The sequence below is a fragment of the Streptopelia decaocto genome, assembly GCF_964273445.1.
Source record: "Streptopelia decaocto genome assembly, chromosome: 1".
NCBI lineage: Eukaryota > Metazoa > Chordata > Aves > Columbiformes > Columbidae > Streptopelia > Streptopelia decaocto.
In genome coordinates, this window is record NC_138663.1 from 145167768 (window position 1) to 145411495 (window position 243728).

General features: G+C 43.6%; 2 protein-coding genes across 10 annotated transcripts; both read left to right on the top strand.

The window, feature by feature from the left end:
* Window positions 1–26463: 26463 nt before the first annotated feature.
* MAP4K4 (mitogen-activated protein kinase kinase kinase kinase 4) lies at window positions 26464–190573 on the top strand. 9 transcript variants are annotated; one of them, XM_082072911.1, is made up of 32 exons: window positions 26464–27281; window positions 27647–27712; window positions 103627–103683; window positions 131076–131201; window positions 132112–132222; window positions 135098–135188; window positions 136757–136887; window positions 138878–138932; window positions 141559–141637; window positions 143601–143776; window positions 144443–144515; window positions 144967–145177; window positions 152439–152600; window positions 154712–154798; window positions 155468–155689; window positions 160019–160180; window positions 162200–162430; window positions 163352–163458; window positions 164343–164494; window positions 165131–165228; window positions 166483–166658; window positions 167184–167304; window positions 168479–168670; window positions 171027–171144; window positions 171405–171575; window positions 174186–174329; window positions 179301–179435; window positions 182413–182513; window positions 183255–183404; window positions 184228–184387; window positions 186421–186560; window positions 187346–190573. In XM_082072911.1, the coding sequence occupies exons 1-32, from the start codon at window positions 27225–27227 to the stop codon at window positions 187427–187429; spliced, it is 4146 nt and encodes a 1381-aa protein (XP_081929037.1). In that variant the 5' UTR covers window positions 26464–27224; the 3' UTR covers window positions 187430–190573. The 9 variants fall into 9 exon arrangements, with proteins under 9 accessions (XP_081929037.1, XP_081929038.1, XP_081929039.1 ...); XM_082072912.1 differs by having other exon boundaries at window positions 171408–171575; XM_082072913.1 differs by having other exon boundaries at window positions 162206–162430.
* A 24093-nt stretch (window positions 190574–214666) lies between these two features.
* On the top strand, window positions 214667–229585 carry IL1R2 (interleukin 1 receptor type 2). Its single transcript, XM_082043542.1, has 9 exons — window positions 214667–214757; window positions 216447–216577; window positions 216676–216934; window positions 219093–219267; window positions 220708–220882; window positions 221513–221578; window positions 222829–222964; window positions 225335–225480; window positions 227169–229585. The coding sequence occupies exons 1-9, from the start codon at window positions 214732–214734 to the stop codon at window positions 227294–227296; spliced, it is 1242 nt and encodes a 413-aa protein (XP_081899668.1). The 5' UTR covers window positions 214667–214731; the 3' UTR covers window positions 227297–229585.
* The last annotated feature ends 14143 nt before the right edge of the window (window positions 229586–243728 follow it).

Genomic DNA, 243728 nt, shown 5'->3' on the forward strand with positions numbered 1-243728 from the left:
CATAGGCAGCAGAGAAGCTGGTGGCTCAGCAGATCCCATGGGAAAGACTGGTGAGAGAGGAGGATGCAGAGCCCCAGGGAGGGAGCGTTAAGAATGTATGAAATAGCCTCATGCTATGCCAGCTCAGCCAAAGGACTTGTCTCCCTCTGGCTAGTGGTTCTCTGGCCTTAACTCTTCCACTAAATGGGAAAAAAGATCACCGGTCCTAACAGTGAGCTGATAAATCTGGGAGGGCTGCAAAATTTGGGGATTCTTCTGTTTTATTCCACTGGTTTCTCACCAGAGGGCACGTTGCATTGCTGGTCTGGGAAGGGCAGTCCTTGGTGTGAAAGTCTGAGCCCATTGCTGTGACATCCTCCTTTCTCTGCTATGGGATCACAGGTGTGGGGACTCTGGTCTGTGTTAGAAAAAGATTGTCAGGAGTTTCAGAAACACTTCACTTGGTGTTGGGGTTTTTCCTAAACCTGGCGCCTCTCTGTAACATCTCTTATACCACTACCTCTGACCACTAACATGGGGCTGGACCAACGGAGATTTGATTCAAAGGTGACTGGCAAAGAAGAGCTGAAAACTGAGTGGTGCTTGGTCAGGCCTGCAGGCTCAGGGGACAAGGAGCTGCAACCGCCCTTCTCCCTGCCCTAGCTTCAGCTCCCCTCACCTCCCAGCATGGGCTCTGGACCAAACATTCCTGTTTCACCACAGGAGATAACTTTGTCATTAATCACAGTGCTGCATCTAGCATTTATACAGAGAAAATTCAACTTGTGTTCCAGATTATTGAAAATCTCTTCTAAGTGCCAGCAGAGAGTTAATTTTTGGCTGTAGCTGCCCAGATCCCATCACCGGGAATGATCCTTACCTATAAACTGTGGGGGGAAGATTTTCAAGGAGGGGCAAATGAGAGGCTACACTGCAGAGTTGTAATCTGGGGTTTGGAGTCAGCCCACATCTCATACAGAGCCATATAAGTACCATTAAAGTCAGTCTGAGAGTTCCTGCTGCAGAAGGCAGCTTAGACACAAGCATGGATGACAAGCTGTGTCTTGAGTCACCCCCCGCTCCAGCTCTCCAGGGGCTCTGTGAGGCCTGTGGAAAGCTGGAAAGGTTGGCATTGGTCTCAGCTCTGCTCTTCTGGGCTGAGGACGATAAGTCATTGTGAGTTAGCTATATGGTCCCTGTTTTCTGTTTCTGTGACCCTTCAGTGACATCCCAAAATCTTCAGGGAGCGATTCACAAAACCGCATTTACAACACATTTGCTGTGCTGGTGGGGATGTAGGAAGAAATGGCTGGAAATCTTTGTAGGTGAGGGCTAACCCTGGCTGCGTACCCCAGGCAACACAAAAAGCTGCCCTTGTACTAAGGCACAAGTCAGGCTTTATTTTACGACATAGGTCTCTACCAGACTGTAGAGCCTCCTAGGCACTCCCCTAGGGAGGTGGTGGACATCCCACTCTGTGAGGTCTCGCCCTGACACCATGAAGCACTCTGTAAGGAGCAAGCCTTCATTTGAAGAGGGAGACACCTTGGTACACTAAGTGCCTCTCTTATTTCTGCTCTATGATTCTGCTGGAAAACGAAGTGAGTGAAACACGTTTGCCAATTTTAATCCCCGGATAGCACAGAGAAGCCTTATGTCCTTTGTGCTGCTTCCAGCTACAGCATTGCTTTGCTAAACATATTAAGTGCTAGAATGTTTGTACTCTCTTGGTAGAAACAGATAAAAATAATACTTACATTGGAGTTGGCCCATTGGAGTTAGTGAAATGTTGAAAACTCCCAGTTGTCTTTGAATAGATACATTTCAAAGTATTGCCCAAATACTTTGGAACAATATTCAAACCACGGTTTGTTTGTGAAGTATTTTATTTGATGTTTGCAAAATATTTGATATCTGCAAGCTATTGGATTTGACTCTCAGCTCATGTTGAGTGCTAAGCAACATGTTTCATGACTACAGGACTAAAGCTTCCCTGCCAACAAAATGTGACTTGTACACCACTGTGCTTCTTTTTTGACTTTTCTGCAGGTGATTCATGCTAAATTCAGGAAGCATTTGCAGAATTGTTTCTAATCACCAACAGATAAACCATTATGTTATCCTAGAAGCTGCAGTAAATGAAATTACATGAGTTTATTTGCTGCGCACCTAGATGTTTAATTTGCTCTTTTAAAAGAGCTATAAGCTAAATTCCTTTTTCTGAAACTATTAACGGGCATATTTTCTGTCACAGCAAGAGTTGCACATGTATTACGTGACAAGTTGTCTTGTTAAATTCCTTGGAGCAAATCTTCCTTTAGTACAGCTCGTGCTAATTCTTCTAGAGCCAGTGGGAGCAGCGAGTGCATAGTGGAGCATTGCACTCCATCTGTTGAATCAAGTTGCCCAGACCCTCAGATGACCAAAGGGGATGAGGGGAAAGATGCGAGCGATAAATTGACATACCATTAATGCGCTGGTATGCTGGAAAGACATAGAGGGACACGCCTTTCTGGACAGGTAACCACTTCCCAGTGTTGGGGAAAACTGGGGAAAGCGAGGAGTTTGAGAGGCTGGGAAAGAGATGTAGCAACTGAAGCTGGTGGGAGAGCATGACTATACCCACTGTCAGAGTTTCAGTGCACCAAAGCCAGGGTGCCTCACCCCGTAATGACACAGCTAAATGGAAAGATTTTGTTTCTTTTGTGTCTCCACCCAGTTAGATAAAGGTACAGCTAACGAAAGGCAGGTCACACCTGTCTACTGGCACCTTTTCCTCTCTCATTACGTGTGTTGCCTTTGCAGATAGATTTATCTCAGCATAGAGATAAAGGGAGTTCTTTTTGTTTGTTTTCTGTTTTCTTTTTAATTTTAGAGGAAGTGTTTCCTACCTACAGATTACAGTTGATTTTACTTTCTCTAAGCTTAACTCTGGTGGCGGGATGGGAACTGCTGAATCTGTTACGCTTGATCCACCAGAGAATAAATATGTAAATAAAAAGTTGGGACTGCAGAAATTATAGCCTTCTGACAATGGTCTATTAAAAGCCACGAAGTAAAACCAGGGATGTCTTAAGTAATTTCATGGCATGAAAAAATATTTATGTTTTTGTTTTTAATATTTTCACATATATTTTTATCTTATTGCATATTATGATTTGAAGGGATTTTGATTCACCTCAAGATACTCGTTAATGCAGTGGAAACATTTCACTGTCTAGTGTAGTTTGTTCTAGACCTGTATCTTTCATCAATACCTTCTCTGGGGAAATCCTCCTTATTTCTGACAGATAACAGGATAACAGAATTTGACCTATAATGAGTTAGGGATGCAGACATGGCTCAGCTGAGAAAACACAGGTTTCAGTTAATTGTGGAATTATTTGTCCTGAAGCAAAAATCCTTCTTGAATGTACTGTGTGTTCAGATGATAGAATATTTTTTTCAACTTCAAGCCTCTAGCAGAATGATAAAAGTCCTCATGTTGAAACTTTTACAGGTGCTTCACGCAACATTGAATAAATTACTCTGGAGTGAGTTTAGCTAGAGAGAAGTGACAGTACTTTTATTCATTGCACAAGCACCTCAGCCAATCTGTCTGCAGAGGTTTCTGGAAACCTCTGTGGTCTGATTCACTATTTCCTTACTGTTTGTTCTGGGACTGGGAGTAACTATGCAAACATGATGTTGATGCAATATTGTAGGGAGTATCTAGGCTAATCCCTGCATTCAACTTCTGAACATGTTTGTTGAGAGCAAGGGGTTGGACTCCTTACTGTCTTCCATCCTGTGCTGTCTGTAAGCCTATGGAGCTATAGCCACACGCAAAGAGTTTTACACTTATTTTCTAACTGTAAATCACCATGTGCAAGCCAGTGAAAGAGATAATTTCTAGTATACAGTGGGCATGTTCTGACAGTTGGCTTAAGGATATAGCTAGCACAATAAATGTATTATCACACTCAAAATGTTTTTTAAAATTGTCAAAATCATCTAAGGTAGTCAAGCTAGTACTTTGGTTTTGGTTTTGATGGCTAGGTGCTTTCAGGGAAGAATTAGAATTTACTTCCCTCGAGATTTGCTCTAATACGTCCAAAGTGTTAGTTGTTCTACCAGGGGTCTTCTCAGAGTTTAACTGGAGGGGCAATATAGGAGCCTGGAACATGCTTTTAGAGAACTGTGCAACTTTTTAATGTGCATTTCAGGCAGCATCCATCCCAGCTAACACTGAGCACCTTAATGGTAGACACCAACATCTGAGCTGGTCCTGTATGTCCCATTCCAGTAACTGTGAGAAACATCTGACCTGTTTTAGATATCTGCCTTATGAGGAAAGGCAGGAAAACCTGCTTCCCTCCATCAGCTGTGGAGGAATCTATGCAACACATTCGGATGTGGAAGTCTGCAGCCAGTTTGGCCATGGGACATCCCACCCTTTGCAGCTGAGCAAGAAGCAGGATTTGATACAAGAATTAGCTTATTTACAGTAGCAGAATGTGTGAAGGAAGAAAAACCGGCAGACCTTCCAGACCTGCTTTCCAGTTCCTGATTCTCCAGGGAGTGTTGTGTTGTTTTTGGAGACCTTTAGGAGGGAGGAGGATTCAGCTTCTCTTTCAAGTACTGCAAAGTTTGTAAGAGCAGGGTGAGTGGTGGCTGCAAGCCTTTTTAGGAAAGAAAAGATCAGCTTCTGTCTCTCTGCAGACACTGCCCCTTTTAGCTGCAGAGCAGCAGTATGGAGATCAGAAAGGTTCTCTGTTTCATCTCCCAGACAGAACTACAAAGATATGAACAATTCTCTAGAAAAACACAACTAGAAGATTGCACTTCCTGGCACTGGCTGTCTAACATCAAATTGTAGGTGGATATAGTGTTTTGATATTCTAAAGTGTACATGGCCTGCAGACAGACAGGAGAGAAGCTCCTGGGACGTGTGGTACATCTGAGTGTGCTGAGGGAGACAGCTATGGCTTTCTGCCATCTTTGAAAGGCTGTGGTCATCAGACGAGATCTCCAATGACTGGAAAAAAGACATCTGAAAGGTTAGAAAGGATCCAAGAAACTACAGGCTGATTGGCCTAACTGGGAAAGATTGTGTGCATATCTTCTGGACACTGTGACTGAACACATGAAGAACAGGCAGGTAGCTGGGAACAGCCAGCATGGGTTTAGCAAGGACCAATCATGCCTGACCACCCTGCCCGTCTTCTGTGCTGAGACAACTGGCTCTGTGAACAAGAGGAGAGCAATGCTCATGGAAAAGGTGTTACATGGTACTGGTCCCAGCCCTGACCCCTGAGGGAGGCCATTAGCAACCAGCTGCCAGTGGGACTTCGTATCTCTGACCACAAACCTTTTAGCCTAGCAATCCAGTCAGCTTTCCACCCACCACACGGTTCACTCATCTGTTGCAGCAGTTTGGCTCCAAGGATGCTATCATGGCCACAGTAAAGGCCAAGCTCAAGTCAAGAGGCAACTGGCACAGGTTGCAACAAAGGCAATCCTGATCAGATAAAAGGAAAACCAAACCTGTCAGGGTCGTTGGTTGCTTGGTGAGACTCTGGAGCCCCCGTCCTTGGAGATGCTCACAACAGGCTCACTCAAGGCTCTGAGCAACCTCATCTGAGAGAACCCTGTTCTAGTGAAAGGATGGACCAGATGAATGAGAAGCACCCAGACAGGTCCCTTCCAAACTGAATTAATCTATGATCTGTTCTGTGGTGTATGTGTTTATACGTAGGTGTGCAGGAGACTTTCAGCAGCATCTCTGGCCTTGTGTGGGAGGCTGTTTTGTACCTTAATTCAAAACAGTTTTGTCTAGCTTTCTCCAAGAGAAGAGACAGCCTTCTGAGAGCTGATATTTTCGTTTCCACTTCTGTTATGGAGGTGTCAGGAGCACCAAAGCTACCACTGTGTGCAGGACTAATTACCACCTACTGGAGAAGAGGAATAAGGGGCTGAATTGCCCTCTTACAAGGTCAGGTGTGGAAGCTGTTCAAGCAACGGGAGGGGGCCTGTGCTATCTAACAGAGGAAGGGCTCCAGGACAGAGCTGTCAGTCTACTGCTTCTCACCCCCAATACACATCTCTGTTTTGTATATGAGTTTGTTGTTTGTTCCCCCCTGCCCCTGTTCTAAAATTAAAGATATTAGAAATCTGTAGCAATATTTCAACATGGCCTTGCTATGCAAAGGCAGCTAAACAGGAACTGCAGCAAGGATAGACCCAAGGAGAGGGTCAGTACCTATTTTCTCTGTCTTCTGGTTAGGGAATAGAATGATCTTTAAAGGCTCAGCCAACAGTAAACATTTGCATGACATCATCAGTGTTCAGTCTAAGAAATTTATGTTAATATTGTCTCCAATATCATGATAGAGATAATTCCTGTGAATGGGTAGGAAGGCTCCACATTATGAGGCTACATCCATCTATCCTTATTGCCATCTGTGCTCATTCTGGATCTTCTTAAAGGTACATCAGGCAGGGCTCCTCCGACCCTTTTTACAGTAAAACCACCTACACTGAGTTTCTTTTTGTGGTCATCAGAGATATATAGGTATTTCCAGAACATAACCTCTCTCTTTCAATAGCATACCTTCAGAAGAGATGATAGAGCTTCCTGGCAGTGCCTGCTCCTTTCCAGCTATTGGAGAGGAAGCGTGGGTGATGAGCTCCAGTGCAGATATCTGCACTGTAAACATCAAGAGTGAGGATTCAGCTCTCCCTGATCTTTGGGTGTTAGTGTCCTGTGTGCACTATAGGAGGTTTTAATTGCCCTGACCAGCCTTCCACAGGACCCCCAGACATGCACCCTGTCTCCCTTGTGCCAGTGGCTGCGTTTGAGCTTAGACCCTGGTGCCCAGCCCTTGCCCTAGCTGTGTTGTAGGTGCCCTGGCTTGAATCAGCTACCTCAGCTCCAGCGCCATTTGATGCTGGATATCCTGCTCAGTCTTGAGCTGCTGCTCCAGAAATCTCCAGCCCCATGGGGATGTCACAGCCACCCAAAGGTGTCTGAAACCGTGTCAAACACCGATGGGCAGACAGATGGACCCTGCCTCAGGTGTCTAAAGCACAAGTGTCTGCTTGAGAGCAAGATGTCTAAGCTTCTGGTACAGTCATGAAGGATCTAGACCATATAGTTAGTGAAGTCTGGAGAGCAATTTGGCTGACCAAGTGTTGGGGTCTACCTCAGGAGAAGAGTAGCTTGCTAAGCTCCGCTAACTGTATGGGCTCAGTCTTTCTCGGTTGCTGTGGGAGGTTAGGCTGTATCTCACATCCAGAGACTACAATTTAGGCAAGTTAAATCCCACCCATGGTGGCTAAAAAGAGAATAAATAAACGCATTTATGAGAAAAATATGAAAATGATCACTCTTTGAGTTAAACATTATGGTTTTCACCTAAGAAGTATAGAAAGGCACAAGTTTGGTGGATATTAAAGGTTCAGTCTCTGCAACAGTACATGCAATCACACTCCCAGTATATTATATTATATACACTCTCACAAAACATATCCTTTGTTTATAGTCATATAGATTCATAAACACTTCCTGGAAGAACAAGAATACACTCATTGTATACAAGATATTTTTGCTTCTATAAACTATAAAAGTGAAAATATAAACAGTAATTCTGGATATTTTGCATATGGTTTTCTGTGGTTTGCGATTCTATCTCTACAATGAGTAAATGAAAATATTAGTAGTGTATAACGATGATCTCTTCTTGCCCAGTCTCCTCTGCTCAGTTCTACGGTATTGTTATATCCTCGTCTGTTGCCATAGAAATGATTGATATGTCAAATCACAGCATTCTTGCCCTACCCTTGCCTCTACATATTATATATCTTGTTCTTTAAACTGGATTCTCACTTGGCTTTTTGATATTTTGGATTATGTTCTGCAGATCAAAAAATGGGAAAGGAAACTTTGGCTGAAACTAATCCAAAAGACAAAATTACATATATTGATACCATGAATCTCTATGATTTTACTACAAGTCTTATGACATTTGGTGCTTTTATTAACCCCTGACTCTGGCAAGCAATGGCTTTGTGATAATCTTAGCATCTTCTCACGCAAAACAAGTATCTGTATTGTTTAAAGCTTCCTAGTCATGGAACTTGAAAAGGCAAAAACAAATGTAAAGATCTGCCTTTTTTTGGTGCATTCTGATTTCAGAGGGAATGACTTATGATTTTTGCAGATTTGGGTTTCCCTCTTGAGAAAGCAGGAGAGAAAAATAACTGCTCAAGCTATTCTTCGACATGATGCAATGAGTAGCGGTCAGATTAACCAATTTAATTTTGCTTCACATTTCAAAACCTAGTAATGCAGGCTGGCTACTTCCAAAAGCAAATGTCCATTCCACAGCAGTCTATCACCCTAAGAAATACCCTGAGGCTGCCTGGGCTTCCTTTCCACCCAGCTTCCCCTTCCCTTCCCCCCAGCAGTGCTGGAGGGACACGGCACCACACAGACCTCCCCTTCCCCTGCCTCTGCACAATAAGCCTTTCTTTTTTCCTTTTTCCCCATTCCTTTGCCCGGAACCCCACGAAGGCCCTTAAGGAATCCCCCATACATCCTCTATACAGGAGAGAGGGCTTTCTGTTCAGCTAAGGCATTTGCAATATGTGGGTGCTTTCAGCTCGCAGGAAAGGAAACCAATGCAAAGGAAACCAAGACAAGCTGGGTTTTGGGAAAGGGGCTGCATGCCTGTGTACCCCACGGCTACCTCCTGTCAGGTTTTTGGTCCATGGCCCAAAGGATGCTCGAAACAGGGTGGCCCAGCCAGCAACAAAAAGGCCTTTCAGTGCCCTTTGGGCAAGAAATGGATGGACCACAAAGCTGCCACTAGACCTTTTTCTCAGCCTCTTGGCTTTTTGGGGGGCTTGTAGCCTGATGTTGTCTGTAATACCGATTTCTAGCAAATGCCACTAGGTGGCTCAAGATTGAATCCCCTCCAGGCAGCAGCTTTCAGTGGGATGTGCCTCTGTGGGGGGGAGGAATTTGGGAACTATCCTTGGGCGGTGTGCACCACCCTCATCGCTTCTGTAATTTTCTGATCTTGGTTGCAGATGCTGGAGGAGGGAAAGGGGCATCCCAGCAAACCCTCTGAAATGGGAACGAGCTCATTCTCATTTCTCACGTGAAATGAAACACTGGGAATTTTCCTTTGATTTATTCCTTGAGAATCGGGACAAGTGATAGCCTGAAGTCTAGTAGCCCTCCCTGGAATAACAGTCACACTTTTTTTTTTTTCCCCCTTCTAAAAGAAAAATGTGTATTATTCTTCTCTTTTAAGCTTTGTCAAAGGCAATTGTTACCAACATTAAAGGCTTCTTTTGACCTGAGTTTGCCTTGAGAACACACCATGGATGAGAGGTCTGAGTCCAATGTTCTGGGGGAGAGAAGAGCTTTCACAGGCCCAGCATATGGCAAGAGTGATCCCCAGCAGGACCACATTTATGACTGCCACCCTTCTGACTTCTTTTCCAGGGATACCCTGAAGGAACTGATTACTTCCCATTTCCTGCTTCCCTCCATACCGAACCTCTGTGTTTTCTGCCGATTCCCATTTGCCCTTATTCCAAGTTACTCTTTCAGTTGCCCTTCCATTTGGGGGTTTATGTGTTTTCCCACAACAGGAGCTCTGCAGGCACCTCTTTTCCTCCTCTCCCTAGATGGTGCAATTCCACATTGCAGGATGGCTTTGGTCCCTATTCATTTTCTCTCACTGATATTTGTCCTGTGGTTGGGTGCACAGCCCTGTGGGGGTGGTGGTGGCTTGGGCATCTCCCATTGTTCTGTCCCACCTGCCACCCTAAGCTGCTCCAGCTGCCTGGGGGGGGATGTGAGAAGATGCTGTGGGCAAGAGCAGGGAGGAGCAGGGAAGCCGGGACTAACAGCTCAGCCCTCCCTGGAAAAACCTCACCCTGCTCCCTGGGGAGGCCAGGGATGAGCTTGTCAGGGTGTCAACACCTCAAAGGCAAGGAGGAGGAGGGGGAAACAGGAGATAGAGGCATTGTTGAGCAAGAAGTGGTGCCATCAGCCAGTTGTTTGAACTATAAACAATTGGAGAGATGCTTGAAGCTGTAGCTATGCTAAACAGTTTGCCCATCCCCCTCCTGTGGTGTTTCCATTCCCCTCTTCCCTCCCCCACAGTCAACAGGGGTTTGGCCAGCGATACCTTCCCTGACATTTTGAATTTGATTAGAAAGCAACATATATCCTATGACATGCGGGCAGGCAAGCACAGAAACGCTACCAAGTCAAGCGTGTGGGCTCACAAGCCCTGACAGCAAGTCAAGTATCTCCCTCCACCCTCTCTATGGGCCTTAAAAATTCCTCATTTAGGGCCCGAGACAGCAAAGGTGAGTAACACCAAAGTGCTCACCCAGCTTTGTGGTAGAGCGTGGGGAGATTTCATTTGGCTTCTGCACAGCAGCTACCGGAGCTCCCGCTAACCATTGACAAATTAGGTGTTTGTTTCAAAGTGCAAAAATATACTTCTTCTGAACTTTGCTTTTATTGAGAGAAAAAGGCTGAAAAATGAATTCAAAAGCCCCACCTAAAGCCTCTTCCCCAGAGTTGGCTCTGGCTCAGCTTCTCTCCCCACAAACACTACCTGCCTCCCCCCCAGAGGGCTCCTCCTGTCTTCCTCATTTTTAGGGTGGAGGCTAATAAGCCTCCCCAGCCCTGGTAAGTCAGGATTAATTAACCTGCAGATCCCTGCAGGCTTCCAACACCTGCTAACTGAGAGAATCCAGCCAGTCTCTCACGGTGCTTTTTTTTCCCTTTTGCACACAGCAAGCTTTAGCACCTGGAATAAGGGAAACTTACAAGCTCTGGGTTTGCCTGGATACTTTACAATAGAAGAAAAAAAAAAGCTAAATAAATAAATAATATTTTGTAGGGTTTTTTTTTTTTAAAAATGTAGACCAGCAATCTCTTTTGCATGGGAGGGGCATCTGCTAGCAAGCAGCTCTGTTTCATGCCATTACCTCCTTTCTGAGGCTGAGGGAGGCACTTCGGGCTGAGTTCTGTCTCTCTGCTAATGGGCATCCCTCTCTCCTGGCTGGTGGCTGCCATCTGTGGCAAATGTTGCAGAGCGTGTAGTCAGGCACTGCGGGATGCAGTTATCTGATGCAACGGCTCTCTAGGGACTGATTTAGGACCACTATAGTAAAGACAGTTGGAGCTAATTGGATTCTCTTTTTCACCCCAACCTGGGTTTCCAGATGTGACAGGGCAGCGTTGCTTTATTAACCCAGCTGTGTCCATCCATACTCCTGTTACAGAGGAAGGGATTTATTTTATTTATTTCTTTCTCTTGGTGTTGAATCACAGCTTGGTGGGGGTTGTTTCCTACCAGTTCCTGAACAAGAGCCAAGTGGCCTTCCTTGCCTGCTGGAATTTTACAGCACGCACTAAGCAGGGGTGCCACCCTGCTGAATGCTGGCATTTTTTTATTTCAGTGAACACTTTTTGTTATCTCCACGAGTAACTGACTCATTTCAGTGGACTGGGCAAACCAGAAAAAAAAAAATCCCAGCAACATTCTTCAGTGACTCATTCAGGTGGATAAAGCTTTTACAAATGTCCCCTCGTAGCTAACAGGACACTGGCAAATAGCTTGTGCGCAGAAGAATTAAGACGTGTTTTGCTGGCTCCCTTCCTGCACCAAGAGCCTTGGCCATTCTACTGGTGAGTTGCCACCACCCAGCCCTTCCTTGCCCAGGTGCTCGGCTCTGTCTTGGCGCCAGCTTTGGTGCTCTCTGGGTCCTCCCCGCAGCCATGTCATCACCCAAACTTCGTGAAAACACTGACCTGTTTTCTGCTGGTGCTTTGGTGCAACACCTGCCAGGCCTTAGGAGAGGAGTTGGGCCCATCTGGTTGGGAAGATGTTTGATCACTGTGGAGCAGCAGCCTCAGTTCTTCTGCCAATGCCGCTCATCAGCCCTGTGTTCTTTTTCATTACACCTTTCTGAGAGAGATGAGGAACGAAGGCCCAAGGGGAGATGAAATGACCTGCTGAAGGTCAAAATACAGCAAACCTAACTTCTCTCACAAGTTTTACTAGAGCATTCTACCAAAACGTGCAAAAAATGACTTGCTGTGTTTGTTTAGATAATCCTTTAGACAATGGACAGCCCAACCCACATGTGCTGTGTTCCACACAGAGGGCAAAGGAATGTATTTCAGAAAGCAGAAATTATTTTCTGTCATGGCCATTGATCCTTTGTATTCTGCAGTTTTCCCCTGAGGATCTCCACATTAATAAGTGCTCCATCTTTATCTGTCTTGAAAATCTTTAAGAGAGGCTGAAGGCTTGCTAGTACTGTGCACAATACCACTTCAAAGCCAGAATGGAGAACAACTTTCAGATCAGCATGGTAAATCTGTGTTCTTCACAGTCCAAGCAAGGGTGGTGGGGGCCCCTTTCAATCCAAATGGCTCTGGCAGAATCCAATGCTTAAAAGGACACTCCATCCACGTGCAAACAACTGTGGCAATGGTCTTGAGAAATGTGGCTCTGGGGCAAGAAGGACCACACACGATGCCATCTGCATAAATGTCAGAGCCTTCATTCCCTTGGAGACCCTGTATCTGTGGACAAATCTTCCACCTGGCCACCGCTTTCTCCTCTCATCACACTTAACCTCTCATCTTGTTTTTTTTACCCTGTCTGCCAGCACCAGGGCAAATCTCCTTTTGCATGGAGAGCAGCTGCCCCTTTCTTACCACCCACCCACCACCCACAAGATCTTTTCCAGCCTAAATGATTCTATGATTCTACGTAGCTCTTTTTCCAGAAGCTGCTGAAGTCTTGTACCAGAATAGTGGTTCTCCTTATGAACTCCCTGCCTGCCCTCCCACACATACAGTTTCCCCATGAAGGGTCCTCCCTAGCATGCCGTACTTGCCTTGCCTAAAGGCTGCAGCTCTTTAACTAGAAAACATGCTTCTGGCATTCCTGGAGAGCAAATTACAGTCATGCTGGCAGCTGCCCTCTACCCCTGCCCAGTGCAATAGCTCAAGATGATGCCAGCAGCCCCTGGGATGCATTAGGAAGAGGGTCACCAGCAGGTCCAAGGAGGTGACTATTCCCATCTGTTCAGCACTGGTAGACACATCAGGAGTGCTGGGTCCAGTTCTGGGCTCCTCAGTACAAAAGAGACAGGAACTTACTGCAGCAAGTCAGCAAATGGCCATGAACATGATGAAGGGACTGACATATGAGGAGAGACTGAGAGAGCTGGGATTGTCCAGCCTGGAGAAGAGAAGTCTCAGGGGGATCTGATCCATGTGTATGAATACTCAGTGGGGCGACTAAAGACAATGAAGTCAAACTCTAAGTGGTTCCCAGTAAAAGAACAAGAGGCACTTGGCATAAACGGAAATACAAGAAATACCATTTCAACATTACAGAACCCCATGTTTCTTTACTAAAAGGGTGACCACAAGTTGTGGAGTCTTCATCCTTGGAGATACTCAAAACCTGAGTGTGCAGTCCTGAGCAACCTGCATTAGCTGACCCTGCTCTGAGCAGGGGTCAGACTAGACAATTCCCAGAGGTGCCACCCATTCTGTGATCCTGATTGCTGATCCTCATGACAAGCCCCACTACCCTAACTTGTATTTTCCCTCAACTATGTTGATGGAGTGGTGTTTGGCACTCCTGGGTGAAGGGACAAACTAGCTCTTTTGCAGCAGATACTCAGAGACACCCAAGAGGCTGACAAATGCACACCTGATATGGGAATAGATGAGGAAAAAAGGGGTTTTATAGGGTATCAAGTCCAGACGAGGCATGTGGGATTCATCCCATCTAACTCTGGACATTCGCAGTGTAACCATTTGTGCCTGAGTTTTGTACCTAGACTCCTTTTGAGTCAATACAAATAGGCATTTCAGCAAGTGATTCATGTGACCTATTTCTCATGAGATGAATCATACCCAAGAAGTTCCCTTCTTTCTCTACTGACTACTATGAAGAGAGATGTAAAGAGGTCAAGTTTGGACTTCTACGCTGTAGACATCTTACAGCATTTAGGAAGACTCCCACCTCTGATACTTGTGTAGAAGTTTATCTATTGTTGCCTAGAGTAAATTTTCACACACCATAAAATGCAGTCAGATTTGATGAACATCTCTTAGCCTACAAATAGGACTAAACAATCAGACAACTGAAAAGGACAGGAAAATCACAAAGCACTGCAGATTAAACATTTATACCAGTGTCAAGGGTTAAGATTGCGGGGTGACAATAAAACCCTGGCAGATGTATTGTTTGTTAACCCCCTCTCCCCTCCCACTTCCCTCTTTTTGCCCCTCCCTCTCCCCCCTTCCCACTCAGCACAGGTGATCAGGAGGGAAAGAAGGACAGAGAGAAGAGAGTTGGAAAAATTAATAATGTTTTACTAATGCTACTAATAAGAATAGAGAAAATAATACAAAATATACAAAACCAATCTTGAAAGTCTCAGCAGCTGCAGAGCTGGCAACCAAAGTCCTGGATTAGACTCTGCAGCCAACCGGAGCTGGATTCAGTCTCTCACTAGGCCTCAGTTCGCAGGGACGACTAGCAAGGTCCTCTCCTACTGTCGGCCATAAGCAGAAGGGAAAAAGCAAAGGCAAAAGGGAAAAGGGAAAAGGGACGAGATCCTCATGATCTCCCACTTTTATATGAAGTATTCACCTGAACGGAATGTTATACACAGTTGGTCAGTTTCTTGGTCACCGGTTTCTCGTCGCCCCTCTCACCAGATGTCCATCCATGCTTATCAATGAGTTTGCATTCCATTGCTAGGTTTACCAAAACATGTGTCTAGTTCTCCAGGAAAATGCAGTTAATATGAAGGCTTTAGCTGACAGGCAAAATTCACTGAAAGAGAAACTTGTTTTTAACAAAACCAGGACAAACAGCAAATTAGGAGCAGGTTGGAACTCTGCTTTATTATTCCAAATGTGAGTATTTCAGGGGTACAGCTCAAGGGCACTTTGAATAATGGGACCTGATTGACTACATTGGGTCAAAGCCAAGGGCCCCAAACCCAGCCTTACAGATTCATTGTGTGGCTGAGCTCCTCGGCTCTGAGTCCAGGGAAGTCTAGGGAACTGGTTACCTGTTCAGTCCATGCTACTGCCTTTGGGATGAGCAGAGGAGAGCTGTGGAAAACTGCAGCCAGGACAAGATGGTTCAGTAAGGAAATATCTTAGATCCTCCTTTGCAGTCATTAGTCCAGACTCTTTTGCATACATCCATCAACAGGATCTTACTGGGGCAGAAGATCTTCACTTCGTCACACTTTTGATTGATCTTTCCTACTCATAAACTGTCCTCAGCCTGCGATGACAAGCAGTAAGGAGGTAACGTACATCCTTGGCATTGATAGGCCCTGTGCTGGAGTGGCAAATACTTGACGGGCACTGAAAGATGACACAACCTGTCTTGTTTTGCCTTTTGAAATATGATGAGGCAACATAGCATAAAAACCCTTTTTGCGCTGGCTGGCACACATCTGGGCAGCATCTGGATAGAAGAGTCTAATCCAACTTGGCAGAGGTGGTTTTGCTCTGCAGCATGATGCCTGCACATGCTGTAGGAAGCCAGACTGCACAAACACACCGTGGTGGTCTGGGTGCTGGGGTACAGCGTGGTCCTGGGTGCCTTAGTCTAAAAGTCTGACCTTGATGTTGCTGCAAGGGTTGTGTGAAAAGTATAGCTGCAGAGCTCATCGGTCAAGTCATCTTTAGGCAAGAGACTTAGCCCCCAGGATTTTTCAAGGGAAGCCACTACTTCTAGAGATTTGCAAGCATTTGGTGATGTTAGGAGCGTAGAAAAATAAAGGATTGAGAAGGATTATATGAAGTCAACTACCAAGAAAACTGATATGCAAAGTGTGAATGAAAATAAAATACTTTGTGTTAAGTTAGGTATCACAGTATCACAGTATCACAGTATGTTTGGGATTGGAAGGGACCTCAAAAGATCATCTAGTCCAATCCCCCTGCTGGAGCAGGAACACCTAGGTGAGGTCGCACAGGAACATGTCCAGGCGGGTTTTGAATGTCTCCAGAGAAGGAGACTCCACCACTTCCCTGGGCAGCCTGTTCCAGTGCTCTGTCACCCTTACTGAGAAGAAGTTTCTTCTCAAATTTAAGTGGAACCTCTTGTGTTCCAGCTTGATCCCATTACCCCTTGTCCTATCATTGTTTGCCACTGAGAAGAGCCTGGCTCCATCCCCATGGCACTCACCCTTTATATATTTATAAACATTAATAAGGTCCGCCCTTAGTCTCCTCTTCTCCAAACTAAAGAGACCCAGCTCCCTCAGCCTTTCTTCATAAGGGAGGTGCTCCACTCCCTTAATCATCTTCGTTGCCCTACGCTGGACCCTCTCCAGAAGTTCCCTGTCCTTCTTGAACTGAGGGGCCCAGAACTGGACACAATATTCCAGATGTGGTCTCACCAGGGCGGAGTAGAGGGGAAGGAGGACCTCTCTCGATCTACTAACCACCCCCCTTCTAATACACCCCAGGATGCCATTGGCCTTCCTGGCCACAAGGGCACAGGTATCCCAAATTAGTCCCTGGTTTGAAAGAACTTGTGACCTCCAATTTCTCAGCATTTTGATAAAGACAATATTATTTTTCTCTAAAGTTCTCAGAGGTTTCAGATAACATATATATGAGATTTAACATATATATGGGATTTAAGTGATATTACGTGTAGATGTTATTTGTTGTCCTGTAGGATGTAGTAAGTAAAGATGTTGGACACTGCTGTGTGATGCACGGAGAAGGCTGATATTTAAATATCATGGTGATTACCTTGCCAGTGTAAAATTTCATCATCAAAAAATCATAAAGTGTTTCTGTCCTATGTTATTTTGATAGTGAGAGGAAAGTGGTTAACTGTCACAAAATGCTTGGAATGTCTGATCCTAAGGTGACTGGCTCTTTTTTTCCTCCTTATATTCCAAGGAGGTCAAGAAGGTTCCAGCTGCAAAGGTTTTTACCCCCAACCTTGTCAAGATTCAAGTGCAAGGGAAAGCTCACATTCATCCTTAATGAGCAGAATTTCAAATCCTGACACTAGTGTAAAGAGATCTTTTCTCTCCTGGAGATAATCAAGGACTTGATCAGCACAGAAACTGCAGGCAGGGTCTGAGTACATCTGTCAGTGTCCAGGAGAACTCTGCAAAGTGCTCTTGCCAAGTACTTAGGATCTGATCTGGGAGAACTCCCTTATTCAGAAGTGCGCATTTGCATGTCATTAACAACCCGCTGCCTTCAGTACTTAAGCCGTCTTCTGAACTGGGACTTCATCCTGTGGTGCACGCCTTCATCTCATCATTTGTCCCTATGTATTTACACCTAGCCCTAGTAACGGCTCCAGTCTGGGCTTGTGAGAGGAGGGAACAATAACGATCAAAGCAGCAGAAAAAGTTTTCAAGTGCTGTTGGGAAATCATGTGCTGTTTTTCTATTCTTTGTTTAAATTTCCTTGATTTTTCCATTTCAGAGCTAATTGAGCTAAGGGAAAATTGCTTATTCACCATTGCCTAACAGTATACTTGTACCCGATGATGATTGCTTGTAGTAAATACACCAGTCTTAAAGGGGAGAAGTTGATCAACAGAGCTTCCATGAAGTTTCACAAGAGCTACACTAATTCACAGCAGTTAAATATCTGTTCCCTTGACTTCACTTTTCTAGTCAAATGGATAAATAGCTTCCCAAGCATGCAGGACCACAGAGCTGAAAAATCTTAAAAACTGGCATGGCATGAAAGAGCATTAACCAGCTGCATGGGATTCATCACACCAGCCCAAGTTGTATTCAGTGCAGGCTTCAGCATCCACACTCACCATGCCTTGCTTGTCCTCAGTGCCAAGATACCGTTCCCCTGATCCACTTTAGCTGTCTGTTTTGGGATGAAATACACTGTTCCCTGGAGGTGCTTGCTTCTTTCAGTCAGCTCTGAAATGAAGCTTAGATGACCAGCTTAGATATAGGCATGCAAAATGGACACGTGAATCCCACATATGATAGCTCTCTGTAGACTCACCGTTATTCAGTGTTTCTCTTAGGACCAGAAGACTCCTAAAAGCCTCCACATTTCAGAAGATAAATTAGTTGTGTTGATGAGGAAGCTGTTCACTAACAGTTACACTGAGAAGCTTAACCAAACTGCTGTGCTGCAGCATCCCCAATATTTGGCTTACTTAAAAGCAGATCACAGACGGTAAGTGTACCATACAGAAGAGCCACCTGGTAAATCCACAAGATCTAGAAAAGGAGAGAAAATGTCATTTCAGGCCAAACTGTAGCTCAAACACTTCACCTGACACTAAAACCCAGCAATGCCCCACAACATGCAACCTTTTACTGTATTTTTATGACAACAATTTGTTTAAAAAAACAATACCTGGAGGATTACATTGTGTCAATCACCAGCCCAAGAGTGACTAATATTTTCGTTTCAACCATCCATTATGACCAGTGGGTGTCTTTCGTTAAATTATATGCTGCATGGTGATGCCTAAAGGCTTTGTCTCTTCCCACGGACCTTTCCCTGGCATTTCTACTGACATGTCAGCAGCAGCTCCATGAGATCTTGGCTTTGCTGTTGGAGCTAACTTAAGGAGTTGCCAACACCATTTCACCATTTCAGTCTCCCACATGCTCATCTTTGCTGTCACAGCCTCCTCGGTGATGCCACTGCAGTTGTGTGTGGGGTCATGCCAGAAATCAGAACTGATTCACGCTCAAACTGATTCCTTCTTCTGGAGGAGTGTTATTTTAACCCAGTGTGCGGCTCAGCCCTGCAAACCCTTGTTCCAGAGCAGGAGCTGCCCATGGAGAGGGCAGCGCTCTGCAGTGTGAAACCAGGTACGAGGTGCCAGGGAAAGGGGGAGAAGGAATATTTTTAAGTTGGCTTCACTGACAAAGCCAGAGTTTCATGAAATTATGGGCTCTGTGGACCTCGTGCTGAATAAAATGAAAGGGAAATTTAAACCAATTAAGCATGTGTATTAATTGTGGAAATCCTTACTTGGCTCTACGTTTCCTTCAACAGCACTAGGTTTTTAATTTTTCATTTGAAAGGACAGCTAATTCTCACCTATGCCATTATTTTTTTTCCACCTTGGTGAAAATTCACTCTTCAATTTTAGAGTTACTTTCAAAACATGACTCTCTACTCATTGTCAAATATAACACAAAATGAAAGTCACTTCAACATTCAAATAAAAGGCATTTAGAAACTGAAGAAGAAAGCTTTCAAAGGGCAGACTTCGTAGCCTTAACGTTTGTTTAAAATATATGCTTTACACTTTAATTTTCATTTCTGTAATTTACCTCACTTAAGCCACAGTCCTCACAGATTTATGAATTTACAGGGAGTTTGCACAATGCATGAAGTTCAACACAGGGATAAATTTGCAGGATGAGGGCAGCTGTACTCAGACCAGGGGCACTGTGGGAATTCGTGCTCTCACAGCTTTCTTGCAGAAGCCTGCTCTTGGTAGAAATGCATTGGCTTCATTCTGATAACACGAATTCTGTACCAACTCAGGCCATGGTTACAGATTGGTTATTACCAGGTCTGTGGGCTTTTTGGGATCAGCTTGCTCTGGATCAGATGTAAGCACACAATAATCTTTCAGTTCAGTTAGACCAAGTATACAGAAATATTTCTGTGCCAGATTTATGCTTTTTTTTAGCAGGTTTAAGCTGGCTACAGCACCTGCTCCATCAGATGTTCTGGGACAAAATGACTCCTTTAGTATTTTCTTAACACACTTGAATTGACAGAGTAAGATCATACAGATTCAGTGCTTTACGTCATATCATTGCAGCATTTCTGACTCATTACATGGCACATCAAGACTATGTTCAGGGCCATGTCAAAACAAGGCCTAAGTTCTTGAGAAGTAAACCCCACCTATCTCCTCAAGAGCCTGGTAGGCTTGCGGACTCAACTTAAACCGTGTTTATATAAGCTGGAAGCTTATGAAAGAGCAACCCAAGCACCTCCATGCTCACTGCTTTGCTTGTTTCTGCTTTTTCACCTCACCGTGACCTCAACTGAGCTGGATAAGCAACCCAAAATCTGAAAACAAGGATTATTTCCAATTCTGATCTGTTTGATCACATGGCTCTGTCAGTAAAGGCACCAGCACAACCACAAACAGCACAGTGACAGGAACCGAAGATGAGGAGGAAAAGCATAGGACATGTGCACATGTGGTTGGTGGAGCAGGGTTGGAAGGTCCTTACACAGGCACTGCCTGTAGAGAAACACCTGCAGAGCCACAGCCACCATCATGTTGATAGAGCAGCTTTTCTTATTCCAGAGCACAAGCGCAGTGTGAGCGGGTTGTGTCTCTGCCTTGCTCATCAGCCCAAAGCACAGATCTCAGAAACTCCAGGTGAGCATCCCTAGGTGCCTCTGAGTGAGATAAGGCACATCAAACAAATGTGAGGAGGGATAGTACTCCCCAAGGAGTTCTGACTCAAATGGAGAGGAAAAAGTTTGGTCATAGCTGCTACAGATATGGCTGAGGGCCCTTTATAAGAGGTGAAATAAGTGTCACAGTTGGGTCATGGGAAGATAACTACCAGCCAGCTTAGCTGCAAGCAGAGATAGCCTGTGACAGCCAGCCACATTTGGTAATTGCATGCTCAGTGTGATAGATAGCAGGACCAGAAACAGCCAGCTGGTTAAAACTTAGAGCATGGGCAGTGTCTGAAAATATACCTAGGATCGTCTCAATTAGCCAAAGCACACAGCAGGATTTTCATTCCAGGTTTATGCATTTTTGCCAGCTTTAAGCCTGTCTGCAGGACTGTCAACTCCCAGTCTGCTGTGAAGTGTGAGATCCTGGGCCGTGCTGCGAATTCAGTCTGGGAAGATTAATTAGGGATGTGGAGTCAGTGAAAGGCTGCAGCAGCATGAAATCACCCCTCCTTGTTCTGCACTCTTCCAGGGACAGGAACAGCCTCCTTGTGGACATTGTGGCTCTACAGATGTAAATTCTGTGTGGACATGTTCAGAACCAGACTCAAAATGCTGCAGCTACATGATGCAAGTCACCAAACTTTACTCTGCTGGTTCAGGTTTGTTCCCGGATTTCTCTTGGAGCACATGGTTCTGGCAAACCTGGTAAAATTCATACCATACTTTCAACTATCAGCTTCTCATTTCTTATGGCTTTAGATAGACCAAGTACCATCTTTCTCCACCACAGCCAGCATAAAAGCATGAAGATTGTATAAACACCGTATTATGTTATTTTCATGAGAACATTGACAAATGTTCATTCATGATCTGGATCAAGTTAGAACTGCTGAGTGCTCCAGTGCTGCACAGGTATGGTATTATTACAGGACTAAGGTTAATTTGTCTCTCTAGACAATACTGCAATGCCATCTGAAGTAATTCTTTCACCCCAAAATGACACTTAGGATACGGTTTCATGAAACCTAGTTCTCTGAGCAATAACAACTTAAACAATTCTTGTTCTCACGTTATTGCCCATCACTCCTTCAAAGCAGGGTGTTAATAAGAAGTAAAGCAAAGCCTGCAAAAAAGAAAGAAAAAAGGTGCTTTCTTCTTTGCTGAGATCAGCCCAGCTACCTGACCACAACACAGGAGAGCTGTACTGGCACAGCTGAAAGAACAGCACAGATGTGGAGCCTTGCAGGGGATGGGGGAAGGTGGGCACCTCTGAAGTGCTGAGAGTGCTGACAGCACTGTACCTTCCCACCCGGTACTGAGCAGATCTAGAAAGTGCTCTGCCCCTCTTTGCTCCTCTTCCCAGGCTAGTGGGATTGCTATTTTTAAGCAGCTCCTTAGTTTCATGAGTTCTTTCAATCCATTCCCTGATCTGCTAACAGAGGAAGCCAGTGGGTGGATAGTGATGGCCTCAAAGACTACAGCGGCTGGAAAGCTGCTCCTTTTGGGCCCTGCGCAACTCGGTGTCACCTCCAGCAACATGTATGGGTGCTTCCCTGTGCTCAGGTCTGGCTCCATGCCTGATCCTTGTCTGCATATCTGGATGAGGGTAACCCATGGGTCCAGGAGGCAGTGCAGAATCCTGAGGAGGGGGGAAGCAGCGGCATGTCGCCAGCAGCAGTGCATGCACAACTGGGCGCCCAGAGCTGCAGGAACGCGTCCACCTATATGACATTCAGATACAGCATCTAAGATCCTGGATGTGCCAGCAGTGCTCGCGTGGAGCAGCCCTCACATGGAGGTGTGAGATAGTGGTGGTGAAGGCAGCAAAGGAGTAGCGTAAGCTGGAGGAAGGCTGATAGTGTGTCACCCTTCTGTATACGATTGGCTCCCAGTGTGTCTTATAATCACCAGCACGAGGAGAACTCACCAGCACAATGAGAACAAGCAGTCTTTAAAGCCTCTCCAACCTCCCTCTGGTCTTGCGAGCCCACTCGCAACAGGACAGCTGGACTGTGCAAAACCTCACTCAGCCTCTTTCGCTAGTCTGTGCTCTGGTATTCCTCACCCCAGCTTGAACCTCCCTCATGGACTTTCCTGGCCAAGGCGAGAACCATTTCCCTAGACAGTACAACAGGGCACATGTCAAACACTTCACACTATCAAGTAGGTCAAAATCACTCCCATTTTCCACATAGGGAACGGGAACAGAGGCAGGAAATGAGATACCCCAAGGCTATGGGATGAATCAGTAGCAGAAACAGAATGAAAATTCAGAACTTCCTGTCTCTTTACTCATCTCCTTGAATACGGTTGATGATTAAGCTCTTTAAAAGTTAGTGTAGTCAATGACCTCTACATCTCTGGTCAGTGATTAGGGCCCCAGTGTAATAAATGCGTAAAAGAATAAAACAAAGACAATTTCAAAGAACTGGGGGAATAAAATAAAAAAAAAAAAAGGGCAAGGAATTTCTTTTGTGGCCAGAACATAAATGTTGGGTTCCCATTACTCCCACAGTGCCTCTTTCAGTAAGGAAGGAAGTTTCTCTAGTTCTACCCCTGCGGGTCCACCAAGAATTGAAATTGGCTGAAGCCACAGTTACCACCAAGAAGCAATACTATGGTTACATTTCCTCCCTTACATGCAGTTTCTGTCCCCACTCCCTCTTGTCAACACCACTGCTCAAGAAGGCATGTGATGAAGCAGCCCAGGGAACTGATCAATAGCAACATTAAAAAGTCTTTTCCCTTCCTGGGCTAGCTTTGCTGAGTTCAGGCTCACTGTACAGCTGTACGAATGCTTATGACGGGGCTGAGGGGCCAGAGAATAGGGATAAATGGCTGGAGAAAGGGAGGCTCAGCTTCCTTCTGTCAGGGATGCTGAAACTGCTCAGGGAACTATAGCTCCTCTGTTCCCGCCTCTGCTTCAGACACAGGGAGCAGGAACGGGTGGAACCGAGTCTGAGGGTGACAGAAAGCAGCACACTGGCCCCGCAGCTTTCTCCTGCTTTGTTCCTGAACAGATGGAGCTGACTCAGATTTTTTGATGCTTCTACTTAGTTTGTCATTAGAAGACACAGTCATTTACTGCTCTGTGTGTGGGGTGACTATCCACGAGGCTGAAATTGCCTTTCCTTGCATTTCATCTGCATTATGATTTTCAATGGCGGTCTCTCTGTCTCCTTCAGGGGTGCTGGTTTCACTCTGTGAGGAAGAGTTAAAACAGACTGCTCATCTTCTTTCCAGTGGTTTTAGGTTTGGTCGTTTAACCTTTAGACTTTCCAAACTGGGTAAGTATACCATGCTGGTGAAGAGCATGATGAACATGTGAACAGAGTAGTTTTGGCCACAGCCAGAGAGACTTCTTCCTCAAGAAAGCAATCCTTTCATCCCTCAGCTTGTGTTGGAAGGAAAAGGAAGATGATCTGGTGTGGTGCTTCCTGCTGGGAAGCACCTCCTGTGGCATTTACTTCAGTATGAGAGTGGTGCGGCACTGGAACAGGATGCCCAGAGAAGCTGTAGATGCCCCATCCCTGGAAGTGTTCAAGGCCAAGCTGGATGGGGCTTTGAGCAAACTGGTCTAGTGGAAGGTGTCCCTGCCCATGGCAGGGGGGTGGAACTAGGAAATCATTAAGGTCCCTTACAATCCAAACCATTCTATGATTCTATGATTTACTCTGTTATGAAGACTATTTTTTCCCCTAAAGTTAGGGAACACCACAAATTTCAAGGATTCACAATATTTTCGTCAGCATTTCTTTATCAGTCTTCTGCTGCAATACTAAAACAAACGAATCTCACTATGGAAAGTATAAGCTCAAAGCAGAGAGAGGGCACTACAGTGGAGCCAGATTGGAGCAACAATGTTGAAAGTGAGCTCAGAGCCTCAGCTCTGCAAAACTCAGACTATATTTTTCAAGGGCATGAGAAAGGTGTCAGATACTGGGTTTGGAAAAATTGCAGGTCAGAGTTTGGGCTTCAAAGTCTTTGCAGCATCCAGAAGTACACAGCAATAGTGTGGAGTTATAAAAGACATGTTCCACAACAATGTCATTTTCATACTCAACAATAGCAAAAAAAGGAAGTAGCGGGAGAAGACTGGAAAACGGGACTTTACCATGACACTGCATGGGGAACCCAACATCGTAAACACAGCATGGAGATCAACTCCCCTATCTTAAAAGATGTTAGAAGCAGAAACAGCTCAAAGAAGGGCAAGTATGGAGTGGCTTACATTTCTGGTATCACTAAAACAACCAGAATTTGCTAGCTGGCAAAAACTGAGGTGGTACACAAAGGGCGTGTATAAAAAGAATGAATGTAATGGAGAAAATTAATAGGAAATTATTGTTGTCTCTTCCAACATAAGAGCAAGCAGATCTTGGTTCAAAGCCAATGAACAAAGGTGGTCTTCACATAACAAGCAGGTGGAACATCTGTGGAATTGCCTGCCAGAGGACACTGTAAGAGCCAGAAGCATGTACAAGTTCACAAACGGGCAACCTGCTGGAAGGAAAAAATCATTAGGAGGCATGAAATGTGGTGACAGCAAACGCTGCTGAAGAACTCCCTGAGCTCGGAGAGCTGGGAGGATGCCCCAGGGAAGTATCACTGGACGGCTGAAGTATCTTTGTGCTCTTCCCTCAGCATTCTCCACTGGCTACATCTGGAGACAGGACGCTGGGCTAGACAGAAAATGGGTCTGACCTACCAAGGCAGCTCTTATGCATAGAAATGCAGTGTGAAATAAGCCACGTAACACAAACCAGGCCTTTGGTAACTCATCTTCATGGCTCCTGTATAGAAAAAAAACAGTTGCCCAGTGCAGGCCTGAGTGTCCTTTCTTTGTAACTATACTTTAAGTGAAAATGAAGTACACCATTAAACTGTTATGGTAATTTATCCTTACACTTTCTGCTCAACAGGTTTGCTTTGTTTTAAAAGTATGTTTCTGTGATACTTATAGCTATGTATATGTAATTTTGTGGTTAAAGTAGAAGAGACAGGAAAACCTTGGTTCCCACAGGAAACATAACTCGACCTCTTGCAAGCAGGTAACATTTTTGCCATATCAGTGTGATAAAGAACTTCAATGAAAGACAAATTCTGCCAAGGTTTACACCTTCATGCAGCTGCCTGATGTGACTAGCTCAAGAGAGGGTAATGAGATTTTTTCCCACTATTCGGATTCTTCTGGAGGATGCTTCTAGGTGGGAATGGGGACCTGACACTGTTCTGGCTGTCAGTAAATGATGTGACAAAATGCCATCTCATGAGTTTGTTGAACCTGGTTCTAAAGGCCAGTTATGTTTTCGCAGAGGTCTCCAACGGGGCAGGAATGTTTTGCCTGGGGGCGCTGGCGGGGAGGCAGAAAGAGATGACAGATTTTGCCAGTCATCTCACTGGAGGTGGGGAGGGAAAATACTCCTATGCCCCACCCCATCGGCAGTGGGGTCTCTCCAACCACCCTTGTGCATTTTTTTAATTATTATTTTCAACGAGTGCCGTGTGATACCGGCGGCGACCGCCTAACACCGGCCGTGCCTTCGCCCCACAGGTGCGGCGGGGGCAGCGGGGGCGGCTGGCGGGCCCCTCCTTGCCCACGCCGCGGGGCAGCGGCAGGGCGGGCTGCCCACAGCAGCCGTACAGGCGGCGCGGCACAATCAACCCCGTCCAGTCGCGTAACCCTACGGCCGTGCCGCGGACACGCGTGGGCCTCCCCACCATCCGGGCCCGGGCGTTGTTCGCGGCGGGGCCGGGGCCAACCTCCCTCGCCCCCGCGCCGTCGGGGCTATTGTAGGGCGGCGGGGCGGGCAGGGCCGGTCCCCTCCCTGTCCTCCCTCTTTCTCTCCCCGCGAATTTACCCAGCAGTGCTTTGGTGCGGGCGCGTTTCCGCCGGTTTTTCCTGTTGGAGAAGGGAAGGGGGAGCTGTTTTTTCTCTCGCTCTCCCCGCTCGCAGTATATTTTGTATCCCTTTTCTCCTCCTCCTTCTCTTCCTCCTCCTCCTCCCCGGCTATCTTTGTCTGGCTCGCAGCACCCCGCTCCAGCCCCGCGCCCGTACCCCGCCGCAGCCGGGACGCGCAGCCCCTGCCCACCGGTGCCCGGCGCCGTTTCATGCGAGGGCAGCACCGCGGGGAGGGCTCGGAGGCGGCGGGGTCTCCGCCGCGGCGGTGGGCGTGAGCGCCCCATGCCAGAGCGGGGCCGCGGTTGCCGGCTCCCGGCGTGAGCGCCGCCCCGCCGCCGGCCGGGCCGAGCCGAGCCGAGCCGTGCCATGCCCGGGTGCGGGGTGCACCGTGAGGCTGCCAGAGGCTGCCGGCCCCGGCGCCGCTCCTGCCGCCGCCGCCGCGACATGGTGTGAGCCCGCTGCCGCCGGGGACGCGCGGGCACCCACCGATCCACCCACCGACCCACCCACCGACCGGCCGGCCAGGGCACCGCCGCCCGCCTCGAGGGGGATCCAGCCCCGCACCGCGGGGAGACAGACGGACCGCAGCACCCCCTGTCCCCCCTCCTTCCCTTCCTTTACCTCCTTCTCCCCCCTCCTCCTCCTCCTCCTCCTCCTCCTCCTCCCACCATCCATCTATCTATCCATCATCCCCCCCCGTGCCAACCCCTCCCAATGCTGAAGAGTTTCAACCCGGCGGGGCTTGAGTGAAGAAGGGAAGGGCGGAAGAAAGGAGAGGAGCTCCGCGCAATTCACAGCTGCTTCGGGGAGGGGGTAGGCGGCCTCGCAATTATTTAACACAGAAGAAAAAAAGGCAAAAAAAACGGAAGAGACGGGAAAATGGCGAACGATTCTCCTGCAAAAAGTCTGGTGGATATCGACCTTTCCTCCTTGCGGGTAAGTGCCAGGGTGGGGGGCCGGGGCCGGCGGGGCGGGGGCCGGCGCACCCTTACCGGGGCGGCCGGGCCGGGCCGGAGCTGGGGCCGGGGCTGGGGCGCGGGGAGCCGGCGGTAGCGTGGGGGGAGCCCCGTGGGGGGAGCCCCGCGGGGGCGGGCGGGGGGAGCGCGGCCCTGGGCTGCTTTTCCTTTGTTTGCATGTATTGGCATGTGCGTGGAAAAACAGGGCGCAACAGCTGCACGCCGCCAGCAGCCGGGCTCGGTCGCTGGGCTCTGCCAGCAGCCATCGCCTCGCAAAAATGTAACCCCGCTTTTTTTCTTCTTCCCCCCCCACTCTGCCCCTTCTCCTCCCTTCCCCCCTCCCAGGACCCCGCTGGGATTTTTGAGCTGGTGGAAGTGGTTGGCAATGGCACGTACGGGCAAGTCTACAAGGTTTGTGGCAGAATTTATTTGCCTTTTATTGTCATTTTTCTAGAGGATACCTGGCATCTCTGCCGGGCTGAGCACACGGCTGATGACGAGCCACTCGCTGGGGCAAGCAGCACAGTTAGGGATGATAAAAATGTTGTCCTTGTCATTGTTGCTGCCCATGACAAGTTTGTCAGCCTCTTGGCTTCTGCTTTTCCAAAGGGGCACAAATTACTCTCCGAAGTACCCATCCTGAAATTATGAAATAGTCCTTTATTGTCCTTATTCCCCCCTGCCAAGAAATGACCAAACCGAGTGGACCCTGTCAGAGTGTGTCCAAACTATACAAATAGGTCCATGGGCTTATTCAGAATTACTGCTGGCAGCCCTCATGGAAGTTACTGCTGCTGCTGCAGTGACTTCAGACAAAGGCATCGGCCTTCATTAAAATTGTCCCCTGGTTTCCTTGTTGGAAAACCTTCAAAGTGCTGAAGCTGTTGAGTCGGGGTGAACGGTGCTGCATCCGGTCCCACTGTGCTGTGCAGGGATGGGGGAGTAGAGTGACAATAATAAGCGATCGAAGCAGTGAAGCTGATTTAGTGAAAATCAGAATTGCCAGAATAACCTGCTTGACAAGTGTATGACTTTAAAAAATCGAAATCGGAGAGTGCCCATGTGGGCGTGAAACTAGCCTTTTTCTTTTTTCCCCTCCAGTGGAACAAACAAATCTCGAGATTGCATGACTTTGCAGCGAGTGCTAGCTACCAAGATGACTAATTATTCACACAGTCTTAATACTTGGCTGAAGACGGAAGGCTCTAGCCTTATATTGTATAGAAATGCAAGGCACATTTGCAGGGGGAAGGAGAGATAACTGCAAGTAACCGACTATTCATAGCTGCTTGGGTGTTGGGGTTTTTTTGTTTGTTTTTTTTTTTTTTTTTGCTTGCTTGTAAACAAAGCAGTATAATTGGTGAGTTTCCCTGATGGCAAGATACTGCTGCTTGCAGCTCCAGTAACTAAATAAAGCGCTTTGGTGCCTCTTCTGCAAATGAAACACATGTCAGTTTGTTTTGAGGGCGTGAACCTCATCCTTCATGATGAAGTAGTCTATGCAGCGTGCGAGTTGCATTTTAAGACTAGAAGTGGGATAACCAGGCAGCTGCTGTTGGCAGAAAGCTGGAAAGAGGGATGTGGCTCAAAAGGCTAGAGGAGCGGGGGGAGATGCATGAGAAGCTGCATTTTGACACTACTGTGACCATCAATTTTTTTCTGAAAAATTAAATGACACCATTTTTTTTTTTCTGTAATCCTTCTATTCCCAGAGCTTGCATCGTCTGAACCCTTCTTATAAAAAAAAATGCAGGACATGAATGTGTGACTTGAGACTCTCCTGTTAATTATTGCAATTTGGTGCATTGTTTCTTGGTTTACTTGTTAACGAGCTAAGTCCTTGGTTGTTTAACTGTCTCGACAATAGAGATATTTAATTTCATTTTCTTTCAGTATGCTAGAAGGCTCCTGGCATAGTTAACACTAGCAATGAAACTCAGCCCATGCATTTATCGACTTGGAAGAGTGAATGAACACCTGAGGTCTAAGGGCATCGGTGTCATTCTGATAACAGGGGGAACAGCAGGCGGGTTCGGTCGGGGTACTAGTTTTAATGTGTGTCTGAGATTTCCCTGCCCTTCCCCTCACTGGTTAGACAGTGATGGAAATGTTTCGTCTTGCCTGGTAACTGAGGGCATCATGGTTTGGGTGTCAGGAATTAAAAGAAATAAGTAAGTACTGCTTTGCTATGGAGCCTTTCAGACATTGACAGGTGTATAAGTTTGGGTTTGCACTGCTACTTAGGCATTTGGCCACGGTTGTGGACACAATGTAGACAGCCAACAGAGTTGTATATAAGCAAAATATACCAAAACAAAAAACTTCCTTGCTGTGATTAAACCTCTTATTTCTTCTTGAAAGAATGCAGTTATGTAAAAAAAAAAAATATATATATATATATATATAAATATCAGTGGAATAGCAGTGAAATAGTACTTAACTTTTTGCAGCCGCTGTTTTGTTAGGAAAAAAGCTCCAGGGACACCTACAGATGAAACTGTGTATGTTTCCAGGGCTTTTGGAGGAACTGCATAACGGAGGGAAAAACGTGGTTACGCTATGTTTGCTTGTTGCCTTCCGCTTTCTTTTCTACCCAGCAACCTCTCCTTGAAATCCCTCTTCCCAGATGGTTTTATTTCCCTTTTAACCGGCCTGTCATGGCGAGGGACTGGTGGGGGGCGGTGAGGTGTGTGGGGGGTAGGTTGTCTTTGAGGAGCCCATGCTGAGGGGTCTCTGGGGCAGCGCTAGTTTGATGTTACTTCCACATTTCGGTGTCGGCATCAGCGATGATGTCACCGTGCGCGGGGAGCGGGATTGGCTGGCGACCTGCCACTGCGGGGGGGACGGAGGGAGCGGGAGAGGGCATGACGTTATCTCTTTGTCTGGCTCATACACCCCGGCGATGATGATACCGACCGAAGGTCGTTCTGCCTTGCTTGGGGAGTCTCCTCTCCAGCACTGGGAAGGAGACTGCGCCGACCTGTTGAAAAGCAGAATGTAGTCCTGGTTTCCTCTTCTTTGCCTTAGCTGAGCCTGCTGGAAATAGCTCAGATATATCTAGCTAGAGATATTTCTGTCTGGCTAGAGATGTGTTCAGCCTGGAGAAGAGAAGGCTCCAGGGAGACCTTATTGCGGCCTTTCAGTACTTAAAAGGGGCCTGTAAGAAGGATGGGGACAGACTTTTTAGCAGGGCCTCTTGTGAGAGGTCAAGGGGGTTTAAACCAAAGGAGGAGAGATTCAGGCCAGACATGAGGAAGAAATTTTTTACAATGAAGGTGGTGAAACACTGGCCCAGGTTGCCCAGAGAGGTGGGAGATGCCCCATCCCTGGAGTCATTCCAGGCCAGGCTGGACGGGGCTCTGAGCAACCTGATCTAGTTGCAGATGTCCCTGCTCATTGCAGAGGGGTTGAAGTAAGTGACCTTTGAAGGTCCCTTCCAACCCGAACTATTCTATGATTATAGATATTTCTACCCTGGCCATTCATTTAGCTATATATAGGTGTATAGATGTATATATAGATATATATATACACACATGAAATATGAGAACGTTCTTAAGTTGTTTGGCAACTAAATGCAAGTGGAGTTTTTCCCTGTCGTAGAGCAATGTGAATCCTTCTGGGATTTTATGCCATTAAAGTGGGTTGCCTTATGTGGAGTGGACCTGGGACCTCAGTGATGAGGTATTAAAGAATACTAAGTTTTCAACGCTCTGCTTGAAGTCCATAGAATTTACATTATCTTCATCTTTGTAATCTTGCTTACACCTCTCCTGTGTGAAGGATTCTTGCCTTTCAAGAGGAGCTTATTACACGGTGGTGAATGGAGGGGAAAAAAAAAAAAGAGCCTGATGCACCCCAGTCCAGGGTGCTGCCAAGAAAATGGGATGGTTTTGGGAAGTCTTTGCCCTGTGCGGGAGAAGGGGCAGTGACGGGGGTGGCTCATTCATCCAGGGGCAACGCAGAGCTCCGCTGCTGATCACCTGAAACCCTGGCGAATGAAAGGCTGGCCTGAACTTGTTTGCCCTGTTGTAGTTAGTTTAAAATCTAAGGATGATAGCAGGGCAGAAATGGGGACGTTTTTGCACATTGCGCCGCACGTAAGTTAGAAAGCAAAGGGTTAAACGTTGCGAGGCAGAGCCTGGCCGAGGAACCCCCTTGAGCCTGTAGCATAACGCTTTTAAGGAGCCCCCAACGCCTCTGCTGGAGCTCGGAGGGAGAATTTTCCCTTCGACAGGTTGGTATCAGCTGATGGGAGCCGAGGGGCATGTGCGGGCTTGTCCAGGGCAGGCAGAGCAGCATCCGGACCAGGGGCTGAGCACTCGCGGCCCTGGGCTCAGTGCCCCTCACCCCGCGTTTAAGCAGCAATGTACCACCTTTAAGTAGTGAGGTGCAAGCAGGGGGTGGTGTGAGTGGCACAAAATTCAGAAAAAAAGAAATTATGTTAACTTGCAATTGCGCTTTTTATGCGTGCTGGTGTCTTCGGCGGTGGCTGTGCCTCCCATCTCCTTCCCTCCTGAGCTCAGCCCTGCTTTATCAGAGCACTTTGGTGTAGCTGGAACTTGTAGCCAGCTTACCAAGTGATTAGCTGCCTTAAGGACTTCTTTTGATCTTTTGCAAATAGTGGAGAAGCATTTTTGACATTACTGTGGTTAGATTTTAGTTTTTCACATCCAGTAGTAAGCTTAATTTGAAGTTTGGCTCACACAAAATGAAAACACTCCTGAAATTTGCCTCAAGATAAGATTTGAGCTGGCTGTGTTTGCTTCTTTTTTTTTTTCCTCCTTCTTTTTGATTTTTTTTTAAATGCAAAAATGACCTGTGAACTAAAGGCATTGGTTAATATTTTACAAATCTAAAGATCTCTGCCATCTGATCATTCATAGAGGCATAAAGCTTATTAACTTTGCTGTTGAGGCTGAACTATGTTAACTTGCTGAGTCACTTTCTGTTTTTTGGGGGGGGTATGTGTATGTTTTTAAAGACAGCTTACAATTTAAAATAGCTGTTGTGAGTGTGCTGTTATGTCTCACAGATAGGCATCGTAATTCTCTTGTAGCAGTAATGACTGGGGGGAAGGATATTCTTGTGCACGTTTCTAAGCATAACAGGAGCACACCAGAAGGATGAGAATTAGGGATGATACTCCTAATTGCCCTCAATGAAGGCTGGTGTGGCTTTCTAAGAGCCTTGTAATAGTTAATTCATAGTGAAGGCTTCTTTTGTTGATTTATGTTGCAGCCTTCCAAAACTGCATGTAAATGATGTGTATTGTCTAACTGCTGGCTCATAAAAGGAAATGATGTAAGATGTAGTCGTTTAAATGCTGATTTGAAAATAAATTAAAACTTGGATAAATGTTTTCCCACGCTAAGGATACTCTATTTTGTCTTAATGGACTTTCTATCTTACAAGGTGACTGTGTTGGGGTATAGGAAGAGGGGACAGTGCTTGGTATTCTCTACTAATTCAGTTGAATTTCTTTTTCCCCCTCTCTCCTCTTTCTTTCTCTTGCTGCTAAAGGGACATCATTGTGGATTCAGATGATTTTGTTAAACATGAATACAATTCCACTCTTATCACTATAAAGACAAGCTGTACTGAGGATCAGTGAGGTCACTGGCTTTCAGGAACTGGTCCAGACCAGCTCTCTTAACTATGAACTGCTCTTCTTCCCTTCCTCCTCTGATTTTCTTTGGATGGTGGTGCAAAGGGAGAGTTTGTCGCTGGAGGAATCGGGAAGGACCAGGCAGTGGCTGGAGCACCGGCATTTCTCAAGGTCCTGCAGCTAGATATAGACTGTAGCATTGCTAGCCCCCATCCCCCATTATTCTCCCCCGAATTGACTGAACTTTTGACCAATTCTCGATCACACAAATCCTTCTTAATTAAATATACAAAAGCTAGGCAGGTGGCCAGTGGGGATTACTGATATTTATTTTTATTTAAAAAAAAAAAAAAAGAAAAAGAGAAAAGAAAGCAACCTGACAATTGTGGGTAACCACATGTCGCTCTCGTTCTTCCTCCCCCAGTCCATCTGTCTGTTTGTCAAAACGTCTTTTTTCTGTGTCTTGTCTTAAATCAAACTGCAAGCTCCCAGGGCAGGGACTTCTTATTCCTGGAGTAATTAGAAGAGGGCCCAGCACTCTGGGACCTGGGTGTGTGCAGGTCTTCGAGGTGATGGATGTAACAATACAGCCCCGAGTCTTATGCTGACTCCTTGGAAATGTTTTCAGCTTTCTGTAGGAGGATTTTTCAACTGATGCGGATAAAATTTCAGTTAGAGTAGTCTCGTACTCTCTCCTTGCTTTTTATGTGTATGTGCTCTCTCCCTGTTGGCAGTGGTAAGGGGGCGTTTCCCCAGGCTTGCAGAGGTAGATAGATGATTTGCCCCACAAAGGTCTCAGCACCTTGCTCCAGGCATGGGAAAGGTGAGCTTTATTCATAAGGCCCAGGTTAGCGTTTTTTGTTAATTTAGGGGTATTAAAGAAAGAAGGTGAGACAAACAGGAATGTACATCTTCCATTTCCTTGCTTTATTTTTTGTCTGTCCTGTTAATGGTGATTTTTGATGACATGTTATCAACTTCCAGGTGCCAGAGCCTTGCTGGTAGTGTACAGAAATGCCTTTTTTGGCCTGTGCGATAGTGGCAGGTCCATGCCTCCCACCCTAGGGGCTGATGTAGAGGAACGTCCCCAAAGGGAATCCAGCATTAGAAGAGGTGTTCACCCTTTGCATTTCCCTGCCTTCAGCATATACATTTTTTAGTATAAAGTTTTGGACTAGAATGCTAACTGACTTTTCTTATGTGGTCTAGCATGTGTTTGTGTATACGCCTTACGTTCTAGTCGTCTTCTGTTCAAGAGGTACTTTCTGTTGCAAGCGTGATTTCAGCTGGTTAGGTTGTGTACCTACCTTCTTGAGATCTGTTTTCCTTGGAGAAAAGTGGTATTTTTGTTTTTCCTGTTTTACATTTCTGACTGTACACTCTGGCTCCACCAGAAGTAATTCTCCCTGCCTTGGGATGACGTTGTTATTTAAGCTCAATAGCATGGACTTGCACAATGTGAGCTTGACTGTAGTCAAAAGTTACAGTAAGATCCTTATCTGCGGCGTTATTTTAGGTCTCAGTCCAACTCCCGCTGGAGCTGGTGGAAAGAATTCAACTCTCTTGAACGAGAGGTGCATTTGGGAGGGGATCGCATAGCTTTGCACAAGAGTTCTTATCAAATACCTTACATTTGTAGCATTATGGGTACTTGATTGTTTCTTGGGTCAGCACAGGCTCAAAAAAAGTTACCGTTGGCTGTAAAAATAGGCAACTATGAGAAGGGAGGGGAAAAAACCCACGACTGTGTGTACTCTTTGGGAACCTTGAAGCAGCTTTGAATGTAGGAAGCTTGGAGATATGACATTGCATCTCAGTATTACTTCCAAAGTGTATTTTCTGCCGTTGATGCAAGCGTGAAACACTTGCACAAAGGCACAAAATACGGCACTGGTTACAAACTCCTGAGCACTGCCAAATTGTCAAAATGTTGCTGTGAAGTTCATGATGCCCCTACCTGACCCTTGTTCCTGGTCCCCTGTCTTGTCCTGAGCGAGGCTTGACATGTCTCCTTCTAGGTGGCCATGGGGCTCAACAGTCCTAACTTCTGTGGTATTTATTTCACTGTTACAAAGAAGGGCAGAACAGCTTTTTGTAAGAGAAGTGAGTACAGACTAGAGACATGACAGTCCTGCAGGCAGAGAATCCCCTTGCTCTGCTGGGCTTTGCCATCCTGCAGCAGCGGGAAATCTGCTGTTCTGCAGGTAATTAATAACTATGACTTGACCTCAGTGATGTTGGTTTTAATTTGCTGCTGATTGGGAAACCTGTAAAAGCACCACTGAAGAAGGTTGAAATCCCAGAGGCTGGGGAATGGAGATGCCCACCCTTACAGAGGACTGGCACTTCCACAGCACGTAGGGATGAGGTGGATATATGGATGGAGTGGGCTTCTCTCCAGTTTAGTTAGAAATTGGTGCAACTCCTGTCTCAGGTTCTCTGTGCAACTCACTGTAGCAGGCATGAAGGGTATTGACATTTCCCTGGGGTTTTCCCATGCCCTCCCCCTGCTTGATCTTGCATCATACTGACAATTGAAGGACCAAATCTGTGGGAAGATGTGGAGTTGGGAAGATAGTGGGACAGGTCAGAGAGAAGCAGCCTAGTGAAGGTGAATTTACAGAGGAAAACAGAGGGTGAAGAAGAAGCTGGCTTAAATATTGAGAATGAATTAGTGCACGATTCATAATTGTGGGAAACAAAAAGTAGTGTGGAGTCACAAAAGTGTTTATTATCAGAAAAAGTAAGGGACAGCTATTTGTCAGTAGAAATACATTAGCATATATAATTTATATTAAAAACAATATATACTTATATATTATGAAAGAGATTAGATTTTACCTATGGCAGTTCACTAGCTTTCCCTCCAGCTTTGGGCTTATGCACACCAGAGGAAGGTTTATTGACTAGAGTTTACTGTGCTGATTTCAATGCAGCCTGGGCTGATGAGACCTCCCTCAGCCCACCTAGCTGTGTTGTGACTGTGTGCCAGAATAAGTGATGTCTTTTGGGGGCAGATTGTTGGCAAAGTGCTCCATTCCCACCGAAACTGTGCCTCCCTGGGTTGCTCTGCCGCTGGAGCTGTCATTAATCTCTACACAAACAGGACACTGCAAGTGCCAACAGGTCCTGATCAGCCTGTCTAGTAATAAAACAGCTAATGCAGTAGAACTCCTAACGTGGAGGCAGTTATACTGGTATTGTAGTGCTTATCTGGTGTGTCTCCGTCACCTCCCTCTGGAGCTGTCCCATGGCGTGTTGATAAGAGCTGTTCTCTGTGCAAGGATCGCAGTGACTCATGGGTTTGTACCTGGGGCTGAAGAAGCTGCATGGGCTGTAGGCACATGGTTTCTGGAGCCTGGTAGCGCTGCCCTTGGAGAAGGTCTGCTGTGGGCTGGGGTCAGCAACGCGGCTGCTGGGGCTGTTGGTGGTGCACCATGGCCGCTCCTCTGCTTCCTTCCTTCTGCCCCATTAATGCCCTGGGGCTGCTGACGAGGTCCACTTATTGCTCTTCCCATCACCCTGGCCAGGGAAGCCTGGAGAAGAGAAGGCTCTGGGGAGACCTTATTGCAGCCTTTCAGTACTTAAAAAGGGGCCTATAAAAAAGATGGGGACAGACTTTGTAGTAGGGCCTGTTGTGATAGGATAAGGGGTAATGGTTGTAAACTAAAGCAGGGAAGATTCAGTTTAGACATGATGAAGGAATTTTTTACAGTGACAGTGGTGAAACACCGGCCCAGGTTGCCCAGAGAGGTGGTAGATGCCCCATCCCTGGAGACATTCCAGGCCAGACTGGACGGGGCTCTGAGCAACCTGATCTAGTTGCAGATGTCCCCGCTCATTGCAGGGACTTGGACTAGATGACCTTTGAAGGTCCCTTCCAACCCAGACTATTCTGTGATTCTATGAAGCCCTATAACAGAGGTGTCAAATGCCCCTGCTCTGTAAGATCCCTTTGGGCCCCTTGCCTTTGCACTTTTGGAGGCATGGGTGCTGCCCTGCTCCTTACCTGCCTCTGGAGGCTTTACTTCTAGTGCCACTCTCTACATGGAAATGCTGCTTCTCACGTCCATCTATAACACCCATCTGCCTGGTCTTTGGCTCCTCGTTCTGTATTATCTAATCCTCAAAAGTGACTTTTCTTTTTGGTATGCCTATGGAGTTCCCCTTAGCTTCAGTGGACAACTTAGGGCTCTGAAAATCAGGCTGTTTTTAGGCTTGAATGTTCAGGTTACCATCATTTTATGTTGTACCAGGCCATGGTATGGACTTCTTGGGTTTAGTTCCTGCACCTGACAGCTTCACCATAAGTCAGAGGTGAAATGGGAGTATGTTACTTAGGTAGGTAGAAGAATGGCAGCAGCTTGAAATACTCGGTTGCACCAAATCTGAATTTTATTAACTTCCTGAGGACTACCAAGGCAACAGTTTATTCCTGGTGGTTTACCTCAAGGCTGATGCACTTTGTTTTATATTTTTGTATTTGGAACTGTTAAAAATTACTTGGAGTCTTAAAAACACAACAGTCAATTTCAGTTAAGCTCTGGTAGCTTCAGTTGCTTCTTCCCAGGATTTTGTGAGAGTAGCTGTAGGGGATGACAGTGGGCAAGAGTTCATGATTCTAATTTAAACAGTAAGCTCAAAACAAAACAAACTTGTCTCAAAACCTACCCCCTACACTTCAAGCTATCTAATGGTATTGGGTGGTTTTGTTTTCAAACCCAGTAAGGAAAAGCTTAAAGTCCATGGGCCTTAATGGGTTATAGTAAAGTATACTATGCTGTACTTGGGTTTATGTGTCTTAAAGTCTGGAACCCCTCAACATTACTACAGTTCATTGTTTTTCTACATCTTTGTGCTTCACAAAGTAAATTCAATAGAATACCTAAAGGGAGGCACAACTGTACCCATCTTACAAGGCTATTGTCAAGAGGGAATATGTGTAGCTGAGTTATAAACCCCTGCAGGTGGGGGTACATAAAGAATATCTAAATGTGGAAGGAGCCTCAGCTGTAGTTCACTAGCATGTGCTACTGCAATAATCAAAATAATTCTTAGGGGAACTGGTGCAGCAGTGTTTGCACATAATGATGAGGTGTTTGCTGACTGGATGATCTGATTGAGTTTCTTTTGTGTTTCTTAAAAAAACTGATAGCACTGTCTATCTCCAGTTATATTATGGTGATCTGATGGGTAAAAAAATGCAGTTTGTAGTGAGAACTGCAGATATACATGTCTCATCAGTAATTTTCAACTTGTTTCTCTGCAGTGGGCTTGGATGAAAGGTGCTTAAGTAGTTGGGCTGCCTGCTGTCCTTCCACTGTCTAAATCTGGGCTGTGTACTCTAGCACTCATAATGCAGTGATATAGGACAGGTTAATGGCTTCTGGAGATAACTACTCTAGGATAGGTAAATTGCTCTTTTCCTGGGTCTTTGTTAATTATAATAGGATGAATGTCTTAGTTGTGTGTCTTCTAGATGTCTGAGGTTGGACAGGTTGACCCCATCCTGCTATGCATGTAGTAGCTCCTACAGTCCATCTTCTTTGTGGGATATACAGTAGGAGTAAAGATACCTTTGTAAGTGGATGTGTGAAAGTGAATGACACATAAAACCCCTCTTGGCCTTCACTGGAATGGAAGCATCCTAAAAGACTTCCCAAAAGCCTCATAAATAAATGACCTGTTTTTGCATGTCTTTACCAGGAGGTAAATGTTCTTGCCTTCAGTTAGTATCTCTGCACTCTTCAATGAAGGCTGGGAGCTTAAATATAGTCATTTTTCTTTCTACCAAACTTCTGAGGGATCTGGTTGAGAAGAAATACCAGGGTGAAAAGCAGTCAGTGACTTGTCTCCTCTCTGTGCCTTCAGCAGTAAGCACTGGGGTCTTTCCTGTTCAGATAAATTCTACTTCTACAGAGAATGCATTCATTCCAGGTTACTGTTTTTCAGGACAGAATTATAGAAATACTTTCACTCTTTTGATGATGTTGATAAGGGTCGTAATTAAGTGCCTGACATTCAAGCTGTTCTTTCAAAGGTGTGCTTCCCTGCAAGGTGTCTTTTCCCATCAAACCTGTTTGGGTTTTTGTTATTTTTTTTTCCCAGCCTTGTCATTGCATTACTTCTCCATAGCTGTAAACTCAGCTAATAGAACTCAATCTGTTTGTCAATCTTATTTTTAAATCTCAAGCTGTTGAAAATCCGAATATCTTTTCTCTAATTAACACTTGGGTTTTTTTGAGGCAATATACTGCATGCTCCTTCAGCAGCTACTGCCGACATTCCTGAAGTACTTGAAGTTTCATATTCCACACCATTTGTTAAACAGAACTAGCAGTTGCACGGTAATCTCCCATATAAACACAGAAGGAAGCAGAGCTCGTGTGCTTCTCTGATACTCAAGTTATCCACTGTGCTTTACTTTGGAGTGAGGATGTGGGAGGGAAGTACAGCAGGGAACTGATGTAATTTATTCCCAGCCACCCAGGAAACATGTGAGAGAGGTACAATCCAAATCTCTGGATGCAAAGTTCTGTACTTGAATCAAAAGACATCCCTTCTTTCCCTTAGTGATAGCCAAGGTCAGCTTTTACCCTTACCGAAGCCAAAGAGAGGGAAGACTTTGCATGTTGTCCCTCTGGTCTCTCAAGAGCTGCCCAGAGGAAAGCGCCAAATGTTCTTGGGCGACTGGGTAGGTGAATCTCCTAGGGCTAACCTTGTGGTGCCCCTGTTTGTTTTGCCTGTGTTTGCAGTGGGTTTATTGTGTGCTGTGTTGCAGTTGGTGGGGTTTCCTATGTTTAAATGAGTTTTGCAGAAAGCCCTATATTGAATAGCTCCTATTTAACTGTATTGCTCTCTGTAATGGAGGAGTGGCAGGTATTAGGATATTTACCCTGACTAAACGGCAGCGTTAATACCTTTAAAATTGGTATATTGATGTCTGTGAGCAGGTATCACAATACAGTGATAGCTTTAGGGGCCTTTTGCTTTGTATGAGAGTTCTTGGTTGATTTAAAAAGCAAATAAATAACATTTTAAAGCCACTGTAACACAATCAAGCAGGTTCAACCGAAAATGCAAAGTGATGCTGTATCCTTAGTTTATCTTTCAATCCTCTGTTATTTTGGCAGGCTAAGTTAATGATGTGATGTTGCAGGAGAAGGAACAAAAGACGTGGTGCTGAGAACTACAGTGAAGTCTTGGATGGAAAGGAACTCCCTGATTTCATGGCCGGTGTTTTATACACCAGTGCTGTACCAGGGGTGCTGTTGGAGAAGTCCCAGCACCCCAGGGCCTGGTGCTTCGGCAGGGCAGGAACACCTCCAGGCTCCCTTCAATTGTTGCCTTTGCCTGTGATTCTGCTGTGGTCTTGCAGGGGAAGAAAGAATGTCAGTCTATTAATAGTGACGGCACAGGCTTTCTCTTCGTCATCTGTTAAAAAATCGCGGGAATGCTTTGAATAACAAATTACTGAAAAATATATATATATTTTTTTTAATCGGAGTGTTGGGAATGGTGTGCTTTCCTCCTTCTTCTCCCCGATGTGAAACACAATGAAGTACTCTGATTGGACTTGTCCTTGGGGGCTGTGGAGAATGCTTTATGCAGCTCCCCCTATGTGTTCTAGGTGCTTGCCAGGAGTTAAATTGTGGAGCGATGACAAGTGAATATGGAGAAAATGTTTCAAGTCATGTGAAAGAAATGTTACTTGCTAAATAACTTGAGTGTTAAAAGAAGGGATGGGAAAAGCTTTTCTTAGCCTTTGTGGAAGTCTTATATGGCAAGGAATGAAAATCTTTAATATTGACCTAATTTTATTTGTATTTAAGATCAAAGAGCTCTTGTGAATGAGCTGCTTGTCTTATATGTCACTGGCTTTATGGTTTTCTGAATGGCTTGAGGCAGTAAATCAGTTCTGAGTAATGCTACCTTTCCTTAGGTTTCCTCTGAGGTAATGGAAGAGTGTTCTGGTTTCCTCTTCAGGAATAAAAATATATTAGTTACTGAGCGGACTTCTTTTTGGTTAAGTTGCTGAGTTTGGAGCTGTCTCCTAGTGGGCCGAGTGTCGTGGCAGTGCTGGCACTGGGTTTTGGGAAAGAAAGAGAGAAACGGGCAATGAAACTGCTGTCGCTGACAGAGCCACTTTGGTGGCAGATCCACTCCTCGCTGTGATCGGGGTTTGACTTTGGAGTGTCCTCTTCTGCTGCTGCTCTGCACCTCTTAGCTTTTTTTTCAACAAAGCATGTAGTCAGCATGTGCTGTTGTTGTCAGGAAATATGTTTTGTATACTTGCGGTGTGGATACACTGGGCTATAGGGGAAAGGGGAAGGTTTTGTTTTGTGCTCCCCATTGGTAGGATTTCCTATAGCAGAAAGGAGAAGGGAAGGTGAAGCAGACAGCTGAAATGCCCTGGGTTGTATCTGGTTACTTTATTCCAGCAAGGAGAGGAATCCTGTTTGCTTACACAGTACAGAGCTGTGCTGAAAGCACTGGGTTTTGGAGATACCTTGACTGGCTGGAGAATCTATTGACCCAGTAGCACCACAACATGGGTTTTAGTCTTTCTCTGTAACTCAGATAGGAGGACATGGGAAAAAGAGAATGTGAGCAGCTTTTCAGATCTGTAAAGATGGCATCAGCCTAGTTTGTAGATCCTCGAGAGTTTGGAAACAAAGCCAGTAGTAGCCTTGGGTAGTAAAGTGTTGCGTTACTGTTAACACCCGCTCACCCTGCAGGACCAATATGCTTGGGAGAGGAGACGAAATTCTTTTTGAGGTTGCCATCATCTGAACTGTTGACTGACCTGAAATGGCACATGTACACAAAAACCCACTGAAGAAGGTGTGGGTGGTACAGTACATCTAGGGGGTTGGTTTGGTCTGCGGAGCTTTGGCTGCTCACGGGTCGGTGGTGGTGGATGGTGCTGACTCGGCAGAGCCTCTTCTCACCTCCTCTGCTCACAGCTGGTGCTCGTTGTGAGGCCGAGAGGTGCCCAATAAACGCAGGATCCCATAAAGCCACTTGTGTTGCTGAATTTTGCCAGAACCTGGCTTTTTGTCAAGGTTAGCTGAGAAGTTGGGAGTGTGTTTTTCCTTCCAAGAGCTCTTGGTTTAAAGCCTTATTAATTGTATGTCAGTTACCATATGTGTTATGATAATAACCAAGAGTGGAAAGCACTAGATTTATTTCGGTAAACATTTTACCTAGTAAAAATTTAATAGCTTGTCCCCCCTTCAAAGGCCATTCCTTTTTTTCCTGTGCAGACTGTGCACCCAGCAGCAGTACAGAGTGTTTCCCTGAGTGCCGTTGTTTATAACCTGACCTTGAGATGCTGCTTTTCCCAAGAGGTGGATGGGGCTGTTCCAAGGATGCTCAGTCCTGAGTTTCTTTATGAGGCGCAGATTGGGTTTGCCTCTGCTGTGCTGAATTGTGTGAGTTTCTTTTAATAGTGACTACGGGCGCCTTGAAAGATGATAAAAAACAACATGCTGAAATGACTAGGGACTTGCGTCTGAATCACAACCGTCAGCAAAACCACGTAGTTTCGGGAACTATTCTGCGTGACGGCAGAAAAAGTCTTGTGAGCGCCCAAGCCAAACTTCTCTTCAAGAAATATGTGATTTCATTACTTGAATGTTTCAAGGGAAATGTTTTGAATGTCTTTGTTCTCCTAGGTTGGCACAAATAATATCCTTAACAGATTATGCAGACCCCTTGTATATTTATAATTTAAGACCTGTAAACGTCATTTGAGAGAAAAAGAAGTGCAGTGGAATAAGAACATCATAGAGGTAATCCTGCTTATTGCGCTGTTCAGGTGTATATTGGTTTAGTTGAGATTATTTTTCTAAAGCTAGAAGTACTTTGCCTGTCCAGGATGAGGCCCCATCTGCTGAAGCCAGTGGAAGTAAACTGGATATCAGCCTGGCTCTGCAGCTTGGGGTTAGAGCTGCGGGCAAAGGCTTACACATTTTCTTATTTGAGCCAGTGTTCTCTGGTTAGTCTTGAGAGGGGAAAAAGTATTCTTTCTAGAAATATCACGTTTTGGAAGTGTCTCATGTCGTAAACTTCTTTGATTTATTCTTTAATGTTTTCTCATAGAATGAATGTTCTATTTTTGCCCTTTTTTAACGGTGGCAAATTTCTCTCCCTTTCTGTGGTTTGTTTTGTCATTCTTGCTCTTTTCCCTCACACTCATCTGATGTGGGTGAATTCCTCCTGCCGCTCTCCCTTCCTCTAAATGCATAGTCCTTTGCATTTCTTCCTCTAGGTTTGTCTGTGGCTTTATTTCTTTTTTTGGTATAAAAGTAACTAACAAATAGAAGGGATATGGTTAAATCTGCATGACTTCTGGTATTGGTTGTAGTTCTGCCAAGATGAGTGAGGTTTGTTTGTTTTTTCCTTAATGTGTTTCTCCACATGCATTCTATACCTTCTTTAGATCTTTTTTTTTGTGGTTTCTTTTTACCATGGCTTTCTGAAGAAATGAGGTTCTGTCCATTTTAGCCTGTCCTCAACACCTTCTCAACCTCAGGGTTGTGTTTCAGCTGTGTTTTGGTTTGGGGGTATGAGTCTAAAATCATTACAAGTTCCATGAAAAATAGATGACAAGGGAGATGGGAGTGAGTGTGCCTCTTTGCTAATCTCCTGCCCCCTTCTTCCCCATGGAGAAAACCCATTAAAGTCCCTCTTCATTGGGCATGGGGAAGATTGATGCCCAAGATGAAAGCTTCAGGCCTACCTCTGTTTGCGGTGCTGTTTGCCTGCGAGGTGGAAGCAGAGGGGTTACAGTTGTTCATTTGTCAGTTGAGCCAAAATGAGAAGGAAAATAGTCTCTGGCCAGGTTTTTGTTCCACTCAGGTAATCCCCTCCCACACCCCCTTGTCTTTTGGACAAAACCAGGGTGCCATCTCCTGAAGTCAGGGGATTCCCTGCCGATGAAGGAGCTCCACCGGGATGCTCTCTCCCAGGGCTCTCTCTCTGCCAGGATTGTAGGTGTGAGGCTTGTATATGCAAATTAAAGCACATCCAAAGTCTTTGTCTAGACAAGGCACGCTGCTCTTGACACATGCTAAGTCTGTATAGCTAAAGCCTTGGGTACTTAGCATGTGCTAACCTCAGGCCGTAAATCCAGGGCTGGACAAGCCCCCTGAGGAGGTGGTGGACAAGGTGGCGGTTTCTTTGCATTAGTCTTTGCTGCAACCTCAGCTGGTGCCTGAATGCAAAACTGCTGGTCATAAACCCTGGATGCCTATTCTCCTGTCAGCTCCTGTCTGAATAGGGGCTTTTTCGTGACACATGCTTGTTTGCTCATGTTTCTCTTTTAAGGAAAGCAGTTAAACGAGGCAATAACCACCAGTAATTCAGTGCTCCGTTAAGCATGTAATAAACCAAGCCCCAGATCCCTCCGTCTGGAGCCATGAGAGACTACTGCCCTTTGTTTCTCTCTCTTTGAGGGGAGAAGGGAAGGAATGGGGCACAACTGACTTGTTTGGTGTGAGCAGGACAAAAGGGTGGCCGGACAGGGGAGAGGTGTGACTTTCAGGATGGGCATCACCATCCATCCCGGAAAGTGCAGGATCAAAACCCGGTCTTTGCTTTGTGCCTAGGATGGCAAAACATTGTGGAATCTGGTGCAGATTTGCTTAAAAAGGGGTTGCATCTCCTCATGGCTGGTGATGGACAAAGCACTGGGTCTTGGCTCATCCTCCTGAGCAAAGCAGGCACCTCATTAGCTACAAGGCTTGCTGTCATTTTCTGACAGCCCAGCTGTAAGATAGGCAGTAGCTGATTCAATTCTATGCTGTTTGCATCCGTTGCTGAAATTCAGCCTTCTCCTGAGTTACCAAGTAGACTTTGTTGGGATTTTTTTTTAAATTATTTGGCACTGGATTTTCTTACAAAGCTACTTGCTGCAAGTGTTGGTGTGGAGTGGATGCAAAATGAATTCTTTAAGCAATTGGTGGATACATGTTTAGGACAGGCATCTTGCAGAGTCCTGGGAAACTCATAATGTAAAAAAAAAAAAAAAGTGCGTTCTTATCTCTGAATTGCCTCTTTAAGCCTCAGACCCAGCCTCTGCAAATCAGTTTGCTCTTTTACGAAGAGAACGGCTTCATGCTATTTCTCTGCATGATTTTGCAAAATGCATTTCCATGCATTTCAAGAGGAGAGCTTTCTTACACATAAGCAGAACAAATTTTAGCAAAACGTTTCATTTTCTTCTATCTTCAGACTTATGAAAGTGAACTCAGTCATGACTTTTCAAAGTGTGGGTTTAAGCAGAAACTCTCAAGGCATTTTAGTGCTGATTCTGATGCAGGTGTTAGTTTAAGGAATCTCTTTTTAAACTGGAGGTGGCTGTTCATTATATTCAGGAGAGGAAAATGCAATACTGAGCTGGATAAACTGTAGTTTTAGCTGATACTTATTTTGACGTTGGGTGTGGCAGTTAAAAAAGACATTCTGTCAGAAAGATAAAAGGAGAAGGACTGGTTTAAATTTTAATACAACTAATTTTTAACAACCTTTTATAAAATTTGCTCCTTCTGCCATGTATTTTACCAGCACTGCCATCTAGGAGGGCACTGTTGCTCCCTGCCACCCTGCTCCGATTACTCTTTTCTAAACTGTTACAATGCTTCTGGCTTTCCAAAATTTCATGCAATTTTTAAATTCTCAGTGCAGCTCACTGTAGGACATTTAGTATGTATGAATTTTGGGTTTTGCTCCTCTAGGTAGTGGCTCTGTAAATGCCAAGTGGCAGTGTGTAAGATGATAAATGTTTGGCAACTGATAGAGAGGGAATGGCAGAATCGAGGGAGGAGAGCAGGTTGTCCCTGTGGGTCTGACTTCACCTTGCTGGCTCGCAGCTTCCACGTGGACCGTCACCGCATCCCGTCTCTGGTTCTGCGGGTTAGCTGGAGCGATTGACCCCATGAGACTGTGTGGGCATCACAGCCTTAAGAAATGGTTCATATAATTCATTGGGATGATAATAACATTTGGTGGGGGAGCTTTAAACGTGGAGTGGCCAACTGCCTTTTGAGCCCGGAGCTTAGTCAGTGTTTTCCTTGCCAGTTGTGCTTTCTCCCACCCCCCAAATGTGGCTGGGGCCGTCCGCTCCCCATGCAGGAGCGATGCTTTCCCCTTAAGAGCCGCCTGCCCCTCTGCTTTGATTCTGACCATAATGCCCGGGAATGGCTTTTCTTGCCTTCCCTGGGCACAGAGAGGGTGGGAGAGCTGAGGGGAAAAGCCAGGCTTATTATACTTGTAGTTTCCCAGCCTGCCATGTTTAGCAGGTGAAGCAAAATTAGTTACCTATTCTGATTTTCCTCACCTTGTGGATGAATTATGGTGTACGTAAGGGTGTCTGTGGCCTCGTGCCATGTTGTGAGCAGCGGGGGATGAAGAAGAAGCTGGTTTATGTCTCCTCTCCAGTGTTATGCACGTTGGTTGCCACTGTATCTTTATTCAGTCTTTCAGGTGCTGGATAATATTGCAGTGGTCTCTGTGGTAGCGGCAAGCAACAAATTGTAAAGATCAAAACTCTCCCACTCAGATATCTGCAATTTTGAATGTACTCACATAGCTTTTTTTTCCCTAAGAAAACCATGATTGCATTTATCCTTCAAGCTGTGTTTTAAGACTCCGTCCTCCCCCCTGCTCCCCTCCCCATGATCTGCAAGGAGGTGACAGTTGTGGGAGGATTGAGCCAAGTCTGTTTTTTTAGGTATTAGGAGGTACTTAGAGGGGTTTCTGTTGAGACCACCATCTGCACAGAGATTAATTTGCTGAGGAGCTGTGTTGATTCCAGGGGAAAACTGCTCAGATGTGGTATGTACAGTACCAGCAGACTGAAAAGGCAGTAAGGAGTAAGGGAAGGTAGGGGCTGCTGTATGGTTGTTTTAGGACTGTGTGTTTCTTGAAGATTTAGCTGGACAAAAAACATCAGGTAGTCTGGGCAAATGGGCAGATCTGTTTCTTAGAGGCATTGATGCTGACCCCTGTAATGCCCTCGGTAGGTAAAAGGCTCTGATCATTGTTAATTGCTCCTATATGGCAAATTCAATAACAATATAGATATCTGAGTACTTGGGAGTCTTCCACTTCCCTCCATTGATCTGGACCTGTTCGCATTGCTGAAAGCGGGTTATGTTTTGGGAAGGGTTTAAATTACAGCAGATTTCTGACTTGACCCCTTGAAGTGTTTGGATTGCCAGACCAAACTCAGGAAGGAGACTCTCCTGCCCTTGGACACAGATCCTGTTTGTCCTGCTCCGCTGAATTTAACCTGCAGTGTTTGATGCTCTCCGTACTGGGACTGACTGAAGATTAAAGCTGGGGGGACTCGACACACACACACACACACACGTCCCATTCTGGGGGGCATTGCACTGCTGGAGCTTCACGTTTAGGCACCAGAAGGATTAAAGGGCGTGCTTTGAAAAGACAGGTCTTCATCTAGCTGATAAGCAGTGCTGAGCAGGCAGAGGGAGAGGAGGTTAATGCCCCTTTTACCTGGGGTCTGTTTAAAGAAAGGCAGTTATTTAGCTAAAATATACATCCACAGTTCATTTATGTTTAAACTGAAATTACTTGAGTGAGGAAATACATCCTGGGAACAGATTAAGCCACATGCTAGGAAAGGAGCACATTTCTCTCAAGCTCAGTTGACAGCAGCACGCTTAAGGGTTTTCTATGTTAAATATTTGATAAATGTGTAGTAGACTTGAATTCTGTGTGGTTTTAATTATTTTTGATTTTTTTTTTAGGCCTGCAGGATTCTGATGTATTTCTTCACCTTCCTTTTTTCCTGCTCCCCATCCCCCTGCCCGCATGGTGATCCTGATTCATTGTGGAATGAGCACTGGGGTATAATCGGCCATGGTCACATCCTGGTGATGGGCAGAGCGATCCCAGCAGAGCTGGCCGTAAGGCTATGCTTCCAACTCTGGGAGGTCTAGAAAGCTCTGGTCCTGAAATTTTTTGCTTCAGAACTATTTGGTTGATTTTATTATATTTGCATGAGGTTGGTTTTGTTGCTACTTTTTATACTCTATTAAAAATCTATTATTAAAAGTGCAAGCAGGTGTATTTGCTTCCAATGACCAAAGCCTTTTTCTGCTTTTGGCAGCAATTTGCTATAGTGTTGTCAGCAGACAGTGCATTCAGGGATGGTAGGTTGGGGAGGTAGGAGTGGCAGGAGGGCATTTACCCCTCCTGTTTTCTTTGAGATATTTCATTTTATTTTAATCAGAAAATATTTAGGTGGTGTTTTTTTTGTTTGTTTGTTTTTGTTTTTTTGTGGGGCGGGGGGAGTGTGGGGACTGGAGAGGGGCTGGTTGTCCCTGTGTATTCAAAGCAATGTTCCTATTGAGTTATATTTGGAGGATATTTGTCCGTCTGCGGGCCATGAGCACGTCGGTGCCACTGGCTGCTGTGCCTGTTTGCTTTCTCCCCCCCACCTCCTGGCTGAGCAAAGGTTGGACCTTTCACCTGCTTCTCGCTTTGCATTTTCAGCATTTGCTTAAACTTGTCTTTCCAGGGAGCCTCGGACACAGGCGATTTCTGCTGAGCAGATGCACCCGCATTATCTCCCTGTGTGGTTTATGTTGGGCTGTGTGGTGGTGTTCCCAAAACATCACACGGAGACTGAAGTGAAGGGGGAAAAAAATCCCCAGCCATAAGCAGTTGCTTGTAGCTGTTTCAGACAGTCTATTCTTGCTGCGGCTTTATCGCTCACGTGCTTTGGGCTGGCAGACTCTGGGCTGCAGAGGGTAAAAAAAGAGAAGAAAAACCACCACCCCAGAGAGAACTTGGTTTGCTTATTCACAGTGCGGGTATCTTTCCTAGCACGAGCACAATTTTTTAAGGGAAAAGCGCTGATCCCTTGTGAGCAATTGTGATACTTTGTTGTGAGGAATCAACACATTGCTGTGCAAAGCAGGGCTGCTAAAAATACTTTCAGCCCTGGTGGGAGTGCAGGCTGGTGGTTAAGCTTGACAGTCTTTCCCCATTTTTCCTTATTTAGACCAGGTCTGCAGTTGTTTGTCTCTGGAGAGACCCTGTCAGGAGATCTTTCCTGTGATCTTATTTTTTTTTCTCTTCGCCAATGGTGTCTTCTTGATCTCTTGAGTTTTGCGTTCTCTATCCTTCAGAATATTCAATACTTGGGAAATTAATTTTTCTTCAGTCTGTTTTCCATAAGGTTGTAGGGGTTTAAGAAATGCTGGAGACAGCTAAAACCAAAGACCTTCCCAGACAAAAGTATAATACAAGACACCTGAGTAGCTTGGTCTTCACCAGCCTCCTTTTCCCTCAGCTTCAGGGCCTCTGTGAAGTCTCCCCCCTCCAGATTTGCCAAGCGCTTTGTTGCGTGTTCATCACCAGTAATAAAAAGCATGCTGAAGATCAGATGAGTGTCCCACAATGCTTGTCAGGGCTAAATGTCTCCTCAGTCTCTGCAGCTCTTTCAGACAGTGAGTGTGGATGGAGCGATTCGTGCCCCCTCAGCTGCAGCGGAGCGGGCAGCTCACCGGTGGGCACTGGATTTCTGTCTTACCTGCTGCCTCAGGCAGAGACAGGTATGAGGCAGAGCCTCAGATGTTTGGTTGTTTTATTATTGCCGTCAATGCAGATGTGTATGTAGTAGAAGAAGTTTTTTAAAATGATGGTGGTGAGACACTGGCCCAGGTTGCCCAGAGAGATGATAGATGCCCCATCCCTGGAGACATTCCAGGCCAGGCTGGATGGGGCTCTGAGCAACCTGATCTAGTTGCAGATGTCCCTGCTCATTGCAGGAGTTGGAGTAGGTGATCTTTGAAGGTCCCTTCTAACCCAAACTATTCTATGATTCTGTGATTTCTCAGGAAACATCAGGAAGGTTATGAATGATTGGGTAAAGCAGGCATTTGCTGCGTGTAAAACACTGGCGAAACTCCTACAGAAGGGCTCTGGCTCATACTCTGAGAGGAAATGTGTTTTAGGAGGACTCTGCTACTGTGGATAACCATGGTAAAAGATGCTCCCAGCATGAATACGGGTTGTAGGGGCACAGTCATGTAGCTGATAAGGCTACATCTGCATCAGGGCTTATGTTAGCCGGAGGTGACCATCTGGCTGACTGAAGGTTTGAAAGCTTAAGCTTGGGTGGGAGAGCCTGGTGGTGCCATCTTCCTCCGTCACTTGCCTCTGCTGATGCTCATCATCACCTTGGCGTTGCCCACTGCTGGTTTAACTCCTTGTCAATTCATCTCTGTTATACAAGTCATCTGCTGACAAAACAAAGATCTAGGTCACTGCTCTTAAAATAGATTCAGCATTAAGCAAATTGCTCAAGCAAGCTCTCCTTTCCTCTTAGAAGGCAATGTCAACCCAACCTCATAGGGATACCCCTAACAAGCACAGCATCCTCCCACAGAGGCCCTGTCATTTTAGTGATGCTTGCCTAATACGCTTTCAAAATGCAATGTCCAGCTGTTTGAACAATGTTTGACTTGTGCCTGAAGGACTAAGGCTTTTTTTCTTTATATTAACGCAGATATATGCATCAATATGAACTGGGTTTTTTGAGGTGGTCTTTGCAAATCTTCTCTTTCTTTGTGCTTTGGTGCCTGGAAGTGTGGTTGGCACGTTTAATTTTGAACTGTAAGAGCCATGATACATGATACCTGTACAAGCTGATTGTTGCCCTTGATTATAGGCAGAGTTTAGTGGTGCCAATTTCATCTTGATAACAGTCATCTGGTAACCGCTTTGAACACACTGTGCCAAGCCCATGTATGAGTGCGCAACCGGTCAAGGTTGAATTACTCATGAAATCTGTTTTTAAGGTCACAGCTCTGCAGACTTTGATCCTGAGCTTTACAGGACTTCCTGCACCACATGCCCTTATGCTATAGCCCTGCAGGTTTCCTGGCCTGGGCTGCAAAACGTACTGCCTGGTGGTTTCTTCTGCTTGTCCAGGGGATTTCTTCTACTCTGCAACTGGAAAGCACATGGATTGAAAAAGGGGAACTGGACAGTAGGATGTTTGTTCTCCTTCCTCGTTGGTGTCCGCCTCTGGGTGTATTGACTTTAGTGTGGGCATGGAAGGCACAGTAGCCGCTGATATGATAAAGTGGGTAGTCTGTGTGGAATTTCCAGTTGTGACGCACATGGAGTGAAAGATGGCTTGGTGTCCCATGCATGGCTTCCCTGCTTGACCCCATGCCAACTTGGGTTGGCAGCAGCAGCAAAGGCCTTCTAATGATAGGGGAGGTGGCAGTTTTATACTAATTATGCTATAGAAAACATATGTTTTTTGAGGAAGGGGTGTTTGGGGAGCCCTCATAATTCTTTCGCCACCCTTTTTCTAATGTTATGTTCACAGTATCTGCTCCGTTTTTGGGTTGTACCCTAGGGAGACTCCAGGCAGCATTGTGGGCAGTGCCTTGCTATTGTGTGAAAATATCAGCACAAATTGTTCACCCCCAATAAGTCTCTGGGGGAGCAGATGCCTTAAAGATGGATCTAACACAACCAGCCTGCTGACTGGAGAGCTGTGTACGCAGGCAAGTAAAATGCTGGTGAGAATTGTGTGCAATGGGGTTGCAACTGGAGTTTGACACTTAACCTTTGGGCTACAGAAAATCACTCTGCAGCCCTGAAAGCAGCGGCGTGAGCACTCACAAAACAGAGGGAATGCTGGTGGTGCTTCTGTAGTGTGTTAGCAAGAGCACTTGACCACCTGAGAACTGGGATGTGAGCTCTTCCTCTGGGATGTGATCCCTTATGTCCTGCCCCACAAAGGCTACTCCAGCTGCCGTGCTATAGAAAAGTCTTGGTAGAATTGATCTCGCTCTCTTATTGAAATTTTAATACTTTGCATGAATAAATGTTTAATTGGTTTGGGAAGGAGATGATATGACGCATTTGGCTTTGTGTGCTATGTCATCACAGAAAGTGTTTGTGAAGATTTGGGACTTCTTAGTAATTAAGAATACCAATATACTATTTGGGATAGAGAGAGGATGAAGGTTTGGCGATTAATGGTAGTTCTTCCACCTGGAATTGGGGAGACAGGGATGCTAGTACTTACTTCAGCCCCTGCTAATGGTGTACTTTTCTGAAAGAAGAGTGCTGAGGGGTGAGACGGGAGGGCAATCTGGACTGAGGAGCTGCTCTTGATAGGTATCAGTTTTACAATACCCCCAGCGAGGGACTGAGGAACAGAGGAGTCAGACACTTCTGTAGATCCTGTGCTTGATGGGAACAGAAAGGTCCCTCCTTTATCAGGCCTGTGTGTCCCCAGTGGTTTTTAAGTCCAAACAGTCTCTTGCCTGTCAGCTAAGAACAAAGCATTTCCTTTCACAGGCTGGAGGAAAAAAAATCAAGGAACACTGTGGTAACTATCCGTAATGTTTCTCTGCTTTCCCATTTTGAAGTGTTACTTTGCCTCTTTTTATCTTGATGATGAGAAAACAGAAGTGCCAGGCAGTGACTTTAAACCGCCTGCACCAAGGGAGACTGCTGCTTTGGAAATTAACTCCGTTACCTTGACAAGCTGCCATTGGGGTTAATCCTGACCTGGAGCCTAGTGTTTGCCTTTTCTTCTCAGATTCTTCCCGCTCCCAAATCACAAATCTAATCAATTTAAAACAGAAATTAAAAATGCTAAACTGGGAGAAGGCTTTGTAACTGTTTTTCAAAGGAGGCTCATGCTCACCCTGGCGTAGCCTTTGTCAGTGATGCATTGGGGGCAGAAAACTCTGTTAGTTGTTGTTTGCCTCAAATTATGAAGTCAGGAAGGTGGACTGAATGAGGACCAAAAACTGTTTGGTGCTGTTGTCACTCTTTATTTCAGCTGATCTCAAGTTTTGCTGTACTGAGCCCAGCACTAAACCAGAATGACCTTCAGCTGCTGCTGAACCTTGACTTCATGCCTGAACATTTGGTTCAGAAAGGTTGAGGGCTGGGACAGAGAAGGGCTTGTTGGCACACGGGTGTACTTATAAGATCAGGCCCGAAGTTGTTCACGTGACAACATTGAAGTACTGCAATGCACTGAGTAGGGTTTTTCAGCAAGGGGATGCTTGGTTGCTGTACACTTCACTTGCTTGCTGTATCTTTAGAAAACAGTTATCTCTGTTCAGCATTCCTTTTACAAAATTACAGTAAATTGGGCTCAAAACTGTTTATTTCTATATCTGGGAACAAAATATTCACACAAGCTAGAAAGTAGCGAAAAGGAAACAAGTTTGCTGGAATGATCTTGTTGCTTGTGCTGTGCTTTTAGCTATTCTTCTCTGCTGGAAATGTTGAGCAAAATTTTCCTCAGGGTTTGAGCGGTGAAATCACATGAAGTGCTAATTTTGACTCAGACTTTGTCTCTTCACAAAAGGTAAGACAACAAAAGGAAGACAAAAAGAATGGGAAGGTGGACGTAGTGCGAAGAGGTTGAATTATCATGTTGAATTAAAGCCATATGTGAAATATTCCTATTCAAGCATTTCATGCAACTTCTGGCTAAGAGCTGTCACTGCCTTGTTGTTCCTTGGTCTCCTCTGTGTCGTTACTATTAATTTTTCAGTGTATGAGAGAACTATGTGCGTACTGCACATCAGAATAATATAAATCATGCATGTTAACATACTAAAGAGATAATGGTAACTGCTCTGGTAGGCTGCTAGCTTCTTTAAAATCAGGACTTCTAAATCGGTGCCCTCCCCTCAGTGTATGGAGCTGTGACAGCTGCCCCTTGCATGTATGTGTGTATATATTTGTTTTTATTTCCTATATCAATTAGTAGCTTTATGCAAGGCTCGATCAGGTTGATAACAGGCAAAAAATGATCCTGTCTAATACAGCTTATGGTGAAAGTGGCACAGTAAGTTCTTCCTGCATGAACAGCAGTCCCCTGATGTGTCAGGGAGACCTGATTATACAACAGGACTAATCAGCTCTGGATGCTGCCATGAATTATGGGTTGGCTTAAGTGCTGCAATACACATTTCTACCTTAAATTGACAGTAGAAGCAAACCAGAAAACCAGAACTGAAAGCCTAAATGTCGACAAGGCTTATCTTCTTTAGGTCTCTATCAGGGTTAAAGAAGAAGTTTCTTAATGTAATTATAACCTGTCTCTTCTATCCAGGCTAGCAAGACTAAACCAGGTTATATTTGGACTCTACTGCATAATGTTACACAACCGTGCTTATTTAAATGTGGCTGTTATTGTAATATGCATTGTGCCTTAATGTGAATAAATAGTGCTGACCCACTGAAATGTAGCTGAATACAGAGGTACAACGTTTATGGAAGTTACAGTGAAATTTGGCAATTTTCCAGTGTGTTTGCACTTAGGGCAGAAAGAAAGGTGAACAAATAATGAATGTTGAAAAAAAAAAAAAAATCATTTCTACCTAGTGTGTTTGTATACCTCTTCATCCTGTGAAGAGCCATTGAGTTACTTCCCCTCCCTTCCTTTCTTTGACTGCTTTCCATTTTTATTTTGCTAAATACAGTGGTGTAATTTTGGCACTCTGTGCACAGAGCCTCCTCACTTCTGAATTTCAGACACGTGCAATTAATGTCTAAGGCTTACCTGTTTACTCAGACTTGGTTGCATCTATAGTTGAGAGAGGACTAGGTGCTTCCAGGTGATTCATCTGACCTGTCTTAGACCCTGGTCAGAAGGTGACTTGCTGCATCTAGCAGTTAGATGCCCTAAATTAGGAGAGATGTATTCCCTCCTGCCACCTGCATAATTTCCCCAGCTCAGATCGCTTTGCGAAGAGTCTGAGAAGTGTGACTTGGGTCTGCCCCCAGTAGTTCCTGAACCAAGTCCACAGCTGTTGGGTGAGTTTGGAGGGGAACTGTGCTTGGTAGGTCGTGGTGGTGGTGGTGGTGGTGGTGGTGGTGTTGGTGGTTCAGACTTTAGCAAACAGGTTACAGTACTCAGCTAGGGAGTACTCAGCTGTTTCTTAGATATGCAAATCTGCTCCCTCTGATTCAGCTGGGAGAGCTGGGTGTCTCCTCATGATGAAATGGATTGTTTGTTTATCAGTGTGAGGTTTTCTACATTATATATTCCCAGTATAATTATAATAATAGATGGCATGGTTATTCCACAGTCAGTGTGCTCTCAGCTGTGCTCAGCTACTGCACTCAAGGGCCTCCATGCACCTCCACAGCTTCCTGCCCTCTCGCCATCTTTGTATTCCAGTTGTTCCAACGTCCCCCTCCTTGAAAACAGCAGAAGTTTTCAAGCATAATAAAGGAGTGCTAAGGACGTGATCTAGTAAGGAGGAAATTATTAATGCATTTGTAAGAAGCAGCACTCTGTTGCCTTATTTTTTGTGCAGGCTGGGAGTAGTGAGTGACCCGGCCCCTGTGACGTGCTAAGTGCGTCTGTAGACGAAAAAGCTGGCACTTGCCTTTCAAATAATTATGGGCTAAGCAAGCTTAAAAAAGGGGTGGAGTACGAGGAATAATTCAGTTTGTGAGAGATTTATTGTACAAAGAGGTCAGCCTCACTTGGGTTGACTCTTTCTTCTTGTGGTTTTACCCTCGTGGGGTTCAAGTCACAAAGTAAGGGGGCACTGCCACTCTTCTTCGGACAGGAGCGTCAAAATTTAAAGCCCCGAATTTAAACGTGGCTGTTTCTCAGGCATTTATTTCGGCAGAAGTGGTGTCTGGGAGAGCTGTGCCTGTCCCCGCAGCCAGGCTGGCACGGCCCTGGCAGCAAACTGGATTGCAGTCCCTGAGCAGCTGCGCAAAGCGGCACCCGGGGTGGTGGGGAGGGAGGGAGATGAGGGAGGAGGGATGCTGGGCTTGGCCCTGCTCTCGAAACGAGCGCGTGGGAAACTGTGGCTGGAGATTGACAATTTGCGAAAGCTGGTTTTAGGGCCTTTTAATGCCAGATCAGAAGTGCTGAATCCTTGCAATGCAAACTCACTCTGCTGGTTCAAATCTATTCGTGGTTGGTTGTTTTTTTTCTTTTTTAAAATAGGTTATCTTTGCACTGACGGGACTTTGTGCCGGTCTGGGTATCCCTATCCTCCCGCCGCCAGTGGAAAGCTGGCAGGGAGTCCGAGCTCTGGCTAATGCAAGAGGAGCAGGGCCAGCCACTGGCTTCTCGCCAGCATTTTGGGGTGGGAAGGTGGGGGGCTTTGCCTGCCTCACGGGTGCCTGCTGACAGGCACGTGGGGAAAGGTAAAGTCCCCGGCTGGCACGGGCACGCTGACAAAGCCTCTGCAACAGGGTTCTTGCATGGCTCGCCTTGCCCGGGGACAGCCACGATGGCACGTACCCAACCCGAAGAGGGTTTTGGCCGCATGAGAGCGTGCTGGAGGTGACAAAAGGACGCTCGTGCGAATCTGGCTCCCAAAGCCTTCGCTAAGGCTCCAGGTCGGCTGGAAGTGGTTAGTTTTGGAGTCAGAGTGCTTGCAAACACACAAAATCTGGATTAAAAATGTCAGGCAGGGGTGTTGAAGGGAGGTCCCTCAAGTCTCACCTACGCTGTGAAGATAAACATCTAGGTCTCTTTCTCCAGAGTACAGCTCAGCCTGAATAAGTGGTTCTTAATATTGCTGATCAGGAACACCTCGCGGCCATCTCATCTCCCTCGAGTTGGCTTTATGGGGCTGCACTCACAGGTGCCTTCAGCTTTGTCTTGAAAAGTTTCATTTCTGTGCCGCTGCTCCTGAAGAAATGTCATATGGGCCCTGTCAGAGTGAGGCAACCCAAAATCTTTTAGCTGATGCTTTCTCTAGACCCTGCCCCAAAGAGTGGTAGGACAACCTGTGCCCCTTTTCTCTTCCTCCCAGTCCCTGTGTCTGTGGGACAACAGATGTGCTAGTCAGTGCCATACCAAATTCACTTTTATATTTTGGTTATTGTTGTTGTTTCTTAATAGGAGATTAAATTGAGATGCAAACCCCACGTCAGAAAACTGGTATATCTTTTAGTTATACCCTGAGGATGTAGTAAGGGTGTGCAACTTGCTTGATAGGTTTTTCCTTGAGATTGTATTTTGGCTGTGCAGCTCTTTTATTTGTTTGAACCAGGGATGCTCTCTCCTTCTGTTTACTGTTTTTTTTTCCCTTTGCAAGCCAAACATCCCTCAGGTGTGCAGCTGAGCCAGCCTGGGGTGGGTGGGACTCAAGGCAAGAAGAGGACAAGCGTCTGCAGGAAAAGACATATTCTGGATTCCTGCTGTGGAGATGAGTAATCGCTGGAGGTTAATGCAAAACAGGAGAGCTATAGATATAGTTTTGTCTTTTCCTTGTATCCCTTTTTCTCCACCTGAGAGCTATGTACATTTTGTGATTAAGGTCTAAACAGCTGAGCCCCAAGGTTGCCGAAAAAGATGTGGGCTGTATTTTTTGATGGTACTGGAAAAAAATTAGTGTTCTTCTCTTTTGCTGTGAACTTTGAAAAGACGATGTATAGCCAAATGTCAAATACTGGGTTATCTGTGAAAGGGGTTGTATAATTATTACAACAGGAGGTGAGGGTACTTGTGTACCATCTGAGTAGGAGGATATAAAAAAATTGTAATTTGTTTTTTGTAGGGCTAAGTTTGACCATGTAGTGCTTTGGGGAACACAAGACAGAACTGGAGCCTGGCAGCGGTAAAGGTTTTGTGTATGAGACCATGAACAATGGCTCTAAATGTGATGTTATTGATTTTCTTCCCTGCGGTGTTTCATAAATACCGTGCAGTTTAACTCAGCTCTTAACCTTGCATGCAGGTTGAAGCGTGAGGCTTCCCATCCCGCGTCAGATGGCTCACTTGGTGGGGCAAAAAAAACCCAGCAACCACCCTGCAGCCCCAGATCCTGTTGGTACGTGAAAACATGCCTGTTTTGCTCCCTGATTCCCAGCAGCTGAGCAGTGGCAGCCCTGCGGGGTGGTCCCTGGGAGGTCTCGCACAGCTTGCCCTGGGGAGCCGGAGCACTGCAGGCTCTGTGCTGCCTGGAGCCTCAGGCTGCGGTCTTAGATGCTGCATCAGCGTAACATCTTTTTGGACCTCACGGGTCTTTGTAGTGGGGCCTGACTCTACTTGCTGAGTTTCAGACTGCATGTGGTACTCAGCGCTCACCTTGAAAAGGTGGCCATGGAGTACTCTGAATAGAAGTCTTACAGCTCACCGAGACTCGTTTTTTACCGAATGGTTACTGTTTCACTGGATACTGCATTGCATATTCGTTAAAAAAAGTCCAGTGGGGGAGCTTCGTACTTTTTTTCTTATTTTTGTAGTGTTCCCATTTTTCTGGATCCGCAGGTGTCTCATTTACATTCCTAGAAACACAGCCTTTGTGTTTTCTTTAAAGTCAAGGTTTCTGATCTGTTGTACTTAGCTTAAGGCATCCTTGGCATCGCTCAGAAACACCTTGGAGAGGGGATTGTTTCACAACGCGGTAACTGCAGGCGGTGACGTTGTGGCAATACGAGGAGGGGAAAAAAAAGACGACCAGAAGCGTCACGATGTGAGCTGGGCTTCTCCTGTGCCATGTCACCCATGAATGTGTTTTCTCGTATGCTGAGTTTCTGTCACAGCATGTATTGATTCGTGCCCACATGTTTGACCGTGCCTCTCGTACAGCCAACCTTTTGTGCAGGTTATTGTGCAGTTTCTGCTCCCAGTTGCGCAGGTCTGGATTTGGTTAGTGCTCCACTCCCCTATCTGACTTATTAATTGCTGTTTCATATGGTGGATCAGTGAATGCTGTTGAAAGACATGCTTAATAGCAATAGTAGGAGAAAAGCCAGCGCCAATCTTGTCTGTAGGTGGAGTGACTACCCCCTTGTAAATAAGATGATTAACTCATATGCACACACCAGGGGAAAAAAAAAAAACAACAACACAAAAAACCCAAAACCAACAAAAAATGTCTTTAAATGTTCCCTTTTTCCTTTACACATCACTATTGTCTTGCTCGGGGCGATGACCCTATGCTGCAAGTCTTAGACAGGTGACTCAGAAGAAGACCTGGAGCAGAAGACAAAACACCTGTATGGAGTTTCTGGTTACCAAACCAGCATCCTGGCTGCTTTTTGCCTGTGCCTCACCTACTGGGCCATCTGGCAGCTGGAGATGGAAACTGTGATGCTTGTGTGTGACTGTGCTAATAAAAGGCTCTGAACTTACCCCTGAAATGAATTGCATGCTGGACAAGCAGTGGAAAAGTTAACACAGGTTTTGTTTGTCAGAGTACCCCTCTTTGACCTTTGGTGAAGAAGCAATAGTGGAAAAAGGGGTTAGAGGCTCTCACAGAGGTAATATGAGGAAGGTTTTGCCACAGGATCAGCTAAAGGTGAAAAGGTCTGACCCACAGCTGGTTGAAACGACTGTTGGCTAAAACTGATGGCTAAAGGGTTGCTTTGCTATGTTTCTTAGTAACTCTTCCCAGTGCAACCTAGAAGAGATGACATTTTTTAGAGAGATGTTTTTGGTTGCTGCATCCTGGCCTAATCTGTAGTTAGAGGTACCTTGGAATGGTACACGAAATGTGATCAGTGTGTATGTGTGGATGCAGTTGGGACATATGGGACATGTGCACCCTGTGGATTGACCCACATAAAAAAACTACCAAAAAATCCACAATGGAGAATTTTATGTCTTTGTGTTTTATGCCTCAGCCTGTTTATACTTCTGCTTAAGCTAATGTTGAACTTCTTCAGGAACCAAATTCTTTATGATTTATGAAAGATTTTGCACAAGGGCAAGTGCTTGGTGTCTGTGTCTTTTTTTTAAAAAAACCAAAAACATTTAAAACAAAAACTTTTTTTTTTTAACAAAAACATTTAAAAACAAAAACATTAAAAACAAACAAAAAACCCCAACCAAACAAACAAAAAAGTCAGTGCTAGGGTAAGTTAATTGCAGCCATTAGGGTGGTGGTAGATTGCTCCGGTATTTCCAGACAGCTTAGTCTTGGTCCAGCTGTTGCACTTGAATTCTTTGCATTCTGGCAGCACTTGCAGTTTAGCTGTTGGGATCCCTCTGTGTGCAGAAATCCCCACGGCAGGAAGGTACACACGTGGGCTCTCCGCAGAAAATTTGATTGACACCTCCCCCCACGGAAATGTACAAACACGTGCATGCGCTTTTGATGGCTGTTTGCCTTGCGGAGGGTCGACTGCAAAACCCTTTCTGAAATTATGCTCCTTGAAAACCTCCTGAAGAATGGTGGGCTCTAGCCAGAAAGGTCATTTTACAGCACTGCTGCTGTCAAAGAAATCTAAGTGTAGAAAAAATACAGCTTAAGTGCCTCAGATATTTATTTTGCCCTTTCATTACACAAGCCTGCCCTCCCTCCTTAGACTGTGAGGTCAAGGGTACATGTGTGGGGGGGTCTGCGATTTAGGTGGGAACCCTGCTGCACAGGCACTTGTGGGCCTCCTCTGAGCTCTGGCCCCCTTGTTGTTTTAACAATTAGTCCTTCACCTGTTCATAATTTAAAACACTAATAAATACACCCTTCTCTTCCCACAAATTCTCAGGAATCTCTGCAGTCTCCTGCTTGATTACATATCTCCAAGCTTGCACAAATAAGTCCTCCAGCGGTATCTAGCCAAATCAAACCTTGGAGGGATGTGTTTGACCTTGGCTTGTACAGTGACTGTACCTTACCCACTCCACTTGTCCTGAAGACAGAAAAGAATGTTGACATTCACAATGTGAAAATAAATATTTGAAGATAGGTTTTGGTCTGCTCAATTTGCTCTGTCAGCATAAACAAAATCCTTCTCTTGTTTGTGTTTTAAGAGTCTGTATTGTAGCCTACACAATACTTGCCTGTATAATCTGAAAGCCTTTTGTAGGAGGCATTTTAAGTTGAAAATTAAAACCAGAAAACAAACCAGAAGTGAAACTCTTGCATTCCTTTTTCTGCTTATATTCTTTTCTTCTTCCCAAATCCCATTTGTACTTTTTCCTTTTCTGTTTTTGCATATCCCCACAATGAATGGGATGTTTGCTGCCCGGCTCGGTAACTCAAACCCATGCCCCAGCCCTTGATTTCTTGGGAGGCCTTGAAAACAAGTTTGAGAATTTCTGTAGGCTGCTAAAGAAAAGTTGGAAAGCTTGCTTCGTGTTAGAGCTCCCATCTTCCTTCTTAGCTGTGGAAATAAAGGGAAGACTTGATCTGGGGAGCTGGCCTATTTGCCTGAATGCCTTCATTCTCACTGATGGGTGGAAAGACATGCTTGTAGCTCTGTGTAATGGCAAACCATGGGAATCCTACTTCCTAGCCCAGATATCTACTTTTAATTCCACATGTGTGCATCTGCTCCTCCAAACTGCAAGATGGGAAAAATCTTAGATTCAAGGAAATGCGGTTGGTAGCTTTGTTCTTGCACAATCTGAGATAATGGTTCAGCCTTCCTCTACTTTCTTTCTCTGTATTGTTGAAGAAGCATAAGCCTTAGTCTCAGACTATTCCATTAGGACCACCTAAGAAAGTAAGAAGTGACATTCTGAATTTGGACTGGGCCCGGTTTGTTTGCCTGGGATCAAATAAGGAATTGCATAAGGGGCTCTAGAGGAGTGACCTTTTGCAAGGAAAATGGTTCCTCAAAGGGTGGTGCTAATTTCCCCAAAGTGCATCTTTCAGCACATGAGGATGTCCATACCACTGAGGTGCGACGTCTCCCAGGTGTAGGAATGGGCTCCTCCTGATAAAGATGTGACAGTGCCTCCCAAAACTCTCTAACTAATGTTGCAAAATTTCTTCTGGACCAGAAACATCTGTCATTGAGTCAAAATGCTGAGATGATTGTTCTACTTGCTGTGCTTTTGTATTTCTAAAGGCAAGGTGAGATTGGTAGTGGTCTGCAATATGTTTTCACTTTTTTTCGAGGTAGTTGCACTGGTAGCGTGCCTGCTAGCACTATTGCAGGTCATCAGGATTTTGTTTGCTCTAGAGAAGACCATAGAAAAAGCAATCGTTGGTATCAGTTTCTGCACTGAGAGTTCTCTTGACAGCCTGTGATGCATACAATAACCAGATCTGGTTTTGATCTGATTAGCTTGATTATAGCTTGAGGTAGAAGAGCTGAAAACTGCCTGGAAGCCACTTTGCCATCCTTGTTTTCTCTGGTTGCTTCAAAATGCTGTTGATTTTTCTTGGAGTTTTTCTCCTTGTCAGGCACCCTTTCTTGCCCCACTTAACAGGGATCGCCGTGTTTGGTGCAGTGTTTGTAGAAAATTTAATGTTGACAAGCAGTAATATATTTAAACAACTTTCCTTGAAACCTCTTTGTCATCATTGGACTTTCTGGCAGCTGATTGTGTTCTGCAGACCAGAGGCGTGGAGTCAGATTTCATGTTTTGGTTAATTTGCAGGTCATTTAGAGGGGAGGGTATTGTAGGGAGAAGACAGAGCTGTGTGAAAAACAAGGGGTTTATCACTTGCCCTTTTTTTTGGGGGGGGGGGGGCGGGAGGGGGGGGTTGTTTTTTTTTTAAGCTTATCTGTAGGAATTATTTTTTCTCTTCGTGCCCTAAAAATCACTAACCTTTCAATGAAGAGGTAAACTTGAAGTGAACAGACTGAAGTCCTAGTTTGTGTTTGTTTGTTTGAAAGGAAGTTTTAATGTTTTAAGGTTTTAAGAGGTGAGAGTGTAACCAGCCCTCGCTGACACTACTTCCAGCTCATCACTGGTGCCCTTTGCCCAGCCGTGTCCTGCCTGGAGGTGGTGCCCTGGTGGGACTGAGCCTTTGGCAGTGGTCCTAAGATGTAGAAAACTCTGTGCAGGGCCACATCTGTCCTATAGCTTTTGTGGTCTCTGCTGTAGCTCTGCTCTGGCAATAGTAAATGATAAATATGACTGTTGATGGTGTGGCAGACCAAAGAGTGCACCAGCTACTTCCTGTTCACAGTACAGGTCACCTAGTTCCTGAGGCATGTACACCTTCAGATGGTAGCTCCTTAAACTCACACCTTGTGTTTCTGAGCTTATTCTCAGTATTGCGGTGGAAGTAAGACACATAAAGTAAGCATCGATAGAATTGCTATTCAGGAGAGGTTCTCTGTTTGCTCAAGTGCAATATTAAGCTTGTAATGGTCTTTCAGGTAAACAAGTGCTGGGAATGGTTCAGGAGTCTGAAGTCTGATCGCTTTAGCCAAATCCGTGGTTGGAAACAATGACAGATAAGAGGACAGAGCTGGGCTTGCTAAGCTGCTTTGTTCTCCTGGAGAACGAGGTCTGGTTAATCTGTCACTGCTATGGGGTGCCTGGGTGTCCCCCAGTGGGACCATGGATGGGCTGCAGCAAGTTTGTGTGGATCACCAGGCAGGATGGGTCTGAGGCAGCGGGGTCCCTGCTGGTACAGGCAGCTCCTGAAACAGGAATATTGGAGTGTCAGTGTGTGCTCAGAGACGCATCAGTATCTCACTGATGCGGAACGTGCTCGCTTTGAGAGAGGGCAAGGGGAGGCTTACGTGACAGAGTGCTAGAGGCAGCCTTTAAGAAGGAGAGACTTGACAAATTTGCCTTTAATCAGACAGCGGGGGGGAAAAGCCCTCGTTAATTAACAGAGAGAGAAGCAACAGGTTCTGAGCTGTGTCTGTGGCACAGACCTTTTCTTGGACACTGGCAGCTCAGCCTGCCGACACTGGGAGATCACGTCTTCTCACCTCAATGCTGATGGGATGCAATCTGCTTTCCTCCTGCTCTCAGGCAGAACCTGAGAGAAGCTGAAAACCAGTTGTTGGCCTGTGAGATCTTACTGGTGCTACCTGTGCTACCGGCTTTCATCTGCCTGGGCTTTGGGTCTCTGATCAGACCTGGGAAAGGTGAACTGTGTTGGCCTGTGTGCCTCTTAAAGCAGTTTTGCATGTGGCTGTAATTTGCTTTACCAGAAGAATAAATGTTTGCCCTTTTTAGCCTGCTATTTTTTTTTCCCTTTAGTATAATGATGGCCCAAGATTTCTAGAACTAGTCCACTGACAGGGAGGAAAAGAAAAAAGGATGCGTTTAGGCAAATGAAGGCTTCAGCAGCTTAGTGCTTGTCTACACGGGGAAGTTAGTGCGCGGTAAGCTAGGGTGTGAGTTTGCAGCACGCTAGCTGCTCTGCACTAACTCCCCCTGTGGATGCTGAGTGTGCACTAAGAGCGCCTGCGGTGCAGGGTCGTTTGGTCCACTGACAGAAAAAGTGTGCTGAAAATTCACACTGCCGCTTCCTTCACCCTGACTTTCCCATGTAGACAAGCCCTTAGTGAGTCTAGGGTAAAAAGTCCTTGTTCAGAGGTCTGGCTTAAATTCTATCACACTTTTTCTTTCCTCCCTCACTTTTTCTTTCTCCATTTTCTCACTTCAGTGCAGATAAAATGTTACTGGGGCTTTGTCATCCTAGTGAAGTCTCTCTGTACATGTAAATTTGAGAGGAAGGAGGAAAAGACTTCAGGGGGAGGCCTGAAGGTGTATCACGTGCAAGTGTAAAATGCTTCTGGACCAGCTGTGGAGAGAGACATGTCCTGCAAAGCATAAGGCAGGTTTGACTTGATCTAAACAGCGTAACCAAAAGCTAGAAGAACATCATGATTTGGAGGAATGTCCTTCTTCTTGCTTAGATGATGAGGAGTTGTTTATACATGAAACTGTATGTTTTGCAGATGTATTATTAAATATGTTTAATCTTCAGCAGTTAAGGAACTAATAATAAAATTCCTGAACCGAATTACTGAGGCAGTAATTCTCCTCCAGATTCCTGAGATATCGGGGTAGATTAGTGTTGTGGAAATGATGGAAACTAATTTTTTTATAGGTTGTACTTGCTGATGGCTAGTTCCCTCAACACATCTCACTACCTATTATCTCTGTTTATTTCCTCTTGGGAGGTAGGAAATATGAGAGGGAAAATTGTATGATCTGGTACAAAATGTAGAGCCCTCAGTCATTTTGGTTTTAGATATGGTCTGGCATATGCAATTTTGGCTGTGTCTTACTGATTTTTCAGTCTAGATTTTGGAGAAATTGTTGGCTCCAGTGACTTAAGTGATGGAATGTGAATTTGCGTTTCTTCCTTTTAATTGAGAGGGTGAGAAGGCACGATTACGTATGTATGTGAAAACAAACAACTCATTTTCAGCTCATCTCACTGCTAAAATAAGCCCAGTCAAATGGGTGAAAAGGGTCAGGTACAGCATTACGCCATACTGACTCTTTGGACATGTATCCTTGTTCATGGTGGAGTTTCTCAGAAAGCTCTTCCAACTTGGCTGCCCCAGCTCTGATGAGGAGGGAGATACAGGCTCTTCCCTCTTTTCTTTCTCCAGTGCACGTGTGCTCACGTACAATTCATGTGCATGTGGTTGTGCTGGATGCAGTCCATTTCATCCAGTGTTTCCAAATGTGAAGAAAGATGAGCAATTTGGGGGTAAAAGAGTAACTCCAGGGCTGTCTTGATGTAGAGATCTTGTTTTTAAGGATGTGCACGAACACTCACTGAACTATAGAAAACATAGGCTGGGTTCAGGGCTTGGTTGTGTGTTACAGATCGTACCCATAGGCCCTGTCTACATTGTTTTAATGGTTCCCCATGATCTTAATGGTCCACCGTTGTAATGGCTTAGAGGCATCACCACAGGGGATGAGGGATTTGTATTGCTCATCTTCCCCATCCCTATTTCTGCAGTGCTTGAATTCAAAGCAATTGTATCATCCTCCTCTTTTCAACAGAGTGTGTTGGTGTTGATATAGTTTGTCTTTAGAGGGCAGAAATTACAGTGATGGCGTCTGCTCGGTGTCCTGGCCGATGCAGTGGCGAGTTTCTGAAGCGTGCTTTGGTCTCCTGTAGCAAGGAATCATGAGAAGTAGATGTGGATATGCCAGTGCTTTGGGGGTTTTGACTTAATTTGTCCTATTGCTCTTTCTTGTCTGCTGTAGTGTATCAGCAAGTAGTTTATCGGCCTGTAAACATGTATTTGTTTGTTTTATAGGGAGTATATAGAACATAGGAAAAGCTTCCTGTAGGGTTTGGGAGGAATAAGCAAACCCCCAATATATCTGTGCAGAGGAGCAGGAGTTGTACCTTATAACATATTGTTGATGGATGTCTTTTATTTAAACAAGCTAAAAAAAAAAAATCTGCAACCTGATAGATGCTCTTGCTGCAATTTCCCTTCCAAACTAAACTGATCTGTGCCCTTTCTTCCTTGCCTGGTGTAACCTCACTTAAATTGCTTTGAGAATAAATTTTTTTTTTTTTTTTTTTTTTTTTTTTTTGGTCTCAGTCTGGTCATTTCCTTTCTTTCCTGGCATCCATGGTGGGAATACGTCTCTGTTTAATCGCTCCTCCCATCCTTCCCATTTCTGGGAGACCCTTCTATAACCGTTCCCGGTGCTGGCCTCCCTGGGCTGCTGCTCTGGGCCGTGCCAAGCAGCGAACAAAGCTGAACTTTAGCAGTCTCTTGGCTTTCCAGTTGCCTGCCAGCTTCTGAATAGCGGCTGGGGAGACTGACGAGGCACTGTTCGCCTCTCGCTTTGCTGCTCTTTGGCAAGGCGAGGCCCCAGCAGCCATTGGGACTGTGCCCTCGTGGGCTTATGAAGACATTACTCGCCTTCTTTCAGCCCGGGTTTGGGTTTGAGTGGGTCCCTTCATAGCTAGCGGGGCACAGAGGTGGGATTGTGCCGCGGCTGAAAGCTTGGGCTCTGCTGAGGTTGGGGTGCTTGTAGCGGGGTCCTTCCTGTTTTTTATGGGCGAGAAAAGTCATTCAGAGTATCGCTTTTTCCCTTGGAGCATCAAATGCGATTAAGCAGGGCGAGAAAAAGGGACCCTGTGCCTCCATGGTTCCCCTGTGCAGAGGTGGGAGGTGCAGGGGACCTGGTGTCACAGAAGCCATGGCAAAGCCTCGCGGTGCGGGGTCGGCCAGCCCTGCCTGAAGGTGACAGAGATAAGGCTTGGATCCTAGTAACCCGACTAATAAAAGACTTATTCCAGCCTTAATAAGCTCCTTGGACAGATGGATTCTGTTGGACAGATGGATTTAATCTGGGAAATGATTACATGGCTTTTCTACTCATTAGTATTTTTGGTCTTGGTATTTATGCATTGATATTCTTGCGGTGGGTTGGTGAAAACAGGGTTGTATAAACCTGCATTGCTTTTTCCTTGCAGCAGTGGAGAAAGACAGCTTTACGCTTCCCTTCTCACCCAGTACATGGTAAATGCACGCGCTTGTCGATATAGACTCCGTATAATATATTCAGGGGATTCTTGCATGACTGAGGTGCAAACTTTTATTTTGGTATGGCTGTGAAACCCTGTTCCCCCTGAAGGTGCAGCTGTAAGTGATTTTCCAAGCAGGAATATTCTGCCCACAGCTCATCTGCAGCCACCTTTTTGAAGGAGACTTGGCAGCTCTTCGAGATAGTGAGGGAGATCAAAGTTGGGACTGTCAAGTTGTCCTGTGTCCCAAATAACATAATGGACATCAGGGTGGACCGGGGGTAGCTAAACAGCTTCACAGTCTGTAGGTAACGGAGGAAAGCACTTGCAGGTATGTAACAGGAGATGGTTTGAGAATAATTAATGTTAGGACAGAGGATGCTAAAAAGCATCATCTCTGCCTAAGGCTCACTGAGAGCAAGAAGCTATAGAAGCACAGAGTGAGAAAGAACACACCAAACATTTTGTGTTTGGACTTCTTATTTTCATTGACCTAAGTGCAAGGTACTTAATTTTAAGCACTTAATTTTTCCCATTATGGATGGGTGTCATTTGCAGCTCTGGGACTGGCTGCGGATGTTTGAAATAGCTGGAGCATGATGAAATTTTAAATGAAGTCAGAAACCGAAACTTACAGTGGAAACTTTCTTCATATATTTAATTTACTACCTCCAGAGCTAGTGGAAAAGGGCTGGGGGCAGAGGGGAAGGGAAGAATGATATTCATTAATTGTTCCATGAGTGTGTGAGTGGGCGTTTTAATGGAAAAACAAACAAACAAAAAAGGTTATTTTCACAGGGTTTATAAACCTACTCTGCTATAAACTGAAGCGATGTTTGCCAAATATTTATTTTGTTCCTCCTCAGCACTTCATTTTGCTTTAAGCACTTTACCAGCGCTACCTCTCACAGAGGGTTAGCTCAGGTGTTGGGACCCCCGTTTCACAGGCTGTGGAGGGATGGCGGGTCGGGGCAGGAGATGGTGATTTTTGTGACCTGCCGTGGAAGTCTGGGCTGAGTATGTGACAGTGTTGAGGATGCAGGGTTGGGTGATGCCCACTCCGGCACCTTCCTGATGCAGGGTTACCCTGCGGGATGGGCATTGTGTGGGGGTGAGGGGGATCCCCTTTGAAATACCTTTCCCTATGGAGGCGTCTGCACTTTGGGGTTTCACACAGAGCGTGCTAAGCCTAAAGCATTAGTATTTAGAATGTTTCTGTGCTTTCTCAGATGTAGTGTGCCCCTTTTCTTTTCCTGGGAGTAGACAAGAGTAGGCGAGCTGGCTTCTGTTTCTGCCGGTGCCTGTGAAACCCCAGGTAGGGATGTCAGGGGTCCCTTGTTCAGCCTTTTCCTCATGCTCCCTGCAAGCTGTGGGGTGCCATGTGGTAAGCACGACTGCACAGGGTACAGGTTGTGCTGGTGCTTGCAGGGCTTCCCTGCCCCTCCTCACCATGCTAATGCAGATTAGTATTAAAATACCACAGACTTCTGGGTGGAAGGTGTGCATATTTGATGCTCTGATTTTTTTTTATTACTACATTTTTTTTTTAGATGTCTCTGATGAGTTGTTCAGTACTTACATGTCTAGACTTTCTTGATGCTGGAAAAAAAAAAACAGAATAAAGGACTCCAAAAATGATGCACTCATGTTCCAGGGACCTCAGGGCTGTTGTGATGTGATGCTCAAGACCTGGTTGCTTTGAGAGGGGGTGGGGTTGTCAAGCAAAGAGCAATTAAAGAATTCTTCAGGGAACAGACGGTCCCAGCTGTGTAATTAAAAACAGTGGCCTGCTGCTGTCTGAGCTGTTTGGGTTTGCAGTCAGAAGCAGAGCTGAGGAGGGCACTAGGCTGTGGCCTCTCCCAGAGCCACACTGTAGTATAAAAAGGCCCTGCTTCAAAACACCAGGCATCCCTGTGCATTGAATAACTTGTTCTCTCCGTGTTTGACTGGGTGCTTCATGAGTTTCTCTGAAAAAAAAAAGTGCGAATGCAAGTCTTCAGTTACAAGCAAAAAACAATGTCTGTGGAGCAGCATCATTTATGCTGTCCGGCAGTGAGTCTTAGAATTGATTTTCCCCCAAGTTACGGAGTTTACTTTTCTTTTTTTTTGCCTTTTTTGCACACTGCTGTGAGACTGTCCAGCATGCGAGTGGATTTCCAGTATGGTGAACTGCATTATATATCCTATTAATAAAGTATCTCCTAGATAAATCCCTTTATTTAGGGGAACTGCCCCCTCGCCTTCTTTCCTTTATCTTTTTAATGATGGTTTTGCTCTGCTTTTTGACTGGTGCCATGAATCATGTGGGTGTTAATAGATCTCTGTCAAGGTCTGCTTGCTCACAGGATTCAGGAGGGGAACAAATGATTAGACGTCTTGTAGATGAAGAACTGCTGTAGCCATATTACAGGTTGAAAAATGAAAAGAATACCTAAACCTGCTGGCATGAGGTTGTTTTTCTGAGAGGAAAGGTGACTGAAAAGACAAAAGAAAAGCAAGTTTGGCGTAACTATGGCCCTCCAATTCCAAGTCCTGTCCAAATGTGTGGAGGAGCGCAGATGGCATTGGCCTTTTTTTGACTAACCTTTCCTTTGCTTGCTTGTTATGGTTCTTCAAGGCGATTTGCATCCTTTGCCTGCAGCAAACTGGAATTTGCTTTTCTGGTGAAATTTGAATGACACAAGAGAATTTCTGCCATAGTTTTATTTAAATTCAAACTGCCTTCTGATTAATTGCATGAAGAGGGATCATGTGGCCAGTATCCTCTGTTTTGGTAGGAAAATTAATATGCTTCCCATATTCAACCTGCAAGGAGCAGTTGCTGGTGTGTTGAGCTGCTGGTGTTCAGCTGTGATGAATGGTTCAGGGTTACAGGGTGAAGACCTTTGGACTCCTGACTAAATTCCCGTGCTCAAGTCATTGGCAAAACAACTAACCAGGCTAATTTGTGATTGCATTTTTAATTCACTTACAATGCACAAGCAACCTGCAATATGAGGGGACAGCCCGGCACCTCGGTGAGTGCTTGCAGATGAGCCCTGAGGGATGGTGATGTGCTGCTGGAAGCACTTTCTTGGTGGCAGCTGGAAAGAGGGAGGGAGTCCCCAGCCCGTAGTGCTCTGATATTATTGTTGGGCAGCTGTGGACAGAGGCAGCTGGAGCCCAGATGCTGCTTCGATGCAAAGCAGGCATGTAAGTGGGTTTCAGTGGGTGAATTTTGCTGCAGAGGCAGGGATGGACGTTGAACACCTGGGATGAGGGACACCTCCAGCTACCACAGTAAGACCAGCCACAACTCATCAATCTTGGCTCTGTTACTGTGTTTGGGTTACATTGACAGAAATGAGAAAATATCCTTCACCACACAAAAAAATCATAGAATCATTTTGGCTGGAAAAGACCTTTAAGATCATCGAGTCCAACAATTAACCTAACACTGTCAAGTTCACCTCTAAACCATGTCCCTAAGAGCCTCATCTGAGTCTTCTAAACACCTCCAGGGATGGCGACTCAACCAGTTCCCTGGGCAGCCTGTTCCAATGCCTGACAAACCTTTCCATGAAAAAAAATTTCCTAATACCCAATCCAAACCTCCCTTTGTGCAACTTGAGGCCATTTCCTCTCATCCTGTCACTTGTTACTTGGGAGAAGAGACCAACCCCCTCCATGCTACAACCTCCTTTCAGGTAGTTGCAGAGAGAGATAAGGTCTCCCCTCAGCCTCCTTTTCTCCAGGCTAAACAGCCCCAGTTCCCTCAGCTGCTCCTGGTAAGACTTGTGCTCCAGGCCCCTCACCAGCTTCGTTGCCCTTCTCTGAACTCGCTCCAGCACCTCAATGTCCTTCTCATAGTGAGGGGCCCAAAACTGAACACAGGATTCAAGGTGGGGCCTCACCAGCACTGAGTACAGGGGAACAATCACCTCCCTATTCCTGCTGGCCACACTATTCCAAGCCAGGATGCTGTTGGCCAAGTTAGTATGTTGGGTTTGTTTGCTCAGACGTTATGAAACAGTAGATGCACAGTTAGTCATGCAACAACTCCCTTATTGCATCGTCCCTTTGCAGAGCCTAAACATGGGACAATAGAGTGTGACAGTAAAATCGCCAATTTGCAGAGACACTGAATGAACACTTGTGTGAATGAAAGAATAGTCTCAGCGGGGCCAAAATTTGGGTCTGCATATTGGTTAGCTCCAGTACAAAGAAGGAGGTTTCTGCTGTAGGTTTAGGGTAGGGGGTGGTGAGTTTTTTTCATTTTTCAGTGATCGTAAATCTGTCTGGCTTTGGCACTCCTTGGAAAGTACTTTTCTCTCATAGCATGGCTGTTGCACACTTCTGTTTTCTTCTCATCTTTCAGAAATAATAATTCCTTATGCTAATCTTGCTCTGAAGGGTAGCTATGCATTTACTATCCAACTCTGCTGTGGACTGTACTGGCCAAATCCCAAATAATTCCCAGATTTAGTGAGATCAGAATCCCAGCCTCGGGATTCAGTGGTGGGTTACAGGTCACGTGTGAACGTGCCATATATTGGACAGAGCTGGAAGCTGCTCTTTTTGAGATGTTGGTGCTTAACGTTGGTAAGCTCTTTGCCCCTCGACCCCTCTTCTCTCTTTCGGGGATGACTGTACATTATCACTGTCCTTGGAGATTATTTACAGTGGTTTAAGCTATGCTGATGGCCACAAGTTGAGCCTGTCAGTAAAGAGTATTATTTGGGGTGCCTTTGTAGCTTAAAAATAATAAAAAAATCAATATTTTTATCCTAGCCTGTATTCTTGGGAACTGCATGCACACATTAACTAGTCTGTGAAAACACCTTCTTGTGGCAGGCACTACTGAGTAAATACTATAATCTCTGTTAAAAAGTGGCAATTTTAGTCTCTTATTCCTTCTCCCTTATGTTTCTCCTCCCAGGTTTTGTTCAGCCTGATTGCTCGGGATCTTGCCTGTAGGCTGGTGTATGTAGAAGTCTGCTGTATGAAGAATTATTTTAGTGTTAGATGGATGTGCTATGGCACTGATATTGAGAAAAATACAGGCTTGCTCTCAAGTTTATGTTCACAAATAATTTCATTGACTAGACACCCAAAGGGACAAATTATTCCAATTTATTAATTACATTTTTGTAATCTTAGATTTGAAGAGTTTCCTGTTTGAATTAGATGCATCACAAATGGGAGAAACCTGCATCTAGTTTATTTTAAATACCAAAGAACTAGGAATGGTTGGATTTGGATTAATTAGAGCTAGCAGTAATAAATTGTTTTACCCATAGCTCTCAGAGTTTGTCTTGAAGAGCAGATTGATCACTGTGATTGGAGGTGACATGAGAACTGAGTCATGGACTCAGCGCCATCCAACACTTGCATATAATACATTTTAATTACTTTTAAATTTGGAATAAAAGCTCATCCATTAAGACCTTTCTTTTTATGCTAAGAGCATGTTTTATGTTTTTTTTATAGTAAGACTGCAGTTTTGGTGATTGCTGCATGGCATTTTAAGATAATTTGTAATGGGGATTTTAATTCTATAGAAGCTTTGCATTATGTTTTTCTACAGAAGCTTTGCTGTATATAGTTTTGTATTTATCTTTAAAGTTTTTTACTTGTAAACTAACCTAAGAAATACTAAAGTGAGAGAGAGTTTGCCTTGTCTTTTTTATGCAATGTTCTTATGCCCTGTCTTGGTTTTGAACAGTGTTACCTTTGGGTACGCGATGAAGTCGATGACAGGTCGATGAAGTACGTTGATAAAGTCAGGCTTAATTTTAGTATACTCAGAAAGTTCACTAAGTTCTTTTACAGTCTGATTTAAATGCGTCTGTGAGTTGCTTACCCCATGTTTGAAGTGGAAGGAGAAACTTCAGCGGGGCAGAATGTGTAATCATGGAAAGTGAATAACAGCTTGTGATTATGGAATTGAAACTACTGGTGAGAATTTTTATAGTGGCATGTAGTTTATATAACTAAACGAATTAAAATGTAACTATATGTGAATGTCTTTCCTCTTATGGAATACATTTACTTTAAAAAGGAAAAAAATATAAGAAAACAAACCCCAGAGGAATCCAGCAATTACATGTAGTGCATTGCATTTGATCTCTTACCCGTGTTTCCCTAATAGTATTTTAAAATATGAATTTAATCTTAATGCATACATAATTCTCTCCTATTTCCCCTTGTTTGAGTTGGACTGCAAGAACAGACCAGCAGCTAATGTATCTGTTTATCAATACCCCCTTCCACATCACCATTTCCTCAAGGGAGAGCTTTTCCTTTCAGAGCAATGTTTCAAAAGAACTTTTCTGAGCCTGGAGCTGAGCTCTGCTCCCTGAAGCTGGCACGCTGGCTGGTCCCAGCCGGGGGTTGAGGACCATTTTAATTTACCTGCTACTTTTTCCATAACGAAGAAGATAAAAAGTAAATCTGCTTTTTCCATTGAGCTGTACAAGTCCACTTAGCCAACTTGATATCAAATCCTGATAAAGAGAAAACAAGAACTTTCTCCTTTGCTTAGTTAGTTTATGTCAGCATTACATCCTCTCAGCTGCACTTAGTGCTAGGTCTGACTTTCTTAGATGCCAATGGGCTGCCACTCTTGATGTAAAAGCCTGTTTTCAAGAACTTAAGCTTTTTCTACACAAAAGTCTAAGTATATTTGGACTAGCCTAAGAGCTTCAATGTGGGATCAGACTACAGGTCTGTAATGCCTAGCTTGCTGTCTCTGATACTTGGCAGTGATGGAGAAAAAGGATTAAATATGTATATACAGAGAAAGAGAGAGACCTCCCATAGGATATATCAACCTTTGGCGTTAGTGGTGGGGATGTGGGGTATGTGCTGCCTTTTTTTTTTTTTCTTTTTTTTATAATATCAAGGTTGCAGCCAGTTCATCCATGCTTAACAACCCTTATGGTATAAACCGTGTTTGCACCTTTGGCTTTGCTGGCATCCTGTGGCAATGAGTCTGGCTGTGTCAAAACAGATTGATTGAACTTGCTGTCCAGTGAAGAGCAGCAGAAGCGTGTGGCTCTTCTGGCTGGATTTCTCCCCCTGGGGAGGAGCACCCAGGAGCCGTCTGCAGCTGGCACAGCATCATCTTTCCTACCGTTCGTCCCCCCTCATTTCAAGATAGCAAAGTTTCACCTACACCTCGGCAGCTCGATAACCTGTGGGTTGAGTTGCAGGCGCTTGCAGCTGCTTCCTTCTGCCAGGAGTAATTAATGATCCGTGTGTGTCCGTCTATGAGAGTATCAGGCTAGTGTAAACAGTCTTTTTTTCCTTTGGAAACATGGCTGCTCAAAAGCATGCTATCACCAAATTGGTATTTGTTTTAATCTACAAGTTGGAAAAATATGTTTTTCTGATTTATTGGGCTGTCATGAGAACTCTAATTCAGGCCTGAAGCTTGCTGTCTCCTGCAATCTCAGCTGGGACTCCCTTCCAAAAATTTCTATAAATCCTGTATTTACTGAAACACTTTCATGTGTTCTGCAGTTAGGAGTTCTTCAGATGAAAGTTTTTCTGTTAACAATGAATTTGGGGCTTAAGTAAATAAGTAATTTCAACTTTAAAAATGTTCTTTTTAGCTGTGAAAGAGATCTTGTTCCTGAATTTCTGCAGTTTCTTTTGCACTTTTCAACAAAGTATAGGATTAGTTTTATGAAGAATCACAGCAAGTTTTAGGCATTGCTTGCCACATGGTGTTTGGTGGATGTAGTTTCTCAGCTGTAGGGTGTTCTGCTGTAATTTTCTAATTTGGTTCTCCAGCCTTTATTCTGGGTTTATGGATTTGCTTGCAGATGTACTTTCAAATTTTCATGTATGGAGTTTATTGCTTTAAACCATTCTTACCCTTTGTGTTATATCTAGAAGGAGGGAAAACAAAGCGAAAATTGCACAAATAAACATTTAATGGTATATACTTATGTACACAAACTCAGATGTTCATCAGATCAGTAGGGAGCAAGACTTTATCTAATTATTGTGTCCACCAAGAAATCGCTCAGCAAATTTGAATAGCTCAGGAAGACAGGAACAAAAGGATGTGACTCACGCAGTGCATGTCTTCCAGGGAGACCAATGAAAATGTGAAGAAAGACTGAAATTCTGTGTATGTTGTTTTTGGCATCTGTTTGGGCCTGCAAGAAACTCCCCATTTTTATAAGGAAAAATGTTTTCGGATATCTGTTTCTGTCTTCTAAATGTTTTCAGGAGCTACAGAAACCAACATTTTGCTGAAAAAAAGTTTGGACTGTGATTCCTTTGCTCTTTGTTAGTAAAGAGGGAGAATTATTATCATTTACTGTAATAAATATTTTCACAGTATAATAATCTTAAATGAAATATGGGTTACATTGAAGGTTTCCCAAAATATGGAGTACATTTTTCATATTTTTCAGAGAGTATGTAATATTTTTTTTTTTTTTTCCAGGATGGAGATTATTAAAAAAAGGCTTTTTTTCCACACCAGCAGTTGGTGACATAGTTTGCCGAGCATGCAGTATATAAACAGATGAAAGCTATTTTTGATGTGTCATTGTCTCAGCAAGATGGGAATTGGCAGCACCAATGAAATGACAAGTACTTGGCGATGTCAACTTTACCACATGGCTGTCAGTCTAGCGATTAAAAAGAACTGGCAGGCGAGGATTGCTGTGGTTTCAGCAGAGGAGCTGATTTTTCTACTTCAGAGCCTGATTCTGCACAATTTGACTCATTTTGTAGTTACGAAATCAGGTGACTTGGCTCAAGGGAGGCAGGGGTTGCTTGAGCATCTTGCAGGCTTGAGTTTCTCGAGACCAGGTCTGCTCCTCTGCAGACCCTCCTGTTGTGCTGCAGGGCTTGCTAGGACACACGGACAAACGTGCACGTTCGGTGTCAGGGTGTTGCATTTTGGGCCAGAAGGGTTCAGGCCTTATATTGATCCTTGTGCAGAAATCCTCTGTGTACCTTTCAGCTCTGAACTCCGGGCTACAGTTCTATTTGTTTTTTAAAGCACTGCTTCTAGTTCGCATTGGACTGTGGAGGAGAAGTTGTTTTTTACTGCTTTCTCTGTACAAGTAGGGATATAAAATAGCTGACTGTCTTCTTCATTGTGCCATGGAGGAGAGAATTCATCCCTCAAATTAGCCGAACATCACTAATGAAGAGCTTGATCTGTTGATTGATACAGGGGGGCAGAGAACATGCCTAAATTTAGGGTGGGGTTGTATGTGCCCCAGCCATGTCACTTTTTTGTGGCATGGTGAAGGGGTAATACTGTTGCATAAAAGTTTTTTAATTTTGGTGTCACGGTTTAAAGGCTAATTGGAAGGATACTTGTAGGCTGTGCAGAAATGCTTAAAGGGCTCCTTGTAGACCGCCCAGCAAAGGCCCTTTGTTTGGTTTGCAGGCTCTGGCTCTGCTCATGTGATGGCAGTGAGGGGATAAATAATGACGAGGCATGTGCAAAGCAAAGGGTTTACTTATCTTTACAGCCCCCCCCAACCCCATCTCCCTCACCCTGCTGTGGCCCTTGGCTAATTTTTTCCTGTTGAGCGTTACCCAGTCCTCTCTTGTGCAGTTAAATTCAGTGCAGGGCAGGGGGGAAGGAGGACAGGGAAATCTCCATACAAGTTAAGATGAAGTTGCCAATGACTTAATGCTGCATAAAGGGCAGCTCTCCAGATGTCTTTAGGATTTTAATGAGCATAGCTGATGGTTCGGTTAGGGCTTTTCTTTCCATTTTTGACAGATTGCTGATACCCGTCCAGGAAACCTAAATGAAAAAGAAATCATTTGTGGCTGCACTGTCCTCCTCGGTCTCCCCAGGTCCAGACATGCTCCGTGTGGCAGCAGCCACGGGTGGGCTGTTCACAGAGGTTGATGGGAGCTGCGTTTTCCATCCCAATGAGGTGCCACATGCCAGTCCTGGTCACAGCCTCATTTTCTGCTGGTGGGGATCTTCCTCTGCCAGCAGATACCTGGGTGATTGATGCTGGTGCCTGGGTTTCAGAGGAGCACACTCCTACCAACCACCTGCATGAGCCATCTGTCTTTAATGACCTCTCTGGTGGGGTTGGGTTTATCCCCCCTGCTCGCAGCAGACAGGAAAATTTTCAGTATTGTGCCTGGAGTTTCACGTTTCAAATTTGTTAACGTTTCACATTACAAATCCTCTCAGCTGGCTTCTCATTTTATTGGCCATTTTTCTGACCACCATGTCCCGGGTGTAGGGAAAGGGGGTAAGCTGCTCTCAGGGGCTGAGGCTGGACTGCTGCCCCTGGGTTTTTAGCCTTTCCTACTCCTCCTCCACCATTCGAGCTCAGTTTTAACTCTCAGTTGGCAAACGCGTAAAACGAGAATGCCCAGACCTATTCAAACCTGAACTTACTCTAACATTTTAAACTTACCAGAACTGTATTAAAGGATTTAAAGCTGCATGGCCATTTCAGAAGTGCAGCAGGTATTGATTCCCTAAGCTCTGTCAATCTTTATGGAGGGAGCTTGACCGCTGCACATTTTTGACCTATGTTCCCTATATCTGATGAAAGGAAGAGGAGGTAAAATGCAACTTAACTGTTGTTGGTGCAGGTGGTTTTTTTGCTTTGTTTTTTGATGGCGTCAGGAAAGAAATTGGGGTTGTCACAGTTACCTGAAACTTTTGAACTCTTCTGGAGGCTGAGAACAATATGTATGTGAAGGAAGTGTGAATTCTTGGCAGCACTGCTCTCAGGATGGTGATCAGTAGAGCTTACAGCAGCCTAAAAAAGCTGTGAAAATACATGTTTTAGGTTATACGTGTTTTTTAAATATTCCTTTTCTTGGTGTTAGGACATGTCTTTGTCTTAAGGAAAAAATGAGTAAGCGTTGCTGATTAGCCTTTCCCAAGTTGCATACTTAACCAGATATTATGTAAAGCTCCTATTTACTGCCCATTTATTTGAATACCTCTCCTCCCAGCCTGGCCTCAAGTTTTCCAGGCGTTTGAAAGGTAGTGCTGTTTTAGGTACAGGTTGGACTGGCTGCTGCGCTTTCTCACAGAGTATCGTGGTTATTTTGCTCACCACATCCATCTTATTCTCTGAGTGGCTGGGTGTCGGCAAGGTCCTGAGTCTCAGCTCTGCAAATCCTCACAATGGGTTAGGCCTGACATGGGTCTTGAAGAAAACAGGCCTCTTTCCCAGCCTTTTATAGTAAAGTTTAGTCAGGATTTTTTGCAACTTAGGCTTTTGAAGCTATTGGTTCTTATGGAATAGGTAGTGGTTTCAAACTAAAAGAGGGGAGATTCAGGTCAGACATGAGGAAGAAATTTTTTACAATGAGGGTGGTGAGATGCTGGCCCAGGTTGCCCAGAGAGGTGGGAGATGCCCCGTCCCTGGAGACATTCCAGGCCAGGCTGGACGTGGCTCTGAGCAACCTGATCTAGTTGCAGATGTCCCTGCTCATTGCAGGGGGTTTGGACTGGATGACCTTTGAAGTTATTTTCCAACCCAGACTATTCTATGATTCTATCTTCTGAAAATCCCTGACCGCTTCTTTTGCCTATTTTTTTTTTGTTAACAACCGTTGAAGTAACATTGAGTGTTACCATTTAATCTTCTGCAGTGCTGATGCTGCCAAAATGCATTGCCAGTGTGATACTGTTACTGCTGCTGCACACAGAGGCAGCGAGGTTTTTGAGGGTGCTTGAGGTGAGGGCAGCAGCTTGCTCCCTCCATTTCCCACCCTTCCCATTGGGCTCTTGCTGGGGGACATGGCTTGTCCTTCTGGTCTTTACCCCTTCTGCCACAGAGAGGCTTCTTTGGTTGTGGGCCCTCCAGAAGATGAAGCTGGTGGAGGTTTTGGGATGCTGTGAAAGGCAGTAGAAGCTCATAGGGGTGGATAGGGTGGAGCTGGCACATGGGGTTCACTCCTATGTGCCACATAGTCCCTAGGCCCTGGTATCCTACCATGCTCTGGCATTGTCTCTGGTGAGTGGTGGTACTGTGGTATTTACATGTCTCCCGTTGCACTTGCACTCACTGCTTCGTCTTGAAAATACCAGACTTCCTCTCCTGACTTGAGAAAATGTCAGCCTTTGTTACTAATCAGTTTTTTTCTTTCCTCCCCCCCACCCCCCTGGCTCTTCCTGTGAGAAGTCCCTGTGCTAGCCTTCAGAAGTGGATCAACACTTGAATTTTCATTCCTGCGAACACCATACTCTTGTGCACTGACTTCCAAATGCCATTGAAGCTCCTTATGCTGTTATTTGGCTTTTAAGTATTTCAGATAGGCTCTCATTGTCTCTGGCAGTGTGTTTATTTATTTACTTATCCAGGGTGCCCTTTGGCCAGCTGAAGGGCTTCAGTCATTTTTGGCTGCACTTTGGTAGGTCTTTTAAGTGTGGTTAGCAAGCATGCTTAAGCGTGGTTTAAAATTCTTACGGCTGAGCAAAATCACAGCGTGCTTCTGCCAGCGTTCTGGTGGGAACCAACTGGTGTTGGGACCATCTGAAAAAAAAATTGCTTCTCAAAAAAAAAAAAAAGCTTCAAGATGAGGGAGAGCTGTGGTGGAGACAGGGATGCTTGGCTGGGCTGAGCTGTGTTACAACCTGAGTCAGTGGCCATGGCCACATCCGAGCCCTGCTGGAGCCTGCTGGCCTTCTGTGCCTTGGAGAGCTGCCATGCCCTCCTTCAGGGAGAAGGAGTCTTTGGAGATGAGATGCGAGTTGGGGCAGCTGGAGATTGATGGAAAAGGGGCAGAAGAAGGAGCAGGAGTGCTTCAGCATCGCAGGGCCATGCGTGATCCACAGGGCTGGGTGCAAGCTGGATTGCTGGTGCTGGCTGGCAGGAGGCATCTGTGTCTGCGTCACCCTGCGCTTTCAGTTGGCACTTTCCATAAGTGTTTTTTATAATAGCAGGTTAAACTTTCTGAGGAAAAAAAAAAATTGCCCAGCGGTTTAAGAGTAAAAGTCTGGCTATTGTAAAAGAAAATATGTTTGTAGCACAAATGGGTAATTATCTCCCAGAGAGTGGTCTTATCTGTTCTCTGTTCTCAAAGGATCTGATGATACCATCTCAGTGGCATTTCCTCAGGAAAGTTTGTAGCTCAGATCCCCGACACCACCCTGGCCCTGCTGGTAGTGGAACTGCTGGGAAGGGAAAGGGTGAGGGGAGAAGGGAGTGTGAAATGCACATGTTTTCTGAGGAGGACAGGTGACAAAACAGGATTCATTTCCCCCTTTGCCCCCACCTCACTCGTGAGTGCTCAGCTGAGCCCATCAGGTGTAACAAGGTATAAGTGGAGGTTTGGGCACGTATCCCCCTCAGCACCTTTGCCCAGGCAGCAGGAGCCGTGATGTTCTTGTGTATGCAGCGTCCTAATCTAATGCATGTGATCCCATCTCCTTTCTGTGTCTGGCCTAAGTTACTTAACAACCAGCAGATTAACTTTAGGAAGATTTCCTTTGGCTTGAGGGGAAAGGCTGTTCTTTTCTCCCTGAACAGGGGACTCAAGCCTTGTGTAAGAGACCAAAGGTTTTGACCACACTCCTTAGGTATGGGATGCATGGTGCTGTCTTGTGTTGCTGGGCTTCCTTTTTTTTTACGTTTAAGTCATTCAAAGGGGTTCTTGACTTCTTTTTTTTCATTAATTTTCCTCCCAGGAAACATTGGTCAGCTGCAAACTGTTTAAGGAAATTAAGCATGGCATCTTTCCTTGCCCCCAAACCAATAATTTGTGTTGTGCATATATACGTGTACACATATATGCATGTACAGATACACAGTCAATCAATTCGTATAAAAGTAGGGCTAGAAGGCATCTCAGGATATCAGTCACCCCCTCTTTTCAGAGAGCCCCAATCCTACCTGTTTGGTTGCTGACAGCAAGTGCTCAGCCTCCCAGTGCAGCAGCACCCATTTTCCCTCCAAGCCATGGATGTTCATTTTATTTTTCTTCGCCTGCTCCTCAGTGCTACTAAGAAGCAATTGGAGTTTTCTGCTGGTTCTCTGAACTGTGCCTGAGCCTGGGGGCTGGAGGTGTGGAGAAGGGAGCTGTCAGGCCTCTGTTGGCCCTTAGGTGGGTTTTTAGCTGTATCCCTAAGTCACACTTGTAGGCATCTGCTCAGGTCTTGTCTGAGCTAAGTGTTAACTGGTGGAGCACTGGTGGTGGGGTGAAACACGGGTATAAGCTGTGACCTGGAGCAGTACAGTCTGCCCATGGTAGATGGGCTTATTCTGACAGTGGGGAACTTGTCAGGTGTTGGTGCACACAGGTGGACTTGCAGTCCCCACTGCTTCCGCACTCTGCTTTCTGCTTATGTTCTCAGGTGATTTCTAACCTGGGGTTTTGCCCATTTTTTGCCTGTTCCCTTTTGTTTATGTAGTGGCTTCCCTGCTTTGCCTCCTTTACCTCCACACAAGAATGGGAACAAACTTCATGCAGCTTGGCTGAAGCTGCAAACAAAACAACCTTCTCCTAAACACCCACTATTTTTTTGGTGGGCAAGGCAATAAACTTATTTGAAGGAGCATTTTCACCACTCTTCCTTTCCTCTCTGGGGATCAATTTTTAATTTTTTTTTAGACTGCTTTTGATAATTACTGAACTAATTAATTACCCATGACTTTGCAAGTGACCTTGTACATTTAGAGAAGTAACTCCTGGCAAACTGACCTTTTGGTTTCCTTATGCATTGAAAAAGGTGACTTGCTTTGCCCATAAACTGTACCAGCATTTCTGTTTCCCCAGCTTTAGCTGAAAGGATGAAGTCAAGCTAGGAAAAATAGTCCTGTGTTCGTCTGGCTAATGTGAGAGAGCCTGCTTTCATAGAGGCATGTTTTGAAAAGGCTTAAGTTACTCTTATGTTGTCCTCAGAAAACAGAATTTGTTTTCATAGCTGAGGACAGAATAAATGGATTTCTTTAAATGACAGTATTTTTAGTAAAAATGTGGGGAGTAGAATAGTAATAAAATTGTCTGCAGCTGAGATAACATTTTATTTACTTATCTTTTTTTTTTTTTACTAGTCGGGATCTAGCACAAGGCATTGTCATTGCATGAGTACAGCAAAAAGGCGAGGTGCTAATTGCTGTTTTCCAAGAAAGGGACAAAAGCTGGAGAAGCTCCACTTTGCTGGTGACCTCCTGTTCTTTATTAGCAGCCTGTGATCTAATCTGCTCACTCTTGGTGAAACGATTTTCTTCCTTCTTACTCTATGACAAGATTGGTCGGCTATCCATCTGTCCATCCATTCATCTTTGAAGTCCATAGAAGCAAAATTCTCGGGACCAGGAGTCTGCCTCAGCCTTTCCAAATTACTTCTCAGTTCCTTGGCACCCCCTGAGACCTGGCCTGGGGGAAGGTAGATATTTTTCTTCTCCTGACAGGGTTCATCACAGCCCCAGTCACACAGCACAGTGGTAGTTAATTGTGAAGCCGTGCTGAAAGTGATGTCCTTGGCAGCAGTAAGTTTTTCTTGTTGAACTCCTTGGCATGGAAGTGGCTTTTAGCAACCCAGTACTCATGATCCTGCTTCCTTAATTTATAAATATTAAATTAGAAGAATTAAATGTCTTCTGATTTTTAGTCTTTAAGCTAATGAAAGTGAAGTAAATCATGGTTATGGATGAACTGCTATGCAAACTTGCTGCTGTAAAATGCCCTGCCAAGTAGGATGCTATAACAAAGTAAATCCTATAAGCCCAAAGCTTAATTATTGATTTGATTTAGGCATACAAATGCTAAGAAAATACTATAAATTTGGGTTCTAGTGGAAGTTGTAATTCAAGTTGTAAAACAGTTTCCATTATGAGCCTCAGATTGGAGACCTTCAAACTAACTTTTTTTTTTTTTCCCCCCCTATTTTGGCTGAAAGTTTGCATCTGTCTTGTTCTCTCTAGAGACCGCTTTAAGTGTTTGTGCTCTGTAGTTTTGTATGGGCCTTGGAAATCAGAAGGGTGATGAGAGGAGTTAGCTCCCCTCATCTGATTAAATTCTATCCTTTCTTTTATAGTGGACTATAGCAAACATTTTAAACTAGAAGAGAAACTAGCATTAGGGAGACTTTGAGTGCTGTTAAGAGGTGGAAACTGTATTCAAAGCAGTCCTTCAATGGAGGAATGCCCTGAGAAACTGCCTCCAACAGAACCTCACAATAAATCAGGAGTGTAAATAGCATCACAGACCCTATAGGTTAGAACTGTGGCAATCCTGACAAAATTACTTTCATAGGGAGCCGTAATTGATAAAGGTGGTGAAAATTTTGGGCATGGAAAACCTCCTTTGAGCCCTAAAACTGGAGGAGTGAAGTGAAAGCTAAATACAAGTTGAGTTTGTTCAATATAAGTTTCTGTCTAAAAAGTGAGGTTTTTTACTTTTAGGGTTCTTTTGGTGTGTTGTTTGGGTTTTGTGTTTTTAAATATTTTTTAATTGCTTCATTTTGAAGAGTTCACCACTTTAGTGAATTTATTAAATAATCCTTAGCAGCATCCTAGTGTTTTCCCTTCCAATTTACCCAGCAGCTGGGAACTTTCAGGGCCTGAGCATTAGACCTGATGCAGCCAGGTACAAGGGCTGAATTTGCAGCAAGGGTTTTTCAGGCCAGACCTTTTCCAGACTGGCATTTCTGCCCTAATTGGGACAGGATTTAACTCTCGCAGTGTTTGCTGTCCGGGATAGCTTAGGTGCACATGGTTCTTTGAATGAGGACATCGGCTCTTAAGCTCTTTGGGCTAAGCGGGTTGTCTATGTAGGTGGCTGAACGGTGTCTAACACAATGCTGCTTTGGTCAGGATTTGAGGCCATGGAGTGGTACTGCAGTATAAATAAGAAATAAATTGTTGCTGAGCTGCACTCCCACGCTGAGCCTGTGTAAATCCATTCAGGCTGTTGTTCCAACTTTAATTAGCATTTGGCGTGAGCTTTCCCCAGTACCAGGCCATCTTGGTAGCTGGTGGAGCGGCTGCAACCTTATCTCTTTCCACTTTATTTACAAAATTAGATCCCAGGTTCCCTCGTGCTCCTAATTGAAGGGTTCCCATTGTGTTTGGTCCCTGCCCATCGCCAGCCCGGGCTCTGGGGATGCTGTGAATTCCTCTCACTCACACGGAGTGTGGCTCCTTAGGGAAGGGCTTTGGCTGCTGGTGCTTCACATTGGGTCGGGTCCTTCAGGATGCGGCTGGTGGGGAAGTTGTGTGGGCTGCCTGCTTCCTTCTTCCCTGCTGCCTGGATGACACCGTCCTGGTCTGGTTTCGGCTCTTTTCCCTGTGGGAGCTGGTGACATCATATGTGGTTTTGGTGATGCAGAACGACTGGCAAACCCAGCCTGGTTCATTTATTCCTATAGATGGTTTGTACCTTGAAAATAACCTGCAGAGCATGTGCATGCAGGGGTGTGTTTACTCATGGTATTGACACCAGCTATGTAGTTTCTCCCATCTATGCCTCTCCTTAGATGACTGAAGGTAATTTCTGGCTCGCTGCAGCCGTTCCTGCGGATGTGGGAGTCTGTCAGTTCCACCCATAGACCCAGGGCAGGCTCTCGCTTAACCTCTGCTCCTTTTCCTAGCTTTTCTTTTTTTTTTTCTTTTTTTGAGGTTTAGGATCCTCTTTGATCTTTGACTTGCTAGGAAAGAAGTAAACTGTATAAACTTGAAAGTAGTTTGTAGTTCTACTCAAAAAAAAAACCTCTGCTTTTTTTTAAGTAGCTTTATTTTTGCCATGAGTTTCCCCCTTGCTCTGCTTTAACTGTTGGCGTTTGGACATATTAATATCAAACAGATAACCTGAGGGGTGGTATAAATAAAATAGTTATTTAAAAATACTGCACGTGTAACTTCTGCATTCTCCACAACGTATTGCTGTAAGCTTAGTCTTCTTTTAAAATGCAGGAAGCCTGATAGTTTAAAAGAAATGGGATAAAGCAGGGTGTTGGTATCAAACCCAGCTTCAGAAAGAGGCAGGAGGAGGAGCACAGGGAGGAATTGCACTTGGACTTCACATTTGCGTGTGACGCGAGGTCAGGTGTGCATTTGTGCTAGATGGTGCTTTGGTGATCTCCATCATTCTGTTGAATGACTAATCAAATAGATAGTTAAATGCCTTCCAGTCCAAGTTGTTAGTCCTCCTTTCCCAACAAAGAGAAGAATAACACAGTTTTAGCCCACTGTGCTGCTCCCTACTGTGCTATAGTGTTGGCCTCACAGAGGGCTTTATTTGAAACTTGGCATAGGGAGAAGATAATTGGACTGTTGCTCTTTTTCTTTTTTTAAATTCATGATGCACTCATGTACTTCCCTCTAACTGGTGCTCATTATATGTGATCTTTTAAACTGCCCTGCTAACGGCGTGATTATCTACAATTGTACCTTAGGAATATTCTAATGAATCAGAGGTGCACAAAGCGCCAGGCAGAGGGCGAGTTTAGGATCTAATTAATGATGTACTGACTGTCTGCCACTACTAGAGGAGGTGGAGAGGAGGGTGACAAGTCCTCTGTGTTGTATGTGTCATGCAGTTTCCTTAAATAGCTGTAACTCTTGCAGCTGAGCCGGGAAGGAGTACGAGGATATTTGTCTACTGAAGGGTCACAGGATTGGCTGGCTACACCAACGTGCTTGGTGGTCCTCCATGACGACATCAAATGAATCACGACCCAAGGATTTGAGGATCTTTTACTTTGAAGGAGTTCCTTGGGACTTCCACCTTGCCCTGCAAAAGATGTCATTTAAGAGGAGGTTTTATACCTCTGACAAACGCCAGGTGGGTTGCAGAGTGCAGGAGAGCGTCCCTGTGGGTGGAGAGTGCTGTGCGACCCTCGAGTCTGGAGCCTTCTTCCTTGGATTTGCAGAATTCTAAAATAATTTGGCATAGAGTGAGCCATCAGTTGAGAAGTGTGGGAGGAGTTGGCCTGTGTTAAAGGTAGTCTTTTCTCACCACCTCTGAGGTACCAGGCCTTCAGAGGATCTAGTGACTTTTAAATTTGGGAACAAGAACACCTTACAGGTTTGAAGGTACACCAGCAGCTCCAGTTCTGGGCCAGGCAAGCTGCAGAAGTGACAGTGTTGCAGAAGTAGAGTTTTGTCCTGAAGGACAAAATATCTCTACAGGGAGGGAATTCAGAAATTTATTTCATTTTGCTTTGCTTTCAGGCTTATAGATAAAGATCTGCGTTTCCTCTACATCAGCAAATCTCGGATTTATAGTCTCTTGAAGACTTCCAAATGATGCTGTTAATGTTTATTCAACAGATCTTTTTTTAATAAAATAGCTTCTTCAAGAGACTGTCTTAACTTGCTCACTCGCTTTTGCTGAACTGAAGAAGAGTGAAAGAATTAACAGTAATCCTTCCCGTAACCTCTTTCTGCCTTTCCAGATTTAACATTTAATATTCGGAAGCTGAAAGTTATCACGCATATACTTGAACAAGTTACACCAGCTTTTCAGGAATAGGATATTTTTTTTTCTTTACTTAGAGTGAAAAATTACAAGGGTGGATCTCACGTGGATGAATAGTAAACAGTGGCCTTACTGAATAAGCACTCTTCTTTTTTTTCATCCCACCTGCCAAATTGCAGCATTGTTTGCAGCACGCCTTTAGATGACGGCTGGGAACCCGTGCCTGCTGTTAAGCCTCTTGCACGTGCTTTGTTCCAGCCATGTCAAGGCACCTCCTCAAAACCAAAGGCCTTCCTCCTGCTTCCAGGGGCTGCTGAGGTCTGGCTGGCCTTTCTCCTTGCTGCCTCCAAAACCTGGGTGCACCCAGCTGGGACGCTGCCTTCGAGCTGCTGGACCAAGGGAGGGGTGACAGTGGCATCACACCTTGTGGGGTGCGGATTGGGACCCCTGTCCTACTCCCCTCCACCCCTCGCTCCCTCTGCTCCTCTCCGCCAAGGAGAGGTACACCAGAGCGTCCTGGCTAGCCCTCAGTGTCTGCTCCAAAAGGGCAGAGATCTCTAACAAGTCTCACGCTGTTTTCCGCCTGGCCTGGGATTTCCCACAGGGCATCAATCACCCATATTTAGGCCGCAGGATGCCGGCGTTCCGGTCTCGGCCGCTCGCTGGAGGAAAGGGAAGTCTGACTCTGTTTCCTTCGTTTTCCCTCAGCACCCATGATCTTGTTGCTTTGCTTTTGTGGTGTCAGCCGCTCTCCTCTGGATCTGGTGAGGCACTGAGTGTGCCTGGTGCTTCTGCTGGAAGCGTCGGCTGCTGTTTCCTGGTCTCAAATGGCTGCTCAGTACAGAGGAACTGCAAATACTTGTGTAAGGCACCAGTCCTGGTCATATTTAGCTGTTCCTTAATATGGGATTTACCTGTAGTGGCTTTTACCCAGGAACATCAAAGCACTTTTTAAAATAAACATTAATGAATTATGCCTGAGAACAAAACTGTAAAGTTAATTACTATTTTTATAGATTAAAAAATGAGAGGAAATCGAGTTACATGTTCAAAATTGCACAGGAAGTCTATGACTGGAGTGGAAATGTGTCATCTCCTTCCAGACCTCTCCTCTTGACAAGCTTTCTCCCACCTCACTGCATCTCATGGTGACAAGCATCCCAGATTTGTGTGTGTTCACGAGTCTCCTTCAGTGTGCCTCAAGTTGCTTAGGATATCAATCTCTTTTGGGAACTTTTCTTCCCTGAATGGTTTTGAAACTTCGTGTAGTTTTCACGGTAAACTTGGAAAACTAGAGCTGGGGGTGGGGAAGGACCAACTTCTGGAGTTCATGCTGGGAATCAGCTCTCTTTTGCATCTTGTCATTATTCCCATCACCACATTGTCTTCCAACCTCAAACCCATTCATTGTCCGTGAGAGGACCTCTCTGATGCGCCTGTGTTCTCCTCTAAGGAGGGGGTGAGAGCTGCCTACTGGGTTTAACAGGAAGAAGAGATAGTTGGCATGTTTTATTGTTCAGATATCGTTTTATCTACTGGATGCTAAGGCAGTTTCCTCTGAGGAAGTGGAAGGTGGTACAGGAAAATCATCGCTTAGGGTTTGTAGTAGCAGACTTTGCAGGATGTGGCTTGAAAAGAGTAGAAAGAAACATTTGCAAACAGAGAAGATTTAGGGAAGTGGTCATAAGGGTAGAAATAGAGATGCTGTTTGGGTCAGACTCTCACTGCATGCATGAATTGAAGGAAAAATAGTAGCAATGCTAACATCTAAATGCATGTAGAAGTTTCTCCACAAATAATTTATATGTTGAGAGGCCTTCTGGCACAGCTGCTAGTTTTGGAAGTAGTTTGGCTGAGAGCTTATGGTCTGCTAAAGAGTTTTGCAAAAGCATTTAGTCGATGTTTGTTTCTTAAGTTTAAATTTTTTTGTTATTGTACCTTTTCATTTGAGTGGCCCTAACTATCTTGGTTTTGTAGGTTTGGGAAGCACCTTGTATGTTTCGGGTATTGCAGCAGACAAACAATACAGATTTTCCCCCCCGCCCCGTCTTTGAACATCAGGCCATTTTTTTTACCACACTGGGTTTGAGGTACCTGTGTTTGAAATTTGACTTTTAGTCAAGGCCAACATGGTGGAAAGGACAAGTAGAGTCCAGTCCTGAAAGTGCCTGTGTCTAGCTGCGGTGGAAAGAAGTGTTGTTAACTCTCATTAACAGCATCATTAATTGGATAAGCCTTCTTTAAATCTAGCTTTGATGAACCAAATTCCCTTAATCTTATACTGGCTATAAGTCACTAACACTGTTGAGGCAACTTTTTTTTTTTCTCTTTTTTCTCATTAGGAATGAAATTTGGCGCTCTGAAGGGAGACTCTGCTATGCAAAGAGCATGTAGGCAGGTTGTAGTGTTAGCTGGGATTGCTAAATACTGGAATTCTCTCATCCTTCTGTAATTTCTTGTGTGCACACTTGTCTTCCTGGGCTTGTTGGCTCCAAACGCCTGCTGTCACTTGGTGGCTTCCTAGGGGTGGCTGGGCAGGCATCCTTCATGACATGGTACTGGAAACAGTCCCTTTTTCTTCTTCCACTTCTCTTTTTCTATGGCTTCCATCTTTCTGGAATGGGTGTTGCTTCTTTATGCCGTTGTATATCCATGAGATAGATTTATTTGTCTTGAGTTTGGATGTTTAAAGCAAGCAGAGATGTTAGGAAGGAAGCTCTGTTCATTTCCCCCCCCGCCCCACAAACCCCCGTTGATTTTTTGATTGCCTGGGCAGTAGCCATGTGAGTGTCACATGCAATCCAGTATCAGATAATCTTGATTGAAGAAAGGAAGGCTTTGCTCATCATTCACGAGGTGATTCTAGCTGGGGGAAATGAAATCCTAACAATACTTGAATTTATTAGGTATTCTCTCTTGAGATCCTGTTTTCTGAGATGAATGGAGTCATCATCGCTGGGAGTGCTGAAGATCTGATGGGGAGGAAGAGATGGAAGATAAGGCTGTGCTTGCACCTACATGCCGTATCTCCAGCTCCCTTGCCATTGACCCATCCACCAGTAAAAATATTGTATTTTGTTTGTTTGCAGTCATTACCTCCTGTCTCCCAAGGCTCTCCCCAGCAGTAGCATGGCATGGCTCCCCAGGGTGGCTGTGCCACGCTGGACATGCAGATCTCCATCCTGGTTCCTTCACTGGGGCTTGTCTGTTCTCTCTGCCGAGTTTCTGACCCTGTCCCTCCCGCGTCTCTTCCATAGGGCAGCCTGGAGAAGCGTACCCCGAAGGCCTCCTTTTAAAGTGAATTTCCTTGAAGAAATCAGACTTGCTTTAAGCCTACCATGTATCTTTGAGTCTGTTTGCTTGGAATGTATTGGCACAGACTTGCCTGTGCTTTGAGTGATTTCCATCTCAAGTCAGAGCTAAAGCTTGTCATTAGTGAGCATGTGTATTTACTGTTCAGTGTGTGGCACATTCATGGGAGTCATAAAAGTGAAACAAATGAACTTGGGTCTGCAGTGAACATGAAAATGAAGACCGGAAGGCTGTAGTGATCTACTTCAATTTCACACTAGCAGTTTTTCCTGATAGTTTTCAATTGCTTTTATTGAAGCCAAGGATGTTTCTTGAAGATTTGCATGTAGCAAGTCACCTAGACTGTTTGCCTTTTCTCACTTGCTGCTTCTTGTTGAATTTCACCCATAGATTTTGATGCTAACTATAAATGCAAGTGGCAAACATTATAATTAAGTAGATCAAATCTCTCTTAGCTACATGCTTATTCACATAATGGAGAAATGTTGGTTTTCTTTTTTTTTTTCTTCTTGCTTTGGAATGTTGTCTCCTGAAAGTCTTAAACTAATGAGCAGACTAAATGGTAGCTGTGCATTATCCATTTTCAAATGTGCACAGAAGATGGCTTGTAAGCTACTGAAGCATTAGTGAAAAATGAAAATAAAAAAGAGTCATAAAAATAAATTAAAATAAAATTAAGCACTTGCTAATTTTGCTAAAATGGCGTGCTAGTATTTGCCAATATCTTGCATTTGCTTGTTTTTTTCTGCCCTAACCATTTGGTTGCATATTGAGGAATCCTTGTTCTGTGCTCCCTGCAGAAACTTGGATTCTACAGCTCTTCAGTTTTAATTTTTTGAATCTTGGGTGATTTTACCTCTGATCCTGGTAGCTTTGCTTCTTTCTCAGTTGCATTTAGGTTTTGTGACAAAAATCAGAACAGGAAGCTCCTGTATCTTTCCTGCAGTGGAAGGTATGAGCTTCTTCCCGTCTTTTTCCAGTACTGGGCATCTTTTGAGCTCCCAGCTTTGAATTCCTGTGTTTATTTCAACTCAAGTTCAGTGTAATATCAAATTAAGCTTTTTGGGTTTTCCTGGTGTTTCAGATGGAAATTCATTGCAGGCTTTGAGCCTAGCTTTTTTTGTTTATTTTCTTTCCAGGCATCTCTGTTTGAAATGTGCTAGGAGTAAGAGTAGCTTGGTGGTGGAGCACTGGAACAGGCTCCCCAGGGAGGTGTCACGGCCCCAAGCCTGACAGTGTTCAAGCAGAGACTGGACAAGGCCCTCAGACACATGGTGTGAACTGTGGGGTTGTCACATGCAGGGACAGGAGCTGGACTCGATGATCCTTGTGGGTCCCTTCCAACTCAGGACATTCTATGATTCTATGAACCCTGTTCTTTTTACTTGTTTTTGAGTAAAAGATCCTCCCAGTCACTGATTTAGGTAAAACCTTTGGGACATAGCTGTGTATCTGTGCGGATCTGATGGCCCGTCAGGCTGTGTGTAGCTGCAGAGGGTGCCCCCGTGGTGCCTTAGGGAGGATCAGAAAGCCACCAGCTTTCCCTTGGAAAGAGCTGCCTCCCTGACATAGGGTCAGGCAGAAATGAGTGCGGATGGAAAACATGTTTTGGGGTGTATGTGTGTGTCTGATTTTCACCTTCAGTGATAGTGGAGCAGCATTTCAGCACAACTTTGCTGGAGCTGGGGCTGCCAGGGGTCTCACGAGGCTGTGCATTGGTGGCTGCCTCTGCCCCTCCTCCCCTTGCCACCATGTAGTTTCTGGATTTGGGTAGTTTCCCTGGGTGGTGAAGCACCCTCACTTATTGTCCAGGTGAGTGGGATGGGCTTCTGATTTTCATCAGGGTCTTGTCACCGAGGGAAGGGGATGCAGGTAATGAAGGGGTGGTTGGCGCTCAGGTTTAGAGCATCATGCTGTTGTCAGCCCTTAATTTGGCTGTGTGTTGAATGGGGCTGCCGCACACTTGGCATAAATACATCTCTGTGCATGTGCGTGCCTTCAAACACGGCCCATAATTGACAGCATGTTTGCTAAATCTTATGTTTTATGTGCTTCTCCTGTTGATCCATTGGTTCAGTGAAAGTGCTTTAAGTGTTAAGTATTACTCTTGGTTGTGTTTTGAAAGACAAGCCCTTGGACTTGTTATGAATTCTACTTTGACAGCACTTGCAATAGCAGTGCATTGTATAATTGAGCAATCAATTCCAGCATGCTATATTGATGTTTTCAGTGCAGACACATGATTATAATAAACTGTAATGCTCTTTCAGTAATTAGACAAGTGGCTGTAAATTTAAAAGGCAAACTTTAAAAGCATTGGAACTTTCGGTAATCCAGTTTTATTACTATTTAAAAAATAATTACTTTGTTTTAGCTCTCCTCAGAGTGCTGTAATTTGGGAGAGGCACAGCTGGCGTATCTAGACCCCTACCCAGCACCTCAGAAATCCAGTCCTGCTGGTGATACAGCATTCAGACTGGTGAAAAGAATTTTGTTTTCTTACACTGATGTGAGAAGGGAGTAGAAGAAGTAGTAGAGCAGCAGCATGGCTGATTTAATTTTGTTTTCAGTGCATGACACTTAATTGGAAGATCGCTTAATTCTAGGAACTGCTGTTCTGCACCACCATACCACATAACGTATTTAGGTCATGGATGTAGCGTTTGGTCAGAGTACCTGACTGTGTTTAACACGACTTTTTTCCAGATTCAAGTGGTGATTTGTGTAAATGGTAGGTAGCTTTTGAGGCAGTGTTGCACAAACTTTGTTCTATAGGTAGGTTTGCACATATACTAGGAAAGTGTGACTGAGCAAATACCTTAAAACAAGTGGAAGGCTTCTACATTTTAAAAAAATTTTTCATACCAATCCCCTTCTTCACTACTTTTAGTAAGGTTAGAAGCAATGGAAAGGGGAGATTAAATTTGGCTACAGCTTTAGAATTATGTATATCTTTGTTTGTAGGATTACAATTTCTTGAGTTTACATTCTGAGTAGGATTGAGCAATGTTTTCACTTGTAAATCCCTAACCAGAAACTGCTCCCTTTTCACTGGAGATTTCGGGGCTATTCCCCACCTGGGTCTGTCTCTGAGCTGCAGTGGCTGGAGGTGCAAAGACCCACACGGCAGGAGCCTGTGTGCTGGCTCCAGCTGTGCTGTGAACCAAATGTGGCTGGGTGCATCCCTGGAGCCAGCCGCGCCTGCTCTTGGAGACACCAGAGCATGGGCAGGTACGTGAGATCTTTCACAACTGCCTCTTTGGAAAACACCCAGCCGAGGATGGAAAATCTGGGCGTGTAGGGCACTCCTGAATCAGGACACAGCGATTGCTGGGGAAGTTTTTTTCAGTTTGCCAGGCGCTGGGACTTCAGTCCAGACTGTTTACAGGCTCCCATTTCCATATCTGTATTTAGGAGAGATGAGCTGATGGGCCAGAAGATGGTCAACCTGCTGTTAGTCATCAGGAGGGCTGGCCCACTGCCTGCTTCCCTTAATGTTTTACATCTGCCCTCAGCGAGACGGGACCCTGTCCAGGCTCACACCGCATCCCTGCTGCCTTTGCCCTCCACGTACGTCAGTGTGGCTGCCAGGACACTCGCAGGGCCAGGGGGACGGCCTTGCTGTCCATGCTGGGGGGCTGTTTTGGGGTTGAAGTGATCACCACCCCCCTTTTCCTTCCCTCTGCCTTCTGTGAAGCGGTGGGGTGTTAGAGAGGTTTCATGGATGGTGATGCTGGGATAAGCTGCCTGGCTATAAGCAGTTACAAAGTGTATTTATTAGTCATCCTCCACAGCTGAATTTTGGTCCTCGCTCCTCCTTGGCAGACTGGGGCAATACTAAGTTGTCCTGTTTGTTCCAGTTTGCTGGATGGTTTACAACCAAAAGCCTGGTCTTTCCAACTACCAATTTTTGTATTACGTCTAATGACAGTTGTATTCCAGAGCAGTGACTTGTGGTCTGCAGGAATAGCTGGTGCTGGATTGTGAGCTGAATAATACTTCTGTGTAGTATCATGAGAAAAGAGGGCTCCCCCCGCCCTGTGCAATTGTTATCAGAAAATGCTAAAAAAGAAAAAAAAAAAAAGCCTGCTGTGTATAGTGTATATCCTGCCTACAGTTATAGAAGGCATGTGTGTTGGAGATTAGAATTTCACAAATCCTTTCGCACCAAAATAACTTTTGCTTAATCTGTGTTTTATTTGTATCCTGAGCGTGCTGCAGGGCTGGTGGGGACCAGCAGCACCATGGGCTTGCTTTACGAGTCCTCCCAAGGAATTTCTTTCCCTTTTCGTTCACCACAACTTGGTCTGCAAAGGCTCATAGTGTGTTATTTAAGAGTGGCAAACGTGTTTTGACTGGTTTTTGTGAGGCACTTGGTGCGTTCTGGAGCACTCGGTAAAAAGTAATAATCAGAGAACGCACAGGCTCCACTTCCTTAATGAACACTGTTCTCCTTGGATTAACTTGCAAGCTAAGGTCTATAATGACTTTTCTGTTGTGTGGCCCTTTCACATAATAAACGTGGTGGCCACCGGCTTTGGGGATGTAACTTAAATACTGCTCAGGTAGCAACCCAGAGGAAATTGTGTTTATTTTGGTCCCTCTTTTGCTAAATAAATAAATAAAGGGCCCAGCGACCTCTGAGGCTGGAGTTGTGTTGTTGGCAAGCCTGGTACAGAAAGGGTTGTTAGTACAGGCTTGGATTTCTGAGTCAGGCTCCTGTGCTGACGAAGCAGAAATAGTTTGAGGTCTGAAAATGCTGCCTGAGTATTTGAAAATAGTTTGTGTGGACACAAAGCTGTTTACAGATCACTTGGTGGCCATGTGCCAGTTTCTTAAGGACAAGGTGGTTGCAGGTTTTTTTGTGGGCTTTTTTTTTTTTTTTTTTGCTTTAGAATCACAGAGGTATTTGGCAGGGTATCAGAAGATAAAAAATTCTGGAAAGAGACTTCTGGTGTGAGTCCTCGTTTAATTAAAATACATAGAACTTCAGGCTAAATGTGTGTTTTGAAGATACAAAACAAGCTGGGAAAGTATTTCTTAATTTGCTCTTATGTACAGGGTCACAGTATAAAACACAGTCCTCGTTCGTGTGGCTGCTACACTGGCTGGCGTGATCCTTTTTAAGAATGCCTCCTCTTCCAGTACTCCCCCAGCATATCTGGTGCCCTAGAAATGCAGTTTAGTTTCAGCGGTTGCTACCTGGTAAATTATGGCTCCCTAGTCCATTGTGGTGAGGAGATGTGACTAACTGAAAGTGGCACTGATGATGTTTATAATGGCTAAAGAAAAGAGCTGCCAGCCAGTGTCTGCTTACAGTAGGAAAAAAGTACTAAAACACACAGTTCCAGCTCTTCTTTTTTTGTGTGTTAAAGCACTGGACAAGTACTGACAGTTGGAGAGGAATTTAATTTTATATATATATATATATATATATATATGAGTTCATTAACTTCCTAACTGCTAACATTCTGGAGTTTTTTAAAGGTCGTGGATGTGAAATCTTTCATTTTAACCATGTTGAAATAAAAGTTATTACGCAGCTGCCTTCCCTGCTCTGCTCCGCTGTACTGACGGCAAAAATGAAAGATAGTTCTCCTTCCCCTTGCCCCTTGTTAATATTAAGCTGTCTAACAACAGCTTCATACCCTCCCCACACGATGTGGTTGGTATCACCTTGTGGTGCAGCTACACAAAATGTGGGACTCTCTCAGTGGGGACAGCTGAACGCGTCAGTGTATGTGTTTGGCTCCTCCTTGTGCAGTGGGCTGAATCAACAACAGCAAACCCGAAAATGTATTAAAAAAGGAAATAAAAGCAGCAGAACCAGTTGTTTTCTGTTTTTCCTTCCTCTCCCACTATGTCTTTTGTGCTTACAATGAGGTTTTGTACCTTCTGAAATAATTCCCCCATGCATTTAATGTATTTAAAATTAAAATAAAAGTTTATTTCTATTTAATACCCCTGCTGGCTCTCTCTGGGAGGCTGGTGGACATTTTGGGATGGTGCCTCGAGCAGCCAGGCCCCCTGGCCAGCATAGCCAAACACCTGCTGGTTGCCACCTGGTGAGGGACACTGTCCCCTCCCTGCCTGGTGTCACCTTTGCCAGTTTCTCGGTTAGTGTTGGTTACGGAATCTCCTGCAGTTCTGCACATCTTTCCGACACTGTTTTCAGCAGTAGAGTGAATGCAACAAGGCTGGTAGGGTGTATGTAGTCTTGGTTTTCCTTCTCTTGTGGCGTATGACCACAACATTGCCCAAGAGAGTGCAGGCTGCTTACAACAAACAGCTTTGGTGCATGGGGTGGCAGGGACTAACTGTGATTTTTTTATTTTTATTTTTTTTTTCCCCCAAAGAAAGGTATGTCTTTTGAGGCATTTTTATGTACCTAATGCTTAAATACTTAAATTTGTCATAAGCATCTCACCTCATGTTTCAGAAAGCATGTGCCCAGCACTGTGGTGGTTTCTCAGCAGTTTCTCGGAGGTGAGCAGAGTGAGATGGGCCCAGGCTTGCCTGGGTTTGCAGAGTGCATTGGTCACAAGGTGCAAATTGCTCCCTTTGGTTGGAAAGCTCACATTTGCACGTCCAGGAGTCATGAGTTAAATGTTGATATGCATTCATTTAAAAACCAACCAAAAAGAAGCAGCCTTGGGCTCTTTTCATCCAAGCTTATTTTGCTGTCTCTCTGGAGAAGCGGTTGGGCGGCTCTGCCCTTCACTTGCCATCTCTCTTGGCTATGGAAATGCCTGTGTTGTTTGGAAGCCATGACCACCTGTGCAGGGACTGTGGTGGGTCACTTTGGGCCATGCTTGGTCTGAGGTAGAAGCAGCGTGTGATGCACGACGTCCTACTGAAGTGGCCCGGGGTGGTTGTGACTGTGTGGTGGCACCTGGCAAGCAGGAAGGCTCGCTCTGGTGACCTGCAGTGGTCTCCTTCAACCTGTGGTGGTCTCCTTCAACCTCATTAACGCCTGCTCTGCTGCAGGGACTTGCTATGGCCACACCACCAAACCGGGCCTGCGTCTCCATCAGTCGGTGGCTGAGGTCCAACGGGGAGTTTTTGGTGATGAAAGTGGCTGCTGAGGTGTAAAATGAGAAATCATCTGCATCTGAAGCCTATGTAATTTTGTATCTACAAGCACATGTTTTCTCATTTTGCTCTGGATTCTTCTCTTGATGTTCTCCATCTGGCTTGTTTTTAATTATAGTTGCCAGAAAGAAATTGTTCTGTATAAAAAAGAGCATTGCAGGGGGTCCCGAGAGACAAATCAGTGTTAGGAGGGGTGGATTTAGTGACTGGTAAAGCTGTTAAGGTAGGGTGAAGAATTGATTTGAGTAAGAGCCGGACACAGCAGATTTTAGCTGATGTTTCCAGAGGAAGCCAAATGTACTCCGAGCCAACTCTGAGTCTGTGTGGGAGGTATGCCCCTGCTCTGGTTTCATTCTTCTATTTTGTTTCAGTTTGGATTTTTTTTTTTTTTTATGTCTTTCAGTAATGTCCCAACTGAATTACCTAGAGTAAGTTTAAAACCAGCAAAAAGCACAAGCAATAATAAGGTTAGAGGCAGCTTTTATCTTTTTTGGAGAGGGCTGAGGGTGGGGACTCCAGTGTAAGATAAAATGGGTGACAGTGTGTTCAGTGAAGGTCACTAGATCTGGACATAGCCTGGTGGTGGCTGGAAGGGTGGGACGATGACTTTGAGGACCGCTTGTGAAGAGAGTGTTTTCCAGGCTGGGGCCTCAAGCTGGTTGGCAAAAGTGTCCTTGTATAAGAAGCATCAGATCTGAGGCAGGAAGCTCTGGGTGGCCACCTACAGAGCAGCAGGGATGTGTTGTAACTCAGAGCTCTGCCTTTGACCTGTTGTGATCCTGGGAAAGTTGAATTGTGGCTCTCTGCCATAGTTTTCCCACCATCCCCCCTTTTTTTTTCCTTCCCCTTTTCTTTCTTTTTTTCCTATTTAGGCAATGAACTGTTTGGGAGAAGGAAATGCCTCTGGGTAATGTATATCCAGCATCTTTTGGAGTGTGAAAACTACCACAAAACCAGCAATCGAAGTAAAAATATCAGTGCCTAGGACTCTCTTTCTCCTTACTAGTGGGTAACATCTTTTGCACTTTGTCCCTGGAAGTACAGGACTGATAATAACTGTCGGTCTTCCATACTTCACAGAATGCAGTACTATGCATGAGTAAATTGTCATTATTATTTCTTCAATAGAGAGCTAGTGAGCCTGTGGATATCTAAAGCAGGGTAGAGTATGTTGTCTTCTAATTTGCTTTCCAGGCATTTCATGTCAAGAGTTAGAGGGAAAACACAGAAGAACCCTATCCTGTCTTTGACTTAAACAGTGGAAGTCTCTAATAGCTTCTGGTTGGTTTGGTTTAAAAATCAGCAAACGGGAAGAAAGAACATTGATGTTGGCCTTTTTTTCTTCTCGTGTGTTTCTGCGGTGATTTGCCAGGCTTTCATACTGGAGTTGTTTGCTGAAGAAGCTTCCATGCCACATAAACACTCCTTTTTTTACCAATTTATCTCCATTGCTGGAACATATGATTATTTAGCTTACAGAATACTGTATCGGTAGGAACAGTATTATTTTGGCTACAAATGCAACTAGGTAGGCTTTTTGCTTAAGAACATTTTATATTTTATCATTTGTTTTTAACTGTGGAGGTTGTTTTAACTTTGTTGCATTCTGTGTTTTTGCTTGTCAAAAACACATGTTCTGTTTCCACCATGAGCGTTACTCCCATCGCTTTTCACAGGATAAAGCTGGTATTTCTGGGGAGTGGGAAGAAACATCTTGTAGGGTCCAAGTATTCACAATGCAAAGTTGTTTGATCTGCAACTTTTTGTGTTGGCAAGTGACAAAAAGAGCCGATGGTAAACATGTATTGGAATAATAAGGTATCATTTATTGCACTGGTGTGTGCAACCTAATAGCAGAGTGTTACTCCATGGCCTATTGCCTCAGGCTGCTAGGAGTTTAGAGTCAACTAACTAAGAAGCAAATTGAAAAGTTAATTTTGGCATGGGGGTGTTGTACAGCACTAAGAGGTGGTACCATGATGAGTTTTCACTTGAAAGCATTTTTAAATCTAGCCTTCTGCTTCTGTGTATGTTGCAGCAACTGAAATTGGAATAAGTAGGGTTTTTTTTTCCAACTTATTTGCTGCTCTTTCCACAACTGTCGGCATAGGACACTGGGAAGCTGGAGGAGTTTTCCAAAGACTTAATTGTGTACAGTGCACAGGATAATCCAAGCTTGCAGGTCATGAGTCACACATGCTGCCTGCCTTCCTTAATGTGTGATGTTGTCCCATATTCTACTTCCATGCCATTTAGCTGGGGAGCGAGCTTCCAGGAACAGTCCCCCAAAAGGCACATTAATACACAGGCCAGAAACTGTGTTAGTAGGAGAATTGCCTTACCGTGGAATACATATGTTGGATAATTAGCAGGGGGTAGAGCTGACAGAATCTCTTTTGCATTTAATTTGCATAGTTCTTTGATAACATTAAGGCATCTTAAGGAAGAAGAAAAGGCACCATGAAAAACAGCACATAACACCACTTGCTTTTGAACCTTTCCAAAACAAAAATTTTACAGTAATAATGTGTGCAGAGGAAGAAAGAGGCAAGAAGTAGGTGTATTAACGGACTTGGAGAGTGTGGGTAGGCTTGAAATTTGTAATGTTCTGCAGATCTTGGCAGTCTACCAAGGATTCCCCTTGTCCTCTCTGCTTTTCAACATCCATAAAACCCACTGAGATGAGAACTAAACAGCATTTTGCTATCAGACATTACTGGGAATATGTTTAAGTAGTAGGTTCAGCTTAAGATCCAGTTAAATGCTGCAGTGTTGCTGTGTTGGTGAGATTTATTTTAAAACCCTCCTTATGTAAATGGACTTCCTGTCATCTGCATGAGAAGAAACAGGACAAGATTTGGGGTCAGCAGGCTCAACTCCATTGACTTGCTCATCGCAATAGACCATTGAAAAATTTGATGATGCAGTAGTAGTCTTACAAATATTCTTATGAAAAATATTATTGTTACTACCTTAGGAGGATAAACAAGTGCTTTAGTATGAATAAACTCATGAGAAGAGGGAAAGAAAGGTGGGGAAGATGTGTAAGAAATCACAAGTAGTTTGGAAATTTTGGTCAATAAAATCTGAACATGGTCTAAATGAAGAGAATGTGTTGGTGGGCTCTTTTCCATGGGGGTGGGAGCCAGGATGTGCTGACGTTTTGCTGTGGCCCCCACCCTGAGACCTGGCAAGGGGTAAACTCTCCCGGATGATGTGGCTTTTCCTACCTGTTGCTCCTACTACGCAGTGCAACCTCTGCAGCCTCCTTGGTCTGCTGGCTTTGGAGACAGTCATCTTAATGCTTAACAAGATGCATCCAGTTTGCTGTCATCATCATTGTGTGTTGCATACCCATACTTAACTTTCTGGCCAGGGGGCAGTTATCCCCAGCCTCTGATACTTGGTATCTAGCAGTATTTTAAGGAACTGCTGATTTCAGTTAAGGTGAGTCATGTTTTGCAGTCTCCTGGCATTTTTTTCAGATACTTGGATGGTAATTGCCGGCAATTTGCTGGGAGAAACAAAACTGGAAGAACCTCTGCTGTACCCTGGGGATGGGGGAGCCCAGGGTGCCCCGAGGGGCTGCGACTCCAGACAGTACTAAAGCAGGGGCCTCATTCTGCGAGAAAAATGCTGTCCTGCCGGACTGTTGGCTGCTGGTGTTGCTGAGATGGTGTCTGGATGGGGCCTTAATGGTTACCACATTTATGAAGTGCCCCGGGAGCTGGATTTGAATAAATTTTAATCCCTGGAGATTGAGTTCAGAGAGTTTGTCCCACCTATGACTTCTGCAGTTCTTTTATCGCATTCAGCAACTTTGTGATTTTTATTATTAGTATTTTTAATGAAGACAAATTTTTCCAACGTAAAAGCCGGCTATGAGAATCTGAAAGTCAGTTTCCGAAACAGGAATGCTCAGCCATTTCATGATGCAAGCAAAATTATACCAGCATGCTAATAGTTTGACAAGTCTGTTCTTGAGCAGAGCTGTTAAGCAGATAAACAAACAAACAAAAAACTGCTCATGCTTATATGTTGTGCTTGTGATGTTTGCTTTTTCCCTCTCTCTAAAAATGTTTTTATTGAAAAGAATGTGGCTTTAAAATGTCCTTTTCTCTCATATAAATCAATGTCATGCAACCCTCCCTTATATATGTCGTAGGTGCTTAGAACATAAACTCTCCAAACATTATGAAAAGGTTATTTGGAGTAATTTTTAACAATATTCTGAAATGACTGGGGTTTAAATTTGGCCTGGGATGTTAAGCAGCCCCCACTTCCCACAGTCTTCAGTTAGTTCCCTTGCTTTCCAGTCCCTCAGGAGGGTCACGGAGAAGCTTTTCCCATCCCTGCTGCAGAAACAGCAAAGCTGGACGGGAGGAAGCCGCTGTGCAAGGCTGGAGTTGTCATGGCCCTGGTTTTGACAGGGACTAGTGGAGGCACCAGCAGGGTCCTGTAAAGCTGCAGGGAAAGGAAGGGTGGTTGGGCTGGTGCACATTGGTCGTTGCTGGTGGGCCAGTCTCACAGGGAGGAACCATTGCCCTGAGAAAAGCTATGAAGCTGAGCCCTGGGAAATTTCAGGCTACTCTCTGGAAATAACAAGCCCACCAGTAGTTCCCAGATTTAAAAAGACAAAGAGAGCAAACTTTCCATAAAATATGTGGCAACCCGTGGATGTGAGCTTTTTTCCTGAGATGTCTTTGTTCCTCTCTTATCTTTAGCATATTCTTTTTGTACCTCAAACCGTGCTTTCCCATGTCCTTCGGCCTTTTATTTCCTTCCACAGAGCTGTGGAAAATAGGGGCAGAGCTGAGAGGAGGCATTTTTCCACCTCGTTATAAAACATTTCACCCTCCTCCCTTGGTGGGATGGTAAGTCTTGAGGAGAAAACCACAGGCTTTTGTCATTAGGCAAAGGTCCAGGGTGGGAAATTGGAGCTGCATCTCTCCTGGGCTTGCTGAAAGGCTTAGGTTCAAGAAGTAGTAAGGTCAAGGTGAGGTCAGCCTTGGCCATTGCACACATCTTATGACCCTGACTTTTTTGCAAAGTCCAAACCAGCTTGAGACAAAGCTGTAAAAAAAATAAAATGCACATAATAAAGAGCGTTTACAGAGCCAGCAGAAGCCTGAGTACAGTAATTTATTTATAGAAAGCATGTGTATTGGTTAATAAGGGGAGCACGCAGCACAATAGCACAATACAAGTTGTAAAAGAAAGTGGAGGCTGTGAATTCGGCAGCATTTCTTCAGTCTTTTGTAATGCACGAGCAATACCTGGCTGGTATCTTCATGGAGGGCATTGTAAGATGAGAAGGGGGCAAGATTTCTCCTAAGAGACTGGTGGTTTGCAGTGCTTCAGTTTTGGGGTGCCAGTCTCAGAAGAATCTGTAAAGAGGTTAAAAAGTTAGTCTAGGGAAAAAATACACTATGGATGTCCATCAGCTATAGTGGATGCTACCTGTAGGTTTCTGCCTGGGAAACGTAGAAAGGTGAAGGAATGTGATTTTAGTCAGATGTTTGGTTGGGCGTTTTTTTATCATTATCTGAGATAGAAGTGAAGAAGTGTAGTGGGCACACCTCTGGTTGGAGAGCTTGACTGATTTGGAGAAGAGCCTTTGGTGATGATACTTGGGAAAGGTGTTGGCAGACCAGGCTGTTTTGACTGGAAGTCTCAGGGCAGACTGCTGGGTGTTAAGTGGAGAGCTGGAAAATACCAATGCTAGAACCATTTCTAAGTCCTTGTTTAGAAAAAAAATACAGAACAGCTAATTGATATGGCCCCCACCTCCTGTAAAAATATACTGGAGGATTTTTGTCAGCAGTCTGCTGAGGCGAGTTCCAGCCCAGCAGGGCTGGAGGGGCCCAGCCGGGCCATCCCCCTCCTGTCAGCTCTGCCTCTGCTCCAACTGCAGAGCAAACCAGTTTAATTCCCCGAGCTCCAAGCCCCCACCCCACCCCACATTTTTCTTTTTCTGTGTTAACTTTCTGCCATTTTGGTGATCTCAATCAGCTTTATCATATGATCTGATGAGTGCCAGAAGGAGCTGAGTGCTTCTTAGAGAAATGTGTGCCAGGAGGCTGGAGGGAGGCAGGGGAAGGAAGGGTTGGAGCTCCGTGCCGCAGGAGCTGGGATCTATTAATTCAGCTCCAGCTGTACTGAGAAACCGTACCCTTATGGTGGCAGAGCTGAAGGAAGACAACGTCTTGTTCTTGTCTAGCTATCGTGAGACAGGCAAAGAGAGCTATTGTGGGTATGGTGTATCACTTGAAGAAACTTCACTTTTTTTTTTTTTTTTTTTTTTTGCTAGCCAAGACCAAAATAAAGAGAAATGTCCTTTTGCAATCCCCTAAGCATGCTTGCATTTACCCAGCGAAATATCACCCAGGTACCAGGCACTGGTACATAGAAATAAAATATGCAATACATGGAGTTTAAGTCTTCTATCATGTTAATAAACTGTCAGTACTGACTATGAGCCTTGCTAAAGTAAACAGAAGGGAATCTGTGAATGTAGTCTGTCTGTGCTTAATCTTGATAATCATCCTTTAAATGTCGAGTGAAAGAAATGGATTCTAAGATTTGTGTAAGAATATTCCAAAGATATATATATTTCTAGCCATCTAGAGTATTTTTTGGTTTTTCATGTGAAGCATCTATCAGAAGGGCCCAGTCCAGCTGGAGAAAACCCAGTGACTGGAGCTCTTGTCCCAGTGTTTTACTCTGTGTGTGCTGAAGGGATGGGTGAGATGCTGGTGCTGACAGTTCTCTCTCTTCTTCAGGGTCGTCATGTCAAAACGGGTCAGCTGGCAGCCATCAAAGTCATGGATGTTACTGAGGTGAGTAGAGGAACATTCTTCTTTATTAGCAATACGGATAAAATTTAATAATGAGAGATGGCACATGGCTTACCTCATGTTTATGTTGAAGGGCAGGGTCCTTGCACGTGATCGTTTGCTTTCTGTTTGCAGGACCTGACCTCTCGAGCCCATTTGCCCTTTGCAAGATTTCTGTGTGCTTGCGTGCAGGGGCCTCTGTCCTTCAGAGATTGCTTTGGCTGGTCCCAGGACATACGAGAACACGTAGCATTCCCTTTTCAGAAATTTCTCAGAAGAGGGGAAAAAAGTCAGTTTCCCTGCTTTCCACATTTTTGTATTAAATGTAACATCTTGCTTTTACTGAAAAAGCAGGTGAGGAGGCTGCTTGATGTGCAGCACAGTAGTTTTCCTGGTGCATTTGCAGCCTAAGAAGGGTGTAGGTTTATTCAAAGGAAACAGGTCCAATAAAGTTCCCAGAAGCCTGGAAGCAGAAACATCTGCAGGAACGATGAGCAGATTGCTGGCAGAATTCAGCAGCGTAAAGTAGTAGTTGTAACTGACCCAAGGGGATTTACTGTGGAGCTTTAGATGGGAAAGATGAGAAATTAACCCAGCCAAAGAAATAAAAAATATATTCCCATATTTAAATCCTTAGATGTCTTGCAGTTTATGCTGTTGAAAAAGCAATCAGTATAAATGAAGTCTTCAAAACAGATTAGGAAAAACATGAGTTTTCCCCTGTTAGTTCCATTTGTGTTTTATAGAGTTACATCTGCAAATTAACACAACAACTTCAGATTTAAAATTGAATGAGATCTTACTGGGTGATATCTGCAATGCTGGACTGGTATCATACTTCTGAAGAGAGGTTGTACCTCTTCAAGCATCCTGCTTTTCTGAACTCCTCAAAAAATATGTTTATGCGTGTGCAGTGTACAGAGCAGGGTGTCTTTGGTGAGCTAGTTATATTAAGCAAAACTCCTACAAGGGTGTTGCTGCAAAATATTTTCTATTTTAGTGTGTATATAGGCACCAACAAGTAAAAATGGCCTTAGACACAAGCTCCTGGGTGAGTGGCTGTGTGTAATCAGTAAATAGGCAGGAGGGAGGAAAAGAAGAAGGCAGGATTGGATTGACTGGTAGGACTTCAGTCATATCACTGGATCTCCTTGTGATCAATGAGCAGTGTGACTTCTGCTCTCTAACGTCAGCTGTTGTGTTTGCCAAGAGCTGGACATTCTTACTTTGTAAGATGGCCTGATAAATATCGGTTTTCAGCTGGAGATTTTCAAAGGCTGCCTTCATGAGGAGGCAGTGCCCTTTTGCTGCAGTTAACAAACAGAGAAACCAGAGAAGAATGAAGATGCTTTGACGTACAGAGAATGTTCTTTGCACAGCAATGTTTCCATTTGTGCAGCAGCTTTACACGGGGCAGTTTGCTGGACTGTGCAGAACGAAGGCTTCTTCCATAACATTAAGACTGGCTGTACTGCACACTCCCTCTGTTTTTAATAGCATATATTAATCACAAACAGTTGTAATGGAGAGGTTGCAGAGCAAAAGGAAAACAATTGAAAAACACTGTCCGTAATGTGGCTGAGCTCATGTTGTGAGAGATGGCTTATGTTTTGAAAATTTCTGTATTTTTTGGCTGGTTTTGAAAAGCTAGTTGTATATTGGCACTATCTTTTATCTCACAAGTTCATGCTTTTTTTTAGGGGATGAAGGGCAGTCAGAGGGAGGAGTTTGGAGATATTAGCCCCATGCAGCTTAGAAGTGTTGTCGTTCCTACCAGTGGAGCTCATGTGTTTTTGCTTCAAAGTAATGAGCCTGCAGAGGCTAAAAATGTGGTGTGAATTCTTCCAAGTCGTGCTAAGTCAGATCCACTTTTTAGCACGAGGCGTGGGTGATGCTGTTGCTAACACCAGGCGTGGGTGATACCATTGCATGTACCATTTTCTCAGTGGCAGATGTGGCTGTGCTGGTTCCTTGCCTGTTTCCCAGCACTTGTTGCCAGCACAGCTGCCCCAGAGCTATGGTGACCTGGATCAGTGAACAGGCCCCAGTTGCTGATTAAAAATACCCTCACTCTGCTCTTTCCACCAGTTATTTATAACCTGGATTGGTGCATTGATCTAGTGTAGCACATGGCATTACAAACTGTTGTGCCATCGCTATGAAGAAGATGGAGTGAGACTGCAAAAGAGATGCTGTGGGTGAGAAGGTAGCTCAAATTGATGTCGCCTCAATGGCTCCAGTTCCTCAAGGGATGGTTTCATGAACACCTCCTTTTTCCTGGTGGATTGTGCAGCACCATCCTGGTTCTAGCTCAACACAGCTTATGGACGTGGTGGGAGGAGAGAACATGGGGACGGGGGGGCAGTGACTGCTGCCTTCAGTACTGCCCCAAAAGAAATGCCTCAAATTTACCTTCTCCACCTGCTTTGAAAGCTACAGTTACAGGAGCTTTTCTTGTAGGCTAATGGTAACAGTGTCCGTGCCCATGGGGAAAGAGGCTTGAGTGGAAACTAGAAAACTTTTTAATGAGCAGCTACTGAAGCTCTAGGTGATTTGTGCCTCTGTGCATATTTTACTGGCAGTGTTATGCCTTTCTGCTTAAATACAAGCAGTGCAATGAAGGATATCTGATTGTTTTTTCTAACCTGCGTTGAGACCAGACACAAGACTTGCTTTCTTCTGTGATACCTCTGATCGAGTGCTTGCTTTGCCAAACGCTTAACAAATTAGAAAGCCTAATGTGTTGGCACGCTCTGTGGGCACGCCTCAAATCTTCAGTTTTCAAGGCCCCGATTTGGCAATTCACACGTTGCTCAGGATCAGCGAGGTTACATCAGTTCTGGGCTGTAAAGCTTTGATCACTCAGACAGGAGGGATGTCAAAGTCAGAGTGAAGGCTTCCCTGAAAAAGTTTTGGTTGGCATGAAGAAAACGAGGTACTATAACCTCCGACTAGAGACGCTGGAAGGAACACTACAGCTCTGTAATGTACATGGTGCTGTGGAAATGTTCTTCATCCTTCTCAGCTTTTCTTGTGGTTTTCTCTACAGATTTTAATTTTGAAAAGAATGGTGGTAAGGATGAGAAAAGAGGAGGTGGGCTGAAGATATCAGCTTGATCTTTGCATATATTATGACTAGTTAGTACTGCTGCCTGAAACATTGTGGGGGGTGTTGATGTGCATAAAACTTTCCTGTCTCTTCCACTTTCCTCCTCTCTAAACAAATTAAGAAAAGATCTAGAAGATTGTATGGATCTTTATAGATCTTTAGATCTATAGCAGTAAAGCAAGCACTGAAAGATCTAAAGATCTGTGAGTCTTCCTACAGAATGATGCATACGTAGGTCCTATTTTCACTTTTTGAGGGCAAAGCTAGAGTGCATGTAGCGTGAAAAAATTTCACTGGAGTGTAGAACAAATGAAAACAAAAATCCACCAGTCCTCATCAGCTGAAAGCTATTCAGTTGTTGGAATGAGCCCAATGACCGTAAAAGGGGCATAATGCAAACTATCAGCGTATACATGCTTTAAAAATTATTTTCCAAAATGTACATATGTAGGATGAATCTCAGGCTGTGCACATGTTGTGGTGGGAGGCGTTATTTGAGAGATTCCTGTAGTCTGTCTTCAATCTTTTTATTGTAGGGTCTCTGTTCCTTTTGGGGTACTGTTTTGGAGAAGGTGGTGTTCAGTCCATGTTGAGCCCTTCCCCTCGCTGCCCACGCTACTGGGTTTCCATGAGCTCCTTGCTGCGTGTGCGGCACTGTAGCACACCGAGGGAGCTGTGACTGGTGTTATCAGATGCAATACAAGTACGCTGTAAGGTTTGGCAGTCACCATTTAGTTAGAAGAATCCATTTTCTTGTGAAGCAAATAACATTTAAAACCTTAGCAAAGCTTACTTGGCAAATCTGCCTGCATCTGAGCTGTTAACTTGCATTATACCCTAAACAGACAGCTTGACTCTGCTCAACTCTTTTGGAGGCTTTCTTTGCAGCTGCATGGTTGTTTCCAGTGTCACTCCTGTGTTCCCCTTCCAGCGATGCTTTTCTCTTTGAAAGGTTTAGTAACTGATTGTGAGGGAAAAAACATAATCACTGCTTTTCTGTTTGTTATAACCCCTGACGCTGCTGCTTCTTCCTCCTACCTCTTCCCACACACACTCTTGGCATCCCTTGGGAAAGTTTTCCGCATGCCTTTTTAATAGCAGCATTTCTCAGCTCTTGTGCCCAGTGTTTCATGACTTGTCCAGTCTAGTCTGTGTAAAATTATGCTAAGTAAACAACTGGATACTGTATCCTGCTGATTTATGAAAGAAGCTGGATTGCTTTTAGTGCTTGCCTGTCTTGCCCTTTCTGTATGTGCTCTGCAGAAAAATTAGCCCCAAACCAAAACCTCCAGGCCTGCAGAGAAACGTGGCACGTCTCCCATGCCTCAACAGAAAAGGTTACTCGAATTATTCACTGCCATCCTCCTGACTCTGCTGACAGCTTTTTTCTGTTGTGATAGGCAAATCAGTTTGATTCTTGTGAGTCTGTATCTTATGGCCCACGTGGTGTTATAAACTGCAATCATGTGGATGATCTATCCATCGTCCATAAGACATCCCAAAAACAGTCTGCAGAAAGACTGCAGATAAATATAAATGTGCGTGTTCCCACACATGCAGGCAGACAAAATGAGGGAAGAACAAAAGTAATAACCATGAAAAGTTTGCCCTGACTTTTATGTGTAAGGTGGTGGATGTTTTTTTTGGTTTATTTTTTTTTTTCTTGAAAAACCAAAGACTGTGGATTTTTATCTGTTTGGAGGAAATAAAAAAAAAAGGGAAAATAAAAAGCTGTAGCAGACTGGGAAGTGCAGATCCTCACAGCACTGTGCAACAGAACTGGGGCAAGCTAGTTTGGAGAAGCCGAATTTGGGCTGGCCCTTCAGTCTGCAGACATGAGTGCACTGCTTTACCTAGTGTAGCATAGCTGCCTGATAAATCACTTACATACCAGTCCATAGCAATACTTACTGCTAAGTTAGCCAAAGCAAACGTGAAGCCAGTAGAGTTACTAAGAGCCTTTGCTGTGCCCCTTCCTTATGATATGAATTGGGGAAGATGGGTCAAGGACCTAAAAAATCCAGATTGTTTCCATGGGGAGTACTGGCACCTTGCTTGCTTGTCCCTGAAATGTCAGGTTGCCTACTACTAGTCTGTACAAAATGTTGCGGTCTTTAGTTAAACAGTTACTTGGCAAAACAAAGAATTGTTCTCTGGAAAAGGAGTAAATAAATAGGAAAGGTATTTACAATGTGGACAGCCCTGCTGTTTGGTGTCTCCTGAAGCTGATTAATCTCTGATGTCTTCCAGGGATTAGGTCAAAAAAAAAAAAAAAAAAGCTGCTGGGAACTTTCTATTACAGTTCAGAGAAAAACAGAGCGGGACAGCATGGTCCCTGTAACATCTGGTTTGGGAGGAGGTCAAAGAGAGCAAAGCAGTGCTCAGCCTGCCATCTTGTAGTCCTAACGGCGCAAAGCGACATTTAATTCTGGAGAGCCCTTTGTTCTTACAGTCATGCAAGGACCCGTGACTTTATCTCCCAGCAAAGCAAATACAGCTAACACCGGGCTTGAGTCTTATCTGCAATTTTCGGACGTGATCCAAGAAACTTCCCTGGAACAGTGGTGGCACCAGTTTGAATGAAGGGCAAACTTCCCCTTTGTTCATCCAAGTCCTGGGGTGGTTAGCAAGACTGTCAGGCTGGAGAAGCTTATTTGAGTAGAGGAGGGTGTCAGGTTTGATGCGGCTGCAAGATGGAGTTTGAAGAGAGAGCTCCATATGTGGTTTGAGGTCAGGGCAGAAAGTCATGGCTGTTATCAAGCAGCTTGGGAAATGGTACTTGATGTGGATTGTATGAAGAGAGCTGGTGTTGAGTACCAAGGCTCTGCGTTGCTGTGTCCCAGCAAAGAGCAACTTCACACTGATACTGTGCAGTTGTGGGAAAAATTTGCAATGTGTCCATGCTTGTTTCTCCATCTACTTTTTTCAGTATATGGTTTCTTTGCGCAAGATTTCCACCTGAGTAAAAGACTTTTTGCATGCCCAGCCTACAGGCAGTTGTCCTTGTGGGTGTACCTCTCTGTATATTTTTAACACACTTGCTTTGGAACCTGACTGTTTCAAGGCTGGACGGAACAGATGTTTTCCCTTTGCCATGAAGATCCTTGAAGGCATCATTGCTGCCTCACCAGCATCTATTATCTGTCAACTGCAAAAGAGCTTTTACTGTGAAGGCTTCATGGTGCTCATTTAGTAGTATTGCTGGTGCACGGCTTTTCAGCTTGGCCAGGAGCTGGCTTCACACTCAAGGTTGATCGTGGATCACTATGTTAAGAAAGTGCAAAGCAAGCTGTGTTGCCTCTGCCTTCTCATCTGTATGCTTATGACAGGTCTCATGCAAGGTTTTTGTCCTGTGTAGCAGAAAATGTGCTCAGTAAATTGTAAGGCAGTTTAGATTGCACAAACAGAATTTATGGCCACATAAAGGGAACTTTGTTGTCTTCTGGAGCACAGAAGAATCTCCTTGTTTTAGGGGGGTAGCTTTAAAGTGTTGCCTACCTGGCTGTAAGAGAACCAGGTAACACAAGAGATGATGCTCAGGAGGTACTCCTCAGCTGTGGCACTGAGATCTGTTACTGCTCATCAGTATGTGAGAGCACATATTTAGTACTGGAACATAATGGAAACTAGAAGGCTGTGTAGGCTACAGCTGACTTCTATTGGTGGAAGGACGAGAGTCCATATTAAGAAGATTTCGCTGCAAGTCTTAAGCTCTTTGGACAAGTCTGGACTTTTTCCTTAAAAAATTCTTTCCTTTGGTCTGACGGTGTGACTGCATTGACATGCTCGGAAAAGATAAGTCATCTAGGCGAGCTACTGACGTCTGTTACCGTCATTGTAATGAGTAGGACAGGCACTTGAATTCCCGGTGTTGGGTACTGTTCATCTGTCCAGGTGGGCAACACTCATGCATTTAACTGTAATCCTGTGCCTATTTTTTTTCAGTCCTTAGGCTTGCTACCTGCAGTCTCCTGGAGACCTGCTGTGTTAACATTGACAAGGAAGTCACTAATGACAATATGATTTCATATGCATATGAGTGACTGCTAGCATCTGCCTGTGTTAGGGAAGTCTGGACACTAACACTATCAGTGGTGAAGGCTCAGTGTGGGCAGCACGCAGATGCTTTCACAGTCATGATATTTAACCTACTGGTCATACCTGCACTGACATGAATTTGAGCAATAATAGCCTGCACAAGTTCTAGTGATGGAGCATTTCTGCCGAGCCGAGGGGAATGTTCATGCAGGTGGCCTCAATGCAGGCGTTTCACCGCTGCCTCCCCTGAGCTCTTGTTTGTTTGAGCTGTCTGAGGAGATTCGAGTTCTGATGGGAAACAGAAATGTTTTTGTGTGCAGATAATAGCAAAAAGCACAGGACTGCATTTTGTGTCATTTCTGTCAGACACACAGCACAGCTCAATTTACCCTCGGTGAATCAGACATATTGTCTACTCAAGGAAAACAAGGCAACCCTGTCAATAAAGTGTTAAGAGCATGTGTGCTCTTGCCAGTTTGGGCAGAGTAAAACCAGAGCATTGTGCTTTCATTTTAGCAAGTATCTAGGCAGAACTCAGGTTTGCGGTGTAGTCCTCCTGCCTGAATAGGCAGGCAAGAGATCCCAGATCCACTGTGAGCTGCTGTCTTTCAGAGCTGCACTTTAAAATCTGGCTTGGGCATTAGGATCAAAGAAAGGAGAATTAATTTGCTGTTTATGTTAAAGGGAATATATCTGTTTGAAATGTAATCTTTCTTGACTGTGTTTAATTGTAGTATCATAAACCGCACCTGCCTGTGGGCTCCTCCTGTTTTTGCTGTGACATTCCATATTTTTATCTTGACTTCCTAAGGAAATGAGGCTTCTTGGCGGTAGTTTGTGTGTTCTGCCTTCTTTTCCACCGAATACCTTGTGGATCTGCTGGCCAACTTTGGCCAAGTTTAATGAGGAAGAGAAATTCCAAAGATACAAAGTCCTGACAAGTTATGTGAAAACTGGCAGGCTGTGCGGAGAAGAGAGGCTGAAATTTATAGTCTCTGCTTTGGGAATGGTAGGCAGATCTTAGCCATTGTCCATTAGCAGTCAGCTGGCCACTGTGTTGCAGTAAATCAAGGGGAGGAGGTAGATAACTTTTTTTTAAAAGAAAAAGTTCTGATGCTTGGCTTTCAAGTGAGTGCTGCAGCTGTAGGAATGTGTGCAGGGTAGCACAGGCAAGCTACTTTTAAGCATTTTAAAATCTCCTTCTGGTTCATTATTTAGTTTATGGGTCCACAAATAGTATTGTACATTTGAGATTATCCTACATGATCTCTCTCTCTCCCTTTCTCTTTCTTAACGTGTGCATATGTATATATAAATATAAAATAGCAAAGTTATTCTCCAACATTTAACAAGATAAAAATGTTTGCTCTAAGTCCCCCAACAGTGCTCCTTTTGCAAAATGCAGTTTGAGTGATTGTGTAGGGAATTGTTGGCTAAAACAGTCTTAAACCCCAGCTCCTAAAACTAGAGATTATGGCAGCAAGTGCTAATGTGCAAGGACCTGGGAATTCATTGTACTCTAAACTGACTTGTAACCATGATGAATGCTCCCCTTGTGCCTTACAGGAAAGTGTTCTTCTCCTCCTGTGCCCAGTCTTTAAGTGTGCAATGGGAAGCTGAGCTAAGTGTTAAAAGAGCCTTGAAAATACTGCACAAACTAGCTCAGTTGATCAGTGTAGGAGAAGATATTGTTTGTCTCATGAACCTAGAAATGCCTCAAGTCATTTCCAGCAAGGGGCCTGTGTACAGTCCTCTGTATAGGTTTAATCTGAAAGTTATTAAAGCCCTCTGAGTGTGCTTTGTGTAGCCTCTCTTGCAGATTTATTTAGCAGTAGAAAATGTTCTCTGCAAAGGTGTTGTCGTTAAATTGCAAAGATCGGTGTTTCATAATAAACATGCGGTTTAGTTTTGCTCTTCTGTCCTTGACATCTCTCTTAGTAAGACCCTGCTTCAAGTGGGATTAGACCGATGGGAGTCTGGCCAAGGAGGCATCTTTTTGTTCTGATGATCCCTGCTGAATTTTTTAATGTCAGGCTTTCTCAGATGTTTTGATCTGAAAGGGATATCTGTGACAAGTTAGCGAGTTAGTCGCAGAAGCAGCTACTGTGTAGAGAGCACATTGTTGTGTTTTGCCTCATGTCCACCAGGTAAAATGGTAGTTTCCTTAATCAGTGCGTCACTGGTGCAAAAGGTGTGGTGCAAGTTCAGCAGCCTGCTCTCTTGTGCCCCTGGTTCTGCAGAATGATGGGGCCTTCACAAATGTCTCCCCCTCTCTCTGCCTAGTGGAGGGGTCAGTTCCAGAAATGAACTTTGAGTTTTCTGCGTGTTCGTTGATATATGAGGTGTTTCTGCAGTGTTTCACCAGAGCGAGGATATTTTCCACTACAGCTCCTTCTTCCTGAACTGAATTTTAGTGTTTGATTCTGGAGCTGGTAAGAACTAAGTGGAAATCCTAGTGTAAATGCAGCAGCCCACAGGCCTTCAGATAACTGTTACAGACCTGGCAAAGCACCTTGGCTCTGCATGTGAGAGCAAGAAGGGAGAGTGTCCATGATCCCTGAGAATCGTTTTCTTATATGGAATACTTTACCACATGGAAATGTAATTGGGCAAACAGGCCCCAGGCAAGCGGGAAAGCAGGCGTGCCGGCGGCTGGTTGCTTGGCTCCCCCTGCGCTAACCTGTCCTCCCGGCCGGGGCTGCGGGCGGCCAGGCAGCCCTGAGTCACTGCTGTGGAAACAGTGATGCAAAGGCAGCACCATTAAGGAGGGTTTTATTTCTCTCTCACATTTTTACTTCTGTGGCCTTTTCCCTAGTGTTTATTGGTGTTTCCCCTCTTTGAGTCTGTGAAACAAACTGGTTTTTATGGATGAGTTAATTGTCTGACTAGTTAGTTAGTCAGGCTACGAAGATTATTAGGGGCCTAGAGCACTTTTCGTATGAAAAGAGACTGGGAGAGCTGGGTCTGTTCAGCCTGGAGAAGGCTGGAAGGGGATCTCATCGATATTTATAAATATATCAAGGGTGGATGTCAAGAGGACGGGACCAGACTCCTTTCAGTGATGCCCAGTGGTAGGATGAGGGGCAACAGGCACAGACTGAAGCACAGGAGGTTCCATCTGAATATGATGAGAAACTTCTTTACTTTGAGGATGCCAGAGCACTGGAACAGGCTGCCCAGAGAGGTTGTGGAGTCTCCTTCTCTGGAGACATTCAAAACCCACCTGGACACATTCCTGTGCAATCTGCTCTGGTGAACTTGATTTAGCAGGTGGGTTGGACTAGATGATCTCCAGAGGTCCCTTCCAAGCCCAACCATTCTGTGATTCTGTTTTTCACTGAATTTTTCTTTTTGTTTCTCTTGCTGTGTCTTTTTGCAGCAGTTTGCTTGAATGTAAAGCCTTGAGCCAATTATGAAATTAAGGAGTTGCACTTATTTATAGATCAGAGGGGGCTCTGTCATCAAACAAGTCTCCACTCAAATTGAAGTCCTTGATGGTGATGTTGGTTCTGATTTCAGAATTGCCACTGCTCCTCAGTTTTGGTTAAAAGAGTTTGGGAGATGTACCTTGCCTGGTCTTGATTTGCAACACAAATTGTTAGAGTTTGTACCATTCCTGTAAAACGAATGGATCAGCATGTAAATGCGAACTCATTCTGTTTCCGGTGCGTACAAATGTAAACAAACAAAAGCCTTTGTAAAGTCAGGAAAAGATTTCTCCCACTGGAAGAAGAGAAAGGAGGGAGAGTTGCATTTTCTAGTTCTAAATGTTCAGATGGCATCTTGTTGTGGTAACAGTGCTTCCTCCTGACATAGGTGTCTATGAGTTTTCCCTATTTTCTATTTACTTCTCCCTCAAGGTGTGGTTTTACAGTACAGCAAAACCAATTTGATGTCCAGCTGCTACTGCAGGAGCAACTCTGCCTCTCCTCCCCACTTTCCCAGATCCCTGTGTACCAGCATCTATCTAGTCCAATCCTTCTGAGAGCTCCACTGGCAAAGTGGAGCTCTCATTTTTGTTTGCTTGGTTGTTTGTTTTTAATACAGATTAGCTTTCTACTGTTTCTGCCCCAGCAAAAGCTGGTGGGGGCTTGGGTGAAAGGGGCTGGGCAGGGAGATGGAGAGGCTGCGGCCAGGAGCCGGCCTGCAGGAGCATCAGCAGCATCTCCTCAGGTTTACAGCCATGGAGCCGCCTGGGGAACCACACGCCCTCAGCCATCTCTTTGCTCCAGGAGGAAAATTGGCTTCAATGCCTTTCCAACAGCCTGTCTGCATCTTCCTTGGCCACCTGCGACAGCTGCTGGAGGGACTGTTTGTAAGTGCTCCACACCTGCAGATTTAGGAATAAAGAATGGAGTATAAAGGTCTTTTGCAGGGATTCCCCCACCCTCCGATTCTTTCCACTGTGCAGTTGGCTATTTTTAGTCTGCTTGCTTGCCTCAGAAATTACTTCACTTTCTGCTTTGGACCATTTCCATAACATTTATTGTGTTTCTGGATTCCAGCATTCAGGATAATGTCAGAGCAAAGAATCGCTGGGTGGCAAGCTCGGTTCCAATGGTGGGGTCAAAAACCTGTGCTGAGGATGTGTGATGCCAGCTGCCTCTTCATCTGGTGACCTGGAGAGGCTGGCCTAGATGGACCATGACCCATACTTGCAGGCAAAGAACTGTGTTAATCCTGAGTTTAATGGTGATTTGGTTAGTGAATGGCAAAAGAAAACAACCCTTTAGTGGTCTAATCCAGGTAGCCAAAGTAGATTTACCTCTGAAAGACATCTGTTTGCTTTAAGTGAAGTCCACAACAAAAGCCCAGTCTGCCCTTGCTATGTATGCTTGTGTGGAACCATTGCTAGTTCACTGGATAGTGTTCTTTCTTCCTCCCGATTTTAGGTATGACTCAAAAGAGCAGGTTCTTTGGCAGTGAAGTGTTCGTGAGATATATAAGGTGCTAGAGCACACTTTAGAGTGGGAAGCAGTGCTCATTTTAATATTGTTGCATATGATGCATCTAATGATTTCCCATTTGAGATATTAAAAATACATAGCTAGTTCAGTAGTAGGTGAAGTTCATACAGCTGGTTGCTAAAGCAGAAGAAAACGAATCACTGGCTTTGGGCAGAGCATTATACAGTTTCACAGGAAAGACCTTCTGAGACAGTAGCATTGCTGGGACTGTGCTGGATTCAGAGAGGAGCAAAGACTGAAATTTAATAAGAATTTGATGTTTCTTCGACTCATCTTACCTGCAGCTTGATAATGCATGGGATGAATATAGTTGTGGAAACTCAAGAGTATTCAGGAGCTATGTACTTTGGTGGACAGCAGAGATTGTGCCTGTTCTTGAAGCACAATGGAGATTAAAAAATTGGATTTCAGTGTTTGAGACTGGAGGGAAAGAAAAGAGACATTTAGTATTAAGCCTGTATTCTAGTGAATTTTCCAAATGTTTTTCTGGGCCTTAAGAACCATTCATGATGGATTGATGCCTGTTTTGGATTAGTGGTCTAATCCATGATTGTTCACAAAATACCCATATTCATCAGCCTTTGGAGGACAAATAGCTACTTAGAATGTGGATAAACAGTTATAAACACTCTGCTTAGCATAGCTCCATGAGCTGTTACATATTCCTTGAGACACAGCCATCTTGACCTGGCATGGCTGATGAGCACTGACCTCTTGCACAAGGGTTTGTCTATTTTTTTCCCTCCTGGTTGCACTCAAAGGAAGTACTTGTGTGAACCGCTATGCTTTTGGTCATCAGTAGAGGGCTCAGAGCAAGAAACCTGCTTGCCTTCCACATGATGTCAAGAGCAGAAGTTTCTCCTGAAACCTGCTGCCCAGCAACACAACAGAGACCTTTGAGTTATGGTTAGTAGGAGGTTACTGGTGTTCAGCGTTTTTTTGCATCTGCCATTCAGAGAATTTGTTTTATCATAATTATTTTCTTTTTCCTTTTTAACCTTCTAATCATCTTTACAAGGTGAATTGTAAAAGAGGGCCTCACGTAGCCCTCCAGGTTCGAGGAGGGAAGGGCTGGTGAGCAGCTAACAGCAGATCTAGGGCTTTGCTGTCTCCTGTGGTTCCCTGAGGGCAAGAGGACGGGACATGGACATTGTTGGTGTGCAGGGGCACGTGTCTGCTCTCCAGGCCAGCACCGCAATGCTGGCGCTGGGGAGGGGCGGCCAAAACTGGGTCGTGACTGTGGCACGGCTGTATGTGCTGTGGCTCCCGGGGCAAAGCGTCTCCTCACGAACCAAAGGCGCGAGGGAATAAGGGCTGTATTGTATGAAAGGCAACCTTAGCTGGTTGTCTGGCTTTGAAGAGGTTTGCCAGTGAGTTGGAGGATTGCCCTCAGCCAAGCCAGCTTTCAGTGAGGAAGTTTGAGAGGTCATGAAAAGCAGTAGTGTCCTTTTTTTTTTTTTCCCCTGCTGTGTCCTGCCTTTATATGCAGCAGTGCACATGCACTGCCGTCATCCCTTGTGCTTTGGATCGGTGGCTCGGTGTTAGCCCAGGGAGAATTGTGAGTGCCTCCAATTTCTGTCCATGGTGTGGGAACGCTGGAGCACATAATGGCTGCGATTCAAAGACAAATGCGAGCTCTTTGCTACTGATCACTTTGGCAGAAACCCCCAGATGCTCAGAGACTACAGATGGAGCTGATTTGGGGAAAGTTGTCAAAAAAAAACCAACCAAAAAAACCCCACAAAAAAACAAAAAACACACAACAACAACAAAAAAAAAAGACAAACAAAACCAAACGAAAACAACAAACCAAAACCCACCACAACCATAGAACTTTTTTTTTTTTTTAACTCTATGTTTTGCTGTCTTTATAATAGCCTCCCTGTTCTTCCTTTTCCTATATTGTACCGACCAGCTCCTTGCTTTTTAATTCATGCCAGCCAGAGCACAACTGAAAGCTTTTCTTATCAGAGCGTCATTTGTTAGTAAACCAGCAAAGACAAGCTTAACCAATTTTCTTAACCAGTTTCTATGAGGCTCTCCGTTCTGACTGGGCTTTGGGATTTCTCCATGCGCCCGCTGGAGGGACGCGGCTGCAGGAAACCACAGGAGAGGAGCCTCCAGCCATGACGGGCTTTGTTCAGATGCCTGTAGACTGGCAGAAGCTGACTCCCCGCAACACATGGTCTTTCACTTTGCTGCCTCTCCCCAGCTATTGGAGAGGTCTGATGTGCTGTGTGTGGGATTTCTGCCATTTCCATGCTGCTTGGTCATGTTTCCAAACCACACCAGTGGACCCTTGCCTCGGTGATGGAGCTGGCAGGGTTGCTGCAGCCTGTCCCTTTGTGCTTGGCTTTATTGTCACACAGCTCTGCTCTGAGCAAATCCAGTGCCTTAAAGCATATCCTCCTGAACTCTGAAGCTCTACAAACAATCCAAGTTTCCTCCTTCAAATGTAAATGCCCCATCCACCCCCTCAGAGGCTTTGGCTGCCCTACGTGCTATTTGGTTTCAAATCAGTGTGATTAACCGAAGATTTTTTTTCAGACCGTCACTTCGTCATGTTACAGGACTAGCACAGTAAAAAGTTGTAATATCTGTTGGGGTGAGTACCCCAAGCACAGCATTACAGGCCTTTTCCTGCCTATGAATCATCTTCCCCTGAGACCCTGTAGCGATAGCATTACTTTTGTTTTAAGGGAAAAGTCCCTACGAAGGAGACTACTTATCCAGGCAAGAGAGGCTGGCTGTATGTTTTAGGTGTTTTTTTAAACACGTAACTTTTGGATTTATCCTTCAGGAAGGCGCTGCTCCAGGTGTGAGAGGTGAGCGCGACTCCCATGCAGATGCAGCCGGGCAGGCCGGGGCCACCATGTTTGGCGCAGGAGATGCGGTGGCTGTTGGGAAACCCAAATAGTCTTTCTGAGGGAGGTCAGATTATTCCTGTAGAGGAGGATTTCAGTAAAACACGTTAGTCGTGTTGTTTATTTTACAGACAAATTGCTGAGTGCCGCTCTTTAACAGCGGCTTGCGGTACAGCAGCGGGCTGTCTGAACTGCCTGTCCGAGAAAAGAGACCCCAAAGCAGCTCCCAGCAGGCTCATGACACACACACACGCACACACACACGTGTCATCTTTCTGCCACCTTTCATTCTGAACATGTGTGATGCCCAGTGAGTGGAATAAACAAAGAAGTGACCCCCTCACCACAAACCCAGGGAGGGCCAGAGGCTGGATGGGGAGGTGGGTGGGCTTTCACCCTTCCCTGCCAGCTGCAGGGATTTTTCTTTTTGGGAGGGGTCACCTGGCCTCTCAGGTTTCTCTTACAGACTTCATGGTTGATTTAGGGTGGCCTTGTCAAAGGAGAGTTTTAGGCCAAGTAAACCTCATTTTCTTCTTATCAGCACCCAGGTGCCAGTGCCTGGCTCGCTTGTTCCTGTTTGGGCTGCTTTCTGTCTGCTGTGCGTACACGTGTGGTTTTAAGCAGCTGTCTAACGATTTATTATTCCTGTCCCTGTAGGCCCCTGGGTCCCCTCTGTTTGTTATGTAAGGTGAGGCCAGGCTGGCAGCCTGGGGGCTGGTGGGAACCCCGGCTTTGCAGCACAGGTGCAGGTGGATGAAGGGCAGCCGACCCTCCCCGGGAGCCGCTGTTGGGGTTGGGAAGTGGACTCCTGTCCCCAAGCTCCTGCCAGGGCTCTTAGGGCTTCAGCTCAAGACTTGGGAGACTTGTGCTGGGATCTGAGCTCTTTGGTTTTAAACCGGAGAGTTGAGATGCTGCAGCAGCTCTGATTTTTGAGGTGAAATGCCGTTTAATAAATGCGAGCCTGTTCTCAGCCCAGCAGCAAAACTAATGCTGTACTGGAGTGTTAGGACCATTTATATTTTCTCAGCTCTTACTTTCTTGGCTGTTAATTACGGTCTCTTTGTCACCTGCCCAGCTAAGGATAAATGCAGCTGGGGTGTAATATTTTTGGCAAAGTATTTTTCGCTTTTATGTATCCGGATGGAGGCAGAAGGTCTTTTCTTCTCAGGCAGGTAAATAATTAGCTAGCTATCGGCAGCTTCCTTGCTCAGAGAGGGGGAGGAAGGGAGAGCGCGGGCCGTGATGCCCTGTCTGATCGATGGACACGAGCATCTTGTGGCTCTGTTCATTGTTAATTCACTCCTGCAGCACCACTCAGCTGTGAGGTTTCCAGGCGTGCTTGGCAGTGTTGACAACAAAAACATCTGGTCCAAGAATATAGTTCCCTTCTGCTGGCAGCTGCATGAAAATGATTTTGTACATAGTGGCGTACCGCCAAATGCACTTACTTGTACACTAAAGTGCACAGCCTTTATAGAGCTTTGGCAGTGCAGGGTGATTTTTAAATGCTGTGCATAAGTCAGCATTAATCTACCGAAGAAAATCAAAACCTCAGCAACCGATTATATAAAGAACTTGCTTATCACACGTGCCCAGACGTGGCCATACCTTTGTACCTGTCTAACAGCTGTTCCTGTCTGAATACAAAGGAAGGCTTTTGGTCACAGCCTGGTTCTTGTCTGTCCTCTGGGAGGGTTTGGCACAAGCATTGAAGGGAAATTTGCCCCTTGCAGACGTCCCTGAATTTCTCTCGTCAGCAGCCACATTTATCTGTTACTGATAGTGGTTGTCTGTCTCCTCTCTTGTTTTAGGAAGGACCTAGCCTCTGCTGAGGAAAATGTTAGCTGTGAATCAAGTAGTTTGTGTGTCTGCTGGTAAATTGTAATTTGAGTGATTGGACCTGATAATTACAGAGTCATCATCATCATCTTGTCAGTCAGTTGTAAATCACTCTGTAATGGATTTCCTTTTTTGAAAAGAGCTGTATTTCTGAGCACAAGTGTATTTTAGAGGTAAAATACAATATCCATATTCCTTCCTGCTTTGAAAACCCTTAGGGTTATAAGCATGGATCTTGTTCTTAGGTGAACAAGTTGAAGACAGGTCTTCGCTCCAGCGAAGCTGCTCTTGGCCCATATATTTCTAATAATTTCTTTTCTGCTCATTCCTACAGAGTAGCTGAGCTTGGGTCATGCATTTTCACTGTCAGGTTGTAGGTTTCCGGAATGCTGCAGAAGACTGTGGAGGAGCAGAAACCCCAGCTCTGGTCTGGCATCAGTCATGGGCCTGGGTTTGCCCTTTGCAGAAGGAGCTTGGACAGGGTGTTTCTGCGGGTGTGTGTAGGGCTGCGTGTCTCACGACTACTGACCTGATGGTAATCCTCCGTTGTGTCGCTGCTGGGAGGAGCAGTTCTCACCAAACCAGAGAGAGAAGAAAGAGAAGGCAGAGGAGATGGTGGCAAAGGGAGGAGGAACAAGCTTCCTTCTGCCAGCTTTCAAAGTGGTCTTTGCTTGCAATGTCGGTGAAAGAAACTGAAGATATTTTCTGGGGTATTTTTGAAACTGAAAATGAAGTTTGATAAGCATGTAGGGCTTGATCAGTTCTTCTCCCTTCTTCTCACCCCAGCCACCCACAGTCTGCATGGATGGTACATATTCAGCCTGTTTCTTGAACACACAATGGCGGGCTGGTGTTGCAGCTTTCTCTGCCGTCCCTTCTGCTCCTCGTATGGTGAAAGGAATGAGCCTTTGAACCTCGTGGGTCCTCCCAGTCCACGCCTGGCATTTTGCATTTGCAGTCCTTTCTTTGCATAAGGCAAGGGAGAAGGTTGCAGATCACCAGCAGGTTGAGCAGTGACTAATATTGGATCTGTGGAGCTGGAGTGTTTAACCTTTAGGCAAAGATTACCCGAAATTAAAACTTGTAAGGACTTGTGCACTCGCACTGTGTCATTCAATCGTGTTTGTAAGACACATGTACAGATCGAATTATTCCTTTTATTCCCGGGTAATTTACATTTTTTGGCTGCTTCACAAAAGAAACCTTGTGTTGAATAAGTCAGATCATGATCTCACACTAGTCCTTGCTTAGAAGGAGTTTTTTGGAGGCTGTAGTGTAGTCCAAAATTTGAAGTTTTCCTTTTGTGGGTGTAAAACAGAGCACAGATTACCAGCAGCATGTAGAAAGGGCATTAAATACAGCCATTAGGTCCTAAACCAACTTATTACCTTCCATGTTTGGGGACGTGATGGCTGGCTGTTAGGTGTCTTTTCATCTGGCAGATGTATAATACCTCAGACAGAGATACACCACTTCAGAAAAGGAGCATTAAATCTATTTCTTCATAATAACAGGCTAAGTGAGGTTTAGCACTTTATGGAAGTGGATTGGTGGGCTGCAAAGAAAATGCAGTAATCTTGTTTTCAGGGCTTTTCTTTAGTACTGATTTTCTGACAAAATGCAGGGCTTTGTTAGTGTTGCAGACGGAGTTTCAAATATTTTGGAGGAAAAACTGCAGTGCTCGCAACTTTATAATGAGGAGGGTTTGCTTAATTAAAGCCTCGAAGACTCAGGGAATGTGGACACCTGAAGGATTAGCGATGTGTTACAAAGTTTTTCTTCTACCTACCACTTGATTTGGGTTCAGAAGCCAAAGTTGATAATAAATCCTGTAGCCTTCCAGCTGCTGTTTGCTGGATTTATCTGTTGATACTGCTTATGACTGAAGCCTGGATTCATTCTGTCTGATTTCAGGCGTGTAGCGGTTGTGCTGAAGCCTGGAGCGTAGCTGCCCTGGGTGCCCATAATTTAGCATGAGGGGAAAAGTACATGTAGCAGACAGGTCTGTCCAGCCATGGTGGGACTCGTCCCACAGAGAGGTAAAGGGTGGGACTGTGTGTCCTGGAGTACAAGGTACTTGTTTTGCAGCTGCCAGCTGCTTGCTGCTGGCAATTGTGGCAGTGCTTGTTTGTGGTCCCCCAAATTTCAATTTTTTTTTTTTTTTTTTTAAATATATAGTTGATTTTGGAGTACTATTGCCAGTCTGCTCCCTCTGCTTTGCAAATCTGTGTGTTTGCTTTTGGCCTAAATAATTTTATGTATCAAGCAGCGCCAAGCCCTACATCACTGTTGGGCAAAGAAATGGGGGCATGTGGTGGATGAAGCATCTACATTTCTCTCATCAACTACTTCTCCAGCCCTATCTCGTTTAAATAAAGGATCCTATGTGAAACAGCCCAGAGGAAGAACCAAAGTGGGATTACTTTTCCTTGCTCTCCTTTGTTCTGGTCCTGTTTGGGTGTGCATGGTGACAGCTTTGGGCTTGTGATCATGAGCTGTTGGGGTATTTTGTTTGGTTTTTAGCATTTGGGCTTTATTCAATGTACAAAATAAAGGGGTTGTAAATAAATCCCTCTTCCCCTTCATCTACAGGACTTCTTGGTCAGTGTGGGTGTGAGGCTGTATACTGAATGAATCTGTCCTTTAAGGGAATCAGTGTCTTCATGTAATGATAGGTTTTAATGGTCTGTGTGCTAGAAGAACATTCATGTTATGCCAGAACTGCCATTTTTAATGTATTTTACCTTCCAAACCGTTGGCCCAGCAGTGTCTGGACTGCACAGGCAGGGAGGGACCCCTATGTCAGTCCCCTTTGGGAAGGAGATCTGCGCCCCAGGTGGGAGCGTTGGAGCTTTGTGCTGACCCCGAGGGGAGCAGAAACCAAGCAGTGGGCAAATACCTCCCCTGGCTCTGTTGCCCCCAGAGATGCTGCTTTCCTTGGCGTCAAAGGCACACCGAGATTCAAAGCAGAAAAGCTGTGAAATTTTTTGGCTTTGTGCATAAGCCTGTTTTCTGTCCAGCATCTACATCTCATTGTCAGAGCTTTGCATAAAGGAAATTGTTTTAATTTATTGCCTTCACATACAGATCTATTTTTCATATCTGCTAGCAAGGGCTTGTTCTGATCACAAAAAGACTGAGACTGGATGTAGAGTTGTATACCAACGGGTGTTTTTAGCGTGAATAATAGTAATGGAAGTAGGGTATTAAACCTTCCCTCTTTTATGAGGGCTCTGAAGGTGTCAGTACAAGGCTAGCTTGTTGTATAACCTGTAAATAATTTAGGCTTGATGGGGCTGGACAGCTGAATTGTATAGCTGGGATAAACTTGCAGTCTGAGCAGGATACTCTTTAAGTAATTGTGACCAGGATCAAGGAACTAGCCTTGTAAATGGTTGAATGGATTTGCCCTTAGGACGTTTCTCTCTTGGTAGTCTTTGGGAAAACCTTGTGAGGCCCTGGGGTTTTACTGGGGGAGGTCAGCAGCGGTGCAGTCTGTGTCTTCAGTGCAGCTCATTCAGTGGCCAGCGAAGGCACCGGGGGCACATCAGGCAAGAAAGAAAATATTGTTGTCGAAGCGATTGGCAGAGGAGGTAGTTTAGGGGAGAGACAACAGACAAGTATTGTCTTCACGTGGTTTTTGGCTCCTTCCTGCCTGCACGTGATTCCGTCTCCCGTGCCCGCACAAAGCTGCTACACAGGCTCCTTCAGGCAGCACTGGGACCCTGCTTAAAAGCTAGTCCTCCCTCATGCTTTTTTGTCGAGTTAACTTAATTGTTGCTTTATGGCTGCAGCCTCAGTGATGCCACTGTTGCGAACAATTTGGCTCGTTTTCTCTCGTTTCAGATGGTGCCTTTAGCATGCAGTAGAGAGGCTGTTGTGCCAAGGGGAGACAAAGCAGCCTCTGTTCTGCATGTGTTGGGAAGTGTGTTTCTAACCTGCTTGATGAAATCTTGCCACTGAAGGTAACCAAATGTGGTCATAAGGACAGCCCTGTCCTGCCAGCCAGTTCTCACAAAACTTAAGATTTTTTTTTTTTTTTTGACCCTTGAAAAAACTTCACAGCCATCTTCTGCGATCACTGTGCCTCAGCAGACCATTGCCGGTCTGCTGCTTCTGGCAGCACAGCTCTATGCTGGTGGCAGAAGCAGCTCGGAGGCTGGTGGGCAGCTCTTGGTGACAAGATGGGCTCCAGAAGGCTTGTGAATGGTAAAGCCCATGAAGGGCTTTCTCCTCATGGGCTGCATATGTGGACCAGGGGCAAAGTCTGATAGGTACCTTCATGGCATGGGGTGGTGGGGCAAAGCTCCCCACCCACATTACGGCTGGCTGGGTGTCTAGTGCTCCTTCAGTGTCACCGAGTGCATACCATGGCAGAAGCTTTTTCATAATGGTGAACAGTCTTCTAGACCTTTGAACAAGCGTGTTTGGGAAGGACTTGAAGGACGGTGCAGAGAAATGAACATGCTGGTGCCAAGGTGGGGGGAGTCTGTGGGCAAGGGGTCTGTGAAAGGGAGACCTTGCATGTGAAGTGGGACAGGCACAGTGAATGCTGGAAATGAGAAAGTAACAGAGGAGAGAGACAGAAGGGAAATAAACTTGCATGAGGTCTTTAGCTTGAAGCTCAAAGGCTCTTTAAAAGAGTCTCAAGAAAGATGGGATGTAATAGGAAGTTGGAGGCTCTTGTATGTTAAGATTTAGAACTGTATATGGACTTGTTAAATGTTTACTGCACATCTTGATTAAAGTCTTTTCTTTTAAACAGTTTAGGTTTTCCCTCCCAGGAAGCCTCTGTTTGGTATTTTCTTTTAAGAACTATTTTATATAATATTCCCAGTTTTGACACTCTGTTGTGGCATTGGAGAGGATTGCATTTCTCCACGTTGTGCTCTCCAAAGCTGCTCTGCTTTATACGAACTTCCTACCTTGGCAGGCACTGGCAGGGACTTGCCCAGTGCTCCAGATCTCATTGCTTTTGTGGTTTGGTTCCTCCCAAAATTACAGTCTCCTTCCCAGCTTGGAGGCAGAGCCACAGCTCCCAGTTCAAATACTGCGCTGTGTGCAATATTGCCCCAACTCTTCTCGCCAAAACATTTCTCTTGTGTGTGAGAACTTTATTAATGAGTGTGTATATTGTGGATTCCAGCACCAGAAAAGGTCACCTATTGTGCTAGGCACTATTCAGACGTTCCCTGTCCTGGACAGATTCAGCTCCGAATGGATGCAGGCCAGGACTGGTGTGTGAGGGGGAGGGAGGATGTGACACACAAGCAGAATTGTTGTTTCCAAAAGTTGGTGTTGTGATTTATCCAGGGAGACTTTTGTTTGCGCTTGGTGCCTTTTAGGACTTTTTTAATGTAGGTTGAGAGCAGAAATGAAAAGCGAGGGGAAGCAGAAACAAAAATAAAAACTACGTTTCTTGTGGGCTTCTCCTGTTTTTCTTCAACTTGCCTGTTGGGGGGAGAGAGTGAAAGAAAGGCTGAGTTGCTGTGGTTCTTCTGCCTCTGAAGCCAAACCAGTTTCCTCTCCATCACTCCAGGTGCCCGTGGGTTTGCACTCTCTTTCCCCTCCCAGTGCCAGGCGGAGGCTGCTGCCTGTTCCTCCACACAGATCCCAACCCTCCCGTAATTCAGAGACTCCCAAACCCCACAAGCCACTGCTGGAGCTCCTGATCCTCAGCAGCTCAGCTTGCTCTGCAACCCCAGATACAGCATCACCAGCCGCTGTTCTCCAGGCAGCGCAGCTCCCTGGGTATGGGCAGGCAGAGCTCCGTGGGCAGCATTGGGAAAGCAAAGGAAAGGAAACTTGGAGGCTTCCACTTTCCTCATCCCCCTTTGCCTGTGTGTTTTTTGGCTTTCCACTGTTGGGGAGTGGTGTTAATTCTTAAAACACTTTGTTGTAGCTTAAAATGACTGGATGCTGTTTGTGTAGGGAGAGCTAAGATTTGTCACTGTCTCATTTCTTAAATTGGAAAGGAAAGTTAATTAAGGGATTGATTTGAATTCCTCGGCAAACTGACTTAGGAGAGCATATAAATAATCTGGCAGGATAGATAAACTTGCTCGTACCTTCATCACAGAATACTGTTTTGTTTTATCCTTGTTTGGCTGTGTGTCCTCACTCACATTTCTCCTCACCATACTAGTAGGGTAAATAAAATCTTCTGAAGTTGTCCTGAGTTTCTGCTTCCTGACCTGTTCAGTCCCTTTAGAGGGCAGAGTCAACAGCTGGCAGAGAGCAGTGGTCAGGCAGCTCTTCCACCTGGAGGAGTGTGGATGGAAAGTCACCACTTACAGGTCCTGGGACACTTCCTTGCTGTATCTTTTAGGTGTCTTGTTTGTTTTTGGTTTTTAATTCAGCTCCTGAAATGATTTTCTTGTACTACAGATCTTGGAAAGCAGTGTTAATTCCCTCCTTACTTCCCTGGGTATGTTTCTCAGAGACAGATTCTCAAAGGGGTCTTGTATCAGTTGCAGTGCTGGGGCAGGTCAGGACTGTTTTGCTTGGTTTTCTGAGACACCTAGACAATTATGTTTAGGGAAATACATAAAAATGGGGCAGATATGGAGTGACTTTTCCTTTGGTTATGTCCTCCCTGCTTCTGGCACTTCTAGAGCTGTAGTTCCTTTCTTCTCCCTCCCTCCTGTGGTGTCTGGCAAAGTGCTTCTGAATTCCTCATCTTCTAAGAATTTGTATGAATAAGCAGGATTTTCTTGAAGTAATGAGGCAGGGGGGTTACCTTTGGAAAACGTGATGAAATTGCGTAATTGAGCTGTCTAAATTAATATTCCTTACATGGGTCTGCTCTAGTAGTTTTTATTTGACTGGGAGTTACTCCACTGGCACTGAGTTCAGATACTTTAATCATTCAGATACTGAAATCATCAGTTTTGTAAACGGTGATGTAATGAAAATAACAAGTCATTGATTAGCCGTCTGCATGCAAAAAAAAAAAAAATTGATATTTGGCGTGCAGTGATGAGTGGAAGAACAAGCGATGTGAAGGTTTTGTGTTCCAACAGCAAGCAAGGTGATCGGGTGCCACAGGATGGCATGCTGAGAGGTAACATGCCTGGGTTTATTTGTAATGTGCTGATTCAAATGGTTAAAAGTGATCTTAGTGTACATAAGTAGATTTCCGTGCAGGCGTCATATGCAGTTTTTAATCTTCCAGGCAAAGTTGTTTTGATAAAACAGCGCTGTGGTTAGAAATCCCTAGAGATGCTGACATGTCCATTTAATCTCTGAAGGGAAACACATGGAAAGGGAGAGGAAAGCCGCTCCAAGCTTGATTTAACCACGTGAGTCTTGCAAAAGTATAGCTTTCTGCAAAAATTGCTGGTAATCAGATGTGCTGTCACAAACAGACAGTGAATGTGTAAGTATAAAACACTTATACCAGCCCCATCAAAGGCCAGACAAAGAAGGTTTCAATGGGAGTTTGTATCCACAGATAATGGCTTAAAGTGGTAATTGATGCCAGCTGCATAAAATCACTAGGAAGGGCTCACCAGCTGCCTCTCTCCTCCAAGAAAAAAGGATGTACTTTTGTATTTCTTCATGAGAATGACAGTCTCTCTCCTCAATCTGTTTTAATTTTCCCCTTTTGTGATCCTGGTGCCTCTGCAAATGGAGGGGATGTTAGTGGTAGTGGAGCAGCACATGTGTTGTTGGGAGGAGATGAGGGACCTTCTGTCCCCAAGGTCAGCCCCCACATCCAGATCCCCAGCGCGGCCACCAAAACACCTTCCTCTGCACAGAGGGATCATGGCTGCAGCCTGTCCTCCCTATGGCATGTGTGTCTATTGAGGGACCTTGTGTGGAAATGGTCTTATCCGGTGAGATATTTGGGTGGGATTTATCTCACCCTGATGTCAGACATCTGCAAGATTGGTGTCTGGATCTCGGCTAATGACCTCATCCTCCTTTTGTAGTTAAGTGGGGGAAGTAAACACTGTTAGGGCGCACATTGTTTGGCCTCTTTCAGTTGTCCGCATTGGGATGAAATCAATTGTACCCTGTAAAAAACTGTTCCTAAATCAGGAACAGAATAATTTTGGTCTGGCGACTTTCTTGTTTTTTGTGCGTGTGTGCTATCTTACACCAATTGCTGTACCACAGTGGTATTGCAGCTTTCTCCTTGCTGATTAGTCCTCATGATAGTTCTTGTCGCCACCAAGTCTTTGGGACTCAGTGCCAGGGACTTATCGATCCACACTAAGTGGAATCTTCCAAAGCCTGGCAAGAATTACTCTATCCATTTATTTTTGTAGGCTGGAATTTTGGACTGGATTACACTGTAGGTGAGAAGTTGTGCTGTGGACAAATGCTCAATCACAGCTGAAACAGGAGTTTAGGACCCTTATTAGCCTTAGCTAAGGGAGCTGCTTGGGGTTGCTGCAGGCCATTGACCAGGTGCTCTGACACACGACAAAACTGAAAGAGCAGTAGCTGCCTGCAGTCTGCTGGCTCTGTGTGTGCCTTTTTTTGGTTATTGTTTATTCCTCGGTGGTTTTGGGGGGTGTTTTTTATTATTATTTTATTTTTTCAGCGATAGATCCTGTCTAAGCATTCTCATTTTGGTTGTTGTTGCAACAGATAAACATAAACTTTAGGACCTCTTGCCTAATGTATTGTAAAAGCTATTGTGTTCATGTGATGAAGGTAGGAAATACTTTTTTTTATAAAGTCAGTATAAAATAGCAGATTAATCCAATTATACGTATGAACCTTCCTGCATTTAAGTCCCAAACCATTAAGTGTAATGAAGCTCCCACTACAGTTTTTTTGCCTAAATTCAAGGTTCAGTGTGGTTTCTAGTGTAGGCATGTATTCTTCTTCTTTTTTTTAAATATGATCTAAATAAAATCACACAACAGCAAGGGCAGCAGAAGCAGCCAAGGAAGCACCGAGTTAGTGTTTGGCTCAACAAGCTGTTCTGGTAGCGCTTTCTCCCCACGATGCTGTTCACTGGGAACTTTGATTTACAAGATTATTTTACTATTTTGTTTAGTGTTCCAGAAATACACAGTGTTTTACTGTAAAGATGTGTCATGACAAGATTTAAGAATAGTTTATCCCTGGTGCATTTTGGAAATTCTCTTGTAGTATTTTACAAGAAAGCACTGCATCCTGCTATTAGTGTATATGAAATAATTGTTTGCTTTGTAGCATAGGGTGGTTTCTTTTGCTAAGGCCGTGTGTACTAGTGTGTATAAATAGTAAACATGTGCATGTATTAACATCTGCGTATGTCATGAATAGGATATTTGATTGCTAGCATGGTGCAAATTGCAAGGAAGTTTAAGGCTTAAATTTTTATCATGTAATCAGCTTTGACATTACAGGATAATCAAAATACGTGCTACCATTTCTATCAGCCTGCCACCCTAGGGAACAGAGGTTTTGGTCTCTTCCTGGAATCAGTTTAAGGTAGACATTTTCCCCCTGGATATCTAAGGCTAGAAGGTTGTGGAGCGGATGGAGATTGTGTCTGAAGGGGTAAACCAGCTGCATTTCATTCCTCCCCTGAGAGGTGCTAGATGAGCTCCCACTGTCGCGGTGTGGTGTGAGAGAGCTGGGGGAGTGTGCTGGTGGTGGGATGCTGTCTTCTCCTGTATCTGCTGGCTGCCTGCTCAGACATCACCTCAAAGCCTGCCTGGATCCTTTGGTGCAGCGCGTCCCACCGTCACTTCAAAAGCGAATTGTGGGTGGTTTTAAGGAGTTGTTGCGTAGCCTTACCCGTTTTCAGCTCTTTGAAGGGATGGACTCCCTTCAGCTGAGCTGCTCTCTGCTTGGCACCTCACTGAGGTGAGGTGAGCCGGCGTAAATCCTTCCTCTGCCTTTGTGTCCTAGCATCCTGCTTACTGCCCGGGCTCCCAGCTCTCTCTTCCGGATGGGCTCACTCTTCCTCCATGGAGATGCATGGAGAGGGAGGAAACTTGTGCACGACGTGAACCGCGTGGTCAGTGCAGTGAGGGGAATTCCTGATCTCCACTTCTGCTTTCCTGCACCAGTCCTGTGCTGACACCAGGGTGGGGGACCGGGGGCCCTGTGGTCCTCACTGTGGGGCAACCCACCTCGGAGGGGCCGCTTTGGCAGCTGGCTGCACTGGGCCGCTGTCTGGCAGTTAAATAGAAATGGTTGCAATTATCAAAATTAAAGGGAAAAAAATGAGGAAGACAGAAATAACACTCTTTTCTTGTAAATTCACAGATTTTTCTGATTTTCTACTTCTCTGGGTTATATAGAATAAAAGCCTGGTAGCTATGTATTTGCTTAAGGTATTACAAGCACAGGGATTTTAAAATCCTGTCCCGCTCCATCATTGAATGAAGTCCAGTGCATCCTTCATTTGCCTTTTTCCGCTACTGAAAACTTGGAACAGTAAAGCTCTGTTTCAGACCATCTCAATAAGCAGGATTTTGATGGCATGATCATGAGATGTGCTTACTGAGTGTGATGCTGGTATAAATTAAACTTGTAAAAATCCACTTCTGTGAAAAAGAATAGGAAATAAATACTTCATATGGTGTATTAAACATATGGTGTTTTGTTTGTTTGTTTGTTTTTCCAAAGGATGAGGAAGAAGAAATCAAACTGGAGATTAATATGCTAAAGAAATATTCTCATCATAGAAATATTGCAACTTATTATGGTGCTTTCATTAAGAAAAGTCCTCCAGGACATGATGACCAACTGTGGGTAAGCAGAAATTTCTCAAGCATGTTCATAAACCTTTCCCTTTTGGATATAGTTTGAGAATGACATAAAATATCACATTATGGAAAGACGAAGTAATAGAATTTGGTGCTTGCCCAAACAGATAGACAAGTGAATCACATAGGCTAATAATGCATCTTTAAGAACATGGCTGAACCAAGATTTAATGTTAGCAATGGATTTGCTCTTTAGGTAGCTTTTTTCCCCTGTTTCCCAGATGGATGGTAACATGTTTCATGGGAACAAGGCAGATGAGCTGAGCAGTAAAAATGTGTGGCTGTAAAAAGAAAACTGCACTTGAAAATTGTACCCATTACATTTCTCATCCCACCTCATCTACATCCTCTAGGTCAGAGGTGTCCAACTCATTTTCACCAGGGGCCACATCAGCCTCACGTTTACCTTCAGAAGGCAGAATGTAATTTTAGGACAGTATAAATGTAACTACTCCTGCTCTAGAGGATTGAAGTTTGGGTTTCAAATAGCAGGCTACAGACATCAGTGCATTTTCTTCCATAAATAAATGGGAGTTAATAAACTGTGTTGCAATGGTGCGATCAGTTTGATTCCTCCAGCATTGGATGTGCTCTTACTGCTGTTGCTGCTAATGCATTTTGCATAGCTGAGCAAACCCAGATTCCCAGCATTAAATTACAGTGATTATATCAGTCCTTGAAAATGTGGTAACTAATGTGAGACATATTCCATATATGTCTGACACACATCGGAGACATTTGCTTTGAATCTGTTTTTCAGGCAGAGATGTAAGATAAATTATATTCTCTGCTTCACGAGGGTTTCCAAAGTCACTGCTGCAACCTGATTACTTTGCTTCACTAGACAGCTGGGAACTGTGCTTAATGTTGGTTATATGCTGATATTTGTTTTGCAGCTTGTTATGGAGTTTTGTGGAGCAGGCTCCATCACAGACCTTGTGAAGAACACAAAAGGGAATACTCTGAAGGAAGACTGGATAGCATATATTTCCAGAGAGATTCTCCGGGTAAGGATAATGGTCTGCTCCACTTGAAAACACAGAAACAGTCTTCCAGAGATGTAGCCTAGCTTGAAGTTCTGCAAGAAACTGTTTCTGATCAATCCCGTTAGCCATGTCATCTCTTGGAGAGCGCGTAGGAGCAGATAGATGTCTGCTCCGCATCATGTAACTCGGCGTGAGTTGTACTGTATTGTAGCAGCAACCTTGCAGAAAATAGTAATTTCTACTCATGAGAAGCCAGTGGAAGAACCAGTGACCTATTTTAGAATCTGTGAAACAGTGTCCATAAGGCAGTGTTTTTTGAGAAGCTTGAGGTTGTAACAGTGCAGTAACACAGTAGGCTATGGAATGGGCTTTTCCAAATGCTCTTTCAGCTGCCTTGCTCTGCTCCTAATAAAGTCTGTGGAGGAAAGAAGTTGTTGGCCCAGGCCAGCAGTCGGGACTTCTGTGCTGCGATGTGCTCACATGTCCTATATTCCTGCAGCCTGTCTAGAACGAGCAGCTACGTGGTACGTGGCTGCACGCTGTAGAGCGCTAGCAGACGGCACTGCAAAGTTTCTCAGGAAGAGGAATGCCGCTTACCAGTTTTTCTAAAGCTGAAGCTTTAACTAATTACTCTTCATGTTTAATCTCCAGTTGGTACAGTTTAAGTTCTTTTTGAATTGGCATTTGTTTGCTGCACTAAGTGAATCTGGTATGGTTTTCCTCTTGCTTTACATAAAAAAAAGTTGCCTCCTACCCATACCCCTACACAGTATGTTTGTTCAATTGCCTCATCATAAATGAAGTTCTGGAGGGCTTTATGTTAAAGGAAACTGTCACTGGCTCTTGCAGAAATCAATGCTGCTGTTGTCTGGGTTACACATTTGCTCTGCCATGGCAATTTTTAAGATGGTGAGGGAGGGAGATGTTCAATTCTGGTCTCTTGCTTTAATTCTAAATACTAGGAGAGAGTCCGTCTGTTGGTGTTTGGACTCGTCCATTTTAAATTGTTTAGGAAGGAGAAGTTAATTACCTACTGATGGTCATATTTCAAATCAAATGGACAGCATATTTTAATACAAGGAAAGCTAACTTCTGCAGGATTGATCTTAAGCTTGATTTGAGAACTGTGTGACCCTGGCGGTATAGCATGCTGTGTTGCGTTTATCCTAGGTTCCCCTAGGTTAAAGTAGTCATGTTACTGAGAAGAGGAAAGAATTATTTACATCAGAAAAGAGTTAGATGAAAGCTGTTTTCTCATTCCTGCAAGAGATTTGTGAAAGGAGCCTTAATTGCTTGCTAGCAGGAACTGGAATATCTGGAAAAAAGGAATGCTGAACTCACAATGCTATGAGACATTGCAAAACCTGATTCGACACTGAGTTTGTCAGAGGCAGAGAGGTTGTGTAACACAAAGTTAAAATGAGCTAAAATGCCAAAGATTGGTGCAGGTGAAGACACAGGTGAGAAGGTCAACCCAGTGGATCCCTGTGTGGCTGGAGGTGCTTGGGGGCTGCAGGAAAATGAAGCTATGTCCCTCTGTCTCCTCCCAGCCCTTTGCAAACCCAAATGTGTTTTTTCAGTAAGCTTAGATGGTACTCTGGAGAGAACAGACGATGATCTCTCTGGCTCAGTCAATGCAGCAGAAGGCTTTAAAAAGTATCCTGTGTGAAGCTGTGGAAAAGCCTTCATTCCTGTGAAAAATAAGACCCCACTTAGCATTAGCAGCCAGTGAAGGGTCTTGGGGACATCAGCTGTTCACTTGTTTCACTTGTGACGTGCGAGGAGGAGTTGTGGATGGTAGTTTTTTTTGTCCTGCTCATTAACTGTTTTAAAGAAAGAAAATAGCCCAATGGTTATGTAGGCAAACTGGTAAATGATCATTTAATGAAGAACATGTGTTAGGAAATATTTCTCTACAGCAACCAGTACTCTCTTAACCTTTTGCAGCTGTAAAGGTTCTATTTCTTTATTTTTCATAAAACATTAAAAGCCTATGAGGGCAACACAAACAGGCAAGATGATCCCACCAGAGACTACAATTTTCCAAGCACAGAGCTGAGGAGAAACCAAAATACAGGCAGTTGCTAAGAAGGTTGCCTGTTGTTCTCCCAATTACATTACAGAGTAAAATGCAACATATGTCTTCCTCGGCCCTCCCTCCACATGGCTAACGCTTTGGGGCATGCGTCCAGGTGCTGTCTCAACAAAAAGCACCGTATGCCAGGAGGTTTTGTTTCCTTTGGAAAGTATAGTGCTCATGCTTTTTTTTTTTCTTTTGTGTATGTGTTGTTTTTTGGTTTTGTTTTGTTTTGTTTTGTTTTTTTCTTCCTGAGGAACAATTAACTATCTGGCTTCATGTTTATGGAGACTAGAGAACTGCAGCTTTGAAGTAGAGCTTTTGTTTGTCATCAGTCTTCCCTTGCCCTCAAATAAACTGACAGTCCATCAGCCCCCCACACCCTTCTCAGGGGAACACAAACGCATGCTGATTGATGCTGCCTCCCTTCTCCTTCCGCCTCCCTTCCTGGACTAAATTCTGGGTGACCCTGTGAGTGTCTGATGTCAGTGATGTACACTGATGCTGATGTCATTTACAGTGTCATGGCACGGAGACTTTCTGGTATCTGAACTTTCTTCAAGCAACAGCTGAGTGGTGTTTGCACAGGGCTGTATTCCGTTACAGTGTCTGCACAACCTGGGGCCTCTGTCTCTGCACCATTACCAAAAGCTGTGTGGAGGAGTTCTGCTACGGTTCTCCTGTGGGTCCAGTTGCACCCAGCTGCTGAGCAAGAGCCTGAGACCCAGCGCTACGGGCTTTGGGGATGCTGGGTATGAGTAGCTGTTGCTAAGCCAAGAGCCTAACTCTGAGTGTCCTCTCCTTCCTGTCTTAACGCAGGGGTTGGCACATCTTCATGCCCATCACGTGATTCACAGAGATATCAAAGGGCAAAACGTGTTGTTAACGGAGAATGCAGAAGTGAAACTCGGTAAGTAGGCACGCACATCCACTTCCTCATTCATTCAGCCTTTGTTTTCTGATGTTCCCAAACTAATTTCATCCTCTAAGAGGCCGGTGCCATGTTCCGTAGCACGAGCACCGTCACTGCTCCTCTGTGGACCGAGGTCCTGCACATATTTTCTCCTGCTTCAGGAGGATGGATTGCAGGTTGTTGATGCATTTCATTAGAAGATGTTGGCTTTCATGCCAGAATCAGTGAGGGGATTGTTTTGTGCCCCCACTGAGCCATGCGTGACTTGGGTTTGTTCTGATTCCTTTCATTCGGGACTTCAGGAAGTGATGGGAGTCACTCTTTTATTTGACTTAAATTAAAATAGCAGCTGCTGTGCAGGTTCTGGACACAAAAATACAATCTAAATGGCACTCTTGAGGGAGCTGCGGCACCAAGTTCAAAATGCAGTTCCAGCTCTGGCATGCCTGCTGAAAACCACGCTCATCCCTGGCCTCTTCTTTCCCTTTCAAGTGGACAAACTCCTTTTTTTTCCTTCTCTCTAATCTGTCTCTTCCACTTACTGCACATTTTAACCTTCTGTATTTGTATCACGCTACATTCGCCACCTTTTTCTGGTTAAATATAGAGCCATGCTGAAGCCCTCCCACCCAGCCCACATCCCTTCTGTTTCGCATTACACCTTCCTGCAGCACGAGGCATGAGAAGATGTCCCGGCTGCTGGAGGAGGAAGCTCTTCGGAGAGCTTTCCTCCTTTTGGTCCAAAGTGGAGCACAGTAGCTCCCGAAAGCGTTGCTCTCACTGTGCTCATTTACACCAGTTTGTCAGTGTTGCTCAGATGATGGATGCAGTGAAGCTGACGCAGCCCTCATAGAGCAGATGCCATTACTGGTATAGAAAGACACACATCATTGTTGTCATGAGCGGGGAGAAAAGAGGAGAAGAAAACACCCTGGTAATGTAATTGTAATGTAATGTAATGTAATGTAACGAAACAGGCATCTCTTTTGCAACCCATGTGCGTATGTGCTCAAAGTTGGCTCCTCTTGAATAATCCTCATCTTTTGCTCCTATCAATGCATCTGCTCTATGTGTTAGAGCAGGGAGCAATTAATGGAGCAACAGATTATCTTTGCTGTCCAATTTTAGAGCAGAAAAGGTGGACAGCTGAAAAGGGGACGTGTTGGCACGTGTGGTTTTCCCACAGTGTGAGAGGTACAGTTGGGAAGCAGTTCCCTCTGTATAAGCAAAGGTGCTTCGCTTCACTATTTGGGAAGGGAATAGCCCTTCTTTGGCCTCCCAAGGCAGTGTTTTTGCAGCTGCACACTCCCTTCTGTCCAGGCAGGCTGGTGAGAGGAGCAGGAGAGATGGTCATATGCGGCCGTGTCTCTTGACACTTGTAGCCTAAGCATGTTGCCCGTGAAGCGCAAGGGCTTGGCTGCCCCAGTATTAATCGTCATATTTCTCCTCAGCATGGTCCTCCCACGTGGAACATCCACACGGTTTTATTTCCAAATCACCTTACAGAAGTAATCACTGCATTGTTTTTCCCCTCTTATTTTATTTTACCCTTTTCTCACCCGCAGTGGATTTTGGTGTGAGCGCTCAGCTGGACAGAACAGTTGGCAGGAGAAACACTTTTATTGGAACTCCGTACTGGATGGCTCCAGAAGTTATTGCCTGTGATGAAAATCCAGATGCTACGTATGATTACAGAGTAAGAGTCTCCTGTTTACAGAAAAAAACAAAACCCAAAACCAAACAAAACACAAACAAACAAAAACCAAAACCCTACACTCGCAGTATGAACATCCATGAAAAAGGGCAGGTTTTGAGACTTTTTATATTTTGTAAGAGTAATACTATTTTGTGTAGCTATATTCTTATTACAGGAATACAAGGTATGGGTCACTGCCAAATTGCGACCTTTAACAGTTGCTGTTACTTGTATTATTACAGCTTTGAGACATGAGGAGTATAGGACTTCAGTGTGCTGTAGGTGCTCAGAAAAGGCAAAAATTAGTTCAATTGGAAACACTCATGTTCTCAATTTGTATAATGATTGTACTTTAAATTGTGTTAGATTATGTCCTAGTTATTGTAGTAACCCAGAACAATGCATTTTAGGTGTTGCCTTAAATAGAATCACCGTCTGGAGAGCCAGTGAAGTACAGAAGGAGCTCTTTAAATCTGTGGCTATTCCTCATTTCATATGTGTTGATCAAAATTTATCCATCGCAGCATTTCCCAGCAAAGATCATTTTTTACATAGCTTACTGCAAACCAAAGTTACGATTACTGCAAAGCCATAATTGGCTTGATGGTATTTGCACTCCCCTTAAGAATATTATGTATTTAAAGTTGAATTTCTCTAGTGACAGTGTTCAGTAATCCTAAAAGTTCTCAGCTTGCTTTAATGAAAGCACAAAGAAAGAAAAAAATGTGAAAATATGCCTTTCAAAAAATCTTCACTTAAATGAAGGCAATTGTTTCAACTTAACCAAGAAAGGCAAAAAAGATATCAGAAAGCATATGGTTAAGGCCTTGCAATGAATTTTAGAGCTAAATATCAATTATATCAAATTGCCAAGACTGCTAGCGGTATTAGCTACCATTATGTCAGTGCATGTCTAAATCTCTTTTAAAAATCCAGATTATTTGAATTGGTGTTTTTGTACCTTTTGATTAAGATTGATCAGATTGATCCTATTTCTCTTGATTTAATCGCATTTTACATCCATCAGCTCATTGTTCTAAAGATAATGCTTTATATATTTGCAGATGGAGTTATTAGGAAGGAAGGGTGGCTTTTAAATGATGTAATAAGGACCAAAAACTCTCTGCAGTATTTCTTAATGCAGTAGTGATGTGAAAAATAACTCCTTCTGTCTCTGAAAACACCTTTTTGTTGTTCCTGGTGGAGCCTGTAAGGCTTTTTCCTCCCAGAAATACATGGTCGAAAAATTTTGTAAGAACAGGAGCCTAGATGGCTGGGTTGGACCAAGAGAAAAGATTGCCTTGCTGGGTCTGCAAATGCCATCGTTAGAAATGCTTCTCTGCTTCTTGTACAAGAAGAGCTTATTTGAGTGTTAGTTTTGACTAATTTTTAGAAAAAGTCATTATTGCGACCAAAAATGAAGGCTGCATTGCTCAGGAACAAACTCTCTTCCAGCAGCCTCCTCCTGTGTTTTGCCCCTTAAGCAAAGCGTCAGTCTCTGGAGCTGGTTCCTCACCAGGACGGTGACACCTCTCACCTGTGTGGGACCCTCCTGGCTCTCACTCAGCAGTCTTCATATCTCCATCTTTTGTTTGGGTGAATAGGTACAGTGTTTTCTGTGAGTCTACTACAGGGAAATGTTCAAACCTTAGTAAACAAGGACTGAAAATTCTGCCATTTGATAGACTTAGCTTTAAGGCCAATGTATTTTTGGTTGTCCTAATATGAGCATATTTTTATGTGTTGTTAGAAAGGATTGTTTGTATACTCTGAATGAATATGCGCATGCATTTGTGTATATATATATGTGTATCATATGACAAGTAGGACTTTATAATACTGTTATAAAAAAAATAACAAGCTTATATTATTTAAACAGCCTTGGTATTTGGTTTCAATCTCACCTACAGGACCTCCGTAAATAGTACTCTCTGATTGTCTGAATGGGTAAATCCACCTACTAACATATGGTCTCTCTCTTTTTCTGCAGAGTGACCTTTGGTCATGCGGCATTACAGCCATAGAGATGGCAGAAGGAGCCCCCCGTAAGTGATACGTGTGCTTCTCCAGTGGGCTGATTAAGACTGAAACATATACTTGGGAGATGCTGGTTGTAATCTAAGCCTAGCTTTGAGGTTTCTGAAAGTATCCTCATGTTATTTCTGTTCTCTTTGGTTTTGCCTACCCTATAAATATAAAATCCCATAAATAGCAATGCTTTGGATAAAGATAGGATTCTGTTTAGGCACTACAGTGTAGTCTGCAGTAATTTAATTTCTATGGCAGGAGTATTTGGAAGCTAATCGAGCATCAGACTTCCTTCCTATGGGTAGTATATTGTGCTTTGGAGTTGTGTCATCATTTGTGTATGGCCTGGCCTGGGATTCTGAAACCTCAGCCAGGGAGAGGGGCAGTGGGGCCTCGAGTAAACCGACCTTAATGAAAAAAGCATCTGTAACGATTGTTTCTGTGTCGACTTTCCGTCGGTCTGGGTAATGCTCACATTGCTTCTCCTTTTGTTTCCACTTGTTGGTGGAAGGTGTCGATCTTCCTTAGCAGTGACATGGCTTAAACTGTAAATCCATCTTCAACACCAGAGTACTGAAATTAATGCTTCCTGCTTGAGAATAGTCATCAGTTGATATGAGCATTTTTGAGAGAAAAGCCTGGGGAAAAAAAAGCTACAAGAAGTTGTGCATATTTTCTCCTCACGTATTTATTCTTTCTAAGTATCAAGGCAGAGAGCAGATATATGCGAGGAGGACAAAAAGATTTTAAAAGAAAATAAGTTAAGCGTGATGTTTTGGATTTTAATGGTATTTTTTTATTAAGTCCTTAATAAACTAGAAAATATGCTTACCCCCAACCCCAACTAGAGCTCTGTATTTAAAATATAACAGCCTAAGGTACCTAAGAATGAGTTAATTTTTTTACACATGACCAACCGCCATACCACAGCCCAGCTTGAAACCTCTGTCTTTGAAATAATCATGTTGAAATGAAGTATTGATATTTTCCTAGCTAAAAATTGGTTTTTTTGCTGTTGTTAATGTACAATTTATAAATCAAACACAATGCTCTTGTTTTGATTCGTGTTTTAGGCAATTTGATGGTTTGAGTTTAGTTTTTTTCCCCCTTCCTAATTGCATGTTTGCATGAATGCCCATGTGGGAGCTGCTCCCAGGACACCTCAGCCAGTGCCGTATTAACAGCATTCAAGCTACCACTTGACCTCCTTTTTGCTGTACCTTTTTTTTGTTCAGTGCATTGGATTGCCTGGGTGGCTTTCAATTAAAAGCTGTATCTGTGGGCTTTGTAAGCCTGGAATTGGACAATAATATATTTTTCATTTTCAAACTGAAGCAGAGCTTGGCCTCTCTTTGTGTAAAAGCACAAGAGGGCCATTTGAGAAGTAAGCAAGCAATGTTGGGAAGATGTGCCAGGGGAGGTTTAGGTTGGACATTAAGAAAAGGTTCTTCCCCCAGAGGGTGGTGGAGCACTGGAACAGGCTCCCCAGGGAGGTGTCACAGCCCCAAGCCTGACAGTGTTCAAGAGAGACTGGACAACACCCTCAGACACATGGTGTGAACTGTGGGGTTGTCACATGCAGGGACAGGAGTTGGACTCAATGATCCTTGTGGGTTGCTTCCAACTCAGAACATTCTGTGATTCTGTGATCCAGTGTAAATGCTGACCAGCTCTTAGTTTTTCCTGTCCTCTGGTGTGTGGGCTCTGCCTCCTCCTTCAGCAGTGGCTGAAGAGTCTGTCTCTAGGCTTGGTGGTCTCATGGGATCCACAGGCATCCAAGGGGCTTGTCTGCCAAGTTTGTAGCCCCTTACTTCTGATTCCAGAATCCTCTTCCCATCAATATGTTTCTCTTGAATTTCTGTTGTGTGGAAAACATTACCTCCTTGTACAGTGATGGTTCAGGCTTAGACTGATGGTGTAAGGGGTCAAGCATAGAAAGATGGTAAAACCAGAGGATTTGCTTCTAGTGACCTTTCTTGGGCAGCCTTCCCTCTCTGCTCCGTTGTTTCCCTGTGTTGACGCTGCCATGATGCTTTGCCATGGAGCAGGAGGAAAGGCTGTCTGGCAGAAATCCCACTAAGTATTCTCTGAAACCAACAAGACCTTTTTTGACAGAAGTCATGGGTTTTCATTTCAGTTCTGCTGGGAGTCCTTTTTTGGAGGATACGGACACATGCTTCAAACTGTCACACCTTAAAGAAAATCTCCAAGTCTGGAGAGCAAAAATGAGGCATCCTCCATAGTGGGAGAGAAGGACAGGTGAAGGGAAGTCTGTATGAAACAGTAACTGTGTCATTCTTCCCTTTCTGCCATCATCATCTCCCAATATTTTATTGACCAGAATGTAAATTAGATTATTTAGGGCTGGAGAAGGGCCATGCACAGATGTTCCCATCATGGTTGATTCTGAAGGTTAATCTGTGCCTCGATCTCTTTCTCTTTTTGGGGCTGCCCTTGGCACACTGAGCTGTGGAATTGTTGTCATTCCGGGCTAATTCCATTTAGCTGTGTTGCTGTCTGCGTTTGCTGCATGTGTGGTCGGGATGGTGGGAATGGCTGTGGAAGCTGAAGCCATGCTATTGACAGACAGCAACTAAGCCAATGTCTGTATGTTTCTGTTCGGTTTTGTTTTCTTTCCTTCAGCGCTTTGTGACATGCATCCCATGAGGGCACTCTTTCTGATACCCAGGAACCCTCCCCCACGGTTAAAATCCAAGAAATGGTATGTATTAGTTATCTCTTGTTCTTAGCCCTTTTTGAAGTGTGATGTTTTCTTGTCTCGTCTCATGCTGTTTTGTTACTGCTTCCACAGAACTGTAAAGCAATTTAAGTTAGCAAAAATCACTCTATTGTTCTCTTCTGTGGCACTGAATCAAAGCATCAAATAAAAAGTGTGCGTTGTTTATTTAGTTCTGTTTGTCCCAGAGAAATTTTATCTCAATTGTATGAAAAGAAAAAACAAGCTTTTCTTTGTGACAGAGTAGCATCTGTATTAAGGTGACAAATGGACCCATATTTTAAAAAAAGCTCCCAAAGCCCTCTTAATATGCAGTATGTTTTCTCAGATGAATCGTAACACAGAAACAGAACACTACTATAGCGTTCTAGTTGCTAAGTTGAAAGGAGCTATTAAAACTAATGGAAGCTTTTACTATAATTATTGTAAACGATTGAAATTGAGTGTGCACTTCTTGCCAGCTGAGAAGAATCAATTCGTATCGGAGGATTTCCTCCGAGTTACTGGTTACAACTGGCACGTATGAAACAAAAATACTCCCTAGAAAGAGGTTTCATATAGATTGAATGTGATCACAGGATGCTGTGATCCTGTCAAAATAATGAAGTGGTTTGACTGCCTGTTCAATATCAACATATTGCTGCTGGGCTTGGTCTTTGCTTGGATTGACTTGTTTATGCATTTGTACTGTCAAGGCATCCCTCTCCCCTGTTGCTTTCTACATATGTAAAAGGAATAGAGATTCATATACAGTATTTGCATAAGCCTTTCATTAACGTTTCATTTAGAATAATAACACTTAAGGTGTGAGGAATAAAACAAACAAACAAAAACCAAGCACCTTGAGTATAGCCTCTTAGATTGCAGTACAAAAGTGAAGTGATGGATGGAAACCCCTGTTGTTTTTACCCTTAACCATGTAGTAGAGGTGTTTGCCACCTAAGCACAGGAGTGGATTGAGAGCACTTAGTAATCAAAAAGTGACTCTGGCCAAAACCAGTGTTGGTGTGGCTCGACTCTTTTGATAGTGTGCTCAGTGGCAAGTTATGAGAAGATGAAAAGTGCAGTTTTGAATATTTCTGGTGTTTTGCAAGGTAGCTTGTTTGGTAACTTCTATCTGGAGAGGTCCTCTTTCAAGAGTTCAAATGAACTGCAAATTTAGGGAAGTGGTGTTCCAGCTTAGCTAACTCCCATACCTGTCACTTTATGCGGTGTGCAGAAGGAGCTCAGTTCAGTTCATACCCTTTAATTGCGTCAGTGAGAATTGGATCCCAAGCGCCTGTGTTGAACAGACAACACTGTTCAACACCCACCTGTTTTTCTCTGAGGATTTTTTGTGTGTATGGCTCTTCAGCTAAAGAATAAAATAATCTTATATTCTCGCAGACCTAACTGTGTGAGCCCAGGTGTGTACAAAAGCAATGTGGTGCTGCTTGTGTCAGGGGAATGTTGGCCGCGGTTCTTGCGGCTTTTGGTACGGCTGTTCTGAAGCAGACGTGCCCTTAGATAGCGTGGGCAGGTGGAGACACACCAGAGCTGCCCTACCCGTGCTCCAAGCAAGCTGGATGCTACCCAGCTCTGGTCCAGAAGTAGCAGAGCTGGGTTTGTATGATTTACCTTCGCTAACAGATCCTACCTTTCAGGGCAGCTATGCCTGTGAAAGAGGGTATGTCACTGTGAGGCTGTGCCTAAGCACTGAAGGTATGTGGGTATCGCTCTTTGTCCATCCAGCCCAGTGCTCAGCTTGAGTAGGCTCAGCTTGAGCACACTCAGCTCTATTTAGGGGGCTCATTTGCAGACAGCACTTTTACCATCGTCTGGGATGTCCTGCTCTTTGAGGAAAGCAATTAGACTTCGATGAAGAACAGAAAAAAAATGTTTGAGCAGAGTTTTACCTGTGAACTTGTTTTGATTTTGTTTTTGTTTTTTCCCCTCCCTGCTTTCTCAGGTCAAAAAAGTTTTTCAGCTTTATAGAAGGTTGTCTAGTGAAGAATTATATGCAGCGACCTTCTACAGAACAACTCCTGAAACATCCCTTTATACGTGACCAACCAAATGAAAGGCAAGTCCGAATCCAGCTTAAGGACCATATAGACAGGACCAGGAAGAAGAGAGGAGAGAAAGGTATGCAGCTTCAAAAATCAAGTATTCAGCTTGTTAAAAATGCATATTTTTGTCCTGCTTTGCATTCTAATCCCGACCCCTAGAAAAGCTCCAAACAACCCAGACCCTTAAAAGGTTCTTTTTTTAAGGCTTTTAGCCTTTGCTCTGTCTTCTACAGAGAAAGTATCAGTTTCAAGTGTCTTATTTTCAGATAAGTTAAATTTACTCACTTCTGGGCCACTCCCTCTTCCACAAAAGCATTAAACAATATTTAGGAGAGGATATTGGCCTATGTGCCTTTCCCTTTTTTTGGTCTGTGGTAGGTTCATTCCTAGAATGGTGCCATAAACCAGTCTCAAAGGAAATAACCCACCATAAGAGGTATGAAGCAAATGTCTTGGGCACCCTGTTCTCTTTATTCAGGTGGCGCCAAGGTTCTCCAGGTGTCTTGTCTTACGTGTAAAACCTGGTGTAATTCAGGGAATTTGCTGGAAGTCTGCTTTAAAGCACTGTGCGGCTCTACAAGTGTGGGAAATTTGGCTTGCATATGTACAATGAGTTCTAGGGTCTGTGACAGATGTTCTCACTGAAGGGGATAGGAACTGGTTCACTAAAGCTTTACTGCAACCCCCACTGTCCTAAAATTAAATATAAGCACTATCTAGGCCTTTGTTTCTTTTCTGTTAGATGAGACAGAGTATGAGTATAGTGGAAGTGAGGAAGAAGAGGAGGAAGTGCCTGAACAAGAAGGAGAGCCAAGGTAATAATTGCTTTTGGGAGGGCTCTGGGCAGACCATGCCAAATAAGTCTAAAGATCTGTGACTGTAAATCAGGAACATGCTAAGTGAATGCTCAAGCCACAGAAACCACCCAAAGGGTTTGAATACCTATTCTGTGACTGCTAAAGGTTTTAAAGCCCCTCCTCATATTGGCTTAGAGCCAGCGTGCTCTGGATGGAGGGAGATTTATGGCAAATATGATTGGTCGGGGTTCCATAATGTCAGAGTCTGTCCTTATTTTGCTTGGCCTCATTTCACGCCTTCCACTGAGAGCGTGTATTCGACATGCATCCAGTGCCTTTGCTCCGAAAGAAACGAGATGAAAATTTAACATCATGCTATATTTTATTAATGTTCCCCTGCTTTGGAAAAGGTCTTTAATGGCCCATCAGGCTTCATTGTCCGGGAGGCTTTAACTTCCTCTTGTTGCAGTTCCATTGTCAATGTGCCTGGAGAATCAACCCTCCGACGTGATTTCCTGAGACTGCAGCAGGAAAACAAGGAACGGTCCGAGGCCTTTCGAAGGCAGCAGCTGCTGCAGGAGCAGCAGCTCCGCGAGCAGGAGGAGTACAAGAGGCAGCTGCTGGCAGAGAGGCAGAAGCGCATTGAGCAGCAGAAGGAGCAAAGGAGGCGGCTGGAAGAGGTACAGACAAGAGGCTGGAGCTCAGGGGGTGAAAAAGCCCCTCTTCTGCTTGTGTTTCCCATTCCCGCACCCATTTAAAGAGTTCCCAGTAGCCCCAGCACATCTCAGGAAAGAAAACGTGCAAATCTACTGGCAAACATAGGGCAAAGCACTTAAATCCATGTCTGGCTACTTGAATATGAGCTGACTTCCAAAGCGTTTGAGTATCCAACAGCTCCTATGGAGGCAACACGAGCCAAAGCTGGGTTGTTTGAAGGTATTTGGGGGAAGGCTGTGTCTTGGTCTCTGTTCCAAAGAAGAGGCAACATGTCTAGACTTTAGGTAGCTGTAGAGAAGGGGAGACGTTAATTATTCCCAGATGGATTTTTTTTCTCAACATTACTTTTTCTGGGGCCATGACATGCTTCAAATTTCCCTTTAAATCTTTCTCAAACATCTCTGTTTGGCACTCATTCATGGTAGGAAGAAGCCTATTTTTTTATCTATTACTCTCTCATGCATAGTAACATGATGACTAAAAGCCACCTAGATTTATGAATATGATTTATAAATCAATGTTAAAATGATATTTCTGCGAAAATTACAAATATGTACATCATACTTTTGTGATATGGTAAGCATGCAATTTGCATACATTACCAGAAGATAAAAGAAAATGAATGTACAGGTACAATATTGTTCTGTCATACTTTTCACCTCCTAAGATCTCGTGTGCATTTGTATATATGTAGATGGAGTACACAGTGTGAGCTGCAGAGGTAGGAGGATTTCAAAACAGTTCTCTGGGCCAGAGCTGGGTATGACACAGAGCTGAAGTGAAACCGATCCTCTGGCTCCTCAGGAAGTGCAGGGTCAAATTCCAGTCGTCCTTAAATGACCTCTTGCTTGAGTCGCTGTTTCAACTGCTCGCTTAGCAGTGATGGAAAAACTACACCCAGTCAGGTTTTCCAAATCCTGGTGATGTTTAATGAGGACACAACCAGGACCAAATGTTGATTTGCATACCATGACGTGTTTACGTAACAAATAATACAAAATTCCAAATAGCTTTGAAGGTCACATTATGCTCTTTATCCGTCTTTTTCAATTAGCAAGTGAGTTTAGTGCTGCTATGAGAGGTTGGTAGCAAAGATTGAGCCGCACTTGAAGCCAGGAGGAGAGGGACAAGGGCAAGGCATATAAACTCCATTTCTCTTCTTTTTCTTCCCCACCCTTCTAAGATCGCCAAGATAAACATCATAGCTCTTGCAACTGTTTTTAGACTCTGTAGTGATTTTGTGGGGGTAGCAGATAATAAAAAGAGGCTAGGAAAAGAGACCATGAGACAATATGAAAACAATATTCACATTGTCAAAGGTGAGCAAAAGTTGAAATACCACTTAGCCTCTAAATTTTTTTTTAGTATGAGAATCAATTAATTCTTTTAAATGCCTCTTTAACCTCCACAGTTCTGTAGGTGGTACTTCTTTGATGAGGAAAGAGGTTGCGATTAAATTATCTAGGTCATTTAGCTTTAGTAATCAGTGCAACTCTTGAAAATCTGGAATTCCTTTTTAAAATACAGGAGATGCTGCTGCTAGTAGTAAAAACAAATCAACACACCTCTCTGCTGCACAGGAATGAACTTTTTGGGGATGTTGCAGAAATCGTAATTTATTGAGCAATTAAAGGGCACTTACCTGAAAGATGTGTTTAGTCAGTCCTGCTTTTTAAAATACAAACCAGAACTAACAACTTCAGCAACCACAAGATGGCGTGTAGTGTAGGTTGGTGTTTTAATGAATAAGGTTACACAGTAAACCATGTAAAGTTTGTAAGGGAAAAGCTTTTACCTTTTATTGAGACTTCAACTTGATTCCCTTTGAGACATAAATATGAATGAGGGGCTATGAATGTTTCCTTTTGCAGGTGATGGGGTGGTCATATTGTTCTTAAAGTTAATTAAAAAGAAGACTCACACTGAGCTTTCAGAAGAACTCCGTTTGTTGGATCATGTGTTGGAAAAATGTATGATCCCAAGTGATTTTTAACAAAACAACAGCCAAAACAAGCTCTTTAAGAGGGGGGAAGGGTGGTAGACACGTATTTAGATAAACATCAGTGTTGTGACACAATTGAAGGCCAGAATATTGAAATGTTGTCACTTTGTCCTTAACTCACCCCCCCTGTTTTCATGAAGCCAGTAAACAATGAAGAGCCTGGTGATGTGAGTTAAGATTAGTCTCAGGCATTGAATCTCTGGGCTTCCATCACTGTGTTGATGTTTTCACCAAGCCCTGCTTTCTTGTAGTTTTTGCTTGTGTAGAGTAAGTGTATGTTTGGATATACCTGTTTAACATTCTTTGGGAAGAATTTTATGCATTAGATAATCTCCCTGAACAATTTGCTTATATTTCCCCTCCTTCTGCCCCGCTTCAGCTTCCTAAATTAACATTGAGGGCTTGTTCTTACAATGCTGGCACAGAGCCTAGACAGTTTTGACCGAGACTGCAACAGGAACGGTGTTTAGGACATCTGCCAAAAACTGTAATTCTCAGCAGTATTAGAGAAAAGATTACTTTTTAAAAGGCATATAGGTGACTTCTAAAACTCATTTTTGGGGAAACCTTATGATTTTTTTATTACTGAGGAGGTAGAAATGATATGTGGTCAAAGTGCAGAGAATTACCTGAAACATTTTGGGAAGTGGATTGCATATCCTCACTCCCATCCCCCTTTTAAAAATCATACATAGATTAGTTGCGTAAGTATCAGCTATGTGTCATGTAAGTGTTTAGATAGTTAAAAAAGGAAATCTGAGCTGTTCCAGGCTGTTCTGACATAGGCCCGTGTTTCTCCTCAGTGGTGTGGAGACACAAGTGCTCAGTGTGATGGGTATGGAAAGACATTTGAATTTGTACTTTGTGATATTGAGTCTGGTTTGGGAGATTCAGAATTAGCTGTAGTGTAATCCCATTCTGTTTGGACTTCTGTAGTCCAGGATAACTTCATTAAATGACATCTCTGTCCCTTGTTATGAGAACCTAAGATGGATGTTTTGAAGTGGTCCGTTGGCAAGTAGTACGGTCCAGTAGAAGCAGATTTGTGGAGCACAATAATCAAAGTGCTGAGGACCCACAGACTTCATGTGTTTGAAGACAGGAGGAGTTCCTTTGGATTAGCTGAGGTCTAGACTGTGTGCCTGCTTGTGGTTGGAGTGCATCTGCCTTTTTAATTTCATCCAAAAGGAGTGGCTGGCACTCCAAGACACCTTCAAAATATGAAACAAATCCTGGTAAGTGGAGATGATTGGATGATTCACTTCAAAAGAGCACTGCTGATCTGAACCAAGATGCTAATGCAGGTGTACCTGGAGGCAGTTTTTGCCAGGGCTTTGTTTCTTTTATGGAATGGGAGATTATCCGTATCTGATTAATTTGAATTGCTTGCAGTTTGGCTGGTACTGAGTAAGAAGTTCTACTTCTGCTTCATCTCTGGTGTGGGCAAAGCAAAAGTCTGTTTATTAATCTTTCCAATCCTTTTGCTAAACTGATACCAGCTACCTAATTTTTTGTGAAAGAAATCACTATGTATTTATCAACCTTTGTCTGAATATAGGACAGAGTAGTAATATTTTATGAATATAAAATTAGAAGGTCTGTATTTATCTTCAGCAATTCACTGTATGAAGGAAGTCCTGAATTCATTGGTGTACACCAGCTGCATGTGTAGTTGCATTGCCCCCTCCTGGTAAATCGTGCTCTACTGCATGGTCTTCCAGTTTGGAGGTGTCTGGTACCATTACAAGATCATCATTAATGCACCCTGAACCTGGATAAGGAGCCAGAGTATTGACACTGTATTTTCTGTGTTTTGTTTTTTTTTTAATTGTTGGCTTAGTAAATGCTGGTTTTGTGAAGTGCAGTAATTTGAGGCTGTCTGGGCTCTGTCAAAATTCTATTTTGACATCTCTGAAATTTCTTTGAAGAGTTCCTGCCCTTACCTTCTGGTTAACAGTTAGCTCCTTGAAAATCAGCTTTTCATCTGACGTGTACAAGAAAGTTGGTAATACCATATCCAACCAAAGAAGATCTGGATATGCATCCATAGTTTCACTTAATCCAGATCTATACCTGCTGTCTATTGGGTAACAGTGTTTTACATCAGGCCTTTTTTGGAGTGTGTGATAGAACTTTAATATCTAGCAATCATGATTTATTAAATTTAGAAGCCCAGGTTTTATAAATAGAATTGACATGAGTTTTAACTAATGGTTTTTACCTGTCTCACTCTTCTCCTGTGGGCAAGCCTAAGGAACGTGGTGACGAGGGCTTTGGTGTGTCCTCATGGAAGAGCTGCTAGAGGCAGTCAGGAAAGCAACTTTGTGCCAACAGAAGGGTGATAGGAAGTCAGCTGAAGAGCAGCTTCTGAAGCCAACTTGGGTCAATGACAGGTTGCCACCAACCAGCTTTGCCATCAGTTTGACAAGGTGTAGACTAGGATGCGAGAGATGCTTGTCACTGTAGGTTTCCTTTCTCTGGGCTCGTTAAGAGTAAATTCCACTTTACTAGTGGCCAGTAGTTCAATGTTCAGGTTTCAAAGGCCACATGCAAAGGAGGTGAAACTTCTCTCTTATGGCGAGGGCTGGAAATAAGTGGATCGTGTGGGGCGTTTTTGTGGGTATTGGTGGTGCCGGGTGCCTCCCTGCCCACCCACCTGGTGAGGGGCTGAGGTGGTGTCTGATGGGAAGATGGAAGCGATGCTGAGAAACCCCATCTCTTTGTGTACTTTGGAGAAAAGACAATTGTGCATTTGTGCTTTGGAAACTAGACTTGAATGCTCACTGGTGACAGAGGATCCTTCTTCTTCTTTTGCTGTGTAATAAACATCTGCTGTCAGTCCTGAGCTAGCACACTGGCTCACAGTTTGCTTAAAAATCTCATATTTTAACAGCTGATTATGTTTATTTCATGATGCCATGGGAAATAGTCTCTCTTAGTCAATTTGTAGCTTATTTTTCTCATATTAAGATCAGATTTTTATAATTATTGCTTATTACTTATCCATTGATTTGAGAAATGATGAATTTGTTTCGTCTAAAAGACCTAAGCTGTACCCATCTTCCTTGTAGTGAGAATTATGCCATCCCAAGACCTGCAATATATCCACTTAACAATGTCAACACAATATTGTTAGACAGACAGGCTTCATATGTTTAAGAAGTGTTTGAGCTGATAAATGTTCATATTAACAAGTCAGCAGTGTGCTGTCTCTTGCATCCTCAGGGCAACAGAATTATTGTACTTCGCATCTTAGTTTTCTTAAACAAAGAGCCTGTCAGACTTGATTAGCCAAGAGGCACCTGAATATATTGACTTAAATATAGAAAATGTTTGACACAGATGCGTATATTCAGAAATAAAAGTGCCTACTTAATCCTTTTACAGTGCTTAAAAACTGAAGGAGGGGGAGCAGTGAAACCTATGAAATGCACCGCGTGCCATAGCTGCCTTGCAGCACTTTTGCTATTTTTATATCTACATTCATCAAAGCGAGCTTGCTTAAGCAAGAGAGAAAAGGCTGGTAGATGCATTTAGTTGGGAGAGGAGAGGCAAAAGCAAGGAAGCTGTGTTTCTGACGAGACAGAGAAAATGTGAGGGGAAAAAAAGAGCTTTTCCCTTGTAGCATGGGAAGGTGGTAGAGAACTGAGGAAGGAACGCTTCATAGTTACAGAGTGGCTGTGTTCCAACAATGGTCTTCAAGAAAGTTGCATCTTTCCCCAAACTGCAGATATTTAAAGAGTATCGGAAAGCAGCCTGTTTTATTGCAGTACTACTAATTCTTAACCATCTTTTTTGTTCCCCCAATGTTTCTTCTCCACGGTCATGTCAGTATTGATTCCAGAAGATGGAAAAGGCTGTTGAACTTCCAGTTACTTCATAGTCATGCAGGGTAATGTGCCAAACAGAGAAAGCTCATTCCGTGAAGTAACACAGGGAGTGTAGATTGGCCTTTGCTTTTTCAGTTGAGCACAACTATGAAACACACACCAGTAACTGGATTTTTGAACCCAAATAAAAGCTTAATCTGAGTGCTCTTGCAAGACTACTTGGAGTGCCTTAAGACTGGAGAACCTATGGCAGCTTTGCTTCAACAGAAATTGGTGATAACATTAACTTTAACCTAAATGTTCAAAAGAATAACCAGTGTAGGTTTTCATTTTGTTCTTGGGATTAAATTTGAGTGTGCTTTTTTTGGTTTAAATTTTTTCATTTTTTTAGCATATTATAGAAATCTATAATGGAAGTGAATGCTGTAGAGATATTTGCAGTTGATGGTTGAACAGGAGACAGCTGGGTCTTTTGACACTTAGGCAGTTGTGGGAGGCTGCCTGGGATTTTGAGGTAGGTGGAGTAACTGGATGCTTCTGTAGAAGCGCAGGAAGAGTTGGTCACGACTGTATGGGCATTTAAAATGTCTCCTCTGAAGTCATACATGGGGCTGTATAGACATAAATGAGTCAGTTCATGCTTTCTAGAGCTGTTCTCCAGGTCCTTTCCAGACTTGAGCAGACTTATCAGCGCCACTTTGTATTTGGGTCATGCATGAAAGCTTATCTGTATAAGTGTAAAAGCATAGCTCTGCTGTTTTCCTTCTTTTACATATAGGTGCTTTTGATGTTTTGGGAGGGGCTGAGGTGCTGTTGGTCAGCCTTCCTTCTCTCTTAAGCAAAGTTTTGGGCAGTGCCTTAAATCACACTTGGTTGTTGGGCCAACACCACCAAATTCTTAGCAGACCATGATGTGTGTTAAGAGAGAAGCTGCTTATGGAAAGCTCAGATAGTTGTCACTTGAATGTTAGCTGATTAAGTGGGGCTGATAATTCCCTTTTGGCAACATTTAAATAATGTGTTGAAGTCAAGAAAAGTGTCATTCTGATTAAGATTTGGGTTGAACAGTTGTTCAAAGAATGAGATTTCAGTGTGAGCCTCTCTTGAAGAGCAGCAGTGAGCTTCCACACCTCAGTTGTCAGGAATATGGTACGTGACTTTGTGTGTGTGCATGAAGAAACCAGAGAGAGTAAGCGAGGCTGCTTTTAGGGGTAGTTGTGTGCTGGGTATGAGTTAGTTTCCTGGTGGAACACTTGCATAAAATGTTTTGTCACTCAGTTGCAGAGCTTGCCAGTCCTGGTAAATCCTTCTCTTCACAGTAGAAAACAACCCCACCTCTTTCTTTGATAACAACAAAAGTAAAACTTTGTGGTTTCTTTTCCCTTTTTGTAGCAACAAAGAAGAGAACGGGAAGCTCGAAGGCAACAAGAGCGTGAGCAAAGGCGGAGAGAACAGGAAGAAAAGAGACGTCTGGAAGAAATGGAGAGAAGGCGTAAGGAAGAGGAAGAGAGAAGAAGAGCGGAGGAGGAAAAGAGGAGAGTAGAAAGGGAACAGGTGAGTCCATGATACAGATATATGTGCAATAAGTTTGTTTCTTCTAAATTCTAATTTGATTTTTAAAAAATTAGTAAGCCTAAAGCAGCTTTAGAGACAACGTAACACTGACCCTTCCACCTTTGTTGTCTCTGTCAGCAAACGCACTAACATAGATCATAGGGCTTTATGGAAAATTCTGGCAGCCTCAATATTCCCTCAAAAAAAAGAAGTCTTGTTGCAGTACTCATTCTAAATTCAGCTCGTGCCCCTGAGCTGGCCTAAAACCATCAGAATTGGCAAAATTGTCACTGGGGCTGAAAATCGTTTCTAGGCTTGTCTTGCTGTATCAGTGGTTCTTGCAGGACATGCCCCTGTTCAGAAGGCCTCCCAGAGAAGGGCAGCTCTGTTGCTTGTCACCTTCTGGCACCCAGAATTGGACAGAGGCTCGTCATAAACTTTGAATATTCTGAATTTGAGATGGAACCTTTGAGCTGCAGAGGGTTTTCCTGCTTAAAACCTAAATATGCAATATCTTTCTCTTACTCTGTCTGTTTAAAATCAGCTCTAATAATGTATGCCAGTTCAGGCAGCAAGTGTATCTTAAGTTCTGTCGGTGTGCCCTTAATACGTTGAAAGTACAGGTGAGAAACCTTTTAAACTGTGACATTTGGCTGCTATATTTATGCATGAAATCTGCATGTTTAAAGTCCTTTAAAAACTTTAATCACGGCAATAATCAGGGTAATAATTACTGTGCACGTACTGCAAAATACTGATTCCAAAGAAAGGGCCAAAACTACCGTCCTAGAGGCTGACTGTAAATTTCCTATTAACTTTAGGAATGCTGGTTTTGGCCTGATATATCTTATTTTTTTTCTTTAAGTAAAATCACTGTATTTGAGATCATTGATGATCATGTTACTGGGGAATTTTATTGTGTTTTTATATATTTCAAAGATTTTTGAGTCAAAAGGAGAGAAGACTAACCAATGGGAATAAATATACGGAAAATCTCTAATTACAGCACAGCAATTTACTTTGGGGCAGACACCGGGTATTCCCCCAGCTGCTTTTTAAACTGTTGAAATGCTAATTATGCACAGTGCCAATAATGACAAATGGTTAATGGATGTGGCCAAGCTGAACCACTCTGAATTTACATTTTTTTTAGAAGAAAAGACATGCCCCCTCTTAGAATTTTTGTTAACCCAAACTATGGCTCAGCCAGTGTGCATAAAAAATATAGTCTATCTCATCAGTCTGTCACAAGACTTTCTACCACTCCCATCACTGTATCACCGATTCATTAATTTATTTATGCATACACTGTAAATATGTGCGTGTGCTTGTGTGTGTGCGCATGCACATGTTACATACTTCCATTAATTGCATGATAGGACGTTATCAGCTTGGGTTTGGTGCTTCAAGAGTTTGAGTTCTTCCAGGGGGTCAGGCGAAGCGGCGGGAAAACCTCTCGACGTGTTGAGGCTGCAGGTGAAGTGATGGCTAGGTCGCAAGAGCAAGAGAGTTTGGTCTAATATCTGTTTCCTGGTGGATGTTTGTTTGTGTCATAACCATCCCATAATTCAGCAAGGCTGGCAGCGTCTGCTCAGGAGAAGCTTCTGGTGAGGGCGGCAGGGGAAAGGGCAGGGCAGGTCCCAGCTGCCCTGGGCAGAGCCCTTCTTGGGGAGCTTGCTCCAGCTCTGCCGACACTACGCCTGGCTCTAGCTGTTGCTAACAGTTCATCGCACCAGCGCAACAAACTAATGTTTTAATACAACTTGCATGTGACTTTGTGTTGGCTGTGTTGAGTCAAGACTTGCTGTGTTTTAACTTTCCAAAAACTTTCAAGTGCATTTTGCTGCTTCTTGAAACCACTTCCAAAATACATAAACGAGCTCTGGCCCATGCCGGCAACATTTTGAGGAGTCCAAATTTCAGAATGGAAGGGGCCAAAATCCGATGCTCAGGAGGCAGGGCTTCCTAAATTGTTCTGCAGGCACTAATCCATCCTGAAGTGTGTTTCTCGTTAAAGCTGAACTGGGGAAGTAGCGTGTGGTGTTCCACCCAGGGGGTTCTGATGCATTCCTTTTGAATAAATTTATTGCTGGGTAATTTCTATGTGACAGGAGTATATCAGGCGACAGCTAGAAGAGGAGCAGCGGCACTTGGAAATTCTACAGCAGCAGCTGCTCCAGGAGCAGGCCATGTTACTGGTAAAGCACTGTATCTGTTTTGTTCAGTAGCTATAGGATCCATTTATCCGGCCAGTCCTAGGCTTCCCTCAGTCAGGCACAGCTGCACTGACAGTATGACAAAAAAGGAGCTTGATTAAAAGGCCATTTATGCTAGTGTCGTGGGCTGACAGGCACATATGAGAAGTGCTGTATGGTCACACTGCTTTCTGGGCAATAAGAGGAGGCTTTATGTTAAAGTGGAACAGTTCTGGTGTGGTGGTCGAGTTTCTGAACAGACCTTGGCATTCAGTGAAGAACTAGCGTGCTTATGTTGCAGATCAAAAGCACACATGATACATAAATCCACCCTGGGATACAATGGCCTAGTGTTGGTCTAAATCATTGTTTTATGAACTTTACACTGGATTTAGTATAAAAACCTCTTTTTCTTCCTTTAATAAAAATCAGTTTTGACATAACTCTCCAAATCATGTCAGGCTTAGCAGCACACTCTCAACTTTACCAACACGAGACACATGCCATATTGGTCTAACTTGGCTCTTGGCTACACTTTAACAATGAAATTTAAAAAAAAAAAAATAAAAAAGCAACAATAACCAGAAAGGTGCATTTTTAACGGGATGGATAGGGACACATCCGCCATACAGTCAATGCTATGTCTTGAATTACTCGCACGTTCTCTCAAAGGAATACAGATGGCGAGAGATGGAGGAACACCGGCAGGCGGAGCGACTCCAGCGCCAGTTGCAGCAGGAGCAAGCCTACCTCCTGTCGCTGCAGCATGATCATAGGCGGCAACAGCAGCAGCAGCAACAACAACAACAACAACAGCAGCAAGAAAGAAATAAACAAAGCTATCATACCCCTGAGCCAAAACCTCACTATGAGCCTGCTGAAAGAGCGCGTGAGGTAAGTCCTGCATGTGGGCAAGAATTTGCTACCTGCTCCTCTGCCGCTACCTGTTGGCATCATGGTGACTGGGGTTCTGCTATATTACAGTGGGAGGCCAGAGCGCTGTTCGTAAAGGGCAGGATTTTTTAAATGTTGGCCACTGGTTTCCAAACCCGAGAGGTATTTCTGAGTACTGCTGCTGCAATCATTGAAGTTCAGAGTTTTGAGGTATAAAGGGTGGAAAGAAATTCTGGAAGGTTTTAGAAGCATCATGTCAGGAAGTTAGTCTCACTTCGTGAGACATGTTTTCACAGGAAGCATTGGTGCAGTTGGTGATCTGTGTTTCTGGCAAGTACTGGTGATTGGAAGTTGGCAGGCAATTGGAAATTATGGACCTATGAGGGGTGCTTGCACACAGAACCTGTTTACACATTTGGTGCCTTAGCCCATCCTCTTGGAAATTACCTTCTCATGAACACAACCCTGAATTTCATTAGTGTCATTTTTGAAGTATCAAGTATTCTCTTCTGAGCTCATGTCCTGCTCTTACAAAACTCTGTGGTGCTGCCTTCTTGGACCTCAGGCACTCACGAATCGATCTGAAATCGTCAGAGTGCTGTTTCTTTCAGTGAGTGGTCCCCTGTCTTAACTGTTCCACGGACAACATTGCTTAGCAAGTAATTGCCTCTTTGATGCATACTTGGCTCACTTTCAGCGGTCTTATTCTTATGTTTCCCTGGAGCACCATACTGCCCACAAACCACTAGACTGGGCAATACTGGTCAAGGCTCTTAATAGCATTCATCACCAGCATGTGAGAACTAGGTAAATACATTTTGGAACAAGAACAAAAAAAAAAAAAATCCTTGGGGCTGTTTAACATTGTAAAATAGCTTTCATTCCACCTTTGTCCAGTAGTGCTTCATTGCCTTTGAAGTATTGCTGTTTGGGCTTGGTGAGCACAAACTAATTTTCTTGTAGGTGCTGTTGTCCAACTCTTCATAAACCATCTTTGTGCTATCTTATCCATTCGTCTTGGTGGCTGAAGTATCTGGTATGTCTCTCCCTGCTGCAAGAAGCACAGACTTGTCCAATATGTGGTGGTGCAGGCTTGCAACCAGCCCTCCTGTCCTTGCTCCTGCCTTGCCTCAGTGAAAGCACAGTGCCAGTCCAGCACTCCTGTCCAACCTGAAGGCTGGCTTTGGAGAGATGCAGAGCTGTCTCTGTTCCTTGTCTCCCATTTTCCTTTCAAAGTTGGAGAGGAACTCCTGAAGATTCGAAGTGCTACATCCTTTAGCAGAACCATTGACTCAGCTGTTTTTCTGTTGTGGTCTTTTTCTTTTGTGATTGCTCAAGCTAGAAGGAGTAAAGTGAAGGCACAGAAAAATTGTGTTAGTAGTCAGGTCTTCCAAGAAATTGCTGTGCATGTGTGGTAGAAGCATAGCCATCATATCTTGGTGCCTGGCAGTGGGAGCAATACCAGTTAATCTTAAAAGCAGGCATTAACTCTAATGTCATTCTTGACATTGGAGTTGGAGTGAGCATTCTGTGCCTCATGCTTTCAGATGTAGTACTGTCCAGAGAAAGTCTCCATCTGTGGAGATGTTGACCATCAGGATGATAAGCCAAAGTGGCAAAATCTAATGACGGTTAGGGGTTTTCTTCAAATTACAGTGACAATGGGGATGTAAGGAAAGGGACTTCTAAGATTGGCTCTGGGAAACAGAGGGGAAGATCAGAGCAAGAAGTGAGGCTTAATACCTTTTTCTGGTCCAGACAGTCAGATGAGTGGAACAGGGCATATTTCTATCCAGGGATGCACTGATTGTCTCCTTCCCACCTCTTTGCCTGGTTTTGAGGGCTTGTGGCTTGTTCAGTTTGCGTGCTTTGTGGAGGAAACCTCCTACCATCTACATCTAGAGACAATAAAGACTTCAGACAGAAAGATTTGGGGCTTTTCCTTGTTCTATTCACGACAAGGAGTCTGGCCTGTTTTTTTAAGTTTTAAATGATGGCTCTGTTAAGTTGAACGTGGTAGCGAAAATGATTGTGTGGTGAAGATGCTCACCTCCATTACTGTTGTATTTCTCCAGACATGGTGTATTTTCTATAGACCTGGCAGAAGCTTGTTTGCTTGTTTCCATAGGCAAACTGTCACTGTCCTCAAATTTTGGAAAGCAAAGACTGGTTGGGTTTGTAAAGCATCCCAGCCAAGGAGTCCTGGAAAGTTGCCTCTGTCTTCTGACATGGGTATGTGAACAGCCAGTCTCTCCAGACCGTCACTGGAAGGGAACAATTAGGAAACCACCCCTGTACTGGTTTTGTGCTCCAGGCACAAGGGTTAAAGCAAATCTTGTGAGCAGCATCTCAGCAAATGAAATCAGCCTGAACTGCCAGCTGGACCTTTCTTAGATGCTTTGTTAAAGTGCTGGGAGTTCAGCGTTCCTCAGGAGCAGCTCCTCTGGCAGAAGCACACACATTGCCTTGATTCCAGCAACAGGCCGTCTTAGGAGATAGGAGGTTATTTCCTTTCTGCCCAGGCTTCCCTCTGCCTCTAGCCCCTTGTACTGCTCCCTTGGTTTGCAAAGCTGTGACCCTGAAAGAGGTGACATTTCTGCATGGGAACCTTGCTTAATGTTCTTTTGAGGACTGAGCACTTTCTGATTTAGTCTTCCCCTTGAAAAGCTCTCCAGGCATGGAGCTACATGTCCCTAAGAACAAGAAACAAGCTGCTGGGGCCATTCTCTGCAGTCTGTGAGATTGATTTGGAGCTATCTGATAAAAGAGAGGATGACCAGTCCTACAGTTTTGTATCTAAAGCTGAACAGGCTCCGGTAGTACCAGGCAGGGAAGCAGATCCTGCCTCTTCTTGCACTGCCAAAGAGGCAAGCACAGGAGAGCAGATAATTAAATGACGTTGTTTGAGTAAGGTGGGTAACTACAGTAAGGTATAGCAATAGGAAACATACTTCTATATTGTAAAGTTGTTTCTGTTTCCATATATCCCTTTTATTCTCTGTGAGGAAAATACTGAGGAAAACACCGTAAGTAGTCTAGGTAGGAAGAATTATAGAATGGTTTGGATAGGAAGGGACCTTAAAGTTCATCTGGTTCTACCCCCTGCCATGGACAGGGATATCTTCCACTAGACCAGGTTGCTCAAAGCCCCATTTAGCCTAGCCTTGAACATTTCGAGGGGTGGGCATCCACAGCTTCTCTGGGCAACCTATTCCCAGACATAGTGTCATTGTCAGCAACTCTTTGAGTGCAACCATCCCGCCAATTCCTTATCCACCAAGTGTGTGATCCATTGAATCCACATCTCTCCAGTTTGGAGAGAAGGATGTTGAGGGAGACAACGTCAAATGCTTTGCAGAAGTCTGGGTGGATGATGTCAGTTGCTCTTCCCATATCTACCAACTCTGTCATCCCATCGTAGAAGGCCACCAAAGCTGTTAGGCATGATTTGCCCTTAGTGAAGCCATGTTGGCTGTCACCAGTCACCTCCTTACTTTCCATGTGCATTAGCATCGTTTCCAGGAGGAACTGCTTCACGATCTTGCCAGGCACAACGGTGAGGCTGACTGGCCAGTAGTTCTCTGGGTCTTGCTTTTTTCTCTCTTTAAAAATAGCAGTTATGTTTTCCCTTTTCCAGTCAGACTGCTATGACTTCTCAAGTATGACAGATAGTGACTTAGCAACTTAATCCGCCAGTTCCCTCAGGACCTGTGGATGCATCTCATCAGGTCCCATGGACTTGTGCACCTTCAGGTTCCTTAGATGGTCTTGAACCTGATATTTTCCTGCAGTAGATTGTTCTTCATTCTCCCATTCCCTGCCTTTGCCTTCTGCAACATGGGTGGTGTGGCTAGAGCACTTGCTGGTGAAGGCTGAGGCAAAAAAGTTATTGAGGACCTTAGCTTTCTCCATATCCCAGGTAACCAGGTCTCCGATTTCCTCCTGGAGAGGACCTGCTTTTTCCCTAGTCTTCCTTTCATCACCAACATACCTACAGAAGCTTTCCTTGTTGCCCTTGATGTCCCTGGACAGATTTACTTCTATCAAGGCTATCAGAAGCCTCATCATGGTCTTTAATCATATCACTTCACATCTTCCTGAGTGCTGTAACCTTTCTCCTAGAACAGATTTTCCATATTGGCTTACTTGCCACTTTGGTGCAGTTCACCCTGTGTTTTACATTGCTGGTGGAAGCAGTAGGGAAAAAAAATCCTGTCAAGCCCCAGATTTATTTGGTTTCTTCATGGTAAAGGAAAGTAGTCACTTTCATATTTCTACTGTAATTGCTTTTATTGACTCCAGGCTTATCCTCCGTTTATTTTGGCCTAGGTGGAGGAGAGATTTAGAAAAACTAATCAGGGCTCCCCTGAAGCACAGTCTAAACAGATGGGCAAAGTATTGGAGCCACCAGTGCCTTCAAGATCAGAGTCCTTTTCCAATGGAAACTCAGAACCTGCTCAGCCTGCCCTGCAGAGACCGATGGAGCCCCAGGTAAGTGCCCAGGAAAATCTCAGTGAGCCTGGAGGAAATGCAGCTGTCCCAACATGTTTCATTCAGATTTGCAGATCGAGGCATATAGAAAGTCTTATGTAAAGAAAGTGTAGTACTGTTACACAGCTTGGTTTATTCAGTAGATTTGCTCTTTGTCTATTTTTGCTTATTTTATTGATAAACTAATGGCTTTGTGGGTTTGGTGTGGTTTGTTTTTTTTTTTTAATATTAGGGCTGTTGCATTCTGTTATTATCTGTGCAAAAGAGGAATCATGGGCTGAACACTGGTGAGAGTTGCAGTATGCTTCCATATTTCAGAATTTGATCTGTGCAAGACACTTTACCAGAGAGGATGCTCAGGAAAGAAGGCAGCTGGTTTAGTTTTTTAAATTCTTGTGGAAAAATCTAACTAAACAAGTGGGTTTTAATAGTATGAGTGCTGCTTCAAAGAGATTTACAAAACATGACTAAGAAAAGCAAGTTTGTTGTCAGTAGGCTTACAGTTGCTAAATAGAGTTCTGTACCACTCCTGTAAAATTAAAAGGAGGTTGAAACCACTGAGCTGCGTGGCTGCTGCTATTCTTTTGTTTTCTAATGAAAACCCTCCAGATCTTTGTGTCTGTATCTCATAGGAAGTACAGCATGAACTTAAAAAGTAACCTTTGTCTAAAACATAGACATAGCCCATAAATTCTGCATGTTTTAGAAATGCTAAATTAAATAGCATAGTTCTGTATTTAGTTCCTCTGTTTCCATGCCGAATTCTTCTCACCCAAATTAGGTCTGTTGATGACAGTGCAAGCTAAAATCGTCCCTGATTGTGACGAGGTATTATGACTCTTCTGGGCAGCAGGAGAATTTGAGCAGACGGGAGAGTGGGAGAAATCAGTACAGAACTTCAGCTCTCACTCATTAATTCCTGGCCTTTATTCAAACCTCTATAGCTATTTGAAAATATTGGACTTGTATCTTCATGCTCTGTGTGCCAGTTACTTTTAAAGTCTCTGGGTTTGCCATTCATATTAAGGATAATCAGGCTCTTCAACAACTGTGTGTGTTAAAATTGAGGAAATAATAATCATATGAAAACAAATAGAGCCAGCCTACAGAAACTGGGGTTGAAAGCAAAGTTGTGATTAATTATTAGGTGCAAAGCCAGTGTGTTCCTCAGTTATCACCTTTCCTCCTCCTTATTTCAGAAATCCGTTCTGAAAGGCAGGTTTATGCACGAGGAGGGAGTCAACTAAAGGCTCAATATGGATTTCAATGAAAATCCCAATGGATTTCCAATTCTGAAGTCACTGTTGTGCCTTCTTAGTATGTGTAACTGAATGTGTGTATATGTGCGTGCTTAGTTTGTGTATAAGTATGTATATATGTACAGTATATAGTACATATATGGTGTAAGTATAATATGCATTGTACATATGTATACTATATACAATATATATTATGGTCTTTATATATATATGTTGCAATGACTGTGAAGGAATAAAGGCTTTTGTGTTATCGTCTTTCTCCAAAAGTTTGGAACTGTATCTAGTTCCTAAATATATTAGGTAACATAAATGTCTGTCAGTTTGCACATTTTACAGCATCTTTTAATTTTGTACACTTCTTCAATTGGTTATCCACTTCAAATTTCCCAGCCCACCGGTGCTGCCACGAGACCTGACCAAAGCCCACTGGAGACTGGGGAACAGCAGGCAACTTCTGCCTTGAGTGGCCTTTGGGCTCAGGCTCACGGTGCAGATATTAGGTTGCCTTTTCTTTTGGGGCACCAGTGTATGTGTATGTGGAGAGCGTATCTCACCAAAAAATGCATATGTGCTGTATTTTGAGTCTGTTACGTTCTTTGGGCGCTTGCCTTGCTTTTTTAAGTGCATTGATTCCACCCCACGCTTACCTAATGCCATAACCAATTTGTCTCTGCCCACCCCACCTGCCTTTATTCTGTGTTAATTGGAAAGCCAGTTATACTGAGCGCATTGAATGTTTTATGTTTTGTTTTCTTGTAAGGTACAGTGGTCCCATCTGGCATCTCTCAAGAACAATGTTTCCCCTGTCTCGCGGTCCCATTCCTTCAGTGACCCTTCTCCCAAATTTGCTCATCACCATCTTCGTTCCCAGGACCCATATCCACCTTCACGCAGTGAAGTGCTAAATCAGAGTTCTGACTCTAGGTCGGAGGTACCCGACCCCACCCAAAAGGCTTGGGCTAGATCAGACAGTGACGAGGTGCCTCCAAGGGTAAGGAGTAGAAAGACAGATGTGTGCTATTCTTTTTATGATTATTATTATTAATGATTATTTTTTTAAGGATGTGATACCCTGGGCACTGTGAAGACTGTGCCCTTGTGCCAGCATTGGTAACAGTATTTTGGAAGGCAGATGATAATGTAGGTGTTCAGTCAATGGGTTAATGGTAATCAACCTTAGGTACAATATTGAAGCTTCATATAAAATTGGCAATTATTTATAGAATGTAGCTATTTCAGAGAGACAATTTATTATGCAAAGTTAAAAAATCATTACCATATTCAGGAAAGAATTTAAAATGTCCCTGAGGTTATTGCTCAGAGTTAATTTTCCTCTTCATCTGTTATCAACCCAAACTATGAATCATATGCATATTTAAAACTGAGATGGAACTCAACAAAAAAGAAACATTCAATATATTTCTTCGTCCTCTCCCCCACCCACCCCCCTCCCATCCACTGGGATTTGCTGCTTCTGAGTATATTCTTGCTCCCCCACCAGTCTTTGCCTTCTGCTGATCCATTCCCAGGCATTTGTTTGGTTCCCCTGAGCTTATTCTCCTAATTCTCACGCTGTTTGAGCAAATTGCTTTGTGCCTCCCCTGCTTCAGTCAAAATGCCATATTCTTTTCAAATGTCTCAGTAGTTGGAGGGTAGTGGGGTGTGTATGTGTTTGTGTGGTAACTATTAAACACTACTTAATGTTAAGACTAAACTTTCAGTTCTCTTCAAAATCTGAACAGCATCCCAACTAAGGCTCTTGGTTTTGTGGGTATTTGTTTATTGCTTTTAGTCATTGATGCTAGCTTGGACTTAGAATAAATGTTTGTTAAAATCTTAAGACAGAAGAGGTTTAATCTTCCTCTTCTCACTCTCCTCTTCATGGGTTTAACACAGCATTTTTTCTCCCAAGGTACCTGTGAGAACAACGTCTCGGTCACCAGTCTTGTCCCGCCGTGATTCTCCACTGCAGGGCAGTGGGCAGCAAAATAACCAAGCAGGTCAAAGAAACTCCACGAGGTTTGTAAACCTACATGTCCTTGCCTTTTCTGCATTGGAAGGAAAAGGCTCATGGAAAGCCAGGCATTTTCAGGGGGCTTTTGGCATTGTCTAGATATGAAAGGAAGATTAATTTGGATCCCTTTTCAGCAATGATAAATATTGATGTTCCTTGGTGTGTCATGTGTGTCAGCAAACAACGGCAAAATTTTTCTTCCCTCTCTTCCTTTGAGTTGCCTGCCCTGTAACTTTTGCAATAATTTAAAAATATCCTTAAGATGACTGAAAAAAATGTGGCCATTCATGAACATCTTACCTTTTGGTGCCCCCAGTCATTTTAGGTATACTGTGAGGATTACTGGCAGCTGAAGTGTTTGTAACATTTAAGTGAAGCAACCTCAAACTCTCTGGCCTCTCAGCCGGAAACAGACTTTAAGAAGGGGCAAAGCATCCCTGAGCTGTGGTAGAGAGTATCTGAGGTGAGCAAGGGGAGAGGAAGGGGCTGCCTCCAGAGCTCAGCAGAGCACTGTGGACCAGCCACTGGATGGGTGTGAGAGAGTCAGGCTTCTTGGCTTGTGCTTGAGTGGCCAGGGCACTTTTGGGCCAATTTTAAGTCTGCTGCATGCGGTCTATATTAACTTTAGGTTAGATATATAAGAATGGCAGGTAGCCAGTTCCAGTTAAACCTAAACTTTTTTTATTTTACCATCCTAAATAAGGTAACAGGTATTTCAAAGGGAGATGCTGCTTGAGTTGTGAAGCATCACTGATACCTTCAGCTCAGCGTTAAGTGCTTTTCAGATGAGTTGTTAGCAAAACACTGAGGAAGAGTGATGTTTGATTTTAGAAACAGGAATCTGAAACTGAAGTACATGACAAAGACTTTCCTCCCTTCCCTGATACAGCAATATAGAGCCTCGTCTGCTGTGGGAAAGGGTGGAGAAGCTCGTACCGAGACCAGGCAGTGGCAGTTCTTCAGGTTCAAGCAACTCTGGCTCACAGCCTGGCTCCCACCCCGGCTCTCAGAGCGGGTCTGGAGAGCGGTTCCGGATGAGATGTAAGTCCTTCCTTCACCTTTTCTTACGTCTTATTTCTAAATGTATTGAGTTGTGCAGCACTCAGTAATGAAGGATAATAACCCTCACTGGGAAAGACCTTTGAACAGGCAGTATCAAAGGTTGGTTACCTTCCAGTACCTTCCTTGGCTGTATGTCCTTGCTTGGGAAAGACAGTGGGTGCAGAAGATGTCACAAAAGTGTTTCAGTGTTCTCTGATTGGTGTTCAGTCACTGCTGAATTTGCCCATATGCAAACAGCACAGTCTTCTTGCTCTGACAGGTCCCCTCCTCCTATGTGCAAGGGCACCTTTTGATGCTTGGTGCCTATCGCCTTGGTGGTTGTTGAAGGGGTGCAGACTGCTATAAATAGGTTTCAGCTGGGATGCTGTTGCAGCTTGTGGACACAATTGAGTTACCCTTTTTGGTTTACAACTTTTTGACAGTTTACTTCGGCTTCAGTCATAGGTCAGCTATACAGATCACAGCTTATGATGGTTTTTGTATAGTCCTTCAGGGATAACATAATAGTCACCTTGTCTCTCTTCCCCACTCCAAAGTGAAGTAAGACGATACATCTTAGCTCCCTGCTTAATCTGTTTTGTTCTGTGTTCCTTTCGGTGGTCTTGACACATACAGCATCATCCAAATCAGAGGGTTCGCCATCACAGCGTCATGAAAGCGCACCTAAAAAGCCTGAAGAGAAAAAGGAAGTCTTCAGACCTATCAAGCCTGCTGTAAGTTGCATCCGCTTTCCCCTGTCCCCCCTCTCTTTCAGGTAGGCCCACAAAAAGTACAGTGTGAGCTTCCATTCATAATGCCATTGGAGGCTCAGCAGCGTGCCCTGGGCTCCGCAATTACCTGCACACATCACAGTACTTTAAACATTAGAATTTGCTCTGCATCTGGAATTGATTTCTGCTCTCCGATCTTCTTCCTTTCTAACCTTTGCCTTTCTCTCTTTCACTCCTGCGCTTCCTTCCTGGGGCTGGACCAATGATCATGCATTTGACCTGAATGTGCCAATGCTGGGCTGAATGGTGCAGGGAGAAGTGGTAAGACCTTCAATTGTTGCTGCATTCCATGAAAGATTTCTTACATTTTCTTGTTCTCACTGCTGTTTGCAGTTGATTACAACTCGATGTCCAGTTGTATCTGTGGCTTCTCAGTGGGTTTTCACAGTATTTCCAGCTTTCCTTAAAACTTTCTTCTCTTGCTGTTATGATACTGCACCAGCACCCAAATCTGTCAGTAAAAGCTGCTTTATTAAAGAAACACAGAGGCTGATCCTTCACTTCTGACAGTATAATGTGTGAAGCATTTGCCATAAACTGTGTTCATCTAAATACAGCATAGCAACACAATTGAGGGCAGATTGCACTGTCTGCAAACCTGGTTTGCCCACACTCCAAGCTGCAGACAGAAAAGCAGCTTATGTCCCGCACTGTGTGACAGTTGGGTGGGACTGGGCTGGTGCTTACGACCGAGTCTGACCTCTGAGGTGAGCTCCTTAGCGTGGATCCATGCAACTGGAAATGGATCAAAAGGTTTCAAGGAGATCAGCTCTCTGTCACTGTGCCTTGGGTGGCTCAATAAGTCTTAGGATTTTTCTGCTGCCTTGCTGGCTAGTTTTCTTGTGGTGGATTCTGTTAACCTGCAAAGTTAAGGAAGGGTGAACTGCAACAGTCATCCACTGTGTGAGAGTGGGCCCAGGTGCTTATGCACCAGGAGTTTAGATTCAGAGCATCCATATTTTTCTGTAATGTGGCAAATGCCTCCTTAGGTTGACTGTTTCAGTGCTTTAAGTTATCTGAAAGTGAGTTTTGATAATTACCAGGAATGAATAAATCAAAGGAAGCAATACTTCTGGGGCTGTGGAAACACAGCAGTGGACAAGTAAGCAAACTTGGGCACTAATCCAGTGGGGTTGTCTTGCAAACTCTTCTCCTCTCTTCCTTGCAATATGTTTTTTGCCTCCTTTTTCCCATCAGGATTTAACTGCATTGGCAAAGGAATTGCGAGCAGTAGAGGATGTGCGACCTCCACATAAAGTGACGGATTATTCATCCTCAAGTGAGGAGTCAGGGACAACGGATGAGGAAGACGATGATATGGAACAAGAAGGAGCAGACGAATCTACTTCTGGACCAGATGATGTCCGAGCAGTGTTAGTTCTTCTGTGTTTTGTTTCTGTTTTCCCTCTTACAGGGTTGAAGGAAAAGGACATTGGGTATTTTGGCTTGTATTTTAGCTCTTCAACTTATAGCAATCTATGAGCAAGACATAGCAGCCTTGTATGTTCACATTTTCGAACAGTGAGGCCAATCTTTTCAAAATCAGGCTGAGCATTTAGGAGCCAAGTTAGCAGATAAGTCCCTTTAAGTCTTTTCTGCAAATGAGGAATCAGTTTCACAGGCCCTCAAGAAAGTGCCCAAGTATTAAAGTAGGCTGAACTGTGTTTCTATAAATTATATCCTTTACCTCTTCTGCCTTTAATTTGTTATAAAACAAGAAACAGTGTTTAATGAACTCCTGACCTTTTTCAACAGAGAAGCCTTTCTAGGCAGGTTATGTAAATATTCCACTGTGGTCACAATATAAATGAATTTTGACTATGCCTTGGTGTGAGGCAGCAAAGGCTGGGGCACAATTGTTATTGTCTCACCCCAGTTATTTCTCATCTGGCAAATAGGTCAACGTTGAACTTGAGTAATGGTGAAACAGAGTCAGTGAAAACCATGATCGTCCATGACGATGTGGAGAGTGAACCCGCTTTGACACCTTCTAAGGAGGGCACCTTAATTGTCCGACAGGTATTGCTTTTCCTTCCATATGCAGTGCTGCACCTTTTCTGTGCTCATTAACCCACTCGCTCATTCACCCATGCTGTTTCTACATTATATTTGTTGTTCGTAATATCAGAACACAGCTGTAGTGAATTGCAGATGAGCAAGATGTTTGATGCATGCAAAGAGGAGAGTAGCCCTTCATCCCTTGCTACTGTTTTGCATGCTTTCTGGTGACACCCATGGCAGCACCATTCAGAGTACCTCAGAGTCTCTGGGAGAGAAGGGTAGAATAGCTGCAGGTGTGGAGCAAGTACCTAAAGGAAGAACTTAGTTTAGGTTTACCGTGGAACCAAACATGGCTTTCAGGAGTGGGGCTGGGGGGGAGGCTGAGAGAGAGTGTTCAAGGTATTTTAAAAATTGATTTGAACCTGTAGTTCAGGGCATATAGACCACCCAGATGATACACGCACACGCACATACAAATTCATGCAACAGTTAGTGTGGGGGAATGGAGAAACAAAATAGGTGATGAGGCAGAGAATGTAGACAGAGCTCGAGTGCTGGGTTGTTGCCTTTGATTCCAAAAATATTTCATTCTTGTGCCTCTGAAAGATAATTATTCCCTGCTTTTAAATGAGCTCATGTGTTAATGAGCGTGCTAGTTTATAGGAGTAATCGCATTTCTGAACTTCACAACCGAATGCCAATTTCTTAATTGAGCCCTCTGGTTTGAAAATTAAGATTTCGTGCTTATTGTTTTAAATAGTTAGCTGAAGGCATTCACCAGACAGTCCAAGTATTTATCTGTATAGGATTTGAGTTAGTTTTAAACAAAACAATAGGGGAAGAAATCCTACCCCCACCCCCAAAAATGTGCTTGTCCGTGTTGTGGTGGAAGACTTACCGGTGCAGTTACTCTTCTCTTAATTAGAGGAACTGGCTGTGCAAGTCAACCACACAAACTAAGCTTTTGCCTTCCAGAACAGGTGGGAATTTGCTGAATTCTAGTAGCTCTGCCCACTTTCCCTTTCCATCCAGGCATCAAGGCATGGATTATCAGATTATTTTTTTTCAAACAAATAAATAAATAAATGTACAAAGGTAGGAAGTGAGCGAGGGAGAGAAGGAGAGAGGTTGTTAGGGATACAGACCTTTAAGCAGCACTTGAGCAAGACAAGTGTGCCTGTTTTTTCTACAGAGTACAGTTGACAAAAAGCGTGCCAGCCATCATGAGAGCAATGGCTTTGCCGGTCGCATTCACCTCTTGCCAGATCTCTTACAGCAAAGCCATTCCTCCTCCACCTCCTCCACCTCCTCCTCCCCATCCTCCAGCCAGCCGACACCCACCATGTCCCCACAGACACCCCAGGACAAGCTAACTACTAATGAGGTATGTCTTACACCACAGCTGGCTGCTTTCGTAGGGTTATAGCACCATTGCCTAGTAGCTAGTTTGCAAAGGAACTCCAGCCAATCTCCCCCTGCTTTTTTATTTTTTTTCTGTCAACTTTGTTGCCACCTCCCAAATAACACATTTCAGTTCTGTGTAAGAAGCCCTTAACTCTAGAGCAGTCCCACGCCAAACTTGCCAGTTTACTATTTTTGCTTCCTCTTAGTGAGTCATTAATTGCATGGCGTTCATTTTAAACTAAACTCGACTATTGCATTTTCAAGCCAATACCCTTTTATTTTTAAATTCTGTTTTATTCCGGGAGCAGGCTAATTGCAAGCAGTGTGCCTCTTAAAAATTAGCGGTTAATTTTGGCTTTGTCAGTAAAGGCTGGGCTAGTAACTCTGCACGTATGAGGAGCTGCTTTTGGAAACTCACCCTTTGGGAGAGGAAGCGGCCGTGGAGGGATTTTGCTCTTAAAAGCTTGCCACGCGGGCTGGGTGGACAAATCACGTGTTGCCCGGGAGGGTTGTAAAAGCCTGGGGTATTGTTGCGTTGGAATAATGAATGGGGGAGAACCTTTGGGTTTTTTTCCAAGTATGTGCGCACTCAGAAAAGCAGCTGTGTAAAGATGATTCTTCTCCACCAGAACTGGTTGTGTCTCTGTGGAGAAGCAAGGCTTGGCCTGGGCTGATCCCGGGATGGTGCTTTCCCTTCCTCACCAAGTGCTGGTGGGCAAGCCTGGTCCTTCACATGTGTGTAACCCCTTGCTGCAGAGGAGCTGCATACATGTGAATGAAGGTCATCGTCCGCTTCTTCCCAGCCCCAGCAGGAAGCAGGGAGCCCAGCATGGTGGCTCAAATCCCGACTGCATGGCCAGCCTGGCTTTCCTGGGGAGCAAGCAGGAGTGATGCAGGGGGAGCAAAATGCGGGGAAAACAAGCTGCTGCTTCTCAGGGTAGAGCGTCGTGCCAAATAGGAGTGCAAGTGCTGTGATGAGAAGGAGATGTTGCGGTGAGCTGGGTAGGCTGATGGCAGCGTGTTTGCTGCAGGATCAAAAATGCTTCTGAATCAAGTAGCAGGAGGCGGGGTGGGAGGGTTTCCTCCTCGAAATGCAGTTAGCGTAATACTTAATTTTCAGCTATGTTTCATTGGTCTTTGATCTTTCTAAAAGCACACTTTTGTGAGTTATAGAGATCAGCTGATTGATCCAGAGATACACTTGCTCATTACTTTGACCTAAACAATAAATAAGCAGGGTTCAGTTAACTCAGCTTGGACAGTGGCAGGTGGTGAAGGAAACTTTCAGTATTTAGCTGTGTAAGGGAGTGATACACTCCTAAGACCCATCGCTACGAGGCTTAGAAAAATCAGAGGTTGAAGATGAGTTGATTATAAGAAAGGGTATCTAACTACGTTTGCGTAGAGCTGAACAAAAACCCAGTACTGCTTGGTATAACTTAGCCACATGCACGCCCTTTAGATATATATGTTGGTTTTTTTTTTCACTTGTCCCATTCTGCTTCCATGTGCTATGTTGTCACTATAATACTAAACTGGCAAGGGTTTTTAAGTTGTTCCATTTCCACTTTTAACAGTTCATTGTTTCACTTGTCTTCTTCCTTTCTTTATGTTTTTATTTATGTTTTTTCATGTTTAAACTGCGTAACTCAGCAAGCACCAGTGATTTTATCCACTGCATATTCATAGCTTCATTTCACTGTTTGCTACACCTTCCACACTAATGAGCCCCTTTGTTTGATACAGGTTTAATGTGTTGCTTTGTCAAATAAAGGTGGAAGAACCTGCTGCAGCTTTCTGGCAAGAGGCTCAGGTTAAACAAAATAGGGAGAGTGAACAGTAGTGGACATTAAACTTAATCTATCATAGAAGTGAATGCTTGATCCCAGATGATTGTGATTTTGTTGCACAAGCCAAGAGATCAAACTTCATAACTTACTAAACTAGCTCACTTTAGGAGATGCTTCATAAATACAAAAGTTGTAGGTAGCGGACAGCTTGCAGATAAGAGAGTATACATACATTTAAGCAGATTTTTTAAAAAATGAGACATTCCCTCACTTTGTGCCTGATTGTAGTGGCCAGTCCTAAAAATCTCTGCTAGCAGCTGAGGTGACAGGGACAATTATTTAGCTAATTGCATTTTGCTGTAGCATGTGCAGTATGTTTATGTATATAGTTCAGGTGTGGTGCCTGCAGTGCGATATCTATGAAGGAAGTATAAAAGCTTGGGGAGGCTCTGTAGCGTAATTCTGTAGTGACTTTTAAATGTTGGTTGTTGTTATCCATGCCTTTTTTTGTCATTAATATTAATAAAGTTGAAATTTACATTGCAGACTCAGTCCGCTAGTAACACACTCCAGAAACACAAATCTTCCTCCTCCTTTACACCTTTTATAGACCCCAGATTACTACAGATTTCTCCATCTAGTGGGACAACTGTGACTTCTGTGGGTAAGTAAAGTAGCTGAAGATGACAATTGAAAAAGGGTTCAGTGACTTCAGTGGCTCTTTAAAGTACTTAATGTTATCATCATGCTTTGTCTTTGATTTGCAATGGATTGCATAGTTCATTTCTTTTTCCATTTACATTTCTTACAAAAAGAAAGACCGGCTCAATATTCTCAGTTACTGATTTGGGTTGCTTAGTGTAAAGAATGTCTGTCCAGAATTTAGCACTTAAGGGTTATTACATGCACTTTCCTTTTTTTCAGTAGGATTTTCTAGTGAAGCAATGAGATCAGAGGCAATAAGGCAAGACCCCACACGGAAGGGATCAGTTGTCAATGTGAATCCCACGAATACACGTCCACAGAGTGATACCCCAGAGATCCGCAAATACAAGAAGAGATTCAATTCTGAGATACTGTGTGCTGCCTTATGGGGTAAGGCAAAGCTGTTCCTCCCTCAACTTGTGCCCTTCTGAAGTGCAGATTTGCCAGTTATGAGCTTATGGTCTTCAAGAATGTATTCCTGAAATTGTAGCTCTGTTTCTCTGCATTTATTCAGTGCCTGTTTACGTATTTTTGTTGCAAAAGCTGACTATTATTATTCTGTTCCTGCTTTGATATAATTTCCTGCTGCTGTATATATGCTTCTGATGGAACAGTTCAGCCTTCATTCAACTGATTGGGATACCCTTTTCTCTGTAGCCTCCATTAGTACATCTCCTGCAACATTTGGGACCTTGTGATCATCTTTTCATTGTACATGTGGTGCACATAGGGTATTCCACTTGAAAAATGAACATCATCTTGAGCCTCTTTCTAACGTGTTGCTGCAGAGCTTGATTAAGATGTGTTTCGTAAGATGACTTTCCACCTCAGTCATCAATTTATTTAGGAGGGAAGAGAGAAGGATAGGAGGGACATTTTCCAGTGTGAGACTGTGGCTTGGTTTTATTAAGAGTGGTTAGTGCAGGGAAAAGCTGGGTATGGGGTGTCAGCTGACCAAATGTGTCTGGCCTTCTTGTCACAAGGGCTAATTTGTGTTGGTGTCAGACAGTCAGGTTCCTGCACTACTGAAAGGTTTAGAACTGCGTTTGTTCCCTGCTACAATGTGGAGTCACTGCTGCAACACCCAGCAAAAGCTTTCCTCTTCTGTGTCATTTCTTTCTTGGCCAGAGTCCATGAGGCTGCCTGAATTTTTTCATTATCTAGATGTTAACAGAAGATAGTCATGTGTATTACTTATGTATTTATCTAGTATCCCTAAACTTAACAGACTGTAAATGCACATGCATGTCATTTTAAAAACTATGAACAAGAGAGTTGGCCATTCCCCTGAGTCTCACGATGATTGTATAGGTAACACACTGCACTTTTCTTGTTTACATTTTCAGGGCTCTATCCAAAGCTTTAGTTCTCTTTTGGGGTTATTTCCAGCATTTCTTGTTTCTGAGAATAGCGCTGTTGTCCTGTCCTCCTTGCCTGCAAAGCCATGTCAGTTAAATAGCTCTCCCGACACCTTATCTTGCTGTTTGCTGTTTTCTTTATTTCCAGAATTCACTGGTAAGAATTTTTACCCCAGTTCTGTTTTTGCATGCATTGATATAATTCTCTGATAAAATGGAGAGACTTGTGTTCATGTAAACTTTCAGACTGTGAGAGGGTGAAGGCAGAGAAAAATCATATGGGATCAGTAAAGATAATTCATAATTTCTCTGATCTGCCTTGTTTTGCTAGTAGCGATTTGTGTTAATGGTTGTATTTTCCTTTGATCTTTGTATCTGACTGTTAATGGTGATTTAAAGTACAGGTGTAAAATCCTAGAGGTGTTTTACAGCTGTAACAAAGCATTTCCTTATTAAACTTAGGGCCAAACTGATGGTGATCTAAGTTGGTACACATGCTTAGTTCCTGATAAGGTTTAGCTTCCTTCACCCTTAAGCAAATGAGGCCATTTCATGATGATGTTTCATATTCAAAAAGAGCGGGGCTTACTTTGCTTTGGTTTGCTTTGCCTTTACCAGTGTCAGTGCCATAGTATCTGGCAGGTTGCTGATTGCAGTAGGTCTATGAAGCTATTTCTTCTAGTACTGAGTGATGAAATCCAAAATTAATGACATGGATGCAGTAGCATAGATTTTTACACCCAACCTCCACAGAGAGCCTGTACTTTTTTTTTCAGGCAACATTTCCATTTGTTTGAAAAAGCAGGGCTGCTTAATTGTAGGGTGGTGGCAGAAGAGCTTGGCTGGCTGTGAATAAAGACAGTGCCTGCATTTTAAAATACAGGCACTGCTTTCCACCACCGTACTGCCTCATTAGTTTCACCTCAAAATGCATATAGCTAAGGGAAGGGGTCAGGCATGGATACACAGATAAACTGAAAGCAGAAACAACTGCACAGAAGTGTTCCAGTGGGTGTGTGGACCTTTGTATAATGAAACAGGCCTACTGACTTTTCTCATCTGTATTTGCTTGATCTTTAGGAGAAATCTGTGCAAACACAAGGTTACTGTAATTCCTCTAATTTTAACATTCAGATGGAAAAGATGACTGGGAGACTGAGGGCCAACCCTGTGCTTGTCCTTTTGTGTGAGGGCTGCACTGCAATCCTCTCCTCCCAGTGGGGACCAGACACCTGCCACTGCTTTTCTGCAATGTTCTTGTCAAGAACATTCTGTTACCAAGCTCTCTACCAACAGCTAATACATCCTTCAGAATACATAAGCTTGGGTACCACTTTGTGCCTTACCCCTCCTCCAATGTTATTGTGCCTTTTTGTTTGGGAACTGGTGCTCTAGAAAGCTCTCCATGGTCTACCAGTCTCTCACTTCCTTGAATGCTGCAGTTTGTTGTCAGGAGTCACTGTGGACAGGTGGCATAGAGAGCCTCTACATCATGAGATCTTTTAGGCTGCAGGCAGCTGAGTCCCAGCCAGCAGTGGTTAGACCTGCTTGGAACAAGGCAGTTGCTGTATCAGGCATCAGTTCATCAGAATATGTGGAAGAACAGCTTGCTAACTTGGGTCTCTGTTTTTGTTTCTTCTAGGAGTGAACCTCTTAGTGGGCACTGAAAGTGGCCTGATGCTGCTAGACAGAAGTGGTCAGGGGAAGGTTTATCCGCTCATCAATCGAAGAAGATTCCAGCAGATGGATGTACTTGAAGGGCTGAATGTCTTGGTGACAATTTCTGGTAAAGTTAACTCTTCAACATGATTTTTCCCCCCCTTCTGGTGTGGCATGACAGAACGCTTTTCTTGGCAGCCTGTGTGTTGAGGAGGAAGTCCTGACTTGACTGAAGTCAGTGGGTTTTCCATCATTTCACCTCTGAGTCTACACTCTGTTTCTGCAAGTGAATCACTTTCACACAATACACTGTGCCTGCTTGCCCCCTGTCCTTTCTCCTATGGGATGGCCTTTAAAAATGCCACATGGGTTTGTGGGAGACATCCGGCTTTGTTCAGTGTTTGGGAGCTGTAGGTTAATATTTTGTGAAGTCTGTGAAAGTGGCATTCTTTCCCTCTCTCATGATGACTTTCAACCTGGCCTCTTTCTAACCAAAACATGATTTGCTACCTGAGTTTAAAAGTGTCTTGTGTGTTGAAATCTGTAGAATTGTAAATACTTCTGCGAAGCAGGGAAAAAAGAGTGATGTGCACGGAGTTTGTTGGTGTCTGAGAGAGAGGGGAGTACAATGTGTATGTGATGTGGAAACTACTGGTGTGAGAAGGCAGATAGGTGCAGCTTTTAGCCTTTCCTCTCACTGGATGCAAGTGCAGATGGCAAAGCAATGGGAGGTGAAGGGTGATGGTGATATGTTTTTTTGTGTGCACTGATAAAAATGTGTTTTATGAAGCTTGAGGTTCCAGACTCTTTGGCCCCAGAGATTATTGCATAAGGTTATCCTGCTGTTAAGCAACTTGATGTGGTGAACCGTTAATCTTTCTTCACAGATGTCATTCAGCCATTTACCTTTCCTTTTGGTTTAGTTTGTTTGTGCAATCAGCCTTTGCTACGCTGCGCATGTGTGACAAGGAGAGGATGTTAAATGAGGTTTCACACAGTGGCACCTGTAACATTGTTCAGAGTCACCCAAAATTTTGCTGAGGCTTCAGAGCCCCTCTGACTCCACTGGAGGAGCTCTCTGGCTCTCCCAGCACCTGTGCAAAAGGACACACACTTAAACGTTTTCATGCAATTTAATGTGTTAGCAGTGTTATACTACTACAGGTCCAAAGAACCGTGCCTCTCTTGGTGTTGTCAACGTGAGACCTCGTTTCGGTCTAGAACAACTGTATTTTATTGGCTTATTGCTTGCTGCATTCTCAGCTACAGCTATGCTATGAAATCTTTAAAAAGAAAAGATAAATCAAGGAGGGTTTAAAAAAACACAGCATGCTGTGTGTCCTTTTGTTATCTAACATTGTATGTTAAAATGTAAGCTGTTTGAAAAGCACCATTTGATAGAGTTTATTCTATAGTAGACCTTATAAACAAAAATATTGTATAATCCAACTTGTGTAAAATCTGTTGATTTGAAGCACATCCTACACAGATGACAAGTGTCTGTGATTCAGTCTTGTGTATAATTGTTTTAAGTTTATTTACGTTTATATCAGTCATGATATGAGTACCCTGACACATCCTTTTTCTTTGTTTCTTTCAAACCGATTGCTTCCTCTGTGGAGGCACGCTACATTAACCCTTAAGAAATCGGCTGATCTTCCACTGGTTTATGCCTTTGTCTCTGTCCCATCTCCTGCGTACTGGAGTACGAGGCGGGAAAGAGGCAGCTCTGCCCACTGAGAGACGGATGGGGAGCACGCTTGGTGAAACCATGATGCTTTTTTGCTCAGGTCCCCCCCTTACTTTCCTGTTCCAGCTGCTGCGGTGCTCAATTTAAGCTACGCTCATGCTGGACTTCTCTTAGTGTCTTTTTATTTATAGTGGGTTGCTCCACCTTTCCAGGCAAACTGGGAACACTGACTTGGGGAGGTGTCTCTGCAGATGGTGTGTTTTGGCAGCTGGGTTATGGAGCTGCCTCCGAGCTCTGTCCCAGGACTGCTGCTGCTCTGCTGGGAGCGTTTTTCAGCTCCATACAGCGCTCTCGGCCGTACGTTCCCTTGGCTTTTTCGGGTGGTGATGTGCTGACAGTAGCGAGGTTTGAAAAGTGTCACCACATTGTGCAAAGAAATTGCAGTGCATTAGGATTTTGGGGGATTGTCACCTGAAATAGCTTATAATATACATTCTTTTGAGTCTGGAAACCTGAAGTGAATTCTTCCCCCAGTGTATATCTCAAATATAAAACTTATTGACAACAAAGCTTTTGATGCTGAGATACTGAGCTGCTACAGCTGGTACAAGAAGGCTTTGCAGGTCAAAGCAGAGGAGTTAATTGGTTCTTCATTCTGTTGAGAGGCAAAAAAGTAGTTTCGACTGCTCAGGTGATACTGTGCCGAGAGCCATAAGAACACTGGAAGAGAGAGTGACGACGTGCGTACAGAACACACTCCACATGTGGCTTCCTGAGGGTTTTGCCATCCCAACTTGCTGATGGTACCGCTCGGGGAGGTAGGAAGGGATGACAAAGTAGAAGAACTGGTTGGAATCTGCCTGCTTAATAATTAAAAACCACAGTGACAATAAAAACAAAAAACTCAATATAGGTAAAGGGACTTTGCATTTGAAATGGCGTCTGTGGGAGAACCAGAGCTGGGAGTTTTCATAGAAGTCACTGGCTGATCAGTTCGTTTGGTGGCTGGAGCAGAGTTTTCTTTCTTCTTTCATGGCCATAACAGACCAAAAAAAAATAAAAACGGCCAGATTTTTGTGAGCTTTTAAAACTGACTGGTGGAGATATACAAGGAGAGGGATCTAATACCCCCACTCCCAGTATGAACATTAAGAGCAGCATAACTTGTTGAAATACACACATAGCCATGTTTATAAAACTAACCGGTCCTTCTCTTTTCATGTTAGGCTGCTGAAAGGCAGAGGAATTTCCTGTCTTGTGACTTTCCTTGTGGTCTAGACACTAAAGCACAATGGGAACACACTTGAGATATTTCTCTGTTGTTGTTTTGAAAAATGTTTCTGGTTGGAGAGAAATACCCTGGTGCTCATCATGTGAACCAGAAGAAAAAAAATATAATTAGCCACATGCTGGGAGATTCCCATGTGTAATGTTTGTTCTGACCCTTCAAGTTTGACTAAGCTACTGGGGCAGCTGAAGCCATGGAAATATCTGAGAGAGAATTTGTCTCCCAGTGCACAGGGACTTGTGGTGGTTTTAAAAACAAATGGTGCGTTGTACTGACCTTCAGCTATCCTGTGCCCTCTGAGCCCTCACTCACCCAAAACCTTCTAGTCTGGACTGTGTTCTGTATTTCAGTGTTTCTAAAAGACCCCTTGTGGGGATTGTTTGCAGAATTTTCACAGGAGGACCTTTTCTTGGTCAGATGCATGACTTCTGGGAATATTGTTTCCTGCTCTGGTCCCTTTTCCAAATCTTACTGAGCCATGGTAGTGGTGGGGCTTTTATCCCTTTATGAAACTTGGCTTAATAAATATGAAGTCAGGCAGTAAATCAGGGTGCTCACTTACTGTCAAATCTGTAGTAGGGGTAAACAAAAGACAGTGCCTGTACACCCTTTTCTGAAATGGGCAACCATCCAGAAACTGATCCATTGGTGTGCATCGTGTGAAAACTTAATAGACAAATTAAAGACAGCCGGCAGGCTGTCAGGTGGACCATTCTGACAGGTCCTGGCTTTCTGCAGAGTCGACCAGTATCGTTTCACTTGGCCAGCCCAGCACTGACTGCAGCACTCTCAGATTTCTCCTGTCATCTCCAAGGCCTGGGAAACACTGTCCAGAGTCACACAGGTTCCTCATCATGGCTGGTGAAGCACTAGCATGGAGCTACTGCACTGACAAGTTGGGTTCCTGAGAGCATCTCCTATTCCCTTTCCTTGTGCGGAGACCTCCTAAATGGCTCCTAATCAAAGCAGCGACCACCTCTCTACTTCACCTCCAGTTTCATCTGAGGGACTGTGATGGCTTCGGGCAACAAAGCAGCTGGAGAATGCAAACCTTGAGTATTTTCATCAGGGTCACCTTCTCACTAGTTCAGCAAATGCTTTGTGGGCCATTAGTTATTAAAGAGTCACTGATAAAGTTTATTATGAACCTTGTTCCACATTCAAGGAGGCTTCTCATATTGAGAGTTAAGAGTCTGAGCTGTATTTTGATGACCATGGCAGATGAAGATAAAGTAGCCTGGGCATGTAGATTCTCTCACCTGTGGAGAAGAAACACCTCTTGCAGTTTGTGTGCAGCCTGATAAGTACAACACTCCGTGCACCACGAGGTTAGGGCTTGCTGGCAAAGCAGTTGTCAGCTTTTAGCAAGTGGATAAAGTTTGCTTGGGCTGTGTGAAATTCTCTCACTGCAATTTCAGATATTGTACATTTTTCCTTACAGCAGAACTGCTGTAAAGTGGTTCAGTAATGAAATTGTTTAGTGCTGTTGTTTGGTGTGCTTTTCTTCCAGAGGAATAATGAACAATCTTAATAAAACTTGATGAGATTTTGTGTCTGAGGATGATGTAAAGGATAGAAGTGTCCTGGTCCCTAACTGGGAAGAATTTGTACAATACACTTCATCACCATATTCTTCTTCAGTTGTGCTTCCTCCTTTCAAACTAGTCCTGTTCTCTTCTGGTAGCTGTATAGATAATTTCAGGCCTCAAATTCCATCCTGCTACTCTCCTATGGTCTTGTCTGAAGAAGAGCTGTTCTGACTCAGCTCTTTTTTTTTTTTTTTTAATCTCAGTGCTTTTGTTGTGGAGTATAACCCTTTTCTAATAAAAGTTGTGTCCATACTAAAAACCAGACAAACAAAGAGCTGTTCCCTTTAGCTTATGTTCATGTGGTATTACCATGAGTCTCTGTCATTGATTATCAGGAAAGCATGTGTTTGGGTGGAGTCTAGAGAAAAGCTGTTGTGGGCATAAAAACTGAGGGAGATATCTGTAGTTGCAGCAGTTTTTCTTTTGTTGTTACTGTGATTTGCTCTGCGGGCCTTTCTATTTGCTTGGGAAGGGGATTTTTGCACTTATCTTCCTATGGAGATAAACCAACCTTTTTCATTTTGTGGCCAGGTAAAAAGAACAAGTTGCGAGTTTACTATTTGTCCTGGTTAAGAAATAAAATCCTTCACAACGATCCTGAAGTAGAAAAGAAACAGGGCTGGACAACGGTGGGCGACCTGGAAGGCTGCGTGCACTATAAAGTTGGTGAGTAGCGAATACGATAATCAAATTGTCGGGGTAAAAGCTGGGCAAGGGAGGGAACTGCGGTGCATGTAGCTGCTGGGTTTAAGATTTGGTTTTATTTCTGGCTGTATTCCCTATCCCTCACAGCGAACTTCTCTGGCAAAGCGCCAGAGTAGGTGACAAGGTACTGGGTTAAACTGAATATTGGGAGAGGTTTTGCGGTGGGATGCTGGGCTGTGAACTGGAGTGGGTGCATATCCCCATCCGTCTCCTTCCCGTGGTGGATGCAACTTCCAGGAGAGTGCTAATGCAGACAGTGAAGGCTGGTAACCTTTCACTGCCTCTGTTAGACCCTTTAGGTGACAGAGGGACTCTAGTCTACTAATAGGTTTTCCTGATCTTTTACTGTGATGAAATCACATGATGGAGTGGCGTGAAAAAAAATCTTCATTTTAATGTAGATTTTAAAGAGTGGGGGAAAAAAAAAAAAAGAGAGTGGGAGGAGAAAGCAAACCCAGCTAGTGCATGAGCTTTGAGGAGCATCTGGGAACAGAAGCATATGTTTAACTTCAAGATGATTCATTGATTCCCCTTAGCTTATGAAATTTCCTAATGCTGTCTCAGATCCATTGCAGTACATTTATGGGATGAAATGTGTTTTCACTAGGCAGGTGCCTTTTGAGTGGCTTTAGGTCCTTTAAAATGATTTGGCTGTAGGAACTTCCACCAAAACTATTGAAAGACATGTAGCATTCCATCAGCAGAGTATGCAGTGAGCCAGCTGCCCTGCAGGTGGGGGTATGAACCAAGAGCTCTTTCTCCTGCTTCAGTCTCGTGATGCATCTTAACGGGCCCTGGATGTTGCCTTTGATTTGGTTTCCTCCTAAGAGCCAGCTCAGTTCCTTTCCAGCTGTGTCACTCAATGTGGAGCAGCAGCAATTTGGCTGAGCTTAGTCTCCTCCTGTCATGTGTGTGCTCTTGGAAATAACCTACTTGTGGGCTGCAATCAATAACAATGGCAGTAAGTGACTGCTGAACCAGGAACTTGACCCCGAACCAAATAAATAATGTATTTCTCTGGTATCATAACCCAGGGCGTCAGCAGCGTAATGAAGCGGCCTGTTAACAATACATTAACAGCTATTGCAAGAAGGCTTTCCAGCAGGGAAGTGCATGAAACAAAGAGCATTCTCTTCCAGATGAAGTGGGGTTTGTTCCTCTGGGCTGCAGCCTGGCACTGAACTTCCCTGTGAACTGCAGATGACTTCTTCAGGTAGTGAGAGGCCTCTTTGACAGCTGTGCTTTAGTTCCCAAGGAGGGATGAGCTCTGCCAAGAGTTGGGCTCATGCTCGGGAGGCCACCACCGAGACAGCTGGCACTGGTCGCTTCCTTGTCTCTTTGATGAGACAGGGGTCTCAAACGTTAGGGTGAAGTGGTATTTATGGATTTTGGTTGCTTCAAGCAATTTTTTGGCTCCTTTAAATGATACATTGCTCTTTTGAAACTTAAGATTTGGGTGAATTCCCAGATAGCACCAAGAGCAAAGAATGTGGATTGTCAAAGGTCCCCTTTCACAGACAAGGTGGTTTTGTTCAACAACCCCTCTTCCCCAAGAAAATATTCCGAGCAGTCTTGTAAGCTAGACAAGACTGAACAAAAGCTCTGTTTTTCAGTTGGTACAGCTGTGGAGGTTGAGAGACTTCTTTTAGTCTGTTCAAAAAATGTCAAGTCCTTTAACACTTACAGTTCAGTAGTCTTGCTTCCCTGCAGAGTAAAAAGGAAGCAAGTAGTAGCTTTGTCTCCCTGTTACCTACCAAGAGACAACAACTGCAGGCTTGTACAGTGGTAAGCTATCTAAAAGGCATTAAAATAGCATTTATTAAATAAGTTTTCTTCTCACAAGTCTGAAATTTTTCACTCCTGCCATGTTTCAAAATCAGTTTTGGTTGAGATATACAATTGCAGAAGGTGAATGTGCACAGAATTACTCATTGTTTTGCAAAACTGTCATATTCCCCTAAAACTTGAAGATGTAGCAGAAACCTCCTGAGATTTCTCGATGTCATCCAAGTGATGCTATTTTTTTTTCTTCTCCCCCAAAAAGAGTGCTGAAAAGAGGTTAACAAGCCTCAGCAGTTGGAAGTCCCCATGATCTGTTCCTTCCCAAATCCAGATGGCAGCTGGAAGTGCAGATCCAGTAAAATTTCTTGAATGGCTATTTCTAGACATTATCGGTCCCCTCTGGAAAACAGAAGTAGTGAATAGAGCTTTTTTGATGGTTAATTTAGCATGCTGTTTGAATGTGGGAACAGAGATATATTCAATAATTTGTGGATCAACTTTGTCATGACACTTTGTTTCTGGTAAATTCCATTTGGTTTCATTTGTTTGTTTGTTTTTGTTAGGTTTTGTTTGTTTGTGGGGTTTTTCGTGTGTGTTTGGGTTTTGTTTTTTTCAAATTACTTACCTCAGGCTTTAGGGACAAAGAGAAGTGCTATTCAACCAAACTTGCCTTTGCTTTTGAAATGGACTTGGTTTTTAACTTTTCAGTTCCTTTTATTCCCTCCTTTGTCCTGGAGAATTTTGCCATCAGTTCAAAATACCAGTCAGTGCTGTGACTGGAACTGCCAATTCACTCTGCTGCAGTCATAGGTTTCTGTTATTGGAAATGTCCCTGTCTGAAAACCAATTATCTTATCTTGATGAGTAAGCACTGTCTAATGTGAAAAAAAAAAAGTGTAAATAAGTATGTACCAACTAGGTAATTCAAGATTTGGTGATGGGTTCGGTTACTGATAAGAATAATCATTTTTGTGGCATAAATGTGTCAAAAAACTTAACTACACAGAATTATCAATCCTAAAATACAGTGTTAGTAGAAATCTCCAAATGTATGTAAGTATGGAGAAATATTGTCATTTTCTGCTTTCCCGAAGTAACTGAAACGAATTTGGAATTACTGCTGATTTTTTTGTTTGTTTGTTTTCTTCAATTTCAGTAAAATATGAAAGAATCAAGTTCTTGGTAATTGCATTGAAGAGTTCTGTGGAAGTCTATGCATGGGCACCAAAGCCATACCATAAATTTATGGCCTTTAAGGTAACAGTATATTTCAGTCATATGTAGGGTTTTCGTTTATCCACTTGCAGTTACCCCTTTTACCAAAATGCTCTGACATTTTATCATGGCCATCTTACAAGTTCTTTGGTAAATCTTCCATGACCTTCATATTATATTTTAAGAGCTTGTTTAGCTCTTAAGAGGCAGTATAGTTAAAAGTTCTGAATTGGAACTGAGCACAAACTAATAATCAAAATGACACAATATCAAAACTGTTTGTTTCATCTCTCTGTAAATAAAACATGAGGCAGAGAGAAGTGAACTGAGCCTAAACATCTTCATCTGAGCAGAACAAGTCATTAAGTGATACTCAGCATTGTTATGTTTTTGAATGCAGCAGGAATGAAGTTAACTGGCTTGGTATAATTACCAGACTGACGTGCAGACAATCAGTGTCGGTTGTGCAGATTGAAGCAATCACTACGGGAGTGTCAATTTGCCCTGAACTTTGGGGAAAACAATGTTTAGTAAAAAACAAACAGACCAACTAAAGTAAACTCCACAGAAAATCGCTTACAATTTTATGTGATTGAAATGCAACGGGTTGCAGAGTTATCTGTCCTTGTCCATGAGAGACACGTTAGTCTGGCTGGTCTGGTGGGTGGGGGCCAGAGGGATGTGGGATGAATAAACCCATAGTATGTGCATTAGAACATGTTTTTGTAAACTCCACTGTGGTTCTAAGCAGTAAAGTAAATCTCACTGGTGGTTGTCTTACAGTCGTTTGGAGAATTGGTACATAAGCCATTGCTGGTGGATCTAACTGTAGAAGAGGGTCAGAGACTAAAAGTGATCTATGGCTCCTGCGCTGGATTCCATGCTGTTGATGTGGATTCAGGATCAGTCTATGATATTTATCTACCAACACATGTAAGAGTTGCTGCTGGTGTTGGGTTTTTTTCTTTCTTTCTGGTTTTTCCCCACCCTCTTCCTTTCCTCACATGACCAACTTGTCAGGCTGTCTCTGTGGATCACTGCCAGATGCTGGCAGCTGTAAATTGGGTAGAGGAGTCTGAGCAGGTGTGGCCACCTGTGCTTTAGGGGTTTGTGCCTCGCTTTTTGTCCTCTCCTCACGATCAGTATGTCTCCGTGGTTGGGAACTGCCCACTCAGGTCTGACATGGGTCAGCGTGACTGGTCCAGGGGTAGCAGCTAAATGACCGAGTGTGTTGCAAATATGCCTGGCAGAGGCTGCAGGGAAGGTGGTGCTACAAATGACACAACAGCCCACTGATGTGAGGTACAACAGAGTTGTCAAAGGCCAGGTGGCCTTAGCTACCAAGGTTTCCTGTTGTTCATTGTACACAAAGGTGTCAGGTGGGTCTGCAGTGTGTGATGCACCTCCTCAAGCAGTATTCACTGCAGTGCAGAGTTCTGAAGTCTGCATCTGGGCTGCTTGCCTCCAGCTCCCTTTCTTCCCCTGGAAAGAAATGGGCACCTTTACAGAGAAATTCAGCTTTCCTGTGTTTAGATGGCTGCCTGAAGATGAGAGGATTTGTGCCTCAAGGGTTGCCAGGTCTTTGTTGTCACTGTGTAGGGTATCTAGCCTGGGGAAGAGCAGAACTAGCAGTTCTAAAAGTGAGTGAACCGCCAATCTGCTGTCAGCCAAAATCAAAAATCACCCAGCCCTTTCTCCCAGCACAGGCTCTGGGGCATTAAAACAAAAGGCTTCCTTTTCTCTTTTGTCCCTGTAGATCCAGAGCAGTATCCAACCTCACGCAATCATCATTCTCCCAAACACGGATGGGATGGAGCTGCTGGTCTGCTACGAGGATGAAGGAGTTTATGTCAACACGTACGGAAGGATAACCAAGGATGTGGTTTTGCAGTGGGGAGAAATGCCAACCTCAGTTGGTAGGTGCCCCTGGCAAATCATACACAACGTGCCATTGGGGAGCACGAGTGTGTGCGCGTGGGCAGAAGGAAGGGGCATTGGGTTTGACTTCAGATTCAGAAGCAGTGATGATACGGTATTCCTGGCAAACAGCTGTGCAAAGTGGAGAGTAATCATATGGATCTGTTTTGTGCTAAGTTTTTTAAGAACAAAATCCAAACAAGCAAGCTCTGAAGTTCAGGAATGAAAAACTCACTGGGGCCTCTGTAGGCTGCTGAACAATTTTTGGTAGACAACCACGAAGTTATAGAAACCTTTCTGTATAAAGACATGTAAGGTGGCAGATCGGTAAGATATTATTACAGGTAATAATATTTAGATAACAGTCTGTATATCTGATTTATGTGTCTACTTTAATTCGCCTGCAGGTTGCTCGTCTATCCTAGCATCATAATTATCCCATATCTCTCCCGTTCAAAATAAGGTAGATTTGAGAGTGGGAGCAGTGAAATGGGCTCAGGTTTGTCACTGACCCAAGTCCACACCAGGATCCTTTTTACCACCTGTGCTGCTGTATTTCAGTGCCGAGTGGAGCATAGGCTGTGGTCACACCTTCATTTTGTTGGGCAAACACATTGAATTTAATGTGCTTTGGAATGGATGCACGTATTGGGAGACGACTCCTGATAGCTGTTGGAGCAATGCGAACAATAACGGAGGAAGAAATTTAAAGAAGTTTCATGCATGTCATGTTTGCTCCTGGGGTGATTAAATCTTGTCTAGATCTAAAAGCCAGCAGAATTTATCAACTGGCAAATTGTACCTCCTCTGGGGACTGGAGTGCCTGTCAAGTAAATGGCACTGAGGCAGCTGACACCATCTGAACATCTCATCTGACAATTTTTAGAAGCTATTTGGCCCAGTTACCACTAGTGACGTGTTTAAAAAGAAATACATTTCCATGATGATGCTATATGCGATGCTATAGGTGTACTGTAATAGATAATTTGATTTAGTTTCACTGATAATTAATAAGAGGAGAAATCTATAAAAGAGAAGTACTGCAGAGTTAAACATTTTTTAAATTCTGCTTGCTAAGAGCTATTGTTGTTCTTTTTGTTTTCTCTGGTAAATGTGCATGCAAATCAGAGGCAACAGCTTTTTCTTCATTAAGTTCCCATATGTTATTTTTGGCAGCGTTCCTAAGACTATCCATCAAATCACTTTTTGAATATACCTCTTTACAATGTTGGTGACTTTCTCCTGTACTTGATCTTTTACCACTATCAAGAACATATTTTTTCCTCATGCTGCTATGAATCTGTTTCCCCCAGTGACACTCTTGAGTAAAAATGCTTGATTTTTTTGCTTTGTTTGGCACAAAGGAAAGCAGTATGACAAATGATAGTATTTCCACTTGGAGTGCTTAATATGAACCTCTTTTTAAGATACACAGAATACTTTTCAGACCAGTTGGCTTTCTCAAGAAGGAGAATAGGTTTTTGAAATATTGCTCCTATAAAAGGAGGCTAGCTAATTTTTTTTTCAAGTTTTCCCTTTCCCTCTCTCCTTTCTCTGTTTTTGCTGACAGATTATTCCTTCAAGGAGGGAGAATAACACTGTAAGACACAGAGCTGGTGCTGGGGACATACCAGACTGGATGGTTTTAGTCTATTTAAACCTTGGGTTCTGCTTTCTCCTTGTCAACACCTAATTAGCCTGTCTCTTTGCCAAACTTGACAGAAAAAGCCTTTGTAAAAACTTGATGTTCCTTCCATTTAATTGAAGGTTGGAAGGTTCCCATTGTGTCATGAATGCTCAGGCAAGATGTATATAACTAACATGGAAAACCCACGGGGAAATTAAAATAAAAAAGGTATTTTTAGGCTTCGTGAAGATGCTGAAGACAGAAATAGCACTTTGAACATGTTATAATAAGTACATGTACGTCATTTTTAACCAGAGTGCATCGTATATGCCTCTGCTTTTTCGGTTCTTCCATGTTGCCCTCTACCTGTCCTAACGGGCTGTGTGCTGTGTTTTCTGTCCAAAGCGTACATCCGATCCAACCAGATCATGGGCTGGGGAGAAAAAGCAATCGAAATACGGTCGGTGGAAACTGGACATTTGGACGGTGTGTTCATGCACAAAAGGGCACAAAGACTCAAGTTCTTGTGTGAACGCAATGACAAGGTATCATTCCCCTGCTTCCCAGTTTGTTGCCAAAATGATAAACCTGTACTTTAACTGGACATTGGGGGTGGCTTGACCCTGACCAGCAGCCAGACACCTACCCAGGCTCTCACTCACTCCCCTCTCTTGTGGGATGGGGACAAGAAAGAAGGAAGGCAAAAAGACTCAGGGATGAAGATAAAGACAGTTTAATAAGGACAGCAAAAGCATTGCACACAAAATAAGGAATTAATTCACAGCCTCCCACTGACGGGCGGGTATCCTGCTGCTTCTCCAGCGCTTGGTTAGGAAGACAAATGCCATCGCCATGATGTTTCCCCATCCTCTCTCTTTCCCTGAGTGTTTATTCATAGGACAGTTTGGGCTGGAAGGGACCTTCCAAGGTCATCTGTTCCAACCCCCCTTCAATGAGCAGGGACATCTTCAACTAGATGCTCTTTGCTGAGCATGATGTTAGAGGTTATGGGATGTCCCTTTTGTCAGTTTGGGTCTGTTGTCCTGGCATTGTCCCCTCCCAGCTTCTTGCCCATCCCCAGCCCAGTGGCTGCTGGGGCTTGAGAGGATGCCTTGGTGCTGTGCCAGTGTTGTACAGCAGTAGCCACAATGCTGGTGCGGCAACAACACTGGTTTAGCCACAAAGCCCAGCTGCTATGAAGAAAGTCAACTCCATCCCAGTTGTTCCCAGCACAGCACTGCCATTCCACCTTAAGTATCAGGGGCAATGAAGGCAAACTCAAGCTTCTGCAGTACTACCTGTTGAATTTATCCATCTCTTTTCTTCACAGGTTTTCTTTGCCTCCGTACGGTCGGGTGGAAGCAGTCAAGTCTATTTCATGACACTTGGCAGGACTTCTCTTCTGAGCTGGTAGAAGCCATGGGATTTGGCGAGGAATTGCTGACATCCAGAGTCTGAGATCTTCATAACTCGGAATTATTTTCAACTGGAGTACAGACCTGCACTAATGCAGCACTCTGTGTAAATGTGTGTGCAGGCATCACTGGTGTTAGGTTTCTTTTTGTTTTTGAACCGAGGCTGCGACGCAGCTGGTGCTGTAAAGATATTGCCATCAGGTGCTATGATGTCTTTGAGATTTGGGATCATGCTAGAAAGCTACAGGTCTTCTTTTCCCTTCAGCTCCAGGATTCCTAGGCTTTGAAGGACTCTGTTTGTTAGTGGTAAAACAGAGGAGGGGGGAGAAATAAGGAAAAAAAAAAAACAGACTTACCATGAACATGCTGTTGAGTGGAGAGCAAGCAGGCAAGAGAAGGTGAGAAGTGGCGTAGAGAGTCAGACTGGCTGAAACAGAGGGCAGATCTAGTCTAGTAATGTTAACAATGTATTTAATTGACATTTCTTTTTTGTAATGTGACAATATGTGGACAAAGAGGAAGGTGCAGGTTTTAAGAAGTTAATATTTATAAAATGTGAAAGACAAAGTGACTAGAATAACTTCTTAGGGACAGGGAGGGTGGGAAGGGGCTTGGGGTGGAATTCTTGAGTTTTTTGTTTCTGCAGTTTTATTTTGGCCTGGCCAATAACTTTAGTCATTTTCTGTGTACCAGGTGTTGCCTGAAACATGTGCAGATGATAAAAAAGAAAAAAAAAAGAAAAAAAAAAAAGAAAAAAGGAAAACAAAAGTAAAAAATTTCATTTTCTATAATGATTCTGTGTTAGGCCAGAACTTGGTTATGTCACAGTATTAGCACTGCCTCAGTTAAAGGTTTAATTTTTGTTTAAACCTAGAAGTGCAACAACAGTTTTACCACAGTCTGCACTTGCAGAACTAAAAAAAAAGAGAGAAATAAAATCCAAACTACATATGTTTATTTTTTGTGCCTACCTCATTGTTTTTAATGCATAAAATAAAAGAGGTGGTTTAGTTTATACGTTTTTAGATGAAAACCATTAATGTCTAATTTAATCTTAATACCAAAACTACCAGATTGAAAGGTTTCTGACTGTTATTGCGTAGCAAGTTTCAGCAGGAGGAGAGAGTGGTCCGGTGGGGCAATAGTGGCAGCGGTATGGCAGTGAGACACTGATTAATGTAATTTGCTTACACAATTTGATAAAGCAGGCATTTTTTTAAACCAGTTTCATCCTTAATAGAAGTCTGAATTTAGCCTAAAACCAGAGGTTTCACTCTTCTAACACGTGGGCTTAGTGACAGGCAGGTTAAAATAACTAGGCTAGTTCTATAAACTGTTAAATGTTGTAGGAACCATTTTGGGGCGGTGATGTTTTTCTTTTTTAAGAATGCAATGCACTAAAACTCTTTTAAGAATGTAGTTAATACTGCTTATTCATAAAAACAGCGTATACCTGTGTTTAGATGTAAGATCCCAGCTCTGGCTTTTTTCTTTATTTTTTTTTTAAGTCAGTTTTATTTTATGAATAAGTTCTGACATTTGTAATAAATGTCTTGAGAGTAATAATTTGTTTAATGGCTACATGTTCATTACTTGAGAAACCTTGAGTGTATAATAATCTGTTGGTGTTGTAATAATGCACAGTGTCACGATTCAGCCATTTTCCTTTTGGTTTTCACTTATTTTTTCATTCCTTTGGTGGGGTACTTTGTTGACAGCTGCCTTAAGCTGTTCATTCAGTGAACAGGCTCTCAGTGTTTCATGGGCTTTGTCTTCTGCTGCGGTTAACTTTCCTTCACGGCATGACAGGTAGGGCTTTTAAAACACATATTTCCTTCGGTCAAGCCGATGGCTCGAGCGACTGGTCACACAATCAATTCAGAGCCAAGGGCACCGAGTGCGCAAAGCTCAGACTCGACAGATGCTTCTTTTGCTGTTCGAACCTGACTGCTGTAAATCCTTCCACCCCAGCCGGCGTTGCTGCTGAAGACTCTCCTTCGAACGTCGTCGAGGGTTGAAAAGTGAGCGGTAAACGTGTACTGCCAGCGCACACGCCTGCACACACACCCCACCTCCCCTCCCTACCCTCCCCCCAAAAAAATAAGAAATAAAACTCGAGAAAGCCTTACATTTGCTGGCGGAGGAATACCTAGAACTATTTTTTTCCTTTTTTTAATTGTATGACTTTTGGATAGCGTTGAAGGTGAAGGATATGTTCTTTTCAGGCCCGGTGCGGTCAGCCGGAAGAACAATCAACCTTTTGTACTATAATGAACTCAAGGGGGACTCGGAAATGCGACGTGATGGTAGACATGGGTGTAATCACACAGCTGCCCTGTAGTGTAGTTTGCCGAAGCTGATTCGATCGAATGTCAGTCTGCGTGATCTATAAATCTTCCAGCGCTATGTGGTCAAAATTTAATCTAGTCCTTGAAAGCTGATGCTACTCACCTAGAGGAAGATGCTCCAGTACGGTAGGGATGCCCAGGTCACGGATACATGCTGTTGAAGTTTGGAGGCTCCGGGGGGGAAGGACAATCTCCTTCCTTCGGTGGGGCTGCCCGACTGGCAGCTTCTGCCTCCACAGAAGCGCCAGCACGGCAAGGTAAAAACAGTATTACAAAACCACTATGTACACATGGAACTCTTCAAACAGTGCTTTTGTAAGCAAAGAAGAAAGGAAAAGCTCCTAGGTTTAGTTTTAAGCTTTAATAAGTAATAATTTTCTGTATCTTTAAGTCAAAGTAACCCTAACTTGTATGACTGCAGTGTTTTTATTTTTTATCTTATGCACATGTTATGTTGGAGAAAATGTTTACAAAAATGGTTTTGTTACACTAATGTGCATCACATATTTATGGTTTATTTGAAAGTGATTTTTGTGGGTTTTTTAGTTTTTCATAGTAGTAGTAGTACACTTTTTGTGATTTATAACCCCAAACTCTGCTGATTATAAAGATGCTAAACAATAATACAAAATGACAAACTGCATTAAAATTACTAATCGTAGAGCTGCAAAGCAGACTGGTGACAAGTAAAACACTCAGCTTTTTTTTGCAGTGCTATCTAACTTGTCTTCTGTGTATTATGGAAATTACTGTTTTTTCCCCGTTTTTCCTTAAATAAAGTCAAATTGACACCTATTGTATGTGGAAAGTATTTTGAGTATCTACTGGCTGCAGAAATCAAGCTGCATGTTGCCTAGTTGCATGTATCCTAAGAACAAAAGCCTTATTGTCAAATCTCATCGTTTTTAGAGACTTTGACAATAAATGTGGGCTTTTGAGGGCATTTTTGCTTTTGTTTTATTTTTTTTCCTTAAAGCCCTATCTCCTGGTGCAGTTGCTCTTTCAAGAATTACAGTTTTCCTTTTAAAGAAAGAAGCTACAACAAAAAAACTTAGAAACATTAGTGAGTGCCTGGGGGTTGGGAAAGAAGAAGTTGCACAAAGGAGAGCCCAACTGCGTTGTGAACGTGCCCTCCCGCCACGCCACTTTGGAGCATGTGATTTTTCGCGAGCTGGCATCACTTATTACCAAGAGAGCACGATAAACGGGAATCCTGAGCCCAGATTCTTGCACGACATAAAAGCACGACTCCAAAAAACTTGAGGCTTTCCAAGTTATAAGCCTGTAAGTATGGAGCAGGTTTGATACAAAGCTGCTGTTCAGGGTTCTTGTTGGCCTTTGCCCATGTTTTTCCACTGTGGGCTGTGCCTGTTTTCTGCAGAGGAGATAAGCAGCAGACGTTTCCTTCCGACAAGGCTGGTCTCTGTGAGCGGAGGAGGAAGTCTGTGTTCCCCGGCTCCAGCCTTTCCTCGCGCTTTCATCCGCAGAAGGCGTGGGATGTGGCGCGAGTCGAAGAAATGTTTCAGGGCTTCACTCGCTTCCTATGGACGAAGGTATCTGAAATCCTCGAGCCCCACAGCTTTTCCGCTTCTGCAAGTGGAGATACTGAGCTTGAGAAATTAGCAGGACCAGCCAACTGCTGGCCAGGCTCCTGCTGGCTTGCCTCAGTTGCTGCTTTGGAGCTGCTGGTTTTCTTCTGTCGTTCCTGACCTCTTGAAGACTTCCCTCAGTTAAACGTATTTAGCTTAGTTGAGCACGTTAGCTAGTCATGAAGACAAATACGAGCTGTTGCCCATTACAGTAAGTGAAAGCAGCAACCCCAGGTGTGAGCTTCACAGCGGGTGCAAGCTGAGGCCATAGGCAACATGCAAAACCTTCACGTTCTGGTGAAGAAAGACACAATTGCAGTGATTTACAGCAGGAAATAATAAGTTGGGGCACTGGAAACTGAGCAGCAGATCTCATTCCTCTGTGGGGCTTGTGTAGGTAGCAGTGGTGAGATGGGCCCAAATTTGTACCTCATGAGGGCAGGTGGGATGTACACAGAAGAGAATGAATTGTGCAGCAAAAGAATGTGCGTCTTCAAAATGAACAACTACAGTAGTCAAACCAGAGAAAGAAATGATCAAAACATCAAAGGGAGCATTTGAAACATTTTTAAAAAAAAATATTTTAAACATGCAAGTTAAATATTAGTAATGAGAAGTACACTTAGCTATGAGATTAAAGTTAAAAAACTGCAAATTACAAAAGGTACAAGAGGCAGCCCTTTTTGGGGGGTTACTTTGCTGAAACACACATGCTAGAGCATTAAGATTGTGTAGGACCTTACATGAAAGGGAGAGAGTATAGATTTTGTGGGCTGCTGCCTCTCTTGCAGAGAGCTTGTTAGTTCTTTGGCTTATATCTGTACTCTGGTCTGGGATGAAGACTAATATTGCTAAAAAGAAACGGAAGTTGTTGGAGAAACAATTTCAAATGCAAGAAAAGAGCCTAGAGCGGAGAGGGGAGTGCATTCAACATGGGGCTCTGCTGTATCAAAATGGTCCAAGGTAACAAGGTTGCTAATAATAGTTCAAATCCATTTCCAGCTCTGTGTCCAGTGCCCTGTTACCCTCCCGTTGAGCTCCAGCCTCTCAGCTGAAAGCTGTTTTTCTCTTCCTCCAGCATAACTGAAATAATATCAGCACTGGGTTGTGCTGTGTTGCTTGTGCCATGTTCTGTAAGCACTTCTTATGGCCAGCCTGGTTTACCTGCTGCTGGCTCTTTGCCCTGAAATGCCAAGCAGTCCAGCAGGGAAACAACCCTGGTCACCCAACTGTGAGAAGGGCTTGTCTTGCCACATCAGAACCTGCCTCATGGGCAGGATTTCAGCTGCGTGGGAGGGGTGTCCCTTGCCTGCCTGTAAGGGATACAAGTTCAAAGAGCCATGCGTACCCAGCAGCTATAAAAATGGAATAAAAAAATCACGTTACTTTGAAGGGACTCTGAAGATCATTGAGTCCAACTGTTAACCTAACACTGCCACTAAAACACGTCCCTAAGAACCTCATGTATGCGTCTTCTAAACATCTCCAGAACTGGTGACTCCACCACTTCCCTGGGCAGCCTGTTCCAGTGCCCCACAACCATTTCCACGAAAACATTTTTCTTAATACCCAATCTAAACCTCCCCTGTCAGAACTTGAGGCCATTTCCTCTCATCCTATCACTTGTTACTTGGGAGAAGAGACCAGCTCCCTCCATGCTACAACCTCCTTTCAGGTAGATGCAGAGAGCGATGAATGTTGGCTGTAGCTCTCTTCCAGTATGAGCAAGTTCACTGCTGACCTCCAGCAGCCGGCTGTTGGTCTATTTCCAACCCATTAAAGGCGAGAAGGCTGATAACAACTGTCTTCTTTCAACTTAACCTCCTTTTTCTAAGAGGTTTTTTAACACATTGAGGTGTTAGCGCTGCTTGGCAAGGTGTGGAAATGCAGCGTCAGGCCGTGGTATTGCTGCGTGGACAGCTGTGGAGGCTACTGGTTGGGGGAATTTAAGGAGAACATCAGGTAATTGCAGCCGCTTAATTTTCACTCTCATCCTGTGGCTCTGTGTAGCATATGCTCTGATAAAGGGTAAAAACTCTGCTCTAGAAATACTGACCATCTTACTCCTTTTCACCTCTTTGGTTTTTCCCTCTCTTGTTCTAAACAATATAAACTAGGGAGAGAAGGAGGGAGGGAGGGAGGTGTTTTGTTGTTTAAGAAAATAAATCCCTGACTCAATAAATGTATGCCCATTCCAGCTGAGGAAATAACAGGGTTTTTCCTTTGTTAAATTATAACAGGAAATTCACTTTAATGTTTTGCTCGCAGGCTCTTGTGGTTCTGTAGGGTAAATATGTGGCATGGGAAAGTCAGATTAATTTGTTCTAACTGCTGTACACAGCTCGAATTTTACTTGTCCTCTGTGTGAAATTTTTATTGCACAACCTCGTATTTGTCATTCAGCGTAATTTGTCCATTAGGAGACATTACCACATTTCCATTTTATTTTAATATTTGCATCTCCTAAGCAAATTTGCCCACGCTATATTAGCCATGGAAAAAAATGCTTTTCTGGCTGTGAAATAACTGTTGGAGTGAAGGGATTGTAAAATGCTGCTTGCCTTGGCCCTTGTCAGGGGGAGATTTCAGACAGTTTTTGGTAGAGTCCTGTCGGTATAGTTAGCAAGACTCTAGTTTTACAGACAGGCAAAGCTGAAAGACAGAAGACAGTAAATTAGGTGTTTGGGAGCTTTTAGTAAGTCAGAGAGTATGAAAACAGAGGTTTTAGTGTGAGATCTGTCACCTCAACCATTAAACCATCCTGGCCCCTTGAGATACTGATGTCTCTCTCGGGTTTGATGAGGCAATAGAGCGTAAACCACACGGTCGCTTTCCTGGGCCAGATGTTGATGCTCACTAACCTCTGGCAATTCAGACAGGAAGCCCCTAGCAAGGTGAGACCTGTGAGGAAGTAAAGCATAGAGGGAATACATGTGTTCCTTTTCAGTTTTGTTGCAACAATTTTACCAAAATTTTCACCAGTGCTAGGCACACACATGCATGTAGATGGCATAGAGAATGCTCACTTGTGACAAAGAGGGATCCTGGCTTTTGGCAACCCTGTGTCTCCTACCAGTGGTGCCACAAGAAGCAGAAAGTGGACCTTGGTCGTTCTAGAAGAGCCTTGCCAAGAGCTTTGTCCACCCCACTGCAGGCTTAAGCACTTGTTTAACTTCAGACATAACATAGGCATAATCTAACTTCCTTTCTCCCGCGTACTTAGTTGCGTCCTAACCTCCACCTAATGCTTAAATGTAGTCCCAAACCTGAAGGAAGACATCCTAGCAATGGATCCTACCATGGTGCAGGCTACACAGAGCAGCTGGCAGAGCCAGACTTGTGTGCACGTACAGAAGTTCTGTCTGAAGAACTGGCTCGCTGAGCTTCATTAAGTCCTTAACCTCCCCCAATCAAATCACAAAAACATCTGGAAAATTCATATGGAAATTCTCTCGGTGTTTCAGTAATGAAATTAACTGAAAGATAAGAAGAGAGCACAAACTGGCATAGAATGTTAAAATGCAAAGTATGTAATTATAGACTCACAGTTGTAATGACTCTAATGGATATCAGAGACAAGTATAAAAGGAGAATAAATTATTTCAGGGCATAAAGAATCAGTTATGGGTAATTAAGCTGCAATTATCATTACTCTGCTGCTATGATAGGGTTTTTTTAAACTAATTTTTCTAAAATGGGATAATGCAAGTTAAGCATGAATTCATCTATTATCTGCCATTCAGATAAAAACATTTTTCTAGTGCTTTTAAAAATGTGCCGGTGGGACAGATCTCAGTTTTACACTAGTGAAAACAACCAGGGGTTTTTATGAAGTGATTTATTTCATGTCACACAGCTGTTTGGCGGCATCGTTTAAACTCATGTTCATTGAAATGCATGAACTCGTGCCTACTGCCAGCCATGTAAGCCAGCAGTCAGGTTCAACAGAGCTCTTCACATGCTTAGAATGAAGTGATTTAGTACATTGGTAATCCAGGGCTCTAATTGAGGGCAAGGATGGCACACTTCAGGGCAGCCAACTGTGTTCTTGGTTCAATTCACAGTGCTGAGATGGCTGAACCTGGGAATCAGCTGTTGAAAAGTTTCAGCTTACAATATTGAGATGAATGGTGATTGACGTCACCTTGCCTTGAAAGGGCCCTTGTACAATGTGCCAGGTGAGCAGCTGATGCACGAGCAGGTGTGGTGTGTGACGGACAAGTATTTCTGCTCGTGAAATCAGGGACCTGAGGTGGCAGTGGCATTAGAAACGATGAGCCAGAAAGTCAGTGGGCCACCTTCTCTCCACCTTCAGGCACTGAAGACTTTGCAGCTGGAGAGAAACTCCTTCCTGGTAGCAATGTACAAACTCAGATGTTAGAAGTGACGACACAAAATTCAGACAGATGTTAACTTTGCCTATATTATGTGGTAATGCACACAAAGGAGCAAGGAAATGAACCCTAAGTTTGCTCTTTCCACTATCTCTATGAATGGTCCAAGGTAGTTAGGAGCATTTGCAGAGGGATTACTCGAGGTCTCTAAAACCTGGATGCTGCTATAGAAGTGCTGGAGTTCCCAGAGAGATGGGGATGTCTCACGTACCTTGGACATCTGGAAGGGAACTGCATGCTTGGGTTTAGGTGCCTTAATCCCAGCAGAGGTTTTAACTTGTTTGTCATGATACTGAACTTCTCAGTGCAAGGCTTGTCTTCCATTGAGTGTGTTCGTGTATTGCCTTGTGTAACTTAACCAGTTGATGCTGTAACACGAACCTTTAGAAAATAAATTTTTTAAAAAATGCTGAAAAATTTGAAAATACCAAGGTTTAATATTCCTAACTTAACCCAGACACCTCTTACGACTGTTCAGCATTTAATTACATTTATAGACTTTTCTTGGAGTGCCATACTCACTCTACAACAGATGGTTCTCATGGGAGGGATAAGTGTTCAAAAACTCTCATCCTCATTAATTAATTTGGAGCCTTATGTATATCTTACTCAGTGTCATCCAAAGTGCTCGTTTTCTCATAAATTATATCAACTTAGTATGGTTCACAAATACTAATGAACCTCTCTACATTCCTGTAAAGTGAGGGAGGGTTATCATTAGAAGCATTTGTTTTTTCTGTTAGCCTAACTTGAAATAAGGAACAAAAGAACATTTTTTTTTATGGAAGAGAATTTTAAAAGCATTTTATTCCAGAAAAGTCAAAGTGGAACTTTGCAGTATTTGGTCAAAATTAATTTCTTCACCTTAAGAACGGTAATATTTTTCTTGCCATGATTACCACAAGTATGTCATCGTGTTAACTGTAATTTGAATTTTAAAGGTATCTTCTTCTTGCTCCCTACATCCATCTTCCCTATATGTGGTGCTTTTTGAATGGACAGCTTCTCTCACGGTTCTGCTCACAAAGTTTTTCTCCAAAGGAAATGTGTTACATCAGCTTACATTCATGTTGTTGAGGGGTTGGGTATACCTATAAGAAAACATGTGCTGGGTGAAAGAAGGTGCTGAGAGGTAAATGCTTTAAAAAATTTGTGATGTTATTTCAGAGTGCACCAATTAAACAAAACATTCTGCCTCAGTCAAACTGACCTTAGAAAAAATTTACTTCTCACCTTCCTCGATCAGATTACATGTATTTCGCAAGACTGGCATTTTCCCATGGGAAGTATCAGTTGAATGGCGAATTGAAGTTCTGATTAAAAAGGAAAAGATTCAGATAGAAAATGCATAACCTCCCGTGATTTTTTTACATGAAGAACTGAAGCAATGTTTTATCCAGCTGGCCAAAGCATTTGCTCATGAGCTGCCCCATGCCTTGCTACCCCCACAAGGTGAGAAGCTCTTCCTTGTCTTCACATCAGGGAACCCGCAGGTCCCAGCTGCAGAATTGTGGACAAACAAGTGCTAATCACACACGAAAAATTAGGTAGGTGCCTTGGAGTGATGGTTTTTGTTAGAACAACCGAAATTTGCTGACGAAGGTGGAAGCAACAACAACTCAGGAACTCTGCCAATCACACAAGCCCTTGTTCAGGTGTGATAAACACAAGCGTAGAACAAGTCCTTTGGGTTCAGCTGGCTGTGTCTCCAAATCACTTAGGGAAAAGAGCTTGTGTTAGATGACTGTTAACTAGAGAGGAGATAAACTGGTTGTTTCTTAAGGAAAAACATGTGACCAGTAGAACAAAGGGAGGTTTAGGCTGAAAAGGAGGAAAAAGGGTTATCATGCTGTGCTATAAAATGAGTGTCTACAATGGAGCCCTGATTTCTGGTGCTTGTTTCTCAAGCTTGTCTTTGGAAGATGATTTATTCACTGCCTTTAAACGTGTCTTCTGCCTAAAACTGCAAGGTGCATACTCTGATTGTTATTTTATAAAGACAGTACAAATTAGATTTTTCCACAACTTCTCCTCGGGGTCTTTTAAAGAGTGATCCATTGCATCACTGATGGCATGGGAGGTAGGCACAACATTCCACACAGCAGTATGTGGGCAAAAGGAGTAGATCCTGTTGTGCTCCTTGTTGCCCATAAGCATGTGCCTACCAATCAAACAAGGCGCTATTCAGCACAGATGGTCATGCTTTCACAGAGAATGTATCACAATTGTGTTTCTTAACTGAAATGGATCCAATATGTTGATCTCCCAGGATCAGTTTGCAGCTGAGATTCATTGCAGCAGGATATTGGTTTCTAAAAGACCAGTCAGAATGCAGGGTCTAGAGAATAACTAACAGTTAAAAATTTTCTCATGGGTTTTTCCTAGTAAGAAATATTGTCTAGAAGCGAAATCTGTGAATCTAGATTCTGCAGAAACGCTGAGTCTAATCCAGAAGAAATCACTCCAGGTAACTCAAGACAGTGAAAGTTAATTCAAATGAACTGTGAGGAAATGGGCAATGGAGAGCTGCCTTCTACTGGTAGAAGGTGATGAGCTCCATCTTCTGCTCTCTGAGTTTTATGCTACCCATGACCATGGTACAGCCCAGAATGACACTGTAGTTACTTCTGAATGGGTCTGTGAGTTCCTGTATGCACCAAGGCAAGGAAGCAGACAGCCCTCACCTCTGTGCCTGGGATCTGCTGACTTCTGCTCTGGCAGGACAGACAAACCTCCTTCACCAGACCCTTTGGAGGGCTGGCCAGCCCTAACCACAGAGCGACCCTGGCAAGCCCACCTGGGCCTTTGCTGTCCCTCCTCATGGAAGGTGGTAAAGTGCTCTTAGACCTGTGTGTTTCAGTGCTCCCGTTAGGCAGGACTGCCACAGTGGGTGACCTGGGCTGGGCTGAGGGATCTGCTTTTGCCACTCAGCACCCTGGGGAATCCAAGGGCCAGCTGTAGCGAGCTGGGCTGTGCCTGTTTCCCCTGGCAGCTCTGCCATGAAGAGTAGGAAAAAGAGCAAGAGGTCACGAAAATGGGCAAAGTGAAGTTGTTGATCTTTTCTTGACCCTCTTCTATAAATAGAAACAATCCTTTTAGTTTCAGTTTTATTTCTAATTGTGTGGAGAACATTGTATTCTCAATTCCTGTTGCTGAAATGCCTGAAATAATTCCTTGGCCTTCTCCCCATTCTTCTGTGATAAGAGCACTGAGTGGAGGCAGACATGATTTCCCAGTGCCTGGGAGATGTCTGCATGGTGAGGCCACATATACAAAAGCTCAAGTTCCTTTCTTGGCACCCCTTGGGGAGGGAGGAGAGATACCGGGAATTGCACACCAGAGGATCTGGGGGTGGCTGGTGCCCCAAAGCTGGAGGACACAGGCTCTGGTGAGGCTTTACACCCGGTGCTGCACCTTGGGGCTTGCCAGGCTGGGTGCCACCAGCTGGGGGAAGCTCCCCATAGCAGATCCCACTGTTCGGTGGGACCTATCATTTAGGTTCATCCCACACCTGGCTGCATCTTCTGTAGGAGTAGTAGCTTGCTTCCTTCTGGCAACCATGTCTTTAGGGTCTGTGGGACTCATTGACTTCCCAGAAGTTTGAGAGGCAGAAGCTGTTTTGCAACAGCTGTAAATTCAGTCTTATTTGGAGTAGTGTTATTAGTCCCATTACCTCTTTCTTTTATCTGCTCCCTTTTTTTCTATCCTTCCTTCTCCTCTCAAATAGCTATCACACTTCTGTTTCTGCCCAAAGCAATGTTTGTCCTGCAATGTAATGGGTTGAAGCAACACACTGGAGATTTTTTCAGTGGAGGCAGCTATTGCTACTTCTAGCAAAGATGCAACTGTGTAGTACTGGGATTGCATTTCTGCACTGCAGTGTGTATCTGTGCATGTATCCCAGTGATAACTGCCCCAAGATGGGCAGACACTCTAGCTTTTAGTCAAGCAGCTTTGGGCTAATATTGAAGTTTGTGCAAATAACAGAGTATTTGCATGAAGGGATGAAGCTGCAGAAGAGGCTTTGAACAGGCTAAATCCAAATCTTGCTTCTAAATTAGCCATCTGTTTGCAAAATGTATATCAGCAAATGCTATAATCTCATGTACGTGACTTGGTTTCAAGTTGACTGTGGTAACTCTGAGGCTTGACTAATGAAGTTTTGTAATAGCTGTCTTCACTGCTTACTCTGGAACGTGTTGTCTGTGCCAACATCTCAAAAGCCAAATGCAAAGGCCTAGAAGTTCCTTCTGGATTTGAAATACGGTGCTATTAGGCAAGCTCATTTTGCAAGTTCTAATCTCACTTCAGGAAACACCATTCTCACGAAGAGGTGACAACCAGAAAAGTGCATCCAGTTTCCTTCCAGTAAGATGTGAGCTGAGCTTGTCTCTCTCAGCACAGATGCTGTTTGCTGTCACACGTGATAGGTTCTTTTTTGTGCAATGAGAATAGATTGGGAGATGTTCAAAATCTCAAGTTTACAGAGGCAGTGGCAGTAAATATTTTTTGAAGGTTGTAATGTTAAGAAATGTGTCTTTTTCAGGTGAATAACATTGATGCTGTGCATGAAGGTACCTCTAGTCTCTATGCTGAAATTCTGCTTCTTGCAGTAGCTTGACCACTCTGCCTGTTGCAAGTATTTCATATTCTTTTTTTCACCCCCTTTTTTTTTTTAATGACAACATTAAGACAGCCAACTTCAAGCCATGTTCTAGAGGGGTTCACATCTCAGGTTAAGATTTCACATTAAGTTTTCACACAGGCCATGTAGACTTCGGAGTTTCTTGGGGTTGGCAGTTTTGTTATCAGTGTGTATGGTGTTTGTAGTATGTGGGTATGAAGACGCAGTGAATCTCATCTTGGAAAGTTTGAATGATGACTGTATTTATTCCCAGATTCATAAGATTTTAACATTTAAGCCTACTCTAAAGACACCTCCAAGAAAAACAACATTTCATATACCCACAGTAAAAAGCAATTAATTCTAGCACTTGGGATTTCTGTTGTGGTTTTCCCTAAAGGAGGGGTATTTTTCCTGTAAGGACCTTTGAGGTCACTGCTGTACTGCTGCTTTGATGATTAGTGCAGGCAAACTCCTAGAAATGGACAGCAGGGAACAATCCTTTTCCAGTAGAAATGTAGTAAATTTTAAATGTGCAGTCTTAGTCCCTTAGATGGAATGTAGTCATCTCCTCACTATATATTTTTAACATGTGTTGTGGGCAGAAAATTTCAAGCAAGAGAGCTGTTAACTATGCAAACTCACTTGGGACTCCTTGTTATTTTCCCCTTCATACTTGTCTGAGATTGGTGGGACAATGCCTGCAGGAGCTGGTGGGGAACGGCCTCTAAAAGACACATTGGGTAAGACTGGAGACATCCTTTTAATTTCTCCTTTAGATTCCTCTTTCTACAACAAACAAAACAACAACAACAACCACACAAACAAAAAACCCCACCCCAAACCCCAAAGGGTTTGTCTAAATGCTATCATTTAAATGTGTTATGAACCCATTTTGGTGTCTTCATCTGTTAAGAGATTAAAATTCTCACTTCACTACACTTAAAAGCTTCAGCCTACTTCAGCTGAGTATGATTTGAGTATCGGATCCATCCAGTTTGGAAAAACATGGTGCTTAATTTTGCTGAGGAGAGCAGGCCAGCTCTTGGCATATTGAGTCCTGGTGCTGTCCACAGTGTCCTGCGGCACCCAGACACTGGCTAATCCTTCCAGCTTTCAGCAGAATGCATTGGTAGCTGAATTCCTTCGCGATTTGAAACAGATGGTTTGTAGCCCTTTTTGCTATCATTTACCAGAGAGGTCTCTCTGAGCTACAATGGCCTTGTATTTTGTTCTCTGCTACGGCTCTGATCTCCAGGTGTAGTAACAAGTGCTGTAAAAATGTGAGCGTATAATCTCACAAGTTAATGTTGAAATAGTGCAACTGTAAATGTCAGTAGCTTTTCAAAGAGATACATTGCACTTTTTACATTGCTTTACTTTTCATAGTTTTATATTGCTTTTTTATGGTAAGAAAATTGATATTAAGCTTATTTATGATATTTCAAAGATATTGTAGGGAAATGAAAATGCTGCCTAAATAAACCTTGCCTAGAGACTTAGACTATTCCTCATTGAGAGAAAACATTTGAATTGTTTAGGTTGCACAAGAGCTGGACTTGGGCAAACCCATTTGACCATGGTTGACTGAGGTTTCCCCCTTTGGCTGGTGCAGTGCTGAGACAGGTAGTCCTGAGACGGTGTCAGATTCAGATTTTTTAAGCCCCAGGTTTGAGGTTGTTTAGGCCAAATGTCTCAATTTGGGTCATCTCTATTTAACCTTTTGGCATAAGGTTGTGTGAGTACGTGGATAAAAAAATGGACTTATTTCCCCCTTCAAGTCTGTGCTGGTGAGTTGGGACTGGTGGGCTGAAGCTTATTTATTTCATCACTATTGTGAATTATTTTTAAAAGTGATGTATTTGAGACATATTTAAAGAAAGTATGGAATCCTTGAAGTGAACATTGTGTGATATGTGGAAGGCGAGGAGGGAACAAGCAGCTAAAAACAGAGCTGGTAAAGTTAGCAGCCTAAGTGCCATCGTGCACAGACAGATGGGTACCAGCTGTCTTTTTTGGTAGATACTAAGGTATGCTGTACGAACTGAGGAGGAAGAATGTACTTTAACTGAACACTGCAAACCTTTTAGAATAAAAAATATCTGCAAAAAACTTCACGAAACACAGATTTTTTTTTTTTTTCTGAAATAAGTACAGCCACATTTGGTGTAAAATGTATTTTTTTCTTTAATATTCAAATCAGAAAACATTTCAGGTTCTTTCAGTCCCTAGTGCTGCTGAAAAACCTCTGGATGCATGATAAAAATGAATATTTATTGCGTGTCACAGATGGGGAAGGGAACTGTTATTTTTGGAGCTGGGCAAAAAATGATGCATGGCTTCTTTTTGATGAAATGTTGATTAAACCTTTCACAAAACCAAAACTGGCAGCAGGCCAAAAAAGTACAAGACCACCCATTAGAAAACATTCATTTTGTATCACATATTCAAACTTGACAAACTGGAGAGAGCAGGTCATTTAAAAAAAAATACGAAAGAAAAAATGGAAGAAGAGTGAAAAGCCAGGGCTGAAGGGAGAGGTAAGTGAAATACTGATGTGACAAACTTCTGTGTGTCCACTTCTGCAGCTGCCTTCCCTACTGTACTGGCGTTCATGACGCAGTGAGATTTAGATTGATGCACAGCCACTGATTCAATATTCATAACCTTCCCAGCAGGAATCATTATGGAACGGTATATTCTTTCAACTCCAGCTGCTGGAAGGAAATGTTATATGGGAAACTTGGTGTATAATTTTTGTAAAAATAACAAGATTGTGCCTTGATACCTTGTTATGTTGAACAGGTCATGCTACCACCCAGCCTAGCTAACAAGAGCTCTGGATCATATTTAGGGCAATATTGGCGTGCTTGCCATTTACATCAACCACCATGTTGTGGCTCTCAGCACTTTCGTGTGGAGGGCAGTGATGACTGGGGCCATCAAAAAGAAACATTTCCAACATCCGACAAAATTGGAGAGATGTAGCTTGGAATCATCCTGCAATGTGGAACAAATTTCTTGTCATATTTGTTCCAACAGAAAACATGCATGTGATGTTAGTGGTAATAGATGTCCTGCAGAATGTACGAATAAGTAATTGGAGCCAGGATTCCCAAACTCATATATCCTAAGGACTGCAGAAAAAATTGAAAATATACATCATCAGGCTACATTAAACTTTAAGATATGAGTGATTATAACAGCCTTTTGGCTTTTTGAATTCCAGGATGTATTTCCAGAAGCTAAGTTTAATTGTTCTTGGGTGCTTTCCTCTCATCTCATTCCCCAGCATTGCTGGCTTGCTCTGGTGGAAAACTGGACCAGTTCAAGCAGTGTGAGCTTTTTGTTGTCAAGTGAGCAAAAAACTTGTCAAAGAGGAAGCAAGTTGTAGCCTCATGTTGTGTGGCAATTCTTCCAGAACAAGGCAGGCAACACGCAATCTGGGACGGCCCCTGGGTACAACAGATCAATGAATACTGGCACGGAGATGTTGCCTAAGTAAACATAGTCACAGGGTCTTATTTCACAAGCGCCTCTTTGTACAGCTTTTTGTACAGTGAACTCTGGGCAGTTTACAGCTACCTTGCTTACCTAGAAAACCTGGTATCTGCAACTTCATGAGCCAGAATGCAAAACACGAGGTTCAGCATGAAATGGATGTGAGGACCGAATTTTTTCAAACATGAGGTTGCTCTCAGGGACATATCTACATTTTAGAGCTCCATGTTTGTTCTGGAGCTCCATATGGTTGCGTGAGCAGTACATGTACAGTACATTTTGTTCTGCAATCAGTGTCCATAAGTTCATGCATCCTGCATGAACACAGACTGCTGATAAGTGCTGTGTGTTCTGGTCAGCTGCCCCAACAAGTGTTGTTCCAGCTCTGTCCTAAATGTTTTCAGGAAACCTGTGCACGTTCTGCATAGTGTTCTAGAAAGCGCAAGGTATCTTGGGCCCACCACTGTCATCCCTGCAACTCCACCGCTCCTGTAAATGGGTGCCTTTTAAAAATTCTGCCTCCTTACATGGAGAAAGCCTTGATGTACTTTGTGGTCTTCGCAGTCAGACATATAAACAGGGGACTGTTGAGTAGTTGAATCTACAGGTAATGAGAAAGACATAAGCAGCTAGTTCTACCTCTGGAGATGGGTTGAACAAAAGCAGGCACAGGAGTACAATGCTGGGGGTCAGAGGGATGGGATGGCAGGGCAAGAACTCCATTACATGAAAAGCCACTTGCCTCAGGCTGTGGACAGAGCTTGCTGCAATGGCCTGCAAACGTGAGAACTCCTGCATGTAGACTTCGCTCTTTGCAAATTTGCTGTCTGTTGTTTGCTCACCCACTTGGTAGATGATGATGATGCATGACAGGGGAATGTGCAATGCCACCACCAAGCACCTTTGCCCAGCACTAAGACTATGTGGCAAAGGGGAAGTTTGTGACTAGACATGGTTGGGCTTCTGTGACTGCATGGTGCTGGATTCAAATGGTACAAAAGAGAATAAAGGGCACAACAGAAAATATTGTTACAGAACTTTTGAAGTTCATACTACTCACATATGTGGTTCTGGCTGTCTTATCTCAAGTAGGTTATAGAATTACAAAATATACACACAAGGGCAGCAAGAATCACAGAGGACCTGAAATGTGTCTCCTACAGCAAGGTTTGATACTTGGTAGCACAGAGAAAAGCTGGCAGTTGGAGGGCACAGTCAGGGCGAGAGGCTGGAGGTATCCCAGATTCCTCAAAGTCAGGTGGTGTTGGGATCAATCCTTTCTGGAGGCTTTGAAAGTCCTTAATTGATCTTTGCCAGAAAACAGAAGGGGGGAAAATTCATAATACATGTGTCAAGTTCTTATATCTCCTTAAACATTGGTTGCAAGTTATTGTCAAGACCAGATACAGGGCTACATGGACTTTTGGTCTGATCTACTGTAACTGCTCTAACATTCTTATGGTTTCGGATTCCCCAGCTGTCATGGTTATTTCTCTGTGATGCTACAAGATGTGACTCCTGACTATTGGATCACCTATGAAGTGTCGTGAGGTATTCAGAAGATCTGGAGGTGTTTTCCACTACTCTGTTTATTAAGCTTTTTCCCATACATATATGTGTTGCCCTTTCTCCTAATGTCCTGAAGGTCCATGACACCTTTTGTTCTTTGCTTACAAAGCCTTTTACTAGCAAAAGAGGTAACTATTTCCTGAGTAATCTGCAGTGTGGACATAGATGTATATACACACACAATGAAGCACCCATTTGCAGGACAGGAAAGTAAAGAAGGGTCTTACGATCAAAGCTGAACATTGCTGAGAAAAATCTTTATACCGTAAGAGCTGCTGGCTGTGATCTGGACAGCCTTTATGAATGAACAAGGTACATGGATAAGAGGCCTCTCTACAGTGGTGCGAAGGCGGAGAATGATACAGTTGAATTCCTTATGGTAACAACAGCCTCTCCTGCCTTTGTACCACTCCACGTACCGTCTGTCTTCTGTGTCCTGGCCGTACTTCTGCTCATGACCTACCTTCTACTGTGGCTGTATCAGTAAGTAACTTACCTCTGTACAAAATAATGCTTTCTTAATAGCAAAGGATAACAAAGTCCCCCATCTAAATAGGTGATCTGGCCATGTTCATGCCTGAGCAGGAGTGATAGGGGTCTTGGGAGGACAGAGGTCTGCAGAGGGGTGAAGGTTATGGAGGAGAGCAGATTAAGAGCAGGTTAGTTCATTATTCCTCCTGTGCATCAGTTTCTGAGGAAAATCCATCTTACAAAAACATCAGAGTTGGCAAATTGACAGAATCCTTTCCTCAAGGTGCTGTTTCTTCATATTCTCAGAAAGCGCAGCCTCAAGGAACAGTTCTGCCAGGCACTTTTCTTCATTACAACATTACAAGGTTTTGAAACTCTCATTTAAGTTGAATGTTAAAACGGGTGGCTGCTTACATTATTAAGAAAACACTACATTTCTTCCTTTGTCAGACTGCAGTGCCAGAAAATTTCAGACCTTTCCTCCATTCCACCAAGCCTTCAGAAGTAAGAATAATTTGATGATTTGAGGATATACTAGAAAAATCATTCTCTTCTATCTTAGCAGTGATTCTGGAAAGTGAAGAAGTAAATTTATCCTAAGAGACAAGTGGTTTGAGCAAGCTCTGCAGGGTGACAGTCTAGTTCTGATGGTTCCATGAATGCCCAGCTGCAGGGGCTCTGCAAGAGGCTGCCAGCCTCTAATAAACATGGTATCACCTGCGAACTTATTAATGGATTTTGACCTCAAATGACACAGCATTGCTGTGACTGGGTTTTTTTGATGTTATGGAACTACATAGAGTAAATACTTTTAAAAGTAGTACTTGGGTTCTCACTATATGTGTAAACCACCAAAATGTTATTAGCTGTGTTATTAGTAAGTAAACATTTTCTGGCTGATGTTTTGCTGTGACACAGCTTTGAGTTTCTGCAAACATTTGCCAGTTTCCGCTAAACAGTTTTGGCCAGTTTACTCTGGTGTCCCCTGGCAAGCACAGCCAAAATCCTTAGCTGTTCACTTTGCATGGGACGACAAAAAACCACACAGCAGAGCAGGAACAGAAACCCTGCAGGGCTTTCACTTCCACCCTTCTTTTGGGGACTTTTGCAATGGGAATAAACCCTTTCCCTCTTAGCAGGTGGCAGCATCTGTATTTCTCTGTGTATGGATATGTATATGTCTCTATTTTTTTTTCTTTCTCTTTGTTTCCATCCACATATCGACAGAAAGAGTTTCTAATGAGTGTGAAAATTACCATTGGAGTGCCAAGGACTATGTGCCTTCTTACCTGCCTGTTATCTCCAAGAATTTTCTTGAATATTTTAAAAATCAGCAAAAGATCTGGTGATTTCTGCATGGGACAAGTAATTACAACCCTCTCTTCTCTGGCCAGTTTCATAAACACATTGTGAAACAGGCAGCAGCTCTGAAACACTGAGGAGCAGCAAGATACCCTATTGCTGAGTGTCATGTCCTTGCTGTGCAGAGCTGGCCAGTTGCAACGTAAAAGGAGCAAATGATGGTTAAAGATTCCAAACACTGCTGCCATATCATTATGATACTATGTGGTTAAATTCAGTTCCCCATTTTTTCTTTTGTTCCCGTAACTATGGTATCAAGCCAAGAGCCGCATCAGTTATTCATACATCTTGCCAAAACCACTCTCCCTGGGAAACCTAGTCACAAGAACTTGTCCATTAATCAAAATAGTAACATATAGAGGTCCTGAGATCTTTCAGCCTTCCGTGAAGACAAAGGAATGGCTCAGCACTTATGAGAAGATCAAGTTTGATGAGCTGTTCTTAAAGTAAGTGCCGGGCTCTGCTGGGTCCCCAGTGAAGGAAATGCCCCCTGAGGTAACAGATATGGGAAGTTACAGCCAGAAGGACCAGCAGGAATCTCAGTTTTGTTGGGAAGGAAGTTCTCAACCCAGAGATGTTTTGAAGGAAAAAACCACCATTTTCTTGCAATCTTTAATTAAAGTTACCAAAATTTTCCTGCAGATAGTAAACCCTCATGTTTGGTTCTCCCTACTTCTGATTAACTAAGTCTGAATGAATGCTCTTCCAGCTTGTGATTCAGGAAAATTTGATTAGTAAAGCAATATGGTTGTAAAAAATCTCTTATATTTCTTTTCAAAATAGAATTGATAGCAACAATTTAAACAAATGGCATTAAATATTGTCTTCACTTCATATCATGGGGGAAATCCTCCTGAAGTCTTTAAAAACCAGTTGCTGAAATAGTGAGTTCCCTTTTCAATTGGTACAGAACATCATGTGCTGGAGAAGGGCTTAGCTCAGTGAAATCCTTCTAAGGTTAGTTTTGCTGCCCTGTGTGTATTTGTACTCCTGTTGTGTGATCAGCCACTGCGAATAGAACAGAAACCCCCAAGCTCACCTGATGGTAACTGTTTTTATTAAAACAAATGTGTTCATTAACATGAATGAATCGTACAAAATCTTACCTTCTTCAGTGCTTCACAATGTGTGTGCACCACCTTCACACATAAATAGAAGATAAAAAATCTAAGCCAATCTCATCTTTATTGCAAAAAAATGTGATCTCACAGCATCACTTTAGGTTTCTCTTGCATTTCATCTTCAGGAGGATGATGGTGATGTTTGGATTGGCTCTTTTTCTTCTGCACTGATTTGATTTGTCCTAATTCATGTTTTCAAATACCTGATTTTTTCCCCCCACTAAGAAGCAGTATTTCTTGCATCTATTGATTTGTCATTCATTTATTTGTAATCCCCTCTTCCATTATATCCAGATCAAGCCTATGTTGTCTTATTTTTTCTCAAGCAGCCCTTGATGACAAGTCACACTCGGTGACCATCGTGACACTAAACACAAGACAAGTCCTAAGGGAGAACACCAAATATAACTGAAACTTTGGTCTCTTTATTTCTATATCATATGTACTTTCAAAGATTTTGCACTGTGTCCTCCACTCCAGTCCCCATAACTCCTGTGATAATGAATTACACACCAAGAAAGAAATACCATGGGTAACTGTATTCAATAAGTGTGTTTCATACTCCTACTTCTTTAACAAGTGTGTGAAACATACTTGTGTGTCAGAAGGATAGTAAAACTAAGATAAACGAGAAGATTTACTGCCTGCACTAAATGAATGACTTCTTGGTGAGACAAGGATTTTATTCATGTAATAAGAAATGAATGGTTAATATTATCCTTCTAGTACACCTACAGTAATGTATGATCCATGCCAGCTCAATTTTTCCCTAATCATAAGCCATATATTTGTCACTGTTTTTCATAGCTATCAAGTTGCTTTTTACCAATTAATTTTAAGTCCAGCTAACAAAAAGGTAATCATGAACGAAGGTCTTTCTCATCTGTTTTTCCTTTTGCTTATGTAATTCCCTGTTTGCTGTGTTGGCTGCTTAAACCAAGTGCCATAACTGATTTAGAAATCTTATGTTGTCCCTGTTATTCTGGTTCCTGTAACTCTGTATGACTTTGGGCTCCTCAGCTGGACACAGTTCCTCCCCTGTCTACTGTTACCATGGGATTTTCATAATCACTGCTCTGTGTTTTTAAATCACTCTACACTTTTCACACATGAGACCACAGAGCATATTTTGTTGCTTCATATATAAAAAGACTGATCATGATTGCAAGCAAACATGTGGATTTTGGAAGCGTAGGGAAAAAAAAAAAACAGCTACACAAAAATCTCAGGTTTACTTTTTTTCTTGCATGTCCCTAGTGCCCCAACTGACTCATTGCCTGTGGTCTGAGAAGATGCCATAGCTGTGGGAAATGTCTGCTTGCTGTTATCTTCAGCATTGTTAGCTGCTAGTCAACCCCACCGATCAGCCCTGACACAGTGAGTGACCATGTCAGTGCTGCAGTTTTGCCTAAAGTCCTGCACTGAGGCATGGTAGATACTGTAGGCTTGTTCCATCCAATCAGTGGGGATGGCTGGTACCCCAGGGAAGTCCTCAAGCTGAGCTGCAACTTGTGGTTCACCTGCCTTGTCAGTCATCATCTGCAGATCTGCAAAGAAATACACATGCTTGCATTTCAGCAGTGATCCTACTGATTTCAATTGCAGCATGTAATTCTCAGCATCTGAGCCTTTACACTAGTAAAGCCACTGTTTGACACACCATAGACAAAATTCAGCATATCTATACATAATTTTATTCATGGGAGAAAGCAAGGCAGTAGGAGATTTTTTTTTCCACTTTTATTTTGGTTTTAGAGAGGCATTCAGATGTGGTGATGGTGAGACTGTCATTATTTAGCAATGTAGATTACCCTTTCCAGTTCAGTATACAGAGAAAGAGACAGCACTTTAACTCTGCAACCTTCAGCAAACTCAGCTTTGCACCAGTCCTCCTTCACTGCTTGTCCACTTTGCATTGCATGTCATATAGGCTGTGCCCAAGGATGGTTTTCTCACTTAAACAAAATGTAAGCAAATACCACTTTTTTAGAAATAATTTATTTCACCAGTCTATGGCTGTGTGTCTGTCCAGAGATAATTTAATCTGCTGCTGGCAGTCTGTGCACAGTGCTAGTGGGCAAGACAAAGACCTTCCAAAGTTCCAGGCAAGTATTGCAAACGTGGGTGTGATAGGTACAGTGATGAGGATGACCAAGAGTCCCCTTGGTCAACCTTGGTCCCCCTGGTCAACCCAAACTCCATTTGTGGTGAGGGCAGGTGAGGCACATTGTGTTGCTTGAAGTATTTCTGGCTTCACTGCTGCTGGCTCTGCATTTTTCCAGCCATTACATTGTCCCTTGTGGCCTGTTGACTTCTACAATGAGGGTCTCCTCCTCCTTGCCCTTCCAGCTCTTGACAGTATGATTATTCTTCACAGCCTGCCTGGTTTCTTTTGCAGTGAAAGGGTCTGTGGAAATCCCAGGAGCCCATAGCAGGGAGGCAATCTGTAACCAAGCTGTCACTGCTCTGGCCAAACACGCACTCTCTCATGACAAAGTGAATGTCTCTTGGCCAATCTCCTCCTGTTTCTCTCAGTAAGTCATACACAACTGGTGTATGATAGCAATTATTTATCTGGATGAGCATGCAAATTCCTATATTCTTGGCAGCTGTTGTGCATTGAGATAATTTTTCTGTTTAGTCTTTCTCTTTCTGTCCCATCTATTTGGTTATTTTCAGAGTTGGATAGCTTCTTTTCTTCCCTCTCAATTTCTGTGCTCTCCAAGAGCCCATCTGGGAACTGTGCACAAGGGCATTATAAATTATTAACACTGGGTTTGCCTGTATCAATAAGCCCAAGAACATGTGTTGGTGAAATAGTTGTGGTTTACTTTGCATCTGCTTGCCAGTCAGTTTTCAACATTCAATATTTCTTAATGCCTCACCACCTTATTCTTATGTGAACCAGAGAAATTTTCTCCTATTTTTAATTGCGTGAAGCTGAACTCAATAACAGAATAAATAACAAAGTCCATGTGAGCACAGTTTCTGGATGCCAAACATCATCTGCCACAGAGCCACTTGCATGAGTTCCTCCAGCAGAGACAGCAAAACCTGGGAGTCACTAGAAAAAGTTGGCACCTCAACTGTCCCTCACAGAAATGGTCTTATTCCCACTCTGTGATGCCTGAATTTCCATTTTCCCCTTCTATGGACTAGGGACAATAAATAGACCCAAGTTGCTTGTGGAGGCCTTTAGAAAATCTCTGTTGCAAGGAACGGCGACGATGCTAAATATTACTTGAGATTTTGGTTATTTTATTGGGATGTACTAGGAGAGCAAAATCCAACAAACGCAGCAAGGCAGCTGCATGTAGCTCTGGTGCGGGAAATAGCAATCTAGTGAGATGAGCAACGCATGAGACATATGGGGAATAGCCTGGTCTTCGAGTTAGGAATTTCACAGCTATGCTCTAGCATTTTGAGCTGTATAAATGAATCATCAGCACAGCGAAACCACAGAATGACACCAGCTTCCCTAAAAGAGTTTCTCTATATATATAGCTGCTAGACTTGCATATTTTTGTTTATAAATACTCAGTCATAACTGGCCGCAAAGTGACATGGTCTTCTCAGCAGACAGCTCCTAAAAAAATGCTTCTTCTATCTTTCATTTCTTCCTGAGTTATTTTAAACTAGATTTTTGCACCTTCAGATATAGTATTTTAACTTAAAATCCTGATACTGGTGCATGTCACCAGGACATTTTCTAGGTAAAAAGAAAACCAGGACAGAGGTCTTCTGAAGAAAGTTTATTGAAAGTGTTGATCCTCGTTAGGTGTATGACTGAGATTCCCCTTGGTCATTACGCTATCTTGGAATTGCACTGCTACTCCACAGATATTTGGTTTTAGTTTAGTTTTCTAAGGCACGTCAGCATATATTATTGCACTGTAAACTCACTTTGAACCCTTTAGCTTGCTTCAGCTGTATTTTCCAAGGGGTTATGTTTTCAAAGTGTCTGGAGTTGTAGTAGCGTGAGGAAAATTGGCCACTGTTGGTGTGGACAGATGGAAAAGCCAAAGCATGGCCTTGCAGAGGGAAAGTCAGGCAGAGCCCAGTCCTTAGACATGGCGATGGGCAATGCCAAGTTGACCAGTTAGTATTGGGGTAGTTGGGAGCGAGCCCAAAGATGTGCTGGACCTGGCCTAGACATGGGTGAGGTGGGAGCAGAGGACATGAAGTGGGGGTAGGAAAAGGCTGGAATGCAGTGGGAAAAGGCCATGAGGGGAAAGCTGAAGTGGAGGAGTGTTTATGTGTGTATGTTTGTGTGTGTGATAGGGTATGGGGCACAAATCTCTGCAGAAAAGCAAGTGATGCTTGTTCTGTTGCTCATTGAACAGCTTGCTGTTGGATGGCTTTACTCAGTGAATGCAAAGAATGTGTTTGCAGCAGCTGGTAGGTACAGTCTTTTCAAGGCTACCCAACCTAATTTCCTATAGTTTTGCTCTTTCTGAGTTTGGTAGATGTCTGGGTTATTTGCTGGGAACTTGCCTGGCCCCTGTGACCAGGGTTACCATTAGAAACTCCCACGTCTATTGTGTAAGTCACTCATATAGTAACAGTCTGAACTTAGACTTATATATAACATAGGTCATCCAATCCGACAACCCTTCTGTCTGGTTGTCATACAGTGAACTGGAAAAGGAAGGACTGAAATAATTTTATAATTTATGAGGTCAGATTCTCAGAATGAAGTACAGGGGCTCCAGAAAGCAAGACCCGGGGTTTTGTAACCCAAATGTGGGAGTTTAGCATCAATGGAGACAAGTTCTTTCTTTACGCTGAGAAGATGGAGCACTACAGGGCAGTAGCTACCTTTAGCTGCATTATCAGCCTTTCAGGTTCATGGAAAATGGGACTGCTTAAGGAAAACTGGGCAGCCATGCATGGGGCTGATAGCTGCAGAGACCATTGCAGTGACTACGTTGATCAGGATATAGAAATTGTAAAGACCATTGCAGATTGAAATATTGGGCTTTGTGATTTTTTTCTTTTTGTTTATTTACTGAAATAGATGTAATATGGTGGATATTGCCTACAGAAAAAAATACGTGCAACCCAAGCATATGACACATCCTCAAAGATTGCACTGTATTAATAGATGTCATCATCTATTAATTTCTTCTCTCCATAGTAGATGGCAGCATGGTCTCAAAACCTGATAATTTTTCACCTCTTAAACAATATTCTGTGTCCGGTATAACTGAGACTGATATTAGTTAAAGGAAGAGTTAATGCATTATGTTAGGGTTAGATAAAAAATGGTTCTTATATGCTTACTGTGATAAACAGCTATGTTCTTTTTATCCCTCAGTCATTATTTGGTTAGTAAGAGTACCACAAAGCCTGAGCCTTAGGCTGTTACCCCAGTGCTCAAGGCCAGGACTCCTCAGCTGAGGTTTATGAAGGCCAAGGAGGGAATGGTATTTTACTGAGGTCTGCTAGCAGGGACCTGTGTGCTGACTTGAGGTCCAGCCGGTCAGCTGGACACCACACACTGTCTTCCTGGGCTAGCACTGAAGCAGTGCATGACAGCTGCTCCCTGAGGGATCACAAAGCTGTAAGAAATTCAGGTTTCCTTCAGGAGGCATCACATGTCAGGACAAGACACAGGAAAAACTGGCATGTGGTCCAGTTCCAGACTGAAGTCCTCCACTAGATGATTGCTTTCTAAACAGGCGGAGGCCAACATTGCCACAATGTACAACCCATTTCTTACCCCTTCTACTTATGAGCCTGGATGCCATAATCTGCTTGTATATGTTAATTCTTCATATACCATTGCAAAGAGAGCCTTAATGTAAGCTGTGACACTCTGATGTTATGGAAGGAAAGGGAAATCAAGCGATTCACAAGTGATCTGGGAAATCACGAAAGATTTATGTTGTCCATGAGGAACTTGCTAAACCACATAACGTGAAGATTGCCATTATTCAGCTGCTGACTATGCTGCAGGACACCTTTTGTTACCCATGAGAATTTTTTATTTGAGGTAGAGAGTGAAATAGTCATGTGAAGACATGAGTGTAAGCAAACTACCATTCGTCAGAAAAAGGGAAATTTACTCATGTATTTAGCAGTCATTTCCCTTTTTTTTTGGGAAATCCAAATGCATTTTTTTTTTTTTTTCTCTCTCTGTCTCTGTTTCTCTCATCCTCACTGTACGGAAGGAAGGAAAGAAAGGTGGGTCTAAAATGTCGTTTGGTTCTGACACACATATGATTGTGCAATGAGAGACAAATTTCCGCTATGTGTTGAGCTAAAACCTATATAAGGTCCTCACTAGCAACTTTCAGTCATATCTTTTCATTAGAAGCTAATGGTTGAAAGACTGCAGAACCACAGGTAAGTGAATCTGATGGAAATTTGGGAATGACATCCTCCCTTAAACCCTCAGATTGTACAGGGTTTATGGAGATTGCTAGAAACTAAACCAGAGGGACCAGAAAGCTCTGGACAAAATAACCAAGTATTTTCATCAAGCAAAGGATCTAACGAGAGATAAACTCCCATGTTACAGGGTGTTAGATGTGAACTGTGGGGCTTATCAATGCTGCAGACAAAGCCATGAGCACCTTGTCCAGGTGTAGCCCTGAGAGGGGCCAATGCCCTAGAAACTCTTGCAGATCTAGGGGTAGGGGAGACGACCCATGGTTATGAAACAGTATAGTTGAGCAAGCGGTTGGCTTTGTGGTGTTGTAGAGATGGCAATAAGCTTGAAATAGTTTATCATAGTAAAATGATCAGATGTCAGATAAACAGAGCTACTAAACAAGGAGAAATTTGGATTAAAACCACATTATAAATATCAGCATGATGGGATACACAGAAGATGCCAGAAGGTAAGTACCTATGAATATGACTGTGTTATATTGGTAGAAATATGTTTTTGCTTTTCAATACAATTTGAAGTCATTGTCCAGTCATTTGATATTCATCCTGTAGTGTCAGGCTAATGTTAAATGCATGCAATTTACACTTCTGTATATAAAATGGAACTAGTATGTATCACATGCATACGTGTACTGTACAGCACATAAATACCTTAGAGCATAAACTGGTGCCTATATGTAGCATGCATTATGAATTTTTGTCTGTGGTACACTGAAATAACACATAATCAGCAGAGTAGCAGCAGTTGAAACCTCGTGGCAGACCACAAAGCATTCAGTGATGTGGGCAGAAGCTGCCTTGCCCTTGGCAGGCCAGTACAGATGACAATGAATGACTGGCAGCGGATAGTTTTGTTTCCCCTCAGTGTCACTGTGTCTGATTTTTAGGATGAGTTGTTCAGGGTTTTCCTCATTGTTTTTGTTTGTTTGTTTGTTTGCTTTTGTTTTTAGCACAGATGGTAATAGTGTCTGTGCTGAAAACTCACTTGTGCATGAACAGCGATATGAGTGTGCATACTACTGGAGTCAAAGTTTCTTTCGTCCCAAGAAAAATAACTGCTGGGAACTTTGAAAGCTTGACTTTGGGCATGGCAAGAAGTTTGCCTGCAGCCCAGTCTACGCTAGCTGGCCTACTTTGGTAGCCATGGTGGGGAAGGCAAAGTAACACAGGATTTAATGAGGGCCATACAACCTTGGGAGACACCTGATGTGACTTCATAAGGAGCTAAAGTTTATTCTACTGCATCTTTGTTCCTGTGTTCACCCAAGCTACTACACTACAGCTAAGTGGAAGCAGCTGATCCCTGCCTCAGTTGCCTCTTATTTTAAAATCAGCAGTGCTAGATTTGTCCACCTGTAGCTGTTGCACTAGAAAGTTGTGGGGACAGCAACATCTTGTGGTATGTTGTTTGCATCTCCTGAAGTTAGAAAGGAAAGGGACAGAAGTGATGTGTTTGTGCTAAGCCAGATGTTCTTGTTTCACAAGCCAGCCCGCAATAAAACAGGGATGAAGAAGACTTTCTCCTTACTAAGAGTGAACCAAAGCTCACCAGGTCCAGAGTGAGGAAAAGAGTAGTTAACTCTTCAGTTAATGATGAGTATTTTCATTGTATCTTCTACCTTGTAATAAACTTCCCTGTAGATTTCAAGACACTTTCCCTCGATCTTCTCCTTACAATTCTATCTGGGAAAAAATGCGTGGGCTCTTCTTTGTCTTGGTGATGTGCACAGCAGGCACCTCTGCTTTCAGACTCCAGCAAGTCAAAAGCACAGGTAAGGACATGACTTTTTTTTTCCCCTACTGTCTCCCTCTCCTTTCTTTTTAATGTACCTGGCTGACAATAATGTAAAAATATCTTTGATTTATATAGAAAACTGCTCAGAACACACCCTGTTTTTCAAACACTACTATGAACTGCATGGAGAACCTGTGGTTCTGAAATGCCCATCCCCCAAATACAAACACTTGGATTTTTCTGCCTTGACCCCTAATATCACATGGTATAAAAATGGTTCAAAAACTATGATATCAGGAAGAGATGAAGATCCAAGAATCTGGGCAAAAGGAGATGCACTCTGGTTTTTACCAGCAATGGTAGAAGACTCCGGAGTATATATCTGCACCAGAAGGTGGGTATTTAAAAGAAAATCCAGTGTGCTAACAAGACGACTATGTCTAAAATACATTAGCTTGATTCTGAACTCCAGTTGTGTTCAGAGCATGTCTGAATAAGATAATTTCTTTGATGACTTCATTAGAGAAAAAAATGTGGAAAATCAGAACTCTTAAATGTATTGTGTGTCTCCTATAGATACATATACTGAAATCTAAATCAATTGTGACACTGTATTGCCAGTCTGGCTATGGTCACAGGAGGAAATAGTGTACGTGAGAGTTTGTTCTAGATTATTTATGAGCCAGTCAGGTCTGTGGCGAGTGGGGACATGCTCCAAGCAGGGGATTGTGCAGAATGCAACCCTCCTGTTACAGTTCCAGAGAAGCAAATAGCCTTATTTACAATTCAGATTGTCTAATGAAGCATCTACCAAGGCTTTGGAGTGGCTTCCTTCTTCCCTCTTCCTTATCCCTGGTGTTTACTTCTCTTCTACTTCAGATTTTAAACCATACTTTGATTGCCTTGGCTTTGCTGGAAGATCTGTCGTGAGACTTGATGTGCATTTACGAGACTAGAACCAGATTTATGATACTGCAGTGGGTTGAGACTTGGTCATCTTTTTCTGAGTATCTGACAGTCTGCTGTACAGTTTCAAAAGAGGTACCAGGGCCTGGATTTGTGGGGGACTAGGAAGGCAAAACACCCATTAGAACCTGAACTGTACAAGGTATCCTGGGTCCTTGTCCCCTGCCAGCTCCTTCTTCCAGTCAGCCTCCAGCACACCCCTGGCAACTGGCACTTTGCTCTGGGGTCTATAGTGGAAAACATATCTATACATCCCTGGAGTTGCCTGTGTAGAGCAGTTTCCTTGCTGGCAAGGCACACCTCATGAGTGACATGTCAGCAGCATAAGAGATGGAGAGGCAGAATTCCAGTTAATAAATCATGCTCAGCATATTGGGTTGGCCTTTCCACATGTCTCAGCAGCAAGTGCAGTGGTGGGGCAGAAAACAAGACTTGGATAGTGAGGCCAGAATAAAAAGAAGTTGCAAAGTTATACTAGAGCACAGAATAGTCACCTGAGATATTGAAAGGTGGTTTTAATCCCCTTTCTGGACTATTCTGCCTCAGTTCCTCAACCTATAACACTGTAGCAGTATTATTGACAGCTATAGTAAAATGCTATGAAATCTGTTTGAAAAAAGTATACAAGAGCCAAGCACATAGCTTCATCACTAACATTATTACAAGATTAATAAAATACAAATAAATCATATTTGCTTTACATATTATCCTGCAGGGAAGCCACCAGATCTTTTTCAACTCTTTGTAACATGAGGGTAGAATGAAATTATCATGAATTTCTGCTTCTGCTGAGCAAGTATTATGGATTTAGGCATCTGATCTGTAGGTGACTGCCAGTCACAGTGTCCCAGCAGTATTGCGAGTCCATCAGCTCACAGTCCCCAGTTGGTCTCCTGGAAGTCCAGCCCTGACCTTGTGGCTTCCAGAAACTGCCTTGGGTGGAGGCATCTCCAACACAGGCTTTCAGAGGGTGGGAAGGACATAGTTTAAGCACTTATTTCCCCCAGTTTGTTACTCCTTGGGACTGGAAGTTATCATCACTTGGATTCAGAAAGAAAAGTTAAATATTGCAAAACTTTCAAAGCAGGAATGCCTTATTTTCTATTCAAAATAATGCATACTTACAGAAATGCCAACTGGTTATGGAACAGAAACTGCAGATGCTTTTTAATACATGCTTCAAGCTTTTTATTTTATCCTTTGAGGTTTCAGTCACTAGGGTTTTCACAATCAAGACCTCTTTCAAGGAAATGGCGGAGGGTTCATGACGTACCTGCTACTGTTCAGGTGAACATGTTCCCTCTCCTTGCAAAATTAATATCATGCCTTAGCCTAAGGGTGCACAACAAATCTGGTGTACAAAAAAAGAAAAGACTGAAGCTCCAAGGCAGACATGTGTCAGCAACATGTTTAGATTGTGCCAAAAACAAAGTACCAGTGATTTTCCAGGATCCCTCCTGGTATGATCTCAGTATTGGCCTCTTAGAAACTACTAAGGAGGGAAACAAAGCCAGGAGAAAGCCAAGGTTGTCACTTGAGTTCCCCTTATCTCTGGTGGGTGCTCACCTTTCCCCCTCTGTCTGCAGGAACTCCTCCTACTGTGCAGAGGTCTCCATCCACCTCACGGTCATGGAGAAAACAGCTGCTCGGGAGATTGCCTATCTCCAGGTCCTCTTCACTTCCACCTCTGGGAAGATTGTTTGCCCTGACCTGTGGGATTTTACACCAAACAGGACAAGCCTGGAGCTCAAGTGGTACAAGGTAGAACTTTCACCTCCTCTTTGTGCAAAGCCTAATCCCAACCTGTTTGTAAAGGCACGTACATCTCCACTTTCTCTTTCTCCTGAACATCATGTTATTAAAGTAATGAGCATGACATAATATAGCAGAAATTTTGGCGCAGATGTATATGGTTTAAGAAAGGTTATTTGGGGTGGCCTCAGCAAAGGGTGAAGTGCTTTACATGTTACATGCTCTCACAGGCAGTGTAACTCTTTTTAAGGCTGGTTTACCTATCCTGATCCTAGGGTTTACCATTTCAGATTAGGCCTTTCTCTTTGGCACTGTGCTTCTTTTTATGGCCCCTCTAGTGAATCCCATGAAGTAAGACCTCCCAGTGATGCTTCACCCATGTGAGCTGTTCAGATGGGGTAATTTTCATTAATGAACTGCAATACAGCATTTTGAAATACTAGATTCGTCACACAATGCTTATAGGATTCTCTTACCTAACTTGCCAGGCCATGGCTTTTCAAGTACGCAAGCCTGGTTTTGCCTATAAGGTCAAATATCCATCACTTAATCATCCTCAGCTGTACAATCTTGCACTGGACAGCACAGGATTTTTCTTTTATTTTCATAATACCTTGGTTTAGCTTTTATTTACACTCCCACTATGATCACATGCTCTGCCTTGTACAGCTATCATTCTTACTATAGGATACACTACCTAGGCTGGCTTCATACAGCAGTGCCTATGTCGTGTCTGGTACTGTATCAGCAAAATATCTCTGCTCAGGATTCCCTTTAGAACCGGGCTAAAACCCACTTATCTAAGCAGAAATCTGTCCCCCTAAATGTGGTTCTTGTTACAACTGTCAGAAGGAACTAGCTTGCCTCCATGGAGAAGGAACATCATTGCTCCTAGCGGGGCTCCAGCCTTTGCATGAACAAAATGTTAGTGATACAGAGAAGGAATTTATCACAGTCTATGTGATCATGTAGGGTAAGCAACTGTTTTGTGAAAAACTGAATGATTACTAGTATTTGTCTTTGAAGAATGCCTTAGAATATTACTCTTTTGAGGTCATGTATGGAAAGTAACAGTGTTGTGAAAACCTTCATGGTTACTAAAATCATTTTGTCTTAGAAGAATGTCTTAGATGATTACTCTTAAGAGGACTCAGGAAAGAGCCTATTTCCATCTTAAAATTAGCAGTTTATTAAAAAGCTAAACATGCACATTATAGACAGATGGATATAGCAATTCTTCACACTTCATATAGTGCCTCAGAGCATTTTAGAGATAGGTACACATTTGAAGAACTTGCCTTTTAGTGGGAAAGTGAAAATGCTCTAATTTCCAGTGACAAGTGAACTTTTAATAACAGAGAAACAGGGATAAGTAGTTTTGTCCAGAAGTGACACAAGGTGTAACTACACCTATCTGAACCATAACAGCAGTTTCTGTCCTTTCTCCAGGATGCCCTGCCTTTGGAAGACAACAATGAAAAATTTGTAAATCTGCAGGGTTCCTCTTCTCTGATCATAACTTCCGTGCTACCAACAGACGCTGGCTATTACACCTGCAAGACGTCATTTCCATATGAAGGTGCAATTTATGAAATCACCAGAACAATTCATCTGGAGATTGCTGGTAAATATCAACCCCTTAAAACATTACAGCCTTTAAGACAGTATCTCTTCTCTGTTAATGAAACTCAGGAGAGGAACTAATACTCGGCCTCTCAGCACTGCCAAGGAAAGCGGGACGCTGTGGATGCTTGCTTTGGCCCTGGAGATTTTCCCACAGCACCCCGGCAGGGCTGGGGGTCACCCCTTTGCCAGACTTGCAGCAGCTTTACAGGAGGCAGAACTCAATGTTGCAAGTGCCTGCGGTTGCTAAACCAAATAATTTATGTCTTGCGGGAGGGGTTCTGTGTGCGTGTGTTTAGAAATTGTCACTGCAAATGACTTCTGAGGGCTTAGAAAATTAAACATTTTAAACTCGCTCAGGATGGGGAAAAGCCGCTATTTCGCAAAGGGGTGAAACGAGAGGCGGCGGGAGGGACGGGCTGGGGAAGGGGAGGCGGGTATTGCGCTGCTGCGCACAGCGGCCAGCAGGGGGCGGGCGTGTCTCTTTTTGCCAGTGGATTTAAGACACAAATGCTTTCCTGGCAGATGAAAGATGTTGACTGAAGTGGCACATTTCTGACTATATTTCTGGGGCAGTGACTAAATTTTCAGTTGTACTAGCATTGGCTCTCCGTTCTGTTTCTCTCTCCAGAGCAAGAAAAGAGATTTACCCCAATAATTGTGTATCCAACAGCGAAGACAACATCAGCTGCTCTCGGTAAAGCCCAGCGTTATTATTGGAAACACCTTATCAAAGAAAAATTAAAGCAGGTCCTCTTATTGTGAAATTTGTTGGCAGAAATTGTTTTATTTCTTTTGATTTTGATTATATTAGCTGAGGGTCAGTGCTGGAGTAGTTTTGCATATTATTGTCTACAACTAGGTTTTATTACTTATGTAGGAGAAGCTACAGAAATCCTGTAGATGTTAGCCTCTCACAAAGCAAGAAAAGCATGTTTGTACCCTTATATCAGCTGCTAAGAGTCCTCCTTCAGTAAGAATTCTTCATTTTCAATATTGCCTCAAACTGGTCTAGGATATCTGGTGGCTTTGAATGAGCTATCTAACTCTTTTTGGAGGAGATATTTTTATTGCTTTTTACTGTTTGAATTAGACAGTTGTTGCTAGTTAGAAAGGACCTTGATAGGATCTCAATTTTTCTTTGAAGATTATATTATGACAACAAATTTCTATTCCATTTCATCTTCCCAGAAAATGCCAGGTGTGTTTTACACTAAGCTTTTTAAACTTGGGTACTATACACACAGCTGTGTCCTATAATGTCTTAGTTTTCCTTGTCACTTTTCTTTCCATCATCATAGGCCTACCAAGTCATTTTTTTTTTCCTATCTAGCTCTGTGGAGTGTTTTATATCCCTGTTATTATGATCTTCACAGATATAATAATACAATTGTGAGCATGATTGAGCCCTGTGTTTTCCATATAATATAGATATGCACCAGTTTGAAGGCTCTTTACCCTTATTTCTGAGTTATGATAATTACAATAAAATTTCTGAATTTTTACACATTCACTTTATGTTTGGAGGTCTCACCATGAGCTAAATGCCCTTGCCCACAGCACCTGAGTGAAGCTACACTGCTGGTTAATGTAGTTGCTTCAGAGTGGTAGATCACACCATGGCCTTTAGGATGCAGTATGTCAAAAGCAGCAAGGCCACAAGAACACAACTTTGCCTCCCGAGGAATGTGTCTAGTGCAAGAGTTGTTGACTATTGCAATGGGAAAATAATATAGTTAGCAGTAAGAAGGACTGACAAACTGAAGGGCCTTGCTGCCAAGGAGCAGGGGATCAAAAGCAATCTGAGGCTTAATTTCAGTTTTGAATGTAGAGGTGGTTGACATGTGTAGGAACTTGATCTACCTCTGGAGATGTTGGTTTTCACCAAGGGAATGAGTAGTTCTCATATGTAGCCAATTTTCTTTTTAATCTTTCTTTTACCAACAGGCTCCAAGATGACTCTCCCATGCAAAGTGTTTGTTGGCCTGAGCAGCCACATGCACACTGATGTGGAATGGCTGGCAAATGACACTGCTGTCAATGTGGTTTACAAGCAAAGCAGAGTTACCGAGGGAGAACGACAGTAAGTCTGGCTCAAAGTGTTTCCTTGTGCTTGTTGATTTAATCTGCAGTGTGACTGGGGTTTTCTGTGCAGCTGTGTGCCAGGTAATGAAATGGGATATGGACAGATATGAAGTGAGGGGGAGAGTGGAGAAAAAAACAGGCAGGCAAGCAAAACCAAAATTCAACCCAGGCAGGGTAAAATCAATTCTTTATCTCTTCTTTTCATCATGGTATGCTGCAAATGACCCAACTTTGAGGCTTAAATTGAAGCACATTTTCATGGGCAGCTGAGCTGATGTAAGAGCTGACTGCAGTGGAAAGCAATGGGACTTTACCCTTTCTAGTATTTCTCTTGTCTTTCTTCTTGCACCATGCCAGCAAAAAAGCAACATCCTCTCTCTGACATTCATGAGGTTCTCTGAACACACTCAGACAACAGAAAACTACCCAGTTGTTGTTGTTGTTGTCATCATTTTCATTTTGTTTTGTTTTCTTAATAACATTGTTTTTTTCCCTTAGGGTTGTTCTTTTCCACATTAGGGAGTTAAACTGACTCACAGAGATGCCAGAGCTGAGTGCCAGAGCTGGCGCCAGGGAAGCACTGGGAGGGATGCTGATGGGAGGCAGAAGCAGGATGTGCTACATCCTCTTGCCCTGTTCCACTGTCTCTCCCCATCTTGCAGAGCCTTCTCTCAGCTGCCTCATAGCTGTGTGCCTCAGGGGTTTTCCTGCTAGGAAAGGAGGGAAATTATGTGCTTTATGTTTCTGTCACATGTCACCTGAGCGGCGCTAACTCACTGTGTGCAGGCACACTTCTAGCGCTTTGCAAATGTGAGGTAAACCTACTGACTGAGGTATCTTCAGTGAGGTCGAAGTTGGCATGTTTTACCTCTCATTTCATGAAGCTGAAAGTGTCCACAGAGGTCATCACCCTCACCTGGGAAATGGTGGCTCTGCCTGTACCAGTGGACAGAGCTGGGAAGGTTCCCAGGCTCTGGGATGCCATTGCCTCTTCTGTTAATGGTTAGACTGGTCATTCTCCAGCTAACACCTTCCCAAAAAGCTCCTGGCTATCAATTAAGATTTAGCATGGGGCAGGGACCACTCCCAACAGAGTTTGGGGATATAGCATCCCTATTTTGAGGGATAAGAGTGTTTAGCAGTTATAGATGTGAGCTGGTTTTGGCCATTTGTGGCCATCAGTGCCAGAGAACAACCTGGCCATGTTTAGTTTACTGCACAGCTGCAGCCAGAGGTAACATGGTAACTCAGCTGTGTTTTCACATTCCCCACAGCATGAATGAGACCATTAATATATGATGTTGTTTATATGGGCAAGTGACTGTGCGTTAAACCTGTAGTCAGGAGCCATCAAACGTACTGTGCCTGTAGTCTCTGCAGGCTATAGATTAGGGCAGCACATGCACCTTCTTACTTAGAATTTAAAAATTATTTCTATTATTACTATCACTATCATTGTTACTGTTATATATTATTATACAATTGCACAAGGAGAGGGACAACACCAGCTGGGGCTTACGTGGAGTCCATGGATGGTGCGTGAGACACCCCAGTTCTGCTGGAAGCCCTCAGAATGTCAGCAAGTCAAAACAGGTCAAATGCCACCAGGAAAACAAATTCCCTGCAGAAATCTCTGGCAAAGTACCCACTGCCATGTTGCTGCCTTCCTGTGGTGCAGCCCCGGGAGGAGTGCCCAGGGAACTTTGTGGCCGCAGGGCATAGCGCACTCATGAACAGGTCATGAAAGAGCAGCTGGACAACTTCTCCAGCAATGACTAAAAGATATCAAGAGATTTTTGCCTGCAGCTAGAAAACCACTTTTAAATAGTTGGACTGAGAAAACAATCAGCTTGAAATAAACTGGAAACCTCCTAGACAGTTTCTTGTATTGAGGTCTTGGTTTTGGACGCTTGATAGACAGGATAATGGTTCAGTTTGCTGAGTGAGCATTTGCAGGGTTATGTTCTCCATATGTCCTCTTTCAGCTGATAGTAAGAATTAATCTCAGAAATGAATGTGGTCAGAGAGAAGGAATTAGGTCCTTCCATGGTGCCGTGTAGAGAGCTCTAAGATACACAGAAATCTGCTTGCCTTTCTTTCCTCCCATTTCTTTATTTTTGCAAGACAAATACAGATTTTCTTTTTTTCCTGGAAGATTCAACAAGTGCAGGATGGGTACTGACTGCTGAAACTCAAATAGTTGGCACAATTGGGCTGGAAGACACAGGTGTCCTCTAATGCTGAGGGACTAGATCAGAAATGAGCAAATATCCAATGCATTTGCTTGCAATGTGCTGTCAGAATGAACACACCAAACAGAGAAAAGCTTATAAAAGGACTTAACGTTAATTTTTTCTTTTTATTCCAGAGAAATTGTAGAAAATGGTGAAAACTTCATTGAAGTGCCACTGATTTTTGATTCTGTCAAAGAAGTGGATTTTTACACAGATTTTACATGTCTGGCCCAGAACAGATATGGCTACCAAGTATTGCCAACAAGGGTCAAGCAGGAAGGTAACTAGTTTGAGTGTTTATTTGGGATAATTGTTATTATTATTGTAATGCTAAATTATCATCCAAGCCTTTTATACTGTCAGAACTAGTACTGGGATGAATTATTGCCTGAGGAAAAATTGCTTGTCTCTTTCACCTGTAGACTTTGGAACAGTCTCTTCACAAAATATTCTTTCTGTAGGTCACTCACTGCCATTGTCTGCAGGAATGAGGATATGTGCTAGTGTATCTGCCCTTTGGATAGGACTCAAACTTTGATACACTTTGTGAAATAATGGCTCCAGGGAGGCTACTGGCAAGCTCCCATTGAGTGCAGCAGGGCCAGATCTCCCCAGTTCCTCAACAACTAGGAAAAAAAAAAGACAATAGCAGAATAAAGATCACAGTGTTCCTTCTCCTCATGCACAGACTGCCACCAAAATAATAAGAGGAGTAAATTATAATGGGTGTTGTTATTTTGGCTCCTAGTAATGGGAAGAGAAGCCCTAAGCTCAGTGCAATTAATGTTGCGTTGTGATGGACCATTGGCCAAGAACCAGCTGTAAAAACAATGTGAAGCAATACTAATTGTTTCTTTTCATGATCTTCATGAATCACCAAAGCTTGCTCACACTGTCTTCGAAAGGCACATGTACATTTACAGTCTTCATTATGAGTTATAACTCATGATTCACTCCAGCATCCTATGATGAGGGATTTGTACTCATTTGCTGGATGATGTGCTGCCCTTGTCTTCCATGAGTGACACAGGTATTAATATGGAGGAGGCAATCCATGAACCAATATAGGCTGGAATAATCCAAAATGGTCTGGATGGACACTGGTCTTGGAAATTAGCTGTATTTTGGAAAAAAGCTTAGAGCCTTGGCTGGATCATTAGCAATTTACAGTCCACTCGCTGTAAGAAAACTATTCACAGAGCTTGAGGGTGGACTAGCTGTTATGAACTCCCTCTCCATGCAGTGCATTCATTTCCTGCTTGGAGTATCTGTGCTTCCACCAAATTAAGACAGAAAGCACATAGCTGCTCTAAGCAGGCGTTGTGAAGAGTCATGTGTGCAAAAGGATTGAAATTTAAATTCTCACCCTATTGTTTTCCAGTTCTTATGAGGAGCAGCTGAGGGAACTGGGGCTGTTTAGCCTGGAGAAAAGGAGGCTGAGGGGAGACCCTATCGCTCTCTGCAACCACCTGAGAGGAGGTCGTAGCATGGAGTGTGTTGGTCTCTTCTCCCAAGTAGCAAGTGATAGGACAAGAAGAAGTGGCCTCAAGTTGTTCCAGGGGAGGTTTAGATTAGGTATTAGGAAATTTTTTTTCCCAGAAAGGGCTATCAGTAATTGGAACAGGCTGCCCAGGGAAGTGGTTGAGTCACCATCCCTGGAAGTGTTTAAAAGATGCATAGATCACGTTCTTAGGGCCATGGTTTAGTGACAGTGTGAGGTTAATAGTGGACTCGACGACCCTGAGGGTCTTTTCCAACCAACATTTTTCTGTGATTTTTATCTTCATAAACCCATTTCCCAGAGTGTTCAATCAATAGGCCTCTTCCTTTCACAAGTGATCAACCTGCTGTAAGGTTAACTTGCAGACATCCTTTTTATTATGATTTCTCCTCTTCCTACTTGAACTTGGAGAACTGTGTTCCTGGGAGTTTTTTTTCTCAAAATATTTCATTTCTTTACTTTTCCAGCTGTTGGCTTGTCCTGGTACATTGCAACGATTCCCATGGCACTGGCCTGTGTGATCCTGGGGGGGATATGCGTGCACAAGTGCTGGAAGCGGAGAACTGATAAAGGATACACAATAGCAAAGGTTTAAAATCTGCTTCATTATTCAGCCACCAAAAGAACAAAAAATCATCCTGGCTACATTCCACGTGAGGCACAGGGAGACTTTTCAGATGGATATGCTTTTCCAGCAGATTGACATATCAGCTCTTTTACTCTTGTCTAAATCTTCCTTGATCTGATTGAGTTATAAATTTGCATTTTTATGCTGCCTAGATGCAGGGAACCTGCTTCTATTATTTTGCAGCTAGGGTGCAGTCTATAGCATTTGGGAACACAGCCTACCAAGAACCTGCCCTGGATATGGGAAGGGTAGGGAAAGGGAGGTGCTCCTGTCCTTTCTAATTCTGATAGTCTTATTTAAAAAAAAAATGGTAAAGAAAATCTGTAAAACCTAAAAGCAGAAGCTAAGAAATCTTGCAACAGAAAGACTATTCCATGCAGTTTTCTTGAGCATTCAAACTAATTTTATTTCACTTCAGTCTAAAGCCAGCTGTGTTTTTCCCTTTTCAAGAGAAAAATAGATTGTCATGGCAACTGTATGTCTATGAACGTTTCCACAGAAAATCTAAATTTTTTCACCATTTGGAATATTCTTTGCTTAAATGGACTGTCTCAGAATATCCCTTCCCCAGAGATAAATGCATCAGCGTAACAGATAATTGTACACTTGTGAATTCATTTCTGTCTTATCTACCAGTATCTCATAGTTAGAGATTCATAGGCGGCTGTAATATGTTATTATCTTTGCCAAGAAAATAATTTTAAGGGGTGTTTCAGTATTTTGAGAGTAATTTGACTAATACAAAGTTTTATTCCTGGAAGTGATTGTACAGATCACCAGTAATAATGTACAGTCTTGCCCTTCTATGCCTCTGTTTCATGACTGGCCTTATTCTCCTCACTGATATGGGTATAAAAGTCTGGCATTGATTCCCGTAAAAAATGAGTCTGCACCAGTTTATAGCTGATGCAGCTTCAGGAACCTTGTGTCCTTTAGAGGGAAGTATGCACATCGATTACTCATGATGCAAAACACTGCCCAGTTAGGTTAATCTAACTGGATTCCAGTCTTGGGATAAATCATAAGGGAGCAATAAATCTGTGATGATGTTGTACTTTGAGGATCAGACTGAGTAGAATGACTTGGTTACTTCCTTTTCCAAGAGATAACCAAGAGATATCTTCTGATAGCCAAGAAATAGTTCCATCATGTATGATGTGTATTATCTTCATCTGTATGGGAGAGGAAGAGTTCTAGCCTTAAGGTCTAGATTGCTACAGACCCATAGCTGACACCTCCCACAGATACCAAAGATAAAGCTTTTTTTTGGCGTAGTCAGCCCAGAGGTTTGTCAGACTCTGTAGGGAAAAATATAATCAGGCAAAAAGTTGGTTCCAAAGAAACAAATTACAAAATAAGAATGTTAGAACTGCTTGTGGTCTCACAAGCTAGAGAAATGAACAACTCTCATCCTTTTGGGAGAGGCCATAATCTAATTCTTTTCTGCCACTACTTAGAGCCAGTTCTGAGTTTAGCCCAATAAATATTTGGAAGGATTTTAAACACTAGGATGTAGCTTGAATTAAGAAACTCTTCAATCTATTAGCAAGAACCTTCACATTTTATGAGATTTAAGCCAAATTTTCCCTGTTTCCAAATGCAGGATTTAAATATAATGATAAAGAATACATATATTTTATGGGCATATGGGGAAAAAGGTGGCTGCAAGTGTGGAAAACAGTCATTCCACTTGGATATCTCTCTTTTGAAGGGAAAAAGAACTACAGATGAGCTGACCATTACTGGAACAAACACGAAAAGTGTTTTAGGTACATCAGGAATGCTCATTTTTTTCAAGCAATTGCTAATCTGCAACTAGAGAACAAATCAAGTTTGCCAATAAGTGTAAACTTTCAAAATGTGATTTGTTCTTCCCATCCACCTGTATCCTCCAAGAGCAGCATGATAACGCATCTAGCTGTAGGATCAGGTGGATTTCACTAAGTAGTGGAAAAGAAGTGGAGCTTTTGGTATATGGAGTGTTAGTGCCATAAGAAAGTTAAATACCTCAGATCCTCCTCCAAACTAGAGAAGGAGAAATCAATGTGAATGTGAGATAAAAATTGGGCATGCAGAGAACAGCTGTTACATACTCAGTGGCATCTTGAATACAAGGGGAATGTAAAGAAACGAAGTGATCTCCATAGTTTACATGGTTTACATTGATTTGTATTGTTATGAACAAGGATAACATGGTCTATATTGTTTTTGAAAATGTTATGTGAAAAATTGAAAAAAAATAAAAAATGAAACAAAGGGCTGGTGTGTGAGTTGCATGGGAAGGAAGATGTGAGATGGGGGTGGCAGCTCTTTCATGGAGAGGTGTGATTTTTCCAGTGCTCTGCTGTGGAAGGGCTGGGGTTGCGATGGCCCCTGCTCTGTGGGGCTGTGGGATGGGCTTTGTCCTTCAGCTCCTTCTGCTCTTGTCCTGTGGCTGTGCCTGGGCACAAGCAAAGGAGACTAAATCCTGATGGACCAAGCTCCTCTTCTGACTGTCAGCACTTTCATAGTTGTCCTTGCTCCACAGTCCGCCGAGTGCTTGGGCTCACTCTGGACAGGTGATATGGGGTGATCTTTCTCTCTCTGGCCACCTGCTGTTGAAGTATTAGGTCCCTCCACTGACTTCTGTAGGGGGACTTCTGGAAACGTAGATTAACACAGACTGTCACCATGGGGATGTGAATTTAGCATGTGGTCCCCAGGCAGTGAGATCTGTCTTATTCAACTGCCCAAAGGCAAAATTTTGTCTCTTTTTTTTCTGTTAAAATCGGAGAACTCCAGTTGTCACTGTCCTTTGGGTAGGTTCATTCTGGGAAGTTGAGTCATTAGTCTCAGTGTACTTTGAGGAGAAAATGTCTAAATCTCAAGGCAAACTGCAACAGAAGGCTTGTACTGGTTTATGATTGGACCTGAAAAGAAATACAATATCAGGGAATGCCACTTCACATCAAGAATTCAGGGCTCTGCAGCACAATGTTTCTACTCAAAAAATTAATGATGTCAGGAGGACTAGGCTACCTTGTTCCTGGGGCTCTGGGTTTATAGTATTTGCCAGAGAACTCATCTATCTGCAACAACTTCAGAGGAACATCTACAGATGAGAAGGGATGGGTGTCCCATGGTCTTGGCGTGAGTCACCATCCAGGACAGTGGCTGCTCCTGTGGAAGCAGTTATTTTCAGGAAATGTGAGTTCAGTTAACAATTATTATCTTGTTTTACTCAGAAAATGTGTTCTTGATGTTAGCATAATTAATGTTTGACCAGAGTAACACCTAAAGCAAAGTAAATGCGTAATTTCGAGAGCACCAAATTACTAGATCTGCCAGTTCCCAAGCAAAACCCTTGAAAAAATGTGGGAGCAAGTGGAAATAAGAATTGGATCTGCACACAGAGCTGATCTTGGCAGGTCAATATAAGGTTAGATTTTTTTTTAATTCTAGTATCTGTGGTGAGAAGGTATGCATGAAGGAGGACAAGAAACATGTGAAATACCATTGTGAGGAATAATGCTTTAAATATGAGAATAGCTGATAAAAGTGTGTGATGATTATTCTGACTCAAGTCTACAAAACAAGAGACCCAGGAGAGCAAAACAAAGAAAGGAACAGGTCTTATCTTTTGGAGCTGAGAACTCCCTGTCCACTCATGCCTTTGAAGCTGCTAAAGACAGCCTGGGGTGGGGTGACTCTCATCCAGCCTTCGACCAGCTGAAAGGAATACAGCTGGTCCAATTGGTTTCCTTTCCACTCAGTGGAGAGTTATCACCGGTGTCTAAAATAAATGGGATTAATTGCCCTCTAGAGGTGCCTTTCTTTTTCCACCAGTTTAAGACAAAGTGAGATGAATCCACTCTGGATTACAGGAATGAGTGGTTGTGGACCACTGGATTTCAGGTTATCAGAGAGGAAACACATTTAAGTCCCAAGACACATAGTTGAGGCTACTGGGCTTTCTTGGGCAATGACTTTAATGTTGGCAGCTCCTTGTGCAGAGCAAGGGCACTGTCGCATGCTAAATGAAAATACTCTAAGAGGCTGTGAGGGAGGCACACAGTTATGTGTTGTGGGATACAACATAAGAGACAGGCTGAAAATATCTCATCAATGCCTTGAAAAAAGTCTGTGGTTCATGGACCATGTGGTTGTGAAGTGCCAGAGCTGTTACAGGAAGAAAAACAAGAACTGCCATGTGTGTGAGGCTGGAGGACACAGAGGATCCCTGGGACCAGGAGGAATTCTGCTGTGGGAATGGAGGTGGACTGGGGAATCTGGGGGGTTCCAGCCCTTCCCTGGTGCTCAGCCAGCTCAGCAGCCAACTCCTGGCAGACGCTGCTGGGCAACAGTAGCAGTAATATTGGAAAAAATATTGTTATGTACAAATGGTGTATCATGAAACTAGCCTGCTGCCAGTGGACAAACAGAGGCTGTCGATAAGAAAACCACTAAATATATATAAATAACTCATTAGTCTGCTTTAGTGTGTTCAGCACGCTGGAAATTATAGTCTATAGCAGTCTATTCTTCAGCTGGTATACATGACGTAAAGAGCCCAATAAAGCAAATGAAAGGCAGCAGCAATTTCTTTTCAAGAAGGGGCATGTTGTTATCTTCCTGAAGTTCCTCAAGGGAGAGCCACACATCTAATAATAATGCAAAAACTTTTAAAACCTCACATAGATCCAAGCTTTAACTGCAAAGTGTAGTTTGGCTATTATAGATGTGTTTCCCTCCTACCAATCTGAGGTTTTTGCACCAGTCTAAAATGTCTTAGAATCTGACAACAGCTTCAGGTGTAAACAGCAAATTCCTTTGTAATGTGTTGGAAAAGTCAATCTCTCAGTTCTGACAAGAAGTGAAAGTCCTCTCCCACTGTTTTTACTGGTTTGTCATCTGTTGAACAGTACCCCAAGAACTTTACTTTTATGTACTTACATTTCATAGAAATGAAAGTCTTGATTTCTTTGAAGACAACGAGGCACTACTAGCGTTTCTGTCTCACGGGGCTTCAACAATACTGTTTGTTTAAAGCCTTAGAGGTCCTGTTTTGCCTTGGTTATACAGGATTCATTCATCTGCTAAGCTGTGGGATAAACGAATCATCCTGTTTGCTTGCTTTGGCTCCCAAATATGCTTCGTCATAAGTGCTTGGAAGGCCAGACTATGACTGGAAATAGTTGATGCTATGCTTGTTTACTTGCAAAATAAGGGACTCTCAAGTAACTTGTGGCTTTTAAGTTGGGGACACAGCTGAACTAAGTAATCGAAGGCTAACATTACATATATCCTCAATATGTTGCTATTACTCTTTTCATTTTGACTGGGACTTCACATGGCTGGTTTTCAGCTATTTTGAGAGCTCTTCAGAGCGGGTAAAGCCATAGTGGTTTCTCAACTCTCATCATCATAGCTAGCCTGTGGATGCAGGAGACTAAGGCCTCCTTCTTGTAAGTAGAGAAGAGCTAACAGCTCAAGTGAGAAACAGGTACCATGCCTTTGGTCACAGCTGATGGGCAGTTTACCTGCTGAGTGCAAGCCAGTAAAATGCAGGAGGAAACAAAGGAGAGAATGATCAGAGATTCACATCTCCACATAACAGTGACAGAACTGTATGACTGATCACTCCTTGCGAGGAAAGAATACATAAGATTTTTTGAAATTATTATTATGGTGATGTGGTGTCATTTAGGAAACATGAATTCCATGGGAGAACATAGGGATGAGTGGAAGAGGGTGGTTTCCCATGGGGAGAGCTGTGAAGTGCTGCAAGGACAGTTGGGAAACAGAGAACTTGTGAGAATAGGCAATAAGAGCTTATCTTCTGCCTGGAAAGGCAAAGACAGGCCACGGTAACTGCCTGTAAGCACATCCAGTGGAAGAGTGAAAAAGCAAGGGCATGTAATTATTTCTGCTAATGAAGGGGACTGGAATGTAAAATGGACAACCAAAATTAAGTTGGCCACTAATCACTGCAGCAGTGAGGTCCTGAAAGATCTTCTCAGCAGGAGCAATGGGTAGGAAAATAAATGAGCTTTAATCTGGAGTTGGGTACATCTATGAAAGGGATTTGATGTGTGTGGCAGCAGGAGGTCTTCCTGCAGGGCTGCATCATGTCCTTCGGCTTTGTGCTCTTTATTTTCATTGAAAAAGGGCTGGACAGCTGAAGATAAAAAATATCATCTAAGAGTTTAATTATTGTGTTATTTCCTCAGTTAAATCTCCTCTGCCCATACTTACTGCCTGTTCAAAGCTTGTAAGGACTGGAAGATCAAAATAATTAAACACTGGACACAATTGCTGGATATGTAGACATGTCCAAAGTCCTAATCTGCTTTAAACTCTGCCAGGAGATGCCAGTTGCCCCTGGTAAACAGCCCTTAATGAGACTTGGCTTTCCTGCTGGAGGGAACAATCCAGTCTCTAAATAAAACTGTGTTGTAACAGATGAGTTATCTCTTCACATGACCCAAGTGCCTGCATTATACAGAGAAGAAGAGGAGGCTCTTAAAAGCTGCTCTGTCCTTTTTTACTCCGTATCCCGGATGTTGCTTCTGCTTGTTTAGTGTTTAACATCTGCTGCTGTGCATCCTCTCTTGGCTGTGCACTGGCAACCAGGATGGAGCCGCTCTGCTCCAGCGAGGGTCTCAAGAGCTTCCTGGCTCAGGCCAGTAGGACCTCTCAGGCTGCAGGCAAGCAGGAGGGGAGGCTCTGACGGGAACTTTAGGTCACTGGAGACAAGGAGCAAAGAGCGCAGTAACTATCAGTGGCAGTGGCATCCAGCTCCCAGCCCTGGAAGAGCACTTTAGGACATAGAAACCAGCTGCTGAAACACAACTGCTAGAAGCTTGACAGAAATACTCTACAGCTTATAGGATCACATTTCAGGATTACTGCCTGTGTCTGGATTTTTTTTTTTTTAACTTCAATTATAAAAGCAGAATGTTGTTTTACCCAAATGCAACCCCTCATTCCCCTTAAATAAGTAACTCAGTTTTTTCATCAGCTGTCTCGCCAGTATGGGACACACTGGTTATGCAGAGGCAGTCAAAGACTGTGTATACGTCAGCCACCAACTTTGTAGTTTAGACTTAGTGCCTGTGATTTTTAGCAGTTGCATACATTTTATTTGGTTTTGATTAAGAAAACTAATTAAATCCTACTTTTACAATGATATTTAAAAGTGAATCATGGGACTTTAATCTTGTTATTCTTGAAAACAAATTATCATGATGTAACGCTTTGAGGAGGTCTAAGCATGCCACAGCTTGTTTGCAGAGGCAAAACATGATTTGCAGAGATAATCCCTGGTCCTAAGTCTCTCCAGGCAGCTGGTCCAGTTTCAACACTTCATTTTTTTTCCATCTTTCTTTCATTTATTATGCTTGTAACATACATTTCAGTGAAGTGGATGCAAGTGGACCAGCTGTGCAAGGAGCCTGCTCAGTGTGGTGGGATACGTTCATTTCCTTCAGCTGTGTACCTTTGCCAGTGTTGCAAATCCACACAGTTTTCCATGGGGTTCATGAAACCTCATCTGGAGCTGGTGCAACTTCTACATGATGACCTACATGCAGGACTCTTGCAGATGAGCTCAGGAATGGGAGAAATCCTCTCTGAGTGGATGCTATCCCCATTTACTTGCCTTCCCCTGAAGAGCAACCATTCAGAAAATCCAGCAGAAGCAGGCAGGACTCTTCCCTTCCCCTTCCCCTTCCCCTTCCCCTTCCCCTTCCCCTTCCCCTTCCCCTTCCCCTTCCCCTTCCCCTTCCCCTTCCCCTTCCCCTTCCCCTTCCCCTTCCCCTTCCCCTTCCCCTTCCCCTTCCCCTTCCCCTTCCCCTTCCCCCCTGCTTGGGGACTGGTATCAGTATGGGGATGGGGGGGGAGATCAAAAAGACCAGTCCCAGCACAGTTCACCTGTGAGCAATAACCTTTCTGCTTCCTCTCTTCCCCCCAAGTCATCTTGGTCAGAAAGGGGACAGAAAACTCCACTGTACCTTCTCACACCTCTTCATTTTCTCTGCTCTGTCAGGGCACAGGAGAATGGGAGGGGGGACACAGTGGGACCCAATCTCCTGCATGGGGAGAAAAATCAACCAGAGCAACCTGCATGGTGAACAGAAGGAGACCTGAGTGGTGATGTCAGATCTTGGTGTTTTGGTGTGGTGCAGAACAGGACCTCATAAAGCAAGACCTGGCAGTCTTGTAGGCTCCCACTTCAGGTCTCTGGACACCATGGGTTTCTGGGCACTCAATACTTCCCTTCTAAACAAAGTATTTTGCTCCATCATTGAAAGAAACACCAGAAAGGGAGAAAGAAAAAGATTTAAAAACAAGTGGCTTGCTGAAATAGGTATATTCAACCATAATGTTCCCGAAGCCTGAAGCAAACAGGCTTTTGTTTTGGGAGAAACACCACCTTCCATCCTCTTACATCCCACTCCTCACAGTGGCCAGGGCACCCTGCCTGCCGTCCTGTGAGGAAGGGGAAAGCCCTGTTACACCAGTGGGACATCTCTACCTCTGTGGCACAGCATTCATTTCAAGCTATTTTCTCTTATCAGCCAAAGTCCCATGTGATGTTGAGCCCACACAGTGCCCTGGGCCTGGCTGTTCTTCTCCTTGTGTGGGCGTTTTGATGCAGTTTGGCATCAGTTTCTAATATAGAGATGTTTGCTTCAAGGCTGAGGCATTTCAAATTGACTCATGAGGTGGTAGCTCCTGACTCTTCACTATATATCTAACATTAAATTAGGCACACAATTCATTTTTTTGACCAAAACCAGCTAAAATATGTCACTAACTCATGGATGCTTGTGGTTGTATACTGTCATTCAGCCTTTCCATGTGAGCTGAGTAAAGCTTTAATGCATGGGCTCAGAGACCGCAAGGTATTTATGTGTTACAATAAAACAATGATGTGACCTGAGGCATTTTTGATGGATTTTTTTTTAGCGCAGATGTTCATAGTATTGTATTTTCAAACATCTGCATTACTCATGTCATTTAAACACTGTAAGAGTGATGACTCCAGGTTCATGTGCGACAGCTAATTTTAAGCAGTGAGATAAATGCCAGACTCCTAATGAAACACAGTAGGTTGTTAAGAAGTGACTAACGTAGTTGCAGCTTTTTAAAATTTAGTCAGAACTTGTCCTTTCAGGACAAATAGTTAATGTGTGCATGATTTGGTTGAGGAAAGGGGCAATTTTAAAGTTAGCACCATTTTATTTTGCCATATGTAATTTGTTTGCTCACCTTTTGACCTTGTGCATTCAAAAGTCGTTGACTTTGCTTCTTGGATATTTTATTTTGACATGCCATTAGCCTGAGGGACATATGCTTTCCTCTGAAGTATTTTAGACTTTTGCAACTTACTATTCAACAGCCTAATACATTCCTTCAAAATAAACTAATGAACTTGAGTTATTTGTTGCACTCTCACAGTCCCCATAGAGCATTTCAGAACATCACAAATTCTTGTGTGTCCTGAACCCACTGCCTGGACCTTGTGGCTCTCCACAGTTTAAAGCCAGGGCCTCAAATGCCATTTTTCAAAGCTATGTTTGCTCTATGGGCTTAGGGAACCATTTCCTATACCTCATAACAAATAGATAGCAGTGCAAATGGAAAGAAAGAAAGAAGGAAAGAAAGAAAGAAAAAAACTCAGGAAAGCTTTCTTAAGCTACTCAAAACTACTACCTATCTGCGATATCTTTGTGCTTATCGGGGACATTAACAACCATGTGTCCATTCAGTAATACATACGTCTAACCTTCTTTGACCAGTAAATTCAAAGTTTCTTTGCTGCATCATTTGCAAGAAATAATTTAATGATCCGGTGGGATGGCAAAGGACAGGCACAGCTGGTTGGGGATTTGAAGGCTGGGAGCAGCCTTGGCTGCAATGACCATGAGATGGAGTTCAGGATCCTGCATGGATGAAGCAGGGCAATAAGTAGAATAACAGCCCTGGACTTCAAGAGGGCTAACTTTGGCCTCTTCAAGGTTCTACTTGATTAGGGCTCTCAAATGCAGGCAGGTCCATGAGAACTGGTTAATATTCAAACTTCACTTCCTCAAAGTTCAAAATTGGTGCATCCCTATGAGTAAGATATCAAGCAAAGGGAACACAAGACCTCCATGGATGAGTAAGGAGCTTCTAACAAAGCTCAAATGGAAGAAGAAAGTTTACAGAATGTGGAAGAAGGGACAGGCCACTTGGGAGGAACATAGGAACTTTGCTAGAGTATATAGGGATGTGATGAGAAAGGCTAAGGTCAACTTGGAAATAAATCCAGCAAGGGATGTCAGAGACAACAAGAAGGGCTTCTTCAAGTACATCAGTAGTAAAATGGGGATTAGGGAAAATGTGGGCCTGCTGCTGAATGAGGTGGGTGCCCTGGTGAGGGATGATATGGAGAAGGCAGAGTTACTGAATGACTTCTTTCCTTCTTTCTTTACTGCTAAGACTGGCCCTCAGGTATCCCAGACCCTGGAGGTAAGAGAGAAAGTCTGGAGAAAAGAAGACTTTCTCTTGGTTGAGGAGGAACAGGTTAGAGATCATTTAGGCAAACTGTACACCTACAAATCTATGGGCTCTTTGAAGGGTCATGGAGAACAAGAGAGGTGCCTGAGGACTGGAGGAAAGCCAATGTCACTCCAGACTTCAAAAAGGGCAAGAAGGATGACCCAGGATGAAGAGACTGAGTGCACTTTCAGCAAGTTTGCTGATGATATAAAACTATGAGGAAGGGCTGACATATCAAAGGGCTGTGCTGTCATTCACTGAGACCTGGACAAACTGAAGAGGAACCTAATGAAGTTCAAGGAAGGCAAGTGTAGGGTCCTACACCTAGGGAGGAGTAACCACATGCATCATATAGGCTAGGGGTTGACCTACTGGAAAGCAGCATTGCAGAGAAGGACCTGGGAGTCCTGGCAGACAACAAGTTAACCCTGAGCCAGTAATGTGTCCTTGTGGCCAAGAAGGCCAATGGTATCCTGGGGTGCATTAAGAAGAGTGTGATCAGCAGATCGAGGCAGGTTATCTTCCCCCTCTACTCTGCCCTGGTGAGGCCACTTCTGGAGTACTGTGTCCAGTTCTGGGATCCTGAATTCAAGAAAGACAAGGAACTACTGGAGAAAGTCCAGCAGAGAGCTACAAAGATGATTAGGGGTCTGGAGCACCTTTCTTATGAGGAAAGGCTGAGAAAGCTGGGTCTGTTCAGCCTGGAGAAGAGAAGGCTGAGCGGGGATCTGATCGGTGCTTATAAATATCTTAAAGGTGGGTGGCAAGAGGATGGGAGCAGACTCCTTTCAGTGATGACCAACAATAGGAAAGGGCCAATGGGCACAGGCTGAAATAGAGGAAGTTTCATCTGAATAGGAGGAGAAACTTCCCTATTTCGAGGGTGCCAGAGCACTGGAACAGGCTGCCCAGAGAGGTTGTGAAGTCTCCTCTGGAGACATTCAAAACCTGCCTGGACTTGTTCCTGTGCGATCTCCTCTAGGTGAACCTGCTTTAGCAGGTGGGTTGGACTACATGATCTCCAGAGGCTCCTTCCAATCCCAAACATTCTGTGATTCTGTGATTAGTAATCACCTGTGTGTATGTGGCTTATATTACTTGTTTGCCCTTCTACAGGAGCTTTGTGGCAGAACTAAGAATGAAATCTGATTCTCAAATACAACATTGATATCCTTAAAAAAATAATCAGTCTTTTTATCCAACCCCTGCTTCATCCTTTACTAGCTTCCAGCTTTTGCAGTGAATAAGAAAGGAATCCTACCACAAACAACCTCATGTATGGTGCAGGCCTGATTCACTTCCATGGCTTGGTCCATCCTCTGTTCTGCAAGGCAGGGAAAAGGTCAAATGCATGAAGTGTTTAAAGAATGTATCATAATGTGTCTTAATCCTCAGTTCTTATATTGCCTCGTTTCAGAAGGCTTGATTTTACAATCTTATTCATGTTCTCCGAACTCTTTTTATTTTTTTTTTTTTCCTGTGTGTGCATGTTTTCCTAAAATAACTTTTGGTTTATTAAAAATCAGAGTGGTAAGTTGAATGTTAGTCAAGCCAGGCCTGGCTGGAGTCAAAGGGATGGAACATGTCAATTTGAGAAACAGTACTGCAGTGTATAACGTATTTATTGTGAGTGGACACAGAAAAATAGCTATTAAAAATCAGGGATTATGGTGTTATTTCTACTGTTTGGCTCTTGCATGACTACTTCTTCGACCAACCTTGACCACTCCGCTACTGTTTATGACTCCCTGTCTCAATCCACTTCTGACTGCATCCAGTCTCAGGCTCCACCCTGACACCTTTCACATCTTCCTGTTTTTGGGCCAGCTGTCTCCTGCAATTTGGCTACAAGGAGGTAAAATATGAAATCATGCCATATGTTCTCACTCAGTATCTCTGTACAGCTTTCCTGGCTGCAGTTGAGAAGGAAAGCTTTTCCATAAACATTTGCCAGCTGATGACTGCTTAAACTGGAAAATAACTCCTTGGTTCCCATAAAGAGGTACTTTTCCTTCCTTGTCTGGGAACAAACCTACACTTTCCTAGGAAAGGCATAAGCTAATGCTGAAGGCCATTGGGTTCTCAAGCTGTTTGTTTTTTTTTTTTAACTATTGAGTGCTATGCGTCTTATCTTGCACCCTCCCACACTGCATATACAGCATGTCTCTGCATATACAAAAAAGCAAGATTGCGTTTGGCTTTGTAATGTATTCTCTCATCCACATCTCAAGATAGAAGTCACCTGCCTTCCTCCACTCTGACTTGCAGTAGGACAGTCAGACCTATAGACTGAAATGCCATCTTTAAATATGAACTTTGACTCCTTGAACTTGCAACGTCTAAGTTCTGCACATCCTGCACTTTGGTCTGCAGATCCAAGACAACTCTACCTCCTAATTTCTAGCACTTTCTAACCCTCCAGGTCTAATTCTATGTGGCTTTAATATTTCCTAAGTACCTACAGCTGGATGCTGATACATGCACAGAAATGTGTGTTGTAGAGTGATGTGCTGTTAGAGCTGAGCCAATACTCAGACTTTTGCAGAGAGACACCAAGAGGCCACCTGAAAAGCTGGGCTTTTGGACAGCCGTAGGTGTTGGTGGCTCCTGCCTTCTTTGTACAGTACTTAGGATACAAAACTTCCTCTGGAAAGGGGAAAGACAGATCTAAGTTTTTTTTTTGAGTGAGAAGAATGCCATGGCATGCCAGACTACATGTGCCCGAATGCCAAAACAGTCAGGAGAAAGGTCAAGCAGATGTGTGTGTCTGGTCCCACAATTGTCACAGTTTTCATCTGACGAACAGCTAATGTAGGAGGAAGGCTCATCCCAGGGAGTGGGGAGTGGACCCCCTCAAGATCCCGTCATCTGGCTCCCTTTCCCCAGGACAGCTTTTGCCCATTCCCTGGAGCACAGCCTGGCTCTGCCTCTATGGAAGGGGAAGGATTTGGGAAGGATGGAGAAGGTGCAGCCCTTCTTAAGTCTCCTTCCCTAGTCCTTCACATGAAGGGATAATAGGTTGTGCCTCATTCTGTCTGTCAGCTTTTCAGGTTTCATGAATTCAGACTATTTATTTTTTGCCATCGATGATGATACCTGTTCTTCACTTTTTGTTCTATTCCTTTTGCATTTGAAACTCATGAGAGAGCTCCTTATGCAATCTTGTTGGTCCTCACCTACCTTAAAACCTTCCGTTGCACTGAGATTGTCTGATGGTTTTGTCAGTTCTGCTGTATTACTTACGCAATTTTCTTTCTTTCTTTCTTTCTTTCTTTCTTTCTTTCTTTCTTTCTTTCTTTCTTTCTTTCTTTCTTTCTTTCTTTCTTTCTTTCTTTCTTTCTTTCTTTCTTTCTTTCTTTCTTTCTTTCTTTCTTTCTTTCTTTCTTTCTTTCTTTCTTTCTTTCTTTCTTTCTTTCTTTCTTTCTTTCTTTCTTTCTTTCTTTCTTTCTTTCTTTCTTTCTTTTCTTTCTTTCCTTCCTTCTTTCTTTCCTTCCTTCTTTCTTTCCTTCCTTCCTTCTTTCCTTCCTTTCTTTCTTTCCTTCCTTCTTTCTTTCCTTTCCTTCTTCTTTCTTTCCTTCCTTCCTTCTTTCTTTCCTTCCTTCTTTCTTTCCTTCTTTCTTTCTTTCTTTCTTTCTTTCTTTCTTTCTTTCTTTCTTTCTTTCTTTCTTTCTTTCTTTCTTTCTTTCTTTCTTTCTTTTTCTTTCTTTCTTTCTTCTTTCTTTCTTTCTTTCTTTCTTTCTTTCTTTCTTTCTTTCTTTCTTTCTTTCTTTCTTTCTTTCTTCTTCTTTCTTTCTTTCTTTCTTTCTTTCTTCTTCTTTCTTTCTTCCTTTCTTCTTTCTTTCTTTTTCTTTCTTTCTTTCTTTCTTTCTTTCTTTCTTTCTTTCTTTCTTTCTTCCTTTCTTTCTTTCTTTCTTCCTTTCTTTCTTCCTTTCTTTCTTCCTTTCTTCCTTTCTTTCTTCCTTTCTTTCTTCCTTTCTTCCTTTCTTCCTTTCTTTCTTTCTTTCTTTCTTTCTTTCTTTCTTTCTTTCTTTCTTCTTTCTTTCTTTCTTTCTTTCTTTCTTTCTTTCTTCCTTTCTTTCTTCTTCCTTTCTTCCTTTCTTCCTTTCTTCCTTTCTTCCTTTCTTCCTTTCTTCCTTTCTTCCTTTCTTCCTTTCTTCCTTTCTTCCTTTCTTCCTTTCTTCCTTTCTTCCTTTCTCTTCCTTTCTTCCTTTCTTTCTTCCTTCTTCTTTCTTCCTTTCTTCCTTTCTTCCTTCCTTCCTTTCTTTCTTCCTTCCTTTCTTTCCTTCCTTCCTTTCCTTCTTTTCTTTCCTTCCTTTCCTTCCTTTCCTTCCTTCCTTCTTTCTTTCCTTCCTTCCTTCCTTCCTTCCTTCCTTCCTTCCTTCCTTCCTTCCTCCTTCCTTCTTCCTTCCTTCCTTCCTTCCTTCCTTCCTTCCTTCCTTCCTTCCTTCCTTCCTTCCTTCCTTCCTTCCTTCCTTCCTTCTTTTCCTTCCTTCTTTCCTTCCTTCTTTCCTTCCTTCTTTCTTTCCTTCTTTCTTTCCTTCTTTCTTTCCTTCTTTCCTTCTTTCCTTCTTTCCTTCTTTCCTTCTTTCTTCCTTCTTTCCTTCTTTCCTTCTTTCTTTCCTTCTTTCCTTCTTTCTTTCCTTCTTTCTTCTTTCCTTCTTTCTTTCCTTCTTTCTTTCCTTCTTTCTTTCCTTCTTTCTTTCTTTCCCTTCTTTCTTTCCTTCTTTCTTTCCTTCTTTCTTTCCTTCTTTCTTTCCTTCTTTCCCTCTTTCCCTCTTTCCCTTTCTCTCTCTCTTTCTCTCTTCCTTTCCTTTCCTTTCCTTTCCTTTCCTTTCCCTTTCTTTCCTTTCCTTTCCTTTCCTTTCCTTTCCTTTCCTTTCCTTTCCTTTCCTTTCCTTTCCTTTCCTTTCCTTTCCTTTCCTTTCCTTTCCTTTCCTTTCCTTTCCTTTCCCTTTCCTTTCCCTAGGGAAGCCTTAGATTTCCTTCCAAGATACTAGGCTGATTGCATCCTTTGGATCAAAGATTTTTTCCAGTCTCCTGCAACGTGTGGTACCAGTTTACTTCTGCCATTCCTGATACATAATGACACAATTAGAGAAAATGGAAGACATGCAAGAAAGATACTTCGTGTTAGCTAATTTCCTGCTTGCAGATTGTGTCAGACGGTTAAATATGTTCCATGTTAGAAAAGTGTTCCAAAATAAACATAAAAAAAAACCTTTGGTAGTTAATATCTGATTAGTTAATATTGGAAATTTTTCTAATTTTTATATATACACTATAGAAACACTACACATATATGTATTTGTGTAATATGTGATTTATCCCCATATCTTTATCCCATATTCTTTTTCCACCTTATTCTGAGGTTTCATATAATCCTTCCACTTCTCTTTTTCACAACATACTGTGAGATATTTTATTGCATTCTGGCCAGTTAATATCGTAGCTAGATTATGCTAGGATGCTGGTTTATAAAGGTACAGGAGAGAACGAAAAAGGCACATGAGAGGTTGCACAGTCAGATAGTATATGATTTTTCTCAAGTCCAGAAAGAGATGAAGGTAGACTTGTTCAATGTTTTTAAGTAAAAATAAAAAGGGAAAATAAGAGTTTCAGTCTCACAGTCAAGAGAGAGTTAAGGATTTGCTAGTAGCGGAGATCTGAACTGTTCAAATATCTTTTGGGAAAGAAACAGAGGAGGGCACAGATGATCCATCAAGTTCTGGGAATGTGTTAGTGGCAACTTTATTGTAGAGGCAGAGGAAGTTAATAGATAAGGGACAGTAATTAAATCTGTTTGAAATTCAATTCAGCCAGAGATCAGCCAACAATGTGAGTTATAGGAGACTACAAAACAATAGCATTTCAAATA

What these genes read in the sequence shown, in the direction of transcription:
- MAP4K4 (XM_082072911.1), top strand. Translation starts at nt 27,225, where the DNA reads ATGGCGAACGATTCTCCTGCAAAAAGTCTGGTGGATATCGACCTTTCC. An exon ending in CGTACGGGCAAGTCTACAAG is followed by an intron (nt 27,713 to 103,626) that starts GTTTGTGGCAGA and finishes TCTCTTCTTCAG; the next exon opens with GGTCGTCATGTCAAAACGGG. An exon ending in TGTGTGAACGCAATGACAAG is followed by an intron (nt 186,561 to 187,345) that starts GTATCATTCCCC and finishes TTTTCTTCACAG; the next exon opens with GTTTTCTTTGCCTCCGTACG.
- IL1R2 (XM_082043542.1), top strand. Translation starts at nt 214,732, where the DNA reads ATGGTTGAAAGACTGCAGAACCACAG. An exon ending in GTTACCGAGGGAGAACGACA is followed by an intron (nt 222,965 to 225,334) that starts GTAAGTCTGGCT and finishes TTTTTATTCCAG; the next exon opens with AGAAATTGTAGAAAATGGTG. An exon ending in AACAAGGGTCAAGCAGGAAG is followed by an intron (nt 225,481 to 227,168) that starts GTAACTAGTTTG and finishes TTACTTTTCCAG; the next exon opens with CTGTTGGCTTGTCCTGGTAC.